The 210,522-nt window shown below is 40.7% G+C and overlaps 5 protein-coding genes across 10 annotated transcripts; 2 read left to right on the plus strand and 3 right to left on the minus strand.

The window, feature by feature from the left end:
- The first annotated feature begins 521 nt into the window (after positions 1 to 521).
- LOC146663722 (zinc finger CCHC domain-containing protein 24-like) lies at positions 522 to 12,812 on the plus strand. The gene is made up of 4 exons (XM_085416602.1): positions 522 to 972; positions 2,305 to 2,505; positions 11,293 to 11,457; positions 11,767 to 12,812. Exons 1-4 carry the CDS (start codon positions 766 to 768, stop codon positions 11,878 to 11,880), a joined length of 687 nt encoding a protein of 228 aa, XP_085272728.1. The 5' UTR covers positions 522 to 765; the 3' UTR covers positions 11,881 to 12,812.
- Positions 12,813 to 13,351: 539 nt separating this feature from the next.
- On the minus strand, positions 13,352 to 17,005 carry ppifb (peptidylprolyl isomerase Fb). Its single transcript, XM_085416603.1, has 6 exons — positions 16,762 to 17,005; positions 16,580 to 16,610; positions 15,861 to 15,949; positions 15,684 to 15,780; positions 14,084 to 14,159; positions 13,352 to 13,915 (listed from the first exon to the last, which is right to left on the minus strand). The coding sequence occupies exons 1-6, from the start codon at positions 16,912 to 16,914 to the stop codon at positions 13,780 to 13,782; spliced, it is 582 nt and encodes a 193-aa protein (XP_085272729.1). The 5' UTR covers positions 16,915 to 17,005; the 3' UTR covers positions 13,352 to 13,779.
- A 251-nt stretch (positions 17,006 to 17,256) lies between these two features.
- On the minus strand, positions 17,257 to 20,302 carry LOC146663724 (peptidyl-prolyl cis-trans isomerase A-like). The gene is made up of 6 exons (XM_085415303.1): positions 20,006 to 20,302; positions 19,884 to 19,914; positions 19,501 to 19,589; positions 19,319 to 19,415; positions 18,536 to 18,611; positions 17,257 to 18,389 (listed from the first exon to the last, which is right to left on the minus strand). The coding sequence occupies exons 1-6, from the start codon at positions 20,171 to 20,173 to the stop codon at positions 18,254 to 18,256; spliced, it is 597 nt and encodes a 198-aa protein (XP_085271429.1). The 5' UTR covers positions 20,174 to 20,302; the 3' UTR covers positions 17,257 to 18,253.
- A 6,551-nt stretch (positions 20,303 to 26,853) lies between these two features.
- Positions 26,854 to 138,340, minus strand: LOC146663725 (zinc finger MIZ domain-containing protein 1-like). Of its 5 annotated transcripts, none has more exons than XM_085416606.1 (24): positions 138,193 to 138,340; positions 111,082 to 111,181; positions 88,727 to 88,852; positions 66,731 to 66,850; positions 61,203 to 61,316; positions 56,081 to 56,186; positions 35,376 to 35,511; positions 34,886 to 35,000; positions 34,489 to 34,706; positions 34,154 to 34,355; positions 33,561 to 33,836; positions 33,295 to 33,477; positions 33,077 to 33,154; positions 32,798 to 32,966; positions 32,565 to 32,706; positions 31,916 to 32,126; positions 31,567 to 31,672; positions 31,325 to 31,485; positions 31,170 to 31,237; positions 31,010 to 31,078; positions 30,675 to 30,919; positions 30,414 to 30,577; positions 29,740 to 30,015; positions 26,854 to 29,616 (listed from the first exon to the last, which is right to left on the minus strand). In XM_085416606.1, the coding sequence occupies exons 4-24, from the start codon at positions 66,797 to 66,799 to the stop codon at positions 29,509 to 29,511; spliced, it is 3,216 nt and encodes a 1,071-aa protein (XP_085272732.1). In that variant the 5' UTR covers positions 66,800 to 66,850; positions 88,727 to 88,852; positions 111,082 to 111,181; positions 138,193 to 138,340; the 3' UTR covers positions 26,854 to 29,508. The 5 variants fall into 5 exon arrangements, with proteins under 5 accessions (XP_085272732.1, XP_085272731.1, XP_085272730.1 ...); XM_085416605.1 differs by lacking the exon at positions 88,727 to 88,852 and adding an exon at positions 122,825 to 122,997 and having other exon boundaries at positions 138,193 to 138,282; XM_085416604.1 differs by lacking the exon at positions 88,727 to 88,852.
- Positions 138,341 to 184,344: 46,004 nt separating this feature from the next.
- polr3a (polymerase (RNA) III (DNA directed) polypeptide A) lies at positions 184,345 to 207,879 on the plus strand. 2 transcript variants are annotated; one of them, XM_085416610.1, is made up of 31 exons: positions 184,345 to 184,569; positions 185,374 to 185,506; positions 186,076 to 186,213; positions 186,505 to 186,676; positions 186,777 to 186,931; positions 187,185 to 187,424; positions 187,577 to 187,739; positions 187,907 to 188,043; positions 188,145 to 188,248; positions 188,815 to 188,956; positions 189,491 to 189,631; positions 189,754 to 189,823; positions 190,064 to 190,191; positions 190,269 to 190,407; positions 190,877 to 191,041; positions 191,217 to 191,389; positions 193,738 to 193,849; positions 195,066 to 195,184; positions 195,609 to 195,746; positions 196,296 to 196,466; positions 198,838 to 198,951; positions 201,116 to 201,202; positions 201,286 to 201,368; positions 202,184 to 202,354; positions 202,781 to 202,874; positions 203,042 to 203,134; positions 203,782 to 203,946; positions 204,953 to 205,117; positions 206,668 to 206,799; positions 206,891 to 207,023; positions 207,108 to 207,879. In XM_085416610.1, the coding sequence occupies exons 1-31, from the start codon at positions 184,550 to 184,552 to the stop codon at positions 207,254 to 207,256; spliced, it is 4,146 nt and encodes a 1,381-aa protein (XP_085272736.1). In that variant the 5' UTR covers positions 184,345 to 184,549; the 3' UTR covers positions 207,257 to 207,879. The 2 variants fall into 2 exon arrangements, with proteins under 2 accessions (XP_085272736.1, XP_085272735.1); XM_085416609.1 differs by having other exon boundaries at positions 184,345 to 184,565; positions 185,371 to 185,506.
- The last annotated feature ends 2,643 nt before the right edge of the window (positions 207,880 to 210,522 follow it).

The following is a 210,522-nucleotide window of genomic DNA, read 5'->3' on the forward strand; positions in this document are numbered from 1 at the left end:
ACGCGTGGGCAATAAAAAAACAACACTATTTTACAAGTCATGGGGTTATTACATGTTTTAGCACGACATTTTAGCTTTCTTACTGAATTAGTCAGTATGAAGCACTAGATGGCAGCAGCCCACTTCCTCATTATAATCCACTGGGCTTTTCATCAGCTCAAATCCACTTTGAGCTGACACCAAAGCAATTTTGTGTGCGTTTTATATCTGGAAATCATTAATTATAGTAAACATGAAGAAGTTTATCGACACTCTCACGAATGAAGGAATTGAAAACTCGACATGAAGTTTAGATATTAAACAAAAGAAATATAAAGCACTTTTGTAAATATGTGAAATCTCATATAAGTTTAATGTGGCTTTTTAAAAAAAATTATCATCATCACTTGCGTTATATTTAGACGATTAAACAAGTACAAAGCCTTCTTAATACAGATGCCAGCGAAGGTAATCAGAAAGAGATGCAAACTCATGTTGGCCCTCCTATTCTCTGTGACGCAACGCAGAGTCCTTGCCTGTTTGCTGCTCCAGTCCTCCAGCTGCCATACAGCCTTTCCATTTCAAACTTACACCGAGCCCCTCCCGTGACTTCTCTCCTGTTAGTGGAGTCCTCCTCCCAGGGCTTCCCCCAGGTGAACACACGCAGAGATTACGCCCAGTCAGGCGCTGCAGGGGGATGACTGGAAGAAGTTGGGTTGTCCAGAGAAACCGGCGGTTCTGACGGTGCTGTTTTAAGAGGAGAGGCGCAGACCTCCAGAAGACACCATGATGTCTGCCGTAGAGACTGGTGTGTACCAGCCCGCGCAGCTTCTCAGCTGGGTCTACATGTCCTTACAAGACACGCCGAGTAGCGCTTTTGACGGCTTCAAAGTCGAGTCGGACTCCTCTCCTCTGGACGTGAGCACCTCCAAGCGCAGCGCAGCTGATCTGAGCTCCAACTATCTCAACAACTTCTTCCATCTGAGCAGTGAGGTAGAACGCATGTGATGCTGTCTCAATCATTAAGTTGCGATGGCAGGTTATTATCTCCGTATTTGGATTAAATCTTTATCTTTAATGTTATTCTTTATTTATTTATTTATTTATTTGCTGCAAGTCTCTCCCTGAATGTTCTTCTCAGATATTTCAGCCTTGGTTACTTTGCTGCCCATACTGCAAACCTCACCTGCATGCCTTCATTTGGGTTGCCCTGCGGTGACTGGGTAGCATATGAATATGCGTTTTGTACCCAGATATAGTGCCTGAGTGTGTTCAGACTGTTCTGGTGTCAGCCAGACGGGGGAATGGTAGGTTGAGAAAGACCTCTCACAAGCTTTCAAAAATGTTAGAGTTAGCCACCCCAGCCCCTTGGCCTCTGCATGGTTAGAGCGGTATACAGTGTTAATTCAGTGCTTAATAAACTACTGACTAATTGAAGAAAGAGATAAGGATTTTTTTTAAACAAACTGAGTACTTTGTGATGTTTTCTTTAAATTTTGACATCTAAATCCACAAGTTTTTACTTGGGACATGAGACATTTCCACATATCTGGCGTGTGTGCTTTAACTTCACGCATGCCAAGATATCTAGTGGTTTGCTGTCTCTTGCATAAGATCTCACTGCTCTAAAGCACATGTGCATCTGACCACAATTCGTTATTGTGCGATGCCTTCAGAGTAAACAGTGTCCGCAGGCTGTTCTTCATGTTGGTTGGCCCTGCAGTGCCATAGCACCCATCTCCTCTAGAAGCACAATGATGCTGATTATGTCGTGCCAGAAGAACCATTTGTAAGAATGCATGACAAAGGCATTTTGTTCTAATGAGGAAATGGACACTATTGGTTCACACAGTAAGGACTGCACATCTGCAGAAATCAAATAAGGTTGGCTACTGTCAGGGAGACAAACAGGAGAATCAATCAGGGTGATGGACTGACAGACCCCGTGAAATGTTCTTTTATAGCAGAGTCACAACAATAACCTTCTGTAACTTTCTGTGTTTTGGGGATATGGCAAACACTCTTGTGTAGAGCTAAAACTGATGAAATGAGTAAAATCAAAAATTAAACAACCATCTGTCAAACAAAAAAGCCAAAATCTGCTAACTCCAAAGTAAAAATCTTACAGTTTTTACCTCTGATAGTTGAGTATTTCTGTGTTTTGATTGATTTTGAAGCTATTTGAATACACTACCTTGGCCTTTTGGAAGTTATGTTGGGCATTACTTATGAGCTTCGGACATTTGTAGACATAGTTAAGAGCGCGTATCAATGGAAAAATAATTATGATTTGTTTGGGTGGGGGGCGTTGCTTTTCTCTGATAGAGCTTGAACAATAATTTCTACAAGAGGACTTCACCTTATGGATCTCTCAACAATATTGTGGATGGCCTGAGCTCACTGGCAGACCATTTCTCAGACCTTTCCCTGTCTCCTGAGACACGGAAGCCCAGCAAAAGGCCGCCACCCAACTACCTATGCCACCTTTGTTTCAACAAAGGACACTACATCAAAGACTGCCCTCAGGTGAGACACACAGTGACACTTTACATCAAACAGCTGCACAATATGTGGCTCATTTGAGCTGTCTATCAAACGCATGTGACGTGCTGCATGAATAATACATTTGTAAAGTAAATGTGATGACAAATCCAACAAATCACATCCAGTTTCTTCGTCACATTTCTAGGTATTCTTTCACAATTGTACTGCACTCAATTTAAACTCTACATTCCAAGTTAGAGTATTATGTTTGTATTATTCTTTTTTTTTTAGTGTGAAATACAGTCCTCAGCACATATTTGAATTAGGTGTACCACCACAGGTTGGTAATGAGCAGCAGATGCCAGATTGGATCTCGGTGCTGGCCTTAATGAAAGATGATAGGTTTTTCTGTGGAACTAGGCACGACCTCCACTCCAAACATGAAAGAAATATTACCAGTGCTTTATGTGCAGCTGTGGTTCCCCATTGATCATGTTCTGAAGGAAATGCTTGACATTTGTTAGGTGTAATAGAAATAATAAAATGACTGATGGACAGGATGTGTCCAAGAAACAAAGAAGCAAAAACTTGAATTTAAAATAGCAGGTCAACTTTTACTAATCAAATGTATCTATATATCCATCCACCCATCCATCCTTTTTTCTGCTTATCCAACTGAATCACACACACACACACACACACTCTCTGTCTAGCGATATATAGATAGATATCTTGTAATACCATGTCACACAGGATATCCCTCTCCAAACATGGCTAGTGATTAGGTAGCTTTTTTTTTTTTTTTTAAAGTAGAAATTGCTTTTTTTTGCAAAATCTGAAAGCAGCAACCTCCTTTTATAATACCACAGACTATAATACTGGGTGATCAGTTTCAGTTATTTTAGTGTTTGTCAAGTTCCATCTATCAGAAAAGCCAAGTTAAACATATTTTTAAGAATATCAATCTCTTTTTGGGGGCGACATATAACAATAGCAGTTTGAGACTTTCAGAAAAAGTCAAAAGAAGATTGCTATTCCATTTGCAGCAAATCATATTTGGCTCCGTTCTGGGAGTTTCCCACCTTTCCATGTGCATGGAAAGTCCAGTATGAGGAGAGCAACAGCAGACCCTCAAGCACAAACAGCATGGAAAAATAAAAATGGGTTAAAAGTTGGTTTGAAGTAGTTATAAGCAGGTTAAAGTTAATTAAATAGTAAACCCAATGTGATCACCTTTTAACAGCTACCAAGATTTTAGGCTGAGATTTTGCACTGAACCAAGACTATGCTAACCGATGCCAAATCACAGTTAATTAGATAAAACATTTAAAGCATGTTATTAATAACACAAGGTAGCCTTTTTTTTAAACTGTGTGACAAATACCTGTTAGGTGTGCTTAAACCCATTTGCTTTCTTGTGAATGGGAATGCTGCTAGCTTTATGTCTGTAAAGCTAGTAGCATAGAAATACTATAGACTGTGAGCCAGTGTTAGCATAAAGACGGGAAATGGGGAGAGCCAGTTTAGCTCTGTCCAAAAGAACACAACTGCTTATAATTACTGGTTTTATGCTTTTTGCAAAAACCAAACATTGTAGATAGCATTACTATGCTTTAGAGGAGCTGGTAGGGAATCTAGTGATTCTACCCTACACCAGTTGCTCTTTTTATGCTAAGCTAAATTAAGCTATCATTCCAGATGACCTACATGTTTTAATGTGAGAGTGATATCAAACTTCTTATCTATTTCTTAATATATAAGGAACAAACACATTCTCCAAACAATTCTTTCACTCAAAAACAATGAGTACGAATCTCTTTTTTCTCCCTCGAGTTTGATCGTTCTCTCCTAAAGTCTTGACTCTGCCAACACATGGTAGATTAGTGTACTCTAGCACAGAATACAGCCCATATAGGAATGTAAGGAATGCTGACAGCACATGTGCAGTGACTTTATAGCTCTTCGCACATTCACATCTGTGAACACCTGCCAATTGCTATGAAAAGTAGGTGTATATTCTGTATTTTTCTTTGGTGTCATGAATCACATCTTCATCTAAGTGTATCAAAGAAGGTCCTAATCACACACTTTAAAGCCACAGACACTTGGTAGAAATATTGACAACACTTCCTGTTATGCTAAAGCATGGGCTAACACAGAAATTAAGATAACTATACATTATCAGATCCACAAATACAAATCAGGAATGTGTTTGGACTGTGGACGAAGCTGTAGCAACCAGTGAAAGTGGGTAAATGTAGAAACTTAACACAACAGGCTACGAGTGGAGCTCTAACGAAGCAGCAGTAACTATTGTGCCGTTGTGCTTTACACAACTTGAGGTTTAGAATTTTTATGAGATAAGCTGCGTCACAATCTTCATCTGTAAGTTGTGATTATCTGTTTGTACCTTGGTGTATTGTGAGTAAGTCTTTAGGCTGAGTCTGACGCTAGGAGACAGGGAACATTTTGTGGAGCTGCAGTGGATAGGAATCAAAGGATGTCATGGCTCAGTAAGATGAGAGAAGGATCCACACAGGAAGTCTGTGCCTGAAGCCTTAAAAGCATTTTCTGGAACATCAAGTCTAAAATTATACGACAAATACATGGCAGGTAATGAAAAAAAATAAAAAGTTTTAGGTATAAGAGAAAATGCTAATGCTGCCATTTGGCATTTCAATAGTTAACATCGTGCTGACAGCACTGTGGAGCGTTGGGTTACTTGCTTCATGAGACGATTGAAACGTCAAAGGAATTGTCAGAGATATTTACGATTCTGCTTTATTGCTATACTCTTTAAATTATGCAAAATCTGGAAACCATTTTTCCTCCTGGCTTTTTGCCACTCTTGCTCTGCTTTAGAAAAATGATGTCAGATTTTATCATGTGTTGCTAGTATTTCAGACCCAAAGGGATGATTACGGAGCTGTCGCCATGACAAAAGGTCTCTTTAGTTGAAGTTGTGATGAACGTTCGTCTGAAGCTGTGCCTAATCAACAAACTGCTTTTTGTTCTCGCTGGTTGGAATCTGAGGCATTTTTAGCCAACTGAAGTTTAGTATGCTTTTAGTATGCTTTTGATGTCTTAGGATTGCAGAAAAATAGTTTTAAAAAAGTTAAAAATCCTTCATACTATATTGTCTTTAAGATTCACATTTCCAAGCAAACGACAGGTACTCATCGAGGGTTTACGTGGTTTTTCCCTTTAACTTAGGGTCACATTTTAATGTCCTCATCCCAGTTAAGTAGCTCGACCTGCTTACAGTAAAGAAAGTACACAAGTGACAGAGTGCTGACAGTAAATGGGTGCGTGGTGGGAAGGGCCTGTGATAAATAAGGAGAGCATTGTTTCTGCAGAGGGGCTGTGGAACCAAAGGTCAGGAAGTCAGGCTGTATTGTTCGCACAGTGCTGCTTGGCTGGAGTCATCTCTGTCTCTCTCGCCTTTCTGTCAGTGCAGGGCAGTGGCGAACGAACTCTAGCTACACTGAGATGACTGCATCCGTTTTTGCAAACTTCTGGGTAACATAGGAAGTGCATGTAGGTCTTTACTGTTACAGTTTAATCACACTTGAATGGAGGGGAAAAGTCTGCTTTGAAAATTAGTTGCAGAGATTACAAAAGAAACTTCTTGATCTGATCATTGGCCTTTGAACATAAACATATTTTTAGTTCTCAGTCTTTTTAGTCTGTGCTGCGCCACTTATATGTCCAACATTTAACATAATGTTAATTTGTTGTGTTTGCACTTTCTATTTTTAGATGTAAGACAAGATACACAGTGTTAATAATTATCATGCAAGCTAATGATAGGCAGATGTTTTATTTTTATTTTTGGATCAACACAGTCCAGCTGTTTGCTTGTGTTTAAAGTCTTTTAGCTAGACGTAGATCTATATGTTTGCATACAGGCATACAGGCCAGTCAGCATTCTGATCTTGGCAATGATGCATTTACCAAAAAACCAAAAGTTTAAACATAAAACAGTATTCAACTGTATTTGGTACTTCTGAGAAATGTAATTTGACTATAAAATGAAATTACAGGAGGATGATCTCAATATTTACAAAGTTTTTAATTGACTGAAATTAGGTGAGTATCAGATTCGTTTTGGGCTGGATAAAGTGAACGACGCTGAACTGGACAATCTCATGTAACCCTGTCTGATTACTGTTGCTGTGGTCCTTTTGTTTTCACTGGTGATAACTGTCTTATCTACACACAATATCCTGCCTGGCACTTCTGGTTAAACATCTGCTGAGGATGATGCAAAAGATAGGGGAAACCCTGGAATTCAGGATAGATAGCCTTCATATGATAAAGAGTATCGTCGGCTCAAGGCTAAGGAACACATATAGGAAAAATGCTGTAGAGATCACTTTTATTATGGTTCCATGTTTTTAATATTTTCCTAAATGTTACTCAAACACATATTGAACTGAAATTGGACATATTTTGCTGTTCCAACCCACCATCTGTTCCTGTCATTCAGTCTTTTGAGAAACATAATACCTATAGTTCAGTGGAGCTCAGTCAGATTCTGGACCAATCAAATGGCTTGGTCCCCCCCAGACTCCTGCATTTGAGAAAGATGCATAGAAAATGTCCATATGTCTGTGTGATAATCATTCTCCTTGCTCTGTGTGCTTTCAACACTGGGTCTGATTGATTAAAACTCTACAGCACTACAGAACCAGTCATCTGCTCTTTGGCCTCCAGATGTTTGTATCTAATCATATTCATGTTGGATTAAAGAAAAGTTCATCCACTCTGTGTTTCAAATGTGCAACATTTGTAGAAAAGCTTTGCAGAAAGATCACAGCTTCGGGCTGTATCTGCATAAAAGAATCTTTTGACATCTTGATGTTTCCGTAAGTGGAACATTTGGCCTTGATTTGCTCTGGAAAAGAGGAAACACCATTGTGTAAGACATAAGTCAGCATCTACTGGCCAGGAAGAGACTGATATCTTATTTCCTCGAATCACTGCTCTGTGGTTTGAGCCCACGGTCGTGGTGAAGCTGCTAGAAAAACTTTATTAAACTCAGGATGAGAATAGAAGTTTTGAGTTGAGGACCTATGACACAGTGAGAGCAGCAGCGCACGAACCAAACAGCTTCATCTATTCAAAACGAGTCAAAGTAAAGCAAGTTAGAGCAATTCTTCAGAGAACAGTGCATAAGTCGACACATCCTATATTTTAAGTGGTAGGCACGCCACTAGGTTTGCAAAAGACTGGCATATTTGTTTGTTATGGAGTTTTTATCCTTTTTTTTTATTTAGATGGACTACAGCTGATGTATCAGATGTTAAATTATTATTTCATTATTTCTTCATAACAGCTGTGAACCCCTAGGGCATCCAAACTTACTCAGATGTGTTGATTATTTATGAATTGGAACATTTGTTTCAGTTTTTAAAATATGCACTATGGTGAAAAAGACAGCCTTGTAAAAGTTGCTCAGGTTTAAAAGTAGGCACGTTGTAATGTTATCACTTTTAAAATAAGCAGCTGCTCAACAAACTAGAATCCAGCCTAAGATGATGTCTTCTAATTAGTTTTGTTTGACAAATGCTGCTAAAGCCCTAAATATTTGTTTGATAATCACATAAAACTAAAAAGCAGCACATCGTCATATTTGAGAAGCCATAACCAGTTGAATTTTGGTTTACTGCTGCCATCAAATTTGTCCTCTTAAAAACGCAGCTGTTTTAATAGTCTCTCTTTGGGGCTCGTGGGAATTGAGGCATTTGTTGCTCTTAACCCTCCTGGAGAGTTGATTTCACAAGATAATGAAAACTATCTCTTAAATCAGCACAAGAGTCTTTAAAACACAGGCGACCTTTTGCTGCGGTGGTCAGCCCAGGCATGATTGTGTTGTTTTGCTTTGCTTAACAGCTGGACTTCTCCATGGATGCTGTGGGGGTCTGACACAAATTAAACCCAGCGAGGGACAGAGTGTGGTGGGTTTGTTAGTGTGGAGTAATTGACCACATGGTATCCAGTCGGCTTAGCTGTGCTGAGTTCTCCAGGATGAATTCTCTCGTGGGGGTATGGGAGTAGGGGAGAGTGAATGAGGGACTGGCGAATGGAGACGGGGGAGGGGGGGGGGGGGAATTTGGAGTAGTCCATTGTTTATCCTGATGGTTTCCAGATGATGGCAGAGGGAGGCAGCCACCTCCTGGGTCTCTCTCACCAGGCTACAAGGATCTGGGCCAAGCTTATCTGCTGCAGCCTACAAATCTGGCTTTACATCCCTCTATGCAGTCTGGGGCTAATTTAAATAAGACAACATAAGTATTGGCTGTGAAACTGAATATGTTATAATTCACATAATAAATGAATTTCACAACTTATTTATCTTAAAAGAGTTTCTCACATGTGGTTTCAGACTGAAAGGTTTTGGGGTTTTAGGCCTGCTGTTTGTTTCTATGTGTTTTATTTTCTGTGTATGACAAAGAAAATTGAATTGAATGAAAATTGTTCTCAGAAACTGCACCAAGTCTAAAAAACACAGGCAATGGAAGTAAAGTAACCTCTGCAAACAAAGACCAAACCCAGCTGCCTTAGCTGATATTAGTAGTGCTGCAGTCCTTAACTTTTCTACATATCAGGAATGCAGATTTTGATATAGCACACAGCAGAAGGAGAAGATAGCTTCTGCTGTGTGCTATATCAGGAACTGCTTCAAAGGCAATTACTTCAAATGGCTTGTAACTTGCTGTAAAAATGCTGCCTAAATGAAATGAAAGGCATAAGAAGGCGTAACTTAATTACACGTACTATTTACACATGGACACAACTGTGTACAGGCTTTTTACTGAAAATCTTAAGCCTCATCAGTAATGGTCTCAGTGGGAGGGGGGCTGTCAAGAAGCCATTCTTAAGGAAGGGAAACAGGCGGAAAAGGATGAGATATGCCAAATTACACAAGAACTGGACTGAAAATCAGTTGCAACAGGTCTTGTGGAGTGATGAATTTAAATTTGAAATGTCTGATTCAAAACAGCATCAGTATGTAAGGAGGAGGTGGAACAGTGAGTGTCAACAGTAATCTATAAAACATGGTGGAGACTCTGGTTTTGGGCTGTATTTCAGTCAGTGGTGTTAGAGATTGTGTCAGAACTGATGAAATGAAGAGCGCAGAAATGTATTTTCAAAGATTTATCCACCATGCAAAACCATCTGGAAAGCATCTGTTTGTCAGTGGCTTCATTTTTGAGGATGACAGTGATCCCAAACACGCTACCAATAAAGTAAAAGCTTATCTGGATAGAAAAAAACACAGTGGGATAGTGTAAGTCATGGATTGGCCTCCCCAGAGCCCAGACCTTAACATTTTTGAAGCAGTGTGCAATCATCTTCACAGAGAACAGAGCAAAAGGCAGCCAACATCTAAAGAAGAGCTTTGAATGTCCTTCAAATAGCCTGGAGAAGTATTCCTGAAGCCTACTTAAAGAAATTACAAGAAAGAATAAAGTCTTACTAAGAGAGTTCAGCCTGATGTGTGTATATACAGTGTCATATGTATGCGAAAATGGCCCACTGATCTGATGGATTCAGTCAATCTTTCCTGCTTTCCATTGAGAGTGTCCATTCACTTCCAGGTCAAAAGTGTGTTTTCATTTGTTGGCTGTCAGTGTGACATCTTTGATCAGGGCAGTGGAAACTACAGCGTGTGCAGTGCCCCTCGCTGCCCTGTGGGCTCCAGACTTTAGGTAGAGTTTGTTTTGCTTGTTTTGAAGAGTGAAAGCTGTTTCCTTCTTCAGGAAAACGATAATCTGTCTGCTGTCTCTGTATGCTTGAGAACAAGGGCAAGCATCAAAAGCGATCTCCCATAGTGCCCCTTGGTGGCCGAATGAGGCAAACACATGCTTCAAAATGATTCACAGCGCATTTAGCAGTTAGAGATTTGGCTGATGGAACTTCACAACCTGTTTTCACATATTAAGGCCTGGAAATGAATAAAATTGGAAATGATCAGTGAGAAGCTTTGAACCTGACATATGTTTCTGCGGTGAAATAAAAGCAAAGCATTATGTGAACTTCTCTGTTGTTGTGGATTCAGGCCTGATTCGATCTTAATTTTGACTTGCCCTACTTTTCATCCAAGATGCTTTTAATTCAAACCAGTCTTGTCGAGAGGATTTTCTTTTTTCTTTTCGGTGATGGGCTTAGAATTTTGTCATGTTACACCAGTGCAGAGTTCATCTGGGTTTTATTTCCTCCCTGCTAAGGTCTTTGTGTTCTGATTGGAGGATTGTGGCCAGCTGGGAGGGATGACTGATAGCCTAAGGTATTTGTCCTATAGAAGTAAGCCCTCTCCAATTGGTCCCTCCGCAGGCTAGGGCCTCCTTTACAGTCTCCTGGGAACACAGCTGGAGGGAGGGAGTTCATTTCTAATGGGAAAGCTGAGACTCTTTTTGTGTTCAGCAAATAAATTACAACATACAATATCATCTAACATCTTTGGAATTAACCACTGAAACTTTTCTGTTTGCTTTCATAGAACCAAGAGCCTTGTAATTTCCTACAATATCCCTCTAAAATAAGTTTCCTTTGATTAGATTACTTTGTAATATAAGTCAATCCTTTTAGGATTGTTAAAGCACCAAAGCAAATCATTTGACAAAACATAATCATCCCATTGCTGAAAAAAAAAAAAAAAACCCTCTCGATAAATTCTCCTGACCACCAACAGTTCTGCTATCAGGATGTTTTATAATTACATGAAGCTTTGAACTGGCTGCCATGCAAAGAAAAAATGGGTCATTGCATAGGTTTCCCCCGTTAAAAGCGGTGATAGACATGTATAATTTTTCTTCTTTTCAGGCTCGACCCAAAGGCGAGGGCCTGACCCCTTATCAGGGAAAAAAGAGGTGTTTTGGAGAGTATAAATGTCCAAAATGCAAGAGGAAGTGGATGAGCGGGAACTCCTGGGCCAACATGGGACAAGAATGTATCAAGTGCCACATCAACGTTTACCCTCACAAGCAGGTAATGCATCAGAACACAGGGCATCAGGAGACTGGGACAGCTCATTGGTCCTGCACATCAAATCTTTACATGTATTCAATCTATGCAATCAAATCCACTTTTTTGTAGCTTGACCATTGAGGCCAGGACTGACTTTAAAAAGGTGAATTGTTCAAATTTTGGATACATTAGCTGCAGATACCTCTGTCTTATCCTTATATAAGCTTACAAATGGCATAGCTTGTCTGTTTCTCATGTCTTTCTTGGACCTAGGACTAATTGGCAATTTCTGTGTATGCAGGTCATTAATTTCCAGTTTCTTTGTTCCAGAGACCTCTGGAGAAGCCGGATGGGTTGGATGTGTCTGACCAGAGTAAAGAGCATCCGCAGCACCTGTGTGAAAAATGCAAAGTCCTTGGCTACTACTGCCGCCGAGTGCAATAACACATTCAGTTTGCCTAACACACTGCTCCAAAGCTTCATGAAACACACATAGCTACGACAGCTATATTTTAGTTACTAAAGATACAACATCTATAGTGCAGTAATGCATCTCACGCTTTCATGAAATACCCTCTGACTCTGGTTTCAGTAGTATCAGTGGAGATTGTGTTTGCTGGGTTCTTGTAAGATACTCGGTTTTCATTATGTGAATATTCATTTGAAGTCTGAACTTTGAGCCAACTGTGAATTAAGAAACTTTACTTTCTTCACTTGTGAGCAACTTCTTGGAACAGCTTTCATATAGAGGTTCTTTTACATGTGTGTATATTTCAGAAATAACTTAAATGTTTTTGTATAAAATATGCAAGTCTACCAAGACGGTTATGCAGTAATAATGTATATCTGCCTTGTCCTCTGTATTATTAGTATTGGTGGGTACATCATTTTTCTAATATATGTTTTAAGCCATACTATTTTGTTGAATATTACTCTTTGTGAAGGAATATATTAGTCAACTAACATTAAGTTCTTTTATACTACGTGCTACAGTTTATGGGGAAAACACTCGTCAGGTAGTTTGTGGCTCCAAAGTTTTAAATATGCAGTGTAGAAATTTTTCTAATAGTAACTTACAGCAACTGTATTTTGGCACCCAGTGCTAAAAGACTCGCCAAAGTGCTTATGGTCATAATGTAGTATATAACATGTGACAGTAAAAAAAAGTGAATGTAACAAACGGTGATAAGTGAAGGGTTGCATGTGAGTGGTGCTTTTCAGGGTATTTTTCACTGGACTTGCTAATAAATGAGTATGGAACAGAAATACCCTTTAACTTGTAAACTGTGTTAAATTTAATGTGCCTTCATTTGTATAACCCATGAGATGGATGCTTCTCTATTGAAATATTTGCATTAAAATTGATTTAAACGTGATCGGTTTCTGATCTCATCTCTACATCTCAAGTAAGGATGTAAGCACATCATATCATGAGGGGGGACTACAGAGAATAACTTACTGATATATGGCTTCAGTATCATCAAATACAATCACAGGTAATCTTATAATTAAAAAAATAAAATGATCTGCCTCCATCCATCCATCGCATCCTCTTTTGTCACACCAAGCCTGTGTGTTCTTCCTCTTTTCCTCCTGCCTAACAACTCTAAATTTCCACATTCTGTGAACATCTGTCAGCCTGTCCATTACACTATATACAAGAGATCAATGTAGAGTGAAGTGAATCCTAACTTCACGTTAAACTCATGTCATTCCTATCACATCTCAGTCATTTTGTTGCCCACATACACTTTCTGCCACTCTTTTTTTCTTCATACAATACCATAGCTCCTCTCTTTGTACCTCATTGTATTTTTTTTTTTTTTACATATACAAATTGTACCTGCTTCTGAACTTCTCCTCAGGATAGTTCAGAAAGAATATTTTCCCAACATCTCCAATAAAATGTAGGCACTACTGAAATAAGTTTTATTTCAGCCAGTTTGCTGACGTGCAAAATTTCATTTTTAAGGAAATTTTAAATTTTTACACCTTTGTTAAAAATCACATGTTTAGAAAAGGGTTTTGTTTTTACAAATGTATGCCCCTTTTTTGCAAAATTAGTTCAAGTTTATATTGCTAAATTCACAAGCTTTGTCACATATTAGGGTCATTCATTATTTTTTATCCATCAAGTTCACATTTAAAGCAAACACGTGTGTTGGCCATTACTTGAGTAATACAGCATATAAACACAAAAACCTAAACAAAAAATGTTCTGAAATGATCTGTCAGCAAACAGAGATAGCACCCTGTTCGCTGACTGAAGAAAGACCCTCTTTCACTCTTGCATTTATTGAAATTACAGCAGGAGATGAGACTACGGACACGTCCACACGGAGTCTAGTCGAGCTGTCCACAGTCTGTGATAGTGATCTTCTTGGAGGTTCGCCCAGTCCGTGAACCGTAAGACTCCGCTCTCTTGACTACATCCATTCCCTCCTTCACGCTGCCAAAGACAACATGCTTGCCATCCAGCCTAAATGAAGAAGACGCTTATTTTAATATAGCTGCCCTGGATAATGACATGATCCATGAAGCACCTAAGGAGTCTGACCGACTCACATTTTATTAGGTGGAGGCACAGACTGATGAAGAAGAACTTCACTAGCTTCATCTCCTACATTTTATGTTTATCAGTACGTACCATTGTGTTTCAGCTGTGCAGATGAAGAACTGGGATCCATTGGTGTTTGGTCCAGCATTGGCCATAGACAAGATACCTTACAATTGAACAAATTCATTCATTAAAGTACGTATTTTCACTTAAGCCACACATCTACACAACATATTATATTATATACAGTGTTGGGGAGTAACGGAATACATGTACCGCCGTTACGTATTTAGAATACAAAATATGAGTAACTGTATTCCGTTACAGTTACCGTTTAAAAAGGTGGTATTCAGAATACAGTTACTTTGTTGAAATAAATGGATTACACTGCGGTTTTTTCCTGTTTCATTTTGTCGCGGGTCAGGACTGTTTGGGTTTTGTTTGACAGCTACGTTCTTTCGTTCCAGGCGGCAGCGTTACGGTTGCCATGGTTACAGGGCGACGCTCTCTCTCTCTTTCTGCGACTGTGTGTTTCCTGGGTGAGAGAGCGCCTTTTCGTTGTTGTTGTTGTGCTAAGCTAACAGGCAGAATGCTACAAGCATAGCTCTAAAGAATGTAGCATCATGGGCAGTGTAGTCCGTGTTGCAGGGAGAATGGACTGCCATACACGTTATGTGTCTGTGAGCGCGAGGAGGGAGAAAAAGGCGAGTGGAAAGGTACGAGTTGTCGTCGAGGAAAAACGGGAGCTGGAAACATGTAAATATAATAATAACCACTGCAGCCAAGAAGAGTGCCTGACGAGCCCAGTTGTAAGTAAGCTATTAAGACTCGACTGTACACCGTGTTCGTGTTTTCCTCCGAAAACAATAAGTTCCGCTGGAGCAGTCTTTCAACGCCTCTCTCTGTCTCTCGCAAGAAAAATTGACCCACACAACAAAGTAAAGCTATTTTTCGGCTATGAGCCGACAGGGACCCCGCCGTATTAGTCAGAGGTCCCTTTACTACAGTTCGGAGTCGCGGACCTTCAGTAATAGTAATAAATCACACAGCAATAGTACATTCACGTTGTTGTAAAAAGCACGATAATATATTAAGTAATCCAAAGTATTCAGAATACGTTACTCTCATTGAGTAACGTAACGGAATACGTTACAGAATACATTTTGGGGCATGTATTCTGTATTGGAATACATTTTAAAAGTAACCTTCCCAACACTGATTATATAGCACACTCAAATATCACCGTCAGAAAATCCACCATTTAAAATGTTGCCACCTGGTGGCAGAAGACAAATGTGACTATCCCACATTACAATGGAGGACAGCATTGGGTAATTTTCCAGTAAATTGATACAAAAAAAAAAAATAAATAAATAAATAACAATCACAGTACCCATAATATTTACAGAATTGCTAAATTTAACTTGAGATGCATGCATATTTAATCTGGTCATGGCCCATCTCATTTTTGCTCTGGAAAATTACAATTTACTCCATTTACTACCAGCAAAACACCAGTCACAAACACTGTAGCCTGAGATTGTACCATCATGTGTAGTATATCACATTGTGCTGTATATGCATTATATTAGATGCAATGTATTATAACCTGTAAGAGTGTATTTGGTTTTGTACAACCCCATCGTCCTTTTGGTTCCCAAGGAAAAACTGAAATGATGTAAATACTTGCCTGGCCCAGTGTGCTTCAGTTGGAAGTTCTCGTCGGGAAACGTCCTTCCGTAGATCGATTTTCCTCCAGTTCCGTTGTGGTTCGTGAAGTCTCCACCCTGAAAACACAAAACGTGTGACTGTAATTGGACCCTCATAGGACACAGGAAAACAAAAGGAGAGAAACATTAAAGCCTACCTGGCACATGAACTGAGGGATCACTCTGTGGAAAATTGAACCCTTATAACCAAAGCCATGCTCTCCTGTGCACAGCGCTCGGAAGTTTTCTGCAAGAGAGCCTTCATGTCAGTGTCTGCCTTCTTATGTTTGAATCCACACAGTAGACAGAACAGTTACGTTAGAATAAAGCACAAGCAAAATCCTAAACAGCAGAGTTATTTTTTCTTAGACTTTTCGATATTTATTAGCAACCCTGAAATATTTCTGATGAAATCTTCCTAAAAGATGAAAAAGTGTGCCTGTAACAGTGTAAGAATGCCACAAACTGCTCAGTTATCAACAGAACAGAATAAAATTTGCAGCCTTTTTGATGATCATGAGTCTCACCTTTTAAATTTGTGGTTCTAGTTTAAATGTGGCAATCTCCTGTTTTTCAGGTTTAACATAAAAAAAGTGAATAACAATCTTTTATCTTCTGTTGTGACAACACATTGTTATTCTCTTAGAATGTTTCTTCTGATTTACAAACCAAATAGGCAAGCTTTGGCAGAAAGTAAAAAAAAAAAACCTGTTCTAACATAATCAAAGTGACAACCTGTCGATTCACACACACATTTGGTGTGTCAAGTTAAACTTAGTCAAGTTCAGGTACACCATCATCTTTTCTTTAAGTCTGAGTAGATCAGATACTCGTTCCAGCTTGTTTGGTGTTTAAGGAGGAAGAGAACATCAGATACCTGCAGTTTTGGGCACGACTTCTGCGTTGAGCTGCAAAAGAAAAAGAAGCAGCCAGAAGGCATTTTTTTTAAATTTTTAAATCTGGGGAGAGTAAATCAGCGACTGTGTGAGGACATCGAACTGAAACATTAACATGCAAACTAATACAAGCAGTGTCAACACTTATTTTTAACCTACTCACCTCGAAGGTAACTCTGCCAAGAGGCTCTTTGTCAGCGGCAATGTCAAAGTACACCAGCGGGTTTTTGTTCGCTGCCGCTGGGCCGCTGCTGTACAGACGCGCGGCTGTAAACGCTAAAGAGCAAAACTTCATCCTGTTTGACAGAAGCAACATCTTTATAAACTCACTGTGATGCAATAACTCAACGCAGGTGGACCAACAGTGACCTACAATCACGCTTACATGCGCGAGAGGAGGAAGCTGACTACGCAACCGGAAGCTCTGCTACGTTTCTCGCGAGATTACGCGAGATTTTTTATGCACTCAAATTATTATTATTGTTGTTGTAGTAGTGTTATGCTGCGTGCTGCTCATTTCATTAATGTCATACGTAAAAGAAAGGTTTGTGTAGTCTGTATGGTTCATCTGATCACCATATCGAGTTCGTCTAAAATGAAAATGAATCATTCAAGATGCGCTATTGCTACAGCCCAATCAAAAACAACGTTTTGAAAATTCAAAATCTAAAACATCTACACCACGTGAAACTTTAAAATTTGAAACTGGAGACAATCAGTTCGTAAAGTGAAGCAGACAGTATTTAATCAGTTTTGCATGTCAATTATTTTATTTTTTTTTGTATAATGCCTTACCATAAACAATCCCCACCCATCACCAGGATAAAAAGTCTATTTTATTATTAAAACCCCAATCATAAAAAATAAACTGTTTGAAATGAGTGTGTTGCTGTCACTGTAATGTAACCAAATGTTATACATGCATCATGCTATAAGCAGAATATACACACAAATGTCAGAGTAGAGGTCTTTAGCTAATTCACGGACCTCTGGCCATGTGCATGAAACTGCAAACCTGCAAATATTCGACGATATCAGCAGTAGAGCTGGGGAGCAGCAAAGCTTTGGACAGTGAGTTTGTAAAAGCTAGATTTTGGTTTATAGATTGTTTTGCAACCTGCAGCAATGCGGGGCTGTGGAATAGGGCAGATGCACAGTCTCTCTCTTGCTCTCTTTTTTTTTTTCTTCTCAATTTCAAAGAGCAGCCACCAGAATATTACCAAGTACAAAAGTGTGATAAAGCTGGTCATTTTATAGGCAGAGAGATAAAAAGCTTCTCTCAGTTGATGCCATAGTGCCAATATCTGATATGGCAGACTTTTTTTTAAACACCAGATGCCCATTCCTGATGTAAACCCCCCCAGAATGTGCATCCCACCCTGTTCTCAAACTGAGGACCATGCAGCTGAACACCTCACAAACTGATTGGACTGCGGGTGCATTCAGTTTTATGCCCATGCAAATTTTAATTTGCAGCTGGAAGTAGTCTCTCACTGGCAAAAATTACATTTTACCCCAATCTTTTCACAGTACTTGTGACATTTATCTACACTCAGCAAAAGAGGAAGCACTCTAGGCCAACCTCTTTCACTTTGGTCATTTTATTGAAATTCACCAGGAAATGAAATTACACAATGACCATATCCACATTAAATCTACTTGAGCTCTCCACAGTCCGTGATCGTGATCTTCTTTGAAGTGTACCCAATCTTGGAACCAAAAGACTCCATTTTCTTGACCACATCCATTCCCTCCTTTACTTTTCCAAAGACAACATACTTGCCATCCAACCTAAAAGAAAAAGAAACTGCTTACAATTAATGGCTTCAAGCCATTACTGAATATCACTGTGATATGAATTAAAGCCAGTTTGGATGAAATACACAGCTTCATTGGTATCAGCTGTTATAAATATGTTTCCGTTTGTCAGTACGTACCAATCTGTTTTAGTGGTGCAGATAAAGAACTGGGATCCATTGGTGTTCGGTCCGGCATTGGCCATGGACAGGATACCTTAAAATTTAACAAACTCATATCCAGTTAGATTAAAATAAGTACCCTTGAATATACTAAGTATTTCCACTTGTGGCACAGGTGCACACAACAGCTTATAGTATTTAGCACACTCAAGTATCAATGTTAGAAAAAAGTGTTAAAATGTTGCCATCTGGTGGCAAACTTTGTGGGGACCTCCCAGAGTGATGGGAGCAAAATTTCTTGTGCAGACAAGGCTTCTTTATAGATTTCACTAGGCAGTAACTTTGAGCAATGAGGTAAATTGAAGCGTGACAAACAAAAATAAACATGACCTTGAAATCTCAAGACAAAAACGAAGAATGGAACAATATTATGTGAATAGTTTTCAAAATGCAAACTGGTTTAAAAAAAGAAAAAAGATTGACAGTGAATGTTACAGTGAAGGACTAACGTGTGTAATCCTTACAAAAAAAAATGTGCAAGAAACTCAGGACATTCCTACAATTTAAATGAAAATGCACATAATCTGTTGGCTCCATCTGTTTGACTTCAAGTTATGGACATTTCTTATATATTGATATGCTTTCAAGTATTTGAGTGAGAAAAGCACACAAATGGCCCAAGTTAAATTTGAATCTGACAAAGTGACTTGCACTATAGAGTTGGAAATTTCTGAAAACCAATAAGTAGCACTGCATTGTTTTCATTTTCACTTGCAACAGTGTACAGAGGGGGATAATTACCTGGTCCAGTGTGCTTCAGCTTGAAGTTCTCATCGGGAAAATTCTTTCCATAGATAGACTTATCACCACCTCCAAAGTTATAAATAATATCTCCACCCTAAAAAACAAAACGCATCACTGTAGTAATATCACAACAGTCCATTGGGGGAAAATTAATTACCCCCAAAACAAAACAAACCTACCTGACATATAAACTGAGGGATCACCCTGAAGAAAACGGATCCCTTGTAGCCAAAGCCATGTTCTCCTGTACAGAGCGCTCGGAAGTTTTCTGCAGGATAGACTAAATGTAAATTTTTTCCTTCTCACGGGTGACGAAACACACACACACACACACACACACACAAAGCTTTCGGTAATTTTTCATGTTTGAACAGTGACTTGTTACTGTTAGTTTAGGTCCTCCTGAATGGATTTGTGACAGCTGCTTTATAGACCAAACAATTATGAAGCCAACAAAACAAAACATCTCATCCATTCCTCAGCTCTGATAACAGCACTTTCTTGACATTTTGCTGTGATTTGTGATTAAAACAAATAAACAAATGATGAAAACAGTAGTTACCTGCTGTTTTTGGCACTACGTCTGCATTAAGCTGCAAAATAAAAAGAAAACGGCTCACAGCGATTTAATGCATATTTTCAAAGTAAAAGTTGTTTGTTTTTTTGTTTTTTTAACCTACTCACCTCAAAGCTAATTCTGCCAAGCGGTTCGTTGTCAGCAGCAATATCAAAGTAAACCACCGGGTTTTTGCACGCAGCTGGTGGGCAGCTGCTGCACAAACGTGCGGCCGTAAACACCACAGAACAGAATTTCTTCCTGTTTGGTAAATGCAGCATCCTAATAAAAGTCATATTGTGCAGCTACTGCCTTCAAGTATGTCAGCAACCACCCAGAGCCAGCTTACAAATACGAAGTGGGACGTTTGCTTAGAGAACCGGATAGTCTACTCTAATGATGTTGAGAGGCTTAATTAACGTCCCTTAGAACACCTGTTTTACTGTGTTGTGTCAAAAAGCCACGTGACCATGGCTAGAATTATCCAGAACATATACTTTAAACATTAGCTTATTAGAGACTTTAAGTTACTTTAAAACCTGTTTGTTGCGTTTCAGTAAAATGTTATTGACTTTCTGCCCACCCAGCCTGTGCGACATTTTTGGACATCTCATTGGTGTTTGCAGCAGTCAAAGTAATTCAGCACAATTGTGAGTTAGCTTAAACACATGATGTGACTTTTAAATACAATACAATGGCTTACCAACTAATTTAAGCGAGTGCGACGTTCGTGCCAACAGCTGTGTGCAGATCAACAATGGATAATATATCAGTGCAGAGAGAGCATGGGCAAACCTCCGCCTACCCCACTCCTGCTTTACAGGTGAAAATAGAGCAACAGGACCACTGAGTCTGATTTTATTTATTTTCTGCTGTGTTTCACTTGCATTTATTTGAAAGACTTGAGTGTAAACACAAAAAAATATTTAATTTTATGTGCTGGAATGTGCAGAAAATAGGTTTAAATATTAAACAAATTTCTTCCAGTCAGAGAATGTTGCATATAATGAAATTTTTGCTTGATGCATAAAGTTAAAAGATTAAAACTAATAAAACAAGTTTTAAAAAGAGACTTTTCCATTTGATTACATTTTGTATGATGGATTATGCAGAAAAAGTAGAAAAGTAGGGAAGTAAAAAGTAGGGCTGAAAGATCTATCGCTTTATCACCTATTCAGGTTCTAAATCGTGTTTTTACTTTTTTCAAGTAACTTGACCAACACTGGGTATAACCCAAAAAGGACTGTTGCTTACTTATCTGACACTGATCCAAGTAAATAACTGTAATTTAACAAATTATTCTTAAAGAAACTGTTTTACTCTCCTCATTATTCATCTCATATTACGTCAGACTTATCTTGTGACCTACTGAGAGGTGCTGTATGCCTGGTTTGGGAACTTAAATACCAGCTACCAGTAAGCTTCTACTCAGATATCAATTGATCAGTATTAGTAATATAAGTTATTTATATAGTACTTTGCAAAAGTCTCAACCAAACCCTCACTTCTTTATATTTTTTAAGTAAAATGGGAAAGCAGGAGCAGCAATTTAGTCAAAACTGCTAACATGCATGGAAATACTGTACATAAAGCAAAACATAGTTTGCACAATTCTATTGAACTTGAGAGTCAATATTTGGTATGAACACCTTTAGTCAACACAGCCTGAACTACCCTAGGCAAGCTTTCTGTTAATTTCTTTAGCTGGTCTTCATTAATAGTTCTTGAAGGACATCCAAGGCTCTTCTTTTCCTTTTGTTCTGCTCTTTCTCAATAATATTGAAGTCTGGTTTTTGGAGAGATCAGGCAATGACTGATCGATGGCTCTTCAGTAGACTATGTGCATCTCTCAGGTCTCGTGTCAGGTCACTGCTGATTTTGTTCTCTCCATTTCTTAAGGACCCGTCTTTCAGATACTATTCATCCGCTGTAGATATTTTTTTAGGCCTTGGCACTTCTTCTTATTCTGTCCTCTGTTTTTGTAGATTCCTAAAACATTTTAATTACACATTACACACCATGCCGATATGCATCAACCTTTTTGCTAACAGTTCTTTGGGAATCCCCTCATTGGGCCAAAAATACTATTTTATGCCTGTCAGACTGTGCCATTGCTCAAGGGAGTTGTCAGAATGGAATATTCCACTAGTAATGTTCCACCAAAAATACAATGTTCAGTTCTGCTGTTTCTTTAAAATCCCAGTGTTATTGAGCTGCAGAAAGACACTCAGATCTAAACATTCACAGCTAAAAAAAAGTATCTGTTATTCCACTGCACAAGATTTAGGGCTACACAAATATCAGAAGCATTTAAAGTTTGCTTTCTTGTGCAATATAATGTTGTTAAAGTTACTTTTACCAAGGTTTTCTAATCGATGTTAATAAAGGACAGACTATGTGGGCAGTTGAATTTTTCTTAACACTTAATAACGCTGCTGTTTTCTCACACCATTTCTTTTACTGATGAAACATAAAAAAATGAATGGAAAATCAGACATGTTGTAGATTATTTTGTTGTAAATTGTCATAATGTGGTTCTTCAAGTGTATTTTCCCCACAAGTAGCTGCTCCTGTTGGCTGGTCAGTTGCTCCTCTCAGACGATCAGTGGGTGTTTTCCAGCGATTATCCACTTGCTATTAGAGACCGTATGTGGCTGCTCTAAGACAGCATTCTGTTTGTAATCTAAAGACGGATACAGCTTTCTAAAATCCCTGATATCTGTTTGAACTGTACCTGTTTTGACCTTGATTACACTAGCAAACTGATACATACATACAAACTAGGGGTGCAACGATACACAAAATTCACGGTTCGGTTCGATACTTTGGTGTCACGGTTCGATATTTTTTCGATACAAAAAATGTGCATGCCTTTTTAATTTATCATTTATTAAAATTATAAATATATATTTTAACTCAAAAGTACAGTTTTTAAATTTAATGTTGCTGAAACAACAACAAAAAAATAAAAATAAATATATATATATATATATATATATATATATATAAATATATATATATATATATATATATATATATATATATATATATATATATATATCTGATCGAGAAAGCACTCATCTTTGGAAAAGAGAGTTTATTACAGAGGAATGGCTCTTTCCAAAATAAAAGCTATACTATACGCTTCTTCTGGGCTATATTCTCAGCAGCACATTAAACATATCAGGTCCCAATAAGAAGAATCATGTGCTAACGGCTGTCTAAATGACTCGGGTAAAGTTTGTAGCATGCGTGCTTGTTGTTTTTGTCTGCTTCCACTTGTCTTTGCACTAGGATGATGTCGGTGTAAATGTGCAGTCATATTCGTTGTGTTCCCGCTAGTGCTGTCAGCGTTAATCTCGTTAAAATGACATTAACGCCATAACGCCGCAAATCTCCGTTAACGAGTTACCGCGGATCGCCCCGTGCGTGGGGCTGGACGGCGTCAACACGTTAACAAGCTAACTGCGCTAGCGCACTAGTTCCCACCAATTGAGCATTGCGTGGCACATCCAACATACTGTTTTACTTTTGTCCATGACGCGCTTACCTTCAGGGTCATACTTCACATAAAAACCAAGATAGTTCCAAACAGTGTTGCCAACTCCTCAGTAAGGAAAATCGCTATTAAAAGTCGCTAGAAGTTGCTAAATGACGTCATCATTTGCATAATTGGTCATGCTAATATAATTGTAACCTACGTTGTTGGAGAGAGAAACGTCCTAAATGCATTTAGAATTTATTTAGAACTACAGATTACATTTATTTTAGCAATTATTGTTTTTTTAAATGTCACAATTCCAACCCTGCTCCTTTGTGACCCGAAATAGGCACTCTGGTGGAGTTACTTTGTGTGTGTGTGTATGTGTTTATAAGTAGTTTTAAACCTCGTGATCCACAAAACAGCATAACAGTAAAAGAAGAACTGACTGCGTTACAATCAGTGCAGGAGCAGCAGCTTCGCTCATGCGCGATTCATTTGCAGTTTGGACGAATAGGTGTGAACATCTTCTGCCCTGATAGCAGCTGGGGGAGGACTATCCTCCGCCCGTGAGCGCTTTGGAACGGGCGAGGTGCCCACGGCAGCACCCGCTGCTTGTTGAGAGTAAAAGCAATACCCGCTTTCACGTCAAAAAGTCGTCATAAATAAGTCTCCAATAACACCAGAAAAAGTCGCCAGATTTGTCGCTAGTCGCTTTTTAGAAAAAAAGTCGCTAAGGGGGTGTGAAAACTCGCTAAATATAGTGACAAACTCGCTAAGTTGGCAACACTGGCCAAACGCCAGATCTGAATGAGGGTGGGGGAGGTTCATTTTCGGGTAGCGTTAAGGCAGTTGCCATGTTGCAACGAGCTTAGCTTCTGTCTTGCTAGCTTGCGCTGCGCTCAGTGGATCTGCACTCGACAGTGCAGCCTAGGCGGAGTAGTCGAACGCAGATCCACTGAGCGCTCAACATAGACAGCATCGTCAGAAGAAAAGTTGATAAAATAAATAAAACATTATGTATTGTTTGATATATATGCATACCGAACCGAAAGCACTGTATCGAACGGTTCAATATCGATACGAGTATTGTTGCCCCCCTAATACAAACATACACTGATTGGGTGTAACATTATGGCCACCTGCCTAATATTGTGTTGATCTCCGTTTTGCTACCAAAACAGCCCTGAGCTGTCAAGACATGTACTCCACTACACCCCTGAAGGTGTGCTTTGCACCAAGATCCTTTAAGTCCTCTAAGTTGTGAGGTGTGGCTTCCATGGATTGGACTTGTTTGTCCAGCACATCCCAATGATGTTCAACTGGATTGACGTCTAGGAGGCAGCCTCGTTGTTGTGTTCCTCAAACCATTCCTGAACTATTTTTTCTTTGTGGCAAGGGCAGGTTATCCTGCTGAAAGAGGCCACAGCCGTCAGGGAATCATGAAGGGTTTGTATTGTCCGCAACACTGCTTAGATAGGTAGCACATGTACGTGACCCTTTCGTGACTGAAAATCAAGAACACCCCAAAACAGCTGCACTATAGGAGATGCTCTCACCCAGTCCTCTCATCACAATCTGGACCTTTTCAAACTCACTCAAATACTTGCGCTTGCACATTTTTCCTGCATCCAACACATCAACTTGTTCTTTAATAGATCCCATCTACTGACAGGTGCCATGATGAAAAGATAATGAGTGTTATTCACATCTCCTTTTTAGTGGTCTCGATGTTATACCTGATCTGTGTTGATATTACACACCATCCTCAGAAGAATTATTGTTTAGTTAAAATTATAAGGTTGTAAGGTTTTTTGTTTTTTGTTTTTTTTCTCGTCAACTTTAATTTTTTTAATGGATTTTAATGGATTGTTGACTTGCCCCCTGTGTACACCCTCTGTACATAATTAATTCTAAACTTTTCGAGCTATCATGTTTACATACAGGACAGAACAACCGTTTATGCACGCAACATAAACATAAAACATAAACTCCTCAAGACTTTTTCATTTTAAATGAAGTTTTTAAATGCTAAATGTTAGCTTGTAGTGTGTTAATGTTATTATTTAGTTACATTCACAGTAAAAAGAGACTGGAATTACACATTAACGCCAACGGTCTTTTTCCCACCTGATATATTTCTTGAACATTCAGTCACTGGTTGTATGTTTAGATAAAACCAGTTTTGGCAGCTTATGAATCATAATTGTTTAGGGAGTGACTTCTATCGACCTATGCATGGTTGCATAACATTCAAATCAACATTAGCTACTGAACCAATAGTTGTGTCTGAAAAACTGAAACCTGTATGGTCTGAAGTTGCACACTGGAGAACTATGACAAGGCATCTAATTGGTATCAACATACAGTAGAACTGGAAATTGAACTTCTCACTTTCCTTTTTCAATCTTGTAAGTATAATAAAATGTACAGTACTTTTAAAAAAAGGACTGTAACAGAGTGTTCAATAATGATATTTTCTAAAATAATTCCATTACTTTGTTGACTGATTCTCAAAAAATGTTCAGTTGGCGATTGCAATTCATGAGAGCCTTACTTTGATGTGTCAGTAATTATTAGTTTGTCAACTTTTCACTCAATGGCAAGGCGACCTTGAGCCAACTCAATGAAAATCTGAGTAAAAATCCATAATTTACACCTCGTGCTTTTGTAAACAGCACACGAGTCAGACAGGTCTCGCAGATTGCATCACAAGTGCACAAAAGACAAAATCACAGTGACATACAGGTATCATCTGAATACATATTTATTAGATAAATATTAGGTTGTCACATCATCTAACTACATACAGTTCTGCAAGACTAAAAATCACAATTAGTTCCTTTATTTTCTCACCAGTTTAGAATATGAAATGATTGTACATACAATGTACAAACAGAGAGACAATGGCCACATTGCATGAATCACCTTAGGTTGTATAATTTTTCCAACTGTTCATGATATCAAAAATTGTACAAACTATGGATTGGTTACAATCTTCTGGACCCGTCCCTCCCACCGTGCTTCTCCCTCATCTCCGAGCAGTTTTCTTTGTAACCGTTTTTTTTTTATTGTTTGTTTTGCTTTATGTATTTTTTAATTTTTTAAATGTATTTGTTTTTTAAGTTTTTAGCTTTAGCACCTCAGAGTATGCAGGTGACAGACTAGAACATTTAGGCTAAATATTACATGTAAAACATTGCTGTCCCAGTTCCCGTAACAAAAGAGGTGAAAGTATAATACAGAGTGGGAACAAAATGCTGAGCGATACCCACAGACACTAACTAACAAGTTTCATTTTCCATATTCAGCCACTTCCAGTAGAGGGGTTGCAAGCTTTTTATTATTCTGAAGAAACAATGCACATTCCCAGGGAAAATGAATACATTTCTGTTCACATGTCTCTATATTAATTTACATATATACAGGCATCCTTGGGATGTTTGACCTGGTCTTAAAATCCTTTCCAGGTCAAACTAGCGAACGTGCCCTTCCTTTTTGTTTTTAAATTTTTTATTAACTCGTTTTCTTTTTTCAACTGTTTTTTCTTTTAAAACAACATCCCCCCCCAGAGAAATGTCCCTTTATTGTGATTGTGCAACTACAAATTAGGGGTGCTGCCTTTTTCACCAATTTGAAAAGAAGAAGAAAAAGACTGAAATGATAAAGACTTCCGTGGGATTGTTTAAAAGTTTCAATTCAGATCGCGAAGAATGAAAACACACCAGTGAACTGTTGAAAGCACAGACTTTTGATTTGATGTTTCCTTGTGACTAAAATATGAAACAAGTTAGGGCTCTGAATAGGAAAAAACAAATTCCTTTTATAACATTTAAAAATAATGCGTACATGAAATCAGGATGGTCGATTCAGCACAATGCTACAATTGAAAGAAATTGGATTTCTAGCCTTACAGATTAATAAGAAAACCAGTACAAAATAATTTACCAAGAACAAAGGGGATAAAAATGTATATGGTCTCATGCTTTTTTAAAAAAGCCACATTTTTTCTATAACAAAAATATAAACAATATCATGAATTTCTTTAAAATATGGTTGTGATATATCTTTAAAATACCACTGACAATTAGCAACAATTATGATATTCACATAGCTCACTAATTACACTGAAAGCCAGCTGACACCACATAATTCGAAACCCATTACTGTTCAGCATCACTGACAAAGGTCAACATAAATTCATGAGCAGACAACATTGATCATTTTGAATCAATACATCGTAGCATGAGGGAAAATATTGCTTCGAACTGAGTGCAACGTCTGAAAACTGAAACGATGATACACAAGCACTTTGAGCTGATGCAAGGAAGGGGACAACGAATATTAGGACATGAACAGGTGGGAAAGCGACTCGGGGGAAACGACGATGACCTGCGATAGCTTATGAAATGCTTGGGCTGGCTACGCCCCGGCGTGGAGACGAGACAGCCGTATGCTGGTTTGGGAGCATATGTGGTTAAGTTGGACGACTAATGATCGAAGGACAAACATTATCAAGATGATACAAAAATATTCACAATGATATTTACAGTACGATAGCATTTCTTAAAAAATAATACATTTGCATACAGAACAGCACTCTTTTTTTAACATTAAAATGAAAACAAATGTGGCAAAAAGAAAGAAATCTGCACCAATACTGCTTTGAAAACCACTTCTTGAACAGCAGTGATGGATAAACTGTCCTCTCCTTTATCTTTAAAACCAATATTACATCCAATCACACTGACACACACACACTCACACACTTTCAGTCTTTACAGGACCAAGCAAGCACAAACATTTCCATTCTCATCCCTCTAACTTTGGTGATGTTGAGCAGTTTCCCAAAAGGTTTATGTATAGTTTAATTGTGCAGCAACAATAAAAAAAACATAATAAACATAACACAGTATATGCAGCAAATACATGATAAATGTACTGCTGACATCAACATCATCCCTTCAATGTTAGTGTTAAATAAAATCATACTAAACCTGACAGAAAATCATAAAACAAGCAAACAAACAAGGTCTGTGGAAACAGCAACTGATAAAAACCACACTATCTTTTGTTATCACCACTTGGAACAGCACTAGACAAGGGCTTGGCACACATGCACTTTGTAGATTACTTAAACAACATCATTTAACCGGGAAGAGAGATGTAATTCAGTAAAACTCCTGACAAGAGAAACACGATGGCTCATGCAGAGCTGATGGAAGGAGTTGTAGCAGGAAGCGACAAAGCAGGAGCGTCACAGGAACCCAAACCTCGCACGTTGTACCTTACGTTTCCAATGAAATCCCTTCTTTGTACAGGGGACAATAACTTTACAATATGTAGATGGACAGATATGCTACTCTGTTATGAATGTTGTTTGGTGTAATTGGGGCAATTTTTTTCATTTTCTGCTGTCGAAACCAAAAAGGAGGGACATCTATGTGTTTAAAAAATAGCACAATCGTAGACAAAGTGGATGCCGATCAGTCCCAAAAATATTTTTTAAAATCTTGGCAGAGGAGCTTAAATTTGTTTTAGAAAAAACATTTTGTCAAAGATGGACACGTTGATCTTATTTTTTGTTTCTTTTTGGAAAGGCTGATTTTTGTGTTTTTGCGTTGTCAGAATCTCTTGTGCTTTTAAATGATGTGTGGTGGACAAAAAAGTGCGACTAACCAGACCAGTCAGGGAATGGAGCTGCGACACCAGGAAGCTGTGGCCTCTCAGATTGGAATAAGATAAGACGCACTGGCCAGATAGCGCAGGTTTTTTCAGTTATTTTTCTGTTTTTTTTTTACAGTGAATTCCTTTTTCTTCAGAAAAGGAAACAAAACACGAATAAAAAAAATGCTACAACGCGTTCCTAATAAGCACACATACACATGTGTGTGACATTTAAAAAAAAAGAAAATCAACTGAGTATAGCTGCACAGTTCAAAGTTATCACCTCTGGGTGAGAGGGCAGGGAAAACCCTTGCCGTGTCTTTGAGTTGTAACCTCTTTCAGTCAATCTGTGCTGGCGAATGAAAGTTGTACAAGAGGAAGAAGAGAAAGGGAGTGCATCTTTGTGTTTATCAAGTACTGAGTGACCGCCTTGGGATCTCAGGGAAACTGCAGCAGTCAGTGATTATATGTTTCTGAATCGCCTCAGTTGTTTTCAAAGAGCGATAGAAGGTCATCGTTGCTATTGCTGGGGAGGTCTGGGGGATCCAGGTAGGACAACAGTTCATCTGGGTTAGCGAGCTCTGGAAGAAGCTGTATGGTAGAAGGAAGGACAACAAAAATTTGCTATGTAAGTATTCAAGGAATCTCCTTGCATCAACTGTTAAATATGTCAGATTACAGATGTGAAGATTCTGATTGTTTCAGAGGACTTACGTCTAAGGACGGCTCAGGCATGTCTGACCCTGCTTGGCTGTCCAAACTGCTGGAGGGGTTGAAGGCCAGGTCGCTGTGAGGGTGGTTGTTGGGGCCGGGCTGCTGTTGTTGTTGCTGTTGTTGCTGCTGTTGTTGAGGAGGTGGAGCTTGTCGTGAGGGCTGAGGAGGCCCGCTGTGGTGTAGCTGCTGCCCTGATTGGCTCCCAGGGTGTGGAGACGCGTGTAAACTCTGCTGCAGTGGACCATGCGGTTGGTCATTGCCAACAGAATGAGGTATCTGTAGAGAAAGAGAGGGGGAATAATTCAGAATAGCCATATACGTCTTTCAACCTGTTTCATTTTGTGACTGCTAACAACCTCCAACAAACACTTTAAATATAAAGCTAAAGCCATAATTTGGCTAGCTCAGCTAGCTTGGCTAAATTTATGAATATGTAAGTTATATGGAAGTGGAGCCAATTATTGGTAAGTTTAGTTATTCTGACTCAAGTTGCATATTTAATTTAGCTGTAGCCAGTAACTGTTTTTTATGCTAAGCTATGCTAACTGGTTGCTGCCAGTATTTTCCCACTTTTATAGTTAGTCTATATACAAAGTAAAGCAAAAAGTATACATTATGTAACAAAATACAAAATATGACAGAGTCAGTATATTAGGAATTGTTGGTAAACTCACTGTGTCAGGCATATTGTGGGACAGTGGCTTGTCTTGTGCCATCAGGTTGTTGGGCATGTCAGGTGGGTGAGACAGCTGGGGACCATGCATGAAGTCATTCATTGACGTACCACCAGGGGTCCCGTGAGGGAAATCAAAGTTCCCATGGCTCTGGTAACTGTTGCCTAGACACAGACAGAATATGTTTAAAATTTTTTGTTGTTGCTCTGCTTTGTTTGCATAATTCTGGGTGCTACTGTACTTTTTGTACGTTTGAGCTACCTTGGCTTCCGTATTCGCTGTTATTGCCTCCTTGCCCAGAAGGAAGCGATGGGTATGGTGAGGGTCCGGGGCCAAGCTGAGCTATCATCTCCATCACATTAGGCATGATCATCTGGCTGGGACTCATCGTCTTAAACCTCTTTGCCAGTGGTCCATCTGGATCTTCTTTTATGTGAATTTCTGATTTTATAGCCACCGGCCGCCAACTACACGTCGGGTCAATTGTCACTTCCTCAAACTCAGAGCTGATAAAATGTAGATGAAATCAAATAGTTAAGTTAAAAGAAAAATACATATGCATATAAGATTGCACTGATGTTCCTATTTCTGCTTACTTTTGAATAGCATTCAGGATTCCCCACATGTACTGGTCCACCTCGAGTCCTTCTAACAACGCAGTTTTACTGAGGAAAAAAGAGAAATAGTATTTAAGAAAAAGTCATCTAAATAAGGCAAGTGCATGTACTCCTTAGCATTTTAACTCCTTAGACATACTTGCATACAGGACATCGCCATGTTCCCCGCTCACAGTTCAGTTGTAAATATGATTCCAAATCAAAACACTGCAAGAACAAGAAAATAGATTTTTTGAATGTATATTTCTATTTGTTTGTCACTTTTACTGTGATGGTGTATCCTTGAAGTCTTACCTGAACATGTTTGCAGTCATGCCCTCTTGCTGGAAGCTGTATTCGCCGGAAGGTGATTGGACATTTGAGCGAAACCTTGATGGCTGTCTGCTCCACGCCATCCTCCCCGTTTAATGTGGTATTGCCCGACGACGCTGCCACGCTACTGAAGTTCCTCTTTACTGTGAGGCAGGAGAAGAAACACAGTGAGTAAACAAGTACAGAGCAATGAGGACATAAGGGTGCAAAATGAATGTGAATACCTTTGGTGATGCAGTGCTCTGCAGGCAGAAGCCTCTTCTTCAGTAAGCCTTGGAGGACAGAGCGAACTGAGGGCCGATGGACCAGTTGTAGCACAAACAAGTGCGACTGGGGGGAAAAAAACATCTAAGTGACTATCAAAGACATTCTCCTAAGGTGTATCTGTTTTATCCATTCTTTACTGTTTGATCAGTTGTGAAAAAAAAAAAGGAGACATGACAGATCCCTTTTGTTATTTTCTTTCTTTTAGCATTAAATATCATCTGATGGGAAACATTTTGCATTTGACTTGAGTGGATTTGTATGAACCTGTTTATTTTTTTCATTAGCTCTGGAAATGTGTGTACTCACACAGCAGCAGGCAGTGACTGTGATCTGGATCGTGTTCCTTCCAGGCTGGCATACATGTTTCAAGTGCAGGGGTTTGTGGGAGGTCTTGTTGTCTCCCCGCTCGATTGTGAGCGGCGTGGCGTTGACGCTGACTTGGACAGATGCCGGCCAGTTCGTGTTCATCTGACGGTCTTCGTGGTGGTAGCACTTAAACTGCAGCTCCAGGTCCGACCTGCACAGATAAAATATAAAGCGGTTACGGTTATGGAGGGTTACTGTATGCAATACATGAGTTAGAATAACGGGAATTCATTCTCACACATTAACAGGGAAATGTTTTGAGGTAATATATAACATTAATTGGATGCTAAACTTAGGATATAATCTCAGCTTGGCAGCAGGAGAAATCCTCATATCAGGACTCTTGACTTGAATTGACTTTTACTTAAGATAGTGATGAAGGAAATTGCAATACTCCAGAAAATTCTGAAAATTAATGCCTTAATGATCCTTACTTGTCACGTTCCTGGGAAAAGGGTTGTTTTTTTTTTTAATCTAATGTTCTTGGCTACTAATGAAAATCAATAAGAGAATATTTACAGCCTAAAAGACCCATATAACTGTTAAAGTGGATGGGGGAAAAAAGCAGTAGCACATAAATATGCGTTACCTCCACATGAGTGTCTGGTGTACAGAGGGCCGTAAATGGAAGACGTGGTTGCTGACAGCCAGGTTATGTTCTAGCCTGAAGGGCTCTAGGACTACTCCATCCCGCACTGGGAACGTCAGACGCAGTTCCTCGTTGTGGCTTGCTGTTTTTGGAGATAAGAACCAACCTTAAATCACAGACTTAAAAAAAAGTTTAAAACGCTTGAACTTACTGTTCATTGATTAATTACTGACCTGGTGGGGGAGGGAGTGCGGTGATATTTGGTTTAATGTCAGGAGGGAAGGGTGGCTTCACATCCTGGTTTGGCGACAGGTACGGCGGGATGTTACTTCCTGGTGTCATTGGAGGAGTAGGGTTCCCTGGCACAGGCGAGTGAGGGTAGTTCCCCACTGGCCTTGGAGGCTATATAAAACACAAATTGAGTTGTAAATCAACTACTTAAATCACTAAAGAGTACATTCAAGTATAATGTAATTTTAAATTTTAATAAACTGGTACCAAAGTAGACTTACCCCATTCATATTTCCCTGGTTGTACTGATATCCACTCCCAGAGAAGTTATTTGTTTGGCCATTGAAAGGTGGCTCTTGCTGTGATTTTAATTAAACAAATAATTTGTCAAATTTACACCATTATTAGCTAAAAAAAATGTCAGTGAGACTTTGATAAAACTGCATATACAATATGAAATACACCATCACATTTTTATTGAATAGCTTTAACACTGCACCTTATAGTACTGGCCTATGGCACCACTGGGTGGTGGGTATTGGCCTTGCAGCTGCTGTCCTGGCATCCTCGGGCCAGGGTAGTTGGGGGATGGCAGCGGCCTGGAGGCATTTGGTGTGGGATATTGGCCCTGCTGGTTAGGGAACTGGTTGTTTGGTCCATACTGCTGCCCACCATAGTTTGGCTGTGGAATCAGTGACCGGGACATACATTCAGCATATAGCAACGGAGCTACATATTTAAGGTGACACTGTTGAATCCACTCACCTCCCCTGGGTACGGTCTTTTTATGCCTTGCATACCCATGCCCTGAGCCCGAGGACCTGCATAGCCTTGCTGAGGCATTCTTTGACCGTGTGCCCCAAAAGGCCCCATGCCTTGGCCCCTGGGTTGGTTCATTCCCATTGGAGGCCCGCTCATGTTGGATGCATTCATGCCTGTGCCCATGTTTCCAGGAAGGGATGGAGGGCCGCGGGGTCCTGGCTGGTTCATGAACTGACTGTTGTATGCCTGATTTGGCCCCATCTGGAAAGAGGAACTCATCTGAAAGACAAAAAGAATTTGATCAACCACCTCAGACTTGACTGTCAATATTACGCAGTTTCTGTTGAATCAAAAGATTTTATAGATAACAAACAAACAAACAAACAAAAAAACTCCACCAGAAAGAAACAAAATGGTATCAACATCTGAGAAACAGTTTGTTTGCTTCTGTTGCAAATAAATGTGGTACTCCAGCTTGCTATTGTTAGCATTAAAGGGATAGAGCCAAAAGTCAAAGTTGATGAATTCTAAGTACCGTAGTCTCACACGTGCACAAAAGGCAACAGTTTATGCTATCAGTTTGTGCGTCATCCTACCGGTCCATATTGGTTCATGTCCTTATTCTGGGTTTCCTGCAGGGCAGCTACAGTTGCTGTTGCAGTGGCAGTTGCGGTGGCAGCAGCAGCAGCAACTGCAGCTGCGGCGGCAGCAGCGGCAGGCTGGGTGAAGTCAGAGGGAGGACGGGAGTGCGGAGGGATGCCCATTCCACCGGGTCCAGGATTCGGCCCTCCAGGGTAACTATAAGAATAAGCAAAAAGATATTAAAGAAGTTCTAGAGAAGAGAATTAATTAAAGTAATTGTCTGAATTAGTTCTTTAAGCATTTTTAATCACTCCAGTGACCATCAGCAATCCATCTACTGGTTACTTACTTGCCACCAAAGCCTCCTCCTCCAGGGTAGTTGGGTCGACCGTACATCCCCTGCTGCATATAGGCCGGGTTTGAGTTGCCTTTGTTGGGGAACTGCTGCTGCGGACCGGGGAACTGAGGAGAGTTCATACCTGGAGTGTTACCAGACATACCCGAGGCCATAGGGTTACCACCAGGGTTCATGGGATTGTTACTGTTGGCCATGGGATTCCCCAACACCTGTTACACATTAGGAATAGAGGGAAAAACACATGTAAATGTTTCACTGATTTCAGATGAGGTTCAATTCAGAATACCACTGCCAAATACACAAATCTGCAGGTGGTATTATTACAGCTATTAAATATAAAGACTTGGAACAGGCACATTTTTACTCTCAAGCAAAAAGGGGATCTCACCTGGCTCTGGGAAGTGTTGGTCACACCCCACACAGTGGTCACCACAGACACTGAACCAGGAGGCTGGTTGGTGTTTTGCTGCCAGGGAACTGAGTCATAGGGAAAAGACCCATCTCTGCAGGGAATAGAAAACACATTTCACTTAAGCAAAACAAAATGGTTTGCCAAGCAGCACAAGTATTTACAGTATAGTTCTAGTAAGTATGTTTGCAACTGCTGAAAGACAGGAAAAGGCAAGTTATGTGGTTAAGCTTAAAAAAATATGAATGCGTCTTTTTCTTCTTCTTCTTGAAAGGCAAATGGTTGAGTTACTGTTTGCCACTATTGACTGTGCTAAATGCAGTTTGTCTGGCCACTGATCCATAAGGAACAACGGGCCTCACACAGAGAGGAAGGGCTTTCCCCAAGGGCCCAGTCTGTCTGTTCGCATACCCAACACACACAAACACATCTCACACACAAGCCAAAAAGCACAGCAGTGAACACTGACCCATGTGAGAGGCTGGGCTTCATGGAACTCATGGGGGGCTGCATGGGCACTTTTCCTGGAGGCTCGTTCTGCCTGTTCTTCTGGTGACGGAGGAGGAGGAGGCGTCCAAGCTCCTCACACCACGAGGAGAGGAGGGCTGGAAAGAGAGCAGAGTACATAAGTACTATTGGAGACCTGTTAGAAATAACTACAGAGGTACCACCCTACTATTGCAAGCACTTAAGAACAAAAAAAGCAAAACACTTCTGAGCAAAAGTTCATGTTAAAAATCCAAAAAGCAATGGCCTGACTGGAAAAAAGTGCACAAAAATAAATATGCATTGTACCCTATGGCACAACTGTGGAGCTATATTCTGTGCAAGGTACCTGCAAAATGGAACAAGCAAACAGTATGTAACAGTGCAACAACATTAAACACAAAGACATCCTATCATTCATGAGATGTGAAAAACAATGTTTGCTCAAGAGTGATATGTTTACAGGTTGTTATGATTTATTTATTTAGTAAATAAATTATTTATTTCAAAATTAGGGCGGTTTATTTTCTGGCACTTGTAGTTAGTGAATAAGCATATTTCATGTGAGGGAAAACAGGAGTGTTTGGGGGAAATGCACTAAACAGCTTATATTCATACCTCACACAAGTGCACACTGGGGCCATTGATTTATATCAACTGTGCTTATATTTACGCTAATACTCACATAACCACACCTAAATGTCATTGCATAAATAGCCATGTGCGACCCACATGCACAGGCTCTGCTATTTAAAATATTTTTATCCTGTTACTTTTTGTTCAGTTTAATTTAGTTTGAAAAGTCTACCCGTGGACAGAAATTTCTAAATCATGATTGTGTTTGTTCTAAGAAATGTTGGAACATTTTAAGAGCCCAAAGCCTGTACCTTTAAGCTGCAATATAAAGGATCAGCCTAAATCCTGCATGCCACTGTAGCTCATGGCCACTAGGGTTCACTCTGGGCCTGCAAATGAATTCCAGTCCTTCCCTTCTCCCCACCTACCTACCACTTGGTTAGGTAGCTACCACAGAGTGCGTTTGATCGAATCATATGCTTTTCATCTGCAGTGCATGTGTTTGTACTGTGCCAACTACAAAAGACTCACTTTTCCCTTTTCTCTCCCTCTCACTTCCTCTGCCTCCCTCTAGCCTCTCTCTGTGGCTGTCTGAGGAGAAAGGGAATGTGGATTCAATCAAAGAGCAGGGCAGCCACCTCCTCTTATGATTCACAGCACTTCTAGGCTGAGTAAGGAGCGGGAGGGGTGGGTGAATCAGAGTGCTTGGTGATTTCAGCTGCGGTTCGCGCAAAAAAGCCACGTCAATATGACAGCAGACAGTGCGCGCTGTCCTCGCAGGCAGATGCACCCTGCTGCCACATGCAAGGGTGGGCTGCCACATATTACACGCACACACACACACATACAGATGCAGACGCACAAGGGAGAAACAACCGAGATTAAAAATAAAGAAAATACAGAAGGCTGAATGAATCAGCGAGAGAGGAGACATCAGTCTAATGGGGCTGATAGGAAGGAGGAACAAACAAAAGCTTCTGACTCCCATCACAAACATGGCAACCCAGACATCTGACCACACATGGCTGCTTGCAAACCATACAAGCTTACCAGCACACTCAGACAAGGAAAGAAACAGCACGAGCTTATAATAACACACACACACACAGGCGTAAAATAAATAGGACACAAGATGTCCTCTGAGTGTGGCGAATTTTCCGAGGACAAAACTGAGTTTCTGCTTCGACACACAAACACACACCTTCTCCTCTCAGAGCACTGCACCCCAAAAGGCACCTCCTATCCTTTCATTTGAACACTGAGCACACCAGCCTCACTCTGTGTAAAGATGAGGGCTGGAATACAAAAGACATGTACAGATGGTGCCAGCAGTCTCCTTGCTTCTCCCTCTCCTCTCCCTCCCACTCCTTTAAAAGCAGCACGGGGCTCAGGCACAGAGGCAGCTGGGTTTTTCCTCTTTCCCACCCGCTCACGCTCCCTCTCTTTTTCTCTCCTCCTCCTCCCCCTCCTCTTCTTGGCAAGGCAGGTGCCAGGAGACAGGCTGTGCTGTTCCTCCAGAGAATTGATCTGACTTTACCACGGCTGTGCTTTAGTTGACGGAAAAGGCCGCTCAGGTGCACTTTCTGCTAAAAGCATCACGCTCAAAGGTAAAGGCGCAGATTCCTGAGTTACTTTTAATTTGATAAAAACCGGATCCAAGTGTGGCTAATAGGTTTACGGGTTTCACATCTATGTTAGTACGTCCTGCAGTGTTTTTAACAGCACCCTCCCTCTCCTCAGACCCCCTTCTGATGGAGAGAGTTTTCAATTCAAGGGCCTGGCGACCAGCCAGCATGTTACAGCTCAATTAGGTCCCATTATTCTCTTCCAACAAGGGGTAACTTGCACTTCTTCTATGTTGATAAACATGTCTCCACAATTTATCCCATAGCTGTGCCACTGTGGGGCCGTCTGGGTAAGCAGACAGCGTCCCTGTTTCACGCTGAGGCCGACATCAACAGCCGCAGGACATAAACAACAACCGTGTGGAACATAGCAGAAAGATGACAATACATCGGCTATCTGAGAGAAACAGGAAAAAAAAAAGAGAGAGAGAGAAAAGGAATCACAAGTGTTGCCACTTAAAGAATTATTCTACCCCATCATTAGATAAAGGGCTTATCTCTGCACAAAATTACCACCTCCACTAAGCACCAACCGGTTTAAAGGAGAAGCCCTGTCATTGACTCAGAGGATAAACTTCAGGTTTCAGATGACGGGAGGAGGAACAGCCAACTCGTTTCTCTTCAGTCGCTCCCTCCTACTCGTCCTACACCCAAACACGGCTCAGGACAGTGCAGATGAGGAACACAAAAGGATTACTGTTTCTCCTCTCCACTCCTCCCACAGACGGCCCTTCAATAGACTCATCTGTCTCTCTGAGAAGAGCCAAATCTGGAGATAATTGTCTCAGGTGTTGCACTTCCAAATCTCAAAGACCATTCTGGAGTGAATCAAACTGGCATTTTGTGCTAGAGAGCATCCTTCTGCCATGTTTACATTGGTCTCCCTGGCGGCAATGAGTCTCTGCCTTCCATAAGGAGACAAGGCTATCCTGTTTGCCTCGTAGATGGTCCCAGGGGCCCAGCTGAGTCTGAGCCGTATTGATATTCTGGTGCTCAGCTGCCCAGCCTGATGGTCAACCATGGCGAAGGGTGGTAAACGCATCTGCTGGGACTAGATGGGTGGTTCAGTGATTGGGTCTGCAGCTTCCAGCTTCACTTGCTGTCATAAAGCCCCAGGGAGACATGACAAATGACATGGACTGCATCCCTGACAGTTATTCAATGCTCTATCCAATGATAGCCTAATGCTCCCCCAACCTTCCATCCATGGCCCATGCAGACACGAGGCAGAGAGATAAACTGTGCTGATTAAACACTCTGATTTGGGCTCTGCCGTGCTCTCCCGAAAACAAAGAGCTTTTAATAAAAGGTCAGTTAACCCAGATTGCAACATTAATATTTTTGTCATTTGACTGCAAAGTTAGATGTTCATCTTTCGAGATATCTGTATGGAGGTTGATAGAATTTATTTTGTGCTGTTAAAAGATTCTTAAAATTTTGCTCATTTCTAAGAGTTTCATGTATCAGTTTGCTGTAGGCAACAAGGCAGCTATATAGGCATGTGTTAAAAAAATGACAGTGACTACCATATACTGTTATGTAGGCCAAGTGGCTGCACTGTAGTACCTTAACATGTGACTATCAGTGCTAGAGAGATCTCAATTAAAATTTCAATTGCAAGGTTGTGTGTAAAGTTATTTGCTTTTTGGGACATTAGCTTATTTTTAAGGTCTACTTTCTTTCTGCACTAACAAGGTAATTAAACAAAATATTCTAACAAAGTTAAACCAATAAAGGTCGGTTATTTAGTGAGTTAGCTTGCTGCTAACCAAGCTAGCCAGCATTACCTTCTAATCTCAGTTTAGTAAACCGTATTGATTTTACACAGTACATGTGCACGTGCAGTCCTTTTACACCACAAGGCATTTTCCCATTCACACACGTGTATACAGCACATTATTCTATGCATCAGAAGCAATTTGGAGTCCAGCAGCTTACTCAAGGACACACTGACATGCAGACTGGAGGATTCAGACATTGAAACGTCATCTTTCCACTTGCACAGCTGCCCCACTGTAGCCACCACAGTGGTGATGCCCATGCCCAACATACCATGGACTCATCTATAAATACAACACAGACCAATCAATTTACAAAATCTGGAAATAAACTCGGCAGATGTTCCTGTGTCAATATCATTCATCCAGTAAAATCATCCCCAACGCAAAGCTTCTGCCCACCAGACAGTACCAACTTACCAACTGTCACTCATATTACAAAGTAAGTCAAAGTATGCAAAAACAAATACCGTGATGAATAATAATATTAAATTAATAAGAACAAAATACATCTTTTTTTGCAGTTGCTACTAGATGGCAAAAACTTCCATGCAGACTTCATGTATGCTACAGACATTAACACTGTATGTCATTACACAGTGTATATTAGTGCTTTTAAGAAATTGTTAAAAAATAAAAAAATTGAGCACCATAATGATTAAGGACCATGTGCTACAAGGGAGAATATAACCTTAAACACATGAATAGCTGCTATTACAAAGGTCACCCCTACACTTGCTGCTGCCTCAAGAATAGTTTCCTCTACTCCTTTTCATTTTCTACCTCCCTCCTTTTCCTTCCATTATTGGCAGGGCACTGCAAGGGAGGCAGCAGGTAACGCAGATGCCAAGAGTTTCTATGATCCTCATCCGCACCCGTTCTCTGCCTCCCCCTCCCTCTGCTCTGTATGTAATAGACACCTGCTCCCTTGTCAACCCTGGAGTCCCACCTGGCATTGTCCCACATGGTTTGGTCACTAACTTCCCCACAAACGCACAGCACATATCCTGTCATCACGTCAGAGTCACATTATCGACAGTACTTCCTCGCTTATTCCCTTATTAGCCATAGGAGTGAAGTCCAATTTTCGCAGTAAACCTGTCGTAGAGAATCACGACCCCTAAATGGCTTGTTTGAAGACGTTTAGCCAGAAGGGCTGAAAGGAGAACAAAGACCATGAGCAAACTAACAAGAGCAGCTCTAGTGGGCTGCACTCTTTGGTTTCTGAGAGCGCTCTATTCACATTCGATTCCGCCCACCCTCCCTCCTCTGCCCAGAAAGGATTGAATGGACACAAGCCTCCTGCAGGCCAAAGTCAATTAAAAGAAGACAGAGTCTAGGGAGCCCCGGTATCCCTGGTTACTGAAAGCACCTAAGAAGCCATGCAAAACAACCACGTTTAGTTTTAGCCAAAGAATCCCTCACTTATGTGCCTCATGTAGGTTTCCCAGAACTATAAAACTCTGGGATTTTCTTCAACATATGTATGGAAAACTACATGAATAAGTAGTTGCTATGGCGTCGCTTATGAAGGCCCAGTCACCGCTGAGCTCTCCTGCGTAAACTGCAAGCTGCATCGTAAATCATCTCCCGCTCTGCCTGACATGCACACAGTAACCAAAGAGCCACGGATGCCAACCTGGCAGGCATCAGGTCTCTCTTTGTCTTCACACAGATGCCACGAATTATTCATTGATGCCAATTTGATAATGAAATGGAAGCGACATGTTCGTCATGCAGGCTTTTTCACCAGCAAGGCGAGTGTATAACAGGTTACGGACCTGTCACCCCACGACAGGCCAGAAGATTGCTACTTGTTCATCCATGTCTGGATAATTAGGTAGAAGCTCACAGGTGAAACACCTTAAACACATGGTGCACATTTCACTCCCTTAAACTGTTGACATTAGAGGCAAACTCGAAATGGGGGCTGTCAAATTAGTTTGAGATTTTAAATTTGGGTGGCTATGCAACATATTTGAGGGTTTTCATAAACCCGATGAGGTGGGGATGATGTATAAAGTAGGCACATGTTGGTATCATGGCTGCTACACGGCATCAAAGTTAAGGGGCGATTTCACATGACTGCTATGCATCTTTCATTGAAAGATGAAAGTTAGTGTTAGCAATGCAAGATCAGCTTTGATGTGGATTGAAAGTATTAGTGCTAACAGCTATAAAACAGCATGTCTGTGTAGGCCAGACAACTGCCTCCTGTCTGTACCTCATCTTTTTTTTTTTACATTATTCCCTCTGCCACTCTCCCTCTCGGTAATATTGGAGTCTTGTCAATGAGTACTTAGGCCCGTTGCCTCACGGGGAGCCAGACTTGCTGGCTAGGTTTTATGGCCCATTTCAGAGCTGCCCTGGCTTAAATACAGCCTCCTGCTGGCCACATGGCCACAATGTCGTGCCATGTCCATCCGGCGAAGTGAAGAGGGGGGGACGCTTGGACTCCCGCCAAAAAGGTTTTACTGAGGCCACAAGCATATGTGGCCATGTGGAGGCAGGAAGACAAGGAGGTTACTGTTTTAACATCCTGTGTTCCTTAATGTCGCACCAATGGTGCTGTAGTACATTTAAAAAAATAAAGTTTATAATAAAATATCCAGCTAACCTCTTTGACATGCAAATGTATCTATCTATATAGAAAATGCAGGAAATTTAAAACATGTATCTTCAAAATAATAGCAGTGCTCTCAGATTTCAGATAAGGATTTTCAGATAGGATTATGATTTAGGACTAACTGGATGCCAACTGGAACAAGATACAATATATGCCACAATCTCCAGATGATTAATGCAGATCTCATCAGTGGGACTGTCATTTCTTGGTCATGGTAACACAGAAACCAACCCTTGCCTAAGCAGGGCAGTGTTTTAAAAGATAATCTCCTTTGGCACATGCAACAAATCTCTTCCATTTAAAACAGGGCACGCCATTCAGTGTCTCTTTTAAGCATGAAGGTGGAAATCTAGCATTGCACCCCCTGCTGAGGATTAGTACTCTATGCATTAAAGCCAAACATCTCCCCAGCGTCAGTGTTTAGTCTGTTAAAATATACATTAAGCTGATTGGCAGCAAAACTCCTTCCAAACCTACATCTTTATGTCTTAATGTGGGAGTTAAGGTCTGGCAACAAAAGTGCCTGAGGTCAAGTTTCATAGCTTTTTTGAAAAACTGTTCTTAAGATCTGTCACAACTAAAAACGTGGACATTTTTTTTAAATTAATCTTGTGCTATAAAAATCAACATTTTGTTAAAGTCACACTTGCATTGCATGGCTCCTTAGCCAGAAACGAATAATCAGGACTGGATTATCACACAGTTATAATGCTGTAATTTTATTCTATTGTATTGTGCTGTGTGAATAAGTTAACTAAACTGAAGTCTCAAGACATGCTAACTATACCGAAATTGGTGGAAATCAAAGGAAATATGCAGAAGAAAGAAAAGTAAAACAGCAAATATGTTTATATTACTTCTAGTTAAAGTAATTACAATTTGAAAACAAGTAAGACCCAGCAAATGATGGAAATCCTCTTTATTCGATGAAACGCATTTCACTGACTAAAAATGGCCAATATACCAACAGAGTGTTGATCTAACTGTAGAGTTCTCCAACCAGATTATCAGTTGAGCAGACCTGCAGAGAAGCAGCTTACAGGGGCCAGACTGTTTCCCCAAGCAACAGGCTGCTATTAACAAAGGCCCAGCCTTAAGCCCTTGTCTACAATGATACTAATTAGCAATGGAGCAGATGTGCCTGGAGTTGTGCCCACCTCAGGGTGCTGGGCATGGCCGGCAGTGTCGCGACTGCATTCGCTGGTGGCTGATTCACCTGTGACCTTTACACAGTAGGCCTGGGGTCAAAGCTTCTTTATAAATACAGTAGAAGCTGACACTAGTGGAACCTGGGTCTGGTCTTGGCACCCCTCTAGGCTCATTAGAGACTTCCATATGTGCAACAGATCAGGATTTGAATAAAAAGCCCCCTCGTGATAAACATTCAAGCCAAACGGAAACAATGAAACTCAAACCTGATCCAAGCCGACATTATTCTGACACTGAGTGCTTCTTGGTCTTTGATGATTTTTTAAAATATTACACAGTGCTGTCCTGAGCCACCCCTTATTTCTTTATATTTTGCTAGCAAAATGCAAAATGGGTCCTGTGATTTATCGACACATTTACATATACATGGAAATAGAGTACACAGGGCAATTCTAACAAGCTTGTAAGTCAATACTTGGTATGGCCACCTTTATTCTTTAACACAGCCTCTTATGCAAGCTTCCTTATAATTTCTCTGGGAAGTCTTCTGACAATTTTTGGCGTTCTGACAGTGGCCTGTCAGAACTCTTAATGTTAATTAAGAGTGTGAGCAGGCTTCTCCCATACAGTCATTCTGTCGCTGCTATTGATTGGCTATGTTGCTGCTATTGCTACTGACTGTGTCCCGTCCAATATCTTGGCAGATGTGCAATTGCCATCCCTATCTTTAATGACCATGGCCCTTCCACCCTTATTTATTATATTATATTATGATGCCCTTGTATACACCCCCACAATGTTTCCTGTAACTTCTACATAGTGGAGGTTTTTTTTGCACCTTTGTGGTCTTGTTATCTAATTTCGCTGTGCAGGCAACTGTACAATGACAATAAAAAAAGTTCAAGGTCAAGTTCTAGTTTTCCAGGCTTTCTGAAGGATAATCCTGTAGCGCTTCTATGGATGTGGACTATCTTTTGTTGCATTCTCTGAGAAGATGATCGCAGGTTTAATACATTAATAGTGTGTGTGGGATCATTGTGATGCTGAAAAATGAAGCCAATTGGACACTTTCTATATGATATTTTATAGTATATAAAAAAATTTGATGCTACTTTTCTGCATCAGTTTTGACAAGAGCTCCAAAACCACTGACTGAAATGCAGCCCCAAACATGACAGAGCATCTACCATGCTTTACATATGGCTCTAGGCACTCACTTTTTACCTCTCCTTAGACCTCCTCAGTACATATCGAGGAAAATTTGAACCAAAAATTTCAAATCTGGATTCATTACTACATAAAACCTGTTGCCACTGATTTTCAGTCCAGTTCTTATGTAATTTGGCCTCCTTTCCTTAAGAATGACCTCTTGGTAGCTACCCTTCCACAAAGACTATTTCTGATGAGATTTTGGTGAACTGTAGATGGATCAACTGAAGTGCCAGATGCATCTCTCAGGTTCTGTGTCTGGTCTTTGCTGGATTTTTCCCTATTTCTTAAGGACATGACTTTCAGATACTGTTCACCTGCTGCAGATTTGTAGCCGTGCCACTTCTTCCTTTGCCCTTCATTTATCCAGTTTCCTCAAACTTTTTAAGGACGCACTGCACACCATGTCAAGTTTTTGGGTAATAGGTCTTTAGGAATCAGCTTGTTGATGCCAAAATACTTCTTTATGTCTATCAAACAGTTTTCTTTACATTCAACTAAAGAAATGGCAACAAATTACGTGTTCTGTGACAGGCTGATAGTAAGAAAGTGCTTAAAATACAGTTCAAAACGTTTTTTTTTTTTAGTTGACTGTTATTTTTAGACACAAGCGTTGAGTTAGGTGTTTTTTTCATGTTTGAACAGTTAGGCCAGTGGTGTGTTTTACCAAAGAAAAAACATTCCTTTGAAAATAGTCAGGTACAGGGACTGGACTGAAAAGGAATGACAGAACAATAAAAAGTCCAAATGAAAAATCAAAAGACCTTCAGAAAGCCTGTAAAACTACTTTAAAAAACCTTTTAAAATCACTTACAAGAAAGTCTGACTCCTTGGAAACAAAATATAAAGAAATGACGGGTAGTTCAAGAGCAGTATTGTACAATTGACTGATAGTGTGGAATTTTAAACTAGATTCCTGCAACAATTTTATCATCTTTTTTCATCTATCCTATTCTATACAGTCCATTTATTTCACAAAGTGTATTTTGTATTACTATTTTCACATCCTCTACTCATATCCATTTTACTATTATCTATATATAAAACGTCAGTATGCTTGTTTCCGATCGATAAAGTTTCATTGCATAAGTCTGAGGTACGTGCAGCTTACCCAAGTCTTACTAACTTGTTTACAAAAGTGGGTATGGAGAGGTATAATGACTTCAGGAACAGCTGATTATGGTTTGGACAAAAAGCCGAGAACATAAACATGAACTGTGACACAAGCAAGATGGCAATACATGTGCGACATGCTTCATACTGTAAAACTCAGACAGACAACACAACAGCAGCTACAACATGAGTATGTTTGCTTGGACTGAGCCAATGGGTTTCTGTGCACCACTTTAATATATGGCAAGTACCTGAGTCAGACTGACATCTCCTGCAGCAGCTGGTTTCTGTAGGGTTCAAATTTTACAATTTACTTCACAAAATATTCATTATATGACACACATTTGATTGTGAATTGCTCCCCTTTACAAACAAAAACACACGTCAGTGACCAGATGGTAAAATATATCTTGTACGCCACTGACTACCTGAGAATCAGCTATGACTGAAAATACTACTATAAGCAAAATTATGGACATTTCTTACTGTTACGTCATGTCATTCCCACCTGAATAAGACATTTCCCTAATTTCTTCAGTACATGAAGATGAAGTGCTTTCCACCTTCGCACAACTCCCTAAAAAAGGACCAAATGTATGATTACTCGGGGGAACTAATCAAAAATTAAGATAAAATTAGCTGCTGCAGTCTGCTCTCAGTTGGTCTTGTTTGTTCTGTCAGATAAAGAACAGCAAGTAGGCGGAGGCCCTCGTGTCCCGCTTTGACATGGGGAGGAGAATCCACCCACAGTAACACCTGGCAACTACATGCAAATTTAAAACTAAGATTATCTATATTTTCAGGTGCGGATCACACCATGAAATAAGCTTTGGTTTTCTAAAACAGTACAAAAAAAGTCTAATTATTTTCATAAGAGGCCCAGTGTTTTCCTTCAGCAGCACTTATAATATCACAAACTGTATAAACCACTACAAAACTTGAGACTCTTTTCCTCATTCTGTCTTCAGTCACAGTTTAACATCTGTTATTTGGAAGATTCAATATCAAATGCGATCAAAGTCCCATTTGAGGTTTCACAATATAACGAGAAGTGTAAACACACTACAGCCTATAATTACCTACAGTGCATTTTCTTTGATTAAAGTAAAGCAACAAAGGGCCCTGCACTTTCCACGAGTATACAAATGGCATCAGCAATCGGCATGCTCCAGCGTGCTGTTATTTTGATTTGGAACTCGAAAAACTTCAAAGAAAAAAGTCCAAAAGTGCAATTTCACAACTTGGTGTGAACCCCCCCCCCCCCAAACATGTTCAATACAAAGAACAAGAGATTCATTGAAGGTGACAAAGCAACAGTTATGAACAGTTGGAAGTGTGGATGCCTAGTTTTTGTCTTACCATGTTGGTAATTGTCCCAAAGACACATTTTTAGCAAAGAATTACTTGAATAATTGCCCAAATGCTGTACTGACTGACTGACTTTGCTGCACTGCTAAACAAAAACCCTCTCAGTGGAGAGAAAGCCAACAATAAACAACCGAAATTCTGGAGACCGAAGTGTTCGATTGGCGTCAGTGGGAGAAAATAATTACACCTGACTCTTAATCGTAACAAAAACTTCATTTTGCAGTTTGTGCTAAATACACGGCGTTGGGTTTGACAGGTGACGCAGAAAATAAATATAGTACAGGACACCACTTAATCACCACATTAATAGATATGTAATTTTATATTAGATTGTATTATTTTATTAATTTAAATCACAACAGCTGTCTCATGCTTTATATTGTAAGTTATGATCCTACAATAATAACACCAAGAACCCTTCAGTGCCTGATACTGGATAATGGGAAATCTGCGATACCCACAATAGTGCTTTTACTGGTATCTCACTTGAGTTGCTGCGGTCAGATTTTTAAACTGAAACCTGTTGCTCCCGTTTAAACTCTTGGACCGTGACAGAACAGTGAACTGAACCCAGTGAATTCCTTCATGTGCCTCAGCAGTGAGCCTGGCTGGTTGCACTGTGTGGCACTGAGGGGAGTGGGTGTGATAAACTGCCAAGAGTCTCGTGGAAAAACGCTGCCTCAAGTAGGTCAGAGCAACTCAGAGAGAGATAATCAAGGCCATTTTGACCCCCTCTGTGTGAGCTGTAAGTGGGTCAAATGCAGCAGTCAGCTGTTGCAACTCTATCACGCGGGGCGCTGCGAGGCACTCGTCATACTGTCAAAGCCCATTCCGTTAGTTTAAGACATGGCAGGGTGCCTGCTTGCACCCACCAATGCAGGAGTCAGCCTTCTATCTGCCCCCCTAGGGGTGAAATAATGTGAAGTTCCTGTGAGTAGCAGCAGCAGCAACAGCAGTGGCAGCAGATCCACCTTCCCTCTTGTCACTGAGTACACCCTCTACAAACACAGCAGTCTTTATCTGTTGTCTCCTCCTTTTGACAGCTCACAGCTTTGCAGCCCGGTCCTCCTCGCTGTGGCAAAGACTCTTCCTCAGTCTCCTCTCCATGTCTAAAATGCCACCCAGATTTCTACCAGACTAACTCCAGCAATGTCCCTGCTTATTTCTCACTCTTCATTGAACAGAAAAAAAGGGAACTCATGTGTCTAGAAACACTTCTGAGCACAAATCTGCAACAGCAGAACAAAGACAGCCTAATCTTTGCACTACTGAGGGGCTATTTTAAAGCTCTTGCTCTGTGTTTCTCTCCATCCCTCCCACCTTTCTCTCTTCTCTATAACATTCTTCCTCTCTCCGAACCCCTCTCCTCCCCTTCCCTCCTTCTTTCCCCCCTTGTTTCCCTCGGTGTCTGAGGGCAGCAGCTTCTGTTTTCCTCTCTTCTCTCCCTGCGTGTCCAGTGACTGACTGCACAATACACATCAATTATTCATGGCTGCTCTCTGTGTTTCGCAGGCAAAACCAATCACAGATGGAGTCACTGCTAATGGGCTCCTGCTGTACTTGCCACCGGCTTCTTTGCACTCAAGCAACAAATACCCCAGAGACAATGAGAGGAAAAACAGGGATAAGCTGTTAAAAAAAGAAAAAAGAAAAACAGCAACTTCACACAGCACTAACAGCAACAAGAAGGAGAGCAGGACACGCGTTTGTGGTCAGAGGAGAATGCAGGTACGCATCGTGACAAAAAAAAAAAAAAAATCACCAAAATTAGGAACCGGCTTCTGCTGCAGGAAAGGGTTAAAAGACTGAGAAGGGGGTGGGGAAGGGGTGATGGTGGTGGTGGTGGGTGGGTGGGGGGGGGACAGAGAGCTTGAGAGAGAGGGTGGGAGGACAGGCAGAGAGGGAGAGAGAGAACCAAATGCTTATCTCCTCACCTCGGATGTATGCAGCTGTTATTGATGTATCTTCTTTTTCTGTCTAGTGATCCATTGCTTGCTCTCCCAATACACACATCACACAGAAGCAGCCACAGCCACTTCGCCAGAAGGGAGAGGGAGAGAGAGAGGGAGGGAGAGAGAGAGAGAGAGAGGGAGGGGAGGAGAGGAGAGGGGAAAAAAATGCAGGCAGCTCACATTTCAAACTTGCAAAGGGGGGTGGTGCCTAATGTGCTAGACAGCCTGTATCTTGGCCTGAGTCCAGAGCAACGAGTAAAAGAAGCCTCAATCAATTCATTTAAAGCAACATTTGTTGCAGTGGAGAAACACTGCGGGCCCCGTCAGAAACGGTTCAGGCAGGTACACGAATCTGCGGTTTCAGCCCTCGAACCTTCTCTTTGCAATACAGTCGACTTAATCCATCAAACTAGTCATTGTAATTAAGGGGCATGGAAGAGGAGGGGGGGAGGAGGCTGGGCGTTGTGGCTTCCTGATGCGCAGAGGGTTGGTATCAGCGAGGGAGGGGCCAATTAGACCACATTTGTCTTTCAGCACACATGAGCCCGGGTAAGCTTTTGGATAAATAATTACACACTTATAAAACATGTAAACTGTGAGTACACAAGCCACCTGAGGCAGCGCAGGGGCTTCCATTGTCATCCGCTAATAAAAGTACTTGCACTCACCACAAGCGAGTCAAATCGGGTGTCAAATTAATGAAACTGATCTCTTGCTAAAAAAAAATTGCAATAAGCATTTAATTAGAGACATAAGGTACAATGTAAATCAATTTTAGTATGCAAACAACCAGTTTTCTTGTACAGTAAATTACTGAGCCATATGGGGCATAGCTGAAGATGCTACACCTCCTGCTGCCACAGACATATTAACTGCAACAACTACAAAGGAGGAAGGACAGACAAGCTCAACAGCTCTTATCTCTAGTCTCTCCTGTCTGTATTTGCTCTCCTGGTATTTACTATCAGCTAAGTGCACGGCGGGTGACTTACAGCCCAGCACCCCTGCTGCAAGTTAACACATCAATCACGGTTGGCTGGAAGACTTTCACGTCTAAGTGATTACAAAGTACAAAAACCCCCCACACAGATTGTCCAAAGTGGATACAGTGTGGATTTAGTGATTCTGTAACCAGGCCTTTAAAACTCATCTTTAAAATACCACAATAACTGGAGCCAAAGTCTGTTTTCATATCCATCTCCCTTATTTTACCCAAAAGTTCCCCTAATGTGGTTCCCCGAATCTGTATTTGGCTTTCTTTATGTTTATGTTAGCTTGCTTGAGAATGATAACAATAATGGGTTTAAGACTAGGTATCACAATAGTGTTTATCAGTGCTACCTGCTTCAGGATCTGTGCACGCTTACATAAAAAAGGGGTATGTCATGCATCATGTGACTCTTCTTCTGCACAGAATAATGCCTATGAGTGCTGTGTCCTCCAAATCATTAAAAAATGTAACAGTAAAACGCAATGCTGATGCAAATAATATGAGATAAACGCAGCAGAAAGTCGTTAATCATGGAATTTAGTGCACAGAGCAGTAAAATAAACATTTTAATTTCAGTTAATATAGTTATTTTAACGCTGAGTGCACTCTCTGTGCTGCTGTTCATTTCTACTGTGAAGGCTGCACATTAGAGCTCTGAAACTTTCGACTGGATAGATTTCTTCACGTATTTAAACATTAGAAACGGTTACTGTCTCATAGGCTACTTAAGGAGATGTGGAACTCTTTAGATTGTCATCAGATCAAAGTGAAATTTAACGTATTGATTAAATTTAGTTATTTAATATGTGTTCTAGTGCCTGTAATTTCAGCAGTGTGAAGTAGACTTAGCAGCAGATTAGAACCAAGTGTAAACAACATCTATACATTTTCTATGTCACCAAGTGAACACATACAAACTCCAGTGCTGAGCATCATTCTTTACTTTCACTAAGGTACGGGTTAATCAAGTTGCGCATTTAAAATGTATTCCCTCAGCAGAAAATCTATAGTTCTAGTGACTCCATTGCACTTATAACGTGCTGAAAATAATACAATTAGTAAAAATGTGGTTCTTCCAGCCTAGACAGGCTGCGCTCAGCATAAGTTAGCCAGATAAAAAAAAAAAGAGAGAGAAAGAGCCACTTTTCTGGCACAGAAAACTCTGACTTTAAGGTCGCCATAGCTTGCTAACCCATTAGTCCAGCTTTGTAGCACACGGGTCCCTCAGGTAATGGTAGTGATGGCTCTACCTTGATAGAGAGAAAAACAAAGCCCATTTTCCAACTTCTATTACTGGCACACTGTTACCCTGGGTACGAAATCACCACCAGTGCCAAGATCTGACTTCCAAATGAAAAAGAACGCAGCACAACTTCATTCATGAAACATGCTTCTAACAATTGTTATTGTTTGAAAACTCGTGCCACTGACAGCGCATGTATCGTCAAGCAAATATTCAGCAAGTATTAGCAGGCTCCTGTCATTTCAACGGCAGAATCAGATTTCTTTTAAGAAAAATTAAAGTATACAAGTGTTATTTAAAACTTTCCTTTTTGCTAAAGCATATAGTTAGGGCTGGACCAGGTGACCCTGAATCCTCCCTTAGTTATGCTGCAATAGACGTAGGCTGCCGGGGATTCCCATGATACATTGAGTTTTTCCTTTCCAGTCACCTTTTTTACTCACTGTGTGTTAATAGACCTCTCTGCATTGAATCATATCTGTTATTAACCTCGGTCTCTCTTCCACAGCATGTCTTTATCCTGTTTTGCTTCTCTCACCCCAACCGGTCGCAGCAGATGGCCCCGCCCCTCCCTGAGCCTGGTTCTCCCGGAGGTTTCTTCCTGTTAAAAGGGAGTTTTTCCTTCCCACTGTCGCCAAAGTGCTTGCTCATAGGGGGTCATATGATTGTTGAATTTTTTTCTGTACCTATGAAGCGCCCTGAGGCGACTTTTGTTGTGATTTGGCGCAAGATAAATAAAGTTGAATTGAATTGAATTATTTGAAATCATATTTATTATCAAGATATTATTCATATTTGTAATAATGAAAAACATTTTTTATTTTTTGCAGAAGCTCATTTAAGCAGCTTTTTAGCTCCACCAAGACCCTGAAATAAAGCCACCAATTGTTTCTTGAATTGACATCTCAGTTTGATTAACCATCCATCCATTCGCTTATCCTTTTTCAGGGTCTATTTTTTCTGGAGCCTATCCCAGCTGTCATAGAGCAAGAGGCGGGGTACACCCTGGACAGGTCGCCAGTCTGTCACAGGGACAGACAACCATTCGTGTGCAATTTGGATTAATCAATTAACCTATCCCCACAAACTGCATGTCTTTGGACGGTGGGAGGAAGCCAGAGTACCCGGAGGGAACCCATGCAAACACAGGGAGAAGATGCAAACTCCACACAGAAAGACCACGGCCTGTTGTGGTGGAATTGAACTCAGGACCTTCTTGCTGTGCGGCAATAGTGCTAACCACCGTGCCACCGTGCTGCCAACCAGTGATCTTAATTGGATAGATTGTTGGTTGCTTGGTTGGATTCATTTAACCCATTAACCTCTGAGTCATACAAGGTCACCAACAATGTTTTTAGCCTTCTGTGTTAATCTCCATTTAGGAAAAGCCACAGCTAAACTATATGTTGAAACCCGTTGAGTGAAAGGAGACAGAAAAAAATATTTTGGTGTGGAAAGCTCCAAGAGTAGAAATTATAGCCCTGCAGAAAGGCATGTGTATATTCAACTTCTCTATTATGTGTAGAAACTGAGACCTTTCCACAGCTCACCAACAACATATCTGACCTCATCTTAAGCACCACTTAACTGGAAGGCATAAGCCGCTGAATGATCAGCACTTGAAACGACAGTTTTAAAGGAAATTTACACATGCACCCAAGAATACAAAGGAATTCAACCAAGTCAGTACTTAGAATAAAAGTCTTAGACATGTTCATTTTAACCTTAGCTTTGTCTATCTTCATCTTTGTTCTTTGAAAAGAATATCCCATTCAGGGGAATTTCCATTTAAAAAACAAAGTTCACTTGAAATAAGTTACATTCCTTGCATCAGTATTATCCTCCGCTTTTCATTTAACTCTTGCAACACAGCTTTGGGGGGCAAGACTTGCAAACTTTTGAACTCATTTGACTTGAAGGTTTTTGCTTTTTCAAGCCAAGTTTACATTATTTCCTATAAAACTGACTTGACTTACAAATTGTGATAGAAAATGTAAACAGAGCTTTGACTTTTCTACACGTGGCCACATTTCCTTGTCTTTAGCAAACAAACCCAACACCCCTCCTACACTGTTTCCTGCTTGTTTATGCTTGAACCGATTAAAAAACTGGGACACCACCTTTTGATTTTAAACACGATGAAACAAAAGCAAAAATTGCTTGGATATTTTTTTCTATATCAAGCTGACACTAATAACTAAAACCAGCAATGTCTACTGATCGTACTTGAAAAACAGCCTGGCAAAAAGGTGTAAAAATGAGTGTAACAAGCCCAACTAATTATCTGCTGAATAGCTAGTTCACCAGGCGTTTGTTACATGAGAGAATGAAAAGCTTCAGGGGCTGAAAAACTTCAGCTGGAACCTCCTTTCACTCTTTAGAGCTGAGGAATTCCCAAAGTTTGCTGAAGCGCAAACGATTGGGAATGTGCCACTCTGTCTCTCTTGCAGGAAAAATCGTCATTAAGCATTTTGCAGAGGCTCTCGAACCGGAATGAACCGCCGGTGACGCTGATGAAACAGGCCTAACGGGGCTTGTAATGTACCCTGTGGATGGAGAAGGGAGAGGTGAGGCCCTGATGAGTTTTTGCAGACTGAGCAAGTGATGTCTTTGCTTTGAAGTCCTCAGAGCTCCACGAGTAATCACAGATTAATAGAGCAGGCTAATCCCATTGACAAAGAGGTCACTACTAGCAGACAGACGCCCCTCCCCCAGATCTGTTCCAACACTGTGGGCCACAAAGGGAAAAGAACTACAACCGGACAACCCCCCTGAGTCCATCCATTACAGAGATCAACTCACAAAAATCACACTGCATGATGGGTTTTCCAATTCCAGTCTGCTGGATAGTTTTACAATATCTAACAAACATTGTCTAAACTTCTTATACAGCTACATTTTGAAATCAATAGGATATTATAGCTAAGTTTTGCTCAGGTGTCATGAAGATAAAGGTCTATTTCTTTAGCGCTTTGCCTTCCTAAGCTTTTTTTTTTTTCCTAAGATGGAAAAAAAAGAACAAACTAATGCCTTAAATTGTTGGAGGCATTTCATGATTAATCAATTTGTCAAAGCTACAACCTATTTCAGCTGTAAGCTGACTGTGAACATTGATTTCCTACTGCTGAAATCAGCTCAGCCTCCCCTTCCGCTCAATTTTCGAACATGTTCAGGAGAGGAATTTTAGATGACATAACAGAAATGTAATAGCTTGACCGCGCCGTGCGTCAGAGCCAAGACAAGTTAGGTCTGGTTAAAATGGGATGCCAAATCTGATTTACTTATTAGCACTCATCCGCTGACCTGATGTTTTCTGAGGCAAACAGCCCAGCTCGTAACCGCCAAAAATCGTGTTTTTCGCCCACTTTTAACGGAGACATTTCAGAGCAGATTACAAAATGCATGATGAGACTGAGCAGGCCAGCAGTTACAGGATATTCCTTGAAAGCTCTCGGGGCTTGGTGTAGACAGGTTGTTTTGTATATATATAAAAAAAAACAGTGCAGAGAATTTATAAAACACCCTCAGTACAAAATGAACATTCACCTCCAGGGACACAATTCTGCAAAAACACAGGAGACTATATTCATTTCAGCTCTTCCTCATATCCTCTCAACACATAAAATCTTTTCAGATTTGTTCTCAGCTGTTCAAGGCTTCCCAAAGTCTCCTCTGCCTACACTAACTTGTCTGTCTTTGGTCTTGTATGGCTGACCCTGCTGTTGCCACTCTGGCCCCCGTCATGTGACTTACTCCCTTCGTTTGTCGCTCAGCAACACCGCTGCAGGATGTCGGGGAGCAGGTCCTCCCTGGGGCCCCGTGGGAGTGTCTTTTAAGAGCTATCTCCCCTGGCTGCCAGAGAGGGTATTCTCTCCACTTTAACACCCTCCTTGACTCAGGCCTCCTCTCTAAAGGACCTGGGAGCTTTGCAGGAGAATGCCTCTGCATTGGTTTCCACTGCTCTCTCTACCTCTCTGCAGGCCTCTCCTCTGGAAATATTCATGCATTTACAGGTACATAATTGTCCATGAAATGTACTTTGGGATGCTGCCTAGACTCGAGAACTTGCCGCTTTCCAAATAACTACTGTTGCAGGAAATTATTCAGACAGAGAATCAATTGGCAATTTTATCTAAGCCCATAAAGTAGGCCCTGAGATTTGATTTAGCATTAAGTAGAATTAGAACATTTGGCAATGTGAGTTAACTGCAGGCAGGGAAGGATTCCCCACCCATGCCGACATAATAGTGACATTGCATGATTTGAAGCCTCTTATAATAGAAAAAAGGCAAACATGAGTGAAAATTCAAACAATATGTGCCTCTGACTTTCATGTCCTGGCACACTTAAGAGGGCTCAGTGTAGCGGCCGAGCACACAGAAGCAAATGCACGACCCAGCTTTCCCCGTAACCCAAGACAGGTGGAAACCACAAATCACAAACTGTAAAACAGCACAAAAATATTTCTGTTATCTCCTCTGAGCTGCTGACAGCCTATGCGTCTTCATTCTCATTGTGCTTCAGCATGCTTTTGCCAGCTCGATAACAACATTTAGCAGTCTGCATCTGCTCCAATAATCCATCACAGGACCGGGATGATAGAGGCGTATGAAAACAGGAACTCGTCATCACTGATACAGTAGTTCTTGTCGCATGTGACAAATGGAATATTCTGCTGTACGCACTTTATCTAAAACCCCAGAAAAGGTAACAAATTGAGTTGTAGTTCCCAATGTTGTGAACAAGTTCAAAGAAAACAGGTCAAGTAGATATTAAAGGGTAATGTTCAGTTGAACCTGGACTAAAACTATGAAGGGATTTTCTTGGATTGCTCTTTATATTGAATATTGAACTGTTGGTCTTGTTTAATCTTAAAAGTCATAAATAGTCAAGAGTTAAAGGAATGAATTTAAAAAGATCAGTGCCCATACATCTGTGAGGGGATCTAGTCTAGAAGCAATAAGTGGAGGAAAAGCGGCAAAGAATGCAGAAATAAACTTGAGCGGGCCAGCATGGCCAGATGGCCTGAGACGGCGGTTGAGAAAACTCCGGTCTTACCTGCTGATTTTGGAGTGAACTTGTCCCTGTTGGCAGCGCACACAGCCAGGAGCCGATAGCCCAGGTCCAAGTCAAAGCCCTGCTGCGCTGCTACGCGGCTAACCACCTGAAAACAACAACAGCATGCAGCACAGAGTCAGTATGGCCTGAGGTATGTTTTCTCTGAAGAAAAAGCTGAACGACACCAAGTCTAAACCTCTTTTATTTCTCAGAAAACTTCACTTTCTAAGCATTATGATAGCTTACACCTACATATACAGTGGGGCAAAAAAGTATTTAGTCAGCCACAGATTGTGCAAGTTCCCACACCTAAAATGATGACAGAGGTCAGTAATTTGCACCAGAGGTACACTTCAACTGTGAGAGACAGAATGTGAAAAAAAAAATCCATGAATCCACATGGTAAGATTTGTAAAGAATTTATTCGTAAATCAGGGTGGAAAATAAGTATTTGGTCAATAACAAAAATACAACTCAATACTTTGTAACATAACCTTTGTTGGCAATAACAGAGGTCAAACGTTTACTATAGGTCTTTACCAGGTTTGCACACACAGTAGCTGGTATTTTGGCCCATTCCTCCATGCAGATCTTCTCGAGAGCAGTGATGTTTTGGGGCTGTCGCCGAGCAACACGGACTTTCAACTCCCGCCACAGATTTTCTATGGGGTTGAGGTCTGGAGACTGGCTAGGCCACTCCAGGACTTTCAAATGCTTCTTACGGAGCCACTCCTTTGTTGCCCGGGCGGTGTGTTTTGGATCATTGTCATGTTGGAAGACCCAGCCTCGTTTCATCTTCAAAGTTCTCACTGATGGAAGGAGGTTTTGGCTCAAAATCTCACGATACATGGCCCCATTCATTCTGTCCTTAACACGGATCAGTCGTCCTGTCCCCTTGGCAGAAAAACAGCTCCATAGCATGATGTTTCCACCCCCATGCTTCACAGTAGGTATGGTGTTCTTGGGATGCAACTGAGTATTCTTCTTCCTCCAAACACGACGAGTTGAGTTTATACCAAAAAGTTCTACTTTGGTTTCATCTGACCACATGACATTCTCCCAATCCTCTGCTGTATCATCCATGTGCTCTCTGGCAAACTTCAGACGGGCCTGGACATGCACTGGCTTCAGCAGCGGAACACGTCTGGCACTGCGGGATTTGATTCCCTGCCGTTGTAGTGTGTTACTGATGGTGACCTTTGTTACTTTGGTCCCAGCTCTCTGCAGGTCATTCACCAGGTCCCCCCGTGTGGTTCTGGGATCTTTGCTCACCGTTCTCATGATCATTTTGACCCCACGGGATGAGATCTTGCGTGGAGCCCCAGATCGAGGGAGATTATCAGTGGTCTTGTATGTCTTCCATTTTCTGATGATTGCTCCCACAGTTGATTTTTTCACACCAAGCTGCTTGCCTATTGTAGATTCACTCTTCCCAGTCTGGTGCAGGTCTACAATACTTTTCCTGGTGTCCTTCGAAAGCTCTTTGGTCTTGGCCATGGCGGAGTTTGGAGTCTGACTGTTTGAGGCTGTGGACAGGTGTCTTTTATACAGATGATGAGTTCAAACAGGTGCCATTCATACAGGTGACGAGTGGGGGACAGAAAAGCTTCTTACAGAAGACGTTACAGGTCTGTGAGAGCCAGAGATTTTCCTTGTTTGAGGTGACCAAATACTTATTTTCCACCCTGATTTACGAATAAATTATTTACAAATCCTACCATGTGGATTCATGGATTTTTTTTTCACATTCTGTCTCTCACAGTTGAAGTGTACCTCTGGTGCAAATTACTGACCTCTGTCATCATTTTAAGTGGGGGAACTTGCACAATCGGTGGCTGACTAAATACTTTTTTGCCCCACTGTAGGTCAACAGAAGAGAGCAGAGGTCAGCATACAGTGCTGAATAGGGACATTACTGCAGAAAGGTGTTTCTGCAGGCTGTTTCATTATATTTCCAGCTCACAAACAACATTTTAAGAGCAGATTTTGGGAAATTTGCATAAACTCAATATTTCCCTTTGTCTCTAGCAGGGAGTTCCTAAAAAGGCCAGCTGAATAACAGTGGGGGCAACTATGAGAAATTTCCTCACTTGTTCCAAGCCCACACAAACATTCTAATGTGCTTATTTTCCAAACAGAAAATGTTTACATTTTTGATTTACCATCTGCAGCGCCATTTGCTTTGACATCCACATACAGAGAGAGCATCACGGCCTCATGCACACGCCTCCTTTTACTCACTCCAGTGCAGCAGCTGATGGCAACAAGCTTTGTTTTCATGATAAATATTGCAGATCGCCATCATAATCTGCTCAGTTCTTTCGTTCCTTCTCCTAAAATTTCCACAATTGAATCTTGAAAATCCTGCAAACTAATGACAGACACTCGCAAAGCTGTACGACTGCATCCGTATCTACTCAATACAGATCTGTGCTGGGTAGTTAAATCCACCACATGACGACTTTTCCCACAATCTGACTGTTAAAGGACAACCTCATTACAAGTTTATCAGTTCCATATGAGTAAGTGGACAGCAAGATGAGGAAAAAAATACTGCCTCCAGTCCAGAGATGCCGACTGAGAGGAAACATTAAGGGGAAGCATCAACATGCCACAGGAGGCCGTGTAAATCACCCTTACATCCCACATGTTGCTTTGATTTGCTGTCATCATTATCAGCTCAAAAAGAGCCACTCAAATCGTTTAGACCTTTAGGACATACTAAGGTCTGTGTGGACCAACGGGCCCCACTAGATTCCCCTCGCTGCCTGGCTTTTCATAGCAGCGATCCCGCTGTCACACGCCAAACTTCAGTACAAGCCCTGAGGTAGCACTGCTGCTGGGACCGTATCATTATCTTCTGTAAGTATAGTCTGGATGTGACACCAAAACAGATTATGTATATCTGGCCTTTATTTATGGGAATCCCCCATTAAGAAGAAGAAATATAGAGTACAGGCTGCCTAATTAGAATCTAAACTTGCGAGGGACATTTAAATGGTATTTTTAGTGTAAGAAGTTACAGTTCTAATTTCAGGACTTTAATTGTACACAGTCAGAGGAGTTGTGGTGAACTGTCTACCATAAGGCAATCATCTAAGCAGGCACTGCAAGGCTTGAAAGCAGGGAATTGCTACTCAGCTGTACATGTTTCTGTAGTTTCAAGCTCGATAAAATGAATCTTTTTGTTAAATTTGCTTGTTTTTTCCCCTCTTAAATATTTTGGAGATTAATCAACTTGAAACAAGCTTAAAAAATCAATACTGCGTCATACATGAATGCTATATATTGTCATTAAAAATACGATTTTAGAGTTATAACATGATAGCTTAATTGATTTGGGGTTTTTTTTCAAGAAAAAGCAATTCAACATCCAACAGAAGCTCCAGTCATAATTAAACATAAAAAGCCTTATTAACTCTTACATTGAGATGAATTAAAAGACTAGTTTTGAGTACCCATCTCCTGTTTTGAATACTGTATTACCTTATTAAGTCGTTTATTTATTTTTTTTAAAAGTCCTGTAATTTCCTGGGGTTTTTTTCCTCACTGCTACAGCAGCAAATTTCTACAAATGCTATCACCAGTGTTTAAGTGCAAGCATGCAGGCAAAACTGTAAAGTGTTTACCATTAAAGTCTGTGACCAGGTAATTTCACAATCACATCAGATTCTCTGTGCTTCCTCCCAGTGTGGTTCACACCAAGGTTTACACAACCTATAAACTAAAAGGAAAAGCTTTGAGATTTCAAACAAATTGAAGTGGCGAAATGGAGGAGAAGGCACCTGCTGCTGCACATTAAAGCAGGAACACGATCGCTTGAATGGAAGGACGTGTCACAGTAGTTTCGCTGAGGTCCACAAGCACAAACCTCTCGGGCTTCTTCACCTGCTGCAGCCGAGCTCGCTTGATGGGGATACAAATTACACCTAACAGGTGTGTCTGTTATGTAATGCTGGAGGCAGCATGTTAAAGCACAGTCAGGCCCACTGTGACAGGTGATTGACACACCCACTGTCTAGTCACTGTTCTTTTGGCTGTTCTTTCTCTTGGTACTTGATTAGCTAAATTTGGAATCAGTGCATCAGCTCTGAGCATTAAAGGTTTTTGTAATAGTCAGTGGTGAATGTTGGTTAAAACGTGGCATGGACAGCTATAATTATACTGGTTTTAATGGTGGCAAAATGTCATAAAAACAAAAACTTTCAAGTGAAATTTCACATAGCACAAATCTGCCTACGCATTTGCCTCGTATGGTTCATATATATATGTATATATAGCGTTAGCTCTGGTAGTTGTTCCTCACACATCTAAGCTAGCATAGATAAGTGCCGCATATTACAAAGTAAACAGGCTGTGTAAGCAGTGTGTTAAGTTTATCTTTCAAATTCTATATGTAATGCAAAACAAAACAAAAAAAAATAAACACCACATATAGCTAAATGGACAATTTTTCAAGAGAAATTAGTCTACTATGTCAGTTTACCATTATCATATAGAGCTACACTTGCTAACTGGCTAAGGGTCATAGCAATAAACGACTATGTAGTTGTTCAAAAAATTAATTGCTAACTTCCAATTCAAGATTAAGCTATTATTCCCAGTGGAGCATTTTATTAAGTGAACATTAAACTCACTAGTATAAACAATATTCAGTCAGGGTTAAGAACTTAGCTCTTGACATATTGGCTGTGTCTGATTAAATTTAGTTGAAAATATACAAACCCTGACTACTTTGGGCTAAATGTTTTCTCCAGAAGCCTTAATTTCAGATGTCATAGGACAGTAATTATTCAATCAATCAAAAATCCATAGGCATTTGGTAAAGACACAGAGAAGATTGAGAGCTGATTGCTTTGTGGTTTGAGAATGTTTTTGACCTTGTGGATTTTATATCAAAGGCTGGAACTAAAGCAACAGAAAGGTGGCTAAATGGGAGCAGTTTCTACAAGGTTAAACACATTTTACATTTTCAGTGACCTCACGGATGATCACCAGGCTAAACATGAGTATTCTTGCATCCCCGAGGAGGTTATGGAAAGAGTGCAGCAGTTGTTCAAGCGGCTCATTCTTGAAACTCTGAACATGAGATTATGGAAGGTGCTCACGACTGGTGACTTACCGTTAGGCATCCCATCAGGCTTTGCTCGAAGGGGCGCTGGAAGGCTCTGGGGTCACCACACCAGTCCAGCAGCTCTGTGGCTGCTGTTTGGAAATTTGCTGGATTTTGTAGGTGCTATGCAGAAGAGGAGAAAGATGGAAATCAATGTGATTCCAGTAATATTCAAATACTTTAAGAAAATGGGACAGATAACAGGTAACTGCTGTAAGTAATAAGCATTAAACAAAACAATAAAACAAATAAGATGTTATGCTTGAAATAGAAGCATGACAATAAAAAATTGTAATAAATTTGTGCTGTCCTCTATGTTCATTTAGTCATTAATAAAATGTATTATCTTATTAGAATTCAATAAAAGCATTTGCTCGTCTAAAATGTGTGCAGTTACATGTTTTCCCACCTGCTCTGGAAAAAAAATCTAACCAGCTTTTAATATTTAACTTTTAATTATGAGCTCTCGGAGTTGAGCAAATGAGAACAGCATTTTTATGACCAAATGTTCTGAAATTTTGCTTATGATGCTTTGGATTAATTATTTTAAATGGGTTAAAATATGACCGCTCTAGGCTGATAGTATGTCCCAGTTCCACTCAGCTACTATCTCAGGTTTCTGTTGCAATAAATCTTCCTTGTATGGCTGCATGAATCCACGAGGAAGCCCTATTTCAGTAGCCAACCCTTGGCTGTTCTCTGACTTTATCTGACAACAAACTCCTTGACCTACGGACACCCTTTTATGGCATTCGTTCCCCTCCTGCAGCCAGCACTAACCTGCATTGTCTGTATTGCTGTAGAGCAGCACAGAAAACTGAAAAAGGACCTCTCTGGGTCTCGGTATCAACCTTACTGTTGGTCATTTCTCCTCTAAAAGCTTTCGAACCACAATACAAATCACTTTATACATAGCAGAGCAGATGCACCACCACCACCACTCTGCTGTAATCTGTTGCCTTTGGAAAGATTATGCACACAAGCTTTTGTAGTGCACTTGTACAAAACAGGAACAAATGGACTCCCACTCCATGGCATCAAAGGTAAATAGAGCGGTTTGTCAGCTTAAAGTGAATGGCTGCCTTCCTAATACGTCTGCGTGCTTTGATTTCACTGTCAGAGAGAGAAGAAGAAGAGGAAGTGACAGGGGTACAGTCACTGCTGTGCAGTGCTTTTTTCTTGCTTGCTCTTTAGGGGGCAGCAGAGGTTAGGATTTGATAAGGCTGCTTTCATATCAATTTACAAAGCTGGTGTTTGACAAGCAGTGGATGAAACCAGTCTTGTTTATTTCATACTCTGTCCAAGACCGTTCCCCACTCTTGTGATATGTCTTTGTTGGGGGAGACTAAAAGGAGATGTGGTGGGGTAGCAGAGCATTCAAATTCTACTGGTGGATAAAAAGTCTCCTGGAGAAGCACACACATCCCCAGATGCTAAATTTAGATGAGTCTGGAAGCTAGACAACACACGCAATCAGTGCACCAAGGATGGAAAAAGGGAGAAAAGGGGGAGGGAGGGAGAATATGTAGAGGGAAGAAAAAAAAATACACACCACCACTTGGGCTTGAAGTGATTACTGTTCTTTGCACTCAGAACAATTGGTCCCACCAGTGTGGCTGTCACACGGAGAGCTTGGCACTACCACGCCACAGATGTTCCCCTTTCTCTGGCCAAAACCCACCAATCAAACCTAAACTAGTGGCCAAGAGACCCTCTCACACTCTCCTATCCCCGTCCCCTGGGTAAGAATGATCCTCCAACACGTACACTCTTGTTAATGCTCGGTTCAGTTCAAGGAAAACAAAGAGCGACGGCACTTGCAGAGTCCTGAGAACATAGCTTTTTTCTTCTGACACAACTGGATCTGGATATAACTTCATTTATGTATCAGAAGTGATCGGGCAAAGACTCTTTCCATTCAGAATCACAGTTCTTAGTTTGCTGCTGTTGTTGCTCTACATTCATCGACACCCCCAGAGCACTGAAAACACGTTAATGGAGACAATTAACACTGGAAAGAACACAGCGGCAGACAGAAACAGCTGCACAAGCAGTGTAGGAGCGGTGCAAAGAGGACAGTCCTCCAGTTTGTCTTGAAATATCGCCGCTAAGAATGTGAGGAAGTGTTCCTGCGGCGAGAGGATGGTTCATAGTTTCTGGCGAACCCCTGTATGTATCAGCGAAAGGAGAGTCTGACAGAAAACTGGCTTCCCCACCGTGAGAGGAAAATACTGTCTCTGAAATAGATACCAACATTATCAGGCAAGCCATCTTCCCCAAAGTGCTCGCAATGGTGCAGTTCTGAGATGCAGGAGGAAAACAAACAGGCTCTGAGAAAAAACGTGTTGGGGGAAAAATCAGATAACTGTTTTTATAAATCACTTTTTAAGCATACTTGTCTATTTGGAGGTTAAACAGGCGAACATTTGTTTTTCTGTATCACTTTCGAATAAATACAGATATATATATTTATATTCTAGGGTTATACTGTACCAACATCTCAAGCATTTTGTCTTTGTAACCACAAGACCCGAAACAGGCAAATTCTCACATCTGGAAGCTGTTTTCTTAAATTCTCCTTAATAAATAATAACCAAAACAAATATTCAGTCTTGCTGAGCAAATTTCTGTCTGCCAACCTATTAATTAGTCCCTTATCTTTCCCATTAACTGCATAACCTGAAACCAAAACAAAGTCACTCATTTTAAAGTCAGATTTAGCGCAATGTGGCAAAAAAAAAAGAACGAAAGAAACAAAAAAATCCCCCAAGTGTTTGGTCGAGTTTGTTTAAAAATCATATTATTGCAATTTTACAACAAGACAGTAATTTAAAAATTACCACAGTAATGATTTTCTGATTTAACTTTCAACCCGTGATTCAATCAGGTTGACAGATTCCAATTTCCTCCACTTTATCATCGCGCTCAGCAGTAATTTATCATTTGAGCAACAAAATCAATTTGTTCCCCTGTCCGCTGCACTGGCTGGGAGTACTCAGAGAGACATGTCACATCTCCCAGAAAACAACAACACAATGGAGGAGGCTTCATTTATATTCCTGCTCCAAGTCGGTACTGCCTTCGAGATGCCAAATTTCAGCATGTGCACACTTTCAATTAAAGCAAACAGCTGGATTGGTTTACAATATTTCCTTAATTATTTTAATAGCTTGGATATTGGACAATGGGGAGCAGGGGGAGAAGATAGTGAGTTAATTGTTCTGATCTCCCCTGATGATCATCTTTGTGTGCGGGGAGGAGAATAGACGGCTGGCTGAATGGGCTCGCTGCTAGTCTAATTGGCAGGACATAAATGGTATTTATTATGCGGGCCTTCCAAACCCTGATTGTCTGCGGCACAAAGCTGCCTCTATTAGCAGGGTGCTGGCTCTTACTGGTTGGTTTGAAATGACCCAGCGCTTAACCATTTATTAGTTGGACTGAAGGCCTCCTTGTACGCCATGGATCTCTCTAATTGGCATGTTTACCCATGTGCTGCTTTCCTGGGTGCTAACATTGGGATGTATTTGTTTAAATTTTTGACTTGAGGGGTCAATACATTTAACCCCACAGCATTTGGGATTGTGTAAACTACTCTCAGACAAACACAGGTTCCCTTTCAAGTTCTGTCAACTTCCTTTACAGACCAATTCACCTGCTATTAGTAATACAGCGCTTTAATAGAATCAATTTTCTCTCCTCTTACAAGTAAAGGAGGGGAAATTGAATTATTTAATAGCCTGCTGTGAAGAAGGTAACCAGACTGAAGACAGAGAGTGTTTACCTCTCCTTTTCTCTGTACCTTATTACTTAAGAACAAAAGGCCTGTTTCTACACATAGAGAAGCTTCGCTCTTTTTACTCCCCAAATGCTTGCCTTGTCTCTCTATCCGCCTCACCTTGCCTTATTTTTGGATAGCTGGGATAAAGCAGTTTACCACGTCCACATTTGCATTTAAGTGCAAGCCCCCATACATTGTCCCCCGAAGGCTTTCTGATGCACTTTTCAAGGAGGTGGACTTTGGCAGCACAGAGCCCAGAAACAAAATGGACCAGCAGTTAAGAGAAGAGATCAAAGGAAGATCCCTGTAGCCTGGGGTTACACAAGTATGCCTGCCTAATTCTGCCGAAGATTTGTCCTGCAGTAAATGGTGCTGAGAGGAGAACAAAAGGACACGCTGGGAGTCAGCAGCGGTGGAGGCAGAAAGCAGGGCGATGACGGGGGGAGGGAGGGGAGCCTCTGCTCTTTGACCCCAGTCGGTAACCTGAGTCACACCAGAGTCCTGATAATAGGAGCTGAACAGATTAGTCACTTAACTGTGGCCAAACAGGAAGATAGAGAGGCAGTCTCACCGTGGATGTGACTCACTACATGTGTGTACTTGGAAAGGTGAACAGTGCTGGTGAGGGTTTTTTTTCCCTGCTTGTGTTTTTCCACCGGTAGCAGCAAAAAGTCCAGTACCTTACTAACTTACTGAACATGCTTTAGCCTGAAGGCTTTAAATGAACTATAAAACTTCATAATCAGTGTTAATAAATGGCAAATTAAAAGAGCTACTTTACTGTTAACAGACCACAACATGATAATCAGGAGGTTTACTTATTGGCTAATAATTCTTTTGTAAACCATTTATGTAATTCATCTGTAAAACCGCAGCTAATGTTTATAATATACCATGCAGTGTGTTTATAAAGTTTTCACAGATGTGTATAACACTTGTTTTTAAAAGCATATAAACAGATGTGCTGTAAATCACATGAATGTGAACCTGGAGGCTGCTGCTTGTGTGCTGTTTCACCCACCATAGACTTTCATATTCACTAGCAGTTTTTTGGGTCTACGGAGTAAAAATGTTGGATTCCAATGCACCCCTTCCCTTTATTAACCCAGATTTAAAAAGACAGAAAAAAAGGGGCCCTGTCACAAAATCAAGGAATAGGCCACAGTATTGCACAGATGTGTATGTCTCTGACACACCAGACTGAATAAGAAGCTCTCAAACTGCAGGGGCATGGCACCGCTGTGATTTTTTTTTAGAGAAGTAAACAAACAAGAGTTTGCTGATGCTATTGTGTTGATCTTTATTTTGCTCACATTCAACTTGGATCCTTTTTTTACTGTTAGCAGTCAGTAAAAATTGTGTGTGTGTGAGTGCAGGGTGAGATTTTCATTAGTGCGACAATTAAGAGTTTTACAACCGCTGGACTAAATGGTTGTACTCGAGGCCCTGGTAATGAGAACTGAGTCATTTACAAAACGACTGGATGATTTACTAACCATTAATAAATATAGCACAAGCACACATATGTGCAAATGAAGTTACAGCCTACAGTATATAATTTAAAATCTGTCATTTTATATTTAAGAAAATAACAAATACATTAATAATGATGCTTAATTATTGGAAAAAGTTATTAAATATCAACTTGTGATGATGCTAATCGCTGTCGTTGTCATCATCACAGTTTATTTATTTCGTTTTTTAATTGAAATATAATATTAATGTCTGAGAGCCAACACCTTCAACACCTCCTCACCTGTTTGATACACTGCAGACGGTCATTGGTCTGCTGTATGTGTCTGTCCATCGACGGAATCGAGTTCATGTTGATTGTCCCTCTTTGGCCTCTACCTGCCAGCCATTAAACTGGAGACTTCTGTAACACAAACACAGACAAATGTTAAGGCTCACCTCTTCCAAGTGAAGCTGCCAATTCCATCACCACCAGGATATTGCTGTTATAGTGTGTTTGTGTGTGTGTGTGCTGGGTGCTGTGAGCTGAGCAGGGAGATATTGATTTGGCAGGTGACAAGCACCTCAGAGAGCCCAAAGGATGACATTCCTCTCAGCTCCTGTGACACCCTTAACAAGCCCTGGCGGTTGCCCCGAACGGTGCCATACACCTTTGGAAATGACACACTGGACGTAGACAGGATGTCTGACTGTGTTTAAAGCACCTTGGGGTGAAAATGAACAGAGGTAGAGGGACACACACACACACACACTGAGTCGTAGCACCTCAGTCTGTCAGCATTACCTCAGAAAGCTGCACGAAACCCTTCCATCCTGGCCTGTGAGAACATTAACTTGGCATGTGGTTCTCTGTTTACATTACTTAGCCATTATGTAATCTTTGGTTAACAATTATCTGTACCCTGGGCCCAGACTTGCTCTACATTTTACTCCCCTTTCTCCTCCCTTCTCGCTCCAGCTACATAAGAGTTCCTCTAACAAAACCCCTTACAGCGCACTATTGATTTTGGAGTAGCAGCTTATAGAAAACCTTCTTCTTTTAGCAGAGAGAATAATATTTTATGGAAGGCAAACAATGAGGCTGTGAGCTGACATGCTACATACTATTATCACAAGTTAAAAAGTATCACCGGCTACATTAAAGGTTATCAATTTCGCCTCTAGGGGGTTTGATTTAATGTTGCATTCAGTGTCAAATAAATATTACACAAGGCTGTCGGCCAGAACTCGTAGTGACCTGCAGCTTGAAGTGGAAGGTTTAGTGAATTAATAAGCGCGTTTATGGGTGGTGAAAAGTGTAACCTCCATCTTCTCCTCCGCCTCACTCCCCCTTTATCTCATCCTGTCTCAATCTTTCCTTCTCGCTACTGCAGGGGCATCTCGTCCTGCGGTGCATCATCTCTCACTCAAACGCTCTTTCAGACCCCTCCCTCTCCACGCCATCCTTCTCCATTACCATCACACAGTGAGAAATTTCGCCGTACAAAGTACCTGAGAGATGAGGGAGCGAGGGGAGGAAAAAAAAAAGGAGAGCGGGAGAGAGAGGAGGCAGCATGCTGCACCATACTGATAATGCTCACTTAGGGGTCTCTAGCTGGATTTAACGGCAGGGCCAGTAATCTACTCCACTAGACAGCTAAAGAGCTTTTATGCTACCTATTGGAGCTGCTCATGCCTGTACTTGAGAGGAGAGAAGGGCACACTAGTGCATTCCTCTCCATAAATTAGAAAGCTCATAAAGGGGGGGGGGGGGGGGGGGGGGGGGAGATGTCCGAGTATTTTTTCCACTCCTCTTTGCAGATGGAAAGTGTTTTGTTTGTTGACATGTCTGATGTCTCACAGACTTACTGAATCCTCAGATGAAACATTTGAAGTGGGCGTGGCTGAGTTCTGATAATGATTTGAGGAATTTAGCATAAAAAAAACGATTGGGCATGGGTTTAAGTGACTTTCAGATATCTACAGCTTAATCAAATAACGTTCACATTTTATAACATGTGGTCATGGATACTCCTGTCAAACAACAGCTTCCTTAGTGACACATGTTTTATACATCCATCAGGTGTTTGCTGCTATAATACTCCCCCCAGTCACCTCCTTCTGCCAGCTGATAGTGAACTGATCCTTGGCAAGGGTGTCCCCAGACCACTGTGCTCCTCAGCCACCAGCAGGTGTCTCCCTGGCCCTTCAAAGGCCTGGCTTGTGGCACAAAGAAGGCGGAGCAGTGTTGCTTTAAGCCTTTACAAGCTCTACAAATCCTCAGCTGCTGCTTCCTAACAGGGCCCACTCAGCCCGGCACTGCCTGTCTGACCTTGTGGTTATTGATGAGCGAGTCGACCTGCTCCCTCCGACTCTCTCTCTTTCTCTTCCCTCCTGCCCTTCCCCTTGCTCTCGCTCTCTCACTCGAGCTCTCCCCCTGTCATCTCTCTTACCTCCAACAGTGAGTTAAAATGAGGGGAAAGAAAGGTTGGGCTGCCATTCACCTCCTCCGTTTTTTAACCGGTTAAACACACGGTGCAGGAATCGCTGTAAAGCCTACGTGTGCACACATTTACATGCATTTTCTTCCTAAGATAATGACTTTTTTTTTTAAATGGCATGGCAGTGTTGAGGTGTAATTTAATTTCCAGATATTCACTTGTTCTAATTAAACACTAGTCCTTTGTTATATCTTTGATGACTAACAAGAGCCAATTTACAGATTAAACCCATGATGCTATGGAGATATGACAACAGTGGCAATTATGAGCCCGCCTCTATTTACAAGCTCTCATCTATCTTACAGATGCTATCGCTTATTATTTTCTGTGTGCTGCTACCTTTACGTGATGTTATTTGCCTTGATTCAGATAGTAACTCCGGCAATCCTGCCTGACGCTTCTGAGCGTGTGAGGGGAAATCGCTGCAGATATGTGCCTTACTTGAGCTTAATTTACTGCAAATTGCACAGCAGGCGTTACACAACAAGTTGAGCTGTGGATTCCTGCACAACAAAAGACTCGTGGGTGTGGGGGGAGTCGGAGAGTGGGACGAGAGCAGGGAGACCCGCTTCCCTCTCCTATTCAAGGGGGAGCTAAAATATATGTATTGAGTGGGAGCTGTAATAAAACGAAACGGGTGAGGAGATGCAGGCTGGGAACAAATATGAAAGGCAGTGGAGTATGGCGGCAAGGCGATGGAGCACCACCGGAGGATTGGATGAAATTATCTCTTTATAATCAGGGGGCTTCTGCATGGCTGCCTCCTCCATTGCCCAGTGACAGATGAGGCCTACCTCTTCAGATGGGCTTTTCACAGTGCTATCAGCCCACCTCTAGGGTAAAACAATGTTTTTCTTCCCCCTGTAACACTACTTTAAAGCTTTGTTTTCGCACGGCACCCCGCGGAGAGAGGACCGTCTCCTGTCAGACGGGGTCCATGTTTGTCTCATTACGTGATCATGTTACGTAAGCGTACCTTGAAAAGGGCTGCGGATTTAATTTGATGACAAAACTGTGCCACAGGAAGGGCTGGAAGAGGGTGACGCTAAACAATGTTGAATGAAGACACTAAAGTGCAACATTATCTGCAGTAAGTAAGAGGGAATTGCTTTTTGAACTGTCACAATCGCACAGTTTGGAATCTAAACATTATTTCAGACACCCAAAAACCTTCAAAGAGAGTTTCTAGCTTGTTAATGTAACGTAGATGAGCTGCGCGTCTCCGCTCTGCAGGATAAAAACAGTCGGAGAGGGAGAAAAGTAGACAATGATTAGCTTTATCCCGCCATCACAGCAGAACAAATGGATCACGAACCCGCGCCGCTTTACAGTCTCTCAACTGAGCTGTTGAGGCGCAGGGAAGTGGTAAACAGATTTAATTTATTCATATAAATGGCTTGTGAACCAAAACAGTCAGGCCACTCTGGGAGCGAGCAGTCTTGTTAAAGGATATTTCCAGTTTATTACATTTCTTATTTCCGTAGTTTTGGCCATTGCTCGTGATAATATTGTGCTCTCCAAAGTAATTGCTGAGATCTGGAAGCACAGTGACAATGCAACTACAAAGTGTGATAGGGCAAGAAATAAGATGTCAGACAAGTCGACAGGCCATCAATTCAGAAAAGATATTTGAAGGTAATAAAGTGTGCATACCTATGATATGGATTAGAGCGTTTTACTTCACAGAGAAAACAGCACATATAATGCAAGAGCAGTGAATCAAAGCTGAACTGGCACATCAGTCACTAAACTATGATGGATGCTGATAACACACAGGCGGGGTAATAATTTTAGCTCATGTGGAAGTTTGCTTAAAATCTATACAATCGCCTGAGAGCGTTTCCTTCGTGCCCTCCTGACTCATGTACCACATTTGAATGGAGACATTTTTCTAAAGCGCATCTCCCGAGGCGCTCAAAGTATTCGTCGACGTGAAAAGGTGAGAGAGTGAGTGCGGCTACAGGTGTAGAAAGACAGCAAACCACGCTGGCTACCATCCCGACCACACGCGCGCACGCACACAAGCACACAGATCTTCTCACCTTCCCTTGAGTGCTGGGCCGGCATCATGATACCATAACAACACCCTCAGTCACTCGTAATGTGCTTTACAACAACACTACAGGCAGGGTGTTACACCTCCGCAGAGCAGTGTGAAACACCCCCCTCTCCTCGACACACACCAAAACACATGCACGCACACACACCTCGCTAATCGAAAGCTACTAAGCTAAGCACTGCTGACACTATTAAATCTGAACACGGTGGCCTCAGTGAAGAAATCAGCATCATTCTCATACCTTATGGGGACATGTCAAGACTCAAGGTGATCCAAGTCTCCATGAGTCATCTGTTGTAGGTGAATTAGGCAATAAAGGACTAATCTGCACCATCATTGACTAGGGGTCTGCTGTTTGCAGCACTTGCTTAAGGGTGATAAAGATGAGGGAGTAGGAGGAGAGAAGGAAGAAGAGGAGGAGGAGGAGGGGGAGGAAGCATCTCTTTACCCTCATGATTTTAATGAGCTTTGATTCCGAGATATGTCTTGTTTTCTTCCGACTGTCGGCTGAGGCCGGCGTGAAAGCTCTCCTTTAATTATCTCAACATTGTAGAGAAGACCGTTTTTGTTTTTTTCGCACTGAGGGATGGGCGTTCAGTTTAGAGAGGGCACCTCTAGGACTCCAGGTGTCTGCCTGGTAAGTGGCCAGGCAGGCAGCGAGGACAAAGCTGTGTTTGTTCGACGGAGGAAAAAGCAGAGAGGATGGAAATGTGTACGTAACAGTGCTTCTTCCATTGTTGCCTCACAGAATGTGCCATAATCCCCGGCAGGCTCCATCCAGAGCTGGCACGGAGGATAATATGAGCTGCCTCCTGCCTGTCCCACCTCCCTGCTCTACCTCCCCTCCCCTCAGCCCTTCTCCAGCACCTCCTCCTCCCTTCCCCCATGTCTCTGCTGCACACACACATATGGACACGCAGCCACTCGAGTGCACACACACGCTCACACCTCCCCACATGGCTCCTTAACAGGCTTGGGAATGGATTTCTTTTATTTAATGTGGTTTGGTCTGTGGCTCCAGAGGCAACCGTGAGCGAGGGCGGGCTCGCACTTGTGCCACTCGCTCTCGTGCGTACACGCGCGCACACACTCAATCCAAAGGAGCCCTGCTGTGTTGGTCGCTGTTCACTGATCTCTCCCTCTTTCCCTCTGTCTTTCTCCATCTCCCATTCTCCCTCTAACTCACTCCACTCCCTCGCTCTGTCTTTCACACAGATCCACATTCACTCTCTCCCTCCCTTTTTGCCCTCTCACTTTTTTTTTTTTCATGACAGCTCACATAAGCAAGCCTCCTGGATTCCTGCGGGAGCCCCACGTTCAGTACACAGAGATTGTTCAGCCATCAGGCACATCTGCAGCATGATTAGAAAAGCAAAGGGAGCATGGTATTGGAGGCAGGAGGCCGGGGTGGCAGAGACACCCCCCACCCACCCTTCATGGCCACCAGCAGAAGCAGAAGAAGAAAACAGAGGGTTGGGATCATAGAGGGGCCTTAGCAATATCTCCTCTCTAACCAAGTGTAACATTTCACCAAGTCTCAGAGGCTGATCTCTGACTACGATTAAAAAAAAAGGAGAGAGAGAGAGAGAGAGAAAGGACAAAGGCAAACGGGAGCCAGTCTCTCTTCACTGCCAAGCCACCATCCATCCGCTAGCCTGCCTCCCTCATGGAGCTGGCAAAAACTAGAGGAGAACCTGCAAACATGAGTAGCATCATTGTTTCTCCTTCTCCTTCTCTTGTTTGCTCTGCACTGCCTCTTCCAAAGAGCTACTCTTTTAATTTCCTTCCACCCTTACGCTAATAGCAGACAAGGGGGAGGGTCAATTCCCCCGTGGCGCTAGAGGCAGCACAGATGAGCCAGATGACTGTGCGAGCCCCCACCAAATGCAGAGCAGCGCGAGGTGAAACGGCTAGGCAGCTAGCCCCGCTCTGTCTCCCTGTGCCTGTGGTGCTCCATCAGCCTCACTGCTCGCTGCCAAGCTCCTTTCTCCTTCACAATCCTCCTGGAATTTCGGACGCATGTGACGATGATGATGATGGTGATGATGAAACCAGTGAGCCAAAGTGTAAACCTGCAGCCATTGTTGAGATATGAGGTAAATTCAGAGTCTCACAAAAGAGAGCCATCACTACCACCCCTTGGAACACTTTGTCTTAAAAATTGCCTTTGATTGCGAGCATAGAGGAAAAGTCAAAGAGGCATTTTATTTCCATTTCTGTGAGTGATATTGTTGCCACGAAGGTGCCGACACTGCCTCAGACAACTTCTGAGCCCCCCCACCTTCCTTTCTCAGTTTTTTTTCCTGCCAGTCTCCTGGTTTATTATGCATTCAGCTCATGTGTCCCTCCTGTGAGTGGCTGTTCATTTTCCACATACCATGCTTAATCCGGCCAGCTAAAACTTTGAAATAGCGGGAGCTGCAGACGCAGCCGCTACCCAAGAGGAGCCATTATGAGGTCTGGGAGAGAGAGACTGATAGCGCTGGGGGGAGGAGTGACAGGCGAGCTGCAAGATACATGGGAAGGAATTCAAAGAAGGCTGAGAGCAGAACAGGAGGGGTGTGCGTGTTTGTGTGTTCGCTGCTTTACAAGCATACACTGCGTGAGAGTAGCTGTGATAAGTTAGAGGCAGTTGTGGGTGTTTGTTAGCTGGCGTGTGTGTGTTTGAAGGAGTTGTTGGTGTGGGCAGGGGGATGGAGGACCTCCTTGTCTCCATTGTGCCAGTGACCTTTGGCCTTTTGTGACTTTGAGTGAATGGGAGGAGAGAAACAGAAAGAAACAGAGAGTGAGGGATTTTAAATAGTGCATGAGCTCAACCTGCCTAGACACTGATGGACAGCGGCAACATGAGCTTTCTCTGTTTCACCAAAGGAGTCTGTGAAGACATACCATCAAACTGCCAGACCTTATAATGACCTCGCTAACATCTCCATTTGGAAATTTCATCAGCAGGAATATCGGCTTGAGAATATGTCTTAAAAATCCTGATTTATTTAATCAAAAGTCCAAAACCTGAATTAAAAAATATACATAGGAAAACAGCAACTGTGACCCTGTGACCAGTTATTTTAGATGTTACATTTTTAGAGAAAGTTTCATAGTTAAATAAAAAAATACAGTCAACATCTGAAAGAAGGAATGCCACAACCTTCATCTTACAAATCAATAAAGCAACGATTCCCTTCACAACCATTTTCTGTTTTGTTTTTTGAACACTAAAAGCCATCTGAGATGTTACTTCATCTTTTTTGTTCCATTTTTCCAGAAAACCCCCCCCAAACATTTTCTCCTCCAGTCCACAGACGTGAATTGGAGTGATCTAGCTGGCATGGCTCATAGAAATATATTCTTTTTTAATATTTGCAGATTGTTTGATAACCTTGCTGGGCGGACTGATCCCGTGTTAACAGCTTGCTAGTATCTACAGCCATCGGTCCCTCCGGGGAGAAGCCTCTCATTCCACAAATGTGCTCAATTAAAAAGAGCAGAGTGCTTAGAGAGGGCCAGTGAGAGGCCATTCCCTGCACCCGTTTGATCTGGATTTCCTAATTGGTCAATGACAACACATTACCAGACAGGCGAATGCTTGATCTGCAGAGAGGAGGCTTTTTGACTAGGGCAGTTCGACCTCTCTTCCTTTCCCTTTCGCCCCCTGCACCTTCGACGTCCTACCCGCCCCCTCCGTGACCACGCAGAATGCGTGTGAGTCCGAGTGTCTCTGCATGTAAAAAGGGAGTATGGGTCTGACGTGTAGGAGGAGGCTGATTTAGAGGTTAGACAGCACAGGCTGCAGTAAATCCGTGTCACAAATCTTCCTTATGGAACCGTGGGGGGACACACGCGAGCATGTGATGAATCCCATGCAACACGCAGACCTCTGCCTCCCCTCCTCGGCCTCTTCTGGAGCCCACACCACACTGCTTGCGCTGCACTAATTTGCCAGATATCGTGGGCTGTTATGTTTTGATTGCCTTTGTGTAAATGAATCGGGAAGCCTCTCATTTCACGTGCAGCTGTGAAGAATTCCAATGTGTCAGGGAAGAAAAAGGAGATTCTCCAGGGAGAAAAAGACTTAGTGGAGTCTTCGATCAAGCACTGAAGACATTTATTCATTTATTCATCTTTCTTTCTTTATCCAGGCATCCTTGGATCATTTCACTCAGTGTATATTATTTCCCTATTGTGTGCGGCCCTCTTTAGGGAGTCACTACAGCATAAAAACACCAAAGGCAAACCGTATCGCATGCAAGGAGTCTCAGCGATGCAGATCAGATGCTTGCACAACAGTATGGTCTCATTTTATATAATCCTACTGCTAGCTAAAAATAGTATCAAATTAATATTGAATGTTACTGTAGGAGAGGGTGGCAGAGTTCCAGCTTATGGAAATATGCTGTCATATGGAGCGATAACAGTCTATCCTTTAACACACCCATGTGAAAAAGAAACAAGTTATTAGGAATTTCCCACTGCCTCTGAAGTAAAATGTTTATATTTCATATATAGCTCTTATACTTGTGAAAGTGTCCCCTTGTTCATATAACACAATGTTTACTTATTCATACATAATTCTTAAAATTAAGTTTTTATGAGGGAAAAATGCAAAAGGAGCCCGTTTCGTAAATAAATCACAGTCTTATGAGACATTAAATGGATATAAAACATAAAATTAGCTTTTAAAATCTCTTCCATACGGACATATACACTTTATATGCATAAACATCATCTGCATATACACCCCTAACAAAAGAAAAAAAAAGCAACCAATTAACAAACTTTAAAATGTGAGGACCTACCGAAGTGCTTAAAGCTTATGCCTGCATATAAACTCTTTATAAATAGGGTCAGTGGTCGGTCTGGAAACCCATAAGCTTCTCTGCTGACTTAGCCTCTGGGGACAACAGCCAATTTCTCGGCGCTTCCAGTGTAGCCGGCGGATATCCAGGCTAAGAGTTCCTGTTCCAGTCATTGTTTATGAATCCAGATACATTTGAAAAAAGCTAATAAAAAGCTAAATGAGAAGCAGTGATCCAGAGAGTACATTTTGGCAAGTGGAATCCCTCGTTTTGCTCTCTACACAGACCGTTTACCTCCATGCAACCAAAGACTGTTCAAACAAACTGATCAACTTAACTTGTATCACAAAAGGACTACAAATGAAAGGCTTCTGGTAACAGAAGAGTTTGCCAACATTCGTCTGCATATTCAAATGTGGATATCACTTTATAAAGATTGGGCAATATCATAATATATCCATATCACATTTAAACATACAGGTGCAACTGCTGATCATTTAAAATGAATTTGTTATGAACTGAGAGCAAAACATCACATTTGGGAATTATGGCAACAATGAATACAGTTTTGACTGAAAGTCCAGTCAATTAATCAATTTCCCAGCAGCAGTTCACCTTAGTTTTGTAGACAGGTATGTTGTTTGGGGGTATAATTTAGCAACAACTTGTCTCTAGCTGTTGGCAAACAACAAGCTCCACATCATCCATCAGAGAAGTTGAGGTAGCTTGACAGGTGAACATAAACAAAGCTGCCTGCAGTAGCATTTCCAGAAGTGAGAAACACACAGAGACACGCACATAGCTAAAGACAAACATGCACAAAAAGACAGAGTGGGAAGGTCTGAGAGGCAGCAGCACATTGAGGAGGGAGAAAGAGAGAAGCACTGGATCAGAAAGGCTGAGGAAATGAGTGCTGCAAGAAATGGAAAAAGCTGAGAAATTCTGTATCCTCCTGTTTCAGCCCCTGAAAACTGCTGAACCATCAGCAATTACAGGCTGGCTGGGTCATGAATCTCCCTCTGCAGTGGTCTGCTCTCTCTCTGCTGGCTGATAGTGCAGAGGTGTGTGGCCCAGTCACCTGGCCAGCAACAAACACGGAGACACGAAGCTACGTGGTGCTGCAGCTCCTATTAAGACTGTGCAAATCGCGCCCACACTTTGCATCTCCTTTTTCCATGACAGCAAAGTTTACGATGTTGGCGGTGCGAGCTCACATGCAAAGCAGATGTGTTTTTTTCAGGCGCACAGGTGAGTGCGATCCACGAGTGGCGGACCAAACATTACAGGCAGCCACGGGACAAAGGCGACAGAGGGCACACGCACATATGTCCGTGCACAAGTAAAAAGTGCTGAACATATAATTAGCTGCTCCAGTAGAAATCCCAGATAGGCAGTCACTTAATTAAAATGACTAATTACGGGCAATAAAAACTTCTTTCCAAACTGCTGTCTATAATTACAAGTCACTCCTTTTCTCTGTGGCAGCGTGCTTCAATATGTGTGCGTGTGAGCTTGCAGCCGAATGTGTTTGTGTGTGTGCACGTGATTGTCGCATCTCAATGAGTCCGTTTCTGCCGCTCATTCAGCGTTAGGATCCTCGGCTAATGAGATTAGTCAATAATGGATTGAAAGCAAGCAGCCTCCCTTCCCTAACACAATGGCCGGAGAAGCCATCCCTGTCAGTGACACGTCGATATTCACGCACGCATACACAAACACACTCGCACTTCCAAACACATCTAAACAACAGGGGCCTCCTTTTTAACATACAAATTGCGTTATAATATCGAGCGGCGCCTTTTTTGAGACAGTGACGTGCCTTGCAGACCACAGACAATTCCCCAGGATTTGAATTTAAATTGGGAGTATATCTAGTCTTGATCTACAGAAAAATGGATATTCCGGACGTCACGCCGGGCCCTCGAAAGCCCCGGATCTCTTTCATCACATTAATGAAAACTCCGTAGAGAACACCGAAAGAAAACAGTCCTACTAGATCTACGACTGCTGAGTGTCTGAGCCCAGGAAGGACAAACAAGTCTTGAGAGTTGAGAACTCTTCTCTTCTCAGATAAACAAAGACATGAAACAAGCTTTAAGGCCAGCCACAGCACAAACAGAGCTCCTTTCAAACGTGCAAACAACCTGTTCGCAAGGGTAAAATAAACCTTGCACAAACACGACACAGCGAGCTGCCGCCACTGTGCAGAACCCTCGTGCATTTACAAGAGAGACTTAAAGAAAAAGGAACTTGAAAGTGCAACTCAATTGCTTTTTTTTTAATGTCGACAATCACAAATCTGATGTTGCATCTAGTCAAAGTTCCTTTGAATGGCACCTAGCAGTCGATAACCACAGCCGTAATTTAGATTCAGACAGATCCTTTTTCTTTGTCGGCCCTTAACTTTTATAGTTCCAGTCCAATTTACTCAGTAAAATCACTTACTATCCTGCAGTTATAATCCCATTGACGAGTGGCTGAGTTGACAAAAATGCTAATTCACTCATCTTTTTTTTCCCTTTTCTTTTTTTTTTTTAACAATTGGCTCACACAATAAGCTTTACAGGCAGCAGAAAGTGCTCTTTTGGCAAATTTTATTAGATCCCAACTGACACTGACTTTCTGGGGCCAAAGTCAATATAGAAATGCTGTTATCCATATGCCTGCAGGTTTCACTTACATGTATGCATACATATACTGTACATACTGTGTGTTAGAGCTAACCTAGCATCTAAATAAACACACACACAATCCTCACCACCATCTGCCTAACTGTGATGTATGGAAGTGTGTTTCTGCCACTGGAAAAAAATGGAACAAAACTAAAAACACGAGAAAACTCAGCGAAACACTCAAGACAGCTACACATGATAAACTGCTTTGATATGTTATTACATTACATTTAATGTTAATTTATAAGTTAATACTATTTTTTTTTAATTTTATAATTTATTTAGCAAATTACATTTATTAAATATATCAATAAATAGGATATAACTAAATCTATTTATACCGCGCCAAATTATTTGTTCTTAATTTAGTGTTAAAAGTTATATATTGCCATTAAAAAAGCCTTAAAATTGCAGAGGATATCTGCATTTCCTGCGAAATTGAAAACTTAGTTAGCTTTTAAGTAAAAATTTAGATATATGCAACTCAGAATTTCAAATTACTGGCCTGAAATTTTGACTTATGGATGGCAATTGCTTTTCTTTTCTCTCTTTTTTTTAAACTGGTTGAAACAGCTTCCTTAGAGATGCTACTGTGCTACATGTGCTGCGACAGAGCTAATAGGGTAAGGTACTCTAGTGGATAAACGACTTCCAAACAACTCAAAATTTGTTTTATCTCTGTAAATAAAAGATGGTAATCAACATAAACACTATCTGTCACATCTGTGGGACACTGAACTAGCCTTGGGCTATATGCACGCTGCCCTGTGATTGGTAGATTGTGTTAGAGCTTTGCATAGCCTGTGTGTAAAATGTGTTCTCACCATTTAAGGCTGAAAAATGTTATTTAGACTATTTTATCTACATTTTATTCAGAAATGATGTATATGTATGCTCACGTATAAGGCAGAGTATGTAGCCGAAATAAAAAGGCCAATGCATTAAAGCAATTAACATTTCATAAAACACATATGTGTGCAATTTGCAGTGTAATTTGCTAGGGTGATACAATGGTATATAAATGTCGCAGACAGTATAATAACTAAACCGACACCCCTGTATGTAATATCCAGACTGGTTTATGTGGCACTGTGGTGTGTTAGTGTTCCTGTCATGCAGCCTCCCTGCCTGGGGTCAGCACGGCGCTACAAAAGGTCAACCTCCTAGTAATTTGTTTCGCCGCCGCCCCATCACCGACCAAACACAGGGCATTGTATCAGGTAAACCAATTATTATCTGACATGAATCGGAGAGCAGAGAGGTCCCATACGACCGTTTCCTCTATTATTAGCAAAATGTCTCTTTCTTCCAGCAAAAAGGCGCCTTGTCTCTGATTCCCAGCATGTCTTTGCAGCTACTTATCAGCTGCCAAGTGACTCATTTACCTGCAATGTGCAATTCTGTGTGAGATTTAAAGGTAATTTAACCTACATTCAAGACGAGAAAAGAAATTAAGCGATGCCGTTTCTCTCGCTCTCGTTTTACCTCCCTCTTCCTGTCTCCAAAGCATAAACAGCAGTCAAAACTGAGAGCTTTCTCCTGCTTAGTATTCAGCTCTAATTCTCCTGGGTGGACACCCCACTGTGTAGACAATCTGCATTTTGATTGGTGTACACTGGAAGTTTCCGCAAGGCTCTTTAAAAAGCCGCTACGTTGGAAAACAACATAGGACAGCCATTTAGAGATGCATTTCTAAGAATATTTAGCAGACTGTTCAGTGGGAATAGCAAATAACTTGGCGAGATTTATCTTGTTTCATTAAACAGAACCAGCACTGACACGAGGATATGATCTGAAACCGATCATTTGTTGCGCCGCGACTGTGTTGGCCAACATGAAAATGCCAGCGATATATAACCCTTTCAGAGAGTCATTTGTACAATCTCTCCATTAGGAGCCACTTTGTTCCTGTAGCCCCTCTGGCCTCAAACCAGGCTTCAGCCTCCGATGGCTGTAGTCATGGCAACTGCCTTCATTGTACACTTGCAAATAATGAAGACAATGTGTTTTCCATTTAGAAGAGCTTTTTTTAGTGCACAAAGATATGGAGAGTCCATCCTGACTGTTTCATTAAGGGGGCTTAATAACGCGATTTCTTCTGCTGGCTAAACTGTGCGAGCTGAATCACAGATTAAATTGGCCTGGTGGGACGCGAGTCAATACCGATGTTCACGATTTGATGTTCGACAGCTAAACTTGGAAAAGTTGTTTTTCTTTCTGGCCTCGGTGGACACGAGCGTAGTAAGAAGAAACATCAAAGAACAGAGGAGCGCCACAGGCAAATAAATTTGTATCTTGATCACACAAAGTGAAAAAAAAAAGTACTAGAGAGGCAGGCAAATGAAAAGTAGAAGAATTGCCTCTCGCAGGTATTTGATACCCTGTTGGTTTTAGCTGACTTTAAGCAGTTTAGGCTGTTTTGAAACTTTTTACATGATTCTTCAAGTTTCACAAAATCTGGAACTTATTTTCATGTTTTAACCAACAGCTCTGTTAACAATCATATCATAAATTTCCCAGAAACCAATACCTGCTGACATCTACAGTAGCTTTCTTAAATGATCTCTCAACTTTGTCACTTTATTTTGAGAATTCACAACTGCTAAATAGTGCCACAAGGTGGTGCCTCATTCCAGTTTGTTTAGTTGAGGTGGCACTGAGAGTTGTAAACAGGCACCACGCTAGATTCTGACTATGCATGACTAGCAACTGTACCGATCAGAGATCTGGCGATGTATGATTGATATTCAGCACCATAAAAAGATAGAAGAAGAAAAAGAAAGCAGTGTGGAAGTTTCCTTATCTGTTTGGGTAAAGATCACAAGCTAAAAAAATAGCGCCAGTGCTCAAGCTAGGCAGCAGACCAGCACATTGCTAGTTAACACTAGAACAGGGTCATTTTGAGCCCTTGGCATTTTAGTGCTCATGTAACACTGTTAAAATAAAAGCCTCTCATTTCATTTTTTATGACTTTTCCCAAAAGGTTTTATTCATAATTCGCACACAGTGAATATTGGGGTGTGTGGAATAAAAAGAAAAAACCCCCCAAAACATTATAACCACTTATACCTAGAACCACAGAGAGAATCATTTAGACATCCATCAACGTTTGATGTGCCTGCTTGCCTAGCAACACGTATTGTTTACACACATTTTGTGTGATGGCTGCTATAAAATGAGACCGATCTAGCTAGATGTGATTGATAGATAAATATATATAATCAGTGCAGGGTTGGGCAGGTCAGGGATGGGCTGTTGAGCCATGGCAGAGTGGGGAAGAGTGTATGACAGGACGCGTGGGGAACTGGGCGGGTTGCTGGCAGAGCAGCAGGGGAACCATAGCTGAACTGGGCCAGAGTGTGGAGAACTAATTGGAGCAAAAGAAAGAATTAAATCTGGGTTTCAGGCCTAAATTATTCAGACATGTTAGGTATTGTGTTGCTTATTATACTCGTTATTTTATATTCCATTCTAATATATACAGACATCCTAAAACTTAATATTAAGGTCTGACCTTTTAGAGGCTACCAGGCGTCTATTTCATCTGATTTCTACATTTAGGTCTTTTACCCTAATGGGATATTTAGAATTAGAAGGAGGTGGTGGGTGCAGGGGATGTTGCTCTTAACACACAACACAGCAAATTTATCCCCAGTTCTTGATTGTTCTCTCGTAGCTGAACTACTTTAAAAAAGTCAGTTTTCTTCAGATATTTTTAATTAAGCTACAACATCATATGCAACACCTGTTTTCTCGTATCTCTAAATAAAGTAATTAGGATTTTTTTTTAAACTTGTTTCATGATGCAGCAGGTTTTTCAGACCTTGCTGCAGAAACGTTGCTGGTTTAAAACCTCTCACAGTTTTTGAAGATACTGTTACCATAGTCATCACAACAGACACAGTGGCCAAAGCTGTGGAAATACACCCAAGTTGTAATAATTAGGAATAGTCCTTTAACTAAGCACTTCCTGCATTAATGTTACTGCTGAAAACAGTAGCAAAAACTCAACAAGCATAACTACTTTTCAGACAACGCAAAATCCAAATCGGGAATAACGGGCATGCTTGTAAATTAGTGTTAGTTTTGTGAACATGTGCAAACACACAAGCACACACACACACACAAAGAGAGCGTGGAAAGAATGGAAAGAACTTGAGGGGCAGGAATCTCCGTTCCACTGTTTATAGGGAAAACTCCCTGTAAGCTGAGCCAGCTTTCCGGGCCAAAATTAATTCAAGAGTTTTACAAATCACTAGACAGGAAACATGGCGTTGTTCTTCACTTCCACTTCTTCTCCTCTGCAGCCCCTGTAAACATTCTTTTGATTTGCTGTGTTGTTTGCTCGCAGGGAAAACACACAAAGCAGATAGTTACTCTAATTCCTTGATGACAACAGTTTATCTTGCAGAGTGGAGCGCGTTTCATAGAGTGTGCTGTGGTGCTTCGCGTGGTGTTTGTGTTAACACAAAACCCTGTAAAGACTATTGACTGGAAGTGCTGCTGTCAATAGAAATCCTATGATTTCTATTCTTGCTGTTGCGGAGCTTTGTGAACCTACAGTCTGGGGACTCTGTTCTCCTGCTTCCCTGACAACACAGCAAGTAACCTTTATGAAAAAATATTTAAAAAAAACCAAAACAAGGGCACCACAATACCACTTCAGAGCAGTTTTGTTGCTACAACAAACAAAGCAGTAAGCTCTGGCACTCCTGTGTGTGCGGGAGCCACAGTGCACTGTGATTGATATACAGGAGATAAGACGCTGTTTGACTCCCGAATCCGCCTCCAATCGCGCCGTCCCTGTGACGCAATGGCCGTACGTTATCTCTGCCACACACAACCCGCGCTGCTGATAGGCGAGGCAGAACCGCTCGTATCGAACACTTCCGGAAGAGTTTCTTGTTGAATAAATGAGCCACTTATACAAAATCTCTATTAACAGTATTGAGGTGCTTTGCTGATAGTCAGCGCAGACAACGACAGCAATTCAAACACTGAACAAAGACAAGCGCATTTGGAAAAAATGCTAAAATCAATTAACAAATCCATTAATAATCATCATAACTTCTAAAACGTTTTCTTGTTTTGGAACTTGTGCACTATCTTTAAAAATCTTACGGCCCTAGCATTAAACTATTAACCCAAATAGACTGCTTGATAATAACAGCAATCCCTTCTTGCAGCCAAATTTTCACCACGGATGCTGAAAAATGTAGAAAATCCACTTCAGCCCCTAGCTGCTCATTACCTGCTGATTGTAAACCAGCACAAGGAGTTTTCATGGAAAGCTTGCATGATTGGTATACTTCAGCTCAATACACCGCATGTATTTTTAATGAGACAAGCCTTTTTGATAGAGCGAGATTGCTAGCATGACTGATGATGCATTACATCTCAACTGGGTATTTGAGAAATCTTTTATGTGGGAGGCTTTATGTTTTGAAGTGATCGCAAATAATGAATTAGCTTTTAGTCATTTGTGGTCCCAAGGCAAAAAGAAGAGGAAAAAAAAAGACTCTTCAGAAATCATTTATGCTTGTGATGGACACCGGATTGCTGGACACTTTTAAGTGCAGTCTCTTAGCTCCCTGTGGAGATCTAAGTTAGTCATTTGTCACCTTGTGGTAGTGCTGAACACATCCTTACGAGGCCCTGCCCAACGCAGAGGCTCGGCTAATGCTTCTTACTGGCTCTCAATGCCATTGCTTCGCACACATACACACACCGCCACATGATAAAAGCACAAGCACTGTTCAAGCACTTTAGAGAGATGACACGAGAGGACACAGTGTTGCTAAAGGTTAAAGAAAGCACAACAAATATGAAGACTGCAGGAGAATTTTGATTAATGCTAGACCTCCGCCATACACTCAGAGGTGCACACATATTCCCAAACCACCACCAGAGAGGGACAGAGGCTGCACTGAACCTCTAAGAGACCACCAGGTGTGACCTATTCATTATTTACCAACATAGGCAGGCTAGCAGCATCTGCACGCTGTGCACAACCCCTTGCTTTTTGTAGGGGAAATGTGTCGGGATCAGATGGGGAGAGGGCACCTTTGTGGATACACATCTTTGTTCACACACTGCCTGCCTGTCACCCTGCAATGCTCTTCGCAGCAGACAAAACGCATCTATGATTGTTCACAGCTATAAAGACAGTTCCACTTGTCCAGAACAGTGGCAGCTGAAGAAATCTACGCAGACTAGTACAATTACTAATTTCCACAAAGGCACGATCGCACATCTAAACATTTAAGTGCCTCTCCATATGGTTACTTTCTGGGAGTTCTGTGGGGCGATAAATACGCATCTTGTCGTATTAGCTTGGGTGGGAGGCAGCTAGCACATCCCCAGTGGAGGGGGAATATGTTGTCTGGTAACATATGTTTCATTTACTTGCCATTTTCTTCTCATCTGTTGAGGACTTAAAGGCTTTTATTTCATGTATTTCTTGTTTAGATTTAGTTTGAAATTGTGAGAGGTGGGGGGTATGTGCTTGTGCATATATGCACACACATGGATGCTAAAGTAGGCACATACAGATTTCCTAAATTAACTGTGAAATAATATTTTTATAAGGAGCCTTTGCAAAGACCTTAATAACCAACTGCTTAAAGAATAAATAACAGAATGATAGTACCACCTCTATATCCTCTTCCCACAGTAAGACTTGGTAAAGGTGTTTGAAGGCATCTGGTGACAGCGGCGTATGGACCTGTTCTCCACCTTTAATTTGAATGGCCCTCCAGCTTGCAATGGATGTTCAGGATAGAACATCTTGGAATGCCAGCTGCAGTCCAAGATGGTGGTGCTGGAGTCTCTTGGTTCATGTGACCAGAGACTCATACAGCTAAATGATATCAAAGAGCACCACAGCTGCAATGTGGCTGGAGGAAGAAAACATGAGACGGAGAAGGGGAGCAACTTAACTCTAACTAAATAAAATAAAAGGCAGGGGATCGCACGCTAGAAAATCAATTTTGGAATCTGTTGTTCTATTGGAGGGGTAAAACACATAGATAAAATGTATTTGTGTGAAACAATGGATTCTAATTATAATTGTGAGTTGTCACTATGAGCAAAATAAGCACAACAGTGATTTTCCTCATCGTTAATGTAAAGCTTTCCATTCAGGCAGCTTTAAAGAACAGAAACATCGTCTTCAAAGTTGACGGTGAAGGGGAAAGCTGCGCTATGTCAGGGTGCAACACAACATAAACATGCAGCAGAGCTGATAAGCGCCTACAGATGTGTATATGACATCCCACACAACGTCAGAACACAGAGAGAAGTCAGCAAAGGTCGCTACCTGTGAGGATGGAGCGAATTCCAGCAGATCACTGAGGATATGAAATGTTGACAGATGGGAAAAAGCCTGATGTCAATAACAAATCTGAACGGGGAGGGGGGATCACCTCATATCAGTGATTACTTACGTACATTGTGGACCACCACACTTGAGATGAAAGCCTTTAACAGATCAGGTGAGATAAACAGGTGTCATTACTATGAATGATCCATTTTATCCTGTGTGTATTCGATATTCTTTTGTCTTTTGTATAACCACACCAGCAGAGATAAATGGCCCTTCCATGGACAACTTGGCAGAGGTTCACACACATCAAGGGTCATTAAGGTGGCTGACAAAAGCTTTTTTTCTTTAATGAATCTGGGTGTAAGTGTTCAGCCTCTTCTTGTTGAGACTATGTGCGTGTGTGTTTAGGTGATGCATTGCAGTGTGTGAAGAAACCTGGTTTCATTTCTTCTTGTAACACCCTAATGACTTTATTGTTTCATTCTTATCCAGCCTCCAGAAGCTATTACCATATAAACACCTGTGTTATCAAAGCACTGCAAACAATTTCCTGGATAATTTAACAAAGATGCGATTGTTGATTCCGTATGAGGTTGTGTGACTTATGAGTCTGTGTGTGTTTGTGTGCATATTTTGAGATATCTATTTTCTATGTGAATGTTTGTCTCTGAGTGCATTTAGTCATATCCATTTCACGGTGTGTGTGCTTATGGGCGTGTGTATGTGTGTGCCTGCCTGTTTGTGTGTGTGTGTGTGTGTGTGTGTGTGTGTGTGTGTGTGTGTGTGTGTGTGTGTGTGTGTGTGTGTGTGTGTGTGTGTGTGTGGGCAGAGCGCAAACCTACTGGAACCTGGCTACAGCTGGCCACTTTTCAGCTCCAATTGTGAGGGAAAATATGTCTGAGTAACCATAAATGGAGGCTGTTTTGGTGAAGAGGGGACAGAGTGAATGCTCGGCATTACCATCATTCTTCGTGCAATCCGTATCAAAACCCTGGGTGAGGCAGACAAAAAGGGAACACTTGCATAACGTAGGAGCCTGATGTTACCCTGCAGATTTGGACCTCTAGTGCCCCCCCCCTCCCCTTAGTCCTCCCTTTTTCTGTCTTTGACTCTCCCTCTGTTTCCCTCCCTGCCTCTCAGTCACAGGGGCTGGATTGTTCTGCTGAGGCTTGGCAGAGGCTGCGGATGGGAAAAGTGCAGGGGAGGCAGCTAACACTTCCTGCCTCCCTGAATCAGAGAGTTAACCTTCACTGAGGGCACAATGGCTTCTCGTTAGCGAAACCACCCCACATGCAGGCAGCCTGTCACCAGCCATGTTCCTGTTCGCTGACCACCTTTTGTGTTTCTCTGTCCTCTGTCGGACTTCATGTCCGACAGCAGCTGCACCTCAGATGAGCACAATGGAGCAGTTTTACAGTATAGCAACTAGAATTAAAAGTAAGCATTTAGTCTTTTTGAGGACTTGAGAGTGATGCATACTAGCAGACAGCAGCCTTACTTGGATTTGATATTTCGACTTGAATTGAGGTTAAGATTACAAGAGTGAAAACGAAATTAAATAATCTGCTGTGCACATGTGCATATTTGAATGGGTTAGCACTTTTGAATGGTACTATAGTCCAGTCCAAGCCACTTAAGTTGCAGTTCAGACATGCAGTCCATGTCAGTGCAGATGCGGATACATATCACGAGTTACCGTGATAGATGATGGCCAGAAAATTGTTTTTGTACAGCACTACGACTTCACAGTGAGGCTGACCTTTAACCTTTTGGATATCAAATGTCATCAGCTGACAATTTGAACCAATCAGGCATTTCATTTTTGTGGCCTGTTGTTAAATTCTAAGTGAATGTTTGTGCTGCAATCGGATTTTCTCCGGGTGGGTCCCAGTGACCTTGACCTCTGGCCAGAAAAAAATATGAGCAGCTCATCCTTGGGTCCAAGTACAGGTTAGTAACAAATCTGAAGTAATTTTCTCGATGCATTTAGGACATATGAGGTTAATATTGGGTGGATGGATATAGAGACAACACAGGAAAACAATGTCACCAGCTCACTGGAGCAGAGGCACTGAAGAATAACAAGGTATGGAGTTTAAAAACAGACCTCTGTGGCCCACTCCTGATCCTTGAAGCAAGAGACTCAAGGCTACTGGAAAAACACATCTTAGTCTCCAACTAAATTTTCAGCACAGAAGTTGCTTTGTGGGCAAAAAAGTCTAGACAGACTCTAACAAGAAAGTGTCATCTGATTTGCCATTTGACATATCAAGGAATCTCATGATGCCTGCAGTTTCAAGCACTCAGGTTTATCATCCCTACAGAAAATCGCTGTGTTACAGACCTTCTTTGTATAAATAACAGAAATAAAAACCTTATCTTCAGAGTAATAGACAACCTTAGACAACTTAGGACAAGCAAACACTATACTGTACATTCCCCAGGATGGATTACGAGACACACACACAATCTCACAGAACTACCATAGCACAAACAAGAATGATATCACCCACCCACCACTGTAAAAAGGTCGATTCATGCTGGTGTATGTGATTGAGATAAGGGGTACAAAACAATGTGGCCTGAAGAGATGACGGGAAACAAAGCTGAATTTGTCCAGATGAGTCACAAAAGTCAACAGAAAAGAGTGAATGCAGTGGAGGTAAATGGTTTCTCCCTTGGTTTCCTCTCATTTTCACTGGCAAAAAAAAGGAGCACGAGGAAGGCTAGCCTAAGAGAAAATAAAGCATTGATTTTGCACACCGCCCTCTCTAAGGCAGAGGACTCCAATCAATAGGCTCAAGTAATACTCTGCACAAGTTTAATGCTTGAGCTGTACAGAGGCAGACAACTGCTTTGTCTGGAAATTATTCCTTTTTTTAAATTGCAGTGGCATTGCTGTTTGAAAGCGAAACAAAAGTAACTAGATCTGTTTAAAGAAACCATACCCTGGACGCCGATGACCAGAAGTCTGAGACTGGTGAAGCAGTTGGTGCACGCAGATCACCGTGTGGTCAAGGGTTCATCTAAATCAATTGGGGAAGTTACATGTGTTAGCCACTTTGTACGGTCATCTGGAAGAGAAAGGGAGGAGGAGGAGATGGGGGAGGGGTTTAAGGCATCAGGAGAGAGGGTCATGTTGCAAATCAGCAGCTGACCAGAGAGATGACCTCCAGCTAAAGGTGTGACCTTTGACACTGAGTTCTAGAAAAGCTGGAGAAACAGATACTGTCACTCTCCATGAATGGAGATTGAGTCAAGATAGGCATATGCTTCTTTGAAGTAGCCACTGAAAACTACAAACTGAAGGGTCTGCAGGTGATCCAATGCCTTCCACTAACATAAACGACCCAAATAAGTCTGGCTGAGCATATGGGGAATCTGATGAACTGAAAAAAACCCCCCCAAAAACAGTTCCTCCACTTTCATTTCCTGACTCCTTGCTTTTCCTTTTAAGGTGCCTCCCAAGTTCCTTCACCACCTGTAAAACGTTAAAAAGCCTTGACCCAAAGATTTGAACACTCATTAAGCTTTTTAACGTGGAGAATTCTCTGATATCCATTCTCTCAGATGTTTCTCTCCGTGCTGACCAAATGGTATATCAAGTTCAGGAAATTAGCCAGTTCCTGTCGGGGAAAAGAAAGAAAGAAAGAAAGCCGAACAAGGCCAGTATCAATGCAACACAGCTTTTACGCCGATGCTTCTCAGGCTTCTCTTACATCCCTCGGACAAAATCAGAGAGAATCAAAGCTCATCTACTCTTTTATGTTGGCTTCAGAAACCATTTTGGTATGTTTTGTTGAAATTGAGACAGAAAATGAAAATATACAGCTGCATGCATGAATCTGAGCTTTCGCGGTGCAGTCAATTGCATGCTAGTCAAAGGGCAGACCTCTCAGCACCTTAAAAACACCTGGATATTCCTCTGGGCTAGTTCTTTGCAAATAATATGGCCATTAGGTCATTTAATATCCTCTGGATAAATTGCTTTGGACCCTCGAGACACAACTGCTGTCCACACATCAGAAACCAATCAAAGGTCTGTCCTAGTTATGGCAAAGACTCTGTCAGGCTTGAAGCCGCAACATGTCTCCAGGGAAATAGAGAGAGGCAAGATAATCAAAGACAATCCACCACTTCCTGTTCTTTATCAGCCCAAAGAATCTAAATGGGCTGTGATTAGGGCCTCGCTTTAACTAAATTTATCATAAGCAAGATTAAACTTTGAATGGCAGTGAAAGTTGACCCACTGAGTGGTCGGGTGAATGACAGCAGTATCGTTGCTAGAGCCACCACCAGCACCAGCCTGGGTTTGGCATGTCACACAACTGTGACCCCAGTCGCAGTCACAACCCACACACACAGTGTGGCTGTAGCACTGGTTGAAACACTAACCCTGCTGTTTCCATTGCACTCTTCAAACAGACAACTGGCCCCTGCAGCATGTGGTGAAAAGCGCTTTCTCGTGCATGAATAAACAAGTGCACACAAAGACAAAAATACAAGCTAAAGTGAGAAAATCTAAGTCGTTTACATGAAAAAATTTTTTTTAAAAAACAACAACTTATCAGTGAGAATTCGCCCAGTTAGCATCCGGTTCTTTGCTCGAATCTGCACAGTGTCTACTTGAGCTCTGTTGACCTGCAGGCATCGAGGCAGACCTTTGCATGCTGCAACTGAAATTAGGTTAGGAGAAGTCATTTGTCTTTGGTGGAGGGAGCACGAGGAAAAAAAGAGAGGCTAAAGAGGCCAGATTGAGCAGGAAGGCTGCAAAGGGGAAGGAGTTCATGCAGACTAACATCTGTGATATTTCTTCACTTCATACTCCTTCTCCCATCCCCCCCTCTTTGCGTGTGCCAAATGTTAAGGTGGGGCTTACAAAAGCAGCAAAGTGTGAGTGTAGTATTTTTGGTGAGTGTTGTGAATAGCGCTGATGGCCACATGTAATCATAAATTCTTAAGAGTTTGAAAAAATAAATCAATAAATCAAACGTTTTTATATTCCTACTATTAAAGTCAAAGAAACTATATAAATGTTGTTATTTGCAATCCCTAGTTACATGCAACTTATGCATCTCCATCGTGGTTTCTTGCTGCTTTGCGAATGAGAATGATGTTACAGCTCATTGCTACACTATTTTGCAAATTCAGCAGAAGGTTAGGCGAGCTTATTGATTATATGCATTTACCTTTTCACCAACAGCGAGCTCTGAAAAGCCTCTGCTCGATTTCCAACAGAAAACACTAAACATGCAAATATACTTGATATTTCTAGGTGATTGCCTTGTAGTTTAGCTGATTCTGTGGTATTAAGCTACTTGCAAGGAGGTAAGACATCTGGATATTTCAGAAACTGTGAATTTGGGTTGATTTTGTGACCTTGAATAATATTGTAGATGTTGGTGCACTAACTCATCTGTAAGAAATAATAAAAAAAACACTTTCTAAAGATGAATCAGATGATTAACCAAACACGCTGTATATTTCTTTATTGGTTTCATGTCTGTTACGCTTCATTGTTTAGACCTGCAAGCCTGAAACAGAACATAAACATATAAAACTCAGATTTAAAAGAATTTATGTAGAAGTACAGAATAAAAATACAAATATGAATAAAAATAATTCCCTGTACTGTTAATTTCTCTTTTCCACAAGTTTCCATTATTTTTTCTTCTTCACCTCTGTGCTTTGACCTCTGTAAATGTATTTATAATTGTAGTGTCTTTACCTTACAATATAAAACACCTTGAGGCGACTGTTGTTGTAATTTGGCGGTGTATAAATAAAACTGAATTGAATTGTAAACCAGTTCTACTGTTATTATTATTCTTATATTACTTTCAGTAAACTCTATGAAAAAAGTATGATGTAATGATATTTTAAAGCGTCACCACAGATTGTACAGTCATTCCCACTCCTGCTCTCTTAAGTACAAGCTAATTATGAAAATTGCCCTAGAACACAACTGTTACTAGTAAGTAAGAGGTGTACGAATATCTGTGATAACTGCCAATGTTTTGTCACCATGCCATTGCTGAGTTGTTTATAAATGGAGTCTAACAGGCTAACTAGCGCAGAGTGCTAACAGCTCATCCCTCTGTCCACGGTGGGGGAAAACCTCACTTACTCCACTATGTTGGCTCATTATCTCAGCCTCCTCTCTGGGAAAAGCAGAACCGCAAAATGCCTCAGCTTGCTTGAACAGATACTTGCAGCGTGTTGTGGGCTTGCCCCACTTTGTCTTAGATACATTACATACTCGCACACAGGTATACACAAAACCTCTGTGCCCTATCGCTTGTTAATAGGGCTTTTCTTTAGGTGGATGTAACAAGGAGCCATGCAATGCCTGGGATTTTTAATAAACACAAATAGTTGCTGTAGGAGACTATAATGGGGCAGTTTGTCTTACTTTTTTAAAACAAACATATATTATGTTTAAGTTTAATAGTAGATTTAAAATGCATATGATTTTCAACTCATTATACAATGTGCACATGCTAATATGCAAGCCCCAGTAAATGTTATTAAGCCATGTTAAGACACTTATTCACATCTGTTACGCGCTTATAGGACTACATGAGTGTAGCTAATAGCAACATGTTCATGGTTAGATTATTCATGAGCAATTATAACAGTGACTGTTAAAAGCAATGATAAAAGTCTTGATTTTTTTTTAAAAAAAGAATTGCTTATAAAAAGTTGTTGAAAATGACTGAAGCAGTTTAACATCTTCATAACATTTGGCAAATTTGTAAGTTTAAGGAGCTTTATTCTTAGACCGTAACAATTAACTGATGATCACGCTCGTCTTAGATTAATTCTTTAGTTAATTGATTAATTAAGTAGTCATTTCAGCATTGCTAATTTGGGGCTTAAGACAATGAGTGAGCATCGCACCCTTACCCACACTGAGTGGGGGGAGGACACTATTCAGGAAGAAAATGCTTGGCCGCTGCTGCCACCTTGTTCTCGTGACTGGAAACATTATTTGTCTGCTGGCTCAGATGTTGCCTCCCGTCTCTAGGATGAGACCCACCCCCCCTCCTTTTTCCCTCCCTGTGAGCTCTTGTACCCCTCCCCCCTTCACAGTTTAGGACCCACCCTACAGGGGGGTTGAATTTAATAAAGGCTCCCTCAGCCACATGCTAAAAAGGTATGCAAATGTGCAGGTCCTTCTGTTTTCTGCTGTGTGTGTGTGTGTCCCACCACCACCCCCCCAAAAACCAACTGACTGCTCTTCTCTCGGAGCCAAAGCCAAACACAGAGGGAGGGAGAAAGACAGCGTGCGAGAGAGAGAGCAAGAGAGACAGAGAGAGAGTTTGGGTGTTTGTTTTTCAGAGGGATGGATGATTTTGTTAGGACTGCTCCTGGGTATTTGATCTGAAAAGCTATTATGATCATTGCGATTAGAATTAATTACATTACGAGCTACAGGAATTGTGAAAGAGGTACTTGATGTGCCTCCTTGTAGAGAGAGGAATCATAAACGCGCACACATCTAATAATTCCTCGAGAGCGGCAAGATGAAATTAATAGCGCAACAAAATTGGCAACCTCAAGGCCATTGCTAATAAATAAAATAATAAAAATTAAACACCCTTGCATATGTGTGCTGTAAAAAAGAAAAACAAACAAAAAAATAATAATACAATATTGACTTCTCCAGTCTTCTGAAGCAGCTCCTCCTCCCACATATCAGTGATCCCTATCTAATACAAAGGCCCCAGCCTTTGCGTGGCTACCATGATGACCCGTGTTCATGAGGAGGTGAGAGCTGATCATTTTGTTCCGATGTAGTGAGCCGTGACAGGCAGCAGTGCGGGAAGGAGGTTAGGGGGTGGGGGTGCAGAGGGGAAAAGGGAGGAGAGGAAGGCCATAGAGGGACCCACCAGAAGCAGCACAGAGTAAGGCCAGACTGAGGGGACCAGCCTTTCCTGCTGCTTCCTTCCCGTGCTCTTGGCCAGCTGAGCAATCAGGTCACCTCTCTTTCCCGTGTCGCTTCTGGTCAATTGTTCTCCTCTTTCTCCTCTTTCTCTCTCCCTCCTCTCCTCCAAGTGCTACAGCCTGCAGCTGTTGCAGCTGATGTCATTTTTTGATAGGATTTTGTCTGTGCCTGCTTGTTGGTTGCTGCCTCTCTGCCTAAACAAATGCAAACACGGTGAGGGCTCATTTAAAAAGGCACATTCTGCGAACGTGAGGATCTTTCATGTGGGACACGTGGAGGGGAGGAGGAGGAGGAGCAATCGCAATGCTGCTCTCATGCAAACCCGGGATAACATGCAAATATAGATTTGTTCTTTCGAGTTCTTCCTGGTATTATCATGAAAAGATGCTCGCTTAACTATGCAACAACACAGTAAAACATTTTGTCATGCGGCCTTTCCATTCATACAAGCAACGTTTTTTTTATTCTCGATCCATAAGCACCAATGCGCTACTCACTTCCTACAACCACTGTTAAGCTCAGTTAACTTCAGTTGAAGTTAAATTTGCAAAACAATATCAAGGCTTAATCCTGGGGGTGCTTGAGGAAAATCCATGGCAGAAACTAATACAGCACTTGCTTTAAGCTATGAGGGGAGATATATAGAGGGAGTTGTGATGATGCTAGCTGACAGTTAATTCCCAGCTTTGATGTACTCCAACACGGTCATGTTAAAAAACTCCCCTGTGTAAGTGTGCCGGAGACTTAGCGTCAAAGACAGATCAGATCGTGTTCTGGCTTGTTCAAAGACCAAGAATATTTACATTATTGGCTCAAACGGCATTCGAAGCGACTACATCATCGTCGTCATCAAGGACAGAACGGGGCATGCCGGAAAGTTTGGCACATTCTCATCCCTAAAAAGAAAGATAAACGCAATCTTTCTTCTCTTTTGCTTTAAAAATGAGCAGTCTCACAACACTGAACAGACTCTAGAAACAACAATCTGGTGAAACCGAGAAAGAGATAAATAAAATCTGTGTGCATGTGCAACAATGTGATGCATACTATTTCCTGACCTTGAAATAACTGCCACTTATGAAAAGCTGTTTTGGTATGAGAGACACCGATTATAGCCCATTTCTAGGACAGCACATAATCAGTGTCCAAGTTCCAAATCAATGACCTACTTCCAAGCACACACACACACACACGCATATCCACTGAACATATGCTGTCAGGCAAACTCTTTTTTTAACAGCTTAATGTGGAGAAAGACAGAAATCAAATCGAGCCGACACTTTGTTTTGATCTGAAATTTTAACCGCAAGTAGACTTTTAGACACCCAAATAAGGGCAGCGTGATTTCATAACAAGCAGGCAGAGCAGCCGAGGCCCTCCGCCGAGCTGCTTGTGTTATTTTGACACTGGCTGGCAGCGAGGGGGGCCTGTGGGGTCACGAGCGCCAGTGCTTTACTAGTGAGAGTAGTTCAGAGCTGACCTGGATAAACTGAAGAAACAGTCGACGCTGGCTTCCACAGCCTCCCGCGCTGTGAGGAAATGTGAGTGGCGGCTTGCTTGGTGAGGTCAGGCTACACAGAGCGCAGCCCCTGCATGCCAGTTCTTAATGCAGGGTGGGCTATTTACAGACCCCCCCCCCCCCCCCCCCCCACTGCCTCTCCTGATCCCCTCGACTCGCCTCTACAACCCCCTCGAGCAGATTCACCACCACCACACAGCTCCATGTACCATGCATTCATGCATACACATGGCGAAGACTTTTCAGAGGATCGAGCTCTAGTCTTCCAAAACCAGGAAATACTTCTGAGTGTATCTTTTAAATGAGACCTCGTTTGACCTGCGGGTACAAACAGTCAACATGAGACAGAGGAGACTGAGAGGGTAAATGAGCTGTCCATACATACACATGCAGCTGTCATGTACCGCAGCCCCAGACAGACTGCAGGCGGATGACAAAGACAGACAGGTCGCCATGATTTAACAACTAGAGGACGCTAGGTTACACGTGCCTTGGGTTTGTGTTATAAAGCTTCCCTTTTTCGATGGGTTAGTTCTCGCAAATGACAAAAATAGATTTCTTCATTTAGAGAATAGGTGCACATTAACCATCTCTAAACTCCACCCATACATTAAAATAACTTGCCTTCACTGTTCCTCCTGTCCATACTGCCTGTGGAGAGAACCCAGTCTGATTTCAGCATTCTGATTTAGACAAACCATGAGGTTTATTTCCAGAGTTACAGTCACACTGAGATGGTTTTGTTTGAATTTTTTAGGCTTTAATATATGCATCCTGGAGAATTTTGCTTATGCATATCGATGTAAGCTGTTTTCCCTTGGCTATTTTACTTCTACTAAGTCTTCAAGTTCATTGCGGTGGACTGGAGCAAAAATATCATGTTGCATCAAGAAAACAGTTTTATATTGCAGGCAATAGCTGAAGAATATATAGAGAAAAAAAGACACCATAAAGAAAGCTAGACTTTATAAAGATTTTAAAAGAGACTAGCTGGACTTGTATAACTTTTAGACTGTTTGGCTGTATTCTCTAGGCACACGTTGCTGCCATTAATTTTTTTATTGTACTCTTATCATATTATTCCTATATCTACTTATAGGGACAGGCCTGTAGATTATCCACATAAATCTTTTAATGCCTTGTGCATGCATTTTAAATCCAACTCCCCGTGATGAACTCAAAAACTGGGCAAGTAAAATCAAGAGCATCTGCATAGCTACTAGTAGCAAGTGCAAAAATACAGGCAAGAAAAACCTGAACCCTTGACCCCCTGTGTGAGGGGATCAGGTGGCTCCGTTATGCTCCGGGGGCTTTTTGCTGGTGATGGTTTGGGTCCACTTGTTCCTTTAGAGAAAAGGGTCACTGCAAATCAATACAAAGTTGTTCTGAGCGATCACCTTTATCCTGCGATGAAACATTTCTATCCTGAGCGATTTCTTCAGCGTAACAATGGCGGCATTGAGGGGGGTCGCTGAATGGTTTGGTGATTATGGAAATTATGTGAATCATATTCTTAGGCCTGGGTAGTCATGGGAGATTTTAGTGCTCTCCACACCATATTCAAAACGCCCATTTAGGGAATACCTTTAGGAAGAATGGCATTTCTTCCCTCTAGTACAGTTCCGGAGATGTGGAAACTAAATGCCAAGGTGCATGAAACTCTTCTGGCAAGCAGCTTCTCACTAAGACATGCTATATGGGGCTTTCCTTTAATTTGTCACCCATCGCGGAAGATGTTTTTTCAGTCATTTTTCATGAAGGCGTGACACACATTAGATGAATTAGGCGAGCTGAGTAAAACTGCACGTATGTGATTTGTACTTTGGCCCACCAAGAAGAGGCCTCGGGGCTGTTAAGATATTTTGACGCAATCCTCCACGGCTGTGTGTGGCGTTCGAGTCTGCCGTTTCTCCTGGGAGCATTGATCCCGCATAATGACTTTTGTGGAAAAAGCTCTTTCCACAATGGACAGCCTTGTCTTGTGCCATACTCGTTATCAGGTTTAGACAACACAGGGATGGAATATGAACATGCCAGCGAGTGAAATAATCCTTTCCTCTTTTTCTTCTGAAAGGTAGATCAGGTTTTGTCACTGAATCACTGCAGAAAGCTATTATGCTGAAATGATATAAAAACAAATCAATTTTTCCTGTTCATGCATGGTTTCACAAAACTATTCCTCAAGCCCGGAGGAACAGGCACAAAATTAGTTTGGCTGAGCGTGGCCGTTAATACGGCGAATGGGGGGGAACCATTTGGGAAAAGGGATGGTGAAATACATTTTTTTTTTCCTTTTATCAATGAGAAGGCAAACAGAGTTAACTATTCATCCAGGCTTTATCACTGGAGACTAAATGAATGACTTCCTTTCTCTGTGCTTTGCTGGTCTCCAGAAAGGTTAAATGGGTATATCCTGCTGACCCTCTTCCCCACTTAAACCATAAACTTGACCTTCTTCGGGTTCTTGCTCTGCAGCCGAGCCGACTGGTCGCCTCCTGGAGGAAAAGTTCAAGCTGAAAGTAAAAGACCGAGGATGTTTTTTTCCCAGCATGTCAGGCACAAAGAAAATAAAACAGGTAAAGCTTTAAAAAGTGATTTCATATTAACAATAAACAGCAAACTGGCATACGAGTGGAAAATTCAAGACAAGAGCATTACGACCCACTGTCCTGCCCAGTGCATTGTAGTCAGACAAAGACCTCAAAGCTGTGTTTCTGGTGAAAAAGCAGAACAAATGGGGATTACAATATTTGAGGAAATAGAGTCTTTCAGTTGACCTACATCCCCCAAAGAGACTCCAAATTATAATCCGAGCATACATGTTCAGCTATTGAATTTTTAGATTCTGTATCAACACCATGAAATTGTGTTAGATGGCAACTAAATGGGCAAAAAAGGGAGATTAGTAGCTTGAGATACTGACAGCACTCACATGAATCTAAAGGTTGAAATGAAGGCTGAGGGCTCATGATTTCAATTGATTCTATTCTCTTCTAACTCGACAGCTTTAGATAAGAAAATCAACACATGCAGTTACATTTGACTGTGACGCTAAAAACAAACAAACAGAAGAATCCACGACTAAAAAAGTGCAGGCTGTATTAAATCATTCTTCACAATTTAGCAGCAGCCTCTGCAGTTTTGATTAGAGTATTCACCGAACCCTGCACTTTAACACTCTAAATCAATTAGATGAACGAGTGTGCACGCACACACACACACACACACGCACATTTCAGCTGTTTAAATCCAATAATGATTTAATGCATGGGCATCCTCTAGCAACGACCAGTCCAATAATCATACACGCACACAAACAACATCCATTAACGGCTTCGGCGATGATAGCGCAATCACTAACAAAAACCCCCAAAACTTTTCAGTTATTTAAATGCGTAAAAAATATAGATTAAAGTGGCCACGCTGAAACTTTCAGGCGCACAATTTTAAGGCTTTTATTTCTTTGTTGATTAATGTCAGAGCATTAAAAAGGAGAAGTGCAAAGTAAAGTTGAACTTCCTTCTGTTTTTCTCGACTATTTTAAGGTTAGAGTAACCACAAGTTGGAAACAGATTCGCAGTTATTCCACCTACGACAACCACATCTCCAATATGTATGAGACTTACAGAGTCGCACAGAGACTTGATTTATTGATTTGTTAATATGCAAATTAACTCCTAATTTGTTCCTCCTTGTTTTCTCATCGCCGTTCTTTGTGGGAACTGACTTTACTTTGCTTCTGCCCTTTGCCTTCTATACAAATACGCACGATCATTATACTGTATTATTGTTGACTGTTTAAATAGCGTGTCTCTGTGTGTGACAGAGAAAAAGAGAGAGAGAGAACACTTGTGTGTATGTATGTTTACGAAGCCTCAGGAAATACCAGGACAGACATGCTGACTCTCCAGCACTTCGGGCCCATGTGACTGGAAACACACAGGCCAGATTGTTTGCATGTTTGCTTGAGGGCCGTGATAAGAACATTGGGTTAGAGAGAAATATCAAAGCAGAACTCGGCATCTGAATCTGGCCTCGCACCAAAAGAAGCGGTCCGGTTTGACTGCTTATCTCCCGTTAAACTTTTGTTTTTGAGCGATCAGCCACCCTGATAATTTGCGTGATGACTCTTGCGTTCGTGTCCCCGAAGCGATCCAGTGCAGTCAGCCTCCATTGGCTCCCTGTTCTCATTACATTAGCATAATGCAAATGCATTTAGAGTCGGTAACCTTGCTGTTGCTCAGCACTATTTACAGCGTATACACACAAGCGCTGTGAGAGCTGCACTGCTTGACAGTTTCTCTTTGGCTACATGCCTCTGATACATTAATACATTAGTGCATCTGTTTATATAAAGAGAGGTAAGACGAGCGGGAAACGTAGCACCCTTTAACGTAACAAATAGCCATGTGACTTTTTTTGCAGTTAAAATTGAGTTGCGTATGATTAAGATGTTACTGGAGCTAAAAGACAGTTTCCTCTTTTTTCTAGCTGACATCAAAACATTTTTTAAGTCATTTAAGTCCTGCCCTGTCTTGTTAGAGGTCACTGGAAACCCAGCCGTGGATCGTTATGAAACTCAGGGGTTTTGAGTATTTTGAACAAAGTATCTAGCCTCTTACCTTATCTCTAGGGTTGCCAACTCCCTGAAAAATAAATAAGGGACACCTTGTGGCCAGGGCCGGGCGACCCAGTTGTCTTCACCCTTCCCAGTGTGGTGAATTTTCTAGCTCTTTTTTTGTGTGTGAAATTATTTTTTTAACCATTTGACTTGAAGTTGATTTAAGTAGATGCATATTCTATTCTTTGTGATATGAACACATGTGAAACAAATGATCATTTAGCCATTTATTTTTAGCTCAAAATGACAACATTAACACAGTAAAACAGGTCTCTTTCTTAAACAGAAGCCTGTCATGCTTAACTTTTGAGAATATAAGTAAATCTTTCTTTAAAAGCACTCTGTCCTGCTTAACTTAAAATAATAGAAAACAATAGAAAGAAAAATATTCTTGTAACAGTGCACATTTAGTGCATTTAGTACAATTGGCTTCAGTTGAGGTATTATTTCAGCTTTTCTAATGCTAATCAGCTGCTCCTGTTTGTAAACCCGCTTGTTCCCATGATTACGCATCATAACTCATCATCATTATTCATCTATGTATTACTTTTATGTATTAGTCATCAATTTGTTGTAATCATCTATCCTTGCAGTTGTTTATTACACAAAATAAGTTATATTATCACACTTCTGGCCACATAGCGCTGATATTCACTGCACATGCCCATATTAACGTTTTCCAGCCAGGTGTTTTCCTTTTCCCATTCTTCCCTTTCTCTGAGGGGAACAAACATTGCTGCTCTAATGCTGGGCTCACACTGTGCGATTTTTGGCCCATTTTGAGCCGATTTTTGAGCGATCGGACCGATTTTGGCCTTCATCGTGCGTCGTGTAGTATACGTGGGGTAACGAGAAGTGATTAACACCTCACGACCAGCTCCCGATCATCAATCGCTCGTGAGGGTGTCACCACAGGGGCTCACTGCTCACGCGCAAACACGTAAACGTTGGTGTAAAAGATGGAGCAGCACGGCAGTGCAGCGTGTGATCTGGACACAAGCGACGGAGGCACAACTTGTAGAACTTTGGAAAGCTCATCCGAGCCTTTTCGATGTGGCATCACAAAATTATCACGACCACAACAACCGTGAAAATAGTTGGATTTACACTGCTGCTCAATCACAGCTGCCTGATCAGTGTTTTTCATTAGCAATTTAGCAAAGTTGATGGTAGTGGTGTGTCTGTGTGAGTGAAAGACAGAGAGAGCGAGCGACAGATTTTCTGTTATAACCTTCATGTTATGGAGGCACAGTGTGAGCACTCAGGTCGCATCAGAGCATCGGGCGGTATAGTGTGAGAGTACATCGTGACATACGAACTTCTAACCCCTGCGAGTCAATCGTGCAGTTTGAGCAGGAGCTGAATAACGTGACTGAAAAAAATCGCACAGTGTTTGCCCAGCTTTAGGTGTACTGTCATCCGAGACTTGCACCGCAGAGTCGGCGTTTGTTCCCCTGTTGGCCATGCTTCTTGTTGTGGTCATCTGTTGTCTTCCGGTATTTTCTCCGCAAGCGACCTTTCCTCGACCAATGAGATGAGCGGTAATCTGAATTGTCATACTCGAATTGTCATAAGTGTGCTGTCAGCTCATTGGTCACAAAGCAGGAGAGGGGCTGGGAATTATGTTTTCAAACAAAGTGTTAATTCCATAAACATTTATAGACTACTTTTGATTCTCGCTGTATTACGGGACAAAGTGCGTCCCTTATTAGCTCAATACGGGACGTGTACTTTTGTTTCGAAATACGGGACGATTCCGTATTTTAAGGGACGGTTGGCAACCCTACTTATCTCTTAATTAACTGCATGTCATCATTAGAAGCAAATAAATTAGATTAACATTGAAAGAGGATGTGGAAGATTCATTACATCCTTCGGCCTGTCAAAGTTGGTTGTTGGCACTCAGGGAGCTTTCTGGCTGGTCTTTTGTGCACTTCCCGCTTTGATACTCTCACATCAGCAGTAACATCTCACATGGATGCCATTATAATGTCATTAAATGCTGTGTCCAGCAAAAGGTGCAAGCAGCCAGTCTGAATAATTAATTCCTCCTGTTCGAGCTGCGGGGACTCTGATCAGAGCTCAACCTGGTAACACACTCTGTTATGATTGGCTAAAGCAAGGTCAGTGTCTTAAGAGACCTTGCTCTTAATATCCAGCAGCAATTAGTGGCTGCTGTGCGGGTGTTGCACATGTTATTATGTGATAGGGGAAGGAGAGTGACCGCGGGTAGAGATTTAATGTTATGTTTCTGCACGCTGTCACCAGGCAAAATGAAGCACAAATCAAGTGGCTAGCACATAAAAACACTGTTTCTAAAAGGAAGCAGGGTTACAAAAACTCTGGAAAGCTCTGGAAATAAGCAGTGCAACAAATAGTGACAGCTTAAAATGTGAGCATGGCAGTTCTTGGTAGAATACCTAGCATGCCCATCAGCATTTTACACCCTGGAAATGAGGGTGTCCTCTCTCACAGAAATGACGTCTTGACTACCGCTGGTTGGTGCGTTTTGGTGTTATTTTGGCTTATCATGCACCATTCACTATTTCTGTCCAGGTGTGTGAAGAGGCCTCTAAAGGCAGTTAGGTGATACATGAATGCAGGAGCGGAGGGATTTTACTATGGCACAGAGGGAGACTTCTACATCAGCTGGAAAAGGTGTTCTACAGAAAAATGTGGAAAAATCTCTACAAATGTTTGGTTTCCTTTCTTGTATTCAAATTCCAGCAAATCAAAGGGGGATATTTCTTTCGTTCTGAATAGCAACACCTATCTTTTAGGGGAAGACTACAGTGAGTCAAGTAAGCCTCGAATTTGAATAAAACACTTTAGGGTTGTGTTAAAATCACAGCTGCACAAGCAAAATTAACCATAACCTTAGAGTCAGTGGCAGGGTTTGTTGGGAAACCAGACGGGTTGAAGACGTTCAAAGGGTGATGCTGGTGGGATGCTAATGTGGGAACATGTCAGGTGAAAAGAAGCTGCTAATGAGCCGATGACCGCTTCGCAACCCACGAAGGACAAGGGTGTGACTAGGTATCGACTGAGGATCGGAATTGCAGGGAAACTATCCATTCCCACTTGTAGGAAAGATAAAACCGTGCAGAAAAAAAACAAATACAGTCACAGAGAAGACTGCTGTCTCCATCCGAACACAACAGCAACAAAGGAGTCAAACAGAAACTTCCAGTAAAATGACCATGAGACGGACTCCGCGCAACTGAGCGTCGACTCCCTATGAGTCAAGCCATTGTGAGGCGTACAGCGCACAAGTCTAGTTCCCAGTGAATCAGAGCAGTCAGCTGCCATCCACCACCTCAAGGCACAAGGCAGTCTAGCACAGGACTGCAGACATGTGACCAGATGTCTCACACAACCGCTGTTACTGTACTGAAACACTAACAGTGAGCTCTTAGATAGGTCCCGCCAGTGTACTACCATCTAAACATGTTTGAACAGGTTTTCTCAGTTTATGCAGTTTGGATACATACTGTGAAGATATAGCAGGTGTTTGTAAATCTATAGATAACTGTGACTTTTGATTTACAGTCTGCTGTCAAGAGGGCGCAGTGACATCAATACTGTAGCGGGAGTTTGTCTGAGGCCTTGCTGAGGACACCAAAATATCTCTCCACTTCTTCTGCCCCCCTTCCACTGACAGTGATACACGGCATTACAGCTGTCTAAATATTACTTCTTTTTTCCCCTCTTCATCTTGCTCCTCTCTTGCCTTTTCTGTCCCTGTGTGAGCTCGCAGACTTTGACCAGGATGAGTTTAGGAGGGACAAATGTTCAACTGGCGCAACTGTGGATGTCCACATTTGGGGCACCGTTGTCTGTCCGGCGTTCAGCTATAACCAGCCACACACCTGTGGTGTTACTAATCTTGCAGCTAACCATGATTTAATTACTCCCAAAAATAATGTTTTTACAAGGCAGTACCAACGTGTCAGTATATCAGCTTTTAATGCAGTTTATATAAGAAGCCACACTAACGCTAATCTCATAAAAGGACAAACAGAGCCATTGAAAGTCCTCTGCTCTTTACTTCATTAGTGGCTCAGCTTGCTCTCCTTATGCAAAGAGTCCCCAGGTGCATGAATGTTTCATGGCCACCCTTGCTGCCTCTGCTCAGATTCAGTCTTTCCTCCCTCCTCCCTGAGGAAGCTCAAACTCCACTGTCAATTGCACTCACTTACACTCTGCTATCGTCATCAGCAGCCAGGGGGAGAGGCGGCACATAAGACAGCTGTTTTGCCTTGATGACTCAATCATCCCCTTTAGTGGGATTAGCATCAGTATCATCATCCTTATCATAGCCTTTGATCCCAAAATTACCAAACAAGTCTGAAATTGATGACAATCAGCCTGTCAGACGTAAATTCACAAGTTGTCAAAAAGATCGGACTTCGCTGTATAACACTCAGTCATGCCAGATGCTACATTATACATTTGAAGTATGAAACGTATCAAGTATGAAGCTACTTTAAGGCATTTCACACTTTAATGTGACAAAGTTGTGTTTGTCGTAAATCTATAAATATTAAGATATCAGCTCTAGATCATTACTATTTATGGCCCATCCAACATAAGACTAGTGCCAGCAGAGAACCAGTTGCTAAGTAGTAAACAAGAAATGTGTGTCTAACCACACCTCTGAAGCATTTCATTGGATCACATAAATAACAATTAACTTTTTAGAGGTATTAGTAGATGTATTTTCAACTTCTAAAGAGGCACGCTAGGCGTTTTGCATTCTTTTCAGTTGTTATGCTAAGCTTAGACAGTTGCCTCTAGATCTTTCTATAACACATCCATGAGAGTCTCCTGGATTGAGTCTTTCTCCAGACAAGAGGACACTATTCCTTTAAATCTGTAGCTCATTTTTCTGGCCACTTTTTGCACTTTTATGGATTATGTTTACGTTTAAAGGTTAAAAACTTTTCCTTTTGTACAAACGCAGGTGTTAAGGAGCAACATCATTATTCATTCAGAGCTGTTTGTGGCCACCTGATAAGTGCAAGATCAAAATCCATGTTAGCTCTGTTTTTGGTCTTCACCATCTTCTGTCGGTTTATTTGACTATCCAGACATTTGAAGACATTTGAAGACAGTCTGTTTTTAGGTGAACAGCTCCTTGCAACAGCAAAAGGTCAACTGTGAGAATGAGTGAAAATGAGAGCGTGAATCAGACAACTAAGGTGTCGGTCACATAGTCATTAGGGACTGGGAAAAATGTGTATTTCCTATCTGGTTGGTGGTTACTGGGGGTAGCTCGCAGTCAACAGGTGAAATTATTTGACTATGATGCACCCAAAACCTGCTTGTGATTGTGAGCGGTTGCTAGCAGATTGTTGCAGTTACCCATAGTTCACCTAAAAGACTGACTTGTCTGCAAGCAATCACCATTTAGGCTCCGAGCTATAAAGAAACCAGAACTCGAAATGGAGAATTTTGTCTTTAAAATACAAGATTTTTCTTACAACTGCAACTGACACATTGCTTAAGGTGCAACTTTAATTCTGAAGTACAATCCTCGCCTTTACCAGTTTACATTGCACTCTTCACAGATCTACTACAGCTTGGCGAGCAGTTTTCCAGTGTTATGCAAACAGATCGCAATCTTCCCATGCAAACTACTGGTGACCGCGGCAACCAGCTAGCAACCAAAAACAACTGCAAAGTGGTATTTATTGCAGCGTCGTATACCTCTCTGCAACAAATTTTACGCCAGTGACCGCCTGCAACCTCCAGCAATGACTAATCAACTAGTAACAGAATACACACTTTTCCCTTGCTATCAGCGGGGCACTGAGCAATCTCTAGGCCCACGCAATTAGGGCTTTAGCGGTCGATTTAGCACAGATACCAGTGATTTCCAGATGCACAGACTGATCTCTAGACCTGTGTGACTGGGGCCTATACAGTGCAATGAAACTCTGAACTGCTCTGTAAAGTCGACAAATATATCCGTACCTTATTATCAAATTACTGAGGGGCATCACTACGATCGCACTACAACCTCTATCACGCTATTACTTTGTTTTCCGATGACCGTTTCAAATATTGCATGAATTACGGCCACTTGATGTAACTTGATGAATTTTAACTACAGCACATAGGTTCAGGGCTCATATTTGTCATCTTGCTGTGAATAGATTTTTAAAACGGGTAATCTGAATGGCAGTCAGATCAGCTGATGTGCTAATTCAAGGCCCTGCAGTGGTGCCAGTATAATCATTTCATTAGCTTTACACAGACACTTTATAAATGGAACAGTTAAGCTGTGTGGAGCTTTAGCTTGTTGGGTCTTGGTCATATTTTACAACAAAAATGTACTAATTTGATGAGGCCCTAGTAAAGCTTTCTAACAAAGAGGAATTCAATAATACAGTAGCGTGAGGCTATAGAAAGGTTAATGTGGTCCTATTTCGAGGCAGACCATTCACAAGCCAGCAACATGTCAATGCCAAGTGTTTTTAAACATATTACAGCATGTCATTAATTAATTTGTTGGCTCGTGAAGCGTGGCTTATTCAGGCTATTCATCATGAGCAGGAAATTGACAAGTTCTCCGTGGATGGCATGTCAAAGGGATATCAGCTTCAATTTTGCAGCAGTGGAAGCAAGCACTACTTCATTTGTTTAATATTATCTGCCTTTCTTTGTTTGAGCAGAGTCGGGTTGATAGCTTATACAAAGACAGATGAGATGTAGAGGACGATTCGGCAGGGTCACAGAGCAGTGGGGAGGTGCGTCTCAAAGCCAAGTGTTGGTTAACAGCTTCCTCCTGATGTACGTTGACTCAAGCAAGCTGTGGAGAACATCTGTCCCGAGTACACAGATACTTTGTACCGCCACAGTCGACCTGTCAATCACACACGGTCAGGCAGTCACTGACATGCTACCAGTGGTTGTGACCACCTCTGAGGATACATGCACGTATAAGCTGACACATCTACATTTGCATGTGTCTCTGAGAAAGGGGATATGAAGCTACATCTATTTTTAGTACAGTACACTGAGCTCTGCCTCTGTTACGCTGGTCTGTTCCTAGGACAGGCAGCTAGGTCATCTGCAGCAACAGAGAGCGCCGGGATGGAGAGATCTGGCCGTACTATCTGACCCCAGCACTCCAGCTCCTACATCAGTGGGAGACACTTACAAGATTCCTGGGCGGCCGTTGGGGGAGGCTATCTGGAAAGAAGAGATGCTTTCTTGACGGATGCTGTGCTCATCCACCTCTTTTTCTCTCCAATGACTAATGGGCTAATAAGTCAGCTGTCACACTGGCATGCTATCTTACAATTTCTCCTGGGAATACCACCCCACCGCAGTCTCAGCCTGAAAAAGGGATTTGTCCAACATTTCCAACCTTCATTTTAACTAAAAAAGAATACAACAAAAAAAATTCAAATGAGCATTCAAATTCAAAGTCCAAAAGATAAGATGATAGAGAGATCTTAAGCACACTGCAAGAATGAAACCTCGAGTGCTATCTTGTCGTGCCAAGTTACTCAGCCGGTACCGTACAGGAAAATAATCTATGCACTCATCTGAACAATGCACCTTTGAGTCAACAGTCATCTTGACACAAAGCTTTAAGTGCAAAATCCTTGGATAACTGTTCACCGACAACAAATGTTGTTCAAATAATTCCACAAGGTTTCTCAGCGAGATCAAGTAATGTTTGCTGTAGCCGCTTTCACACAAGTCGTGTCATTATAAACCAGTCAAATACGATCCAGCATTCCCCCGACTGCTTTTGGACATTCCAATCCCACTGCTGGTAATAAGCAGAGTAAGATTTTTAGAGAACTGGGATTTTATTCAGAGAAGCTTGCGTTGAAACAGAATTTCATTAAGGGGACCTGTCTCTTGAATTCTGCAGAGAGCAAAATAGTTTTGCACTAAACTCTTGGTACTGATGGTTTAGATAAGTACGGCAAATATTCACTCTCCATGGTTACTGCACTGGAAATATCTTGTCATGTCACATCATGTAAGTTTGCTTCTGTTATCTAGAGGAATAAAATGCAATTACAGACAGCAAAATGGCCCCATAAAGCAAGGTAGTGCACCGTTTACATCGAGCTTAGATTGTTGTAACCAAGCAGACAGTGACGGACAGTTTAAATTGTACTATAACAAGCGCTTATTCACGTTTTCCACTATACTCCTATGTTTTCTTTCTAATTAAGCTTGGTGCTTTTCCCTAAAAGATTATCATCAAAAAAAGATTACACATGATCTTCATTTCTGGGCCATTTTAACTCGCGCTGACTTTGGGAAGTCTGTTGTGTATAACCCTGCATTCAAAGACAATCTCTGTATTTTTTGTTGTTTTTGTTTTAACATAGCAAACACTAGTAGAAATGTAGATTCTACTTTATACTAGCTAGCTTTTAGCATGTAGGGTATATAGGCTACAACAGCCTCATCACACTAATCAGTTTAACAGCTACTCATTCAGACCTGTGGGTATTTGGGATGAACAATAAATCCTGACCGCTCTGCCACGTGACTGGTTAATACAGTACTTCCACTTGACTTAACACCAGCCAGGGGAACAAGGGAGTTGTGATTGGGCCTGGATGTGAAATGGTTGCAAAGCATTAATTTGGCCACGGCCTGTTTTATCAAAATGCCTCTCTGTTGTTATAGTCAACAAAAATCTCTTCAGGATAAGAGTTCACTCGAATAAGTGATGATTATCCTTCTAATAGGCTTGAATATTTTCAAACCTGAAGTTAAGTGGCAGGCTCTGCTCCCTTTGTTTGCCTGAGCAGGGGGAGGTGGACATGTGTGCAGAGGCAGGGGCTCTGAGGCCAGGCCCTCTATCCTTCCTGTTCAGTTACCAGAGGCCTCTCACTTATCAGTTCCAGATCTAACAAGAACAGAGAGAAAGTCAGACCACTGACAGGAAGGAGATTTTTTTCCCCCTCCCCCTTTTTCCTTTAGCGAAGTTAACAGAATGTCTGCACCTTCGGATTTCGCAGAGGAAAGCAATTACTCATTAGAGCTTACACTGGCAGTACAGAGAAAAAGACCAACCTGGCAACCTTTAGATATCAACCCGGTGAAATGAAAGTGGGTGCCTAGTCTGCTTTGTAGAGAAAGACCTAGTCGATTAATCAATTAGTAAAACAGAATGCACCCAGCCAAGAATTTTTACACTGGTTTATGCAGCAAAAATTGCCAGACAGAAGCACCAGCTCCTCCTCGCTGAATAAGGTTTGGTTTGATACTGTTTTCAGACAAGAAATCTGAATATATCCCCTTAAGCTTTTACTTTTTTGTGATGGTCTACAGACTAAAGAAATGGCTGTAAAACAACTTTGATTTAGTAAATAAGGAGTTATGCTGTAAAAACTACTAGCTGCAACCCAACAAGATTTACTCCCAGCTGATTTATGTGGCTATCAGCCACTATTTACACTCCTCTGTTTGAGACTGTTGCTATTTCTCATGGCTGTAGCCATATCATCAACCCCCCTCCACTCCATCGCTCCACAAAGGCACTGTGAGAGGGGAAAAGTCTGTCACTGAAAATGAGAGAGAACTGACTTTGAGGCACTCGTGTCATGTCCCCGTTCATGTCACATCCCCCTTCGTTTCACTTGCTATCACCGTCTACCTCGTCTGACATTTCCACAATAATCACTTTGGTTTATCCCACTCAGCTGTGTGGCAGGCAGATGCTTGTCACAGCACCGTATTTCTCAGCATTCACACTGCTCTAATCAAGATTAACTACTCTTATCTATTCAGTGTGTGCGTGTGTGTCCTGGATGCCCCAATTCCTAATCCATAGCTGCATTGTATAATACAGTGGACAAACCAATTACATTCGCTTTCCACAACATAATTCTCCCCCTTCAGCGGGATGTACACTGAGCTCCATATTGCATAAGGATGAGCTGGTGGCTCGCCGATGAAGAGGATAGTTGTGACCTTCTGCATGTGTGTGTGCGTGCCTGTGCTCGGACTGCATATGGAACATAAGCACTTTGTTACACAGAGCCTCCCAGGAGCTCCTGATGAAATCAACATGTTCTGTGAGAGGAGAGCTGATGTTGGCCACACACAAACTGCTGCCATCACATGTTTACTAAAGACCCTCGAGTACAGCGGAGGACAGCGCATGCCAGTGCAAACAAAGCCGTGGTCTTTATATCACTGTAGTGACAAGGGAGGCAGATATCGGTTTCCAGTAACGAGATTTGTTTGATTCCTGCTTTGATACATATTTTCACACAAAGCAGCATCTGAGCTAAATAGGGAGTTCCCAGCAAAGACCGTTGAATTTTAGGATTTTAAAAATAATGTGGACACATATAGTTGTGCGCTCGGCTTTCAAACTTCACGAGGTGTACATTTTTATCACCTATGTTTATAGGAAACAAAGTAAATGAAATCATACAATAATAATGCGAGTCAGTCAGAACACCTCTCCCAGATGTTCTATTTTATGTTCTATCTGTTGCAGTGTTTACTCCTGTTTCCTGAACACCACATCAAAAAAGAGATATTGACATTCTCTGACCTTGCTAGCCTGTTAACTCTGTGTAAGCAAGCTTCATTTTTGCAACACATTTTTCCAAAATGGGAGCTTTCACCTGCTCCCTTATATCCCAGGATGTGAAGTGGATTTTACACCAGATGCCCTCCCTGACGCAACCCTCCCTGTTTAAGACCAGCACTAGGAGTACACTTGTGAGCCCCTGAGGCTTGATTTGCGCCTCCTCCAGGGATCTCTTACATAACCATAAAGCCCCTAACAAAGTTTAAAAGTCAGTGTTTTCCAAAATATTTGACTATATACTATTTGCTTACAAATCAACAGAAATGCATAGATACAAATGTGGACAGTGCAACTGAGCAATTAACCCGCGTTAGCTTCCCCCATTAAGGATTCTCTGATTCGCTCAACACAGGCGATCTCTTTTGACTTTCACACAGTTTAGCCAATTTAAATGGTAACTGTAAGCACACCATCAGGATGTAGAAGGTTAATTTAAAACTTCAAGTGGCAAACAAATGCAGCCTAAAAAGAAGGCTGGGAACAACTTTAATGAGCGCATTTGTGTAATGATAACATGCAGCAGCGAGCTCTTTGCAGAGCGCTCACACTTCCTGCTGTGGCGCAGATTTAAATCTGAGCTTGGCTATGTAAACCTCCGCCATATATGTTTCAGAAAAATAAATTACTCACCTGTGTTATTTTCAATCCTTGACTCTTCACCACTAAGGACCCCCCCCACCCATTCACACACCAGGAGGAGAAACACTCCAGTGTCTCAATTCTTCTGCCCCTGAGAAAAATCAGAGAAAGAAAATACATCAGGCGTCGCAGTATTATTTACCAATCTCCGAACACTGAATTATTACATTTGCATTATTCTCCTGAAACTCAATCTCATTCAGTGATTTCACTTCTCACAGATTCCTATGGGCTTTGAGTGGCTTCCATCTGCGCCTCGCTTAACGTGATACACTTCTTCCCAGCACGGATAAGCTCCTTCACGCTCCCGTGCCCACAAAGGACAAATCAAAAGAGCAGCCGACACTTCACACGACCAGCATGGCATCATAAACATCCACCACACGGTAAGTTCACTGCCGTGGCGCATTCACAATTCACTCCCAATTGACAGATAAGCCTATTAGGACGGTCCTTTACTATAGCTTGGCACCCAGTCTGGCAGGCAGAACTCCTGCATATACCCAGTGATATGCAGACCCTTAAAAAAATGACCATATTTTCTTTAAGGGTGACTGGTGAAGTACAAAACCTATAAATCAGTTAGGGAAGAAAGTAACCAGCAGCTAATTTTAAACCAAAATATATATAAACATACTGCTTATCATGTAGGGTCCACACAGTTCAGAATCACGTCTTTTGTTTGTTCGCACAATTAAGTTTAGAAGCTTTAGTTCCCTTTGTGAATTCATCATGATAAGGTGTCCAACTACTGGGATTCAGCAAACACTGATGTCAGTGCTCAAACAAACGGATGACCTCAGCAGTTTGTTGTCCCACAAACTCTCAAATGCGAAGACAAATTGTAGATGTTTAAGCCTGTCATTCAGATCTTGAGAGAGGGCCATGAGAGGGTGCAGAGTGCAACTTAAGTTCCCTGCTTTAAATGAAGGGCCACATCAAGGTAGTACTTGTAAATAGTCATCTCTTAAGGTAGTAGTTTCTCAGTTTGTTCAGAGAGATGAGGCTCAGTCAGGTCCAAAGAAAAAATAAGTTTTTGTCACTCTTAAAATGTTGAAGTATAAAATTCCAAGGAGCTGAATGAGTTATAGAAGAAAAGAACAAATTTAATGGCGTTTTCATCAGGTGACACGTAGCATACTAGCCATTTCTGTTCCCAGGCAGGTTTTTAGTGAGCTCATGCTTTGGTTGACAGGACAAGGCTAATACCCAAAATCTAAAAACTGTCTAACCACAAAGTGTGTTTTAGCATTCAGCGAGAGAGGGTGGTCCCTTGTGTCTCGCACTTTTTTAATCCTATTTTTATGATTGGAAGATTTTTCAGGCGGCATTTCTCCCCTGTTGGAAGTGCCGCTCTCTGAAAAGAGAAAGTGGAGGAGCGCTGGGGGCTCAATGGGTCGGGAGAGAGGAGGAGGAGGAGGGTTTGACGCTGGGTGCCTCCTTTTTAAAGCCAGATTCTCCCCAGATACCTCTGTGCTATTCATCAACAGCTTTTCCAGGGCTGTGAAAAATCAATGTGCTCTGCACTGCAAACAGTTCATAATGACAGGGGATGGAGGGAAAAAAAAGCTCAACTGCAAGAGAATTGATTTGTTTAAGTACAATAACACGGTTCTGCAGCGTGGTGAGGAGGAGGCTCGAGCACCCAGACAAAGACTGACTGGCAGTATGAAACCACAAGCAGTAATTGATAAACTGCTGGCAAAGTGCAAATACAGAAGCCTGTTATCTAATTAAAGGAGTTTTTCTCAAAATTACAACCTGACAGAGGAAAATACATGATGACTAAATGTCTTTTCTAAGATGGGTAAACACGAATAAAGAGCATAATAAGATTACTCAAAATGTGAAAAACAGAAGATATTCTCAAATGAGATGGCGTATCCAGAGGAATTCAGAGATTTTTTCGTCAGAGTTGATGAATATTTTCGAGGTCAAAATAATATCAGTAACTTAAAAATGTTTGCTTTTATTCTAACAAATACCCCCAAACGTGTCCTTGAACCGACTTGCAACTTAAAAACAAATAATTTGTACTTTCAGCACTGAGTAAGTAAAGTCACTTCAAAGGGCACACGAGGATGGTTTGATGGTACACAAAGCTGAGTCATCACAATGTTTCAGGATGACATTAGGCTTCTCCAAGGGAAAGGGGGAAAAAATCACAAGGTGAGGTTTTCGTCCTGATGCTGCAAAAGCCAGAAGCCTGGAGTAAATTGTGTCAAGACAGGCCAGCACAATAAAACATTTCTCCCTGCTGCTTTTTAAGCTGGCCACAGAGGTGCATTTATCATTGTTATTATTCCTTCAGAGAGGGCCTCCCAGGTTTAATTGGGTCCTCATGGAGTCAAAATCCCCACTGTTGCTGAAGCCACTGGAGCTGGACAAACTTATTCCTCCCAAGTCAGCAGCGGGTTTTACTGGCTGCGTCAATGAACAGTCATTCAGTGCAAAATGGCCATGAAACCCGCTGGCGAGCCAGAAGGGCAGTGGGCTCTCGGTGCCACCCGCTAAGCCTCGACAATGGCATGAGAGGGACACCTGGAGAGAAGCACTCACCTGGCTCTGCTCTCAGCGCTGTGGGGAAAGCTCTCGAGAGCCATAGGGTGTCCGTCTATCCAGCCAGTTCTCCGGGGCCATTATTCCCAGTGAGCTGCATTTGCATTTTAACTCGTAACTACAGCCGGATTTAAATGCATATGGATATGAAAGCATGCGAACAAATGGAGGAGGAAAAGGATTAAAGAGATTTTTAGGTCTTAATAAAACAATTAGTGAAAATGATAAGCAGCTCAAAAACATAAACACAGAGAGTTGCTTTAGCATTAAAAGTGATGAATATGCTGAGTGTAATTAATTATGCCATGGGTGAGCCTTCTTTAAAATCCACAGTATATTTAGCACCCGTTTCCCTTTTTTTAATCACTTCCCTTCTGACAAATATGTACAGTGACTGGAAACTAAAATTCTTAAAAAGGAGATAAAAACAGTTTTAATCAACTATATTCTTAATAAATACCAGCTTTGAAACGTTTGAACTCCCATTCACCTCCCTTACTTCTACTTAGTGTTACCTTGGCACATGAATCACCATTCCTGCTTTAGACCACTTCCTGTTGTTGATATAGTCAAGACATGCAAGATCAATCAAGATATGCATCTCCTCTTTTCACAAGCTTTCTAAAAAAGGCACTTCAAGTCAAAGGAGAAACAGACAGTAACAGACTACTTGTTTGCAACGATTTTCATAATCGAAGCTAATAAAAACTATAAAAAATGAAGCACGGGAAACACAGAGGCAATCGCCTCACTTTGCAGCACAGTGAGTTTGTTTACGTATACACCAATATTGTAATTAGAGACAAATTAATTGAGGTTTCTGCCAGCTGTCATGTGATAGCATAATTATGTTATTTTTTTGTGGAATTAAGGTTAAAAGTCAATATAATTCTTTCATATAAACCACAGTAGGGTAACAAATGAAGACTAATTAAATTATAAATTGATTGGTTTAAATGACTATTTCTGTAAATAGATCTGATAGCAAATTTTAGTGCAAATACTACAATTCAAGTAATATTTAAAAGGCAGTTTTATGGATTTTAGAACAAAAAACCAAAACAAACAAAAACACATGGTCACTAATTAATGACACGTAGTTGTAGAGACCAGAAACAATTTCCAGCTTTATTCGCCTCACATATGTCCAGTTATTTGTGGTCCACTTCATGAATAACAACATGCTCACAGTGTTGCTGGCAAATAGTCATATGCATACTCACAGCCACATGCTAATATAGCATTACCAAGGAAGCTCTTCAGTGTGCATGAAGACACAAAGTTTACCCATGTTTACAAGGGAAGCACCATGAAAACATAACAGCAAAACCTAATCTGGTACTTAAATTGCCCTCACCCAGAGGAAAATGCCCATTTTACAGAAGCTAAGTCATTAAAGCTAAAGCTAGCCAGAGCTCAAAGCCAGACACAAGCCAGCAGCCTCGGTGTGAGCAAATTTTTACTACGGAGAAAACAGAAACCAAACTCCACGAAAACTGATGCTGCTTCACAAATTACAACCTTAGCAACAAACCAAGTTACTTATTAACATCTATGTGTGGTGGCTACTGATTTTTTCACTAGCATTAGCTAACATCTGCGTTACAGTAATCAGAAGATTTAATGGTTTATCCAGTTTTATCCAGTCGAGCTGGCCAACCAAGCACCCGCAAAAATGGCTGACACCCTAGCGTCATCTCTCCAGAATTGTTGACATGTTTCCTGATTACAATAAAAGAATTAAATGCATCTGTGATTTTTTTTTTCAATGACAGACACATACGGTACACAGACTGTTATTAGCATAGCCTGTTTTGTTTTTGTTATATTAAATTCAGTCCAGTTTATTTCATAGTTAACATCAAATTTTTGCCCTCAGTGACAGTATTATGAACCCAAGGATGCAACTTCTTGAGCATGAACTCAGTTTGCTTTTGTAAGAAAAGAAGTGAGCTTGAAACCTTAGGATCAAGAGTTTGACCATTAAAAGTTGTTTTTCTTCCCCCTGATTAAGATTTCTTTTGTGCTTATTTCCTTTTATTCTAGTCCATAAAGTGTTCCTTGATGTCCTTGAATAGGATGTTCAGACAATCTTCTGTAAGTACCTTAAATGTACGTGGAGGTAAAGCTCATGATGCTGGTTTAGCTTTCATTTTGGAACCCTGACTACACACTGAAGAACAGAGACAATTATTAAGTGTCAAAATACTTGCAGGGATGGGAATGCGGTTGAAAATATGCTTCGTTTTGGAGAGCAAATCTGACTCTAAGTTGGCTATTACCCATCTATCGTTAACTAACAGCTACCTTCCTAAACTAGCAAAACAATGTCTTGCATGGATAAAGCAGTCCACCCAAATATGTTAAGAAATTAGCTTCCAGGTTTCAACCAGGAACAGTCTGGTGTATCTCTCATCGCTAATATAACTGAGGCTGTTCTAGGTGTTACACAGAGAACTCTGTGTAAATTAATAAATTATAAATGTTTTGAGTTAATACATTTTGAATCATTGTACTCAGTGTAAGTTAGAAAATACTGTATAAACAACATAAAGCTCTTCTCAAGAATGAATTTAATCTGTCAATTTATCCTACAGGTTATATTGTAGATACAGTACACACTGTAGCTTAGTGCCTAATGGAGGATTAATTGGACACTATCCCAACACACATAATGCTTCCCTCAGAGGACATCCATACAGAGTGAAGGCACAAAGAGTCACACCATTTTTTAGAGGTGAAAAGCCATCAACATGAAGCATGTTGATGCACTGAATGAATGCCGTAGAGATGATTACAGGTTTAGAGATAATGGTTTTTACCATGATACATTTACAGGGCATGAGACGCCTGCTCAGTGAGCTCCCCGATCTTCACTCTCTGCTGATTAACACAAATGCTGGTGCCTACTTAACCACCATTGCTGCAATTACATGGAACCTCTCTCTCTCTCTCTCTCTCTCTCTCTCTCTCTCACACACACACACACACACACGCGTATCCACAACACACACCCTTGTGCAAAAAGGTGCAGTTGTATATATACTGCGTGCTACCAGATCAGGATCACAGCAACTACCAATTATGTGTCTTATTTATGCAAATTCAGGTAATTTACTTCCTGCTGTGCATAACTTCCCAATGTGTTTGCCCTCTAGCATCAATTGTCTGTATTGCTAGATCACCTAAACAAGTGAAACAATTGAAGTCGCCCCCCCCTCCAAAAAAAGCTGATCTTCCAAATGAGAATAATTCAAAGGTTAATTTAGAGGTTTATTATAAGGGATTGTAATGTCTATCGCTTAAGAACCTTGATTCAGTCAATTAAATGTCTGCTGAGATCAGGGAAAGGCAACAGTCTCAATCTCAGTCACTAAAACAAAGCACTTCCAAAGTGTTCAGCAATGAGCGCTCCTCACACAGAGAAACTATGAACAAGTGGGTCACAGGGAAAAGTTAAACGGTTGCAAAGTAGACAATGGCACGTGTTTGATCAAATGTGGTCTTTACTGTGTGTTTACTGAAGCTGTAAATGGTTATTTCACTCAGTGCATCAGAAGTGGTGCCCAAATCAAGAAAAGACCCGTTTATGAAAGCCGATTGTCACTTTAACAGACTGTTTTTCTATTTCCAAAGAGTGAGACAATGCTCATGAGTCCTGCATGAATTGATGGCTTCAATACTGTTTTTCCTCCTACTCCTCTCTCTATACCATATCTTGTTTCAAAGGCGAGAGCAGCCCAAGAGGGTGCTTGTGTTTTTCTTCCTTTGTTTCCAGTCTTTCTGTATCAGAGTGAGAAGGTGGTAGCAACTCCCACAAGGGAGATAGAGCTGGAGTTGTAGACTGCTGGCAGAGTGCTAAAGCAAAGAAATGCTGCACCGTCTGACCAGCGACATAAAAACAATGCCCCTCCTGCCTCCTTTACCTTGTCCTGCTTCATCTGCAAAGCAAACCTGCAGCCATAGATTCTTCCTTGGTCACCTGGCTGTTCTTACTGTTTCACCAGCCTGTGAAGGGTTTACCAGAGGTGAAAGACTTCATAATGTGATAAAGACAAGCAAGGCAGAGAAAAAGAAGGAGATCCTTTAGCCAGCAGCAAATTAGAGGTGGATGTGACAAGCCCTTATGTGTGACAAGAAAGAACCTGTATTTGCATTTTTAGCCCTCATTCTTCATCTCGTTCCCTCATCTTTGCTTCCTCCGTCTCATAATAAGGAAAAAGCAATGTGTGAGGGGGCGGGGGGGCATATACACAGAGGAATCCAGGGAGGAAAAAGAGAGCACATTACTATTGGGAGGGGAAAATGATTAAAGGGTAAGATGAACACAATCTGCTGGTTCCAGAGGAAAAGGGAAGGAATTTCCAGAACCAATAAGCAAAGCATCACAAGTAGACCTGCCTTCATGTTCAACCATGACCGTGCTGGCCAAAGCACATTTTCTACATCTGACTTTTTGCACTAGCATGTATGTTTAATACACAGCCAACCATTAGAAGTCCTTGAATATTGATTTTTTTGTAAGGCACTGCTATCTTCCAATTATTGAAAATATTACAGATTTGATACAGAATTGCACATGTGGGCTTCTGATTGTTGCAGTTAACCAGGTCTAACAGTGTTACGATGACTCGGTTGCAAAGGCCTCTCGAGGCGAAACGGGCTAAGAGAAAGAGAAGGAAAAACAGCAACATCAATAATGAAGTGAAGGAGACGGGAGGAAGAAAACAAAGCCGTTCATAACAAATGAGAAAACAGGCAGAGCGTCTCATTGCGAGAACGCTAACGACAATCAATTAGCAATTCCTCATGATCTTGGATGCGTCGGAGTATAAGGTGTCTTAATGAGTCCCATTTCCATTAGCTGCTCGACTCGAGAGGCATAAGGAGGAGGCTGCTTCACCAGCTCCTCCATCTCAATGCCTAATGACTGCGAGAGTGGATTACTCCATCAATTCCTTGCTTCTCTTTGTTTATCCCCAGCGTAAATAATGGTCAACCATTACAATGCATTAAGCGGGCCACTCTACACAGAGCGAATGAGAGCGAGAAAGAGGAGCACAAGTGCTCCAGCAGCATCCTTCAGTGATCTCCAGGAAATCGGCTAATACCAGGCATGCCATGTGGCGGCAGGGCGGGGGTCGGGGTTGTGGGGTGCGGCATCTGATGCTTGTTGAATATTTGGCTGGTGTTTACTGGGCGCTATGTTTAAAGAAAAGCATCAAAAAGGTAAGAACAGAGCACAGAGTGAGCCATATTACCCTAAAAGATTAGTTCAATAAAACCACAACCCACGCAGAAAATAACCCGATAGGCTATCTGTGCAAGCTGCTCATTACAACCCATAGCTACATTTTTAATCCCTGGTCAATCCCCAAAGCTCTTGTGGCTGCAGGTTGTGATGCTATTACAGAGGTAAAAAGTCTGTGAGAGTGGGATACTGGGGTGTGGGACCTGAGATGCTATGTGCACCTATCTGTTTTTGCACTTTCATAAAACAAAAATCAGTTGAAAACAGGCCGAATTATCTATTTTGATGCTCTGACTATCACAGCCTAATCTAGTTTTGCCTCCATTGTATTTTCTGACAGAATGACCCTTTAAAAAAAGTTACCCGTTTAACTCTTTGGATGATTCATAAATATCTTAGATATAATCTGTACTTTTTATGTCAGTTTGCTCTGATTCGAATCTTACACAATCAACACCACACAGAGTACTGTTCGAGTAATACGACCCAAATAATCTCTCCTCCTTGTTGCAACGCCTTCACCCCGGATTGTATCGATCAATATTTCACCCAAGGCCCCGTCCCTCCATTTCTATTTCGCTCTCTTACTCTCGTTTCCCCTCGTGTCATAGCACCGGACAGGATAAAAATTAAACGCATCAGCAGAAAAACACACAAGTGGAAATGATAGCGCTGCTCAGGCCACTCGGGTCATGAATTCAGCTAACTGTGCTTATCACAGGCTCCAGCTATTAGTCTTAATAGCTGCTGTGACAAACCGCCTTGAGAGGAGATGGGTTCTGCTTCTCGGGGCTTACCACAGACAGGTGATTCTCATCTGTGGTCTCTTCATGTCACACAGCAGAGCGAACTGTCTGCCAGATTATTGTAGCAAAACATCAGAAGCAGGCGGTCTATTATATATACCAGAGCCATATGTTTTTTCCCATACTCAGCATCCATCAAGGACAAAGTAAGTATTCAATTAACTGATGATTTAAAGACCTCAAACAATTATACGAGGAAAGCCAGTGAATGTTCTTTGGATATGCCACATGCTTGTCCAGCAAAAGTCCAGCAGTTTATCTCAGTTCTTTAATAGTTTTACTGTCTTTTAGCTAATTGTTTTGGGTTTGTTTGTTGGAACATTTTGGTGTGCTCTTCCAGCAATAACACAGACATTTATTAATGCTCATCGCAGACTGCTGTCTGATCATTCAGCTGGAAAAGTTTCATAATATTTCTTTGCAGAAAATTGATAACCAGTCACTTTCACTTCTCAAGCCTGCAGCTTAAATAACTTCTCATTCATCACTACTGAACAAATACAGCTTGTATTACATTGCACTTTTCTTCCGGTGGAGAATCGACTACAGCTCTGCAGTATTTAAGGCAAACACAATCATTTATTTCTCCCTACGTGAGAATGCTCCTAGACTACGGCGTAAAAAGAAAACGTTGCTGGGGCCAAGAAACGTTAGTGGCATAAAGCCGTACAGAGAAAAATGATTTTTTTTCCCCTCTCAAATAAAGGTTACTTTCTGCAGCCCTTCAAGGAGCCGTGCTGTGCTGCCACACAGCCGGTGGATGGAGCGGCAAAGTAAAAGTGTTAAGCTAGGTGCCTTACAAAGTAAAAACCACATGAAAGCAGCGCATAGAATAACATAAGAAGTTGGCCCGCATCAACACCCCCGCAGAACAGAAAAACCATTGAACACACCAAAGTCCTGGGTGCCCTTTAACGTGAAGCCAGACATTGGCTGTTTCGAAAACAAATGTCAGGCCGTCTTTTCAGGCAGAGTCCTTTCCCACGAGCTACGGCTATCCTCCACTTCTTGACAAACGACCAAGCTTGTGTCTGGGACCATGTCAACAAGTTGCTTTGTTTAGACGGTAGGGATGGGGGACTACTTTGATGCACTTTGAAGCATGTCTTCCTTTACTGTCGAGACCTGGTTTTAGGTTTGGATTGGGAGAGAGGACACACTTGTGCCTCCACTCATGGGCAATACTCAGGCTAATGCTTTTGTCGCTGCGGTGCTTTGAGCCTAAATTAAATAAGAGTCTACAATTTCTCACATTTAAGGATGCTATATAAGCTGCAGACCACAAAGAGAGGTGGCAGAAGCTGTAGAGAACGGTTACCGCGACTAAGACGAGGCAGTATATTTAACAAATATGAGGTTCAGAAATGTGGGGCAGAATAGGGTGTATAGCTCCAGATTTGAGTGTAGAACAATGGAAGTATGTGCTGATTTCTGGCCTGAACAATGGCAGGATGACATGAAGCCTGACAAAGACACACAGAGCAGCAGGATCTACAGTGCAGACAGGAGAAGCAGTTTCACAGAGTAAAAACACTGCCAAAAAACATCTCATCTTCCTTTTTCCGCTTCCAACATCTTTTATGTGTTCTGGCACCTCTGGCACTCATAAGTCAAAAGTGAGCAGTCAAACTTTAAGCAGCACTGTGAGCACAGCCTTGTCTATTGAAATGAGCCAGTCACTGCTTAAAAATTGGGCGTGAGCTAAAAAAAAACCAAAAATCTTCACGGGAAGGTGTCAACAGTTTCTATCCAAACGCAGTGCATATTTTTATCCAACTTAACAGGAAATTTTCACAAGAAAATGTGAAAAAATAGACATTTCCAACCAAGACTTTGATGCAAATATAAGTCTTTGGGTGCTTTAGAATTAAACCACCCAAAGCCTTTCCAATCGGATGCCATGAAACGTCTGCAGAAGAGAAGGGCTCAACTTTATGACAAAGGTATGAGAGCATCTGTCACACCTTGAAACCATGTGGAAACCAGTGGAAATATGTAATTTTTTTTTTTTTTACTGTATTCATTTCAGGAACAGCACAGACTTTTTGGTGGTCCACTAACATCTGTTGCAATTTTCCATCTGTCCAGTGTGGAGAAACCTCACATCAATGTTTAAAATGTACACATCTTCCACATTTTTAAATATTTTATTAATTATCTAAGCCTGTTTCCACTGCAATCTGTTGTTGTTTTCTATATTAATAGAAAAACTTCTCCACCTCAGGGAACTATTTTGACAACTTGAAAAGATATAAAAACAGGGCACATGGAAAAGGACATAAGGTTATAGTAGATTTACATATTAATTTGAAGCCAGCATTTTTATTTAAAAAATATGTTTTAACAGGGAATAAAATGATAAATAAGTTCAATCAAACCATGGTTTGTGGGCACCAGTTAAGACAAACATGATTTTATGAGGTTGTGTCTAAATTATCAGCATTTCTAAGCATAAAGTTGATAAAATAATAACACAATTATAAAGCAAACAAAAGCTATACAAAAACAGTTGTGCTAAATGGGGAAGGTAATGAAATCTCTTGTCTCCCATATGCCACTGAAGGCACTCAAAGTGCCCTTCATTATTAATGTCCTCAGAGCAGCATTTGAAGCAGCTTTGCTTCTCTTATCAATCATTCATCTGCTTTCCATTGAACACGCTCTGATTCTCTAGTGTCAAATCAGACTTAAAGTGGCTGAAGGACCACCAATCTCAGGTTTTACTTTAATTAAACAAGGCCGTGAACCTCCAACACTTGCTTGCAGTGCCACACAAATGGGCCCTGAGTCATTTGTTATATTAAGAGCCCGTCTGCCTATCGGTTTGACTCGTATCTGCACAACCTTCTGGTTTTTGTCAACACTGAAAACTTGAGATTCAATCAAAACAAAATCATGTCGAAAAAAAATGGGTGGAAAAACAAATATGTGTATTCAGCCAAAGCTGCTTCCTTCTCCCTTTCCTACCTCGCTCTCTGTCTGAACAAGATCCCATTTCTCTGTACTGCAGCAGGCGTTTGGTTAACAGCAAACATAATCAAACTTTGTGGTCTGCCCTTCTGTGAAGTTGAATCGAAAGCATATCGTGCGGAGTTCTTCAGTGGCAATCTCCAATTACCTTCTGCGTACAAGCGTTCACTGCTCTGGAACTTTTCCATTTCATTATTGCACTCAAGCTGCCCCCATCGAAAGCCAACCGGCAGCAGCGGCAGTGGCAGCAACACAGCAGACCGTGTCATCCGTGCACAGCAGGGGGATCCTTCCAAGCTGCAGAGAATTCCTCGTTTTTGTCTGGGGGAAAAAGATTCATGTCTATACAAACCACAGGTGCAAGTGATTTAAAAAAAAAATAGCGTAATGGGGCAGGGGTAACGTTCAGGTCCCCCTCGGCTTTGTTTGTCGCAGTTTATTCAGTAGGTCAGCTTTCCCATACTTTCATTAAGAGGTAAAACAGTGGAGGCTAAAACAACTGCCTTTTTCTGTCGCCCGCAGGAAATGTTTCAGCTCAGTGCTTCACGCTCAGAAAACCTCTGATGAAATCATTCGCCAGCCCTCACAATGGATTTGGGAAAGTCGAATGAGGGATTATTTGATGCAACTTCCACTCAAGAGGCCAATTCAGCCTCACCAATCAATACTAATCAACAGGGAGATGACAGGAGATGAAATTCCCTCTGCTGCAGCCAACGTAAAGCGCACAGGCTCTTCTCTCTCAAATAACTGAGTCTTCCTACTCAAATATAGCGTACTTATTCTTTCCTTTCCTCGAGTATTCCTGCAGGAAGTATTCTTTAAACTCAAATCATACCCACAAAATTTTTATTTTTCTTATTTTTCTATGATCACTAAACAGCTGAACACGCATGATGCAAACTAAACTTTCCCTATCAAAATCAGCTGCATCTCAAATGCTGATACTTCAGAATAAGCTCCAAACAAGACTTTTAAGTTATAAACCTCTATAACTTAGTGCAATGTAACCATTTAACTAACAAACAGACTTAGCTGCAATCCATCACTGATCAAAGCTCACTGCAACACCATGCAAATGAGTAATCTACAGCACAGACGTGTTTACATTATCGAGCTCTGTCTGAGTACAGCCTGTAGAGGGGGGCCTTTCATCTTAAGAACCAACAAAGAGCATGAGCTTTTCATCTTACCAGGAAGCATATATTTAATGAGACAACCTCTGCAATCTCTGCTGCCATGCAAAGAGTCTGACCCTGCACCGCGGCTCGGCAGCGCTGCCGAACAACAGTCACGGCAGTCTAGACGAGGCCAAGCGTCAACTGGGGCCTCCCGAAAGCTCTTGTAATGCACAAGGAATTTGGTGCGATTTCCCCAGAGCGGAGGGGAAACGCATGAGTGAGAGTAAAGAGGGGGCGAGATCCCCGCAGAGGTCAGAGCGTGTCCCTGGAGGTGTCAGGGAGAGTAAATGGGCATGACTGCAGTACACAGGGTTATACTCGCTCTCCTCCCTCCCTCCCTCCTTCTCCCTCGTCGTCTTCGTGGGGTGCCCACTCTGACTCGTCCCCAAGCACCTCAAAGCGAAAAGCAGCACAGCTCTGCTCGCATGCCACACAAATTGGAACAGGAAATGGTTGTCAGCTCCGGGCACAATCACCACCTTATTTTCCAACGATAAAAAAAGTCCAAAAAACAAAAAAAAGATAACGTTAAAGAGGATCTCTCGGACGACACGGGGATGGTGCTTGTCTGATGACTGTAGAGACGGCTGCTGGTTGTCTGCACGGCTGGCTGAAGGCTGACACCAGTATAAAGGCACATGAATATTCAGTGACCAAGTAAATGAAGCAGATAGCACTTGACATGTTTAACATCCACCTTTGGCACCTTCTCTCTGCAAAGCCAACAAGGTGAAGCAGCAGAACAAATATGTTGGTTGTTGGTAGGCGGCAACAATCCCTGCTGATGAATTGGATGCTTTCGAACAAAGAGAATGAGCTTCAGTGGGCGAGCTACATCAAAATAAGCCGGACTTAGAAAAGCAATCTGGTTTCCTCAGTGGGATTTGAGTTGCTAAATTGCTACTTTTTGGAGACAGGCATTAAAATAAAAATTGTAGCATGATACCTTGCAATATGCTGACATTTCCATTCTTAGAAAAGCATGTTTCCCCCAACTATAATCCCTGCTGGTATCAAAATGTTTGCTCTCTAAATATTTACCAACCCAGAGTCACATCTAAAGCCGAACACAGGCACCTTGAGACTTCCTTTTTTTCCCCCCCAAGTGTTGTGTCCCAAAGGAAATGCAGTGAAAGCACTACAGACTATCTGGCAAGTGAGTAAACTAAGCACACGATGCATTCCTCCAACAACTCAAACAGCTCTGAGAAAGCAAAAGAAAAAAATCTGCCACCAACAAACTGCACTTCTTGAAATTGTACCTGTGTGAGAGAGGAGGAGAATTCATGTGGTTACATGCATGCAGTTTTGATGCCGACACACAGTGGTGCAAAAATATTACTGCAATTGGTAAAGTAATGTAAATATTGACACGTTGATAGTGCTCACCAGTGCTTATCCGGCTGACCTGACCGATGACAGCCATTTAACATCTGCTCAGTAATATTCCAGGGTTAAATAGGTGGTTGACTAAAATTTTCCGCACCTCTCTCTCCATGCTCGGGGACTTTAAAGCATGGAAACTGTAACTCCAGACTTTTCAGAGCTACCTTTTAAGCCTGCTATTGGACAGTAAATCAGTGCTGGGATTCCCTGATTGTCATCAGGCGCTTGATTCGTGCATCACAATCATTGGTTCATTCACACTTGTGTGACTACCAGCTGGCTAATAAGACCCAATCAATTAAGCAACACTTCTCATTACGCCTTAAGTTGAATTTTTTTAAACTATTTGTTAGGACAACAATATTTAAGACTTCAAATATCAATGATCAAAACTCTGTCTGATTAGTAAAGCATTTCATTTAACCTCAGATTCTTTCCCAATTACTCTGCTGATGCACCAGCCCAGCTTCTTGCTCGTGTGGTAAACTCTAATATTGTTGATCTAAGATTTAACATCATGTTAACATTTATGCGAGATTAGCTCTCTGCAGATTTCTTACTTGAATTCTTCGGCTTCCTCAAAGAAGATTTAAGCCTTTCCAGCCAAATCCAGTTATACAATAATTTGTAATAAATGGTAAATGGGCTGGTACTTATATACTTTTATACTCAATTTGAGCACTCAAAGAGCTTACTTACTACAAGTGCCTTTTTTAAAAATACATAAACACTCCAGTAAATTCCTTGGGGGCAACTCGGGGTTCAGTGTCTTGGCTGAAAATACTTCAACATATAGACTGAAGGAGGCACGGCTCGGAACAACAACCTGCTGATCAGCAGATACCCTGCAAATATGGCACATTTTCAGTGAAGCAGTGCTACTTGTGCTGTGGACACGGGTTCAAGGAAACAAAATTTTCACTGAATTCATCACCTTCTGGTCTAGGACATGCAAATGCCACTTGCCACACTGATTTATGATATCACATGATGGTGGCACGATTGCTAAAACCAGGTAGTTTTTTGGCACTCACTGTGTTATTCGGTAAGATTTTTGGTGTAGTATTCCCTTAACGGTATTGGTTAGCCGTTAGCATGCTCCACATGATCGAATACATAAACGTGTATTCACACAAACACATGCAAGAAAAACAAGAGGAGCCATGAATTAATTAAGAGGTCAGTGCTTCTGGACAAAACAAAGTAACACGCACACACACAAAAACACATACTCTATCCCCCCCCCACTACTCAGTGCACCCTGCCTCCTGATAAGCTGGTTTGCCAAGCTTGCCAGTGCCACTGATGGCTCCGTTTGCACAAGCGCTCCATTGTTGCTGTGCAGAGTGGACAACTGCACTTTGGACCTTTCAGAGGGGAAAGCCTTTTATTATGTTTCCCTTAAGGGCATCCACTGTGTTTTATCTGCAACCTGCCAGCCACACACACTTTAAACACAGCATTAAGGATATTCAAGGATAGAAAACATAAACAGGAGCTGCTGCGTATCCTGCGCTCCCGCTGTTAAGTAGTGTACAGTCAGTTTTTTCCTGGGTGCTGATTTTTTTTCTCCTTCCGGAGCTTTAAAAGACTCATAAAAGGCAGCTGAATTATCTGTGTTGCTGGAACCTGATCCACTGCCGGCTGACCTTTTCCCACAAAGCAATATTAAACATAATAGTTGGGCTGAGTTAAGTGATTGCAATTTATGAGTCCATTTAACTTGATTCAATATTGGATGACAAATGATTACCTCTGTGAAGTAAAGCTTACGTACACAAAAATAACCCCAGCTACACACAAACGCAGAGCTTTATCAAACTTAACAATCAGCTCAGTGTCTGTCGGCTGCAAGTCTGGCTCAGCGGAGGGCTGAACAGAATTTTAAAAATGCATGACAAGACTAGAAGTAGAGGAAGAAGGAGAGGTTGCATATTAAATACACACAGATACCCTCATCTCCTCTTCTTCTTTTTTTTGGCTCCAGCTCCATTAAGCTAAAACTGATGCGTATTGAATAGATGTTTCCTCACAATTTGGTCAACTGGCCAAATGGATTAAGTATATGAAATTCATTTTCCTGAGTGCATTGAGGAAGTGTCAAAATGAAACATTTTCAATTTAGCCCCTTAAGGTCCAAGATTTCTTCATCCTCCTGTACAACAAGCTGCTTACGCTGCAAAAACAGGCCGCAACACGTTGCTAAACGTGGCCCAGGCCTTAAATTAGCCCAACACAATCCACATATTTGATTCACTATTGCAGCCTGAGAAGAGTTACATGACTTTCAGGCATCCAGCTCAGACTATAAAGAAACAATGTAGCCTACTTTGCACACTCCTCACTGCTCTCTTTTCAGCCACATCCTCTTGGATTTTATGACTCTGGTTAAAATGCAACCATTAAATATTCATGTGTGAGGGCTTTCACCCGTGAAGCAGCTTCCCCCTCTCGCTCTCTCTCTTTCTGTGCGAGCTTTAGAGAAAGTGAGAAACTTTTTGATTTTAACTGACAGGAGCTAAATATTAAAAAAGAAGCTTTGGGAGTTCGGCAAAGTGTAGACTACTCCTCTCCAATATCCTCCTCGGCTGATATGAGCCTTGCCTTCTTGGCTTTCATCCTCATTGTTCTTAAAATCTCACACTGTAGTGAGACTTGTCGAGTAAATTAACATGACAATACAAACTGTGGAGATGAATGAAAATAAATACTCCGTAGCCGAACAATGACGTTATGAAAATTGATGGTTGACAGTCATTCCAAAAACAATAGAGTTTCTTTTCTTTCTTTTCTTTTTTGGTCATCAGCAAGCATCACATCACACGCATCATAAACTGTATCTTTGAACAATATTGCTCATTAATTTTTCACTTGTTGTCTCGGCTGTTTATTATGCAAAACATTTCAAACTATCAGCAGCAAAAGTAATGACACAAATAATTCATAGTTTCCTTCTTAGAAGTACTGGCAAGCTCAAATCCATAATATATAGCAGGTTAAGAGAGTGTATAAAAATTAGGTATGAAATTATGTCTTCAGGTATAGACAGCAGCATAAATAAGGCTGAAATGTGATTTTGCTGCAGTGAACATTAGGGAAATTTCCAAAGCTTTATTTGGGTAGATGTTATTCGCATACAAATCAAGGGATGCAACATTCAGGGCTTCTCCAAACAAGTGATTTTCTAGACAAATGAAGCAACTGCTCCGACATGTGAGGCTTGCATCCAGTCTTTGTGCTCAAGAGTGGCAGAACGCATGTATGACAACTCGCTGCTGTAAGTTGATTTAACTGCTGAAAATTCATGAGGGACGAGTAAAATGAAACCTAACAATACTATTGTTGTCTGAGAGCAGCCGAAGTGCAAGCAGCATGAAAAGTTTATTCATTCTGAACTAATCTTTTTAGTGACTTGGGAGTAACGATTCGTACCACTTACTAATGAGTGAGGAGCCCAGCTAATCATGAGGATATTTATGAATCTCACTGTGGCAGCTAAGTCCTGCCATAGGCAAGAGTACAGTCCATCACTATCGTAGTTTGGACGCCGAGTGTATGTGAAACATGCAAAACCAATTACTCTTTCATCAGTCTCTCCTGCTTTGGCACTCAGCAGCTGATTGACACACACACACTTTTCTCTCGCACTTTCCTGAAAGAAGCCCCTTCCCAGAAAAAGAGTCAAACTTTCCATCGGTGCTCATCGCCGTCTTTGATTCCAGACAAATGAGAAAACAAAATGCGCAGGACGGCTTGTGAAACACGAAGCCTTTCAGAGGTATTCTTTCACTTTTGGAAGGCTGCCTGCCCTTTTGAAAGGGATTTTCTTCAAAGCAAACATCGCTGACATTACCCATTCTGCACCCAATTAAAATTTATTGAACACATGTAGAAAACACTGTACCGCCAATATCAGGCACAACTAGCTTGTCACAAACAAACAAATACAGCGATCACAAGGACAAAAAAATAAATAAAAAGAATCCTTTCCCGGCCTTTTGAGTTCATAACCAGCATTTAATCCGCTGTAATGATTTACAATATGACAAGTCGGGCAAAATTTACTGTGACAGATTGAATGGGGCCCAACATAAATATAATTACAGCTCACATGATCTTCTCCACCTCCCTCCTCCGAAGGAAGTGCACACAAAGACGACAAAGGATACGCAGCCCGCAGTAATTTGCTTTTTCAATTTGCTCCTTGACATCAGCTGGTGCCAGAAAAATAAAATCAAGAGCAGCAAAGCCACAAAGTGCTGAGGATTTAACGGTGAACTCAGGTGGTCCTTGTTACAGCAAAGCCACGTTGTGGTGTTTGACCTCAAGCAAAACCTCAGAGTTAACGTAAAAGCGGTAACTCTTAACTTCCTGTTTAGGGATCAGTGCGTTTAAACAGAGTTCAGGAGGCGTGGTGTTACACTCATGCTGATGGTTAAAATAATACTCTGGCTCACTTCTTTAGCTCTCGCTGAACTGCTTAAAAGTCTTTGAACATTTAGCCAGCACAAATCTAATGTGACACCTCAGAAAAACACTGATACTGGCCAATATATCTGTGCATCCCAAATTAATAAAATTATTGTCATTAAGCCATTTCTTGGATAATTGCTTAACTGTTAAAAGCCAGCTTGAAATACTTCCCCTCTAAGCAGGTTAAACTTTATTTCTGAGTTAAAACATCATTCAGTTTAGAACTTACAGATGCCATCAGAAGCTCTCTGACAACTGGGATAGATACTTCTCTGGCATTTTATGGACTAAATAATTAAATCACTTAATCAAGAGAATGGCTGATGCTGAGAGACAGCAAGACAGCGCGTGATTACTTAGTCTTAAAGACGTCTAGAAAGGTAGAAATCTCCACATCAGAGAGGATAAACATTTGTCGATATGCACAAATGCTGTCGAAGAGCTAAAGAAATATAGGCAGTTTTAAAGGGATGCAAAAACAAATAGCACTTTACAAAGTAGTTTAACGGCCCGACTACTCTCCAAAGAAAGAAGTCGTAAACTTTGTGAGAGGTGACGACACACAGGGGTAATTCTCTGAAAGAATCCCGCTGTGACTCCCACCCACCCATCCCGAGAACACCCCAGATTTGGTTTCGCATTCCTGCCTCACAGATAACGCAGACGCACACAAGAAAAAGAGATGAGACGCAGACACTTTTTCTGACCTCGCACTATTTCATCTCACTGACGATGTTTACGCCATGAGTCAAGCGCAAGGATATCTCCTCTCTTGTTCTTCCTCCAAGATGTGAAGGATCAACCACTCCCTGGCACCCCTCGACAGCCTCCCCCCTTCCATCACCCTCCATGCTAATGTAATACACATTAGTGAAACCAGCCGCACACTGTGCACTTCCACAGTGACACGGAGGATGCTGGGCCCTCGGGTGAGCCATCTCTCTCTATCCCTCCCTCCCTCCCTCCCTGACTCTCTCCACATGCCAGGCACATCACGGGCACAGCCTCGCACCACAGCGTCTGTGACTCAAACATGCCCTCGTTTCGGAGCAGATGGTCAAAAATAGCGTCCACTGTCAACATTTTTGTAAGCCGTGGGACCCATTGGGCCACACACGGTATGCCAGGAAGAAGTGCAATATACGTGTGCGCGCGTGTAAAAATAATCTGGTCAGTTACAGTTTTTCTCGGTTTGATACTGACAAAGTGAGAACACCCTGTTGTTGCAAAAGAGCTTATGCAATCGGCACCTATAAATAGGAGTGTGAAGTGTTTCTGCATATGTGTCGCACTGCATGTTTACATTCAGGAACACTGCCCAATTAATTAGCATTCATCATCAGCAGTGGTGGCTGTTAGGATATCACTGATTACTATTAGTGTGAAAGAAATCTATTGTCTGCGGTCGCGGTTCATTTGCAGAAGCCAAAGGATGAAGGAACGTAAAGAAACATGGAGGACATGTTTACACTAGAGTTATTTAAAGCACTCTAGGATCTTTGCCTGTAATTTACATAAAATGCTAGATGGTCAGATATGATGAAATGTCTGTGTGCTGCAGATAAAAGTAATAGTAATGTAAATGTATAGAAATTTTGGATTTGTGCTACATCATGCTTTGAGTGATGCAAACCAGGTGTACTCTCACAGCTATGCCAAATTAGCTGAGGGCTACACCTGACCCTGGTGTTTTGGTAAATATTTGCTTACTTTGGAGCAAATCTGCACCACGGAAATGTCAGACTTTAGCTTTCTGCAGTGCCTGTTTACACTACTGACAACATTTGTCTGCCTCATATTAACACTGAAGAGAGGTCTGAGATTTGAGGATTATGAGATGGGAAGTTACAGAGCTTAAATCCCAATCAACTGAAAATTGTGTACAAATAAGGCAAACTCAGAACAGAAGGCGTGCTTTTTGCGACCTATAATGCATCAGTCGCATGTTAAGGGTTAACATATTCCACCCTATCCAGCACCGAGACCTCTCTCGTGATCTTCTTTCTCTGCCGACAGCTGTCACGTCAGTGTATCAGCTCCGGTCTGTGATGCATGCCTTGCACCTGGGTAACCGACCGCACACAGACACGGCGTTAGCATGAGGGTACAGTGTAAGCTGACACACAGGCTGTGGGTGTGGTGTCACGGCTGTCCACACTTCATCATCAGTAAAGACTTTGTTTGAGCAGGGAGGAGAAAATAAAGTATGATTGGGTCACAAAAGAAACAAAAATCATTATGGATTAAAAACGCAGCAAGAGAATTGTAGCTCCGGTAAACAGATGCTTAAAGGATTATTCAATTAAACAGTTGATCAGCAGCTGTAAAGAGCTTCTGTAGTGTGATGACTTTTTCTGTTTTCTATAATTGAAAACTGAATGTGTTTTGGTTTTGGACTGTTGGTTGCACAAAGCAAGCAATCTGAAGATGTCACCTTGGACCTCGGCAGTTTGTGCAAGCTGTTTTTTTCTATTTGTGCCAATTTTAAAGATTCAAACGTTAAATTATCAAGAAGAAAAAAACGATAAATGAATAAATAAATCAGCTTTTGAGTCTTTGGTGAGATGGATTTGCAAACAGGGCAAAAAAAGGACTTAAATAGGAGCAAAGAGAAGATCAACATTTTTTTTTATTAATTTATTTTCTTGCCAAAAACTGCACAAATATGAAAAATCCCTAAAAAGCAAGCCTGGTTGCTTACTCAGAGTACACATCTGGCTATAACTGCTGTAATCTGCCATGTTCAGATTTTATGAAGGCTGCTGATGGTTTTGCACTGCTTCTCTGTGTGTGCACATGTATTTTTGTTACCTTGTCATGCTTATAAATTTAGGGTCTTGTCTGGCTGATTTGTGATAATACTATGGAAGTCAAGTTCTACCTGTTCATCTGTAATAATATATCCAGTATCTTGTATATTTTGAAGCAAGGGCAGGATTTTCATACATGCTAATTTTGCAAAGGTAACCTCACAGTGAGTACACAAGTGCTCTTAACATGCACAGCAGGCAAAAGGCTTGCAAAGATTTATGTGTCTATTCTTGTCTGGGTGCTTTAAATGAAGTGGAAAAGCATGCATTATAACCCACCAATCAAAATATATTAATGCAAATTTTATATTTAGTCTGTTGTTGGGTTGTTGTCTTATGCCAGCATCAATCAGATTTAATCAAACTGCACACAAGCAGTACCGACGATGACAATTTATAAGCGTGAAACTCACAAATACTCAAAGATCCCATGAGAATAAAAGCCATGGAGCCCTATCTACTTTGGGTCACCTGCACGCTTTGCCGCAGTGACTATGCAAAGGAGAACAGGTGAAATGCAAAACAACACTTAAGCAGAACGCGTCTTTTGTGTCAACATACGGCAACAGATGAATGAGAGATGGGGCAACATGTCAGGGATTTTATCTACTTATGTTTTACATCTCGATAGCAAACTTGAAAAGATCTGACATTTGTGTTTGGGAAGGGAGGGGGCGTGGGGGTGCTTGGGAAAGAGATTACCCTCAGACCTTTTCTTTGAGCGCAGGAGAGAATGGGGGAAGGACATTCCCTGTGTATTAGTAAATCCCAGTTAATTTTCCCTGTCACAGAACAATAAGATATGGACCCCCGTGGGCTCTGTTGAATGTAATTCCACCACTTGCTCAGAATCACCTTCATTACTCATCAGAGATGTAGATCTCTCTGTCTCCCCGAAAAAAGAAAAAAAAATCCTCTGGAGCGCACACTAGACACTGATGCTTCAGCAGAGCCCTCTCGGGAGCCTTCCCGGTGCCCATTTCTTGATAGTGAGATTACACCTCTTGAGACATTTTCAAATTTTGAGAGCTAGTTTCTCGGTCTTTGCTCACATTTAAGAGGGGAATATGCCTGCTATGCAACACTTGGAAGATTTGACGGGATCCTCGGTTGGACCTTGTTTAAATTTATAAAGGCTGAGACTTTATAGAACCGGATGTTTTCCAAGATCCAGAGCCTTTCATTTACACTTAACACTGCGACAATGCACTGTCATCATCCGCGTCTGTTTTTCACAGCATGTCACATTTAACATGCATGAGCCTGCGACTGGTGGGGACCCCACAAAGCTCCAATTACATCCAGTGTGGGTTAAGACTCACAGATTGTATTCTTTTTTTTTCTTTTGCTTTTTGCACAGCTATTTTTCAGTTTGCGCTCTAATTTGTCCACTGAAATTCTAAAACCCTGCTGACAACAACAAACATGCAAACAAAGAATTAGTAGATTTTAATTGCACTTTAATTATGAGCAATAAAGGAAGGAATTGTTTTCATAATCAATTAACAGTTATAATGCTGGGAATTCTTAGAAAAAGATTTGACTGACATCTTTAAGGAGATTGTTTTGTCCATTTGGTTGTCTGAATATTTAACTTACTCTGCAGAAAGTATTTGTATAACTTTTAACAAAAATAAATAAGTAGAAAATCAGTTAATCGATTAACCCTTTCATCTGTTTTAGATTTAAAAAATGTATTTTAATTTCACATTTGCTTCCCATGCCTACCAACGAGCACAAACAACTAAACAAAACTTGAATGTAATCTAGATTTTTAATGATGTTGTGCCTTCTATGAAGCTAACCCTGCTGTCTTTAAACCTATTAATCAGACGGTGTGTGTCTTCTGTTCTGGCAAACTTCCCCTCCAGCATGGCTGCAGCTGTAAGAGGAGGCAAGCCTATTGTTCAGACTAACAAGGGGCACAGAGGTCACATGCATTTTCACAAGAGCTTTGCCAGAGGGGTTGGGGAAGCAAGCAGCACACTGGTCTGTTTGGTATGGATCTACACTAAAGCTTTTTCTATAAAGTCACATCGTTCCGAGTCTATTATAAAAGGGGATAGATTAGATTAGGTGAGATTATGTAGAGGGGCTCTTTAAAAAGAGCAAAAATAACACACTCAGTACTTAGCAGGCAAGTCAACAGTGGGATTAAGCCCAAAGAGCATGCTGAAATCCAATGCTAATATGCACAATGGTCATCCTTTCACCGGCTCACATTTAAATGCTCTCAAACGTGGTGACTTTGGATTTCTCAAGCGATGTTAATAGTTACAGCAGCAACTGAAAATCAGACTCGGGCTGTGTTATCGCTTTCTGCCATAAAACTGAAATTTCACAAATCTAAAAAATCCAAAGAGCTATTTATTTTGCCTCTCCTGCATCAAACTGTCATCTCTGTCTTCCCTCCTGTCAAGCCATCTCTCGCTCTCTCTCGGTGTGAGTACAGTTTGTACAATAACAACTCCTATCACCAATGCAACCGAAAATATGCACAAAGTGGTTGCACACGCTAACATGATTAAATGATGTGCGGTCTGGCGTCACTCCCAGTACCTCTCCCATCCCTCGCTATGCTCTGTATCTCCCTCCTGCACAAAGCAAGTACGCACACACACACACACACACACATACAGATTCCCTTTCCCTGAGCTGTGTTTTGAAAATAGAAGCTTCATATTAACAGTCAACAGTCAAGCTGACAGGTACAGTCAGAGCATTCTATCCACCATAAAACCCCTCAGTGAATATCTGCGCGGTACACATGTTACTGCAGCTCCGTGTCACAGAGGTGGAGCGTCGCGAATCATCACACACACACGAGGAATGCAGAATAACATATGGAAGAAGAATACGCTGGTATGATGTAGCGCAAATGGTTATTTTGTTATTCAGATCAGCTGCATTCAGTTCCCTTTACCTTGAGTAATGCATTTAGTTACTTTCCAGCACGAGTTACAATCTCAAAGTCACAGCAACACTGCACAAGGTTGTAATTACTCACAACTAACATAACAGGACTATTAAGTGCTGTTTGACACAAAGGTAAACCTCATGATTAAACTGCTATATCTACCAAGTGACATACTTTCTACCCCTCGACTCTCCTTACCATTTGAAAATAGCCAGACCAGCAGGGTGATTCATCCCAAGAGTTTATTCTCTTGAGTAAAGACAACACAAAAAGGACCTTGAGCGAAACCTACACAAACCTCCCACAGGCTCTGACCGCGGAGGAAGAGCTTTCGGTTGCTTACTCGTTCACCTTTTTTCTGTTAGACTGCTTCAGAGAGCTCGCCATACACAGGAGCCGCTCACTGCAAGTGGAATTCCCAAGCTGAATCAATAACATTATGATATTATACACAAGCTAACAGGCCTATTTACCAGCTATTTAAGTACATACTGTTGGTAAAAAGAGGCTTAGACTGCAAACCTTTGGGACTGGTTTTCTTTTACTGTTGTATTACAGATCAAAGTGGTCATATTTCCTTTCTGAAAACAGCATTTATTCCTAAAGTTTTTGGGTGTATTTCTGTGTCACGCGTCATGTGTCATGCGTTGGATTTCTTTCAGATGAAAGAAGCATATGATACACAGGATTGTAGTAAGTGAGATCAGCTAGTTAAGACACACCAGCTCTCGGTCTTCTCACAGGCTGACCAGCAGTGCTGCTGGAGGTAATGAGGCCTCTTGTGTGTCCTCTCTGATCTGAGAGTTGAATAATTTCCCATGTGGCACAGTCATTTCCAGCTTCCGCCTTTACTCTCAGCCCGTCGGGCGGGTGGGACAGCAAGAGCAGAACCCTCCACCCTGCGCTGACAACGTGTTGCCATTGTCAGCCTTACGGTGCCACATGCAAACCTAAGCCAGCCTGGAGTCTGGACAAAAAGAAAAGATTTGCTCAAGTGTGTAGAAGATGCTTTATGTATGATTTAATTTAAAAATATATATATTTAGCTTCTCTTTATTTTTAGATTTTGTTCACTAATACGTGTATCTGCAGAAACTTGTCCTTTTCACGACTTTAGTTTGTTGTGTCGACAGTTTCCATTGGTCAGCAAGAAACTGAGAGTTAATAAATGGTCTACTTCAGCACTCAGACACACGTGCTGGGTTGCAGATCTCTGTTTCAATGTGTCTTTTGTTTGACGGCTGGTGTTTCAACATCCTCAACTTGAATAGAAGAAGGTCAGCCTGGTGGGGTCTGTGGTTATTCAGGAGCCCAACCTGGGGCCCCACAGAGGTGGGGTGATGGGGAAGGAGGGGACAGGACCTCCTCTGTCTGACCAAAATTGTTCCAATAATTGAAAGTTTTAATTTTCCCAAATACAGCCACTCATTCAGTGTTTATGCGCCATCAAGTGCTTGTGAATCAGCCAATGATAGCCTCCTTCTTTGACATCAACTCAAATCTTTCATTCAGCTGTTATCTCAAATTCCGAAAACAGCAAAGTGAAGAAACTCAACAAGACCCTTGAAATTACATGGCAAACATGTAAATAAGCAAGCGAGGGTGCTTAATAACTGCAGTCCCCACGGAGGTTTTTTATGACCCCCATATGTGGCTCGGTGCAAAACACTCTGCTCGCAGAGATGCTGCAGCAGCTAAAAGTAGATATGAGCCGAATGAACTTTTCAACAGCATAACACAAAAGCAGGAAGAGCTCTCCTGTGCATCTTAATAGGGGGACGAGAAACATCTGCACAGATATGTTTGCTTGCTTGATGCTCCAAAACTTGCATTTTGTAACAGAAAAGAAAATTACAGATGACAGAAACTCTCACTCGCTCTCCTCTCTCTCTCTCAGTCACAATGGTTAGGAAGTAGAACAGGAGCAGAGTCAAGCTTACTTTTTTTTCCACTTGGCCATGCTTTTTTGCTTCCTGGACAGATGTACTGCAAGTGAAAGGCAACCTAGTTCTAAATGAGAGAGCCCCCCCCCCCCCCCAACCCCAACCGGTTCCATATATTCAGACAGCTGGAATTTTGGGAGTCAACTTGTTAAACCTCTATGAAGCGCTAATGACCTACAGCAACAAGATAACTGCAGGCTGTCACAGACATGCTTGCTTTTTCCCATTATCATTTAATAGTATACATGTGCTGTTGATATCAAAGTTCGGAAATTATGATTTTATGTGACATTCATTGAAAAATCCCGAACAGTGCTGTGACCGTTATTACCACGTCCAGTTATTCTACAGCTTGCACGTATCACCCAAAAACCCATTTTAGACAGACCATGTGCTTTGTGCGCATCAAGAAGCTGAAGGTAAAGCAAACCCCACATCATGAAATGACGCACACACGCGCACCCAGACACGGTTCATTCTGCGAGCGAGAGCCATACAGCCTGCTACAGTGTAGCCTCCAAGCCCCAGCTCGTTGGAGATCAACGCGGCATCTGTTACTAACGAAATGCACAACCTGCTTATTAACAGCCCGCCGGTTCAGTCCCGACTCCACGAAGCGGCGTGATAGTAAATAAAAAGCTGCGGTTTATTATTACAGGCTCCGACGTGCCGCTCGGTGCCAGTTCAAGTGGTCACTCTATTGTTGAGAAACAATCTGAGCTAAAGTGGAAACAAAACCTTTTCCGAGACAAGAGCCTCGCAGCGCGACACCGGGAACAAGCAACGTTAAGTTTGCAGCTACTCACCGGGTTATTAAGCGCAGAAAGTCCTCGGTAATTTTCGACTCTTGCTTTTTTTAAATATCTTCCCCCCTCGCGGCCACTGAGAATGGGCTCGGCGTCAGTGGGTGAGTAACTGAATAGACTCGGAGAGAGCACAGTAAGTTGAAGTGTCAAATTACATTGGCTATTCTATTACCAAAGGGACCCATGCTCGGTGGCTGCTGACAAAATGTGTCGCGGAGTATACACGCGGAGAAGCCATCAGGAGAGAGCCGGGAGCGGAGTCGGACTGTCGCTCAGCACAGCGGCCATATGGTATCTGGATGTGCTGGAGCGACCCGCTCTGATTGTGGCTCTGACCGGGTCTACCGCATTGTGTAGTTATGATTTGGGGATGTTTAAACAGGAAGGTACATTTAGATTCAATAATGAGGCTGTTAAAGCGTCATTGCTGGGTATTTTAGTTTGCATTTCGATACTGATTTAATAAATGCTATTTATGACAGTTTCTAAGGAAGTATTAACTCTAATGGCCTCTAATAAATTAGGTTTAGACTGATCAGAATAGACGAAAATATATGTTTTTAAACATGACAGCAACTACTTCCGCAAGTACTTGGCCACTGATGATAATAACAATAATAATAATAATAATAATAATAATAATAATAACAGTGGCAGTGAAATAAATAAAATAACCATGCAAGGACAATAATATTTCCCTCTGTAGCATAATCTGTCAGTTTATCAGCTGCATTATTATAAGCTAAACATCTAAACATAATTAATAATGGGTTTAGTGCCTATTTAATGATCTAATAAATAGCAGTAAGAACGTGCACGGTCTACGACGAGCGCATTAGCGCACACGCGCGCTGTCACGCAGCGATCCTTTCCGGCGCTGACGCCACCCTCCATGTTTTGCAGGTCTCCGCTCTCTGATGGAAAGCTCTGAATAACAAAGACATGTTTGAGAGCAGCAGCGGCATCAGCAGCAGCAGCAGCAGCAGGCTGGGCTGAGAGCTGACGTCAAGGAGCCATGACTGTGCCAAGCAGCATCCAGACTCCCGGCCACCACACACGCAAACAAACACACATTGACCTGCTGCTCCTCACTGTGGCCTGTTTGGAAGCAGCCATGTCAAAAGTTAGAAATACAGCGCCCTGCTTGCTGTGAGTGACTCTTCACCTGCGATCATGGTCAGACACGAGTTTTCTTAAGATCGCACTTGTATTATAATTACAAGTCATCACACAACAGAAAGGCAACATTTCATCTATCTGGACAGTCTGTCTACCCCAGCTGTCTAAGTTAGAGGGAGGGATGGGCGTAACAATAGGCGCCATGTGTCCTGCTAAAAGGTGACAGGAAGCATTGATTTCAGTCTGTCCCAAGCTTGTAAGCCAACTGTGAATTAGCCAGGGATGAATACATCCCTTTAAGGGAGATCGTAGACAGCTGATTAGCAGCAGTTACTTCAGGAAACAGGATCAAAGTTTTGATTGCAGGATACCAAAGCTCCATCAATTTTACTGAGATGTTAATTGCAATAAAGCCCTCTAGTGTTCAATGCGTGATTGTTGCAAGGTGCACAATAAACAGCAAAAATCTTTAGTATGCAAGAAACCACTTTATTAAATGATTGTGTGTAACAAACAACTGTTTGGCAAGCAGACAAAAAGCAAAGCAAATCACTAGCAGTTTGGTTTGATTAAAGCCAGCCCAGCCAGATAATGGTTTTTAAGCTACTTTAGTGCTCAGCTGTTATATTCTTTTATACTTGTTGACTTCTAATCATCAAAATGCTACTTTTTGAAAATCTAAAATGTCATTTGAAAATGTTCTAATACTTTAGATCATTATTTTCAGGTAATATTCAGTGCATTTTGGAGCCTCCCTGCTTCTTAAATTCTTAAATTGCTACTTTTTAATGAGGCTAATTCTGTTAAGTGAGTCACACCCAGCTGAAAGAACTACAAGTATGCAGTGATTACCTTTTTTTTCACGCACGTGAGCTACCAAATTCAGCAGATTCATGCTCCATCAGAATGTGGAGCGTGATTCACATTTCACCCTGAATTTCTGACTTCATTATTTATAATTCTCAGTAGTTTTGTAGATTAATATTTGGCTATCATGATATTAAATCTTTACTCTGGTAAATGATTGGGATTTTTTAAAAGGAATCGACCACACAGACCTGTGATCTCAATGTTGTAACACCTCCCGAGAGATGTTCCGATGAACGCCAGTGCAAGACAGAAGCATTGATCCAATTAGAGGGGAATTTTCCTCATCACAACTGGTTCAAGGAGACCTAGTCAAGCACAGTCTGTCTGCGAATGCTTATAAAATCATATGCAAAGTGATGCTCAGTGGTGCAGCATCATCTGGCTTGAGTGCAGACTCTGTGTGACATCAGATTTACTCGATATGCTTTACTGGCAGGGGCGTGCTGGTCCAGCAGTTAACAGTGTCACACCACAGCGAGACACACACAGGTTTGATTGCTGGATTTTTCTGAATGAAGCTTCTGTATCCCATTGTGTTGACTCTGGTTTCATTCTCTTGTCAGCGGTGTATAAAGCTTGAACTCGCAAGGAGGCACTAAGGACAGCAGAAGTGGAGATCATGTAAAATTCTGCTGAGTTAAATATACGTGAATCAACATTTTTATACCAACCATAAAAATACATCAGTTCTATCTATCTATCTATCTATCTATCTATCTATCTATCTATCTATCTATCTATCTATCTATCTATCTATCTATCTATCTATCTATCTATCTATCTATCTACTGATTCTTCATCTAATACTAAATACTAAACATATCTTAGCTTAATTACATATATCTGTACATTTCTGTTGGTCAGACTGTGTAAGGAAATGTCTCATGCAAATCATATTCTCACATGATGAATTTTCAACAGGTTTTTAAATAAATGAGTTATAAATGAATATTCAAAATATTTCAAATGCATGAATTCATAGAGCTGCATAATGTTCATGCTGAACCTGTCTGCAAACTGTCACAATTGTAGTGAAATAACTTGTTAATATTGGGGGAAATATTGTCGCCTTGGTAAATAATGTCAACAGTGGTGACAACAGACGGTCTTGTCTCACATTTGTAATACGAACACACTGTGTTTTTTTCCAGTGTTGTCACCGCAGTCGAGCGCCGATCACACACAGGGTTTTGCATACAAACAAATGGTTTTGGAGGCAAGAGAAATTAGATTTTGTTTGTTTGAATTTCTTTTCTTTTTTTTCCATGTAAAATTTTATTTGAGCCATTATTTGTCAGAGAAAGACTCGAGGTCTTCTGTCATATGGCTGCCATAAAGATAGCTAAATGACTGATAGGTGGAGGAAAATCCTGCCATATTTTAATTTAACTTTGAAAAGCTAGATAAATTTTAAAGACCCGATTTAAATGGCTTAAATATTTTTTAATTTCCCCACTGACATCTTCTTTTATGAACCTTCTAGGTAAGACATATATGCTGCTGAACCTTTCAAATAAAGTACAAAACATGTTGCTGATGTTGGACTCCTGCACGTCCTGCTGCTCCTTACATAAAAACAGTACAATATGATCTTTGAAAGCGTGGGCAGGGAGATGTCTGTGTTCTCATTTACAGTTCCCACCTGGTTTATGAATGAACAACCACCGGGCTCCAGAGACCAGCCCACATCCTCCGCAACAGACCAACCACTGGCTGTCTTCCAGTCAAAATGTGCTCTCAGTGCACACTTTACTCCACTGTGGACCATGAGCTTGTGCTGCTCAGCAGTATGTCCGAAAATATGGAGAGAAAGGATAGCCTTGGAATCATACAAACGCTAGTGTTCGACAACTGTTCCTGCATATTTCATGTCGCTTCCTTTAGATCATCTTAAAAATGACTGCTGTGGATGACAGATTCGCTACTTTGATATTTCTGAGCCCTTATCATAGGCATCCTCGTGTGTGTTACTGGGGTTCTTTGGGGCTCTGTGTGACCTGATGACAGCACTGCAGACTGTTAAACTGTAGAGTCTGCTCAACAAATAGGAATGCAAAGGATGGAAGGAAACAGCAGGGCAATTAGGAGCGAGAGGACATGGCTCTGCAAACAGAGAAGACAATTGCACTCGATTTGACAAAAAGGCATGAGGGAAATGTGTTAAACCCCATTGATTCTCATTACAACAGGAGAGGCAGACAGGAAGAGAAGAGACATACCTAGACAGGTTGTGGTGAAGCCTCCTGACAATTTCCTCCCCTCATTTTTTCCCTTAGACTTTTTTTGAGCAGCACCAGCAGAAAGCTGGCTGCTGGCACCCCATGCTGCTCTGCTTTGGGGGAGCAGAGGGCCAATCAATGTGTGCTCACAAAGGGGGAAGAGTATTCAGAAAGCCAACTGTTCCCCCAGGCCATGGGCAATGAAGAAGTGGGATAGACAGAGGCAGACAGTGCAAGCAAGGGGGTTGACAACATGTTTCCTTTGCTACTATACTGAGAGGAATAACATGATCACTGCACCAGTGACGTGCAGCAAATATAACACTGTGAGACAGACAACTGTTCATTGCACCTACATAGGGGTTATTAAAAGCATTACAATAAGACAGTACCAATAAATAATTCTATAGTTTGTCATTTTATGGATGTTTTAGTTCATAAAATAGCAAAAATAAAGAAATTCACCTATATTAAATAAACAATTTTGATAACCAGATGCATAAAGAAAAGTTATTTATTCGGTTTGTAGGATTTGTTTAGCAGCACAAAATATATAAACCTACATATATTCAGTTTACAATGATATTTAACAGAGAAAAGTGCCAGAAGGGTCCCTGTTTAGTCCAAAGATTTTCCTGCCAATTGACAAACTCGCTCTCCTCATATATACCAAACGCTCTGGCAGCCTATTTAAACCATTTCCCACCACTCTATCTGACATTCCAGCGCAGCTGCTCGTGCTGCCTTGCTTTACTGCCTGCTGTTCCGACCCCTCCACCACCCGGCATCCACCTGTAGGTTGGGGGGATATTTACTCATTACGCCTCAGTTTCTGTAGAGTCATTGGGAGTGATTAACTCAGAAGCTTGCTACCGCTGTTTAAATAAATGTTTCAAACTTGTGTCGTCTGACTTAACTAATCCTTCAAATGATATTTGAAAATCATAATAATAAGAATGAGAAGCTATTAATGGTTCGATTAATAAGGACTGTAGTTTTTTCCTTTTTGTCCTTTAACATTATCAAATAAAACAGATTTGGATTGTGAAATCTCTCATCATCTGGGCAACTTGTAACTAGAACAGTAGACAGAGACGGCCCGAGGGTTTACAGGGTCTTAAACAGAATTTGATTTGGGGACCCGCTAACCACCCTCCTTTACATTGCTAGTAATAACTTTACTTTTACTTAAACATTTGTGCATTTCACATCTAACACAACCAATATCATGGCTTATTAGTGTGCTGGAAAGAAATCAATCAGCAGCCAATGCATTTTAAAATCAAGTTAGGCCTAAATATGACCTTTTAACAAAATGATGTAAATGTAAAAGCAGACAGTATTAAAAAATGAAAACTAATAGTAACAGCTACTAGTAGGTTACCATCCACTTCCCCCCCCCTGTTTCCACACATCATTTAATCTCGCGAAACTGAAGGCTTGTCTGATGCTTCTGTTTAACTAATGTCATGATTAGTGAATCCTAATGATAAATAACTGATAAATGATTATTCATGGACACATACCTTTATTTTGCAGTTTTTTACTTCCTTTGTGTTTTTTTCTTTTCATCCGCAGAGGGATAAATGCTTCTTTGAGACATACTTGTTGCAATCATCACTTACAGTGTGCACGTTACTCCATCTATGATAGTGAAAAAGATTAAACAAGTAACAAGTTAGGTTTCTAGAAAATATTTAATCATCGCTTGTATGATTCATATATCATATGTACAAATATATATATTTTTATCTACCAGTCTTAGGTTACATTTCAAGTGCTCTTGTAGGCCCCCTGCTGGTGGAGGCAAGAGGAAAATAAAATTTCTGGAATTTTCAAAAATTTAAAAACTTTCTAACTTCACAATAATTTAGAAAAATGCTATTTAACAGATAATTACAACCACTGTATACATTTCAGGGGTGTTAATCTTCAATTATATGGTTTAACTAAATGTATAACATGTTGTTCCGGTGGTCCAATGGCAGTTGTTGCCTCACACCATTGAGCAGTTCAAGGGATTACCCTTTAACCTTTTGACGCATACACTTAGGTAAACATTTAAAAATCGTCATTTAACAACACTTTATGACTGTTTGATTCAATAATTTTATAATTTCACTGTTTATCCTTGGCTCGACTCTCTCATGCTGGCAGACCCTGCCATTTTTAACAGGGTAAGACAGGAAGACAGATAACCATTTACTATCATTCCAACAGCCACTTTATACCAGTTAACCTGACAAGCATGTCTTTGGACGAGTTGAACTCTAGAACCTTCTTGCTGCAAGGTGACCGATGCACCACTGTGCTGCCCAGCTATTGTTATATTGGCTAACTCATTTAACTAATCAAAGAACACAATGAAATTTGTGATTTTTGTGTTCTCTGTGTTCTACCCTCTCCTAGTTTTGTCCACGGTAAATGGACTTCACTTCATATAGTGCTTCTTTTGCTCTCACCTAGCACTCCGCGCACTTTTAAATCTACAAGTGGCATCCATAGACACATTTTTGATGTTCGTACTTGGGGTTCAGCTGCTCTAAATCTTGAGTCACCACAGCGTGAGAATAACCAGTGAGGAGTAATATTACTACACTGCATACTCCTCTTAGCAAAGTAAGTAAGATACTTTTTCAAAGTATTGAAAAATAAACATACACCAAAACCCTAATAAACTAAAACTAATACCTGACTATGGATTTAGTTCAATTTATGTGTTTTATGTTCTTTAATGCCACGGTGCTATGCAATTGATCCCTACTATATGTGTGGGATATAGATGTTTTGTCATGCAGTAGGAATTATGTATAATTTGTGTCAAACAATCCCTGCGTGGCTGACTGAGCTCACAGCGGGTGTTCCACTTAATAAAATCACTTAGTATAACAACTCCCACCTTGACATCTCTCTGTTTCTCTCAGAGGAGACAGTTTAGGTGTATTTCAGTGATATGGAGACTTTTTTGTTTTCCTTTTATGTATTACCTGACAGGAGGTTAACTAGCTATTTCCAGCCCCATTATTCTTCTATAACTCCAGGGCAGAGTGAAAAGTCAATTATAGTCTAAGCATACTGTGTTTGTTGGAATCCCATGCTTGTGATATACCCTGCTGAATCATTTTCTGCTAAGTGCAGGCGTTTAATTATTAGCAAGACATTACAAGGTTTAATGAGATACTAGAGCAAATTGCACTGTAGTTTCATACACACCAGTATCTCACCATGATGGCAGTTTCTCGACAATATCAGAGCCAGTCTGTCCAGCCCTGTGACATTTAAGTAAGATGCTCTCCTTATCATAGCGGATGGGTTTCAGCTCCTCGACTGGGAAATGTCACATGTTTTTTAAGGTCAGGTTGAATCTCTCCAGTTATTTTTCATCAAAAGAGCTTAGTGATTCTCTCTTATGATAATGTGCGTCTACATTATCGACATACCTGTACTGAGATGGTGCCGATCTACAGCATGATTCAAAAGGTAAAATACAACCCTGGATATGCTTACACTGATATAGATTTGCCAAGATGTGACGGATTAAGTGTTTCTCAGAATGCCTACCTTATTCTCAACCTGCTTGCATCCATTGTCAGTTAGTGATTTTTCATTTTTCATAGTGTCGCACCAGAACGCCATTTGTGAACTTGTGAACTTGCAATAGGTCTTGCTTGTAGGTGACAAAGCAATATATGTAGCAGAGCTTTTCCATTAAAGCAAAAGCATGGGAAATTCAACATATTGTGCTGCTTTATTGCATCACAGTGTCCCGAGAAGCTATGGTTCTGCTTCTTCTATAATGGAGATCTCCCCCCAGTGTTATTGAGTGCACAAAGAAGCTGTTGTTGTTTTTCAGGGAACTGACACTAACAGCTTCCTTTTTCCTCTGATGTTTCAGACCTTTTCTACAAATGTCCGCTGCTGGGTATTTGCATAAATGTTTGGCCAGTTAATTACCAGAACAAGAAAAATGCACAAGGAAACCGCAAGAGAAGATTTGAAATGGAAAATATAACAGTTGTGTGTTAAATAAAGGGGATGTGCTAATGGTGATGTATCACCAAAACGTGTGGAGTAGCTGAGAGAAGACACAAAACACAGCTTCTTCTTTTTTTTTCCCCAAGCTACTCTATAAAGTCTAACAAAACATGAATCCAAAATAGAAAACATGTGAAGCTAAGGAACACAAGAGAAGGAAGTGGTCACACACACACATACACAGAGGTGATTGGTAATTAGGTGCTGGTGCAACATATAAGCAGGATAAACCAGAAACACCTATAAACAGTAGGACTGGCACATCTTACCAAATAAGTCCCATTTTCTGTTTTTTAGCATTTTTGTTTCTCAGCAAACATTCAGAGCATCCATCTGCTCTTGGAGAGGGCAGCACCTCTTTCCTTTTATGTACTTGTGGACACAGCAGCAGAATGGCAACTCTGTGTTTTATGGGATCTTCACACTTCCTAAGTTGAAGTTAAATTTAGCGCCAAAGCTTCTTGCGTGCTTTCATGAAAACATTTGAGGGATTCATTCATTCATCAGTGCTAATGTCTCTTAAGTGAATGTATGTGTTTGGAATAGTCATTGTCAGTAGCCTCAGGAACTATATATCATGATTTGTACAGTTATCATCAATTAATTTTGCAGTAAACTTGTAACCAGGCACAGTTAATCCTGGTTCAAAATGAACCTTTTTGGAGTGACTATTCCCATAAGCATAGTGTGTGTGTTACTTTACCTTACAAACACTTTTTTCTGTACACTTTTTCCAGTTACTTTTTGTACATTAGATAAAAAATGTTTCTATCATAGTCTTAGTGATTTTCCCGGCATCTCTTATATGCTGGAAAAACCCTGGCTATATATTGCATCACCATGTTTTTTGTAAACAATAGAGGTGGTTACGTCATTACGCGCCTCCTTTGGGATAAGACTGGTTCATAATTGTGGCTGATGATGGGAAATTTTACAGACATTGTGGAGGACCTCTTCTATTTCTAAATGCAGGTTTGTGAAAATCTGATAACTGTATTATCTGATTGAAAAAACAAAACGACAAAAAACAGAAAACAGAATGCTTCATGTGCTGCTACTATCATAAAACGTCAGAGTCTCTGCTGACTGTTGCACGCCACCTTGCATCATGGGTAATGACCAACAGGTTTTGGTGTGTAACAAAAAAGACAACTGTTGCAGTGCATTATCATTTTTAAAATCTGCCAAATCTCAGTCAGACAGTAAATTAGTAAAGAACTTTTAAACCACAGACTTGTCTCATTTTCACAAGCCCTAACAAGAGAAGATGTAATGGATAGGTATGGAAACTTTAGGGCTGTTTAAAGGCTTTTTTTCCCCTGAGCCAGCCTGAAAATAAATAGCAGCTATTGTCTATGAAAACTACTTCATTTAGCAACACGTAAAGAGTATTTTAAGTAACTTGCACAGCACTGTCTGTTATGTAATTCTGCCATTAATAAAGAATAGAGAGTGTTAGTCCTTTACAGGCTTTGGCGTGTACTTTCTTTGACAGTGCACTTGAAATGTCATGCAACATAAGTATACATTCTGTTTGTTTCTTCCTGATTAAAGGCAGGGCAATTCTAAATCACATCAAGTACACTTAAATGTACTTTGATTAGTCCACTGTCTCATAGAGAAATCCCCAAGACAAAAAATGCCAAGAATCTGACCTTATATTGGTATGAGTAACCCTGATTCAATTTATTCCAAAAATAGTTTAATTAAACTTTGCCTAACAAGAGGCTATGATGTTCAATGCCTTATTAGATAATGTGAGGTTAAAAATTCAAAAGGTGCAGCAGCTTGTTAAGCCCCATGGAGGGCAGCAGTAGTACCTATTCATACTTGCACACACGCAGACACACACTTGTACAAACAAGCCCATGACACCATCTAGTTCTGCTGCTTTGCAGCTTCTCTTAGCCACATGTCTGTTTGGCAGAGGTTGCTGGGCAACAGGCTACGTAAACCTGGCACCTGACAGGCTGAAAGAGAGAGCAACAAGCCATTCTCTTATCATGCTGAAAAATGAAACTCTCCTATATGCCCACATGGTACAGTTACAAATTTGCATAAATGCTGGAATAATTCAAAGTCACCACCATATTTAATGTCAAGTGTTTTAAAATAGATGAGCATCAGTAACAGGTAACGTTTGAATCATCATAATTGAATTTTATGTCCAATCTAAGTAAAAAAAACACAAAAAATGACCTGTTATCACAACAGTACAGGTTTTATTCCAATGCATGGATGTTATTGAAATGTGCTTACAGATCCCTGTCCTCGCTCTCTCTCAACACACACACAGACACACTTTATGAGTGCAGAGTGTAAATCACTTCAGTATTTCCACTTTTTTATTCAACATCAAGGTTGGGGGCAGCTTTATTATCATGTAAAGAGCGCAAAAAGAGCAGAAAAATGCAGTTATAGCCTCCACACATGTTACATACTGTGTTTTAGAGAAAAAGATTTACCACAGTTATAAAAGAGTAAAAATGAAATTCAAAGTTCAAGAAAACAAGCAAATAAAAAGTAAAAAAAGCTCACAGAATTTGAACTAGTCTGTAAATATTAAACTGTCAGGACTAATGCAGCCGTGTAGCAGTTATGGAGATACAAACTATGTTGCTGTGTTTTTAAGTTGCACGTTAGTGTCCTATTACAGTGTACTGCACCATCCTGAACTCATAATGGCAAAAGAGTATATTGGTAAAAGATATTGCACTCTATAACAGGGTGAAGTGTTTTGTAATGACTTCATGAGGGCAAGGAGGGAAATGAATATCCAAATAATTCGTGCTGCCTATGCAACATGTAGCACAGTTTTAATAGATGGGTATTTAAATGTTGTCACACTGATATTGGATATTGAGGAGCTTCTGATACTTTAAAATGGAAAATACTCAAAGTCGTGGGTTTCATGCCAGTTTATTATGAGATTAGTCAGGCTTGTGGTTTATGAGACTTTTAAGAGTAACTACTTCAGGCCAAAATATAACACTTTATGTAGACTTTCATATATCTTGGAAATGCAAAAAGTCTGCAAAATGTGTTAAAATGTGACCTTTGATCTTGTGACCTGTGACCTTTACATCACTGTGTTGCACTTTCAGACAGGTTGACAGATGAGATCATGGAGGAGGCTATGATGTTCATCGCTGACACTGTGATCTGTAGTGAAAGGAGGGTATAGCAGGTGGAAGTGAACTTGGAGAGGTGGAGGTATGCTCTGGAGAGAAGAGGAATGAAAGTCAGTAGACGCAGGACAGAATACATTTGAATGAGGGGTAGACAGGTGTAACCGTGAAGACGCAGCAAGCAGAGGTAGTGAAGGCAAATTAGTCTAAGTATCTGGGGTTAACCAATCAAAGCAACAGACAGTGCACAAGAGAGGTGAAGAGGAGAGTGCAGGCAGGGTGGAGTAGGCAGAGATAAGTGTCAGGGGTGATTTGTGAAAGAAGATGGTAGTGAGACCTGCTATGATGTATGGTTTAGAGATGGTGGGACTAATACAAAGACACAGGAGGTCGAGCTGGAGGTGGCAGAGCTGAAGCTGATAAGATGTTTTTGGGACTAATGAATAAGGACAGGATTAAAAATGAGTCCATCAGAGGGACAGCTCACATTGAGCGGTTGAGAATTTGAGAGGCAAGGCTGAGATCATTTGAACGTGTGCAGAGGAGGGAGAGCAGACATATTGGACAAAGGATGTTTAATATGGAGCTGCCAGGCAGGAGGAGAAGAGGAAGACCACAGATAAGACACGTGGATGTAGTGAAAGAGGACATGCAGGGTGTTGGTGTGACAGAGGAGGATGATGGGGATATGGTGAGCTGGAAGAAGATCATCTGCTGGGGCGACCCTTAAAGAGAGCACCTGACTATTCTGTTACACAGATATGTTGGCACCCCTCATTTAAAAATTGGTTTGTACACATTTGGCAGATTTATTGCAACTTTGCCTTTGTTTCATGTTGGGTTGTTTAACAGTGTGTAAGGTGAGAAGGTATGCTCAAGCTGCCCATGTGCAGCAGAAGGGTAGGTGGAAGATTTGCATATTCATATATCTACTAAAGGCCGAAAAGATGTAGAATTACTACTGAGCAATCTCAAGGTATGTATGTAGGAAATGTTATTTAGTTCTGATATCCAATCTGCCCTATAGACACACAATGGTCATGCAGTTGTATACAGCTATTTGCTAATTACCTCCTGGATAAATTAACACGAGTTTTAAAAACACTGGAGTGGTCATATATGATCAATATAGGGGGTTTGCATTTAGTTGTTTATTTACTTTTGATTCTATTACATTTATTCCCATAAATAATTAGCTACTGACCACTTGTACACTTTACTTTTTGTTAACCTCATTTTGTGTTTTTGTGTTATGGATGATTCAAGGGAAGGGTTTTCATTGATCTGTTTCCTACAAAGGACAGAGTTCAGAAACAAGATGGATTTCATATATCTATTATCTGATGTGACTTCTCCTCTTTAAGAGGATATGGATTTTCTGCCACTGATTCAAGCAGTTGGGATGGGCCAAGGATCTTCTGCTTCTAAAGGTTGCAACCAGTGGATTTTCTGTGCTCTGTAGGATAAAAGGTTACACTGCACTATATAAACTTTAAGCTGACATTTATCTTTGTGGTAGGCCTGAAATCCTGTTTTCTAACACTAAAACTAATGCTAATGAATTGCTCCTTTTTAGTTCATTGAGTAAAAAACAACAGCAACAATATTGTATTTTCACTTTTGGCCTGATTAAATTAGGTGCATCGCCCATCCCACTTCCACGATGTATTCTGCTTCCACAATGTGAACAGCACGCGGTTTTAGAACCATTAGTGTGCTAGACTGTCTAAAAATCACCTCCTTAGCTCTTCCATCAGGCTCCCCGCATTTGGCTGGCACTGATAAGGCCCCGCCAGAATGACCAGGGGGTCACAATTTCACCACTGAAGTCAACGGCAGAGATAGACCACTGTGTCCATCAAAGTGTAACTTCAGGCTGTCTCCGCAGTGTTGTCATTTCCCAGGCAGTGGGATGCTTTGAATTAATCTGAAAAACATGGGGAGAAAGATAGCTTAGGCAGTTGTGAGGGCTGACACTCCTCTTGGCCTCTATTTCTAACACATTGTCAAAACGTTCATGAAGGCTGAATGCGTTTGCAGAATTTCATATCTCAATAAAGTGTCTGTAGTGATTATTCCATTTTGACAGAGATCACATACAAACGAACTTGTCAGCAATATCTTAATTCGGTAAGAAAATAATACATGATGTGGTCGTTGCTCCAGGTATATATGAATATAAGTAGCCTGTATAGGTGTGAGTCTGTATACTCTACAGTACTGCCAGTTTTTGTGTCATAGGTAAAATAATCACGCTTACTGTCTTGTTGGCATTTATGACAATTATTATAATACAGTATTATGCATTTATTTAGAAATAGAGATCAGAATAAAAAGCAAATTTAATGAGATTTAGAGGTGCTTCTTAATGTGTTGAACTTTCTGTGGAATCATTTATAAGTTTATTTGGTTTTTGAGCAAGAGCTCCATGACACTTTAGGGTCTGATCAATACTCACTAATTATACAAAGCCTTTCCCCCCCACTTCTGTTAATGACATGCACAACGAGTGAAAGACAAAATTTATATGTCACTTTGCACTTATTATTATTTTACTTACAACATGACACGGCAAATATGTAAAAACTAAAAAAAGCAATTAAGTAAAGGAAAAGTACTATAGACATACGGTATGGTCAGCCTATTAGAAAATGACAGTTTTAACTCTTTCATTATATTTTCAGCTTAAACTGTCATTATATTCACTTGCGATATTTTTTAAAGAATACATTTTATGCAAATGTGTCTACACTGTCTGGATGTTCAGGTCAGCGGGGTAAAAAAAAATGTAGCTACAAAACTTTCACCAGTAGATAATTTGCACTGAGATCCTACTTTTGCATTACAAATTATCTGGAATTCTGTGTTTCAGTGGGGTGTATGCGGTGCAAATATGTGCTAATATTCACACAGTTTCTCAATCAAATTTTTTGTGTCTTTTTTTTTTTAATATTCTGTTTTTATTAAAGTTATCACAAATAAGAGAGTATTAGAAAGTAATGTGAACTGTCAATGTTTAATATAGATTTTGAATATACATTAATAAAATGTTAAAATGTTTAGAATATGGTAAAGAATAAAGCTGGAAAGGAGAAGGAAAAATATGTCCCATATTGTTTTCTACAAGCTCTCACATTTTGCAAGATATTTACCTTCACACAGCCTTTATGTCTGTACTTTAAATTAGATACATTGTACTGGAAAATCCAGCTTACCAGTAGGAAAATTATCAGATATTCCCATGAAAGGTTCCCCAGGTGATTACTTACATTAGGACAACTACTAACTACAATCTAGTTTTCTCAAATATGTGCAAATATGCAAAGAAGGCAATATCTCATTAAATTAACATCACTGTAAATAAATCCTGAGATGTGTGTTTTGGATTTTGTGTATTTTTCATTCCAGTAGTGTAAAAGAAGGCATGCTAAAGGAGGAGCAAAATAGCCCCCAAATCACAAAATTGACTTGTGCAATAACAAACATGTTGTTGCCTGCAGTGCTAAAGCCTAAAAACAGCATGTTAATGATGCGGTAAATTCTATAATTTTTAGTTTCAACGCTTGGCAGTTTTTTCTATTTTCCCCTGTTATGTGTTTATAAGTACTTTGTAGCAATTTTCCAAATCTGATGATTACTTTAGGATTTAGAAATGCACACAGTCCTTTAAGTTACTCCATGCTGCACACGGGGCACAAACCAAATTATTTATGACATCAACATAACTTCAAAGACCATATAGTTACATCACTATAGCATCTGCCATGAAAGGATTGCAAGGATTTTGCAGAAGTTGCGCCAGCCATAAAACTGTATTAGAGTGCTGTGTGTGTGCATTGTCACGGAGTTGAGCCTCTGTGTATAGAATTGATTTGTAAATACCTTCTTGACAATACCTTTCAAACGCAGTGAAATAAATCCCATTCAATCCAACAAGCTGCCAGTACAGCCATTTGTTTGTCCATGACTAAACAAATGGTGGCTGAAACACTGCTTTAGCATGTGTGGTGTATACATGTTTGACAATGACACAGCTAATACTAACACGAGGAAGGCTCAGAGTTCAACTTTAAGTTTTCTGTTTTTGATTTTTACAACACTCATAAAGAGGACAGATCTCTTTGTGTGTAACGGCATTGTTGTGATATTTTGATACCACGGTTAGCATTTACAGGATATTGTTTTATACAGGAAAACTGTTACTCAATAAGGCCCATCTACTAGTTGTTTTTCTCTTTCTCTGTGACCCAAGAATTAATGTGTAAGACTCACAGGCTGGTACCCCAAGGTCGAAAACACCACAGAGACGAGACCACTTCCTTACTCCCATCCTCCCTTCCTTATCTCTTAGAAAAAGGCTCGTTAAAGGCCAGGTGGTTTGTTTCAGAATTCACTAATGAAAGAACTCTGTATTCTATGTCTAGGAGTGTATTTTGCTGGGATGATCATAAATTGTAGCTGAACTGATAAACTACACACAGGATACTTCTTTGCTCACAAGGCAGGAAGACGTTTCCTTATTTGGTCTGTACCGGTTTGAACTGAGAACTTGCTGACACACGAACCTTTTTTTTCTCTATATAAGCTGTTATGTACTAAATAAACCTTTGAGTCGATTTGGGAAGACAACCTGAAGCAGTCTGTGTTTCCTTGTTCTCCCAAGCTGCTCCCGACGTCGTAACTAACCCAGCTGAATGGCATACCTGAGTGTTACTTTAAATAATTAGGAATCTTAGAAGGAAAGGACAGAACTCTGCTTATCGCTCGTGCCTTGGAGGGAAAACCGGGATGGACATTTTTTCCTTCAGGCATAGTCATGTAAACAGCGCTTGTAATATTTGGCTAAAATAAATTAAACTAATAAAGGAAGATCTGGAAGTCTACAGGATTAAGAACTGAAACTTTGTTCTTTCTTTCAAGTTGGTCATTTGGCTTAACGTGTGCTAATGCGACACAGGAAATGACCTTAAAAGTCCTGCTATAAAGAATAAAATATTAATGATATGGTCTGTACCATTAATAGTTTAATCTTTTTAATAATATGACAGTTAGACTATAAGTAAGACTATAAGTGCAGCAATATGTCAGCTGTCTACTATAAGATATGGAAGACAGAAAATGTATCTAACCACAGACTTTAATCAAAGAAAACCAGCAAATTTGAAAAGAATGTGAGAGAGGGGTGCAAAATAGGTCGGGACAATGGCTCTTTAGACTTTACTAAAACTGCTTTCTGCCAAGAAACAGCACCTAAATCCCTACAAGCTAAAATATGCACAGGCTGTATTTTAAGAGAAAAATTGTTAATTCGTATTGGTAATCGTATCAATATTTATAAATAAAAATCAAATTACTATACTGATAACAATTATAAATAATTATAAGTATGATAATAAAAGCACAAAATGAATTGCCACATAATAAAATGAGAATATGGTAATCGTTCAGATATATCTAAAAGGCATACTGGTGCTATGACTATGACAATCAAATGTACATTTATCTCAGCTGTATTGTGGTGAGGGCAGAAGACTCAGAGCTTAAAGACTTGCTAATTAAAGGTAAACCAGTGCAATCTTGTTTTAGTATTATGATTATTTCAGTGCACTAATTCTTTCGTTTTAAACTCGCCTTTAATCTGTGTGCGTCGTGTGCATCATACATCTGTTATTATTATTGTCACCTTTGTTTTGAGTTTTATTTCTGCACTGCACATGTCATCTTATGTATAAATGAGCACATGCTGTACAAAAGTGAAACTTGCTGAGAAAGAAAGTTAAGGTGTTAATAGCACAAATATTATGATGAAGCGTCTAAATAACAACAGTGAACAGCAGAAAGCCAGTCATGCTTGAGGTCCAGCAGGACACTTGACACGACACAAGGACATCCTGAGGACGCTGGAACAGCTACAGCGAGCACACACACACTCACACAGGCGCACACACTCACTCCTCACCTCAAGACTCTGGAGAAGCTAAACCATCCTCATTTCAGCATTATGCCTCTGCCAACTGCCAGAGGTGGCGCTTGTTGTTCTATAATGATGATCAAGTACTTCAATCCACGACGCTTTTGTCTTTTTTCCTTTTGCTCGGATCCCTGTTTGCCAAATGATAAAAGGCTTTTTATTATCCTACTTTTCTCTTCCAATTTGTACTGTTTGACATATGTTGTCCCTTATATTTCCCTGACCCCTCCTTGAACTCAACACGTCCATTTAATGCGGTGGATAAATGGTGGGTAGCAGGTCTCTGCTCTGGGACCTCTTGGCACTCGGCTCGGTGCTGAAGGAACACTTATCCCCACTCACCCACGTCAAATTCATTTTCTGGCATTGACGCGAGGCAGCACCATGGTCAGATCATTTTGAGTCAAGGTAAACTGCCAATAGTACACGCCGTGAAACAAGATGAAACATGAAATATGCTGGCACACAATGCAGCGGTGTGGATCTCCGTCACAATCTTCCCCCTAACTTGCTCTCATTTTCTCTCACTCTAAGTCACTTGAGTTTAAGTGGCGCCATAATCCCCGAAAGGCAATTACCATGACAACAGCAGTCAAAATTTGAACTGCAGTAATTAGCGTGTTTAAAAAATTGAGGAAATTATGTGTTTTCTATGAGAACTGGTATGTCACACATCAGCGTGTGAAGTGAAACGCCAGGGATGAACCTGCGGGTAGAAATGAGGGAGTGAAAACTATCCGAGCTCCAGTTGTACACAAAGAGAAAAGCAGAAGTCTAGGTCAGTGTATTAAGATCTCCATTAATCACTGTGATACAGTGGAAGCAATGACTTGAGCAGCCCTTCTCGGTGGAAGTGATGTCATGCCCGTGTCTGTAGTAAAAAATGATGGTGGAAAAGGGACTGCTCTGAGTCTCAGCAGGGCCGCAAAAAAAAATATCATAAAACATCATCTGATGAAGAGGCTCTTTCTTCGAGTATGTAAACACTGGCTATGGCCCTTGATTCCTTAGTGGGGAGAGAAAGTGGGAGGGCTATTTGTTTTCTTTTTTCTCATTCTTGTTGAAATTCCCAGCATGATGCATCCTGAATCTCATTGCCCTGGATAGCAGCTTGTTGGAGGTGCGTGCAGGCTCACCTCCAGCTTTGCTCAGCTGCTGTAATAGATGTGTTTGTTGCTAAGTGGCGGTTGTAATGGGATGCTTGTTTGCCTTGCTCGGTGCACTTTCATCCTTCACTGTAGTGCAAATGCCACGCAGCAATTTGTCTCTCGGCTGCATGGCTTTTCCGTTAGGCAAAGGAAACAAAGAGTCTTGTGACATCTTACACTCTGTATGCACATCTGAATGTATGTCGTACATGCGGGTTAAGTATTTGTCGTAATTTGCCGCCAGTGGGCCGTTGGGTGTAAAAGGCCATAGCTGTTTCTGCCTAGCCCTATCATTCCCGGTGCCTTTGTGCAGAAAAGGTGCAGGCTGTACGGATTTAAAAAGGTTCCATGTGGGCTCCAGTCCAGTTCTGAACTACCATACACACTGCAGTGCTCCATAAATAGAGAAGCGTGAGACATGGGCAGAGGTGTAGAGAAGGGTAAAGATAGCACCAGGTCTCCTCCCACACAGTTAGACTGTCACTGGCTTCAGTGAATCATCCAATCATGGATACCGCAATCTTCATCACTGCTTTCCAAAGAAAAGTCCCCGCTGGTTTCTCTCAAACACTCCTGGGAGTTATTTTAATTCAGGGACCTTCCAGTGTTGTGTACAGTTGCATCATTTATATATCTGAGTATCTCGGTCTCTACAGAGGATCACCTGAGGTCAGACTGTTGTGCTTTAAAATTTTCACCGTCTTTCAAAGCAGAAATAGGTTTCTTTAATTTTTTCTACAATGAATTGAAATCCGCTTTTCCGCAGCATCTTGAAGGCTTTTTAAAATTTCTATAGTTCCTATTGTCAGATCTTGCTGCCACGCAGAGTGCGGAGAGGCTAAGTGACATTTAATTTAATTAGACGTAATCATTAGATGGTGCATTCTTGTGAGTCGCAGCCATGACCTGGATTTGTAAATCTGTGTAAAGAAATCTGGAACATCATGGAATATGTAACCTTGTTTGCTCAGGAAATGTGTGGTTGGCTTTTTGCAAAATAAATTTATTAATCTCAAGGGACATGCGTTTAGTGTATTTGCACATGATTATTATCGTGCTATATAAATAAAGCTCCCTGTGCAGTATTAAGGAAGCAGAGTGATGGCTGAAATGTTTGTTTGGCTCATCTTTCCAATGTAAACACTAATTCAGAATGTTTCTGTAAAGGTTGTGTTTCACTCTGCACGTAAATGAAAATACTGCCTCCCGTTTTGCCATCTATTTCCTTTTGCCATTTCATTTTAGTTGCTTTTGTAAGTTGCAACTCTATCACTTCATCACCTCCCGCCACTTCTGTATTTTCTATTTTACATGTGGTTGCTGGATTCGTGGGCAGCAAGGAGACTTAAGTGATTTCCCTGCTGTGTTTTGATAAGTGGGCAGTGCGAGTCCTCACAGTGCACTCTGAGGAGGCTCTGATTTCATATCAAAATGGGACCCAGCTGTCAGAAACAAAATCCAGACTTTTTGTCACCGAAAGTATTTTTCCCTTGGTTCCACTGTAAGTCACACCCATGACTGTTGAATGTAAAAGCTGCCCATTTCTGAACACTGAATAACACCGGTTAGAAAAGCTATTTCATGTGTATCACTCTTCTGGTCTATAAAAAAAGTGTAATGTAAAAGTGACTCTTGCTGTGCTATAAGGATTTGACTCGTGGGTTTTACATTTATTTATTTATTTATTTTGTGACGCAGTTTTAACCACCAGGTAATAAAATCGCGGTGTCCTGCACGCCAAAAATTTCAGAGCGGAACCACAGGAAAATGCTAAAAACAGGAGGAAATTTCCACTCGCTAAGAGTCACTTTAAAACTGCATTAATAGATTTTTCTTTTAGGTGGCAGCATGGAGAGACACAGGAAACGGCTTAAGAGACTGGTAGAAAGGGCCAGCTCTGTGCTGGACAGTCCCGTGGACTTCTTCCATTGCGCTTTATGTGCATGTGTGAAATCTATGAGTGCATAGCAACCATTTCTAAAAAATATAATTTTTTTTTTTTATTTGTACACTATTTTGTTTTACTTTTTTTTCTGAGACTTTGTCTTTGAACTTTTTCTTGTTACCCTTGTACTGCTGTAACAGGTAAATTCCCCCATATCGTTAGCTTCATAGCATAAGTGCCTAAGTCATTGACTTAGTCAAATGACTTAGGCAATTATGCTATGAAGCTAACGATATGGGATTAATAGTCTAGGTCTAATGTCTTGTCTGCTTTGACTGCAGGACAAAAAAGGCGGAGAGAGGGAAGAGACACTGAAGAGAGAAAAGCTCCAAAAAATTCCTTTGTTGTGGTTAAAGATTTTCTATATTGTATTGATAAAAAAAAATAAAGCATTTTGTATGATGAGTTTTAAAAAATAACAGCCCCAATGTTTCTTCAGGGAAACACTGACTAGAAGCAGAGAACAATGAGCTAATCAGTTTACAGTCTGTAATTTAGATAATACCGATTTACACACCAAGCAACCATGGAGAAGAATTACCTTTCTGGCCATATTGTGAAGCTTTTTCATTCTTCCTTTCAGCTCTGCTTCTGTCTGTGACAAATATATCATTGTTGAGCTGGATATTTGGATGTCTTATTAGTTAGTCACAACCCTTGTTTGCCTGCATAGCTACCACACTGTGGGTATACACAGGACAAATGTGACAATCAATGTTGTAAAGTGCTGAAGTGAATCCTCGCAGTGGGCCTCCCTGTCTGTTCACTCTACAGGGCGCTTCCAGTCAGTTTGTGTACAGTGAGCTGAATATCTGAGGTTCACTTGGCGCCACATGCAAATGGGAAGTTATCTCCAAATGGTACCGGAGCTCGGCAAGGTCACAGCCTGCTATGGTAATTAATTTTGGCAGCAGTGTGTTGTAGTTGTATCTTAACATGGCTTGGATGTGCCACGCCTTTGGGCTCACATGTGTGGTCAGATAGTCTAACAGTAGCCACAGTTTGCAGCCCAGGGCTATAGCAGTAATAATATGCCACAACTGACCATTACAAGAATCAAAGAAACCACAGACAAGCTCATTCAGCGAGCTCAGTATAAGTGGTTATTGCCCCTCTGCACAGAACTTGATTTGAAATGGCAGGAGAGGACTCCCATATCCCAGTAAAAAAAATGTCAAGGTACAGCTTGACTTGGCGGTTTGTATAATAATATTACAAAGAATTTCTGAAGAGCTAGAGTTTATTTTTTCTCTAAAGTTTTGCATTCATCATCAGGAAATAAGTATGGGATAAACTGCTGGATGTGTGCTCAAGGCCATGAGTCAGGATCCAGCAAAGGAAAGTGTAATCTGCCAGCACTGACACTGACCACTGACCCACAACCAAGGTCTGATGGGATACAATTTCAATCGACAGCCTCAGTCATTGGTAGGTACAGACCTGAAGCGCTCCAGGTCATATTTCTCTGGCCTTCATTAATTGGTATTTTGACTACAGTCCTCTCTCTTGTGGTAGACCACCCGTCCACCCACATGAAGTCCTTGAAGTGTGACATTGCAATTACACTCACCGTGACACATGGGAGAAAATCCCACTCTGCTAATAGAGATCTGGCTGGCCTCTTCTCCCCTCTGCACTGAAAGGAAAAGGGAATTTTCAATAACATGGCCATTTATAGCTGCTACCACATGGTAGAATAAAGCAGAGGGCAGAAGCACTACTTTTCACTATTGATGGTTGTATAATGCTAATGGTTTGGCAATCAATACGGCATTGCAGTGGCTCTGGTAAATAAAATTACGATCAGGACACGCCACACAAATGACCTTATGAGTTATGCATTTAAGTACTAAAGCTGTACATAATGGCATGGCTATATATTTAGCATAAATATCAGTGAAATGGAAAGAAAACTACACATCATCTAGTAATGGGACCACTTTAGCGAGTTCTCCAAGAACACCCATCATCCAGGTCTGTCTGTTTTTTTAATGGTAACTATACTTTTGTGAAAAGCATGCTGGCATCTTGCCGATATGTTGACATAATCCACCCACAGACATAGACTTGTAATCACATTTACATTTAATTCACATTTTTTTTGTGTTTACACTCACTCTTTCAAATGGATGCAAGTAAAACACAGCAGAAAATAAATAAAGTCAAAGACTAGCGGTCCTTTTGCTCTATTTTCACCTGTAAAGCAGGAGTAGGGTAGGCGAGGTTTACCCTGGTGCAGGTGTGCCGCAGCGGTCAGTTGAAGAATCCGCGAGTTTACTTCCAGAGACAATAGCCAACTGTCGCCACACTATGGCAGAAATTTACAGGATGAATGCAAAGAGGAGAAACTTGTTTAAGCAGAATGCTGTTTGAGATTTATTATATTATATATATTCTGTATATTATATTATATTAAAGCAATGCATTATCAGGGCGTGTAACATCTAGTCCTTTTTACTGAATTATTTTTAGATTTCACTGGACAAGCAGTCCTTGCTTTTAATTTATATATGAAAAATATTGATGCTCTCCTCTGGAACTGATTTCATTCAGTTTGTACCTGTTTCTTAAGAGGGATTAATATGGAAAAACTGTATTGTGTTTGAGCTTTTAAACCAATACTAATCGAAATATTAGGCACTATGTAAACATAGGTATAGTGTCGCTGGTTGATGTTGAGCCTTTTTCAAACCAATAGCATTATTCATTGGCAATGAGTCTCATTTGCATCGTCCAGGAGCCTTTGTGATTGCCTGTAATGAAAACACACTTCTTTGGTGATAAATAAAATGAATGCACAGCAGCTTAATGCAAATTCTGTTGCCATTATTCAAGATGATGGCAAATATATGCAGTAGGACTAGCAGACATACAGTGCATAGTAATTGTATATATACTGTGTCGTATGGCATGAATAAAAAATAGCTGTAATTTTTGCACTACATAAACCTGCTCATGCAAACACAAAAACAATATTCTATTAAATTGTCATAATAAGTAGCTTTGCATATACAGTTCTATTTATCTGAAATACTGATGTACCAGCATATTGAATGTCTGCACATATAGAAACATGATGTGTATGTATGTGTGAGAGTGAAATAGAAATTTGGCTCATAGGCAGAACTTTAATTGCATGACTAATATTTAATGAGCTAAAAGAGTCTCTCTTATGTAAGTTGGAATTATCCATTTTTTTTCTAATTAACAAGATTGCTGCAGCCCCCATGCATGAAGGAGGTCTCGCATATGATGTGTGATGTGCAAAAAATATAAGACTAGTTACTGTCATCAAAGTCTCTGATTATAAAATGTTCTGAGCAGCAAGATAGCCATTCTAATGCAGCTTCACATTACTTTTAATTGTTTTATGCGCAGTGACTCGTAGCCTGTATGTTTTGGCTCTTCTCAAAAGCACCTTTTATCCAACGTGAATTTGTATCGGCTTTTGATGGATAATTTGACGGAGCCTGCCTTCACTTCCAGTTGTTATGATTAGGATAAATATCGCCGCAGCAGGCACAAAAGTCTGGACTGGACATTCATGGCTAAACACATTATGCGGAATCAAATTAAGAGCTGACCCATCTCTACAAAGTGGCTGAGACGGAAGGACAGCTAATCATCAATAACAGAAAAACACCTCAGAGACGAGAGCTGACAGCAAAGTGTCTAACACAATCCTCTTTCTTCTACTTTTTAAAAATGTATTAATTGCAAGAAAGTTATCATCTTTTCATTTGTCTGCAATATTTGATGCTTTCATCCAACCTCTCAGTGTGCTCTCACTGCACAGCATTTTCCTTTCCTTTTTCTCAGAGGACTCACTCCCTCCTGCATCTTGTTTTTTGATTTTTTTTTGTTTTCGAGGAGTGGTATGCAGGACCCCATTTCTCTCCACCTTCTTATCCCTAAATCCAAGCTGGTTTCCATGAGAAACTGGGAGGAATGTGTTTTATTAACATTCTTTGTGGAATACATATGCACTTCTTGTTCATCAAATCCAAAGCAGCCCACCGCCTCTCTAATCAAAAGCAGCCCGTGACGCCTTTTAAGTGGGGCTCAAGTGTCTTCTAAGAAGCAGCATGTCCATATGAATGCCACAAATGACCACATGTTAAAGGGTGTTGATCCACAACCAGTTTCGTGTGATCCCTTCCTGAGAATGATACAAATCATTTTGGCGAGATTATGACACAGAAACGATGTAAATGTGCGCATCACTATCAAACATTTAGCACCGATTAACTAACTGTATCTCAAAAATCAAACTTCTGTTGTATTTTTTTTTAAATTCTTTTGATTCTGTTTTTCTTCTCTATCATAGCTTATTCCGTCTTCGATGTTTTAAACCTGCTCTTTGGCATTCCAGAGCTGAGGGGCAATTTCAAGCTTAGAAAAGTGAAGGAGCCCAGAGATCAATGGACCTCTGCGCTGAAGAAACACACGGGCTAACATGGTGAGGGTCATGGCAAACATGCATGTTTAAACACAGGACTGGGAATCATTCAGCTGTCAATCATATGCAGATATTTCAAAGACAGAAGGATGAAGTCGTACAGTAGATTTTCACTTTATATCCAAGTGGCTAATGGGAAATGTTGGATGGACACCATGATAGTAGTGGTGATGTTTCATTAGCATCTTGTTTTAAATGTGCTATGTCACTTCAAAGCATTTTGTCACATAAGAGCTATTATTTTAATATCATTTTAATTCAAATGACTGAAAATGTGTTGCCTTTATTTGACCACAAACTTACTGTTGATTCAATTTTAATTTTCAGTGGCCAAATCATACAGCATTGTGCTATCACACACAGTATTAGTCACTCTGGATGATCTACAAAACTCACTGTCAGTAGTTTTTGGTGGTAGGATTTCTTCAGTAGCAGTAAAACCTGTGGTAATGGATTATTTTACGGTTTCCACTTTTTATTATGGATGCTAGAGCTAGAAAATTATCTTCATTAGCATAAAAACTGGAAATAGGGAGCATAACTAGAGCATAACCATGGTAAAACCAAAAAGAGTAGATTTTAACAAGCTGGAACATCCAGTTTTAGAAACCTTTTCTTTTTCAATTGTGCAAAGTCAAACTAAATGTTACAACCTGTTTTCAGTCTTTGTGCCAAACTTAATCAAACAATTACCAGCCTTTAAGGTTTTGCAAACACATTTTGGATGAGTAACAATATAGTGTTAAGTGAATAAGACCCCTGAGATAGAGGCCTAGGCTGGTCCCTTATCATCCTGCAACTGAGGGGAATAATTTATGTTCCTTGGTTGATTGATGCATGGTTACTTGAGGCTGATGGCAGCACCTGTAAAATCAATTCCTAAAGACACAAAACGATGGTTAACTAGTGAGTGGAAACCACCACTCACTAGGTAAAAATATGTATTACCCAACTGATTACTGGTTAATGTCGCCTTGTGACTGACATAGTTGCCCATCACAGTCTCCAACTTCTGTCCAAGCAGCAGTGAAACTGTGAAAAGTGCAACACAAGCCAGAAACTGAATGAATATTATCCTTTCTGGTTGACAATTGCACTTTTTCAAGTATAACTACCGCTTGATTTATACTTAGCAAGTACTTGCATACAAGAATAACTGTTTTCAAAGCTGTGTAGTGCACAACAGTAAAATAGTTGCAACAGCTTCAGAAACACACTGCTTGATTTAGGTAAGACAACGATAGCTTATGCTGGAGGCCGAACACTTGCTAGTAGTGTATTAATTTAGTTAACTAAAACCTCATCACAGGGAAATGTCTGCTCAAAGGCTATTTTGAGTTGTAAAAAGTATCTCCATCCAGTGATGTCTACAAAAGTTCTGACTGCAGTGAAAATGGCTTACCTCTTGGCAAAAAGATAAAACTGAAGTACCACAATGATGAAAATGTTAAATAAAGCAAATCAAATTCACTTTTATCTCAGTTTATGTGAGTTGGCAAAAGATAGCTGACAGATGGAGCTGAAACGAACAAAACCTATCCGATCCACATGGTTAGATACCACTAGAGGCAAGTTAAGAGGGAAAAAAAGCCCTTTTTAAAGCCATTTGAGCGGTGTCACCTTTTCAACAACCACATCACATCCTTTACCTCTTTTTAACAAGCTAAGCCTCAAACATGTACTCAGTCGGTATTTGTGGAGAAGCTGTGACTCAACTAGCCACTGACACAGTGACTAAGAGCCACTTGGTTGCAGGAAACACAAAGCAAATCAAAACAAGCACTTTTTGATCTGTGTGGTCTCTTTGTGGAGCGGCGGACGTGGTGAGGCAGTGGGGAGCGAGGGGGAGGTTGCCGTGTTTCACCTCCTCGAAAATCAGACAGAAAGTCATTGATTTTCCCATGACATACCCAACCCCCCCAAAACACACCCTTCAGAGTCAGACGGCTGGCGTGGTGAACATGCACACCATCTCACATGAAAAAAAAAAAAACCATGCGCCTTAAACCCAGAGCCCTACCCCCCACCTTGGCCCAGAGACCACCCCCTCTTCTCCTATCTCTCCCTGGCTGTCTCTCTCTCGCTCCCCCTGTCTCATTTATGCCTTTGCAGAGCAGCTGCTGCCCAGAGAACTGAGGGAGCAGCATTCACATCTGAGCACATTAGTCACCAGATGTCACCTTTTGCTGCCAGCCCATCGAACATCCAGGCAGACAATGCCCCATGCATTCTGAACATCTGACTTACGATGTCTCCTACAAAGGGGGCTGGGTGGTGCTCTGGACTCCCAACAGCCATGGCTGGTAAAGCTCAAAGCCACGTCGACAGTGACACCTACAGCTTGTCCACACACACTTAAAGTAGTAGCTGTTCTTGAGGGATTACTATCAAACGCCACCTTGAGATACCCAAGCTGATAGGGGATGAGATCCCTCTGCAGAACGGATGAAGGCAGGCAGATTTTACACTAAAAACAGCTACTTATTTTATCATCACCAAACAGTTTATTGAGAAATGTGCCCAGAATTTGGAGTGTTTACCTGTTTTCCTGTATCCTAAATATGTCTGAGCTGCTCAGAGATCTGAGTCATGTGCAGAGATGCTTTCTGACAACCCTGATGCTGCTTTTGACACTTGCAACAGATCTGGTGCTGTCTCCTTGAGGGTATCAAATCTGTGTTCAGGCTGAAAGACAGCAGCTTGGCGTGCTCTGCACTACAGACATAAGGAGACAGTTTGCATGTATTTGCCAAGTAGAAGGTCTCTCTCAGAGATGTAAACAGTGGTAAGAGCACACAGAATAGAAAAAAAAAAAACCACCCCAGAGGCATAAAATGTGTGAATTGCAGAATTCCATTAACCAGCACATGTACTTTTTTAAGCCTCGGGTTGAAGTGAAAGTTTTTGTTTTGAAATATATGCCTTTTTCACTCTAGTTCACATGTGCTTTTAAATAACTTTTTTGTAAATAACTTCTTCATGACACTTTTGTGACATCACTGATGCTTAATATCGCATCCCTACAATTATAATTTAGCGCTTTGCAATTTTGGTATTTCCTACTATCAGAAAAACAGGTGTAACAACTCTGTGATAATCCCGGGAATTGAAGAGTCCTCACAGACTGACTGCGTGGTCACGGTGCCGAACAAACACTTATTTGTAGATCTCCTCATTCAACAGCTGCTTCTGGAGGAGTAGCTTCTAGACATCAAATGGATGTTTTACAAAAACACCAGCAGCTACCCACCCATCAGAACTTCACCTTTCAGGCAGTGTGCTCAGCAACGTCATTAACAACACTGCTCAAGCCCAAGTCCAGGCCCTATTCTTCTTCTGCTCTCTTCTGTCTTTCCTCTTTTGGCTAAACATAATTTACTCTATAAGACACGCCAATAAATACTTGCATATTTGACGTCATCAGGTTTGCAGGCATTTTGTTAAAATGAGAGGGAGCAAGTTCAGGAAGTACAAGTAACATATTTCTAGGCATACCACTCCACCATAAAAAGCTTTCAGAATAGATACCTATATTAGTCAATGGGGTGTAAAATGGATAAGTAAATATTTGCAGCAAAGATACATTTAATAGGGAAACTGCATACTGTATAAGAAAAGTTAAGGGTGCCAAAAACGGGTGCTAAGGTACTGTTTAACAGACATTTTGGCGAGGTCCCTCCCACCTTCCTGCCTTCTTGGCCCCCTATGTTGTCCTGGCTGCCCCATTGGACATTACACCTTTAAAGTAACCTGAGGAAGTCCATATCATGGGGTCAAATTTAGCTCAAACAGATACATAATTTTTTTTAATGTATTTATTTATTAATCTTTGCTTCATGTTCAGCAGGGCATGGGCTCAACAGTCTTAAATTCTTAGATTCATAGTTTCATCAGACAAAACAACGATTTAAGTCCTGTTTCACTTCAACTGTTTATCCTTGTTACACCTTATCAGTAGCATCATCCTCCATCCTCCGCCTGTCTTTGCCGCTCTCCATATATTAAACGAGGGGTGGCACTTTCCCCTCATAGCTCTATCTGCTACGTCGAGTCACCTCCAGACATATTAGCATATTTATCATCAGCTTCACAGACTTCAAAGTCAGTGTTTGCTTCTCACAGCGATGAGGAAGCGCCACCAGGAAGTCAGCACAGATTGCAAAGCACTAGATGTTCCCCAGGGATCAAATATCCATTTAGGTAAAGGGGGGCTGGGCTATAAGCAGAATTCAATTCATTTATTTGCAGTGGTGATGATGTCTTTAGCACTGACTTTAAATATTTGCTCAGTGCTAACTGCAGCTTTCACCACCGTTCTCTGATGTTAACACGCTAATGCTGGAGGAAGCACTTAAGATTTTTTTTAAAGATTTGTTTATATGCTACACAGCAAAACATACATCAACAGAGTAAACAGAGTGTAAGCCAGACATATCATAAGATGCAAATGAACACTCTCGACATGTATTTTTTTTTTTTGCTTCTATTTCTTCATAAATCCTTTAATCTGTATCTGTGCTGCCAGAAAACTGGATAAACAGTACAGTAAATCTTCTGTAAACAACATCAGTCTTACCTGTGCTCCGTCCACCCCTGAAAGCTGAGTGGGTCAGGCTGCATTTGTCCTCTCTGAGTGCACACTTGATAGACAGCTTGTCTCAGTGTGCGGCCAGTAAAACAACTACTCAGGTTAAAGAGAGGTCAGCGAGCAATAGGTTTCCCACTGCACTGCAGCGTATTGCTGTACGTGGCAAGGTTCAAGTTAGAGGACAAGGTGTACATTGACCAAAGAGTAACAATACAGTCAGGTTCAGTAAACCCATCAGTCAATGCATCCACAATATTTTAAGGACTGAGCAATGAAAAAACATGTGTGATAGGAAATTTTTTTATTATTTATCCTTTATTCCAAATTACTGAGTTATTAATTTGAGATAGCAACACAGTTTCTTGCCTGTCCTGTTTGGCTCTTTTGCCATCAGAATTATTGTCTAAAGGCGAAGAAAGATGCCCAATGGATTTACTTTACCAAATGGACCATCCCAGCCTTGCCGTAATGGTCGATTTGATTCACCTTTTATTGTTTATTTGTTAATAATCTTCTGCAATTTAATGCACATTTTATGCAAGGTGATGTTTTTAGATACATTTTTAGATGTTAGTGGCAAACCTTTAGTGGATTTGTAGCAATGCTGTTTCACCTTTGGCACCTTAACACGATGCCAGTGTTTGAAGTTAAACCATTTAATTTGTGATGACAGATTTGACAAAATTAAATTTTAATTTATTATTATTATTATTTTTTTAATATCTAGCTTTTTGTGAGTATGGGAAAGGCTACTGTAAGAACTTCACAAATAATCTGCAAATGGCACACATGAAGTTTCCTCTCATGGACATTATGCCAAATTACGTGACACAGCACTAAGCTTATAAGTTTAACTATAGGTAACTGAACTTCAGTTCACAAACTTGTAAACATCAAGGGCACAGTTGAGTTGATTTTACCCTTATCTGGAAAATATCCTCTTAAGATCGAAGAATACAGTGTTTTCCATCCATTCATCAGCTGTCCATCCGTCAGAGGATCACGGGATACTATAATGGCTACTCCAGCTGACACCTCAGACAGGTTAACACTCTGTTGAAGGGCCATCAGAAAGAGACAGAAAAATATCCATCCTCACGTTCACCTTTTCTGCCAGTTCAGAATCCCTGATTAACCTTCCAAAAATGTCTCCCACAGTGGACTGTGGCTGGATGTGGGAGCACCAGGAGAAAACCCACACAGGCATAGGGTGATGAGGTTAGCAGCAGGTTTGAATGCAGAACCCTCTTACCACAAGGCAACAGTGCAGTAGTGTGCTGTGCAACCACCAAGAAAATCAGTCTTGATGAATAATTAACAACTAGTCTACACTGGAAGTCTAAACAATTACTGCCAGAAATGCCAGGAAGGGGCTCTTTGGAACAAGTGACAAACTTGTGACTAGAAGGACCAGAAGGGACGACTGGTTCCCTTCAATCATATTGCCATTAAAACAAGAAGGTTTCGCCTGAAGTGGATTTTTTGTGACATTAACACAGATTCTCTGGTTTTTGTCAAGAGAGCAGTACACACGTCTCTAAACTGTGTAACTGTTTTCTTGTTTAACACCACTGATAGCTTACCTTGTGTTATTCACTATTTAGGCAGTTTCTTTGGTACTTTTCTGGTCAACAAGGCCTTAGTTTTGGTTTTCCCTTCATCTATGCGGAATAATAATGGATCTGTCTATTTATCACAGGCAGCACGGGGCTCGTGTGTAGGCGCTTCCTGTGAACCACCACAGAGTGAATTGCAATCTAACATGTTCTCCCTTGATTTTTAAACATACATGCTCTGTTAATAATGTGCTTTGAATCATTAATATGCTACATTGTAGGCACCCATTGTAATTGGAAAATTAGTTACAGAACAGTGTCTAACTGCTTCCTACATCACTAATGCCAGCCCTCTCTCTGTGTCATCTAAACCCAATGCTAATGAAGCCTGGGCACACAACATGCAGAAGGTTGAATATCAATTTAATCAGTCCCTCCCTGCAGGGGCTTTCAGAGAGAAATGACAGCCAAAGTGCATTAGTAATTCAACTGCTGTCACCTCTCATAGCTGCTTACCTTGCAAACAAACTGCTCTAATGGCACCTGCCTGCTGGGCAATTTCAGCACTGTAGAGGCAACAGAACATGAAATGGACTGGAGACCACTGACCTAAATACAAAAAAGGATGACTCTAAACAAGGAGTAGCTCTCTTGTTGTCAAAGTGGGAAATATCTGGGTAAAGTGTATGCACATCGAGAGTAGTTCACTGAGATTGTGTCTCTACTTTCAAGGCACACTTTTAATGGAAATGGAAGAACAGTAGAGTTGTATCAATATATATTCTTTTCAGGAAAAAAAAAGCTTCTTGATCTGAAATTCCTGCCAATTATTTTGTCATTAAAAACATCTTCCCCTCACATTTCTAATTAATATCTACAGATAAGAGGTGCAAACAATACTTAAATACAGAAATGAATAGATAAAAGAAAGAGTTCATTACCTCCACTCATACAATTGAATTGCTTTGACATAATCCCCTCTTATTCCTCAAGGGGATGGGGGAGGGAGAAAGCTCCACGGGAGATGGGATTGGGTGCATATGTGTGTGTCCGTGTGTGTGTGTGTGTGTTGGGAGGTGGTATGGCTCATTTCAGTGTCAGCCTCTGTACGTCAGCAAGGGGGAAAAATATGCAATTTCTCACTGCTTCTAGTGTAGCAGTCCATGTTTTCATTCATGTGTCATCATAACACACTGATGCTGCTCAGTGTGTCAGCTTGAAGGGCTGATATGAACTTGATGACTGGTGAACTAGTGCCACCTGTTGTTAGTAGCAGTGTTGGTCAAGTTACTTGAAAAAAGTAATCAGTAACTAATTACTGATTACGCCCCCCAAAAAGTAATCCCGTTACTTTACTGATTACTTATTTTCAAAAGTAATTAATTACTTAGTTACTTAGTTACTTTTTAAAAACACGATTTACAACCTGAAGAGGTGATAAAGTGATAGATCTTTCAGCCCAATTCTACTTTTTCTACATAATCCATCATACAAAATGTAATCAAATGGAAAAGTCTCTTTTTAAAACTTGTTTTATCAGTTTTAATCTTTTAACTTTATGCATCAAGCAAAAATTTAATTATATGCAACATTCTCTGACTTGAATAAATTAGTTTAACATTTAAACCTATTTTCTACACATTCCAGCACATAAAATAAAATATTTTTTGTGTTTTCACTCACTCTTTCAAACAGATGCAAGTAAAACACAGCAGAAAATAAATAAAGTCAAAGACTCAGCGGTCCTTTTGCTCTATTTTCACCTGTAAAGCAGGAGCAGGGTAGGCCGGAGGGTTACCCTGGTGCAGGTGTGCTGCGGTCAGTTGAAGAATCCGCGCGAGTGTCTCTGTGAGTTTCCCATCACGTCGTAGCTACTCGGTGCTTGCTCGGAAGTTTAGGGGTTTTTTTCGCTGTAAAAAGAAGTTTTCTTCCCACGCACGATGGACGCTAATGTTTTTGTCACTTTTTATGGAATCAAACTCAAAGTAAGGTCAGTACTTCCACGCTTTAAACGCTGCACGCTCATACTCTCTCCCGCACTCGATATATTATCCATTGTTGATCTGTACACAGCTGCTGTCACCAACGTCGCACTTGCTTACGTCACTGTCATGAGACATTCTCGCAAAAAAAATCACGGTTTTAGTAACGCAGTAACGCAGCGTTCCTACGGGAAAGTAACGGTAATCTAATTACCGTTTTTGCAATAGTAATCCCTTACTTTACTCGTTACTTGAAAAAAGTAATCAGATTACAGTAACGCGTTACAAGTAACGCGTTACTGCCCATCTCTGGTTAGTAGTCACAAGTGTTACATTTTTGAATTGCTTTCATTTTGAAATTAATCTGTTTTGCTGTTTTTGTTTTAAATTTTGTGTGCGCCCGCGTGTGTGTGTGGTAATCTTTCTCTCCTGGACTGCAGTGTGAGTCCTCTCTTTTCAGCCAACTGCATGCTCAATATGCTGCGGCCAGATGCCTCTTAGCAGCCAAGCCCCTTCGCATCAATATGTCAGGTCAATAGTGTTGGTGGTATTGAATGTGTCAAAGAAAAGAACTTCACTCAGGGAGGTGGAGTGGTGGTGGCAGAGAGGATGGGATCCAGGTCTCCTCCGGCCAAATATATCCATTCCAAGACAGAAGAAAAAAAATCAAGGCCAGGCACGGCTGGGCAGAAAGCAAGAGTAAAGATGAGTCAAGAGGTAGTCAGAAATATAGTGTCACCCCCCCCCCCCCCCCAAAAAAGAAAAAGAAATGCTAGTTTTGAACCCAAAAGCGCATCCGTGGTGTGACTTTGCGCTGCATGGTTACCCCACAGCAACAGACACACCTTTTCAGTCGCTCATGACATGATGTTATATGCTGCTCTCCGGTTTATAACATAGCAGCAACATGGTTGGGAGTTCTCTCAAAGCCATTACGCAAACCTGTAATGAGGAGCCGCCTGGCGTGATTAGTATTATCTTGGACACCTATTAAGTCCTGATTGGATGACACAGAACAAGACTAAACATTTCCCATCCGGTCGTAGCGACTGCTCATTTAATCACGGCAGATACTGAAGCAAAAGAGCATTTGCTTGAGTACCCCGGCCTCACGCATGAATATTTAAAATGCTGCACGCAGTCAATGAAACTACCTGATTGTCTGTTTAACCAAGGCCGGCTGCTTTTTTAGTAGACTCCCTCTCGTCTTTAACTACTGCAGCGCTCCAGTGAGAATCCCCTTGAACACAATTGATTCATAGTTATCTATCTCATAGCTGAGGGCTGGGTAATCACAGCCAGAGAATCAAATCTCCCACACTACTGGTCCACAAGGGAGAAGAGTTTGTAAAGAAACAGCCCTCCTCCCTGCCTTAATTGTGTTTTTGGCCAGTGGCATACAGATTTAAGTGGTGTTATTGTTGTTTTTTCAATGTTGGGATTACGGAAAATGATTTAATTAATCTCGACAAGGGTATGTGTTATCAAGCTTCTAATTAATCAAGCCAAAAAATGTGCAGGCTTGATACGATCAATAGATTTGGACGTGCATGCCACTGCAGATGTTGTTAAACGTTGTAAATTACAGAATCTTTTATATTGTAGTATTCCGGCACGGTGGTAGTTTTGAGTTGTTTACAAAGGTATTAGAGGTATCTGCCTCGTCATTATCTGCAATGACAGTGATACAAAGAGATGAATTTTTTAAAACCTAGCAGCTACGTAATATGGATAATAAAACCATAAATGGTAATAACAGTTATTATGAGGATTTTTTTTGGGGGGGGGGAGGGTTGTGGAAATTGGTTGTTATTAGTGGACATTTTCAAATGCCCCGTGCAATAAAAAAAAAACGAGATTATACTGTAGGTTAGAGCTGTGCGCATTAATAAACACATGCGGATTCACGCATACACTTTCACACAACTCTGATCTCTCAGATTGTGAAGTATGCAAATGTTTTGCCATCGACTCGACCCAGCGGAGAATGACAGTAACATTTGATGCAGCGCAGCTTTTTCGTGGAGTCCCTGCAGAAAGCTATTTTCACAGGATGTTATGTATGCATTTTTCAGACAGATTGCTGCAGGAGACAGGAGCTCTGGGGGGTGGGGGGTGGGAGCAAACACGACTGGAATGAAACACAAACCATATTCTGCTGAATGAAGCCAACCACAGGGCAGGCCATAAAGAAAGCTGCAGTCACTTCATATTTTTACACAGCAAAAATAACAATTTTCATACATTTTTGAAACCTTTATCCCCCCAAGATTGAGGAAAATACATTTTTATAACCAAAATGTTTTCCTCTCACAAGCACAGCTCGTTTTTGGTGTACCATAGCTACTAGTTCACTCAAATGAGCTTCCAGTAGTTGCTCATTTATTGCACACAAAGCTACTTTCAGCTGCTCCCGTATTCACAAGGGGTTGCCACAGCAGGTAGCACCACATGTTTGATTTGGCAGATTTTTTTATTTATTTTTTTTACGCTGGATGCCCTTCTTGATGCAACCACAAACGCATTTGTTTTTCCTCCCGGGATCGACCCAGGGATCTTTAACTTGTTAGGTGAATGCGTAGACTGCTACACTGTGGAGCCACTTAATTTATTGCACACAGCTATTCAAGCAATTATACAAGAAACTGTGAACCACTTTGTATCTTTGACTCCTTAAACTGCTACTGTACCTTATTTGCATAATATAAACGTGAAACCATTACAGTGAGTGTCATGCAGTCCCTTATTGAATTATACAGCAAGACACCATTACCAAATATCATTTTCACAGCGTTCCATTTTCTTGAGGACTTCAAGGTGTGCAGATCAAACATTGCAGTCTGAGCTAAATATTGAAATGCATAATGAATACTGTACATAACAAACTGCTTTATTGATATTAGACGCTTTATATGGGTTCCTTGTTGCTAATCAACCAGTTTTTATTGTCTTTGTTTTGCAAAAGATTCATATCTGTCAATTAAGCTCATATATGATTGAGACAGTGAAATAAAGAACCAAATGAATACATCAGGTTCTTGACATGTTTGTTCTTGCATATAGATACAGCATAATAAACACCTAATCAGCTAATCGCACGCATTTAGGCATGTAAAAAAGTAAAGATAACCTGCTGAAATTCAAACTGAGCATCAGAATGGGGAAGAAAGGTAATCTATGCAGCATCTTTGAATATGGCATGGTTTTTGATGCCAGATGGGCTGGTCTGAGTATCTCAAAAACTGCTGATTTATTGGGATTTTCCCACACAACTGGGAACCACTTTCATGCCAGAGGTCAGAGGAGAATAGCCAGTCTGCTTGGAGCTAATAAGAAGAAGTGACTTTTTTTTTTTTTTTTACAACCAAGGTATACAGAAAGGCATTTCTGACAGCACAACATGCTGGACCTTGAAGCAAATGGGCCTCAGCAGCAGAAGACCACACAGGGTAACGGTCCTGAACAGGAAACTGAGGCCACACTTCCAAAAGCAGGCAGTAGATGACTGGAAAAATATTGCATTGTCTGATGAGTCTTAATCTGCGATAAATCACATAGTGTCAGAATTTATATAAACAACATGAAACCATGGATCCATCCTGACTTGTATCAACATTTCAAGCTGGTGAGGGGTTGTATTAACATGGGGGATTTTTGTTTTGTTTAAATACCACAGCCTCCCTGACTATAGTTGTTATTGCTGATTATTATTCTTGCCATGAATCTATGCCATGAACAGTTAAGGCAGTTTTAAAGGCAAAAGGCGGTCAAACCTGGTACTAGGAAGGTGTACCTAATGAAGTGGTCAGCAAGGTTATCTTAGATAATAATTGTGGCAAGTAAATAACAAACAGATATACTGACTGAAGACACGTTAAAGTATCCATGTGCACATATTACTATTAGTATTATGGCTATGAGGAGTACAAAAAATAAACTATTTTACATGAACTTAGCAACCTAGACTGCACTGACTTCACTCACAGAATAATGAATAAAATGATCAGATTTTTAAATTTAAATTCTCCATAATATATTTATTACAGTGTGTTAGAGGACTTTGTATATATCCATTATCTATAGTCCATTATGTGTGTGTCTCTTTTTCATTAATGACAAATTGAGAGTAACCCTAAGAATCCCCTGCAAAGCCCCCATCTCGTGTGTTGTGCTGCTGCTGAAACGACTCTATATGCCCCAGATATACTTGGGCAAGTATATGAATAGCTTCATTTTTTTTCTGTGACTTCAACAACCTTCACCACAACTGTGACCTAAACAAATCAGACAGTTATACACTGAAATGCTTCCATACTCCCGCTCTTACAATATGTGGCCACTTCTACGTGGTGGATCAAAGCAACACATCTAGCGAGTGCCAGTGAAGAAAAGTGTCTTTTTTCCTCGCCTTTCTGCCGTCCTTCCCTGGAGATGCCCGAACCCAACCCTGCCATCTGCTGGCTCCATCCAGGTGAACAAAAACTCATACCGGCAGATGACCCAAAGCACCTGGTGTTATGAAGATAAGATGCCAGACATTCCCATCTCCCAGCAGCTTTTTGCACGAGCTTCATTATCATTAGGAAAAAAATACACTTATATACAAAGCAGCGACAGCTTTTAAGGAATCTCGGCGAGCACAGATCATTTACAGAGGAAAAAATAGACTGTGCATTCAGGAGTAAGAGAGTAAGGGAGAAGTGTGTGGAGGGTCGTTGGAGGAGGTTTCAATGCTTCAGAGAAGTGCCTCATTTTCCAGTACCATCTGTTCCTGGTTCTGCGAGCTGGAAGCCTTGTTTATGTCAAACACCTCCCACATGCTCCGAGGAGCCAGACACCAACAGCAAGGACTCCATCACCTGTTTCAAACAACTGCACAATGTGACCCTCTGCATTCGTTAACTACTAATCACACCATGTTTGATGATGTTGTTAACCCACTCCTTGCGAGGTTCCCAGCCTCAGGCTTTTTTTCCTCTTCTTCTTTTTTTTTTTTTAACTTACAGCCAGCCCTGAGCAACTGCTAATCTGTGCTTTGGACAATGAAAGGTTTGATGGAGGGAGAGAGGAGGAAGACCAGATCTGTGCTGGAGGCTGGAGTCGGCCCTACTTCCCTCAAGGAGGACAGAAAGATAGAAGGAAGACAGAGGCGCATGAACAAGGCCACGCTCCTCCATTTCAATCAGCTGCTGCTGTCTCACATGGCAGCAGAGCATCCAGAGGGGAGGTGCTGCCATGAATCCTAATTGCTCCCTTTTCGCCACAGTGTAGGGTGTTTCTATGCAAATCTGTCTAGAGAAGTATCTAGTTTATGCAAGACCAACTGTATGAACTGAAATGTGAGCAGGAATCTCACTCAGACAAAAGCCTTGGCAGGGAGATGCAGCTATTATAATTCATTTGGATAAATTATTCATTTTGCACATGGCCCTCCTGAGTGCAGGACAGAGCGCAGTTTCACACATGCAGATGTTTTGGCATGTATGTATTCCGCTACATCGATGGGCACTGGCCTCAAGTTAAGATATATGGCTTTAATAAGAGTGACGAAGATGCAAAATAATGAGATGTCTGGGAGCAGTGCAGACATGTCCACCGAGAGGACGAGAGAAAGTAACATTATTCTTCAGCGTGTGGCAGTTAGAGCAAATTCTGCTACATTTTTACCTTTTATTAATACCCAGTGATGCACATTTGCAACTGAAATGAACGCACACACTGTATTACTAAGTAACTCTGTAAGTTCAAGCTTGAAGAGTGAGGGCGCTGCTTTGCGACCTTGCAATAATTTTGGTAAAGTGACATGAACTTAGCAACATAACTGCTACGTTAACATCACTGATTGTGAAAGCATGCACCATTGCTCATGCTAGCATGGCTGTGACACCACGCTATTGTATCTTATGAAACCACTGCATGTGTGGCTATGTCTCTTCTCACCTATATCAACAATGGCTCATCTGATCTACTTCAGACTTGGCGCATGTATCGATGGGAACATCAGTAATTGCAGTGTCATGTGTAAAGTCATTATAGTGAGTGATGGTCTCATTTTGGGGGGTCTTTGTGACCTCTGTGTGTGTGCACACAAAGAATGCCACGAAAAAAGTAGCTGGTAATATCATGAAATTGAAAACAAATTGTACAATCATTAAAGTATTTTGCGTTTAATTTTAATCATTGTTTACTTGCGTCATATTCTTTGATGTTTCAGCAATCCACTATGCACTCAGGGTTGAATAGTCCTAACATTTTTAAACTGTTATGCAGCTGATGGCTTGACTAATATGTGATGACAACTGAATCAGAATGTCACATTATTAGTCATGTTTACCTGTTTGCTATCGTGCCATTTACAGAAATAGGACAAATATAGAAGGTTATATTTAGGGTTGCCAACTCCCTGAAAAATAAATAAGGGACACCTCGTGGCCAGGGCCGGGCGACCCAGTTGTCTTCACCCTTCCCAGTGTGGTGAATTTTCTAGCTCTTTTTTTGTGTGTGAAATTATTTTTTTAACCATTTGACTTGAATTTGATTTAAGTAGATGTGTATTCTTTGTGATATGAACACATGTGAAACAAATGATCATTTAGCCATTTATTTTTAGCTCAAAATGACAACATTAACACAGTAAAACAGGTCTCTTTCTTAAACAGAAGCCTGTCATGCTTAACTTTTGAGAATATAAGTAAATCTTTCTTTAAAAGAACTCTGTCCTGCTTAACTTAAAATAATAGAAAACAATAGAAAGAAAAATATTCTTGTAACAGTGCACATTTAGTGCATTTAGTACAATTGGCTTCAGTTGAGGTATTATTTCAGCTTTTCTAATGCTAATCAGCTGCTCCTGTTTGTAAACCCGCTTGTTCCCATGATTACGCATCATAACTCATCATCATTATTCATCTATGTATTACTTTTATGTATTAGTCATCAATTTGTTGTAATCATCTATCCTTGCAGTTGTTTATTACACAAAATAAGTTATATTATCACACTTCTGGCCACATAGCGCTGATATTCACTGCACATGCCCATATTAACGTTTTCCAGCCAGGTGTTTTCCTTTTCCCATTCTTCCCTTTCTCTGAGGGGAACAAACATTGCTGCTCTAATGCTGGGCTCACACTGTGCGATTTTTGGCCCATTTTGAGCCGATTTTTGAGTGATCGGACCGATTTTGGCCTTCATCGTGCGTCGTGTAGTATACGTGGGGTAACGAGAAGTGATTAACACCTCACGACCAGCTCCCGATCATCAATCGCTCGTGAGGGTGTCACCACAGGGGCTCACTGCTCACGCGCAAACACGTAAACGTTGGTGTAAAAGATGGAGCAGCACGGCAGTGCAGCGTGTGATCTGGACACAAGCGACGGAGGCACAACTTGGAGAACTTTGGAAAGCTCATCCGAGCCTTTTCGATGTGGCATCACAAAATGATCACGACCACAACAACCGTGAAAATAGTTGGATCGACACTGCTGCTCAGTCACAGCTGCCTGATCAATGTTTTTCATTAGCAATTTAGCAAAGTTGATGGTAGTGGTGTGTCTGTGTGAGTGACAGACAGAGAGAGCGAGCGACAGATTTTCTGTTATAACCTTCATTTTATGGAGGCACAGTGTGAGCACTCAGGTCGCATCAGAGCATCGGGCGGTATAGTGTGAGACCTGCATCGTGACCTACGAACTTCTAACCCCTGCGAGTCAATTGTGCAGTTTGAGCAGGAGCTGAATAACGCGACTGAAAAAAATCGCACAGTGTTTGCCCAGCTTTAGGTGTACTGTCATCCGAGACTTGCACCGCAGTGTCGGCGTTTGTTTCCCTGTTGGCCATGCTTCTTGTTGTGGTCATCTGTTGTCTTCCGGTATTTTCTCTGTAAGCGACCTTTCCTCGACCAATGAGATGAGCGGTAATCTGAATTGTTATACTCGAATTGTCATAAGTGTGGTGTCAGCTCATTGGTCACAAAGCAGGAGAGGGTCTGGGAATTATGTTTTCAAACAAAGCGTTAATTCCATTAACATTTATAGACTACTTTTGATTCTCGCTGTATTACGGGACAAAGTGCGTCCCTTATTAGCTCAACACGGGACGTGTACTTTTGTTTCTAAATACGGGACGATTCCGTTTTTTAAGGGACGGTTGGCAACCCTAGTTATATTCCATTGCTCTGGCTGGAAGGGAATACATTTCAGTGTTAGTCATTTTAGCGTTGGCACAACGTGGTCTCATTCCCAAATCAGCACTGGGAATAAGACAAGACTCTTGGCTTGAGCCACTTGTAGTCTAGGTAGTTCTAAACTATTGTTATATTATTACATGTAGTGCTAGGCAACAACTCTTTACATCAGTCATAAGGAGTCACAATCATGCTAGCTGGCTATAAGATACTGTTTTCAGCAGGCAGATACAAATCCATCCATCCATCCATCCATTCTCTTCTGCCTACCCTTATTGCAGTGTTGCAATGGGGATGGGGCCTGCAGCTACCATAAGATGAGAGCTGGGGTAGACACTCACATTTACATGCATGGGCAATTCAGAATCACCAGTTATTCTAACCTGATGCATGTCTTTGGACTGTGGGAGGAAGCTAAAGTTCCCACACAGAACCCACACAGACATGGGGAGAACATGCAAACTCCACGCAGAAAAGCCTTGGCATGGAGCGATCGTTAGCACTGTTGCCTCGCAGCATGCAGACTGTTAACCATGTTAACCAAGTCACCAGCAGCTCCAGATTAGCAGAAGTGAAGACTACCAGACACACATCGGCTCCAGCAGCCTTTACATTGTTTTATACGTACCATAGACTGTATAACATGGCTGTAGCTTCCTGGTCAGAAAAATTAAGTCAATACAGCAGAGCCTTAATACTGAATTTTAGCTGAAATTTTGATCATACTGTATTTAAAAAAGGACGAGCATCTCTGGCATGCTTTTTGGCTACTGACTTGTACTTCACTGGCCGTCAATCATCAAACGAGCAAGTGATTTCACAGTCACACCTGCGCCTCCTAATCACATCTAGTTTTTTGAAGCCAAGATGATGACAGTGGATTCAAATAAAAGGATTCCAGAAACCAGTGGATGACATAAAGGCAGCAACATCCATCATTCACACTGTCTGTCAATCTAAGCCGTAACGCCCTAACTGCATTACCCACATCGATGACTTAATAAAATCACACCCTGTAGAGTTGGTTTAAAGGTGGTAACCGTCCATAGAGGCTAAGCCCAATTTTTCTGTCAGGCTGTAAACATGATTTTTAGTGCTGCAAAATTGGGCATTTTAGCATTGGAGTCTATGGGGATTTACTCAGTTTTAGATGTAGCCTCAAGTGGCCAGTAGGGGAACTGCACATGTGGCACATAGACCTTGGTTTCAGTTTTCAGCTCTAGAGTTCACTACTTACCTGAGGAAAGATGATTGTATGTCTTTGAACTTAGAATGGCTGTCCAAAATGTCTTTTTTATGGTATTCCTGGACCACCCTGCCATTACATTATCAGCTGATTCTCACATAGAGTTCTGTACACTGTAATAGCCTATACTAAGTGTCACAAACTACAGTATGTGTTGATTCATACTGACGTAGGGTCAACCAGAGCTTGTAGATCAAGCATTACTGTCTTTCAAATGTAATGATATGCAGCTCTGTGTGCGCTGTGCTGATCAATGAGAGTTGTGAGAAGAATACAATGAAGCCTGTCCCCATCCCCACCCTTGGTACATACACAGACGTATACAGAAATGCACTCTGACACCTGGCTCTTATTACAAACCCGTCAGTCACAAATGACCATAATCTATACTCTTCTCCCAATGGCCCTCCTGGGAAGCTCTCTCCCCTCATTTCATTTTTCACATCATCCTCTTTCACTTTATTTTCAGTAATTCAAAGCTACTAAATCCAAATATGAGTAGACACGGAGCCCTGCTGTTTTGACAAGTTAAATGACTACAGGCAATGATGTGCTTCCCAGCCGGTCTGTAAGCAGCACACGTCGCCAGTCGCCACATTGCTGTGAGTTTAACAGAAATATGCTCGCGTGTGTGTGTCGATGTGCATGCGCTCTCCTTATTCCCGCGGCCGCGTGGCCCTCTGCAGCATCTTTTTGAGGTGAAATTGAAATGGATTGGGTAGCTCAATATTTTATTGACATCAACTTCACAGAATGTTGCTACAGTGACACCGAGGATAATTATTTCACCACAGATTTCTTCCTCCCTGCATTTCTTTCCCTCTCTCTTTCAGCCTTCCTCCAAGCCCTTCCATTCCTGTAGAGAATTAGTTCTGCATAAATTACCCAGTGGAATATTGAATCAGTCTCCAGCCACCAAAGGCGAGTCTGTGTGGCTGATTACCGAGCAGTACGCGCAACACGCGTGCAGACACACACGCGGAAAGAGGAAGAGGGGCCTCTGAGCGAAGAGATGACACCGTTGCAGAAAACATGGTGAGGAGGAGGAGATGGAGTACGGGGGATAGGGTGGAGGGAGGGGCACCAGCCAGTCTGGATATGGAGAGTGAAAGCTGTATTAGCCACCCTAGCCATACACTATCTCCTCATTACTTAGTCATTAGCAGGGGCATGGTTTTAAAGGAGGAAGGGATCAATCAATTGTCTTGGGTCAATGTTTTGTAGCCTGATTATGAACCTTGGGTGGCTCTGTAAATTAAGCACAGTAATTACTCATGTTAATTACACAATGTTGGTGGCTACATTGATCTACAAATACGTTTAGAATAATGTAAATGGCACGTGTGGCGCTCAAGAATTAGTATTATTGGGGGGCTTATGAGTGCTTTCTATTTACACATATAAATAATTTAGGTAATTTTGCATAATAGTACGATTTAGATCATCAAATAAAAATACATTAAATTGCTTTGTATCAGCTTCTTAAATGTAAAGATTAACCATGTCTGTTTAGCTTTGATGTAATTGAATAATATAGTGTATTCACCATATTAGGATTTTTGTCCTTGGTCTCTGTATCGTTTCCTTTTTTCGCTCCTCTTTACCCTCACCTCCTAACTGCTTGCGTTAGATGGCTGCCCCCACCTTTTTGTTGGTCTCGTCCTGTTAGAAGGGAGTTCTTCCTTTCCACCATCCCCGAGTGCTTGCTCAAAGACAGCTGCCTATTCATTGGAGCACTCTCTTTAATATTGTATGAGGTTTACTTTACAGTACAAAATGCCTCGAGACGACTGTTGTTGTGAGTACTGAATACTAATAACGTCAATTCATTGTGTTAGACTTTTCACCATTTTCAGTCTTAATAAAATACATAATAATCTAGGGACTCTCTCAACTTTAGTATACATCAATCCTGCAGATTTTGTGGAAATTGGTAAAGTGCATTCATACCCTAGAGCTTCAGCATATACAAGGGAAAAAGTTGCATAATTCATCTAAAAGCCTTTCTCTGAAACTAAATCTATCACAATTTAGCACAGTGACAGTAAAGAAATCCCTGGATCCTCTCTCCTGAGAGATGGTTTCCCTGAGCAGACCTCGGATCTGAGATATTCAACTCCTCCATGGGGAGTGCTGCGTTTGTGAGGTTGTGCTTCTGCTCATGATTGGACGATTAACCAACCGTACTCTATTTCATACACAGTTTTGTACACATAGATGCTCAAGGGGCACTTTAAAGAGCGATTACTGTGTTACCCCTTAAGCTGAAGGCGTTGTTAGCAGAAGTCCCTCAAGTGTTTATCTGGATCATTTCTCATGCTGTGTACGTATATGTATATGTTTTAAGTAGTGGACTATCCTTTTAGAGACCAACCTTTTCAGGAAGCTGTTGTCACGAAAGGCAGATTGAAAAAGGGCAGACCTTGTTAAACACTGTGTTAGAGTTTCAATTAGAGGCCTTCTTAGATTCACATGTCAGCAGAATTAGAAAATTGCAAATCAGATTCAGTTGGGCAATTTTCGCTGTCAGTGGTTATAAGCTGACAGAACAATTAATCAACACAAGCATGTTGTGGGAGGAAATTTTCATCAGGAAGTCATCAGTCGCCATCAGTGCCTCAATGCCAACGCATCAAAGCACACAGGTACAACAGCAGGTTTGTTTAGCCCGAGCTGCCTCCCTCACACTGTTTCCAGCGGCTGGAAAAGCATTTGGTGCCATCTAGAGGCTGAATTGTTAAACATACATTATATGAAATAAGAGCATAGATCGATGCATTTTCACTGAGGAAATATTTGAGAAAAATTGTCATGGAAATCCATCCATATATATAAATATGTGTGTGTGTGTGTGTGTGTGTGTGTGTGTGTGTGTGTGTGTGTGTGTGTGTTTATGTGTGTGTGTTGAATTGATGGATTTATATGAGAATCCCTATGTTGTTATATTTAAAAAGATTTAAGAGTACATTAATTTTCTGAACAGTCATCTGGAGTCCATTAATATACTTCTCTTCATTTATTTTTATTTCCCTTTCATCATATAAGCAACCATTCAAAAAGTCATAGTTCTAATTTAAGAAGAGGTTTATTTTTTAAAGAAATAGTGTTTTTTAATTTAATTTAATTACTTTTTTGAAGATGAGCTAAATTCACCACAAATCCCCCTGGAAGTAGTACTCCTGTTAGCCGCTAGGTGTCAGCATACAGGTTATACTAGCTGTATCCGTACTTCCGTGACTTCTCTTTCCGCCTGTTGTTGGGTGTATGCTTACGATGCCTTCAATGGCTTTTATATACTCAGATTATTATTATTATTATTATTATTATTATTATTTTTAATAAATAGGCAATTAAAAACAAGCTTTGTAGGACTAGGCTGAGAAGACAATCGAGTGTAAATTTTAATAACAAAAACCCACAATATGAATATTATAAAATTAGCCTTTGTTAATTAAAATTAACTCAGCATATGATCGCCACATTTCTTTAAGAAGGAGATACTATGCGTATTTTTATGTCTATATTCTAAGAAGCTTAGAAAGAAAAAGTGGATTTTTATGTCTATATATTCAAATAATTAAATATATCCAGTATTATTCGGTGAAAGCATCTTTTTGTAAGTTTCCTATAGTTTTGTTTTTTAAATCTGTAAGGGCTGAAACAATCAGAGTACGTGTTGTTAAATTTCAAATAGACCCTGAAGGCAGCACTGCACGGTGGCTCCCATGCATGCTATCAACACATTGCATGCTGCTGACTGCTAGCATATTCACAACATGACAATATGCTGGCTATTTCTGTAGCTTAGCATCCTGCAATGAGGACAACATAACAATTTACTTTCGTGTAATATTATTAATGTAGTAGAAGCAGCCAAAATGGTGAAGGAGCAGTTCAGAGAGACAGATGTGGCCAAAAAAATGTGAGTATGACCGAGAGAGGACTCCTGTTAGCCTGGTTAGCTCGCCGGTTATCCACACAAGTTGTTTAGGTAGTTAATATAAGAATAGTTCTGAATTGCCGGATAATTTAGTCGTACTTACATAACGTAATTGTGGAATAGAGTTGAAAGCCTCTATGGACGCATTTAAAAAGTGTGATTAATGAGTAAATAAGCTTCATTGAATCTGCATATTGGCAACTAAGTGTCACGTAAACGCTAGTGTCACCCTGTAAGCATGCGTCACCCAATAGTTCAGTAAGTTCAAGATGGGGTTTTATAGGTTTTCTTGTAAGCTTTGCCTGTGATATGCTAGAAAAAGTGGTTCCAACAACAATACAGCTGTGATCAGGACACGAACGAGCCAAATACTTTAAGGAGAAAAGTTTGATTCGAATGACAAGAGGTGTGTTTGGATAAGGACAGGTGAGGCTTTCAAACCTACGAACATGGTACCAGCTGTCAAGCATAATAATGGCAGCATCATGTTCTAGAACTTTTTGCTACTAGTTTCATCCACTTTTTGACAATGTACAAAATGGATGGAGTAATAAAGGAGGAGGCCTACATTTAAATCCATTAAATATGCGTCCTGTATAATCATTATGAGAACAGTTCAAAGAAATCATTTAAAGTTCAAGATTACTATGACTATGACATTGGTTATAAACTTCTGACCAAAGCTGGACCAGAGCTCAAGCAGTCCTGCTTATGTTTTCTCTTGTTACCAACTGAGGTATTAAACTCTTTAATTTGTTTTTGCTTTATTTTATGTCATTGTTTACAGAAGCCACATCTGCTTCGGCATGAAATCTGCCGAGCAGATGCGGCAGCAGGCCCACATCCAGGTGGTCAGTAAAAATCTCTACAGCCAGGACACCAAACACACTCCACTGGCCTATGGAGTGTTGGACCACCGTATGGTATGACATGGAAAACTTTTTACTTCTGTTTGCAATGACTCAAGAAAACACCTGAGAAATGCATAAATACAGAAATACAGGGCATAAGATCTAGTTAGAAGATATACTTTTTTAAATATACATTTTGAGATTTAGGCTCAAGGCTTAATGGAAGCTGTGGTATAAAGGCATGCATATGAGAGAGACATTTTCTTTGTGTACACGTGTGTATACACTTGTATTTATATAGTTTGCCTCTACTTTTCTAAAATTAAATAAAGGAAAGTTACTTTATGAATAAATAAGAACATAATGGTATTGTTTTAAGAGCTTTCACTCTTTATTATGACATATTTAAACATTTAACTTCAAATATTTTAACATTTGCACACTAAAGCTTCTTTTGGCTGCTCCTTTATTCACAGGGGGTTGTCACAGTGGGGAAGTCCACATGCTTGATTTTTACACCACTGAGCTCTTATATGGGTGTTTGGTAGATTTGCATTGGTGCATCAAAAACAGTCTTGAATTACCCATTGAGTTAATCCTCATATTTCAGCCTTATTTCTCCGATCTCGTGCTTTCTGCAGGGCACCAGTGAGAAAGACAGACCGTGCCTGACATGTGGGAAGAATCTGGCTGATTGTTTAGGACATTATGGCTACCTGGATCTTGAGCTGCCCTGTTTTCATGTTGGTTATTTCAAAGCCACAATAGGAATCTTACAGGTAAATCCAGTGTTTTCTTGTTGTAGTGACTAAAATATCTTACAAACCTTTCATTGTTCCAAGAGTACATGTTTAAGGAATGGCAAGGCACATTTTAAAATAGTATTTCTCCTTTAGGTGTCACTAGAGTGCCATAAATAGGCGAGAAATAAAGAGATTCTTTATTTCTTGAGTTATCATTTGTTGTATTGCCAAATGTTAAAGGTGAAATGATATGCAATGCATTTCATAATTTTAGACTTGTGAGAAACGATAATTCAGTCCCCTCTTTCTGATGGGTTGTGTATCCAGATGATTTGTAAGACATGTTCAAGGATAATGCTGACGAAAGAAGAGAAGCTGCAGTTCATGGATTACTTGAAACGGCCTAACCTGGCCTACCTCCAGAAACGTGGGCTGAAGAAGAAAATCTCTGATAAATGCCGCAAAAGGACAGTCTGTCTAAATTGTTCTGCTTTCAATGGTGAGAAGAGACCTTTCCATTTCATAACTGGTTCTTTTTAAAAGCCACCCTGACTTGATTGCTAAATCAATGTGTGTGTGTGTGTGTGTTTACTCTTTAGGACCAGTCAAAAAGTGTGGCCTACTTAAGATCATCCATGAGAAGTATAAGACGACCAAGAAAGTGGTGGATGCTTTTGTGTCAGATTTCTTGCAGTCCTTTGATATTGCCATTGAACACAACAAACTGGTTGAGCCACTACTGACCAGAGCACAGGTGAAGTTTTTTTACTACTAATTTCGTCATATGGCAACACATGGGTCTTATTTTAAAAAAGGACCAAAAAGTAGACCTAATATATCGACATGGCTGTGGCTTACAGTCACTGTATGGTTTATGGATAATTTAGAAAAATATTAAAAGCAATTATTTTAGATGTAAGGGATTTTTAAAATTTCTTTCTATGTATTTATTTATGTTTTAGAAAAATCGATGTATTCTTTGAACTCATTTCTAATTCCCTTTTCAGGAAAACCTGAATCCTCTGGTGGTGCTGAACCTGTTCAGGAGGATTTCTGAAGAGGACATCCCTCTGCTGCTGATGAACCCCGAAGCAGGGAAACCCGCAGACCTTATCATCACCCGTCTCCTTGTGCCTCCTCTTTGCATCCGACCGTCTGTTGTCAGCGACCTCAAGTCTGGCACCAATGAAGACGACCTCACTATGAAGCTAACAGAGATAATCTTCCTTAACGATGTCATTAAAAAGGTATCTTTCAACTGTACAGGTTAACAGCAGGGGCAATTAAGATTCATCTTCAAATCATCAATCCTTTAAAAATAAAAAGTCTGTCTGTAATAGAGTTATCAAATGTATTGTTTAATTGGAGATGTCCCACTTAACAAACTCTTCTCTTGCAGCATCGTATGACAGGAGCAAAAACCCAGATGATCATGGAGGACTGGGACTTCCTCCAGCTGCAGTGTGCCCTTTACATTAATAGTGAACTTTCTGGTATCCCCCTCAATATGGCACCTAAAAAGTGGACTAGGGGCTTTGTGCAGAGGCTCAAGGGAAAGCAAGGTATAGTGTGTAATAAAATTTTGGCTAATTTAGCAACATTTAATTAAATTTTTACTTTTTTTGGCACTTGGCAGATGTTTGCTTTTATGTTGCTTGTACATCACACTGAGAAATGAAGAGTTTAAGTATCTAAATGACTGATTTTGTCTACTCTAATGGCGACTCAGGTCGATTCAGAGGAAACCTCTCTGGCAAAAGAGTGGACTTCTCTGGCAGAACTGTCATTTCTCCAGACCCAAACCTGAGGATTGATGAGGTGGCTGTCCCTGTGCATGTGGCCAAAATCCTGACATACCCAGAGAGGGTAAATCTTCTCCCATGATTAGCAGAAATAACACTAAATACCCATTTTTGATTTTAATCCTTGTGAGTGTAATACTGTATCTGAATTTGGCTTATCTCAAGGTAAACAAAGCCAATCTGGAGCTAATGAGGAAACTGGTCCGTAATGGTCCTGATGTTCACCCTGGAGCCAACTTCATACAGAACAGACACACTCAGATAAAAAGGTGAGGCTTAGGACTTTGTATTTATTTTACACCATACTCTGTTGTATTCTCTCTGCTTTAATATTTAAAATATCCTTTCTTTTTATTAGTCTATACAGCTCAAGTTCATTATTCTATTTATTTTATGTGATGATAATCTTTAGTGGGCACACATGGAATTTAAATGGTTTAAAAGTACCACTTCCCAAATGTTTATACACTGACAAAATGGAAAACCGGTAATAATCTAATTTATGACATCTATGATGTGAGAATGTCTGAAAAAGGAGCAAAGTGTTTCAGTATCGCTGCCTGTGGGCTGTTTAACTAGAAAGAGCAGATCCTGCATGTAAAGTTTCGGCTGACAAGCTGCTTGTCAGAATTCAAGATCTGTATCTTCCAAACTTTGTTATCATATCCTTTGAAGAACTGAGGCATAAATGTAATCTGAGTAGAAAACTTTCATTTAATGACTGCAGCTGAGAGGTTTTCTTGTGAATTGTTGTTGAATTTCCTTTTATTTCCCTTTTTTGTTTAGTTTTTTTAAATTAATTAATCTTTTTTATCTACTGTTTTTTGTTTGTCAGGTTTTTAAAATATGGAAACCGTGAAAAGATTGCCCAGGAACTGAGGATTGGTGATTTGGTGGAAAGGCACCTAATAGATGGAGACATCGTCCTCTTCAATCGACAGCCTTCTCTGCACAAACTCAGCATCATGGCTCACATTGTAAGATGGGTTTTTTTGCCCTAAATACTTGTTAAACTGGTATTGTAACCATAATTTTCACAGCCACACAGAGAATTATTAACGTATTGTTTTTCTAATGAAAATGATAAAGAAAACAAGATTGAAAATGTTTCATATGATTCTTTTGCTGGTGTGCAAACACACACAAAACATCTTAACTAGGTTTTAGGACTCCTCGTGTTTTATCCGCAAAGATCGTAGTTTTGCGTATAGTTTTTTTGACGTTATTTCTTACTTTTTACTTGCAAAGGTTCTTTTAAACCCAGTGCTAAGTCAAGTCAATGCACGCACATCTAGAAATGTTTAAAGTAGAATACAGTTGCAGTCAAAATAATCTATTTGCACTTTTTTAAATTTAATAATTACCTGTTACACACTGAAAACATGGTTCCTGAACATGGTTCGCATTTTAGCTTTCTCTCTACTTTAAAAAAAATCTTGACTAATGAGAAATATTTTAGTTGGATCCTTTTGAATGACATAGTTTTTGGCACTTTTCAAACTAACACACAGGCCAGGGTCAAACCTCACAGGACATTTCGGTTTAACGAGTGTGTGTGCACGCCATACAACGCTGACTTTGACGGGGACGAAATGAATCTCCATCTACCTCAAACTGAAGAAGCTAAAGCTGAGGCTCTTATCCTCATGGGGGTATGTGTCATTATACTACATGGTGTTTAAACAAACTGCACACAGACAGATGTGGTTTTTGAACACATGAAAAGCTGTCTACAGGAAACTGCAGTTAGACAACTCATTATCTTTTCTTTCAGACCAAAGCTAATCTTGTCACTCCAAGAAATGGCGAACCCCTGATTGCTGCTATTCAGGACTTCCTGACAGGTCAGTGCAGTGATGTGTGGTAGCCAACTGTAGATGTTTTTGTATGATACGAGTGTCCCGGTTCTCAAAAGCATCATACATAGATGTATAATGTATGGAAATATTAAGAAAATAGTTAAAAAATCGGGAGGTATTTAAAAAAAATCCATTCTCTACCAGATGGGTGTGCAGCTTTGCAATATTTGAAAGGCACCTGTTTTTTAATTTCCCGTGAATTAACAATGTGTTTGTACTGCCTAGGTGCTTACCTCTTGACGCTGAAGGACACCTTCTTTGACAGATCAAAAGCCTGCCAAATAGTAGCGTCAATCCTTGTGGGTAAAGATGAAAGAGTTAGGATCTCTCTCCCTCACCCGGCCATAATAAAGGTACTCCACACTGCTGAGCTGGTTACATAAGTCTATATTTGTGACCCAGCACTAATAATCTATTCTGTGTCTGTCAGCCCATGGCTCTGTGGACAGGAAAGCAAATCTTCAGCCTAATCCTGAAGCCAAGTAAGGAATGTCCAGTCAATGCCAACCTACGCACCAAGGGCAAACAGTACTGCGGCAAGGGAGAGGACCTTTGTCACAATGATTCGTGTGAGTTTCTTAAGTAAAGACGTCCACCTAATGAAACCAAGTGTAAAGCTTTTGTTTGACTACATCTCACATTACAAACATGTCTTTATAGCAATGAAGTTTCAGGAGGAGGCTTTAAAGTTTGATTGTGATTGAAATTAAATACATTTAATGGATTACATTTGTTTGTCAGCAACTACCTAGAAATGTTTAATGAAGCCTGTATGAGCAGTAACATATGAGCAAAAAATAAGATTGAGTAACTGCCCGTCGCTAGGAGAGTTCATCAAATTTTAGTGTGATTCCAGAAAATGTAGCAAAAACAAGAAGCAGTAATCATGTTCCTGAAATTCCTTTGAGGTTTGAGAATGTCCTGTCAGATAGGTGTCAGGTGTCTCGAGGCGAACAGGGTGCGATGTTTTATTCACCTGGTGTTTCTGTTCTGGATTTAATAGCATCGCTGTTTGTCCTATTCTTGTCATATCCCCAGTTGTGGTGATTCACAACAGTGAGCTGATGTGTGGTAGCATGGATAAGAGCACCTTGGGATCTGGCTCGAAGAATAACATTTTCTACATCCTGCTGAGGGACTGGGGACAGCTGGAGGCTGCCAACGCCATGTCTCGCTTGGCAAGACTTGCTCCTGTGTATCTCTGTAGGTGGTCTACAAGGAATTTATTACTTATTTCTTAGGTCTGATATATGCCAAGATATCTTCTAGTGTCTTGGTTTATATTAGAAAATTCAAAACCCTTTAAGAACAATAAACGATTACACAGAAGGGTTAGCCTGAAGTAATGCAGAATTATTTTTTTAACCTCAACTTTCAGCAAACAGGGGTTTCTCTATTGGAATCGGGGATGTTACACCAGGCCAGGGTCTGCTGAAGGCTAAGCAGGACCTGTTGGATGATGGCTACAAGAAGTGTGACGAATACATCGAAGCTTTGGACACGGGCAAGTTGCAGCAGCAGCCAGGCTGCACAGCAGAAGAAACCCTGGAGGTAGGCATGGACAATCTGCATCATTGCTGAAACATTTCATCACCGCACGAGACGAAAGCTTTTTCATTTAATTGATACCTTCCCACTACTTCTTGAACACCACACCAGTTGTGAGTCATTCAGTTCTATTCAATCCAGGTTTATTTACATAGTGTCGAATTACAACAACAGCTGGCTCAAGGCACTTTATATGGCAAGGTAAAGAGTTAGGAGGTAAAGAAACATAAGAGCTAAGGGAGATGGGACAAAACAAACATTTTGTCACATGCTGCAGTGGTGTGTAAACACCTGGGGAGTGAAAAGAGTTCAGTGAAGAAGAAATGCTCGGCAGCAGCAGTTTGGGCTGATAGCAGTGTAATCGACGGATGGTTCAGGTTCACCTGATCCAGCTTTAAGTATAAGCTTTATCAAAAAAGAAAAGTTTTGAGTCCTAATCTTAAAAGTAGAGAGGGTGTGTGTCTCCTGAACCTAGAGATTTATCCACAGCAGAAGGGTCTGCCTGCCACTCTGCTTTTAGAAACTCTAGGAACCACCAGTAAGCCTGCAGTCTGAGAATGAAGACTTCTGTTAGCATAATAATAAGTCTTTAACTCCATCTTCCAAAAGCGAGCATGTGCTGTTGGAAGTAGACCTGTTGTAGAAGAACAGAAGAATTAATCAAGTGTTACAGCTGTGGTTTGGTCAGTATTTGTGTGAACGGTAGGCTCAGTTTCATGTTCTTAGCTGACATGAGTGACACCTGGTGTTGTCCCCTGCAGCTATAGTCAATCTGGTTCAAGGTTTGTGCATTCAGAGATGCTGTTCTGCCTTCATTGGTTGTAATGTAAAGTTTATTTTGCCTTCCTATTAGCTTGAAGCAGCCTGGCCATCCTCTGTCCTGACAGAGTCATTTTCAGCTAGAGAACTGGAGCTCACTGGATGTTTTAAATTGCTTTTCTTCTCCATTCTGATGCAGCTTCAGCAGATCATCTTGACCATTTCTACATGCCTAAATGCATCACGTTCCTGCCATATGATTGGCTAATTAGACATTTACATTAATGAGAAGATGGACAGATGTAACTAACAAAGTGGTCTGTGGGTGTGCAAAGAAAAGAAGCAAATTGTTCGATTCATTTATGTTATGGGTTTACATTGCAGGTAATAGACCAAAGAGGATGGCAATCATTACCTCAGTAGTAAAGGCCCAGATGCACACAGAAAAATTAGGCTTCTCTCATTCCACTGATGGATAATAGATAGAAAGTAGGTTTGGTGACAAAGATGCTATTTTCAGTGCAATTCATGTTGCCAAGGAACAAAGAGTATTAAAGTTTTTCTTCCGCACTGGCAAATTAACAGAGTGACATGGCGAACAAGCAGTCTGGCTCTCAATCCAGCTGATGTGGAAACTACCAAAAAAAAAAAGAAAATGAGTCCATGACAAGGCTCCATCCTGCAAACCTTGAACTGACTGCTTGTGTTCGAGAAAGTTGGAATCAGTTTAAGGCCTTAACTCAAACGGTTAAGGTCATTATAAAAGCCCAGGGAGGAGCAACAAAGTACCTGATCTGATGTCTTTTGTTTTTTTATGAATCCCTATTCCTTTTTTCTTCCTCTGCTTGATTGGAAATTAACACACCATTAATTGATATATCTAAATTATAAGTTTTTTGAGGTTATTAAACCAATGTCATTTTTTGTCATATCTGTTATTTATTAGCTAAAAACCTGAGAAGAAAGCTGAATGAACATCATCCAGATGTGGTGATTTCATTATTTTCTTGCATGTTATTAATTATAAGCGCTGCCAGTAAAACCCAAAACTTTTCTTCAGTTTCTCAACAAATTGACTTTTTACGATCTAATTTCTGTATCTCTTGTCTTTCCAATATTTCCTGTTTGTCTGCACCTTTTGTTCAATAAAAGGCACAAATACTTCCAAAATTGTTCAAGCTCTGAAATCGACTTGACGGTAGGCTGCACATTGGCAACAACTGACCTTAAATAAGATCTTCACTGACCGATAGTCGTCATATCGCAGAGGGGCCATTTCCAACGATGATCCGTCCAATCATCGGGGTTTTCATAGGCTGAGAAAGAGCAATGTGTTTGGGCTGGGCTAGTTTTTGGAGAGTACAGCACGAAATCATCCAGTTTGTCTGTGGAAGCTTAAAAAGTAATGTTGAATGCTGTGATTTGTTCTGTTCATATTTATAGGCTAAGAAAGTTTCACAAGATTTTATTTAAGGTATTGAAGAAAAGGAAGTGTGATATTAAATTTTTATTTTGTGTATAAGAGAAGACCAAAAAAGGATAGATGTTGGTGTGCCATCTTTCAAGATCATTTTGTGTGTGTTTGTTAAAAGGCTCTCATCTTGAAAGAGCTGTCTGTCATCAGAGACCGAGCTGGTAGTGCCTGTCTAAGGGAGCTGGACAAGAGCAACAGCCCTCTAATTATGGCTCTCTGCGGGTCCAAAGGTAAGCTAACTGGAAAGCAAACAAAACAAATCGTAAAATCTTCATATAAGGTGTTGCCGTGTCTACGTGCAGCTGGAAAAAAATATTTTGAAGAGCTCTGAGACACAAAGTGGCTTCTTCTTGTTGTCAATACAATATTTACATGGATGGATGTTTTTTTTTAGCTCTTTGTAATGGTAAATAGTGAAGGACTTGACAGAAAAACTGTAAGACAGGAACCAAAAGAGCCTGGTTACATAATCAGATAATACCACAACAGTCACATTTTTGTCAGGCTTATTAGCACTAACAGACTTACAACGACACTCAAGGACTCAAAGGACAAAAAGCTATTATAGAAGTTATACAGTTATGTGTATATTATGATTGAAAATTCATAATCATTGCTGCCAGAACAAGAAAACATAATCTTAACTCAAAGGCAATAAAGAAGTAAAATTTCTTCCATTCATATGCACTCAGAGCCTGATTGTTACTGTCAGAAGACAATTTATGTTAACATACTTATACACCATAAAATCCAGGAATATGCTGGCAGTGTTGTCCGTTAGCTACAACATTCTAGCGAGGATGACGTTGAAAGGTGGGCAGACACAGGAGTTTTATTAAACGTGTGATATGCTAACAGACACTGCATTTTAAATGACAGTTTTAATTGGCCTCACTGCACAGCCAGAATCTGCGAGTGTTCTCTCTTCACAAATCAGCTACAAGAAATCACAAAGTGAAGCTCGCATTGAGCATAAATACAAGGCTCAAGGACACTTTTGTCCACCGCTGGCTCTAGTTGAGTGTTTTGGTTTTTCTTTTCTTACTATATGATTTCAAACAAAGTCCAATATATTGGGTATTGCAGACACAGCCATGGAAATAATGACACACTGTCTTCAAATAAAGTGTGTTACAGCCCTGTCACAGCACAGTTACAGCCCTAATCTTTAATGTTTGAACTAACTTTAGTAGCATTAGTTACATTTAACATTTTATAACACTGTTCATGAGCTAGGCCCTGCGTCACCATGTGAACAGGTGGATGTAAGATTGCTATATTTCTTGTTTGCATGACAAAACTCAGTAGGCTTGATAAGCTGTTAATAAAGAGACCGTTAAACTACAGTGTTTCTAGTTGATAGATTTTTCAGGGCTTGCCAACCTGTTAAGTGCTAAATTGTTTAGTGTGTCTCACTTTTTCATCTGTCCCTGCTGTGTAACGCAGGATCCTTCATTAATATATCTCAGATGATTGCCTGTGTGGGCCAGCAGGCCATAAGCGGCTCTCGGGTACCTAATGGGTTTGAGAATCGCTCCCTGCCTCACTTTGAAAAACACTCAAAAGTAAGACCTTATTTATTTGTTTTAATTGTGTTACTATGTATTCCTTAAGTGCCATTCATGTTGTAGTTCTGGATCTGTTTTTTGTGATTTATTAATCAGTTAATTGTTGAGGCTTGTTCTTGTAACTGGAGATTATATGCTACAAACTTTGGTGTTTGACTGTAGACCTGATGTGTTGCATCCAAGGCTCTGACGCACTTTGATTATTTCGTAGTATTATTTCATTGTGCTACCCCTGCATCCAATACTCCAAAAGCTTTCATCAATTCCAATGTAGCTTTCATCAATTTCATCAATGACTAAACATCATTATGTTTAGTCTCTTTGCTTCTTTTTTTTTCTGAGAAAATAACAGTGCAACTGGATAACAGTTTCTTAGAGTACTCAAAGCTCTATTAATAGCTCACTGATGATTTCTCTACAGCTGCCTGCTGCTAAAGGGTTTGTGGCCGACAGCTTCTATTCCGGTTTGACACCCACAGAGTTCTTCTTCCACACCATGGCTGGTCGAGAGGGTCTGGTGGACACTGCGGTGAAAACTGCAGAGACTGGGTACATGCAGGTAAAGCTTTTTGGACCCATTTCTTTTGAGCCTTTTCACACAGTTCACTTCTGACGACTACTGCTGACACTGAGTCGCTGCAGGTCTTTACTTTGTCCCCAGGATGCTAGCATTTTTTTTGCGTGTTATATTTTAAGTTTTTATTGATTCCCCCCCCCCCCCCCCAGCAAATTTTCTATTGCACAAAGTAATATTGCCTGTTTCAGTGTTTTATTTATTAATCCATGAGATCATATAAAATTGTGAAAAAAGGAAAAATGTCATCCCACATTCTCCTTGCAGTACGTCGTGTTAAAAAAGCCTCATTCCCATAATTTAATTTATTTTTTAAATCAGTCTAACTTTGCACATTAAATATTAAGATTTCATAGTATGTAATATTATTATATAATCATATCTGGAGCACTTTCATCATAGCTAATTAGGGTTTCTTATTCATTTACGCGGACTGTGGTTACACACTCATAGTGCAGTGTTGATGCAATTTGCAGTTCCATCGCATGTGTCAGTGTCATTATTATTTTGTGTCGTTTCTCTGTATTTTAATAGAGGCGTCTGGTGAAGTCTCTGGAGGATTTGTGCTCACAGTATGACCTCACAGTACGCAGTTCAACAGGCGACATCATCCAGTTCATTTATGGTGGTGATGGCCTGGACCCCGCTGCAATGGAGGGGAAGGATGAGCCACTGGAGTTTAAGAGAGTCCTGGACAACATTCGGGTGAGTTAATCAGAAATCGACAGCTTGACAAGCAGTCAATTTCTGTGCACTAAATATGTGCGAACCAGAGTAGAAGTTAATTTCTTCAGCCTTAAAATAACCCTTATTCTTTGTTTCTGTTGCAGTCACGTTTTAATTGAATATTTGTCGGCCATTTTCATATAGTTGAACTTTCATAAATTGTTTATAGTTATAGTTTGCCTTTTAAAAGATCTCCTTATTTCATTTGGTTTATTTCAAGGAGTAATTTTAAGATGAAAAAGCCGTGAGAAGCCACTTACTCTGGATAAACAAGAGTCCTTCTCATTTAGCTAAAAAATTCAGTGCAGGAATTAATGGGGTAAAAAAAAGGCGTAAGCACATCCCAGCCTTTAGAATCTCAATCTGATATGTGTTGATGATTTCATGCGTTTATATAAGCAGTGGTACGATTTATGTAATGTAACCTTTAATTGTTTTGCCTTGACGCATGCTCATGCCCAGTTAAGGAAATCCCAAAAAGTTGATTCTGTTCATCTTTATATTTCATCCCATGTTCTTTAGATGAGTAACAAAATGTTTCTCCTACCAAAGACGCTACGTCCAGATGAACAGAATCAACTTTTTAGGACCTTTATTGTTTTATTGTAGTCAATAATGTAGACATAGTACATTTGACAACTTTCAGCCCCCCCACAGTCATTATTTTAGCTTAAAAGTACATTTTCTAGGGTTGCGTAAAGGACATCATCCATTTAGAATCAGCCTTTTCTATTCATTGTATTCAACTTGATAAAGATTACTTTGACTCTTCAACTGTTTAAACTTTTAAAAACAGTTGCTTGTTCCTTCCTACAGCTGTCAGTGTTAATATCATTGCTTTATTGTAGCAATGACCATGATATTTTAATATTAAAGCAGACATGAAGTTTCTGAAAAATCTAATGTTTCTGCAACTCCTTCTTGGACCTGGTGACTGGTATGATGTGTTACTAATTCCAGAAGGTGGCAGTAATTCACCCACAGGTTACGACAGAAAAACATCTTACTAATTACGAGTTATCTGTTTAAAAAGCCAGGTACTTTGATGTTATAGGCTACTCTACAGACAAAAGTGAAATGCAAACCCAAATACTATGACCGAAAATGTTCATCAAAGTCCTTCAAGTAATGAAAAAACATCTTGCACTGAGATAAAGCGCAAACTATGTAAAGGTAACAGATGGGCTGTGGTCAAATGGCACTAGTCTGATCTCTGCTCTCCAAACCTTGACTGTGCAGGTAATTTGTTACCACCTTGTGGGCAATTGGGTGTTACACAAACTAAAGGCTCAACTGACCACTTGAATTCAGCGGATTAGCTGAGACTCCACCCACTAAACATGGCAACTCCAGGGTACAAGAGCCCAACGTAATGTCGGCCATAGTGTAAACTCTTAGACTTTAAAATGATTCCACAAGGCAGTGGATGTACATTGGCTACGTCCATCTTTAATGTGTACTTTGTCAAATATACACACAAAAAAGCTGTGATTAAAAAACAAACATAGTTTAATTAAAAAAGGCACATTTTATGGTTTGGAGTACTGGTTTTGTTCAGCAGTACTGAAACTATTTGAATATTAAAATGTTGCTGTTTTCTTTTCCTGCTACTGTAAACAGTCTGCTTTTGAGCTGGAGAGGCAAAAAACAAACAGCTGAATAGTTGAAATTGCAGCCAACTAATTTCTTACTAACATATTTTTCAGAATTTCTGACCTTGTAAGTGTTTAAAATGACTCAAATCAGTTTACTCTGCCCGCTAAACTGCCTTCCACAGAGAATCTTTGAACTGACCTGTAGGATTAACGATTAATTGCTCTATTCACCGTCAGGTCATGTCTCATGTGTACACAATCTGCTGCTTGTCATTGAGGTTAAAAGCGTTGTTGTTTTTCTGAAATCACTCTCTAAGATCCAAATAGAAATCACAAGCTTGCAGCATTAGAGGTTCCATATCTCTTAAACGAGGTCTTTTTAACTAGGATAACCAGCAGAGAACAAATACAGCTTTTTGCCAGTAATGTTTCAAATAATTACGATAATTTAATGAGTTTAATACATTTAATATGAATCTGTTACTGGAAAGGTGTTCTGATTTGATCCGCTCATTGCCAAGGGCTGTGCAGTCTGTAGACAAATTTTTAAAGGATAAATATGAAAAAAATAATTAGAGTGGCTGTCTTTTACATATTATATGCTCAAAGCACTGACCCTTAAACTGGGACAGAAAGTATATAGTACATTTTCTTCATGTTCACTTTGAAGCATTTTCAGCTGCTATTAATATCAACCATCATGAGCTATTTACAGCTGAACTGTGAGTGCTTCTGATCTTCTCTGTTCCTCCCAGGCGGTCTACACGTGTCCAGATGAGCCTGCACTGAGTCAAAACGAGCTGGTCCTCACTGCAGACGCTATCATGAAAAGAGCTGACTTCTTATGCTGTAGAGACAGCTTCTTGGAGGTAAACCCATCACAGTATTTGGTTAACAATGTTTTATAGATTTTTTTTTTAATTAGGAAATTATGGCATAGCTTATTATGCTTATTATAGCGTAGCTTATTATGAATAGAGTTTCAATTGAAACTGATTCACAGTAAGCTTAGTGGTTATATTAGATGTTAAAATAAGCACGAAAGTAGCTAGGTAGTGTTTTTCTTGGGAATTGTAAATCATGACTACTTACCACTTTTCTGCCATGTAACTGCAGCAGTAACCTCCATCCATCCTTGGCTTTTGCACCACCTGATTTAGTTATTTGGGTAACATATCACTGGCTTGTAGTCTGTGTTTTTCGTCAGGTGATGGAACAAAATTGTTTCCACCTTTAGCGAGAACAGGTTAAGTATTATGCTTAGTTGGAGTTTCTTGAAGAAGCTCCCTTTTTAGGTACCAAGTTATTATCAGAGGCTGACACATAACTGTTATTTGCAGACATGCCTGAGGTTGTGCACTAGGCAAATGGCCTTGCTATAGCACTAATATCGTGATATGACAGTTTTAAATGAATAAACATAAGAATTTATGCTGGTATTATGGTGGATTGATATGATATAGCACAACGCTTAGAGGCCACAATATCAAATACACTGAGATAAAAATTCAAAATAAGCAACAACAAACTGTTTTTTATTTAGGGTATGAGAGGCTAAGAGTATGTTTTTATTTATTTATTTTTGTTTTGTTTGGTCTTTGTTCTTTTCTTTTTTTTTTTAGTAAAATGTAGCACACATCAGATCTTTGGTTGAAACGGAAGACTGATAATACATGTCCTTTGTAGTCTGTACTTAGAGGAGTCGGACGGTTGGAATAAGTCAGGCGTGCCAAATCATTTAAACTGCTCTGTTCCTCGTTCTGCAGCCAGATGTAACCCTATAAGACAAAATGAATCAATATGTTGATCAATTATTAAATCATTCACTGTTGGAAGTGAGAGGGAGCCTTAATAATATTCTCCAGAAAAAGCTGAAAAGTAGTTTTTACCAAATGATACCAAACGAGAATGCATAATTACTTTGTTGTGGACTAGCCGAATAATTCATTTAGTGCCTTTGTGAGTAGGGCTGTGCGATATGACTAAATCTCATATCCCGATATAAGAATTCTATCGTCCGATAACGATATAAATCACAAAAATGTAACATTTTCTGTAAATTCTGTGAATCTCGGGCAGCTCGACTTGCTGGAAGTGTTTCCAGCTGCGCGTCATGTTGCTGGAGTCGAGTGTTTTAACAGATGCATGAAACTACATTATTAGACATAAGTTGTAACGACCGCCGTTTTATTTTTCAGTATTTATTACACGGCGTGCTGCGGGGAAAAGCCTGTTCTAACGTTTGAGTCTAAGGTTTATTTTTTTAGCACCTGGCGGCTCTTTTTTAATTCTCATCCGTAAATAATCTGCTCTTTCAGGTGATTCAGTTTATTTTGAAAAATCTCAACAGGATCTTGAGCTTTATAGTGAAAGGTTTATGTGGAACATAAACAAGCGGACACACGATGGTGTTACCGTCGTTGTTGCTAACCACAACCCATAAAAACAGGCGCTTGTCCGTCCTAGTGTGGTTATATTAAATATAAGAGAAAGAGAGAACTTTAAGAAATTAATATAGCCACTACAGTGACCATCAAAACGATGAAAAAATATTAATAATAATAATAATTTTTAATCAAATACAGAGAGACATGCTGTCATCCAAACCCAAAGCCAGCTGCATGCAGTTAATGGGTTTTCTGATGGTAACAAACATGACTCTTTTCCCTTTTATGAAGGAATTAACTGACACAGGCGCAGAGAAGTACCTGGAGGTACAGTTATCAAGCATGCGGTGAATTTTGAATGGCGTGTCAGTGACAATTGGAAATCATTAATGGAATAATCCTGCTGATGCTGTTGTATAATAAAACAGCGCCTGATGTTGTTCTGTACTGATTTTCCAACATCTGATTGCTCATTTTAAAGTGTTGCTGATGTTTAAAAAAAGACTTGTCAGTGTGTTGTACTGGGCGCTTGAGTTCTCCACTCCTTAACAGTTTGTGATTTCTAACAGCTGCATGACAGCAGCATTTGTTGTTGAGGATATGTTTGAGTTTGGAGGTGGAATTTATTCTCTCCTCTCTACTTTAGGAAATAAAGAAATTCATTAAGAGCATTTCAGAAAGGATCAAGAAGACTAGAGACAAGTACGGCATCAATGACAATGGGACTAGTGAGGTAGGTGTCACGCAAGGCTTAACAAACTTCAGCCTCACAGCATTTGAAAAATAATTGGTATTCTTTCTGTCTTGTATTTACAGCCAAAGGTTCTTTATCAGCTGGATCGTGTAACTCCTACCCAGCTGGAGAAGTTTCTTGAAACCTGCAGAGACAAATACATGAGGTACAAGACTCATATCCAAGTTTGAGGCTTGTTATTTTTGTTTCTCGGCTCCATCTGTCCATCCATCCTTCCATTAGGTAACCACAGAGCCAAAAATGGTTGATCTTTGGTTTTTAATCATAAAAAAGTCCCTGTTACTACATACGCAGCTCAAAATATAGAGAACAATTGAGAGGAAATTTGTAATCAATTCTGATTGTGCTTCAAAAAGCTTTAAAGTAGTTGAAGCTGGGGAGGAATGAACAACTCATCTATTTTAAGAAAATGAAAAGGCAATGCAACAAACACTTAGAAGTGTACTGAAAGGTTTATTGAAAGTTTGGTAAGGATGTGGAGGTGCCAGAAATATTCACTCAAAACCAAACTATAATGGTTGTACTAGAGAAAAAGTCAGAAGGCTTTATGCCATCAGAAACCGTGCAGAGTGACTGGCCATCATTGTTCCTTTGACAGCACTGCGCTAAACTCTGCTGGAGCTTGAAATAGCATGCTGTGTTAACCATGTTTTTTGTGATTTCTGTTTTTAGAGTCAGCCTGGGGTTAAGATTTCGTTTTATTTTTTTAAGTGGTTGACTTTGTTTCCCAAATGATCATTCATCTTTTCTGAGAGCTGCTAAAATGACATTAGTTTAAATGCAACTCCAATTTTACTTGTCAGTTTGATGAAAGCTGATTCAGCTTAGAGACTCTGTCTTGTAATATATATATATATATATATATATATATATATATATATATATATATATATATATATATATATATATATATATATATAATATTTTTTTTTTTTTTTTTTTCTTTTCGTTTCTCGATAGAGCTCAGATGGAGCCAGGATCAGCAGTTGGGGCCCTTTGTGCCCAGAGCATTGGAGAGCCGGGTACTCAAATGACACTAAAAACCTTTCACTTTGCCGGTGTTGCATCAATGAATATCACTCTAGGAGTGCCTCGCATCAAAGAAATCATCAACGCCTCCAAGAACATCAGGTATGATATTCAATTATGGAGATGTCTCATTATATTCCCTCTGTCATTTGCGCCAAGGACAAAAAGACAAATATACCTCACAATTCAAAGTTGGCCATGGGCTTTGTCTTGATGTCTTTGTAACATCGCTGAAAATTACTGCTGCAAGATGGAGTAAGAACGATTTCAAGACCTCCGCCTTCCTGAATGGAAGCAATTCTTCTGTTTGACATTTACTGTCAGACGCCAGTGCTGGATTTTGCAGCTCTAAAGCTGCCCATTCCACTTTTATTGTGAGAATATATTTGATCACTTGCTTCAATCCATGGCTTACACACAGAATTAGAGCAGTTAGCAGAGTAAGCTATGCTTGCCCATGGTGTTTTGTGTCACAGTAGTGAATACATCCCTAATTTGTTTTGAATTATCTATTGAAAATCCACTCAGCACTCCTATAATCACGGCTCATTTGGATGTGGAAGATGATGCTGACTTTGCCAGGCTGGTGAAGGGGAGAATTGAGAAGACTCTTCTAGGAGAGGTAACCTGAACCAATCAGATTTCCCTCCCTTTTATTTACAAATCAAAGCTTTGAAATCATTACTAAGGGATGTCAATGGTTCAAGTAGAGGTGTTGTTTTTAAAAAAAAGAAAAGAACAAGCTGTACAGAGCTGTAATAAGGTAGGTTCTCATTTTGTCCTTTACAGATTTCTGAGTACATAGAAGAGGTTTTCCTTCCAGATGACTGTTTCATCTTGGTGAAGCTGTCACTGGAGAGAATAAGACTGCTGCGACTGGAGGTACCACAGCTTTATTACTTTTACTCCCACTTTGTGTGAACATCTCAGGCACTTCCCCCTCCTTTCACACATCTAAATTAGTTCTGAATTAGTGCACCTGGGATGTTAATCTATAGTTTTAATTGTCATTTTACGTAAGCTGGGATACCGTTGTGCTTGTAAAAGTACGTATGAGGCCTGGGAACTCGGGGATAATGTTAAAACGGACTGTCCAGCGCTGCTTAGACTTCGTTGTGTCCTCATTTCTACTATTTTTAGCTTCTCAATTATATTTGAAGAAGAAATAATGTTCATTTTTATACCTTCAAGGTTGATTTCAGGATGTAATTCATCCTGCATATTTTCAGTACATGTTGGGGTTTTGGTTGAACTGCTTTAGAATAAGGGAAAATCAAAACATATGTTTTTATACTCTCACTTTTTGCTTTATGTGCAGTTACAGATAAGTCTGCATAGCTTAAACCATTGGAACACTGAATTCTTTGTTTTCTCTACCTACTAAAATATGATAACACTGCATTTCTTTAATAGTAGCAGCTACAGCACAGTGCTCTGACTGATGAGTGCCTGCAGGTTAAAGAGAAGTGCGTTTTGTGCGGCGTGGAAAAGAAAACAAGCTGTGCCTTTGATTTCTCGTCTCTTCTCAGGTAAATGCAGAAACGGTGCGTTACTCCATCTGCATGTCTAAACTGCGAGTCAAACCGGCAGACATCGCTGTACACGGGGAGGCGGTGGTGTGCGTGTCTCCTCGAGAGAACAGCAAAAGCTCCATGTACTATGTGCTGCAGTCACTAAAAGCAGAACTTCCCAAGGTGAGAATGTCACGTGTGCAATGGTTGTTTTCTTTTGTGCACACATGCTTTCTGTGTGCAAATTGAATTCAAGGTCAAGGCCGGTCAGGGCTTCTTACCTATAGAAAATTCATGTTTAGAAAGCACAGATGCTGCACTGTGATTTCTGCCGATGTCTGAGAATACTGTATGGATGTGGAGCAGCTGAACACTGGATGGCAAATTTGTTCCTTTGTGATACTGGGCTTTATAAATTACACTGAATTGCCTTTTAGTTTAATTGCTCTGTTCAATAAAATATTTAAGAGTGTTTTACAGTGGACCTGTTGTGCTCATTTTCACTGCTTTACTTTTATTCTTTCACTCTGGTTTAAGCACTAAGTCATGCAGCGTTACTCCATTAAAGTATATTTATTGTGTTCTTGGCCTTGGTGGAAACCTTTAGTTCATCCTTTATTTAAGAGCAAAAATCAACTTTATTTTCTCTGCCTTCCTCCTTCCCTTTGAGCTGACTTTCTTATCATTATCTTACCCTTGTAAACAGATGGTCTGAGCAGCAGGTGGGAAAGGCTGCTGTGAAAGTGATAACCATATTAAACCTTTAACATAAAGTGTATCGTATTTCATATCATGTCTTGGGTTTTTGAGGCCCCTACATCATCAGTGTGATTATTTATTAACTCTAACTGTCACCCCCCATTATGTTTTTGAGAAATAAATTGACCCATAAAAACAATATATGCATTTAACTTTATTGTTGATGTTGTTATTGTGTTGTTTTGTTTCTTTGTTTGTTTTTACCTGAAGGCTCAATAAACTCCTCGGTTTAAAAAATATATATATAATTGAATTTTTTGGCCGTTATTATTTTGGTAAAGATTTAATATGTCACTGTGAATGTATGACAGAATATACTTTTCAGTACATGTTCTGAACTGTTTAATGCTTAAAGTGCTCTCAAAGCAGGGATAACATGGAGTCCTGTGTATTTTCTTGTCTTAACTGTTTGCACTTACTCATTTGAAAGGTGGTGGTTCAAGGGATACCGGAGGTTGCCCGAGCTGTCATTCATATTGACGAACAGAGCAGCAAGAGTAAGTACAAACTCCTGGTGGAGGGGGACAACCTGAGAGCGGTTATGGCGACACATGGCGTGAACGGAAGTAGGACCACTTCAAACAATACTTATGAGGTATGAGTCTTTTTTTTCCCCCCAGTGTCAAATGTTTGTACATCATACATTTTTATTGATATAAAAAAAGAAGAATGGGGTGCAGAGGTTTTATGGTGAATTTTCTTTTATGCACACAGGAGGCTCAAAAGTATACATACAGGCTCAAATATATACACAGGCTTGTAAAATGGACCGATTCTTATATAGCGCTTTTCTACTCTCCTGGAGTACTCAAAGCGCTCTATACAACATGCCTCATTCACACCAGCTCATACAAGCACTTCTAAAGTGCAAACTAATGAACATTCACACTCCGATGAACACATCAGGGGGCAACTTGGGGTTAGTATCTTGCCCAAGGATATTTGTCATGCAGACTGGGAAAGCCAAGGATCGAAGCGCCAACCTTCCAATCAGTAGCTGATCTGCTCTACTATCTGAGCCGATGGCTTTAGCAAATTGCATCTTGACCACAATTTTGGCTGAATATCTGCCCACTCTTGGGAGAATTGGTAGAGTTGATTGAAATTGGTTGGTTTTCTGCACAGACCCTACGTTTAAGCACAGTTTAGAAATTACAGACCCAACCATTATGCCACCAGGGTTAGCTGCCACCTGTCAGCTGTTACAGCACTCTTTGATTTTCTTGTTGTTGGAATGGTTAAATGCTCAGAAATGGGTGTTTGTGTGCCCAATTCCTTTTGTTTTTAAAGTTATTAAAGATGTGTCTTGAACACTTATTTACCCTGGAAAAATAGCAAGTGAAAAAAATTATTAGAAGCCCAAAATTAACAGGCTATTCATTCCCATGATGAGAGTAGGATCACTCTGAAAATCCAAGCTGAAGATTTAAAAAGAAAAAAACTGCACAACTGAAGCATTAACATTTTTGCTGTCATTGATGGGCAAAAACATTTGCACAGTTTTTCATTCACTTTTAATTAAATTGTCATCATATTTGTGTCTAATATTGTCCCTAAGTGTTATCGTTTGGTTAGAAATTAGTAGAAATATGTGTTAGAGGCTCATCAAGTTTTCTTGTTATATGATACAAGTTAAATAAATAAATTAATAAATTAATTAAGATAAGCAAAGCTAGTTTAAAAGTGTTTCAGCCTAGATCAGCTCTCACTACTTTGCATTAATGCTTTTATCTAACAACACAAAGCCTGGTCCATGACACACAGGCTGTGAGACAAAAGGACTCTAAGAGAGCTGGAAGTTGTTGCTGCTGCTACACTGAGTATTCAGCTGTCCTTGTAGGCTGGCAGTTTTTGATATTTCATCACTCAAATGGAGCACTAAGTTTTCTAATACATCCACTCTTGTGCGTTTAAAATAAATAAATGAATTTCTTGGATGAACCTGTTGGCTCAAAGTGCATGAAGTAACGGACACGTTTTAAAATGTCAACTGTAAAAAAAAAAAAAAAAAAAGAAGGAAAACAATCGCATAAATTATGCCAGCTGAAGGAACTGAGAACACTTTCAATTGGCTGTGGGGAGTCTGCATCAGGGCTTTTTAAAATGTGTTTGTTTTTTAAACAAGCTTTTCTGTGCACTTGATAGGTCGAGAAGACCTTGGGCATTGAGGCTGCTAGATCCACAATCATAAACGAGATTCAGTACACCATGGTGAACCACGGAATGAGCATTGACCGACGTCACGTCATGCTTCTTGCAGATCTCATGTCCTATAAGGTAAGAACCGCTGATCTACATACATTACATGAATTAATATCCTTTCATCTCCTTGTAGGGGAACTAATGTAACCATCTTCTATCCTTTAAGGGTGAGATCCTGGGAATCACCAGGTTTGGTTTAGCAAAAATGAAGGAGAGTGTCCTCATGCTGGCTTCTTTTGAGAAGACAGCCGATCATCTCTTTGATGCTGCCTATTTTGGACAGAAGGACTCAGTTTGTGGTAAGCTGCTGTTTCATCTGCATAATGAAATTGATCTTCGTGACTTGACTGGCCTGTTAACATCCCCCTGTGTTCCTGTTTCAGGTGTGTCTGAGTGTATCATCATGGGGATTCCAATGAATATTGGAACAGGACTATTTAAACTGCTTCACAAGGCTGACAGAGATCCCTCTCCAGTCAAAAGGCCTCTCCTCTTTGACAATCCAGACTTCCATTTATCTTTGATCACATAGCATCAAAGGACAAAACAGCAGGGATATTTAAAGGTTTTTTTTTCATAGCTGACAAATATTATCTTCAACTAGTACAGAAGTGCCTGCCAATGTGTCACATCATTTTCTGTTTGGGGATTTAACAGAAAATGGGATTGTGTATTTTTGTTGGTTGATAAACTGTGAGAAGACTGAATTTCATTTTAAAAGGCTAGCAGCGCTCCAGGTAGAATTACTTATTTAAGTTAAATTTTGGGTAACAGCAAAAAAAGCAAAAATGTAAACACTTTAAGGTCATAATCTTGTGTTCCTGCACTGATCACACTGTGAAAAACATTGTTATAAACAGGTGTCTCGCTAACATGAGAAAGATTACCTCTTAATTATGAAACAGAATGGATTTCTTCTGTGCTGGTACTTAGTTTTGCATAATATATGAACTGCTTGCATCTTAGCGTTGCAGCTTCTCCCACATCGCAAAGCTCATATTTGGTTGTTTGACATTTTTATTGGGTTTATTTTTTCTTCAACATTCAGTTCAAGAGAAGTTCAGTTTCAGTTCAGAAGTTGATCTTTTTACATCTTGTAAGAAACCTGTTCTTATAATAATGTAAATAATGTAATAAATAAATTACTCAAAGCCATGTTCTTTGGTATTTACAGTGATTTCTACAGCAGTGTTTTAGGGTCATACCATCCAATTTAGTGTGCTATTTTTTTATTTTATTTGAGTAGCCTCAATTTACAACTGTGTCTTTTTAGAGTCCTTATTAGTGTTTTTTTTTCATTGTATCTAGTGCAGAGTCCAGCCATCCAGTGGAAGGATTATATATGAGGAGAGGTAAAAAGAAGTTCCACTTTGCACCATTCACACTTAAAGCTATAGCCCACTGAGACTCACCAGATAACCTAACGCATACGGTCACCTGCTGAACAAGTGAGCTAAATTGGCACCTTCTTATTAGTTTACCTTTAACTGATTAATTCACTCAAGCTGCTCTGATGGCAGCTGTAGCTTGGCTGATCCCCAGTTTCTTTCATTTGAATGTCTGTTACTTGAAGTAGCTGCAAATAAGCACTCATATGACTGTATAGCCTAAAAGCTCATGGTTAAAAAGCGCTTTTAAATGGCCTCCTTATATTTCTAAATTAAGAATTTGAGTGCAGTTGCATTCGCTGAAACTAATGTGTAATGGCTAATGAGTTATCTTTGTGCTTTTCCCCATGTAGTTAAATTTGTTTTTCAAGGAAAAGCCTTGAATTTTACTCATGTTGTTGGTAGAAAGAGGTTTGACATCAAATATAGAGATGATCAGATCAAAGTTCAGTCCAGTACACCGGTAAGTACTTGTGTGCTCAGTAGTTAAAAGAATCATTCCTGTCTCTGTGCTATCAGGAAATAAAAGGCTTTTGGAGTGCTATAATGGAAAATACAGTAATATGGTCAAAATGCTTTTTGGGGCCCAGCTGGCTTGTTTTATCCTTTTAACTTGTCATTGGTTGTGGCAGCCTTCGCCAGTGAAAGTTCTTTTAATCTGAATGCAACAACCAAAGGTTTGTGTTTAACCTTTTTCTTGCCCATAACAGTGTATGCCAGTCACGTTCTCTGATTCATTGGAAACTCATCTGTGAACTTCAGAAGACCCCTGGAGCTTGCAGGCGAAATCTTATCGTTTTATCTCCGATGACCAATTACGCCCTCTCCCCTCCCCTGCTGTGACTTTGGGTTAACACTGGAATCCTTAATGGCTTCCATGAATAGAATAATTGAGAACTAATAATAACAGAATTTATTGTCTATATGGGGTAAATATTTGATATTTAAAAGACTGATTTTAGGTGGCATATTCTTTTTGACTCTTCAAATATAACTAAGCACTTGCGTATTTCATATTGCTGCAAGGCATCTGTTAGTTTGCTTAGCATTACAGGTGCTACAGCAAGATATCAGGTTGAGCTGAATTCTGAGGAGTCCCATTAATAACCTCTTTCAGAAATGTTTGCCCCTGTGCGTGTGTCCTTAAGCACATAACTACTCTGGAAGAGAAATTCTGTTCTTTTGAGTAGAAGGGGAGGAAAAAACTGAAACATCACAATAAGGTTTAAACTGTCTCACTGTTCATATTCTTTTGCTTAGATATTCACAGTAACACAACACATTTTTTAACATTGCTTTTCTTTCTTTTGAGATCACAAGTAGAAGGTGTTTCCTTTCTTCAAGCAACAGGTGAAAACAAAGTAGTTACACTTTGATACCCAGCCTGTTCTCTCCAGTATTATTCAAACTGTCTAAATTTAGCACTGAAAAGGGTGGGACTTAAGCATAAAACTTAATACACTGCTATGAAAATTACTTATTTTGCTTCTAAATCTATGTATAAGCTTTTCTATCTATCTAAGCTGTTTATAATCAAGTGCCTAAAGATGCAATTTAAAATGTTTTTTTTTTTGCTAAGTTGTCTGCTGTGTTTAATTATAACCATGGTTCAAGCCTTGACTATAGAGCCTTATGTATGCTTGAATGATTCATAGGTAAGTGTTAACTGGTTCAACAAACAATAAGCATTCCTCCAGAAATGTTCAGCTTCATGGACTGGACTATAAAAGAGTCAAAAGGGAGCCAGTGTCCTAAAACTATCCGGTCTTTAAGTGATGACGTGACGAATCCTACTTCCGGGCCTAAAGTAGTCTGCGTTTAATATGGCTTTTGTGTTGTTAACATGTTTAATGTTTTGTATTTTCTTCTATTTAATCTCAAAAAGCTCCTAAAACACTCAGTGATCACTGTTGACCTCCCTCGGCTTTTATTACCACTAATCATTTATTTAAGCTCAGTTTTTAAAACCTTACGATGTAACTACAGCCCAGCCCATGCAGCAGTATATGAATGACTAACCTCGTATTGTGGATGGATTATCTCAGTTGTTCTCCTGACTGAAGTCTGGTCCGTTTACAGCCTCCTGCCATGCGATTACATTTGTTCCTGACTACCGAGAACCCTCACGTTAACTTTTATCGAGTGGAAAAAAAGTTAGCTTGTTTATAGCTAACATAGCTGTGTCACTAGCGGTCACGTAGCACATCATTATATACCAGCTAGCCAAACTTCAGTAACCCTACAAACGTCAATGCTGTTTAGTTTTCTGTCTTCATTTATGTTGGAAGTGATAGCAGAGCTGTACGTTTTAATTTGTTTCCAAAACCCCACAGTCAGGACATGCTATATTGTATTTAGATGGAAGCTAGAGAGCTAACTTCCTGCTAACTTCTAACTCCGTTAAATTCCG

The sequence above is a fragment of the Rhamphochromis longiceps genome, linkage group LG8 (assembly GCF_057381845.1).
Source record: "Rhamphochromis longiceps isolate RC_006_pf linkage group LG8, R_longiceps_female_GT1.1, whole genome shotgun sequence".
Lineage (NCBI taxonomy): Eukaryota > Metazoa > Chordata > Actinopteri > Cichliformes > Cichlidae > Rhamphochromis > Rhamphochromis longiceps.

What these genes read in the sequence shown, in the direction of transcription:
- LOC146663722 (XM_085416602.1), top strand. Translation starts at nt 766, where the DNA reads ATGATGTCTGCCGTAGAGACTGGTGTGTACCAGCCCGCGCAGCTTCTC. An exon ending in TCTTCCATCTGAGCAGTGAG is followed by an intron (nt 973 to 2,304) that starts GTAGAACGCATG and finishes TTTCTCTGATAG; the next exon opens with AGCTTGAACAATAATTTCTA. An exon ending in ACATCAAAGACTGCCCTCAG is followed by an intron (nt 2,506 to 11,292) that starts GTGAGACACACA and finishes TCTTCTTTTCAG; the next exon opens with GCTCGACCCAAAGGCGAGGG.
- ppifb (XM_085416603.1), bottom strand. Translation starts at nt 16,914, where the DNA reads ATGTTGCTTCTGTCAAACAGGATGAAGTTTTGCTCTTTAGCGTTTACA. An exon ending in TTGGCAGAGTTACCTTCGAG is followed by an intron (nt 16,611 to 16,761) that starts GTGAGTAGGTTA and finishes TTTCTTTTGCAG; the next exon opens with CTCAACGCAGAAGTCGTGCC. An exon ending in ACTGAAGCACACTGGGCCAG is followed by an intron (nt 14,160 to 15,683) that starts GCAAGTATTTAC and finishes TTCAATTGTAAG; the next exon opens with GTATCTTGTCTATGGCCAAT.
- LOC146663724 (XM_085415303.1), bottom strand. Translation starts at nt 20,173, where the DNA reads ATGACTTTTATTAGGATGCTGCATTTACCAAACAGGAAGAAATTCTGT. An exon ending in TTGGCAGAATTAGCTTTGAG is followed by an intron (nt 19,915 to 20,005) that starts GTGAGTAGGTTA and finishes TTTATTTTGCAG; the next exon opens with CTTAATGCAGACGTAGTGCC. An exon ending in CGTAGTGCCAAAAACAGCAG is followed by an intron (nt 19,590 to 19,883) that starts GTAACTACTGTT and finishes TCTATCCTGCAG; the next exon opens with AAAACTTCCGAGCGCTCTGT.
- LOC146663725 (XM_085416604.1), bottom strand. Translation starts at nt 66,799, where the DNA reads ATGAACTCGATTCCGTCGATGGACAGACACATACAGCAGACCAATGAC. An exon ending in GTCTGCAGTGTATCAAACAG is followed by an intron (nt 61,317 to 66,730) that starts GTGAGGAGGTGT and finishes TCTTCTGCATAG; the next exon opens with CACCTACAAAATCCAGCAAA. An exon ending in AAAGACCGTACCCAGGGGAG is followed by an intron (nt 33,478 to 33,560) that starts GTGAGTGGATTC and finishes CTGATTCCACAG; the next exon opens with CCAAACTATGGTGGGCAGCA.
- polr3a (XM_085416609.1), top strand. Translation starts at nt 184,522, where the DNA reads ATGGTGAAGGAGCAGTTCAGAGAGACAGATGTGGCCAAAAAAAT. An exon ending in TCAGCATCATGGCTCACATT is followed by an intron (nt 188,957 to 189,490) that starts GTAAGATGGGTT and finishes ACTAACACACAG; the next exon opens with GCCAGGGTCAAACCTCACAG. An exon ending in CCTTTGTCACAATGATTCGT is followed by an intron (nt 190,408 to 190,876) that starts GTGAGTTTCTTA and finishes TCATATCCCCAG; the next exon opens with TTGTGGTGATTCACAACAGT.